Consider the following 288,358-nt stretch of genomic DNA (forward strand, 5'->3'; position numbering starts at 1 on the left):
GCCCAGGCTGGAGTGCAATGGCGCCATCTCAGCTCACTGCAGCCTCCGCCTCCCGGGTTCAAGTGATTCCCCTGCCTCAGCCCCCCCAGTAGCTGGGATTCCAAGCACCTGCCACCAAACCCGGCTAATTTTTGTAGTTTTAGTAGAGATGGGGTTTCGCCATGTTGGCCAGGCTGGTCTCGAACTCCTGACCACAGGTGATCCATCTACCTCGGCCTCCTAAAGTGCTGCGATTATAGCCATGAGCCACTGCGCACAGCCAGAGGTTCAATTTTCTTTCTTTTCAAATGAATAACCAGTTGTCCTATCATTGTTTATTGAAGAGCTTATCCTTTGCCCACTGATATGCAATGCTAACTGCCATAAACCAAGTATCCAGTAAGCATCGGGGTGTTTCTAGTCTCTATTATGCTTATTCCCTGTGCCAACACAACCGTATCCCCAGCAGCACCAGCAACTGCTCAGATGCCTTCTCTGATTTTCATATCTTTCTGTTTTCAGTCCCTGATTTCCCATCCCTTCTTGTGAGTTTACCTATGCACGTATATATGTATGTACGTCTGTATGTATTTACAATTTTTTTGAGACAGGGTCTCACTCTGTTGCCCAGAACTGGAGTACAGTGGCAGGATCATGGCTCACTGCAGCCACTTCCTGGGCTCAAGTGATCCTCCTGTCTCAGCCTCCCAAGTAGCTGGAGCTACAGATGCGCACCACCACACCCAGCTAATTTTCACATTTTTTTTTTGCAGATGAGAGTCTCACCATGTTACCCAGGCTGGTCTCAAACTCCTCGCCTCAAGTGATCCTCTTGTCTTGGCCTCCCAAAGTGCTGGGATTACAGGTGTGATCCATTGCACCTGGCCTTACCTATGCATTTAAAAGCATATTTGTTAGATGTTATCCAGCATTTCCATACCTGTAGTGACAGATTTTTCTGTCTACCTACTTAACCATAATCTAATGCTGGAAAGATAAGTTGTTTAGGTAATTTCTAAAATCAAATGTTTGTGATCATCTCACCGTGGCAACATGAGAGAGAAAAAACATAAAGTACTTGAATATTGGGGGATTTTCTCTTGGTAAAATAAAAGTAACATTTAAATTAGTTAATTAATTTTTGAGACAGAGTCTCACTCTGTAGCCCATGGTAGAGTGCAGTGGTGCGATCTTGGCTCACTGCAACCTCTGCCTCCCGGGTTCAAGCGATTATCCTGCCTCAGCCTCCCAAGTAGCTGGGATTACAGGCATCCGCCACCATGCCCAGCTAATTTTTTGAATTTTTAGTAGAGATGGGGTTTTGCCATGTTGGCCAGGCTGGTGTTGACCTCCTGACCTCAGGTAATCCACCCGTGTCAGCCTCCCAAAGTGCTGGATTACAGGTGTGAGCCACTGCACCCTGTCTTATTTTATTTTTTGAGACAGAGTCTCGCTTATTCACCCAGGCTGTAGTACAGTGGCACAATCTCAGTTCATTGCAACCTCCACCTCCTATGTTCAAGCAATTCTCCTACCTCAGCCTCCTGAGTAGCTGGGACTACAGGCATGCACCACGCCTGCCTGATTTTTTTGTATTTTTAGTAGAGATGAGGTTTCACCACGTTGGTCAGGCTGGTCTTGAACTCCTGACCTCAAGCGATCTGCCCACCTCGGCCTCCCAAAGTGCCGGGACTATAGGCATGAGCCACTTTGCCTGGCCAGTAAAAGTAACATTTTTTTTTTCAGATGGAGTTTCGCTCATTTTGCCCAGACTGGAGTGCAGTGGTGCAATCTCGGCTCACTGCAACCTCTACCTCCTGGGTTCAAGCTATTCTCCTGCCTCAGCCTCCTGAGTAGCTGGGATTACAGGCATGTGCCACCACATCCGGCTTTTTTTTTTTTTTTTCGAGGTGAAGTTTCACTCTTGTTGCCCAGGTTTGGAATGCAATGGCGCAATCTCGGCTCACCACAACTTCCGCCTCCCAGGTTCAAGAGATTCTCTTGCCTCACCCTCCATAGTAGTTGGGATTACAGGCATGTGCCACCACACCTGGCTAATTTTGTATTATTAGTAGAGACAGGGTTTCTCCATGTTGGTCAGGCTGGTCTCGAACTCCTGACTTCAGGTGATCCACCCGCCTCGGCCTCCCAATATGCTGGGATTACAGGTGTGAGCCACTGCACCCGGCCAAGGCTAATTTTTTTTTTTGTATTTTTAGTAGAGACAGGGTTTCACCACGTTTGTCAGGCTAGTTGTGAACTCCTGACCTCAGGTGATCCACCCGCCTTGGCCTCCCAAAGTGCTGGGATTATAGGCATGAGCCATCGTGCCTGGCCAAAGTAACGTTTTAAATAGCAATAACGTTTGAATTTTTTTTTTTTTTTTTGGTTCACACTTCACATTAGGTATGGTCACAGTGGCTCATGCCTGTAATCCCAGCACTTTGGGAGGCCGAGTTAGGTGGATCTCTTGATTTCAGGAGTTCGAGTCCAGCCTGGGCAACATGGTAAAACCCTGTCTCTATTTTAAAAATACAAAAAATTAACAGGGTGTGGTGGCAAGCACCTGTAGTCCCAGCTACTCAGGAGCCTGAGGTGGGAGGATTGCTTGAACCTGAGAGGCAGAAGTTGCAGTGAGCCAAGGTGGCATCACTCTACTGCAGCCTGGGTGACAGAGCCCTCATCTAAAAACAAACAAAACACCAAACAAACAAAAGAACTTCATATTAAACAGAAAATCATTTTGTACGGATCAGTGAAACCTGACCAAAACAATGCTATGATTTCCAAAGTAGAATAAATCAGCTGAGCTAAACCCAATTAGACTCTGATAACTAAGAAGAACTGAGTCACAGGAGTAATAAAGCTAGTGAGATTCAAAAAAACCTCTTCCTTCTCATGATACATCCTTGTGAGGGAGAGATTGGTGAGCAATGAGAAATGTTTCCATTCTGATGGACACTTGTGGTGGCAAAGCACTATAAGCATCAGCACCATGGGCATAATAAATTGTAAAACTTGTCTCAGAGTTGTTAAGATAATTAAATGTTAATATTTGCAAAGAAATCTAAACAGTGTCTGGCATGCAGTGACTGTGGTATTGTATGAGTACTTGTCAAGTAAAAAAATAAGGGATGGAATTGCAACCATATCCCTTAGATTGCGGGTCCCCAACCCCAGGGCCGTGGGTTAGTACCAGTTCGTGGCCTGTTAGGAACCCGGCTGCACAGCAGGAGGTGAGTGGGGTATGCGGGGAGCGAGCATTACCACCTGAGCTCTGTCTCCCGTGAGATCAGCGGCAGCAGTAACAATTCTTATAGGAGGTCAGGCACGGTGACTCACATCTGTAATCCCAGCACTTTGGGAGGCCGAGGTGGGTGGATCACCTGAGGCCAGGAGTTCAAGACCAGCCTGGCCAACATGGCAAAATCCCCGTCTCTACTAAAAATACAAAAATTAGCTGGTCGTGATAGCACATGCCTGTAGTTCCAGCTGCTTAAGAGGCTGAGGCAGGAGAATCACTTGAACCCAAGAGGCGGAGGTTGCAGAGAACCGAGATTGCGCCACTGACTCCAGTCTGGGTGACAGAGCGAGACTTGTCTCAAACAAACAAACAAACAACCAAACAAACAAAATTCTCATCGGAGTGTGAACCCTGTTGTGAACTGCAAGTGCGAGGGATTGCGGGCTCCTTATGAGAACCTGATGATCTAAGGTGGAACAGTTTCATCCCCAAACCAACCCCAACCCACCCGGGGTTTTGCCATGTTGGCCAGGCTGGTTCTGAACTCCTGGCCTCCAGTGATACGCCAGCCTCAGCCTCCCAAAGTGCTGGGATTACAGGTATAAGCCACCACGCCTGGCCTTCCCCTACTGTTTTCATTCCTCTGCAAAATCTCAACCTCTTTCCTTGTTTTCAAAAAAGAACGTTAAGACCGGGTGCAGTGGCTCAGCCTGTAATCCCAGCACTTTGGGTGATGGAGGTAGGAGGATTGCTTGAAGCCAGGAGTTTGAGACCAGCCTGGGCAACATAGTGAGACCTCACCTATGAAATAAATAAACAATTAATTAAAACAATAGAAAGAATATTTACTAGCCTTTATTTTCAAAAATATAAACTCACTATAAGAATTAAGCACATTCCTTTTGTGGACCATTTGGATTAAATCCTCTGTGGGCAGAGATCACTTTTTATATTTTTCTTGTTCCCCCAATAAGCCTACCACAATACCAATACTCAGATATTTCATGGAACATGTAACAAACCAAACACACTGGACATACTTGAGATAAAATAAAAATCTAAACTAAAAGTTACATGTATTAATTTATTTCCTTATTTTCATGTAGCATCCTGTTAAGATGCCCTTAGAAGCTCTTCTCATACTTTAATTGCATGTTTGAATTCGGCCTACATTTGTTCCATGAACAAAACAGTATATTGCAACTTGTAAAATGAAAAAGGTAAAATAAAAATAATGAAATATTGTAAAATGAAGAAGGCTCTGACAAAATTTTAAGAACTCATCAGTTCTTAAATAAGGATGCTTTTGTCATTCTTTGAGAAATGCAACTCCATATTATATTTAGTTTATTTGGAATAGCTATGTCCTTAACTGATAGTCAATACTCAAACATCACCAAATTATTAAATTTTTTAATTAAAAATTTTTAAAAATTATATTTGCATATATGAAGATAAGTAAGACACTGGACAAATTATAGAGTCTCAGGCTTATGTGGAATTATGACTTCTCTCAACAATTACTGAAATTCCCTTTCAAAGCAAATCTTCACATAAACCTATGTTTGACTATGTAGTAGAATGAAGACAGCCACCGATCTGGCATTTTCAAAACATCACACGAGTACTACATGTAATGCTTCAAAGTAACTGTTTTCCTCTAAAATTTCACTAAACAACCTCAGGCAGTAAAATAAAACAAAACATTAAGAGTTCCCAGTGGTCATCCTAAGAATTAGACAGATTTCTTTGATTTTTTCTTCTCTGCTTCTTCCTTTTCCTTTTCTATTTCAGTTACGTATAATTCAACTTCTTTTGCACTAAACATCTGAAAAGAGAAAAAAATTTAAAGATCAAATGTCAATTATACAAATAATATCTAAATATTTACAATATGAAGAATTCCAATATTTAATAAATTTATATTTTCTATGTATAACTTTATATTTTGTAACTTCAAATATACAATGAAGCATTTTAAAAGTCTAAGAGCAATAACAATTATGGGCAAAGCCAGATCTCTGACATTTCTACTATCACTGTGCTAAAAAAGAAAGTGGGGCAAAAAGCGATACTGCATTATATTCCTATATGTGCATGTAGCTCCAAAAACATTTTAATGCGAGGCTTAATTTTATTCATGAACAAAGACTCATTTAACTCTCCAAACCGCACCCTACTGTGTGATTCTCTGATAGGGTTTAATGATTTGATCAGTTTATAGAATAGCCAAATGAGATGGGAAAAGATAATTTACGCTACTTTATGTCCTGTAAGTAGAAAGCAAAAAAGGTTTTATTTTTGTAAGAATTTGCAGTGTAGTTTGATTTTCTGTTGTACTGTTCACAAGTAGATCCAAGGTTACATGCTTGTGGCTATAAGACAGCAATTATTGGCCAGGCCTGGTGGCTTATGCCTGTAATCCCAGCACTTTGGGAGGCCAAGTTGGGTGGATCACTTGAGGTCAGGGGTTCGACACCAGGTTGCCAATATCTTTTTTTTTTTTTTTTTTTTTTTTTGAGACGGAGTCTCGCTGTGTCGCCCAGGCTGGAGTGCAGTGGCCGGATCTCAGCTCACTGCAAGCTCTGCCTCCCGGGTTTTTACGCCATTCTCCTGCCTCAGCCTCCCGAGTAGCAGGGACTACAGGCGCCCGTCACCTCGCCCGGCTAGTTTTTTGTATTTTTTAGTAGAGACGGGATTTCACCGTGTTAGCCAGGATGGTCTCGAACTCCTGACCTCGTGATCCGCCTGTCTCGGCCTCCCAAAGTGCTGGGATTACAGGCTTGAGCCACCGCGCCCGGCCAGGTTGCCAATTTCTTTGTCTTTTTTTTTTTCAGACAGGGTCTCTCCCTGTCGCCCAGGCTGGACTGCAGTGATGTGATTGCAACCTCTGCCTGTCGGGTTCAAGCGATTCTCCCACCTCAGTCTCCTGAGTAGCTGGGACTACAGGTGTGTGTCACCACTCTTGGCTAATTTTTGTATTTTTAGTAGATAGATTTGCATTTTCAGTACAGACGGGGTTTTGCCATGTTGACCAGGCTGGTCTTGAACTCCTGACCTCAAATGATCTGCCCGCCTCAGCCTCCCAAAGTGCTGGGATTATAGGCCTGAGCCACCACGCCTGGCCAAGACAGCAATTATTAACTTCAGTGAATACAAAAATCTAAATGTAATGATCTTAATACCAAAAAGAGGTATCTATTAAATTGATAAATGATCAACTTCATGGAAAGGCAAGTTTTCAAAGATGTTGGAGATGTGAAGGATTTTAGTAATTAGTCCATCACTAGAATTTATATATAAGAAAATGTAGATTCACAAAGCTGAATTATATTTGACCAAAGATTAAAGAAGGATTAAAGATTAGGTCTCTGATTCTTATTTCAACTCCAGAACTCTTTCCATTTCACCTATAAAGATGTGTGTCAGAAAATCTGTATTTGTCAATAATCTACATAAAATATGTTAATTGAACGTTTTATGAAATGAACGTTTATGAAATGAATTTACCCATCAAGCAATTACTGGGAGTTCCATGGGTTCTGAAAGTAAAGTGGAAGAATATAATTCTTACCTGCTATTAAGGAGTTCACAGTTTAGTGGAAAAAAACTGGCATATAAATAGATCATTACAATAAAAACCTGAATAAAGTGGTGTGGCATTACTTGGGGAAGAAATCATTTCCTCCTTTGAAAAAGCATCTTTCATTTTATTTTTCCTTTTTGAGACAGGGTCTTGCTCTGTTGCCTGATGCTGAAGTACAGCGGCATGATCACAGCTCACTGCAACCTCTGCCGCCCGGGCTCAAGCGATCCTACCGCCTCAGCAGCTGGAGTAGCTGGGGCTACAGGTGTGAACCACCACGCCTGGCTAACTTTTGTATTTTTCATAGAGACAGGGTTTCGCCATGTTGCCCAGGCTGGTCTCAAACTCCTGGGCTCAATCAATTTGCCTGTCTCGGCCTCCCAAAGTGCTGGGATTACAGGCACGAGCCACTGCACCTAGCCTGAAAAAGCCTTTTCAAAAAATTATTTTTCATTTTTTGAGTATATAGTAGGTATATATATTATGGGGTACATGAGATATTTTGATACAGGCATGCGATGCATAATAACCACATCATGGAGAATGGGGTATCTATCCCCTCAAGCATTTATCCTTTGTGTTACAAACAATCTGATTATACTCTTTTAGTTATCTTCAAATGTACAATTAAATTGTTATTGACTATAGTTACCCTGTTGTGCTATCAAATACTAGGTCTTATAAATTCTATTTTTTTGTACCTATTAACCATCCCCACCTGCCCCTGCCCCCCACTACCCTTTCCAGCCTCTAGTAACCATCCTTCTACTCTGTATCTCCATGAGTTCAATTGTTTTGATTTTTAGATTCCACAAATGAGTGAAAACATGCAATGTCTTTCTGTGCCTGCCTTATTTAACATAATGATCTCCACTTCCATCCATGTTATTGCAAATGACAGGATCTCATTATTTTTTTGTGGCAGAACAGTACTTCATTGTGTATAAGTACCACATTGTCTTCATACGTTCATCTGTTGATGGACCCTAAGGTTGCTTCCAAATCTTGGCTATTGTGAACAGTTCTGCAATTAGCATGGGAGTGCAGCTATTTCTTCAATATACCGATTTCCTTTCTTTTGGGTATATACCCAGTAGTGGATTGCTGGACCACATGGTACTTTTATTTTATGTTTTTTGAGGAATCTCCAAACTATTATTCTTCATAGTGGTTGTACTAATTTACATTCCCACCAACAGTGTATGAGGGATCCCTTTTCTCCACATCCTTGCCAGCATTTGCTATAGCTTGTCTATTAGATATAAGCCATTTTAACTGGGGTGAGATGATATTTTATTGTAGTTTTGATTTGCATTTCTCTGATGATCAATGATGTTTATCACCTTTTTTTTTTTTGGAGATGGGGTCTTGCTCTGTTGCCCAGGATGGAGTACAGTGACACAACTGTGGCTCACTGCAGCCTCGACCTCCCAGGTTCAAGTGATCCTCCCACCTCAGCGTCCCAAGTAGCTGGGAGCACAGGAGCACGCCACCACACCAGGCTAATTTTTAAATTATTATATTTATAGAGACAAGGTCTCATTGTGTTGTCCAGGCTGGTCTGAAACTCCTAGGCTCAAGGGATCCTCCCGCCTTGGCCTCCCAAAGTGCTGGGATTACAAGCAAGAGCTCAGCCCAAGGACCTTTTTATATGCCTGTTTGCCATTTGCATGTCTTCTTTTGAGAAAAGTCTATTCAAATCCTTTGCCCATTTTTTGATCAGATTATTGTTTTTTCTCTTATAGAGTTGTTTGAGCTCTTTATACATTCTGGTTATTAAAGCCTTGTCAGAGGGTAAATTTGCAAATATTTTCTCCCATTCTGTGGGCTATCACCTCACTTTGTTGATTGTTTGCTTTGCTGTGCAGAAGTTCTTTAACTTGATGTGATCCTATTTGTCCATTTTTGCTTTGGTTGCTTGTGTTTGTAGGGTACTACCCAAGAATTTTTTGCCCAGACCAATGTCCTGGGGATTTTCTCCAATGTTTTCTTGTAGTGGTTTTATAGATTGAGGTCACAGGCTTAAGTCTTTAATCCATTCTTATTTGATTTTTGTATATGGTGAGAGATAGGGGTCTAGTTTCATTCTTCTGCATATAGATATCCAGTTTTCCCAGCACCCTTTATTGAAGAGACTTTTTCCCAGTGTATGTTCTTAGCACCTCTGTCGAAAATGAGTTCACTATAGATACGTAGATTTGTTTCCGGGATCTCTATTTTGTTTAATTAATCTATGTGTCTGTCTTTATGCCAGAACCATGCTGTTCTGGATACCATAGCTCTGTAGCATAATTTGAAGTCAGGCAATATGATTTCTTCAGTTTTGTGCTTTTTGCTTAGGGCAGCTTTGAGCTTTGGCTCTTCTGGGTCTTTTGAGGTTCTATATAGATTTTATTTTATTTTTTATATTTCTGTGAAGAATATCATTGGTATTTTGGTAGGGATTGCATTGAATCTGTAGATTACTTTGGGTAGTATGGACATTTTAAAAACATTGATTCTTTCAATCCATGAACATGGAACACCTATTTTTTTTTTTTTGGTGTCCTTTCTTTTTTGATGTGTGTACTTATAGCTATAAACCTCCTTCTTAGTAATGGTTTCACTGTATTCCATATGTTTTGATACGTTAGGTTTTCATTGTCATTTGTTTCAAGAAAATGTTCAATTTTCTTCTTAATTTCTTCATTGACTCACTGGTCATTCAGGAGCATATTGTTTAATTTCCATGTATTTGTATAGTTTCCAAAATTCCTCTAGTTATTGATTTCTAGTTTTTTTTCCCCACTGTGGTCAGAGAAGATGCTTGATATTATTTCAATTTTTTAAATATTTTAAGGCTTATTTTGTGACCTAAATATGGTCTGTCCTTGAAAATGATCCATGTGCTGAGGAGAAGAATGCATATTCTGCAGCTGTTGGATGAAATGCTCTGTGAGTATCTATTAGATACATTTGGTCTACAGTGCGGTTTAAGGCTGATGTTTCTGTGCTGATTTTCTGTCTGGAAGATCTGTTCAATGCTGAAAATGGGGTGTTGAAGTCTCCAGCTATTATTGTATTGGAATGTATCTGTCTTTTTAGCTCTAATAATGTTTATATATCTAGGTTCTACAGTGTTGGGTGCACATATATTTAAGACTGTTATATCTTCTTGCTGAACTGACCCCTTTATCATTATATAGTGACCTTCTTTGTCTCTTCTTATAGTTTTTGTCTTGAAATCTATTTTTTCTGATATAAGTATAGCGACTCTGACTCTTTTTTGGTTTCCATTGGCATGAAATATCTTTGTCCATCTCTTTATTTTCAGTCTATGGTTATCTTTATAGGTGAAGTATGTTTTTCATAGTCAACAGATCATTGGGTCTTTTTTTTTTTTTTTTAAATCCATTCAGTCGTTCTATATCTTTTGATTGGAGAGTTTAGTTCACTTACATTCAATGTTATTATTGATAAATAAGGACTTATCCTCCTGCCTCAGTCTCCCAAAATGCTGGCATTCCAGTGTGAGCCACTGCTCAGATCTCACTTTTTTTGAAGCAGCATCTTACTCTGTCGCCCAGGCCAGAGTGCAGTGGTGTGATCTCAGCTCACTGTGACCTCTGCCACCCTAGCTCAAGCGATTCTCCTGCCTCAGCTCCCTGAGTAGCTGGGACTACAGGTGCACACCACCACACCCAGCTAATTTTTTGTATTTTTAGTAGAGATGGGTTTTTACCACATTGGCCAGGCTAATCTCAAACTGCTGACCTCAGGTGATCTGCCTGCCTTGGCCTCCCAAAGTGGGATTACAGGCATGAACCACCCTGCCCAGCCTGGTCCATCTTTTCATGGAAGAATCCTGGCATCAAATGAGATAATGTTTAAAGTTCTACCTTTCTACTGATTCCTGGCCCCAAGTAGGTGTTTATATCCAACTTCCTAGGCTAGGGAAGACAAGTATCCTTCTCCAGGGCAGTTTAGTTCAAATGTTTACCTCTGGCTTTCAGTGTACTTTTCATTTTTGGTCCCTGGGGATTTTCTTTTAGTTCTTGCAGAAGCTCAGTTATGTCTTTAAAGAACTAGTTATATTTCATCTAGGATTGTCCTGGTGTTTTACAGCAGAAGAGTTTTTATATTACCTAATCCAGCATAATGCCAGAAACTGAAGTTGTAGAAGTCTACTTATATACCTTAAGTCAAACTATTTCCTGTCAAAGTGTTAAAATTTCAGCTCATAGTCAGTGATTTAAGAAGTACATTTGTAAAATTAAGAGATTTCATGTTTTTCATATTTAGTAAATACTATTTACTTCTTAGTAACTTAGATACAACTGGAATTGCCAAGGACAGGTCAGAGAATAACTAGGAAACCAGTCCACCGCTAAAATCAGCTTAAGAAGAAGGATCAAAAAATAAAGGTTTATACTACTCAGTACATTTCTTATATCTTATGTGTTTTTCTAATGTAATAATACAGTACTCATCATAACCATATGTGGAAAGGCTATTAATCCACAGATAAGAAAACACAAACAGAGAAGTAATTTGTTTATACTGGGAAATGGTAGAGCTAGAATTTGAACTAGGGTAGCTCTAGAGCCTCACTTTTTTTTTTTTTTTTTTGTGACAGAGTCTCACTGTGTTGCCCAGGCTGGAGTGCAGTGGCGTGATCTTGGCTCACTGCAACTTCTGCCTCCCAGGTTCAAGCGATTCTCCTGCCTCAGCCTCCCAAGTAGCTGGGACTACAGGTGCCCGCCAACACACTCAGCTAATTTGTGTGTGTGTGTGTGTATTTTTAGCAGAGATGGGGTTTCACTATGTTGGTCAGGCTGATCTTGAACTCCTGACCTCGAGATCCACCCACATTGGTCTCCCAAAGTGCTGGGCTTATAGGCATGAGCCACCATGCCCAGCCAGAGCTCCACTTTTGATCACTTCACTGAACTGTATCCCACACAAAGATTTATCAAAATTGAGAATGCAATAGGATTTATAATATTTTCATGTGGAGTCTATCAAAGTTATTCAAGATCCACAAATTAAAACTCTGTAAAGAAACATAATTGAGACGATTTCTATGTATGTTGAAATTTGGCAAAATTGGTTTAAAACCAGATGCAAGTCTATTTTAAAATAATTTTCAGTTAAGCAATTTCAGACTCTGAAGACATTGAAAAACTTCCTAGAGAATACATTATGGTTGATTACCCAAACATCCATTCTATACCATTGCTTAGCATTTAGCCAACCAGCAAACAGAATCTTCTGGAGACTGTTCTGAGGATGTCTTCAGTCTTCCAATCAGATTAAAGGCAGGGACTTACATTCCAAAGTTAGGGAAGTTCTCCCTCTCCCATAAGAGATTAACAGGAAAATAAATCATTCTGATTGCCTCTGGTGGTCATGAGAGGAATCAACCTTAGTAGAACAAACTAACTTTAGGATGAAGCCAATATTGAAAATTGCAGAGTGGAGGGACAGGACAAATCTAGATCCAAGAGGACATCATCGTGTTGTTAAACACACTATGTCTGGAGCAGGTGTATACTTTCATCTGTGAAATAAAACGATTTCTTGTTGTTTAAGTCACTATGAGTTGGAGTTTTTTTGTTTTGTTTTAACTTGTAGACAAAAGCGTTTGTTCTAACACATTAACCTCTGCTTACTTTAATTTGTCCTCAGGTCAATGGGAACTAATTTTTTTCCAATGAGAATTTTCAATTTTCAGTAGAAACTATTTTCAAATGTCTGCCTAAAACAACTTTTTTTTTTTTTTTTTTTTTTTTTGAGACAGAGTCTGGCTCTGCCGCCCAGGCTGGAGTGCAGTGGCCGGATCTCAGCTCACTGCAAGCTCCGCCTCCCGGGTTCACGCCATTCTCCTGCCTCAGCCTCCCGAGTAGTTGGGACTACAGGCGCCCGCCACCGCGCCCGGCTAGTTTTTTGTATTTTTTAGCAGAGACGGGGTTTCACCGTGTTAGCCAGGATGGTCTCGATCTCCTGACCTCATGATCCGCCCGTCTCGGCCTCCCAAAGTGCTGGGATTACAGGCTTGAGCCACCGCGCCCGGCCAACTTTTTTTTATTTATTTATTTATTTTTATTTAGATGGAGTTTTGCTCTTGTTGCCCAGGCCGGAGTGCAATGGCACGATCTCGGCTCACTGCAATATCTGTCTCCTGGTTCAAGCAATTCTCTTGCCTCAGCCTCCTGAATAGCTGAAATTACAGGCACCCACGACCACGCCCGGCTAATGTCTAGTATCTTTAGTAGAGATAGGGTTTTACCATGATGGCCAGGCTGGTCTCGAACTCCTGACCTCAGGTGATCCACCCGCCTCGGACCCCCAAAGTACTGGGATTACAGGCATGAGCCACTGTGCCCGGCCGCCAAAAACAACTTCTAACAGATTTTCGAAAACCAGGTGAGAAGGAATAGAGGAAGGAGAAAGTGCTTAATATTACTACTGACAAACTCACTTCTCTTCATATTTTGGTGGCCTAAGATTACAGTGAAAGGTAAATTTTTTGTTTAATAGTTGTAGAAAATGACAAGCTTTACATAACATTCTTTACATTCTTTAAAAATTTTTAATCTAAGGTAAAAAGACACAGTAGCTGCTTTAAGCCAGAATGAATGACTAAAACTGACTACACATTGATATTCTCTGTTTATGAATACACATACAGGCATACCTTGGAAAAATTGTGGGTTTGGTTCGGGACCACAGCAGTAAGGCAAATATTGAGTCACATGAATGTTTTGGTTTCCCAGTGCATATTAAAGTTATGTTTACACTATACCGTAGTCTATTAAGTGTGCAATAGCATTATGTCCAAAAAAATCAACATATCTTAATTTAAAAATACTTTATTGCTAAAAAATGCTAACAATCATGTAAGGCTCCAGCAAGTAGTAATCTTTTCGCTGGTGGGGTCTTGTCTTGATGATGATGGTGCTGACTCATCAAGGTAGTTAGTGGTTGCTGAAGGTTGAAGTGGCTGTGGCAATTTCCTAAAATAAGACAACAATGAAGTTTGCCACATCGATAGACTCTTCCTTTCACAAAAAATTTCTTTGTAGCATGAGATGCTGTTTGACAGCATTTTACTCACAACTGAACTTTTCAAAACTGGAGTCAGTCTTCTCAAACCAAGTCACTGCTTTAGCAACTGAGTTTATATAATACTCTAAATTTTTTGTTGTTATTTCAACAATGTTTATAGCATCATAACCAGGAGTAGATTTCATCCAAGAAACCACATTCTTTTCTCATCTTTAAGAAGCAACTTATCATCTGTTTTATCACGAGATTGCACCAATTCAGTTGCATATTCAGGCTCCACTTCTAATTTTAGTTCTCTAGCTATTTGTACCACATCTGCAGTGACTTCCTCCACTAAAGTCTTGAACTCCTGAAAGTCATCCATAAGGGTTGGAATCAACTTATTCTAAACTCCTGTTAATGTTGATATTTTTGTTTTTTTAATTTTTTTTTTTGGTTTGTTTTAGTTTTTTTTTTTTTTTTTTTTTTTTTTTTTTTTTTTTTTTTTTTTTTTTTTTTTTTTTTTTTGAGACGGAGTCTTGCTCTGTTGCCCAGGCTGGAGTGCAGTGGCCGCATCTCAGCTCACTGCAAGCTCCGCCTCCCGGGTCTACGCCATTCTCCTGCCTCAGCCTCCCGAGTAGCTGGGACTACAGGCGCCCGCCACCTCACCCGGCTAGTTTTTTGTATTTTTTAGTAGAGACGGGGTTTCACCGTATTAGCCAGGCTGGTCTCGATCTCCTGACCTCGTGATCCGCCCGTCTCGGCCTCCCAAAGTGCTGGGATTACAGGCTTGAGCCACCGCGCCCGGCCTGTTTTGGTTTTTTTTTTCTTGCTCTGTCACCCAGGCTGGAGTACAATGGTACAATCTTGGCTCACTGCAAACTCTGCCTCCAGGGTTCAAGCGATTATCCTGCCTTAGCCTCCTGAGTAGCTGAGATTACAGATGCCCACTACCATGACTGGCTAATTTTTGTATTTCTAGTAGAGATAGGGTTTCACCATGTTGGTCAGACTGGTCTTGAACTCCTGACCTCAAGCAATCCACCCACCTCAGTCTCCCAAAGTGCTGGGATTACAGGCATGAGCCACTGTGCCGGGACTTTTTTTGTTGTTGTTGTTTTGAGACAGAGTCTCACTCTGTCAGCCAGGCTGAAGTGCAGTGGCACGATCTTGGCTCACTGCAACCACCACCTCCTGAGTTCAAGCAGTTCTCCTGCCTCAGTCTCCTGTGTAGCTGGGATTACAGATTCCCCCCACGACATAGCTAATTTTTGTATTTGTGGTAGAGACGAGGTTTCATCATGTTGGCCAGGCTGGTCTTGAACTCCTGATCTCAAGTGATCTGCCCGCCTCAGCCTCCCAAAGTGCTGGGATTACAGGCATCAGCTACTGTGCCCAGCCAATGTTGGTAGAGACACAGTCTAACTATGTTGCCTGGGCTGATCTCAAACCTCTAGCCTCTAGCAATCCTTCTGCCTTGGCCTCCCAAAGTGTTGAGATTACACGTGTGAGCCACTATGCCTGGCCATATTCCTTAAATAATAAGACTTGAAAGTCAAAATTATTCCTTGATCCACATGCTGCAGAAAGGATGTGTTTGTAGGCACTAAAACATTAATTTCCTTGTACATGTTCATCAGAGCTACTGGGTGACTAGCTGGACTGTGAATAAGCAGTAACATTTTGAAAGGAATCTTTTTTTTTGAGTGTTAGGTCTCAATAGTGGGCTTAAAATATTCAGTATACTATGCTGTAAATAGATGTGCTGCCGTCCATTGATTGTAAATGAGCACTGGCTTCCACTTAAAGTTACCAGCTGCATTATCCCTTAACAAGACAGTCTGTCCCGTGAAGCCAGGCAGTGAGGTGATTTCTCCTCTCTAGCTATCAAAGATGGTGTCTTCTTCCGGCAGAAAGGTGTTTCATCTACACTGAAAATCTGTTGTTTAGTATAACCACCTTCACTGAAGATAAATGTCTTAGCTAGATCTTCTGGATAACTTGCTGTAGCTTCTCCATCAGTACTTGCTGCTTCACCTTGCACCTTTATGTTATGAAGGTGGCTTCTTTCATTAAACCTCATGAACCAGCCTCTGTTAGCTCCAACCTACCAACCTCTGTTAGCTCCAACCTTTTCTTCTGCAGCTTCCTCACCCCTCTCAGCTTTGAGAGAATTGAAGAAAGTTAGGACTTTGCTCTGGATTAGGCTTTGGCTTAGAGAAATGTTGCGGCTGGTCTGATCTTCAGCCAGGCCACTAAAACCTCCATATCAGTAACAAGGCTGGTTTGTTTTTTTTTTAAGATGGAGTCTCACTCTGTTGCCCAGGCTGGAGTGCAGTGGTGCTATCTCAGCTCACTGCAACCTCTGCCTCCCAGGTTCAAGCGATTCTTCTGCCTCAGCCTGCAGAGTAGCTGGGATTACAGGTGCGTGCCACTACACATGGTTAAATTTTGTATTTTTAGTAGAGACAGGTTTTGCCATGTTGGCGAGGTGCGTGCCACCACGCCTGGCCTGGTTGTTTCAGTTTCTTATCATTCATGTGTTCACTTGCAGTAGCACTTTAAATTTTCTTTAAGTACTTTTAATTTTCTTAAGTACTTTTCATTTGCATTCACAATTTGAATAACTTGCACAAGAGGCCTAGTTTTCTACCTGTCTTGGCTTTCGAAATGCCTTCCTCACTAAGCTTAACAAGTCTAGTTTTTTAATTTAAAACTCATATGACAGACATGAGACTCTTCCTTTCACTTGAACACTTAGAGGCCCTTATAGGGTTATTAACTGGTCTATTTTCAACATTGTTATGCCTCAGTTAATAGGAGGGCTGAGGAGAGGGAGAGACACGGGTAAATGGCTGGTCAGTGGAGCAGTCAGAACACATGCAGCATTTATTCATTAAGCTCACTCACTGTTTTACATGGGTGCAGTTCATGGTACCCCAAAACAATTAGCACAGTAATATCAAAGATCACTGATCATGGATCACCATTATATAAAAATTACATTGTTACTATATTATACATATAATAGTAATAATTAAAAAGTCTGAAATATTCTGAGAATTACCAAAAACATGACAGAGACAAAAAGTAAGCACACGCTGTTAGACAAATGGCATTGATAGACTTGTTCAACACAGGGTTGCCACAAACCTCCAATCTGTAAAACACCATTTAATGAGCACCTACTATAAAGGATACTACTATCTCACACCATTTCATTTACTTATGACAACAGCCCTTTGATGAAGTTATCATTAGACTCATGTTATAGGGAAGAAAACTGAAAGCTGAAGATCAGAGCAACTTGCTCAAGGTCATATTGTTTAACAAATGTATCTGCTGGAACTTAATCCTAGTCTACCAACTCCAAAGCATGTGTTCTGTTCCCTACACAGCCTATCCTAAAGTATCATGTGGAAGACAGTATAACGCTGCTGTCAGTAAGCATACCATTCTACCACTGATAAGCAAAAATACGTGTATAACTCTGTGTGTGTGTGTATGTCTATGTGTACACGCACAGGTATATTATGGAGCGGAACAGGCAAACTCTGGCCTCAGTGGTTTCTGTACCCCTATGGTGTTGCTGCATTGTCCCTGGGCTCTTAGCAGCACAGGTGACAAAAACCTGGATAAAACCCATTTCCACACTCTGTGCTCAGCACCCTGTGATTTATGTGGGGCTCTGCAGGGGCATGCTCCACCATCCTATCCCCATTTCTCTTATTTATTGAAACTTTGTTGCTGTCTTATCCTCATATCCCATCTGTTAGCTGAATAATAAAAGGTAGGAAATTGATGTCAAAGCAACCATGATGACAAAAACAAAAACAGAAACAGACAAAAAACTCACTGCTCCAGATGGTACTAATTTTAATACTACTTGAAATATTTTCCTTAAAACCAAAGCAAAGATACATGTAAAACAAATCTTTAAAAAAAAATTTTTTTTGAGATGGAATCTTGGTCTGTTGCCCAGATCACTGGCATAATCTCGGCTCACTGCAACTTCTGCCTTCTGGGTTCAAGTGATTTTCCTGCCTCAGCCTCCCAAGCAGCTGGGATTACAGGCGTCTGTCACCACACCCAGCTAATTTTTTTGTATTTTTAGTAGAAACGGGGTTTCACCGTGTTTGTCAGGTTAGTTTTGAACTCCTGACCTCACGTGATCCATCCACCTCAGCCTCCCAAAGTACTGGGATTACAGGTGTGAGCCACCGCGTCCGGCAACAATCTTTTTTTTAAATTTAATTATTATTATTATTATTTTTTTCTATAGAGATGGGGGTCTTGTTATGTTGCCAAGGCTGGTCTTGAACTCCTGACTTCACGTGATCCTCCCACCTCAGTCTCCCAAGTAGCTGGGATTACAGGCATACACTGCCATGTTGGAGTATAAAACAATCCTTTAAGTACATTTCTAATATAGTTTCCCAAATTTTGAATGCTTTTGTACAATCTCAGCTAAAGAGAGCTAGTTGGCAAACTATATTGCATGGTTGGTTCTACCTAATGAACAATAGTGAACTACATTTCAAATGCTCTTTAGCCAGTGGGTCCTCTATCACAATATCCTGAATATTTTATTTTGTAGTCCAGCAGTTTTCACCCACAATGGCTGACAGACATTATATATACAATAACATTAGACTTGGCACAAAGAAATATGGAAAGGTTATCATGCTAGGTATTAAACTTTAAGTCTCACAAGACGCTCAAGGCACTTTCAAATGTAAAGTAATGGGAATACATAAAAATCAGTAGACAGGACGAGTGCGGTGGCTCACACTTGTAATCCCAGCACTTTGGGAGGCCAAGGCGTGCTGATCACTTGATTCTAGGAGTTAGAGACCGGCCTGGGCAACATGGTGAAACCCTGTCTCTATTAAAAAAAAAAAACACAGAAAAAACAAACAAACAAAAAACCAGTAGACAGTCAGAAATGAGTGGAGGTTATTTGACATTAATGAAGGACAACATTATATCGGAAGCCTAGAGGCCAACAACCTTTTAACTTTTGTCAAAATACTTTATACTACAGATACTTTTTCCTCTTTGGTTAATGACTTACCTTCAAAGGTTGATTTCTTCTTATTATAGCAAGTTCAATGTTTTTTCCACCAGACTGTACAACCTAATGTAGAACAAGTATGCTATTAGAATTATTTCAGCAAATTTTGTGTTTAATAAACAAAAATGGATGAGAAAAAAAATTCATGATTTCCTGAATATGCTTTATTAGATCACTTACTTCTAGCAAAGCTTTTATTGCTAACTTGATAGCTTCATTGTCACTTGCTATGGCATCTTCTGTGTAATTCTTTTCTAGAAATTCTCGAACAGTTTTAGCACTTCGGCCTATTGCATTTGCCTTGAAAAACAAAAGTTAATTTATAAATATCATTGCAGTATGAATGAAGTTATGGTTACTAAATTTAGAGGTTTAGAGTTTACTCCAGTATACCTTAATAAAATTACCAAATGAAAATTATAGATCTGAAAACGTAGCAAACATTTCAGTAGCTCATTTGGTTGCTATCAGAATAGTCTGTAATGGTGGCATGGTTTTTATTTTCCTTTTTTTTGTTTGTTTTAGAGATGGGATCTCACTCTGTTGCCCAGGCTGGAGTGCAGTAGTGGCATAATTATAGCTCACTGCAGCTTTGATCTTCTGGGCTGAAGTGATTTTCCTACCTGAACCTCCTGAGCAGCTGGGACTACAGGTATGCGTCACCACATTCAGCTGATTATTTTTTTGGTAGTCTTGCTATGTTGCCCAGGCTGTTCTCAAACTCCTGGCCTCAAGTGAGCCTCCTGTCTCAGCCTCCCAAAGTGTTGGGATTACAGGCGTGAGCCACAATATCTGGCCAACCTTTTCTTTTAAATATACTAATGCTTTGTCCTGGCTAATGCTTTCTATCAGTATAATGTCTCCCAAATCCTTGATAACCAGATTATTTTATTTACATATTTTTTGAAACAGGGTCTCACTTTGTGGCCCAGGCTGGAGTACAGTGGTATGATCACTGCTCACTGTAGCCTTGGCCTTCTGGGCTCAAGGTATCTTCCTACCTCAGACTCTCAAGTAGCTGGGACTATTGGTATGTGGCACCACACTTGGCTAATTTAAAAAAGAATTTTTTTTAGAGACAGGGTCTCGCTATGTTGCCCAGGCTGGTCTCAAACTCCTGGACTCATGTGATCTTCCCAGTTTGGCCTCCCAAAGTGCTGGGATTACAGGCATGAGCCACTGTGCCTGGCTCAGAAAGGATTTTAAAAAGTAGAAACTTGAAAAGATGTGGAGAGGCAAGGAGCTATAACTTTACAACATGGTACAAAAAGAAGAAAGCAAAGAGAGGGGAAAAAACGACATCAACACGAAGAAAGCTTTTTCCCTAAGTTGGCTGAGCATCATTTTTGTAGATTTTAGAATAAGTATAGTGGTAACCTAATTGATTCATTATCTTCTTTGACTCTTAAGCAAGAAGGGCGTCTATTCTATTCCTCTTTTCTTTGGTCTTTACACATTTTCATCAGATGAAGGAAAAATGCAAATGGATTTTCCTGGCTGCATGGCCATAGGTAGAAGGCTGCATATTGTTTTAATTCAGCCTAAATATCCAGATTAGTACTCGTGATGATGATAATGATGATAATAAGATTTTAATTTTATATTAACAGAACACTTATGTGTCAGGCACTTTACATGGATTATCTCATTTAACCATCACGAAAATGATTAAATAGGTACTGTTACTAACCCCAATTCTTGGATGTAGAAATGGAGGCTTCGAAAGGTTTAAATATGGTTTCTCAGTATCAGCACTGTTCACATTTTGGGCCAGTTAATTCTGTTGTGAGGGCTGTCCTGTGTACTGTGGGATTTTTAGCTGGCTCCACAAACTAAATGCCAGCAGCAACTCCCACCCCAGTTGTGACAACCAAACATATCTCTTGTCAAAGACATTGTCAAATGTCTCTTAGGTGGGACAAAATCAGCTGTTTGTGAATTACTGACTCAAGTAATCTTGACTAAGATCATACAGAGAGTAAGCAGAAGAGCTAAGCTTTGAAACTGTGGTCTGAATCAACAAGCCAAGCTTTTAACTTGATACATTATGCTGCCACATGCCCCTTTCCTAGGATGATTACAGAGTAAAAGGAATAAACAGAAAGGCCTATCCTTTCACTGGCATTAAATGGGGGAATGTCTCAGTTATAACTGTTTATTATTATTATTATTATTATTTTCTTTTTTTGAGACAGAGTCTTGCTCTGTCACCCAGGCTGGAGTGCAATGGTGTGATCTTGGTTCACTGCAACCTCTGCCTCCTGGGCTCAGGCAATTCTCCTGCCTCAGCCTCCCAAGTAGCTGGGATTATAGATGTCTGCCACCATGCCTGGCTAATTTTTTAATTTTTAGTAGAGATGGGGTTTCACCATGTTGGCCAGGCTGGTCTCGAACTCCCGACTTCAGGTGATCTGCCTGCCTCGGCCTCCCAAAGTGCTGAGATTACAGGTGAGCCACCATGCCTGGCCAACTGTTTAGTATTATGATTATGGGAAAGAGATCTCAAAGGAGATTTTAGGACATAAATATGAAAACACACCATTTATATTACATTATATAACAATATACTATTCTGGTTAGCAAAAGATTCTTTTTACTTCATATAACTTTTTCTATGCCATTATATTTCAGATGATTAATATAAGTAGTTGTTGAAACTTCTAAATTAAATTTTGTGGCCTTGAAATTTCACCAAGATCAAAGGTAAAGCCTTCAGCCTGGCGTGACTTTGAAGTCTATTTGCTGCTAGGTTTTTTTGTTTGTTTGTTTGTTTTTTGATAACTAGTTACTACCCAGAGAGGAAGTACACAGTTAGTGGCTTCAGGTAGCGGTTTATCCAAAACTTCATTGGGCCTTTAAGGTTACCCTGCACATTTCTGGTGACTTTCCTATCCACTTTTTCCAATTCTTAATGTCAAAATTTTAAACTCTTACCCACCCGACTTGTTTTCTAAAATCTAGCCTGTTCTTGCCACACTCAGATCCCCACCCTCCCTTGCCCCATCACCCACCCCAATCCACTTCAATAATGACTCTGGTAGTTTTGCAATGCTTTTCCTACCTGCCTTCTCAGATTAATGATGATTTTCTACAGCAAAGACTATTAGCTGACAACCCTAATATCCATTCTTCCTTTGTGACAGAACTCTAGGCAATGTGACTACTGAAAAATGTCACTTCCTAGCTTCTCTTACAAATAGGTATACACAAGTGGAAGTCACTGGGTGAAGCTCCTAGGAACCTTTGCTTCCTAGAATGCAGACATATTGGCTAGAGCTCTAGCAGCCATCCTGAGAGCATGGAAAAAGACTAAGACTAAAAGAGACAAATACCAGCATCTGCCTACTTTCAGACTTCTCATTATGTGAGAAAAATCAATCCTGTGTGTTAAGAATCATCAGGTCTTTGTTGTTAGGAGACAAAAACAACCTCACTGACAGATCTCGGAAGTGCATCCTGTGACACACTGCCCCATACACCTCCAGAAACAAAAACCTTATTCCTGTGGCTACTGGAAGTGGTAATGGCAGACAGCCCTTAGCTCTTACCTCTCTTGGGAAGGTTCCCTGGTTAACAAGAGCTCCCTCAGGGAAGGTCATGTGCTCTTCCAGGGCCAGCCTACACTGACTGAGTGATGAAGAATATCAATGTGCAGTCCTTTCACCCCAAATTAGAACAGCTCTGATGAGCCACTACAGATCCAGAGCACTCCATGGTGTCAACTGAAGCCTTTACTGCGACTACAATGCAGTCCAATGTCTCCCTCTGCCCAATCCTGATCCCTTCCCTTCAACAAATGCTTATAAAAATGGCACTTCCTAATATATATCCTAAAAGATAATAATCTTCCCATGAGGCTCTGTGACCCTAAGGAAGGACAAGGTCTCTGCTGACAAGTGCAAATCAGCTTTTCTCATCTGAAGGCTTGCTAACTTCCAGAGTAAATCTTCAGTGCGCTCTCCCACACTAAGAAAAAGAGATGGGGAAATGAACAAAAAACTCTACTCACAATAAATAAATCACAATTTCCATTATTTTTGAAATATAAAAAGAAGGCAAAACTGGTCAAGTGTTGTCAGAAACAATAAATTGGAGGAATATATTAAACAGTCTTTAAAGTCTTTTCAACCCTGAGGTTCTAAGTTTTTATGGCAGCATTTTCCAAAGTGAATCCCACAAAACATCAGAGTAGAGAAAGGATCTATGATCACAGGGCTCTACATTCAAGTAATCTTGGGGACTATTTTACCTGCTTCTAGAATATTTAAATGCTTTTTAGCAGATCCAGATGTACTTTGGTAACAAAACTTACTAAATTTCTTTAAATAGCTAAAAAAATTACTTAGCTAGAGAGCTTGTTTACCTAATACCTGTTGACATTAAAACAAATGCACTTTGAGAAACACTGCTTGGAAGTATACAACATAGTTAACGTTCTTACCATTTTGAAACATTATGGCCCATACTGACAAGAGCAAAACATGCCCCTTAATCATTAACATCATTAATCAGGGTGGGGCTTAAGTCTGTGCATGTGGGTCTCCTTAAAATAGTATAGAATAGCTTTTTTTTTTTTTTTTTTTTTTTTTTTTTTTTTGAGACGGAGTCTAGCTCTGTTGCCCAGGCTGGAGTGCAATGGCCAGATCTCAGCTCACTGCAAGCCCCGCCTCCCGGGTTCACGCCATTCTCCTGCCTCAGCCTCCCGAGTAGCTGGGAGTACAGGCGCCCGCCACCTCGCCCGGCTAATTTTTTTTTTTTTTATTTTAGTAGAGACGGGGTTTCACCGTGTTAGCCAGGATGGTCTCGATCTCCTGAGCTCGTGATCCGCCCGTCTCGGCCTCCCAAAGTGCTGGGATTACAGGCTTGAGCCACCGCGCCCGGCCAGAATAGCTTTTAAATTAAGTAACCACTTCAATGCACAGCATATTAGATGCCAGTTTTCATCAATGTTCTTTAAGAGCTAATTTTATTTAAAAACTTAAAAAGTGCAAGCTTTTCAAGAAATACATAGTAAACTGAAACAAAGTTTTAAATCTAAAATTTTAGTGCTAATGGCCAGACTGGCATTCCTACAAATCTACAAGCTATATTGTAAGTGAAAGGAAGAATATTTTTAAAAATGTGTACAACTTCTTAGATACACACTTAAATACCAATATCTTAGAACTAATAAGCAAGAACATATTCAATTCCTGCCACTAAATGTCTATAAAATATTATTTTGAAAAATCAGTAAAATAGGATTATAGTCAAAGTAGGCATTTAGAGGCATCATTTCATGATCTGAATGCTATAAATATTATGTTTTCACTCTAAAATGTAGGATTAGTGTTTGCTGTAAAATGAACCTTGAATGCTTAAAACACAAACTTCCCTTACTAAATTGTTTGTCAAGAGAAGAAATGAAACAATTCTAAAAAGCTGTAAGAATTACTAATGCCTCAAAAGTTCAAAGGGAGAGAACATTTCTAGCTGAGAATCAAGTAGACGGCATTATGTTATTATCTAGTATTCATTTATTTGTTAAATACGTATGGCCACCTTGTATACAAGGCTCAATTCTAAGCACTTGTGTGTCAACAGTATAAAAAGTAGACAAAAGGCCGGGTGCGGTGGCTCACACTTGTAATCCCAGCACTTCGGGAGGCCAAGGGGGGGTGTATCACCTGAGGTCAGGGGTTTGAGACCAGCCTGACCAACATGAAGAAACCCCATCTCTACTAAAAATACCAAATTAGCTGGGCATGGTGGTGCATGCCTGTAATCCCAGCTACTCGGGAGGCTGAGGCAGGAGAATCACTTGAAACTGGGAGGTGGAGGTTGCAGTGAGCCCAGATCATGCCATTGCACTCCAGCCTGGGCAACAAGAGCGAAACTCTGTCTCAAAAAAAAAAAAAAAAGTAGACAAAAATCCCCGCACTCAAAGACCTTAAAGCTTAGAGGGGGAGCAATAGATAATAAACAAGGTAAACAAGGAAATATGTAAAATAAACAGTATGTTAGTTGTTAGGAGAGAAGTAAAGCCAAGATAGGAAGAAAGGCCAGTTAGGAGGGGCTTCACTCAGAGGGTGAGGATGGTAGCCATGCAGATGCCATGCAAGCTCTGGGCAGAGGAAACAATAAGGAAGAACAAAAGATAAAAGCCCTGAGGAAGGTACATGTCTGGCCTTTGAAGAACAGTAAAGAGGCCAGCGTGGCTGAGTAGGAAAGCAATGGAGGAGTTAATAAGCTTTGGGTTGGAGAGTTAAGGTGGGGGCCAGATAAAGTTAGACCACTGTAAGGGCTTTGGTTTTTACTCTGACTTACTTGGGAGGCAAGAGGGGATTTTGAACAGAGGAGTGACCTGATCTGACTTAAATTTTAACAGAATCACACTGTTGACAATTAGAGTGCACATTCTTTCTGGCTGTGCCAAGAACACTTGGCCTTGACCACTCTTGATGGCGCTATTCCTCAGGACTGTATTAGTAGCCAACAACCTTGAGGAATAAGGTCACATCTTTCTGCAGAAAAAGAAGCTTGTTCACTGCCTATTACAAAAGCGGTAGATTCCCCAAGTTCAGGGTTTCTTGGCTATCACTAAGAAGACCCATCGTATCCATCTGCTTCCTCTGTGCCACCAACGGCACTTCACAGGCATGAGAAACTGGCACCATCATGAAATGCATGCTGTTTGCTGCGAAATGGGGTGGTAGTTGGAAGCAAAGTGTGACCAACAGAGGCTTCTCTTTTTTAAGAGAATGTCAGAGTACTTTTTAAATTGATGTATTATTACATAATAATGGATTGGATATCCCAAGTGGCTTATGGCTTCTCAACTGGACCCTAAGACCAATTATTTCCACACGCAGCTTAACCCTGTGCTCAGGAAACCTCCTCTATAAGGTTAGTATCACATTGCTACACACATATAAACCAATGCTATATATAGCCTAGGAGTCAGAAAATTATAGCCTGCAAGTCAGTTCCCTGCTTTTGTAAACGAAGCATTATTTGTACATCACAATGCCCATTTATTTATGTAAATCTATTTCTGGTCTATTTCTAGTTTATGCTACTATGGGAAAGTTTAGTAGTTGCAACAGAGATTGCAATGCCTACATGGCTAAAATATTTACCATCTGGCCGTATAAGAAGTTTTCTGATCCCTGCTACAGATCAGCAATTTATACTCTTAAAAATTATTGAGAACTCCAAAGTGCTTTTGTTTGTGTTATACTTTTTGGTATTTATTGTATTATTCTTGAGAGATATCGCGTGCCTTGGGCTCCCAGACAAGCCTCTGTTTTTCAGGGTTGTCTATGCAGCTGGTAATCCTGAGACAAAGATGTCTTTCCTCAGATAAAGGGCAGGCTAGCTTACTGCTTGCTATAAAACCAGGAGACTCTCCATGCTTGATGTTCCTTAGCTGTGAAGCAAACCAACTTTGTGCACAGCATTCAACCAGGCCATATTACATCAACTCCGTGGGTCTTGGGGATAAAGGGAATCTATGCAAATATGCTGATGCTCATGCTGTTTGATGTGCCATGAGTAATAAGGTCTTTTGTTTCTGACCCAGAGGGTCTTCTGTCTTCTGCCAGTATCCATGAAACAGCAGCAGGCGAATTTTATCAGTGTGTAAGTGGTGTAAAATCAGATCCCAGACGCAGTAATTAGAAACTGAAACTAAGAAAAATTTTAAAAAAATTAATTCATTTAAAAATAAGCCCATTACACGTTATATTAGTCTGCTTGGTATATCACAACAAAATACCACAGACCAGGTGGCTTAAACCACAGAAATTTACTTTCTCAAAGTTCTAGAGGCTAGAAGTCCAAGGTCAAGGTGCTAGCAATTTTGGTTTGTGGTGGGGGCTCTCTTCCTAGCTTGCAGATGGCTGCTTCCTCATTGTGTCCTCACAAGGCCTTTCTTCTTGTGTACACACCCGCATGTTCGTGCAAAAGAGAGAGCTCTCTGTTGTCTCGGTCTCTTCTTATACGGACATCAATTCCATGGGATTAGGGTCCCATCCTTACGACCTCATTTAACTTTAATTATCTCCCTGAAGGCCCAATTTTTTGGGGTTAGGGGTTCAATGTATGCATTTTGGGGGGCCCAATTCCATCTACAACACATGTTAATATAAACATGTTTTTGGAGAAAATCATATTTCCTAAAACAAAACTATTTTTTTGAGAAGAGTGGTACAAATATACTTACCGTCTACAATATATTTGTCTTGTAAATATATTCACTCTCTGGCTTCACGAAAGCTGAATTCTTTTATCTGTTTTGCATTCAACATATTACAATATGTTATTATGGCTGAAGTATAACCTTACACAAATATATAGTTAGAAAAGGGAGGAATATTTTAATGCCCTTCTCAGAAAAGTGTGGATATTCCACTCAACAGGTGGTAGTTAATTGCAAATTAAAATCTGCAACCACATAAATAAACTTTTTTACTGTTATATTAAAGTCTCTTGGTTTTTTATTATTTTACAATAAATTAGTATTTTAAAATTTCTCAGTTTTAATTTCTAATAGTCAATAGGGACTGGTAAAACCTACATAATGTTTGCTTTGATTAGGTATTTTATCTTGCAAGATTTTGTAATATCATGCTTGCTCATTTGGAAAACTAGTTTACTGAATTATGCAGATCTTCTAAATGTTGACCCATGTGATTTCTAAAACATTAAATAATCATGCTTATTAATTTTTCACAAAGAAACTCTCAGACTCATTGTGGCAAATACATGTTTTCCAAAATTATAATTTTTGCTTGAAAACTTGAATTTTATCATTGGCAACAACTGTTAGTTGTTTCCTTAAAGTAACAGGCTCAGTTTGCTCATCCTTGAGAATATGTCCTGCCAAATCTCCAAGTCCTAATAACCATGGTTATTTATTGTTTTGTCAAGTAAAAATAAAGTTCCATAAAAAATGGGCTGTTTTAGCTTGCAAGTCAAACAATCACAAAACTGCTTTTCCTCGAGACATTCACTGTACCTGCAGCAAACATGTTTATGACTACTTCCATTTCATCACACAGAATGTTAAAAGATATATACCTGAGTCAAGATTTGATAAAACTAACAATCCTTACAGTTTCATCAAATAGAATTCATGTGAAAGTCAAATTTATTGAGTTTTTAACTGCAAATGTATGGTGGTAAAGAAAAAAGTGAGAGCTAACACAGCTGGGTACCGAGACACCAGCAATTTTATCCATGATGACTTTTATGTCATCAGTGTATGTGTCCATGCAGTGAACATGGAAAATATTGTCTCAGTATAATTAGGAAAACAGTTTTTACCTAATGGGTCAGGGGTTTGCAGATCACATTTTGAAATCTGCCACTTTTTACTTTATATCATATTTGGCCAAAGACTTTAAGCATATAAAGCCAAGCAACTCATACACAATAAGGATTCCACACAGACCTGTTTGAAAGTTCATAACGTTGCAGTTTTTCTTTTCTTTTCTTCTTTTTTTTTTTTTTGAGACAGAGTCTCACTCTGTTGCCCAGGCTGGAATGCAAAGGCACGAATTTGACTTACTGCAATCTCCACCTCCCAGGTTCAAGCAATTCTCCTGTCTCAGCCTCCCAAGTAGCTGGGATTACATGCATGCACCACCAGGCCCGGCTAATTTTTTGTATTTTTTTTTTTTTTTTAGTAGAGATGGTGTTTCACCATGTTGGCCAGGCTGGTCTCGAACTCCTGACCTCAGGTGATCCACCCGCCTTGGCCTCCCAAAGTGCTGGGATTACAGGTGTGAGCCACCACGCCTGGCCATAGTTCTTCAGATTTAAACAATGGGTACCAAATCAGGCAGGTCAAATGAATCATCTGGGTAGATTCTAATTCCATCTAAAAACCGTATGTTTTGCTTATCTTTCTCTAATCTCTAAAATGTAGAGAATTTTTTTTTTTTTTATCACCGCTATCCCCAGTGTCCAGAAGAGTGCCTAGTACATAGTAAGAGCTTAATACTGTTGTTGAATGAAGGAATCCTATAGCTCTGTCAATCTTGGGGGGAAAAAACTTCCCTTGAACCTATATTCTCCTCTAGCTATTGTTCGTTTGTCTGCTCCCCTTTATAGCCAAACTTCTTAAAAGCACTATTTTTACTTCCTATTTCCTTTTCTTCAATTTTTTATTTTGGAAAAATTTAAATTTACGAAAAGTGTAAAGTACAACAAACAACTAACACCACACTCTTTGCTTGGATTCATGAACTACTAACATTTTGAGGTATTTGCTTTCTCTCAATTCAGATACAGGCATGAGTTCATGTGTGCACACGTGCACATGCACACACACACACTTCAATGCTGAAGTTGCAGATGTCATTATATTTCATCCTTAAATATTTCAGCATCTATCTCATTAAAACAAGGTTGTTCTCGGTCAGGCACGGTGGCTCACCCTTGTAATCCCAGCACTTTGGGAGGCCAAGGTGGGTGGATTGCTTGAGGTCGGGAGTTCCAGACCAGCCTGGCCAACAGCGTGAAACCCCGTCTCTCCTAAAAATTAATTTGGCATGGTGGCAGGCACCTGTAATCCCAGCTACTTGGGAGGCTGAGGCAGGAGAATCGCTTGAACCTGGGAGGTGGAGGCTGCAGTGAGCTGAGATGGTACCACTGCACTCCAGCCTGGGTGACAGAGATTCCATCTCAAAAAAACAAACAAACAAACAAACAAACCAAAAAAACCCCCAACAACTCCCCCCGCCACAAAACCCTACAAAGTTGTTCTCTTATATAATTACATTATAATCATCACATCCCCAAAATTTAAAACAGACACAACATTATCTAATATACAGTCCATATTTAAGTCTCTGGTTGTCCTCAAAATGTCCTTTGCATCTGTTTTTCCCACATCCAGTATACAGTCAAAAATCATGGATTGTATTAATTCTTTAGTGTCCTTTAAACTAGAAAAGTTTCCATGCCTTTATTTTGTTTTTCATTAACATTAACATTTTTGAAATATCTTGTAGAATGCCGTACAACTGAGATTCAGCTGACTGTTCCCTCAATCAGGTTTAGGTTAAATCCAATGGCAATACTACTACTAAGGTCATGTTATTTCTTTTCCATTGCATCAGAGCAGGAGGCATACAATGCCAGTTTATCCTATTATAGGAGATGCTAAGTTTGATGGTGATGGTGGTGTCTGCCACAACTTTGTGATTAACAAGTAATATGTGGCACCACGTGAATATCCTTTTCCCAGCCATCTTTCACTTGATGGTTTTAGAACTCCTTAATGATTCTTGATCTTCCCTCTCCGCTTTTCTTTTATTATTTATTTATTTTTAATTTTGTAGAGACGAGCTCTCACTATATTGCCCAGGCTGGTCTTGAGCTCCTGGCCTCAAGTGATCCTCCCACCTTGGCCTCCCAAAGTGCTGGAATTACAGGTATGAGCCTTTTTCTTCTAAATCCACTCCATCATGCTTTCATCACCATCACTCCATCCAAGCTGTTCTTGTCAAGGTCACCAATGACCTGCACATCGCTAAATTCATTCATTTCACAGTCCTCTTTTTACTTGATGAAATTGAGTAAATTGATAACTCTTTCTTCAAATACTGTTTTTGCTTGGGATCCAGAACACTGGTCTCTGAGTTCTTCTCCCTTTGTAGACGATGCTTGGTCCTTCCCAACCTTTCCCTGGCCCAATGCCTCTAAACTAAATCAGTTCTTGCCTGGATTACTGAACATAGCCTGTAACTTATCTCCCTGCTTCTACCCTAAGTTCCCTACCATCTATTCTCAATATAGCAGCTAGAGAGACACATTAAAAGTATAAATCAGATTGTGTTATTCCAATATGTAAAAACTTCAAATGACTTTCTACATCAGTTTTTTTTTAATATTGTAAGACCTATCCAAGGCTTTCTAGTCCTATAAGATCTAGCCCCCTACCCCTGAATACTTCATTTCTTACCACTGTATTTGTTGTTGACTGGCTGTAGCATAGTCATGTTGGTGCTCAAAAAGTTTGAGATTTTGAAGCATTTCAGATTTCTAATTTTTGGATTATAGATGCTTAGCCTGTATGCTCTAGCATAGAAATCTAGCTATAATAGCCTAGTTGCTATTTTTTATAAATATGGAACATGCTACTGCCTTGGGATTTTGCCCTTTTGTTTCTGTGTTTGGAACACCAAAGCAAATAACTGGCTGGCTTGCTCCTTCACTTTCTTTAGGTCTCCGTTCAAATGTCTCCTTTGCAAAGGGACCTTCCCTGACCACCTTGTATATACCAGTCACTCTCAATCCTCCTAACCTTGTTGTCTTAGTTTACTCACAGCATATATATATACACCACCTTTTATATTGTCAGATTTTTATATTGTCTGTCCTCCTCCCTTTTTCATAGGGGCAGGAATTTTCATCTGTTGAGTTCACCTCTATATTCCCATAACCCAGAACAGTATTTAATATGTAACAAAAATTCAGTGTTTATAGACTGAATACTTGTTAAATGATGGGCTGTTTATATATTTTATACTTTTGATGATGAATAATCTTTGGGAATCCTGCACTATAATATCACCATGTACAGAGTTATCAATTCACATGCTTATTACTCTGGTATTCAGTTCCTTATTTCCGGACCTTTAGGATTTTATTTTTGTCTTTAGCTATGCATTAAAAATGTTAGTAATCATTTAGTATTGCAGATGTTTACAGTAGGAGAGTTTTTTGTTAATTTAATTTAATGTAATTGGTCAAGCACCAGAACCTGTTACTCTATTTTAACAATTTCTTTTAAGCCAAGCACAGAAAGACAAATACTTTATGATCTCACTTATATGTAGAACCTAAAAAAACTGAACTCATAGAAGCAGAGAACAGAATGGTGGTTAACAGGGGAGGGTGGAGGAGGGAAAGGGGATGGGAAGTTGTTAGTTCAAGGGTACAAAGTTTCAGTTAAGAGAAAGAAATTCTGGAGATCTACTGCATAGCAGGGTGATTATGGTTAGTAATAATGTACTGTATATTGAAAATTGCTTAAAGAGACTAGATTTTAAATATTCTCATCACAAAAATAAGTACGTGAGATGATGGGTATACTAATTAGCTTGATTTAAATCATGCCACAATGTATACACATATCGAAGCATCACACTTACAACCATAAATATATACAATTTTTATCTGTCAAAAATTTTAAAATATCTTCTTCAATATAAAAATGTATAAACAAAAAAAATCTAAAAATGAGTGTTTCCTTACTGTACCCCTGTTTTTTTATCTGGATACTGGAGGAGCTTCATGGCAACCTGTCAACAGGGCTGACTGAGTTTGTTGGACTTTTCTGCCATGGAAAGAGCAGCAGCTTGCCCTCAATGAAAGAGAAACTTACTCAGGATATAAGTTTCCCCTACTTGTGCCAAGTGCTTCTGTCAGCTCTCCCACCTGTGGACTTAACTGAATACTTCCTTTCATTTTTTTAGAAACAGTCTATGTTGTCCAGGCTGCAGTGCAGTGGCTATTTGCAGGCATGATCATAGTGCACTACAGCCTTGAACTCCTGGGCTCAAGTCATTCTCCTGCCTCAGCTTCTCAAGTAGCTAGGACTACTGCCATGCACCACTTTAGCTGACCTGAATAGCTTTCTTCACCATCACAGTATCCTAGAAAATATAGCCTCTGAGCAAGGAACTGATTGTGAGGAAGTAGGGGAATTGTCTTATGTTCATGAGATTCATTGGTTTTACTATGTTCTCTCATCACCTTGAATTAGCCAGCCTGACAGAATTCTAGAATAGGCTATGAAGACTCAGTTACAGCAGCAGCTGTGTGACATCTTACAGGGCAAGGGTTCTGTTCTATAAGATCCTGTATGTACCCTGAGCCATAAACTAGTAATTCATTTTTCACATGCCCACAAATCTAGGAACTAAGGAATAGATGTGTCTCATGAATACTCTTTTTTTTTTTTGAGACGGACTCTCGCTCTGTCGCCCAGGCCGGAGTGCAGTGGCGTGATCTCGACTCACTGCAAGCTCTGCCTCCCGGGTTCACGCCACTCTCCTGCCTCAGCCTCCCGAGTAGCTGGGACTACAGGCGCCGGCCACCAGGCCCAGCTAATTTTTTGTATTTTTAGTAGAGATGGGGTTTCACCGTGTTAGCCAGGATGGTCTCCATCTCCTGACCTCGTGATCCGCCCGCCTTGGGATTAGAGGCGTGGGCCACCGCACCCGGCCCTCATGAATACCCTTAATGGCCCACTTGTAAGTCTTTGTCTTTTGTCCCCACTTGGTTCTGCTAGTTTCAAGGTTCTAGTTCCCAAGGAAAAGAAAGGGAGATAAGTGGGGAGGATGTTTCTATCAGGGGACATAATAAGTTCACTGAACTATGAGCTAAGATTGCCACTTAGCCGATTTGGACTCCTCATGTTATTGAACCAACAGGCAAATAAGGGGTTACTGTAACGACAGTATAATTTGTTTTCATTATCAATGGGAATAAAGTTACCATTATACAATAAGACCAGGGAGGAGGTATCTAAAATTCAAAGGATTTTCTGGAGGCTTCTCTTAGCATTCCCCTGTAAAGTGAAAAAAGTTAATGGAAGGCACTATTACCCATTAGGGCAGGATCATTAAAGGCCTAGTCTTCATAAATAAAATTTGTGTTACATGCCAGATAGAGAACCTCAAAAAACCCAAGTGCTGGTATTGGCTATTTCTATTCTTATTTCTGCGACAGGTCATGTGGCCAGTGTTTACATTTATAACTTCCTATTTCTCCTACCCATTCTATCTTTTCCGCTACCTGTACCTCATAAGCCTACAAAATAGCATTGCAAACTATGGTCAGTACCATAGCTGTGTTCTCAACAGTCTATTGCAACATTTTACCAGGTTACTTGGTATAGTATGTCAGAGTAAAAAACAAACAGACATAAAAAATAAAACACAGACACAAACAAAACAAAAAAAGAAAAACTTGATCTCATAGTTAAAATGTTACAGTTCCCAGAAGTGGAATCAAGTCAGAAGATTGTATTCCACCTTCCAAGAATGGATATTAGAATTTATATAACACGCACAGAAAATAATTTGACGTAAAAAATTTGGCCTGAAAATGCTAAGTCAGAAGTAGCATGATGTAATGCAAACAACATAGAATGAAATAAATAGAACACTCTGAGTTCTAATTCAATATTGCTATTAACTAGGAATGTGAACTTTTTTGTTTTGAGACAGGGTCTCGCTCTGTCACTCAGGTTGGAGTGCAGTGATATGATCCTAGCTCACTGGAGCTTCAAACTCCTGGGCTGAAGTGATCCTTCCACGTTAGCCTCCAAAGTAGTTGGGACCACAGGTGTGCACCACCAATGCCTGGCTAATTTTTAAAATTGTTTTCGTAGAAGTGGGGTCTTATTACATTGTCCAGGGTGGTCTCAAACTCCTGCATTCAAGTAATCCTTTTGCCTTGGCTGCCCAAAGTGCTGGGATTACAGAAGTGAGCTACCACACCAGGCTGGGAAGGTAAACTTAACAATAGCAACAAAAATCACTTAACCCCTAAATCTCAGTTGCCAAATACATAAAATAAAAAAGGTTTTCAAATGTTTTTTGTTAAAGATGATTTTTTTAAAAGCTGCATAATATTTCCTTCAACCAAAATCCCATAAGAAAGTGCACTTCATAAAATGTAGACAGTGGGGTATCCACATGTGTGCAAGCGAGGGCACAGTGCTCATATCCTCCTGTCCCACCATGAGAACTGAAGACACCGGAGCAGAGCAGAGTTTCAGACCAAGATGATCAACAAAATTCTCAACAACTAAAAAATTCCATAATTTTCCTAACTGACTGAGATAAAATAAAATTCTTCTATGTACGTCCCCAAGAAGCAATCAAATTAAAACAGAAAAATTATGTAAACCTGGAAAATGTTGTGTTATGTTACAGAAATAAAGGGTAATGATGTAATGATAAATGCAAACAGAAGATGGCAGGCTTCAAAATATTTAAAGATTGAGTGTAGTAACTTGGTTTGTTTAGGGCACAGATTTAGGAGACAAGAAATCTAGTATAGGTAAGAGATCTCTAGTTGACAGGAAAAAAATGTCTGATACTTGCATCATGTAAATCTATACCTTCTGATTACTAATTAGATTACTCACGCAGATTAAAAGGATACGTTCCACTGACATAAGTATTCTGATATTTGTTGTAAGAATAATTCACTGCTTTACTACCTGGTTAACAGTTTATAAAATAGTATCTTATTAATATGGTCAGCACAAATCAAATTCTTTCTTTAACACAAGCATAAAGACCATGGCAATATTTCTCCACTAATTTATTTGGCTCTTAATAAGAGTAAAATCAACTTTGTAGAAAACTATTTAAAATATGGGTATTTAACTTTTAATAAAGTCAAAATCACTTATATTGGATTCTGTAGTATAGTCTTATTCTTATATATAGGAATGTACAAAAATTCGCTCCTGGAAGCTAGGTTTCTCTGGGCTCTAGCAGTGTTTTTTGCCGGGGGCAGGGGGTGGTTTGTTTGGTTGGTGTTTTTCAGACAGGGTCCTGCTCTGCCGCCCGGGCTGGAGTGCAGAGACACAATAATAGCTCACTGTAACCTCAAAATTCTGGACTCCAGCAATCCCCCTGTCTCAGCCTCCTAAGTATCTGGAACCATGGGTGTGTACTACCATGCCTGGCTGAGCCCTATACTTTTGTATTGGATTTGAGTGTACCATTAAACAAAGTCATTACTGTAGTTGGGTGTCAAAACAAGAATAACAACTTATCCAGAAAACAAACTATATGCTAGGAATTATACAGAGATCATTGCTACCTACTAGCACATGAGTATAGATTCATAGTTTAGGGTGCTCTGACTCTCCTAGAATGGAGAAGATGCATTAAATATTTCAGTAGGAATTTAAATGTCCATCTAATTCTTTGTTAAAAGTAGAAAGATTATTTCTGCTTGAAGCAAGCATCTACATGGTACAATATTAATTTGTAATAATAATAAATAGGAACTGGATATTTCTCTTACTTGACCACTTATAAACACTTACTTTGGTCACATCTTTTCAAAAGACCTTGCGCTTACAAAATTAAGGTGTTTCTTTATCCAACCAAAATCATTGTAGTTTCTGATGAGCTGAATAGTTACATTTATAAAGTTTGTACCAACATCAATATTTAATGCAAAATAATTTTGTCATGTCTCTCAAAGCAATAAAGCATTTACATTGAATATTTACTAAACTTCTAAAAAAAGTATTAATAAATTCATGACTCACCTTCCAAGCATGATAAGTACCAGAAGGATCTGTCTGATATAATCTTGGGATACCATCATCATCAAAACCTACAATTAAGGCAGAAATACCAAAAGGTCTTCGTCCATTGCTTTGGGTATATTTCTAGAAAAATAAAATGTATTTTTAGAATAAAATTTAGTAAATTTTATTACTTACAAAATAAAAATTCTAATAATAAAGCATTGCTGCCCAAATGATCCACTTCCCTAATTCTTATTTTACATATACTAATGATCTTTTTCCTGACCCTTTCTGGAGCAATCTCAATTCACGATAAAAATTTAAAAAATTATGCTACACAGTCTATACAATAAAATCATAGGCTTATTTACATACAGTCATTTTTTTTTTTTTTTTGAGATGGAGTCTTGCTCTGTCCCCCAGGCTGGAGTGCAGTGGCGTGATCTCGGCTCACTGCAACCTCCGCTCCCAGGTTCACGCCATTCTCCTGCCTCAGCCTCCTGAGTAGCTGGGACTACAGGCTCCCACCACCACACCAGGCTAATTTTTTTTTTTTTTTTGTATTTTTAGTAGAGATGGGGTTTCACCATGTTAGCCAGGATGGTCTCGATCTCCTGACCTCGTGATCTGCCCACCTTGGCCTCCCAAAGTGCTGGGATTACAGGCATGAGCCACCAGGCCCGGCCTATATATATTCTTAAAATCACTTTCTTGTTGCTTTGTATATATTTGGTAACATCACTAGACTGTAATCTCTAATATAGCAGAGACCTGTGCCATACATTTTGGTTCTTAGTAAAGTTGATTTCAATAAGCTGTGCTTTGGAAACGTCCTCGGCTTACCTTGAGGGACATTATAAATGTTACTATTATAATCAAGTATTCTTACTTGACACTACTTTTATCAAGGACATTCTGTTCACTATATCCTAGGTTATCTCTAATTAAAAACCCAAGTAAAACATTTCTTTCATTCCCAAGACAAGAAAACCTTTGTTTATCCTGAAGAAGAGCATGCTGTTTCCTCACAGACAATGGGTCACTGGAAACCAATTGTATGTCTTTTTACTTTAGTGGCAGGGAACTTCCTGGAATTTGTGCTCTAAGGAGTAGAATTCACACTGAGACTTGTGCGCCAAAAGTCATGCAAAGAAGTATTCCTGACAGAAAGCTAAGGACTAATTTTTTTTTTTTTTTTGAGAGACAGGGTTTCACCATGTTGGCCAGGCTGGTCTCGAACTCCTAACCTCAGGGGATCCGCCTGCCTTGGCCTCCCAAAGTGCTAGGATTACAGGTATGAGCCACCGCGCCCGGTCTAAGGATTAAATTTTTAGGCAACTTTATATAACTATAAATAATTCTGTGGCTGTATATAACTGTATGTAACTGTGGCTTGAAATAGCTTAACATCAGCCTTCTTCATGGTCTTGTCTATATATCATATCCATTTTCTTATTTTCCAATTTTATTATATGTATTTTAAAATATATATATTTATTTTTAGGTTGTATGCAGTGGCTTATGCCTGCAGCACTTTGGGAGGCCAAGGTAGGCAGATCGCTTGAGCCCAACAGTTCGTGACCAGCCTGGGCAACATAGGGAAACCCTGTCGCTACAAAAATAAAAAATTAGCCAGGCATGGTAGTGTGCATCTGTGGTACCAGCTACTCAGGAGGCTGAGGTGGGAGGATCACTTGAGCCTGGGAGGCTGAGGCTTCAGTGAGACGAGATCATGCCACTGCACTCCAGCCTGGGTGACAGAGTGAGATCCTGTCTCAAAAAAACAAAAACAAAATCTACATAGAGTAGCATACTCTGTGTATGTGTATATTTTAAATATATATATAGATACATATATACACTCTATATAACATACTGTGTGTGTATATTTTATTTATATATATTATATATTTATGTTATAGATGTATATATTTTATATACACACACACACACACACACACACACAGTATTCTATTCTCTATTTCTACAAACACAACTTTTTTAGTGTCCACATATGAATAAGGACACGCAGTATTTGTCTCCCTCTGCATGACTTATTTTACATAACACAATGTCCTCTAGGCTCATTCACATTATAATGAATGACAGAATTTCATTCTTTTTTATGGCTAAGTAGTATTCAATTGTGTTTCTATGCCACATTTTCTTTATCCATTTATCTGTTGATGAATGTTTAGGCTGGTTCTATATCTTGCCTGTTGTAAATACTGCTGTGATAAACACAGGGGTGTGTACATCTCTTGGATATACTGATTCCTTTACCTTTGGATGAATACCCAGTAGTGGGATTGTGGGATTATAGGATAGTTCTACTTCTACTAATAGTTTTCTGAGGAGCCTCCATACTATTTTCCATAATGTGTGTATTAATTTACATTTCTACCAACAGTGTACAGGAGTTCCCCTTTCTCTGTATTCTTGCCAGCATTTATTTTTTGTCTTTTTGATAATAGCCATTCTAACTGAGGTGAGATGACATCACTGTGGTTTTGAGTAGCATTTATTTGATGATTAGTGATTTTTTTTCATATACATGTTGGTCATTTGTATTTCTTCTTTTGAGAAACGTCTATTCAGTTCATTTGCCCATTTTTTTCAGGAAGATTATTTGGGTTTGTTTGGTTTTCAGTTGTTTTTAGTTCCTTGTACATTCTAGATACTAATCCCTTGTCAAATGAATATTTTGCAAATAATTTTGTCTTTGGTGCCTGTGCTTTTAAAGTCTTATCCATAAAAATCTTTGCCTAGCCCAAGGTCCTAAAGCATTTCCTCTATATTTTCTTCTAGTAGATTTATAGTTTTGGATCATACATTAAAGTCTTTAGTCCATTTTAAGTAGACTTTTGTATATGGTGAGAGAGAGACAGAGGTTTCATTTCATTTTTTCTGCATATCCAGTTTTCCCAGCTCCGTTTATTGAAGTGGTTGTCCATTCTCCAATGTACGTTTCTGGCATCTCTACTGAAAATCAGTTGAATGTATGTAGATTTATTTCTGAGTTCTCTATTCTGTTCCATTGGCTGATGTGTCTGCTTTTCACAAAAGCACCATGCTATTTTGGTTACTATATCTCTGAATACATTTTGATTTCAGGTAGTGTGATGCCACCAGTTTTATTCTTTTTGCCCAAAATTGCTTTGACTACTTCCTAATGTCCTAGTTCACACCTAGGTATAAAGTAGCTGTTGTAAATATACCTTAGAGGGAAGACTCTTTTATTTCCTTAAGGAACCCTTTTCTTTTCTTTTCTTTTCTTTTGACAGCGCCTCACTCTGTCACCCAGGCTGGAGTACAGTGGTATGATCTTGGCTCACTGCAACCTCTGCCTCCTGGGTTCAAGCGATTCTCCTGTGTCAGCCTCCCAAGTATAGCTGGGGTTACAGGTGTGCACCACCATATCCAGCTATTTTTTATAGAGCTATTTTTTGTAGAGATGAGGTTTCACCATGTTGCCCAGGCCTTGAACTCCTGGGCTCTGGGCTCAAGTGATCTGCCCACCTTGGCCTCCCAAAGTGCTGGGATTACAGGCATAAGCCACTGTGCCTAGCCTAATGAATCATTTTCTTAAGATGAAAAAGTAGGCCACGGGCGGTGGCTCACACCTGTAATCCCAACACTTCAGGAGGCTGAGGCGGGTGGATCACAAGGTCAGGAGAACGAGATCATCCTGGCCAACATGGTGAAACCCCGTGTCTACTAAAAATACAAAAACTAGCTTGGCGTAGTGGCACGTGCCTGTAATCCCAGCTACTCAGGAGGCTGAGGCAGGAGAATCGCTTGAACCAGGGAGTCGGAGGTTGCAGTGAGCTGAGAAGACTGCACCACTTCACTCCAGCCTGGTGACAGAGTGAGACTCCATCTCAAAACAAACAAAAAACAAGTAAAAAAACAAAAAAACCAAAACTACAAAAGGTGCATATGAGATATCGATCTTCTGCCGGACAGCCCCAGGCCTTCTCAGTGGTAATTCCATTCACATGACTATGTTTCCGTAAATACACTCTGCATAGCCTTGATATTTCTGGAAGAAAACCTAAAAACTACAATTGGGAATTTTGTGTATACAATGTTCTGTTCCTTGTATTTGGTGAATGTCTTTTTAATGATTAGGAAAATCAAAGCAAATAAAATAAGTAGAATAACGTAATGTTGGACTTCCTTGCAACCTGCATTAACAAATTTCAAGAAACCAAAATAGGGCAATTTTTTAATAAGCTAATAAGTTAAAACTTACATATAAAGGATACATAATGAGTTTATTAAAAATCTCTATGAAAACAAACGGTAAAATTTGGCCAGGTGCTGTAGCTCACACATATAATCCCAGGACTTTGGGAGGCTGAGGCGGGCAGATCACTTGAGCTCAGGAGTTCGAGACCAGCCTGGCCAACATGTGAAACCCTGTCTCTACAAAAAAAACAAAAGTTAGACAGTTGTGGTAGCATGTGTCAGTAATCCCAGCTACGCAGGAGGCTGAGGTATGAGCATTGCTTGAACCTGGGAGGCAGAGGTTGCAGGGAGCCGAAATCAGGCCACTGCAGTCCAGCCTGGGCGACAGAGCAGGCATTTGTCTCAAAAAATAAAAATAAAATAAAATAAAATAAAAATGGTAAAACTCATGCCAAGAAGTGTTCTAAATACCTAAAATGTCTTAAATCATTTACTCCATAATGCAAGTTAACAAAGTTCATATTATTGTAATGCTCATTTTACCAATAAAAAAAAATTAAAGGTAAAGTAGGAAAATAGTTTGCCCAAGGCATTAACTAAAAAGTAGCAAATCCAGGATGTAAACTCCAAAATTCTGGCTCCTGAAGGCATACTCTTAACCACTTGAGTACATATGAAAAGATAGCTTACAAAAGGAGAAATGAAATCAGCAAACCAACAGGTGGAAAAATAGTTCAACCTCATCACTAATTATAAGACACAAATTAAAACAACTGTTAGAGTACTACGTGATACTTATTTGCAAAATAAAAGAACAATGAAAATCTAATGTTCATGATTCTTCAAGGGTACATTTATGCATTGCTAGCTGCACAATAAAAATAGTCTCAATCTTTATAAGAAGCAATTTAGCCACATAAAAAACGAATCTTAAAACCAATTACAATTTTTAATCTAGTAATCCTATACTAAAAAAATTTAACAACATAATTCCAAAAATAAAAACAAAAGCTGTGGGAAAGAGTATTATCATTACAGTAGCAGAGAGAGAATAAGAGAGAGAAGAAAAATGAAAGAAACCAGAAACAATGTAACTAAATTATGACATAGCAACTAGAAACAGTATTACATAGTTAGAATAATAACTAAAAAGACAATGTTTCATATATAAAATATATTTAAAATTAGTAAAAAAACAGTTTAGACATCATGATTATACTTACTGTTAAGCTATGTATTTATGCATGGATTGAGGAGAAATCATATCTGATCAGTTATGCTTAGGTTTTGCTTTAGTCCATTTTGTGCTGCATTCCAGAACACCTGAGACTAGGTAATTCATAAAGAATAGACATTTGCTTCTTACAGTTCTGGAAGTTGAGTAGTCCAAGACTGACAAGGCTACATCTAGCCAGGGCTTTCATGCCATGCCATGTCATCCCATCACAGAAGGTGAAAGGGCAAGAGAGATGAGAGAGAGAGCGAGAGATTGAACTTGCAGCCTTAAGCTCTTTTATAATTGGTATTAATCCATTTATGATGGTGAAACCCTAAACTCCTCTCATTAGTCCCCACCTCTCAACATTGTAACATCAGGGATTAAGTTTCTAACCCAAACTTTTTTGGGGACACATTCAAACCACAGTAAAGTTGTAGGTGAAGCCAGACACCGTGGCTTGTACTTATAATCCCAGCACTTTGGGAGGTCAAGGCAGGTGGACTGCTTGAGCTCAGGAATTCAAGACCAATCCAGGCAATATAGCAAAACCCCATCTGTACAAAAACTACAAAAAATAGCTGGGCATGGTGTCATATGCCTATGGTCCCAGCTACTCAGGAGGCTTAGGTGGGAGGATTGCTTAAGCCCAGAAGGTCGAGGCTGCAGTGGGCCAAGATCACACCACTGCACTCCAGCCTGGGCAACAAAGTAAGACCCTGTCTCAAAAAAAAAAAAAAAAAAAAAAAAAAAAAAGAAAAGAAAAGAAAAGAAAAGAAAGAAAAAGGGTACTTCTCTGGAAAACTTTAAAGAACACTTTGTATTAATCTCCAGAAGCATAGAAATCTCCTTAAAAGATCAGACTTACTGTTTTTTTTTTAATTTGAATATAATTCCCAGAATTAATACTGATCAAGATTTCTAGTGATTAAATCAATCCATTTTACTGGAATAAAAATATGAATATAAAGTAATTGTGAGGAATAAGAAATTTAATAGATTAATAGACCACGTGGTTGGAATAACTGTAGTACTTCTATGATAGGACTTAAAATGATGAAAAAGGAGAAAGCTTGACAAAGTATGTTAGAATATTAGCTTACCTGCTTTAAAGTTGCTATGAAGCGAGTTATATATTCTACAGTGACTGGGTCCTCAACTGTAAGCTTATGGCTCTGGCACTCCACACGGGCTCTGTTTATTACTACTCTAGCATCAGCAGTAAGTCCTATAAAAATTGTCAAAACTTCACAAAAACTACAAAAACATATTTTTTACAATACATTTTTCCTTGTCAAATGGATTTTAGCCACAATGAAATCTTTCTTATCCTTTTCTCAATACATGCTCATTTAAAAATATTTGTAAGATAAAGTGTCATGTGTACTACATTCTGATTTATTTCAAGATTTAAGTTGATCCATTCTTATTTGTTTTTTATATAAGATGTTTTAAAGAATACTAGTTTACACACTAATGGTAAACTTGATTTCTTTTATGAAAACAAGAATATTACTTAATTATCAAATATATATTCCCTGAATTCAAACTCCATTAACACAACTGTGACATGTCACTTCTCAGTGTTTTGTCTAAAACCAAGAGTTTGAAAATGAAGAATGTTAAAATAGAAAACACTTGACCTTGCTCTTGCAATACCAAACTATCATGTGATTAATTCTCAACACTTCTGTAAGCAGACAAAGAGTTTTTATCAAAAGAGTAACAAACTGACCATGAACTTTAACTGATGCAAGGTTGCAAACATTTGTATTAAACTTCAGCATCTGACTTTTCCACGTCCATTTTGTTTCTTTCCCTACTCTCTTAATACTAACTAAACTGCCGAGAAAGTGCATTCACAAAATCTTGGAAGCGTAGTCATTTCTAACAAAATTACCGGTCTTTTGCTGTCACAAATTCTTGTTTCCCTTCCACACCATTTCTAATCCTGTTTCTACAAACCTGGAAGAATCTTCAGTCCCTGAAGATAGTTAATATGAATATGCTACTCTTAATCATCACTCGTAGGTTGGGTAGAAATTGTAATCAGATACTCAGTTAAATGAAGAGAAACTGATTCTCTTTTTCCCTTTGCAAATGTTATCGATGAGAAAGAAATGGCAAGACACTGATTTAGTCTTTCCTATGGATGAAAACGTCACTCAATTTGAAATACGATCAAACAGAATATGTATTTATAGGTTTTCCTATGGATGAAAACGTCACTCAATTTGAAATATGATCAAACAGAATATGTATTTCCCCTTTACAATGTAAATCATCCAAGCCTGAGGAAACAAAAGTAACATACTTAGGAAAGTAGTAATATAACTGATTCAAGGAAAAAATAGTGATAAATTTGTCAAAGTATATGAGCAACATAGTTATGTGTATATCTGTTTTTAATAAGTAGCAAGATTATTATTAATTGGCTAGCAGAGAACAAATTCTATCTTAACAAATTACAATTAAAATTTACATTTAATGAGTCAGGAGACTTGCTTGAGGCCAGGTGTTTGAGACTAGCCTGGGCAATGCAGAGAGACCCTGTTTCTACAAAAAAAATCAAAAAGCTAGCAGGGCATGCTGGCACATGCCTGTAGTCCTAGCTACTTGGGAGGCTGAGGCAGGGGGATTGCTTGAGCCCAGGAGTTTAAAGCTGCAGTGAGCTACGATCATGCCACTGTACTCCTACTGGGGGTGACAAAGTGAAACCCTGTCTCTGGGGAAAAAAAAAAAAAAGAATCAAATTAAAATTTACATTTAGAATTACAATTTCACTTTGCTTAAAAATGAACAATCTACAGAAAAAAATGAGTATTCACTCTAGTGCTCTTAAATATGTACAGGTTGAATATCCCTCATCCCTCATCTGAAAATGCTTGGGATCAGAAGTGCTTCAGATGTTTTTCCAAGTTTTGGAATATTTCGTTATACTTACTGGTTGGGCATCCCTAATCTGAAAGTCAAAAATCCAAAAGGCTCCAATGAGCATTTCCTTTGAGCATCATGTTGGTGCTCAAAAATTTTCAGATTTTGGAACATTTTGGATTTTCCAATTGGGTATGTTCAACCCGTGCCACAATTTTATATGGAGGATACAATCATAATGTAAAATTTCTGCTACTAAGTGGAGTTCCACATGGTACAGGAAATAATTTTTTTGTAGTCCGACTTGTTTTTTCACCTGTACTTTTAGTGTCATATTCAAGAAATCATTTCCAAATCTAATCTCATGAAGCTTTCCCACTATGCTTTATAGTTTTAGCTCTTATGTTTGGGTCTTCCATTCATTTTGAGTTAATTTTTGTATGTGATGTTAGGCAGGGTCCTACTTCATTCTTTTTATGCGAATACTCAGTTTCCCCTGCACCATTTGTTTGAAAGATTGTCTTTTCCCCCACTGAGCAGTCTTGGCATCCTTGATAAAAGTCATTTGACCGTATCATATATGCAAGGATTTATTACTACGCTCTCTTATTCAATTCCATTAGTTACATGTCTTTCATTAAGCCAGTCATGAAACTGTTTTGCCTACTGTATCTTTGTAGTAGATTTCAAAAACAAGACATGTGAGACCTCCAAGATTGCTCTTCTCTTTCAAAATTGTTTTGTCATTCCATATGAATGTTATAATTCTTTTTTATTTAAAAAATTATTGGAATTTTGTTAGGGATGACACTGAATCTAAACTGCTTTGGATAGTATTGACATGTTAATAATTCTGAGTCTTCCAATCCATTAATGGGGGATATCTTTCCATTTGTGTCTTTTTCAATTTCTTTCAGCAATGTTTTGCATTTTTCAGAGTACAAATCTTTTACCTCCTTAAATTCATTCCCAATAAGTATTTTATTCTTTTTGATACTATTGTAAACAGAATTGTTTTTTTTAATTTCCTTTCCTGACAGTTCATTGTCAGTACATAGAAATGATTTGGGGCTTGGTGTGGTGACTCCCACCTTTATTGTAACACTTTGGGAGGCTGAGCTGGGAGGATCACTTGAAGCCAAGAGTTTGAGACCAGCCTGGGCAACATAGTGAGATCCTGCCTCTACAAAAATAAAAATTAAAAAATTGCCAGGTGCAATGGCACACACCTGCAGTCCCAACTATTCAGGAAGCTGAGGTGGGAGGGTTGCTTGAGTCCAGGTGTTCAAGGCTGCAGTGAGCTATGATGATGCCACTGTGCTTCAGGCTGGGTGACAGAGTGATACCCTATCTCAAATTAAAAAGAAAAAGAAAGAAATTACTCTGGGGTGTTGATTTTGTGTCCTACAAATTTGCTCTATTTCTTTATTATTTGCAACATTTTTGGTGGAATCTTTAGTTTTCTATATAAGATCATGTCTTCTGTGAATAGAGATGATTTTTCTTCCTTCCCAATTTGGATACCTTTATTTATTTTTCTTTCCTAAGTGCTCTGGCTAAGACTTTCATTACTATGTTGAATAGCAGTGGTAAAAGTGGGCATCCTTATCTTCTTTCTGTTTCTAGAAGGAAAGTTTTCAATCTTTCACAACTGAGTATGATGTCAGCTGTGAATTTTTTACATAGATAGCCTGAATTATGTTGTGGTGACTTCCTTTTATTTCTAGTTTGTTGGGCACCATTACCAAGAAAGAATGTTAAATTTTGTCAAATGCATTTTCTATGTTATTGATATAATTATATAGTTTTTTTCTTTCCTTCTGCTAATGTGGTACATTACATTGATTGATCTTCATATGTTGAACCATCCTTACACTCCAGGAATAGATCCAAATTGGTCATGATGTATTATTATTTTATTGTTCTGAATTTGGTTTGCTAGTAGTTCGTTGAGGATTTTTGCTCACTGCTCATAAGGGATATTTGTCTACAGTTTTCTTTTCTTGTAATGTCTTTGGCTTTGGCATCATGTTAATATTGACTTCATAGAATAAACTTGGAAGTGTTTACTTCTTAATTTTTTGGAAGAGTTTGAGAAGGACTGCTATTAATTCTTCATTAAAACGTTTGGTAGAATTCACTGGTGAAGTCGTTAGATCCCAGACTTTTCTTTGTTGGGGGGTTTTTGATAACTGATTCAATGTCTTATTGTGTCTGCTCAGATTCTATTAATATATCTTATTGAGCAAGGTAATTTGTAAGGAATTCTGTCCATGTACAGTTGTTCACAGTACTCTCTTAAAATTGTTTTTAAGAATTAAAACTGTAAAACTGGCACTAATGTCCCCTTCTTCATTTCTCATTTTACTTGTGTCTTCTCTCTTTTTTTCTTAGACAGTCTAGCTAAAGAGTTGTCAGTTTTGTTTATCTTTTCAAAGAACAAACTCTTGGTTTTGTTATTTTTCTCTTTTGTTTTTCTATTCTGTTATTTATCTATGTCCTGGTCTTTATGCTTCTTTTTCTCAAATTTAGTACCACAGTATTTTATAACAGTAGAAAGTAACTGAAAACACTACATGCTAACAGACAATATGATATACAATCTATGGGAAGGAGTCATCAGGGATTTATTACTTCTTTCTACTAGCTTTAAACTTAGTTTATTCTTATTTTCCTAGTTTTAAAGTATAAAGGCAGGTTGTTGAATTGAGATCTTTCTTTTTTAATGTAAGTGTTTATGGTTATAAATTTTTCTGTTAGCACTACATTCAATACGTTCCCCAAGTTTTGATAGGTTGTGCTTTTATTTGCCTTTCTCTCAAGATATCTGTTAATTTCCCTTGTGATTTTTTTTTTCACTGCCCCATGGGTGATTTAGGAATATATTGCTTAACTTCCACTTGTTTGTGGATTTTCAAGTCTTCCTTCTGCTATTAATTTCTAGTTCCATTCCATTTTGATCAGAAAAAATACTCTGTATGGTTTCAATCTTTTTTTTTTTCTTTTTTTTTGAGACAGGGTGATATGGTTTAGATCTCTGTACCCACCCAAATCTCATGTTCAACTGTAATCCCCAATGTTGGAGATGGGGCCTGGTGTAAGGTGATTGGCTCATGGGGGTGGTTTCTCATGACTAGCTTAGCACTATCCCCCAAAGATGTTCTTGTGATAGAGTTCTAACGAGATCTGATCATTTACAAGTATTTGGCACCTCTCCCTTCTCTCTCTCTCCTTCCTGCTCTGGCCATGTGAGATGTCTCACTCCCCCTTTGCCTTCTACCATGATTGAAAGCTTTCTGAGGCCTCCCCAGAAGCAGAAGCTGCTATGCTTCCTGTACAGCCCGTGGAACTGTGAGTCAATTAAATATCTTTTCTTTGTAAGTTACCCAGTCTCAGGTATTTCTTTTTTGTTGTTGTTGTTTTTCAGGTGTTTCTTTATAGCAATGCAAGAAGGGACTAATACACAGGGTCTCACTCTGTTGCCTGGACTGGAATACAGTGGTGTGATCATAGCTCACTGCAGCCTCAATCTGCTGGGTTCAATGGATCTTCCCAGCTCAGTCTCCAAAATAGCTGGGACTACAGGCACACGCCACCATGCCCAGCTAATTTTTGTATTTTTTTAGAGATGAGGTTTCACCACGTTGCTCAGATTGGCTCAAACTTTTGGGCTCAAATGATCTGCCTCCCTCAGCCTTCCAAAATCTTGGGATTATAGGCGTGAGTCACCATGCCTGGATGCTTCAGTGTTGTTATATTTATTAAGACTTGTTTTGTGAAAAGATAACTCCTTTTTAAAGACAGTATAATAAAGCCATTTTTGTTTTTCTGAATGAAGTTTTTATTTTATTTTTTTATTTTTTAAGAGAGATTATCTTGCTCTGTTGCCCAGGCTGAACTCAAATTTCTAAGCTCAAGTAATTCTTCTGCCTTGACCTCCTGAGTAGGTGCAATTACAGATGTGCACCATCATGCATGGCTTGAATGAGGTTGTTAAACTTCAATATAAAATTACAGTTAAAAAAAACCCAATTAGAAAATGAGCAAAAAAGAAAAAAAAAAAAAAAAAAGACAAGAGGCATGTCTTATTTGCTGTATAGAGGCAAATAAGCACATAAAAAATAAGTTCAAAATTATTAGCCATGAGGGAAATAAAAATTAAACTTACAATTAGATATCACTACACATGTATAAGAATATAAAAAAATGAAGAAAAGCAACAATATAAAATGCCAATAACACAGAGCAAATGAATCACTCATATATTGCTAGTTGGAATTTAAAATAGTATAACCACTCTGGACGGACAGTGTTTCATAAAACTAAGCATGGATTATCATATAATCCAGCAACTATACTCTTAGGAATTTGTCCCAGAGAAATGAAATCCTACTCTCACTCAAAAATCTGTACAAAAATATTCATAGAGGCTTTATTTATAACAGTCAAAAATTGGAAGTAACTCAAATTCCCTCAGTAGAAGAGTTAACAAACCCACTGGTGCCTTTATTCCATGGAATACTACTCAGTAATAAAAAGGAATGGATATATGCAACAACTTGCATGAACTGCAAGGGAATTATGCTGAATAAAAAAGATTAATCTGAAAGGGTTATATATTATATGACTTTATCCATATAACATTCTCAAAATGACAAAATTATAGAGATACAGAATAGAGAGTAGTTTCCAGAAAGTAGAGATGGTGAGAAGAAATAGCATGAGGTAGCCTTGTGGTGATGGAAGAGTTATGTATCTTGACTGTAGTGATGACTACATGAATCTACATATGCGGTTACTGTAATAAAACTGCACACACAGGCCAGGTGTGGTGGCTCATGCCTGTAATCTCAGCAATTTGGGAGACTGTGGCAGGTGGATCACCTGAGGTTGGGAGTTCGAGACCTGCCTGACCAATTTGGAGAAATCCCATCTCCACTAAAAATACAAAATTAGCCGGGTGTGGTGATGCATGCCTGTAATCCCAGCTACTCGGGAGGCTGAGGCAGGAGAATCGCTTGAACAAGGGAGGCGGAGGTTGCAGTAAGCCGAGATTGTGCCATTGCACTCCAGCCTGGGCAATTAGAGTGAAACTCTGCCTCAAAAACAAAAACAAATACAAAAAAACTGTACACATGTACATGAACATGGAAGTGAATGCATGTAAAACTGGCAAAATCTGAATACGCTCTCACCAAATTTCAATTTACTGTTTTTAAAGATGTTACCATTTAGGGAAACTGTGTAAAGGTGACTTTCTATGTTTTGGGTAGCTTCTTCTAAATCTGTAATTATTTCAAAATAAAAAGTTTTGAAAAGAAAATAGCTACCTAAATTTTGAAGTAAAGTCATATATATCTTTTAACATTTGTACTTTATCAAAAATCCTGGTTTACAAAGTTAGTATTTGCTTTAAAACATAGGATATATTGTTTGTAGAACAGCTCCACATGTTTTATAAATATAGCACAACTGCAGCACTGAGGTAACTGTATTGCCCTACTACAGTAAGACACTATGCATCATATTGTAGGTCCATAAGTACCTGCAAAAGCCATGCAGACATGGTCATCAAGGGCACAAATTTTCCTCACAGTTCTTTCATCTTGAAGCTTGGCAACAGATTTTTTTTCTACTCCAAGAACAACTATGTTGGTACCTCGAATTCCGACCTGTCAAGTCATGAAAATACATATATATATTCAGATGTCAGTTTTAAATATAAAACCAAGTTATTCTAACATATGACTTAGGGGAAATGACTTCTCCTTAAGTATTCAATAAAAACAAGAAAAGTAACCTTCTAGAAAACAGCTGCATATGTATAGGTTTATTGGAGATACATTCCCCAGACTTAAAGCAAAGAAGACAAATAGGTAGAAATTGCAAAGGAAATACCACCAGTGCTGAAATTATGAGTGTCCTAATCTCATACAATATACCTGAAAAAGCGCTATCTAAATACAGTAAGTCCTCACTTAATGTCATTGACAGGTTCTTGAAAATTGCAACTATAAGGAAATGATGTATAATGAAACCAATTTTATCACTCCTAATTAATATAAACAGGAGTTAGATTCATATGAAATATTTCTGGTCACAAAAACATCACCAAACTTCTAAACAAAGACCTAAAACACCTCTAATATTAAACACTGAAATAACTGTGAGCTGTATATACATTTAAGAAACACTAATAAAAACAAATATGACAAGGCTGGGTGCGGTGGCTCACACCTATAATCCTAGCACTTTGGGAGGCTGAGGCAGAGGGACGACTTGAGGTCTGGAATTTGAGACCAGCCTGGCCAACATGGTGAAGCCCTGTCTCTATTAAAAATACAAAAATTAGCCGGGCATGGCGGCAGGTGCCTGTAGTCCCAGCAACTCGGGAAGCTGAGGCAGAACAATCGCTTGAACCCAGGAAGCGGAGCTTGCAGTGAGCAGAGATTGCACCACTGCACTCCAGCCTGGGCAACAGAGTGAGACTCAAGCTCAAAAAAAAAAAAGTATGATAATAATTTATCCAATTTTTGATGAATCCATGAGTGACAGCAGTCACGGTGGTGGTGGGTTAAATCAAAGAATAAACGTTTGCAAAGCAAAAATTTTAAGGAGCATCTCCTACCACCATTCAGTTTAAAAACAAACAATAAGGTCTATGACAAGCTCACTAAGTGCTTTCATACCTGTTTACTGTTGTGCATCTGTATGATTATTATATACTTTATAAATTTTTATTTTATAATAATTTGTATTCATTCATTCATTTTATGGGAAAAGGGAACACAGAAGACCAAAATGAATAAGACCAATCTGCTTATCCAAGTTCAGGATCACAGGTGGCTGCAGCCTATCGCAGCAGTTCAGGGTACAGGGCAGGAACCAACCACAGACAGGATACCATTCCATCATAGGCTGTGCTCATACACACACTCACTCAGACCGGGACAATTTAGACACATCAGTTAACCTAACACACACATCTTTGGGATGTTGGAGGAAATTGGAGTACTTGGAGAAAACCCATGCAGACATGGGGAAAACTAACAAACTCCATATAGAGTGGCCTTCGGTGGGAATCCATTTTTTTTTTCTCATCAATGTTATAACAAAAGAATGTTGAACAAAACAATGTCATTTGAGAATCCGCTATATAGTGCAAAATTAAGCAAAATGAAAGAAGATGCCAGGAATCCATGTGGATTCTTTATAAAGGCGGCAGTACCAGTGCTGGTAGTATTAATAGTAGTAAAGAAAGTTAAATAGATAAAATTCTGTAAAAGTTTTCACAATTTGGAGGGATAGGGATTGAGTTGCTGTAGTCTGAATGTTTATATCCCCCCCAAATTCATATGTTGAAATCCTAACCCCTAAGGTGATACTATCAGGAGGTAGGGCTTTTGGGAGGTGATTAGATCACGACAGTGGACTGGGATTCGTGCCCTTATTAAAGAGGCCCAAGAGAGCTTGTTTGCCCTTTCCACCATGTGAGGACACAGCAAGAAAGTTCTAACTATGAACTAGGAAATGGGTACTCTCCAGACACTGAATCAGCCTTGATCTTGGATTTCCCAGTCTTTAGAACTGTGAGAAATAAATGTCTGTTGTTTATAAAGTATGCTGCCTATTGTCTTTTGTTTTAGCTGCCCAAATAATCTAAGTTAAGACAGGGGCCACAAGCAGCCAAGAGAAAGACCAAATGTCCTTACCCAACATTACTCATTACTGATAAAGAAAGCCTCTATTCTTTTTTTTTTTTTTTTTTTGAGACGGAGTCTCTCTCTGTCGCCCAGGCTGGAGTGCAGTGGCACGATCTCGGCTCACTGCAAGCTCCGCCTCCTGGGTTCACGCCACTCTCCTGCCCCAGCCTCGCAAGTAGCTGGGACTACAGGCACCCACCACCACATCCGGCTAATTTTTTGTATTTTTAGTAGAGATGGGGTTTCACTGTGTTAGCCAGGATGGTCTCCATCTCCTGACCTCGTGATCCACCCGCCTCGGCCTTCCAAAGTGCTGGGATTACAGGTGTGAGCCACCACGCCCGGCCTAGAAAGCCTCTATTCAAACAAGAAGAAAACAAGTAGGAAGACTATTGCTCCTTTTTCTCTCCTATTTTTTAGAGGAAAGTTTAGAATTTTTGTCCTGTATTATAGGGGTAATCTAAAAATTTTGGCATAGGTATTGGTGTTTATAATTGCTTTGTACAATATCACTATATAAAATGTGTTATAAATTAGCATTATTGAAATGAAAATACAGAATAGATTAAATATAGCACTAGGCCTGGCCGAGTGTGGTGGCTCATGCCTATAATCCCAGCATTTTGGAAGGCTGAGGTGGGAGGATTGCTTGAGCCTAGGAGTTTCAGACCAGTCTGGGCAACATAGTGGGATTCCATCTCTACAAAATATAAAAAAATTAGCTGAGCATGGTGATGCGCACCTGTAGTTCCAGCTACTCAGCAGGCTGAGGTGGGATGGGAGAATCGCTTGAGCCTGGGAGTTCAAGGCAGTGAACCGTGATCACGCCACTGCCTCTTTCTCAAAAAAAAAAAAAAAGAAACAGAAAAAAGAAAAAAAAAAGAACTAGGCTTTTGTTCTTATTGTTCTCTTATTTCTTACCAATTTATCCAAGAATGCTTTCTTAACCATCATATTTCAAATCAGCTATCCTCCCTCCGTATCCTATCCTCATCAAATGAACAAGTGCTAAACTTTATAGGGAATATGCCTTCTTAACAAGTCACGGGATATTGTAACAATTTAATATATATTAGGACTAAAATAAAAATCTCAAAATATTCTTACAATTGAAATAAATAAAATTAAATTTATTGGTCACATGACAACAATTTCTAACTCTCATAAATAATTTTTGACTTAGTAAAGAAATTAAAAGTACCAATACAGACTAGAAAATGTTGATAATGAATATGTTAATATCAAAGTATTGTGAGTGCGGTCAAAATTATGTTCAGGAGAGAATTTATAATTTTACTTTTTTAATCAAGTAAGAAAAAATATTAAAAATGAATTAAATCAATAAGTACAAAAAGGGATAAAAATACTGCAGCTAAGCTTAAGGGGAAAGATAAGAAAAAAGCAAAAATTAATGGTTACGGAGAAAACAATAAAACTGATAAATAATACCAAGAGTTGGTTATTTTAAGCAAATAATTAAAATATATCTCTCAGTTAATCTCATCAGGAAGGGAATAGAGTGAAAGAAACACATACAAGTGTGGAAAAGTAACAATTTAAAAATTATAACCTTAAGTTAATAAATTTGAAAATCTGATTAAAAGAAATTACAGAGTAGAAAAATTTTAAACTGACCATATTGATTCAAGAAAAGACAGAAAACTCTGTTTCACTAACAAACGTGATAATTTCAGAAAAGAACTAATCTTCAAATCAAGTGTCAGACCTAGAGAGTTCATGGATGAATTATTGCTAATTTTGTTACGAGGAATTCCTGTGCTATTTAAATTTTTCTATGATGCAGATGAAAGTGGGGATGTTCCTAACCCTTTAGTAAAACTATTTAACAATGTTAAAATCTGGCAAATACAACATTTTCTAAATAAATAAAAGAACCAATAATTCCTCATTTATGAAGGCTGATGCCAAAGTCTCAAAACAATATATTCATCACAAAAATTAGGGGAGTGACATCAGCAAGATGACAGAATAGGAGTGTCCCATGCCCATCTCCCAGCAGAAATACCAGTTTGTACTACTATGTGTGAAAATACTTCCTAAGAACAAAAGAATCCAGGTGAGTGACCAAAGTACAGAAATATAAAAAGACACTTTGAAGAGAGTGGGAAAGACAATTCACATTATCCACATCACCTGTCCTTCAAGGCCCAGCAACACAGTGCAGAGAGAGACACCATCCATGTGTGGTAAGGAGAGTAACGTGAGTATCTGACTTTACCATGGACCCCATGGATCCAAGCTCTAGGTCTGCTACTGTGGACTCAGGTTCCAGGCCCACCCCAGTGAGCCCTGGTGCAAGGCTCGCACCTCTGGTGCCAAGTCAGCCTGCCTGCTGACCTAGGCATCAGGCCAGCCTGCCAAAGGACTCTAGTGGCAGGCCCACCCCAAATCTCTGGATGGACCAAATGGTGAAGAACTTTTCCTGCTGAAGCTAATCTGAAGAGGAACTTACTTTTTCAAATGTGCAGACATCCATGCCAGGCCACAAGAATCATAAACAATCAGAGAAACATGATACTACCAAAGGAACAAAATAAAGTTTGGAGATCTATGAATTTCTTGACAAAGAATTAAAAAGTAACAATCTTTTAAAAGCTCAGTAAGCTACAACAGTACAGAGATAAACAAGCGAGATCAGGAAAACACCATGCGAACAAAGTGAGAAGTTCAACAAACAGAAACCTATGTTAATCTCTTTTATCTTAAAATTTTAAGACCATTCCTCTTTAATCTCACCTTTTTTCTTTCAAGCCCTTTAAGCCAAATATTGTCATCATCCCTCAGCCCATAACAGCCTGGTTTCTATCCCTCTTCTCTCAGAGTTTAGTCAAGTTAATTACACAGGACATTAAGTTCCCTCAAGGTTCAGTTGCAGACTATCCTCTGCACAGTCTATAGTCTTATTGAACACAGAAGGGTACTCAAGAGTATGCATTTACTTGACCTTCAATATAGGTTTTTAATAGGGGAGAAAAAAAATGAACTTCAAAATTATTATTTCCAGCTAAGATCAACCTCTTAAACGTCAAACATGTATTTTTCAGCTGCCTCACAGTCTCTGTTCAGGAATCAGGACACAGTTTAGCAAAGGCCTCTGGCTCAGGATCTCTCATAAGGCTGCAATCAAGTTGTCTACCAGTGCTGCACACACCTCTGGGCTTGACTGGGGAAGGACCCATTTCCAAGCTCACTCACATGGTTGTTGGCCATGTGATTCAGTTCCCCTGGGCTGTTGGACTAAGGACCTCAGTTCTGTACCAGATTTTGAACAAACGTTTCCTTCAGTTCCTTGCCTCATTGGGCCCTGCAGAGGGCAACTCAACATGGCGCTGGGTTTCACCAGAGTAAGCGAGGAAAACAGCAAGTAAGGGTGAACAAAATGAAGTCGCCGTTTCTTTGCAACCTAATCCCTGATGTGACATTCGTCACTTTCACCTATTCCATTCTTAAAAGCAAGTCACTAAGTTCAGCCCACATCTAAGGGAGGAAGGTTATACAAGGATACACGGGCATGAGCACCAGAAGGTGGGGATCACTGGAGGCCATTTTAAAGTCTGTCTGCTACAGTTTCCATAAGCACCTCAACCTCAGCAAGTCCAAAACAGTTATCTTCCCCCAAAACTTAGTGCTTTACATTCGCTAAGTAAATGGCAGTACCATTTTTACTGTTCTCTAATTTCTTATCAATTTATCCATTATATTTATTATATCATAATAAATATAGTATCAAATAATATAAATTGATAAGAAATTAGATATAATAAATGATATAATAAATAATAAATTGATAAGATATAATAAAATGATATATTTATTATATCATAATAAATACAATGTATAATAAATATAATGTATAATATAATATCATTATATTATCTTAACCATTATATTTCAAATCAGCCATCCTCCTTCCATATCCTATCCTCATCAAATGAACAAATGTTAAACTTTATAGGGAATATGCCTTCTTAACAAGCCATGGGATATTGTAACAATTTAATATATATTAGGACTAAAACAAAAATCTCAAAATATTCTCACAACTGAAATAAATCAAATTAAATTTATTGGTCACAAGACAACAATTTATAACTCCAGAAACAGGGACACCAACTTTTATTCCTCCTTCTCCTATACCTCTGTCAACACCATCCATATAACCATCAAATTGTAATAAGTATACTGCTTAATGTTTTTCTGGAAGCTGCCTTATTTTCACTTTCTCCCCAAGTCTAGTAAAAGCTAGTTATTATCTTTCATCTAGACTATTTCCATAGAATCCTAAGTGGTCTCCCTGTCTCTAGTCTTGATTTCATCCAACTCACTGACCACAGGTAATAGGTAGCCTGAGAAATATTTGGAAAATAAAATGAGGAAGAGGAAGAGGAAGAAGAGGAAGAAGAAGAAGAGGAGGAAGAGAAGAAAAAGTCTGAATGTGGCATTCCTTTACTTAAAGCTTATATAGGGACCATTTGTCACTAAGCAAATCAACATAGCACAGAGCTAGACATGAGACAAAAGGATCTAGGGACTTTAATATGTACTCTTTGCATATTGGCTTTTTGCTTTCCTAATGTGGAAAGCGTTTCTCTGTATAGTAAAAACATGGCCACCAGGAACCTTGGACTCACATCCCATCAATTCTCCCAGAGAATAAAAGCTACCACTGTCTCTAGTCAGAAGAGTTGTTAAGGGTGAACTTATCATTGGCTAGATTTGAGTGACATGCTCATCATTGTGGCCAGGAAGATAGAAATTACGAATGATTCTACCTAGGTCATGTGAGTATCTCTGTTGTTGGACAAATGTAGTCTGTTAATAGAATAACAGAAAAGCAATAATCTGGAGACTGACAATAGCCACATCAAAACATTTCAAGGTCTCTCATTCAGTGTATCCTCACTTACATGGTTTAAAGGCATTCCATGATCTGGCACCAGGTTCTAGCTTCATCTATTTCTATTTTTCCATTGCTTCAACAATTCTGAATGCCTTTCAGTTCATAGTAGCTGTCTTTTTCTACTTGCCTTCCCACAAGCTATTTCCTTTGTCAAAAATACTCTTCACTCTTTCTCCTTCCACTTCTTCACTTGACAACCTCTCATCTTTCAGACGTCCACTTAAGTATTATTTCTTCAGAGGGGCCTCTCCACCACCTGGGGTTCCCATAATGCCTCATACCCTAATACTCATTCAGGTTTTGTTAGGACTATTTATGTAATTATCTAACTTTCCCGATAGATAGTAGGCTCTCTGAGGACAGGGATCAAATCTATCTTGTATGTGATGCTATCTATCTTGTACGTGACCTAGCATCACATTTAGCATATGTAAGTATTCAACACAAAATGTCTTGAAATAATAAATGAATGTGTGAGAAGCACTGCAGACAAAATGGAAAAAAAAGAGAAAACAAATAATAGTAAATAATAATAGCTACAATTTATTAAGTACTTTCTTTGAACCAGATTCTGTTTAAGATGCTTCACATGCATTATTACCTCATTCAACTCTCACATCAACTCTATGAAGCAAGTGCAATTTTTTTTTTTTTTGGTTTGTTTTTGAGACAGATTCTCACTCTGTCACTCAGGCTGGAGTACACTGGCACAATCTCGGCTCATGCAACCTCCGCTTCCTGGGTTCAAGCAATTGTCCCACCTCAGTCTCCTAAGTAGCTGGGAATACAGGCACGTGCCTCCATGCACAGCTAATTTTTTGTATTTTTAGCAGAGATGGGGTTTCACCATGTTGGCCAGGCTGGTCTCGAACTCCTGATCTCCAGTGATTCACTTGCCTCAGCCTCCCAAAGTGCTAGGATTACAGGCATCAGCCACCATGCCCAGCCGCAAGTGCTATTTTGATACCTATTTTACTATTACAGAAACTGAAGCTTCACGAAGTTAATTGCCTTAGATGATACATATCTGATTTCTACATTCATGATAATGGAAGCTAATTAATATATAAACATTTATTGAACAAATTTCATGCTACAATGCAAGGAGCAGGGGCTTTGGAACTAGAACAAAATAATTATAAATATGAGTTCCATCGCTCTCCAGCTGGGTACTTTCAGCAAGCTATATATGCTTCTGAATCATAGTTTCACATATAATAAAAGGGGGTTAAACACTGTACCTAATGTTAGATAATATATACAAAATGCCTGGTGAAAGTATTTCTTAAATGTTAGTTGCTGCCTTCTTAGCCCCTCTACTGTATATTGTGTAGTAGAAATAGAAAAAGGAATTATACTGTCTAGATCTTCAGAGATCTTACTATCCAGTTGGTGTGAGACTATTAAATATACCTGAAATTAAAGAAAATATCAGGTCAAATAGTAAATACTGTACAATATTCTGTGGTACAGATTATAAATTCAGAAAAGACAAAGATCCAAGATGACTGGAGTGGACCAGAGAAGGCTTCATTATAGAGCACAAATGCGCAGAGATTATTAAAGGATAAATAAGATGCAGAGCAGCAGAAAGAAAGGTGTTTCCCCTTTCCTCTCTCCCCTTTCTGTAGGCAGCAACACATATTAGTGAAGCCAAGAAGCTGCCTCCGAAATTAAGAGGGTGGATAGGATTATGGAAGACTTTGATGGCTAGATTGTGGAGCTGAGATTAGATAAAGTAGGAAATACAGAGCTAATAACAGTTTGGGGTCACAGAAAGGACAAAACGAGGAATGATAATAAATCTTACCGTTTTCATGGGAATATTGTGAAGGATTCATTTCTTTTCCCTAAGAAGAAAGGTATTACTTCTCCAAAATGTTATTCAAACAAATTTGCATTTACAGAAAAGGGAACTAAAGCAAAAAGAAAACAAGTCTCTTGTCTCCTTTCTTGCTATCAGATAATCATCAACAAGGAAGTAGAACACAAAGCCTTTATTGTGGCCCATATAACTCTTACATTACTAAATAATATCACATCTACATACTGGTCAAAGCTAGTCAACCTCGGCTTATTTATAACTCATAACATCAATCTGCACTTCTAGATAGAATATTTTGTGACATGTTTTAATAATCAAGTGCCATTAAAAAACTTTACCCTATGTAAAAGGTCATAGCACTCTCAAGGAAACACAATGAATAACTCCATGCAAACATGCAAATTATAATTTCAGAATTCTAAGACAAAAGTGTCTCATTCTTCCAATGTATCTTTAAAAATGCCCACTATAGGTATTTTTATATCCTTACCCTTTTACCGCTCATTACAAAGGAACCATCAATCAGTTCTACAGCACTCTTAAAACATGTTAAATGAGCCAATGTGGTTTCTTATTACACCCCAGTCTTCTCCTATTACTCCCTTTATTTTAGGTTCTAAAACTTGGGCATTATTTTCTAACCATATGCTACATGCTATGCTGGGGATTATATAACTTTTTGTTTTTATCAAAATGGTACCCTTTTGGTTTAAGCTACATCAGGCTTTCCTTAAATTTATAATTCTAAAAAAATTACTTGTAAAACAGAAGCAAAACTGGTGGGCCCAATTAAATAGAAAAATACTTTTAAAACGATTCTTCTTCTAGTGTTGTTTTTTTTTTTTTTTACCACTTACATCTGTTAGATTTATAATGAAAGTGAATTATTTCCTTCTTTAACAAAGAAAGTCAGAAAATACAGACACTGCTAGACTTAGAAACATACTGTGTATTCTCATAGCTACTGGCTCAATTTCCAAAGTACACAACAAACATGCTCATGAAATCGAGAGAATAAAAATATCCGATCCTTTTAATTCATAGGCGAGGACTTAGAAGATTTGGGATAATAGATCTTGTGTCACTAGGGCACTTTTGTCCTCTTTAATTTTTACAAATCACTAAAATTATTGAATGTAGTTAAAACTTGGCAGCAGTATTACTCCTACCCTGAGTATTTGTTAAGTTTTTCAGTAATGTGGATACATAAATCTAAGCCTAAGGTAGGGTATAATCTCTCAAGGAACTTCAACATTTTTTTTAAGTGGACAAAAAAGTGGAAGTTTTTGGGCTTTTGAGCCTCTAAAAGGCTGCGAAATATTAGGACAAGTTTGTGAAGACGGGGTTTCTCCATGTAGGTCAGGCTGGTCTCAAACTCCCGACCTCAGGTCATCCGCCCTCCTCGGCCTCCCAAAGTGCTGGGATTACAGGCGTGAGCCACCGCGCCTGGCAATTTTGGGATATTTTTAACGCGTGTATTTGAACTGTGTTTTTAATCATTTCTTCGTCAACAAGAGTTTTAATTTTATATTGATTTAGTCCATATTTGGGGGCAGGTGTGGCCAATTTTTATTTTTATCTTAATTGTTATTAAAAAATAGTTCCTAACATGAAGCAACTGTTAACTTTTAACAGTTCAGGGGTCTCTGAACTACCGAGGAACTGGACCACGAGCATTCAGATAGCTGTTACACATTAGAAGCTTTTTATTTCCCTATTGTCAGTCACAGCATTAACACATAACATACACACACACACACACCCCCCTAGTTTTGCATCTGTAGCTACCATTAAAGAGGAGGAGTTGAACAGCAGAGATCGGGGAAATCTACCAACTTTTACTCTGCCACTTCTGGCCCAATTCTCAAAAGTCTGTCTCCCTAAATAAAAAGAACAAAGTAATTTTCACAAGTGTGGGAATCTCCTCTCTCGAGCTCCTAGGATGGAGGGGTGGAGTAACCATGGCCTGACTGGTCAGAGGGAGGAATAGTCCGGGAGTCGCTTCCTCACCGCGGTGGATCCTTTCTTCACCGCTTCCTGGGCATATTCAACTTGAAAAAGGTGTCCGTCTGGGGAGAAGACAGTGATCGCCCTGTCGTATCGCGATGCCATCGCACAGGACTACAAGGGCTTGACGCTGAGCTTCCCGCTGCTGCAGCTGAGGCAGGCTGGGAGCCGCCAACGACACAGCGCGCTACCGCCCGGAAGCGCTAGCACATGCGCCACTAGCTGCCTCCCGGAAGTCCCTGCCCCCGCGCTTCGGCTGCTTCCGGGAAGTCCTTGAGCCTTTGGCGGCCTCCGGATGTCCTCGCGCTTGCCAGCCTGTGTTACCCCAGCAGTGCCTATGAGTTGACGGCATTCTTCCCCTGCCTTTCATGTCTGACGCATATCTCCGTTTCCCCACTACCGTGTTGCCTCAGGGATGGTGTCACGGCACTCGAGTTACAAAAATAATATCAAAGATTAGGGCTTATGAGGTCTTCAGAGATCAGCTATTTTTGTTATCGCAAACATGTTGGAGAAACTGTGGTAAGTTAAATATCAGTTCCTTCCCTTTGGTTTCAAATTCCAAATTTCCTATTCTTTCTCTCTCTCAGGTTAACTCTTGTTATTTGAACCCGAGGAAAGAAAGCACACTTTTCAAAATATTGTTGCTTCTTATATTTTCTGCCTCGTGAGCAAAATAGAGCAGATGAGCAAATGGTCCATTAAATAAAGCAAATAGTCCATCAAACTAATGCTAATGACAATAATTAAGATAATATTCTTTTCATTGGAGAAATTTTGTAAAAACCCAAAGTATGAGACTTAAAAGATGTCTAGAAATTTAGCTATAGCAGAAACTCTTTACAACTTGCTACATTCCTAACTGTGAAGCAACTCTGTTGCTTTCTCCTTATCAATAAAATGGGAATATTAAAACATCTGCAGCAGAGTATTCTGAGCTTAATATGTGTTTATGGGCATAATTACATAAAATGGTGCCTGGTGGGTAGTAATAGCCAGGTAAGTTTAGCTATTATTGCTTTCCATGTGTTGTTTAATATATGCAGTTTTCCACTGGGGAGGATCTTAAAGTTGGTGAAATCAACCCTAACCAAAAAAAGAATAATTTTCTCCAAAGAGGAAAATTTGATTACTTGAATTCCAAATACCTAAATCAGAACTTTAATTGACCTAAAATTTTTTTTTTTTTTTTTTTTTTTTTTTTTTTTTTTTTTTTTTTTTTTTTTTTTTTTTTTGAGACGGAGTCTCGCTGTGTCTCCCAGGCTGGAGTGCAGTGGCGTGATCTCGGCTCACTGCACGCTCCGCCTCCCGGGTTCACGCCATTCTCCCGCCTCAGCCTCCCAAGTAGCTGAGACTACAGGCGCCCGCCACCACGCCCGGCTAGTTTTTTGTATTTTTAGTAGAGACGGGGTTTCACCATGTTAGCCAGGATAGTCTCGATCTCCTGACCTCGTGATCCACCCGCCTCGGTCTCCCAAAGTGCTGGGATTACAGGCTTGAGCCACCACGCCTGGCCAATTTTTTTTTTTTTTTCCACATAGAGACGTGGTTTCCCTATGTTGCCCAATCTGGTCTCAAAGTCCTGGTCTCAAGCAATCCTCCTGCCTTGACCTCCCAAAGTACTGGGATTACAGGTGTGAGCCACCACACCTGGCCTTTAGTTGACTCTTGAAGCAATTTGTACTTATTGCCCCTCCATTGCTTTTCTTCAGTATTACAGTCTTGACAAGTTTGGTTTGACTGCAAAAAACCAGTAATTCCTAATGAAAACAATTCACTCTAACTGGTTACTTTACAATATGATAAACCAACATTTGTCCGAAGTGGTTTTTTGAGGAGTGTTTTGGTGTACTTGTTAAATTATGTTTCCTTTTTATTTTGAAATAGTTATAGATTGACAGGAAGTTTCAAATATAGTAAGAAGAGGTCTCCTATACCCTTCACCCCATTTCCTCCAATGGTAATATTTTACATACATATAATATGGTAACAAAACCAGGAAACTGACATTGGTGTAATGCACAGAGTTTTTTCAGATTTTGCCCATTTTATATACACAACTATATGTGTGTGGTGGGGAGGCCTATGCAATTTATCATGTATAGATTGGTATAATGACTATCATAATCAAGATACAGAGCTCTTTCACAACCACAAAGATCTGTGGTGTTGACTTACAAGACATACACATCTCTCTCCCCCTCTACCATCTCTGGCAACCACTAATCTATTGTGCCTCTCTATAATTTTGCCATTTCAAAAATTTTACCTAAATGGAATCATACCCTATGTAAGTTTTTAGTGACTCTTTATTTTCTAAATAATTATAGACACACAGAAATTTGACAGGACAGTACAGAATGGCCCCTTATACCCTACACTTAGTTTCTGCAATTTGTTACATCTGATACGGTAAAATGTCAAAACCAGGAAACTGACCTTGGTATAGAGCATGTTTATACCATTAGAAGATATTTTGTAAATGTTACACTGCATGATAGTATACACTTCAGAAATATGATAGCATTAAAATGTTGACAAAGTTTAATTAACACATTCAGGTTTAACATCCACACTAAAATATATCAGCTGTGTACCTTTGAGTAGGTATATTTCACTTCACTGAAACTCAGTTTTCTGACCTGTAAAATGGTAACGACACTTATCTTCACAAGACTGTAGTGAAGAACAAATGAAATAATCCATTAATGCACCCATGACTGTGCGTGACACAGAGTAACCACTTAAAAAATGTTAATTATTGTTATTTATCATTGAGTTAACTAAAAAGTAAAGATTACTCTGTAAGAGAGAAATTAGGAAAAGTAAAAATGTAGCATGAACTCATTTATACTTTAAAAAATGTGTATTTGTAAAAATATATGTATATAAATGTATAGAGAAAAGAGTGGAAGTACTTACCCCAAATTTGTGAAAGTGCATTTCTTTGCAGGAGGCCAGGAATTAGAAAATGGGACGACATGGTAGGGACAGAGAAGTTACCATTTTAAACTGTATATCTGTATTATTATTATTTTTTTACCACAGGCATTGTTTATTTTTATAGTTAACAAAAACCATAAGAAACAGTTTAATGCCTAGAAGCTGCAAGCAATTGCAGTTTTGATAGTTTGGACCAAATCTCCCATTGAAAACAACTAGAAATACTAGTCTAAAAATTTTTTTTTAAATGTATATGCTGACTCTAAAGAGCTAACAAGGAATGAGAGTTTGTGATACCAAGATAAAGAAAAGTAGGTAAATCCAGAAGGTTAAGTGAGAAGTAAAGCAGACCTTTCACAGGCATTTGGAGTTCAAAGCCTATCAAGGTATGGGGTGATGGTAAATGTCTAAGTTTTTGTTTAGAACCCAAAGAGCCACAGCTCAGAAGCAGGATTGAACCAAAAATAGACCTATTCTACACTTGGCTGTGGTCACTGCACAGACCAGCCTCTACTCACTCATGCAACTTACTCTGCTTCTTCTCTGACCATGTGTGACAAACCCAATATGTCTGAGATTGATAAATCGAAGAGAACAAAAACAAGACTAAAATCCACTGCCTTCAAAAGAAATGATTAAACAGGAGAAACAATTATGTAAATAGTAATGAGGACTGTGCTGCCAATATACACTACATCCCACAAGCATTGCCTTCTTATTTTACTCCTTTTAGCTGTTTTACTTTATAAGATGCAGAGAAGTGGGATTGAGTTTAAATGACTGTGCTACTGCACTTCACATCAAAGAATCAAGAACTATTGAAAACAAAGGCCATACCTGCCTCTCCTATCTGCCTGTGTGACTGGCAGGGAGCAAAATGAACTTCCTTCAGTATTGGTGAAGGAAGAAGCAGGGTGGGATGACATTGAAATCTAGAGTAAAAACTGTCCAGGGTGTCCTGTAAGGCTGAAAAATGCAGTTTCATCAGAGTGCCTTTAAAAATGATTTTAGTTATTGGTATACACAATTTCTTAAATAAAATTTAGCCTCTTCAAAAAAAATAGACCTATTCTCACAGGGACTAATACCCAGTTTTAAATAATCTCAATGCATAATTGGAATAAAGCCATAGTTTGCAAACTGTGGCCCACACATTTTTGGAGGTACTCAAAAACTTTCAAGGGGTTCACAATGACAAAACTATAGTAAAAATATTAAGACAGTACTTGCCCTTTTCACTGTGCAGATATTTGCATTGACAGTGCAAAAGCAATGGTGGGTGAAACTACTGAAACCTTAATATAAATCAAGGCAGTAGCATTAAAATTATTCTATAGGTTGAGTATTCCTTATCCAAAATGCTTGGGACCAGAAATGTTTCAGATTTTGGATTTTTTCCATATTTTATGGAACTGAATATCTTTGTAAATTTTCTGTCTTGCTGATCTGTCTACTATTGTCAGTGAGGTATTAGAGTGTCCCACTATTATTGCATGGGAGATAAAGTCTCTGAAGGTCTCTAATAACTTGCTTTATGAATCTGGGTGTTCTTGTATTAGGTGTATATATATATTTAGGATAGTTAGGTCTTCTTGTTGAATTGAACCATTTATCATTATGTAATACCCTCCTTTATCTTGTTTGATCTTTAAAGTCTGTTTTGTCAGAAACTAGGATTGCAACCCCTGCTTTTTTTTTTTTTTCTTTTTTTCTTTTTTCTTTTTTTCCTTGTCATCATGATGCTAGCTGGTTATTTTGCAGACTTGTTCGTGTGGTTGCCTCATGGTGTCACTGGTCTGTGTACTTCAGTATGTTTTTGTAGTGGCTGGTAACGATTTTTCCCTTCCCTTATTTCTCCTTTGCTTCTAAAGCTTAGTTCGGTCAGATATGAAATTCTGGGCTGGAGTTTTTTTTTTGGAGACAGGGTCTCACTCTGTCACTCAGGCTAGAGTGCAGTGGCGCAATCTCAGCTCACTGCAACCTCCACCTCCCAGATTCAAGCGATTCTCCCACTTCATCCTCCCAAGTAACTGGGGGTACAGGCAGTGTGCCACCATGCCCGCCTAATTTTTGTATTTTTTGGTAGAGATAGGCTTTCACCATGTTGGCCAGACTGGTCTCGAACTCCTGGCCTCAAGTGGTCTGCCCACCTCAGCTTCCCAAAGTGCTGGGATTACAGATGTGAGCACCTCGCCTGGCCTGGAATTTCTTTTCTTTAAGAATGTTGAATATTTGCCCCCAATCCCTTCTGGCTTGTAAGAGTTGTGCTAAGAGAGGTCCACTGTTAGTCTGATGGGCTTCCCTTTGTAGATGACCCATTTTTTCTCTCTGGCTGCCCTTAACATTTTTTCTTTCATTTCGACCTTGGAGAATCTGATGATTGTGTGTCTTGGGGATGATCTTCTCAAGGAATATCTTATTGGAGTTCTCTGGATTTCCTGAATTTGAATTTTGGCCTGTCTAGCTAGGTTGGGGAAGTTCTCCTGGATGATATCATAAAATAGGTTTTCCATGTTGATTCCATTCTTCCCATCTCTTTCAGGTACCCCAGTCAGTTGTAGATTTGGTCTCTTTACAAGCCGATATTTCTTGGAGGTTTTGTTCATTGCTTTTTATTCTTTTTTCTCTATTCTTGTCTACCTGTCTTGTTTCAGAAGGACAGTCTTCAAGCTCTGAGATTCTTTTCCCCACTTGGTCTATTCTGCTGTTAATACTTGTGATTGCATTGTAAAGTTCTTGTAGTGTGTTTTTCAGCTCTATCAGGTCAATTATATTCGTCTCTATTCTGGCTATTTTGGCTGTCGACTCTTGCATTGTTTTATCATGATTCTTGGCTTCCTTGCCTTGGGTTGCAACATGCTCCTTTAGCTCACTGAAGTTCATTTTTATCCACATTCTGAAGCCTGTTTCTGTCATTTCAGCCATCTCAGCCTCAGCCCAGTTCAGAACCCTTGCTGGAGAGGTGTTGTGGTCATTTGGATGAAAGAGGGCACTCTGGCTTTTTGAGTTTTAAGTGTTTTTTGTGCTGATTCTTTCTCATCTTTGTGGGCTTATTGACCTTCGATATTTGAGGTTGTTGACTTTTGGATAGGGTTTTTGTATTGTTGCTGTTTGTTTATTTTTCTTTTAATAGTCTGGCCCCTCTTCTGTAGGGCTGCTGCAATTTACTGGTGGTCTGCTCCAGACTCTAGTCACCTCGGTTTTTCCAGTACCTGGAGGTATCACCAGTGAAAGCTATGAAACCATTGAGGTGGCAGCCTATCCCTTCCCTCTGGAAGCTCCATTGTATAGGGGGGTACTGACCTGTTGCCCACCCAAATGCACCTGTAGGAGGTGACTGGAGACCCCAGTTGGGAGGTCTCACCCAGTCAGGAGGAACAAGATCAAGGATCCATTTAAAGAAGCAGTCTGGCTGCTTTTTGGTAGAATAGTTGTGTTGTGCTGGGTGATCCCTTCAGCCTCTGATCAGTTTGGGCTCTCTAAGGACTGCAGGCTGGATCAGCTGAGGTGCCTAAGCAGCAAAGGTAGTGACCCTCCTTGCCCTCCAGGCTCTCCATCCCCGGGGGACATTAGAACTCTGTTCACTATAGAACACTGGTGGGGGGTAGCTGGAGGCCCCAGCTGGGAGGACCTGCCCAGCGAGGAGGAATGGATCAGGGTTTTACTTAAGAACCAGTCTGGCCACACACTGACAAAACAGCCGTGCTGTGCTAGGGAACCACCTATGCTTCAGTTGGCTTGGACCCTCCAGATCCCACAGGCTGGAGTAGCCGAGTTGCCCAAACAGCAAAGGTGGCAGCCTGCCCCTCCTCCCAGGCACTCTGTCCCAAGGAGAAATCAAAACTTTGTCCATAGAATATGGGCAAGGGAGGCTGGAGGCCCCAGCTGTGAGGTCCTGCCCAGTGAGGAGGAATGAATTGGGGTCCCACTTAAGGAAGCAGCCTGGTTATACTTTGGGAAAACAGTTGTGCTGTGCTGGGGGGTCCCTTCCTGTCTGTACCATTTGGACTCCCCAAAGCTGGCAGGCTGGAGTAGCTGTGTGGTCCAAACAACAAAGGTGGTGGCCCACCCCTTCCCCCAGGCGCTCCATCCTAGGGAGAGAGCAGAGCTGTCTGTAGAATATGGGCAAGGTGGCTGAAGGACCGAGCTAGGAGCTCCTGCCCCTTGAGGAGGAATTGGATGGGGGTCCTGCTTAAATAAGCAGCCAGGCCATGTTTTGGTAAAGCAGCTGTGCTGTGTTGGGGGATCCCTTTCTTGTCTGGACTGTTTGGGCTCTCCAAAGCCCATAGGCATGCTGGAACTGTTGAATCTCCAATAGCAAAGATGGCAGTCCGTCCCCACCCCCCGCCCCTGCCCCCACCCAGCCCTGGCTCTGTTCTGTCCCAGGCAGGGGCTACCCTGTTGCCGGTGGCTAGCTGGAATTCCAAGCCAGTCAGTCTTATGAAGTGTTGTGGAAATGAGGGTCCCTGGATTCAGTCCTCTTCCTAGGGGTATGTACCGACCTCCTACCTTGCCTGAGTTGCAGTCATTTTTGCTGGAGATCCCAGGGCTGGAATATGTAAAGCTCCTGGGTCTTTGTGACTGCCTGAGCAGTTGCTTTGCTGAGGCTCCAGACAACATTGTGTCGGACCCCCAGGCCCTAGTGGAGTGGGTTTACGAGGGGGTCTCCTCATCCAAGGGTTGCAAAGATCCATGGGAGAAGTGTGATTTCCCGGGGTCACACATTCACTCGCCGCTTCCCTTGGCTGGGGCCAGGGGTTCCCTTGGCTGTGTGTAGCTCCTGGGTAGACTGTCACCTTGCCCTGCTTTTCTCTGTTCTCCGTGGGTCGAGTTGTTTCCCTGATCAGTCCCAATGTGAGTACCTGGATGTTTCAGTTGAAGGTGCTGTATTTACTCACCCCTTTCATTCCTCTCTGACAGAGCAGGAGCATTGCCGTCTTGGACAAACAGCACCATTTTAAGTTCCCTTTGATTAAAAAACCGCCTAAATTCAGCCCCAAACACTCAGCCTAATGCCTAATGTTAGCATGACCATAAACCACAAAGACGTCTCTGACCAAAAACATTCCAGTCCTGAGTTAAACTCCCTTCCAGAAACATTCCGAGCCTGCGATAAGCTCTTCCTCCTTAAACCCTTAAATACCCTTAGTCTGTAAGAGAGAATGCTCCTGACCTAAATCAGCCAGAAGCCTGTCTCTGGTTTATTCTCCAAAAGAAACCTGTCTTTGTCTGTTGAGCCATTTTCATGTTTCTTTCTGCTTTCTCTGACCCTTATACTCTCCATGAGTACAAAGCACTGTAGCTGCTTCTAATTGGCCATCTTGACCCCACTGAAACTAGGTTATACATTTTAACTTAAAGAAACTACCACTTTTTGAGTGTTGGTCTAGTATCAAGGAATATCCAGTGATTTGATATCATTGGATGATTGATCTGAAGTTATCTAAAAAGGCTATTTAAATAATACTCCTCTCTTTCCTCATATATATCTTTATGAGGCTAGATTTTTCCCCCATATTTCAACCAAAGTAACATTTTAGCCATTTGAATATAGAGGCAGATAAGAGAATTCATCTGTATTCTATTAAGCTAGACATTGAAGAGATTTGCAATGTTACTCTTTTCACTATTTTTTTTAAATTTTGGAAAATACAGGTTTTTTTAATAGAAATGTGTTAAACATGCCAATATACAATGAGTTTATTTTTTCATTAATTAGTAAGTAATATATCAGATTGGGCGTGGTGGCTCACACCTGTAATCTCAGCACTTTGGGAGGCTGAGGCAGGTAGAACACTTGAGGTCAGGAGTTCAAGAGCACCTGAGCAAGATGGTGAAACCCCATCTCTACTAAAAATACAAAAATTAGCTGGGTGTGGTGACAGGCACCTGTAATCCCAGCTACTCAGGAAGCCGAGGCAGGAGAATCGCTTCAAAGTGGGATGCGAAGGTTGCAGTGAGCGGAGATCATGCCACTGCACCCCAGCTGCGGTGACAGAGCGCGACTCTGTCTCAAAATAAAAAAATAAATAAAGTATCTTTTAATTTCTATTTTGGTAATATTGATGGAACCCATGAAGAAAAAAAAAAAAAAACTACTTGAGGTCTTCAATAACTTTAAAGAGGCAAAGTGTTCTTGAGGCCAAAAGCTTTAAAGCACTAGGATAAAGCATTGTTAGTGTCCCTGGATGACTAGCTGCCTTCCAGAAGCAAAAGTAAATCCTCTGTACAGGAAAATAATATCACGCAGAGTCTCAAATAATTGTTGCGATTTTTCATATGCAATATGTTCTGCTCCATCAAAAATAACCATGCACACAAAAGACATGTTACCAAACAACGAGAGAAACAATAGGCAATAGAAAGAGATGAATATAAAGTTCAGATAATGAATTTATCAGATATATATTTGTAAAACAATTAAGATAATTATTTTCAAGGGATTAAAGACAAGATAGAGATTTTCAGCAGGGACTAAAAGTGTCAATAAACAGTCCATTGGAAATTGTAGAAATGAGAACTACATTAATGGAAATTGAGAGCTCAATGAATGGATTTTAAAATGAGTCAACCTAGTTGAAGAGAAAAGTGAAGAACTAGATGATAGTTCAAAAAAAATCTATATCAAAGCAACCACAGATAAAATGATAAAGAACACTGAAAAAAATAAATGAAACATATTGGATATGTTGAAAAATCTAATGTATGTATAGTTGGGGTACCAGAAGAATAGAGATTTTAAAATAGAGTAGAATCAACATAAAAGGATACTTGGTTTAGAATTTTTTTCAAAACTGACAAAAGAATTAAGCAACAGATTCAGGAAAAACTGTTACCACCAAGCAGAATAAAATTCACACTTAGAAAAGCCACAATAAATCTACTTTAAACCAAAGACAGAAAATCTTAACGCTATCCAAAGGAAAAAAATAGACATATTACCAAAAAAGGAGCCACAATAGGACTGTCAGATGATATCCAGGCGGTTACAATGGGAATCTATCTTCAACTTGCTAAAATGAAATAAATGCAAACATGATATTCTGTATTTAGTGGAAAATGTTCCAAATTACAAGGCAGAATTAAGGTATTTTTCAAAAGCAGAAACCAGTCACTGGCAGACACTCAAGAAAGGAAATACAAAAGAATGTTCTTTAGACAGAAAAAAATGATCAAAAATGGAAGTTTAGAGATGCAAGAAGAAATGAAGAGCATTAAGGATAATGTATATGCACCAATTCAAATAAACACTAAATAAACTCTTATGGGCTTATGAGTATTAACATTTGTGACAAAATAATATGTAACTTTGGTAAGGGGGCAAATGGAGTTAAGTATTCTAACTTCCTTTCATTATCGTAGTAAGTAGTAAAACTTCTAACTTATATTCAACTCAAGTGGTCCAGAAGGCATGTTGTAATCTCTGGGAAAACCACTAAGAGAATCATGTAAGAATGTTGGCTCGGTGTGGTGGCTCACACTTGTAATCCCAGCACTTTGGCAAGCCAAGGTGGGCGGGTCACTGAGGTGAGGAGTTGGAGACCAGCCTGGCCAATATGGTCACACCGCATCTCTACTAAAAATACAAAAATTAGCTGGGCGCGGTGGTGCACGCCTATAGTCCCGACTACTCAGGAGGCTGAGACAGGAGAATCACTTGAACCCAGGAGGCAGAGTTTGAAGTGAGCTGAGATCACGCCATTGCACTCCAGCCTGGGCATGTCAGCAAGACTCTGTCTCAAAAAAAGACATGGTAGCTCACGCCTGTAATCCCAGTACTTAGGGAGGCTGTGGTGGGAGGATCACAAGGTCAAGAGTTCAATACCAGCCTGACCAACATGGTGAAACCCCGTCTCTACTAAACATACAAAAAAGTAGCTGGGCATGGTAGTTCATGATTGTAATCCCAGTTACTTAGACTGAGGCAGGAGAATCGCTTGAACCTGAGAGGCGGAGGTTGCAGTGAGCTGAGATTGTGCCACTGCATTCCAGCCTGGGTGACAGATGGAGATTCCATCTCAAAAGAAAAAAAAAAAAAGAATCATATAAGACTGTATAATCATAAATAATAAAATAATCTAAAGAACACATGAGAAGAAACACAAAGGAACAATAAGAGACTTGGATAATAGCAAACAGTGTTATAGTGGATTTAAAGATTGCTATATTAATATTTATATTCTCTATAATGGAATGAGTTTTTTAAACTTTTATTTTAAGTTCAGGGATACATGTGCAGGTTTGTTAAATAGGTAAACTCAAGTCATGGGGGGTTTGTTGTAAGGTTATTTCATCACCCAGGTATTAAGCTTAGTACTCATTAGTTATTTTTCTGGATCTTCTCCCTCCTCCCACCCTTTACCCTCTGGTAGGCTCCAGTGTCATTCCCCTCTATGTGTGTATGTGTTCTCATCATTTAGTTTCCACTTATAAGTGAGAACATGTGGTATTTGGCTTTGTTGCTGCAAAGGGCATAATCTCATCCTTTTTTATGACTGCATAGTATTTCATGGTGTATATGTTTCACATTATCTTTACCCTATCTGTCATTGATGGGCATTTAGGTTGATTCCCTATCATTTCTATTGTAACTTCTGCTGCTATGAATATATATGTGTACATGTCTTTATATTCCTTTAGGAATGATTTATATTCCTTTAGGTATATACCCATTCATGGGATTGCCGGGTCTAATGGTGGCTCTGTTCTTAGCTCTTTGATGAATTGCCACATTACTTTCCACAGTGGTTGAACTAATTTCTACTCCCACCAACAGCGTATAAGCTCTCCTTTTTCTCCACAGCCTCACCAGCACCTGTTATTTTTGACATTTTCACCATAGTCATTCTCACTGGTGTGAGATGGGATCTCATTGTGGTTTTGGTTTCCATTTCTCTAGTGATCAGTGATGGTGAGCTTTTTTTATATGCTTGTTGGCTGTGTGTATGTTCCCTTTTGAGAAGTGTCTGTTCATGTCCTTTGCCCACTTTTTAATGGGGTTGTTTTTTCCTTGTAAATTTGTCTAAGTTCCTTGTAGATGCTGGATATTTGACTTTTGTCAGATGTGTTTATTGAACAGATATTTCTTTCCCCATTGTTTATTTTTGTCAGCTGTTGAAGACCAGATGGATGTTAGGTATGCAGCTTATTTCTGGGCTCTCGATTCTGTTTTATTGGTCCATGTGTCTGTTTTTGTACCAGCACTATGCTATTTTGGTTACTGTAGCCCTGTGGTATAGGTTGAAGTTGGGTAGCATGATGCCTCCAGCTTTCAACAGTCAAGCTGAGAGCCAAATCAGGAATGCAATCCCATTCACAATTGCTATGAAAAGAATAAAATACCTAGGAATACTGCTAACCAAGTATATTAGTCCATTTTCACATTGCTATAAAGAGCTACCTGGGACTAGGTAGTTTATAATGAAAAGAGGTTTACGGGCGCGGTGGCTCACGCCTGTAATCCCAGCACTTTGGGAGGCCGAGGCGGGCGGATCACAAGGTCAGGAGATCGAGACCACGGTGAAACCCCGTCTCTACTAAAAATACAAAAAATTAGCCGGGCGCGGTTGTGGGCGCCTGTAGTCCCAGCTACTCGGGAGGCTGAGGCAGGAGAATGGCGTGAACCCGGGAGGCGGAGCTTGCAGTGAGCCGAGATCGCGCCACTGCACTCCAGCCTGGGCGACAGAGCGAGACTCCGTCTCAAAAAAAAAAAAAAAAAAAAGAAAACAGGTTTAATTGACTCACAGTTTTTCAGGCTATAGAGGAGTCAAGACTAGGTGAGGCCTTGGGAAACTTACAGTCACAACAGAAGGCAAAGGGGGAAGCATGCACATATTCACTTGATGACAGGAGAGAGAGAGAGAAAGGGGAAGTGCCACATTTTTAAACCATCAGATCTCATGAGAACTCACTGCTTATCACAAGAACAGCAAGGGGGAAATCCGCCCCCATGATCCAGTCACCTCCAACCAGGTCCCTCCTCTGAAAGTGGGAATTACAAATCAATATGAGATTTAGTTGGGGACGCAGAGCCAAACCATATCATTCCACCCCAGCACCCCTTAACCCTCATGTCCTTCTCATGTTTCAGAACACAATCATGCCTTCCCAATGGTTCCTCAAAGTCTTAACTCATTCCAGCATGAACTCAAAAGTCCAAGTCCAAAGTCTCATATGAGACAAGGCAAGTCCCTTCCACTTACAAGCCTGTAAAATAAAAAACAATTTAGTTACTTCCAAGATACAGTGGGTATACAGGCATTGGGTAAATGCTCTCATTCCAAATGGGAGAATTGGCTGATATAAAGGGGCTACAGTCTCCATGGAAGTCTGAAACCCAGCAGGGCAGTCACTGAATCTTAAAGCTCTGAAATAATCTCCTTTGACTCCATGTCTGACATGCAAGGCCTGCTGATACAAGGGGTGGGCTCCCAAGGCCTTGGGCAGCTCCACAAGCCTGGGTGACAGAGCAAGATTCCCTCTCAAACAAACCAAAGCAAACAACATTAAAGAGTAAAGAAAAGTTGAAAGTAAAATGATGAAAAAGATACATCATGCAAACACTAAACAAAGAAAGGTAGTATAACAAAGTAGACGTTGGATCAAGATGCATAGCAAGAGATACTAAAGGACATTTTGTAATGATAAAAGGTTTAGTTTACTGAGATACCTAACAATTCCTAATTTGTACCTAGTACCAATCATTGTTGTAAGATATTTTAATGAAGGTTTTTTTTTTTTTTTGGTAATTGATAAAATAAGCAGACAAAAAATTAAAACCCAATATAGAATATTTAAACAACCCAACTAATAAACTTGGCATCTCTTTCACTTTCTGTCTGTCTCTCTCTCTATCTCACACACATACCCCAAACAACTGTGGACTAAACATACATTTTGAGCAAATGTGGAACATTTACAAAAATTGGATATATGGTAGACCATAAGGCAAGTTTTGCAAATTGTAAAGGATTAAATGCATATAGAATTTTTGCGTCCCTTCCCTAGTGCAGTTAAGCCAGGAATCAGTTACCAGCACCATAACTAGAAATTGTTTCGTAACATTTATTTTTGAGACAGGGTCTTGCTCTGCCACCCAGGCTGGAGTGCAGTGGTACAGTCAGATCTCACCATAGCCTTGAACTCTTGGGCATAAATGATCCTCCCACCTCACCCTCCCAAGTAGCTGGGACCACAGGCGCATGCCACCATGCCCAGTTAGTTGAAAAAAAAAATGCTCATGGGCCCAAGCAATCCTCCTGTCTTGGCCTCCCAAAGTGATTACAGGCATGAGTCACCATGCCCAGCCCACAACATTTTCAAAATGTATTTGAAAAATTTTTAATGTATTTTGAAATAACCAAGGGTCAAAGAAGAATTCACAGTGGAAATTAGGAAATATTTTGAACTGGGTCATAACAAAAATATAATGTATTAAAACTTGTGTGATGCAGCCAAAGCAGTGATCAGGAAGAAAATGATAGCATTAAGTGCACACATTAGAAAAGAAGAAAAACTAAAAATCAATTACCTCAGTATCAATTTGAAGATGTTATATTAAACAATAAGATACTTGAGATTCAGGAAAATGTCAAAACCCATTTCAAGGAAGCTAAGAATCACAATAAAATGATGCAAGTGCTCAGAGATGAAATAGTTATTATGAAAAAGAACCAAACTGATCTGATAGAGCTGAAAAACAGACGATAAGAATTGCATAATGCAATTGGAAGTACTAACAGCAGAATAGACCGAGCTGAAAAAAGAATCTCCGAGCTCAAAGACTGGCTCTCTGAAATAATTCACTCAGATAATAATAAAGGAAAAAAAGTAAAAGAGAATGAACAAAACCTCTAAGAAATCCATGTTTGTGTAGTGAGACCAAATCTATGACCGACTGGCATCCCTGAAAGAGATGAGGAGAAAGCAAACTTGCTTGCAGCTTGGAAAACATATCTTAAGATTTCATTTATGAAAACTCCCCCAGCCTTTCTAGAGAGGCCAGCATTCAAATCCAGGAAATGCAGAGAACCCCCATGAGTTATTACACAAGAAGACCATTCCCAAAACACATGATCATCAGATTCTCCAAGACTGAAATACAAGAAAAAAATGTTAAAGGCAGCTAAGGAGAAGGAGCAAATCACCTACAAAGGGAACCCCATTAGGCTAAGAGTGGACCTTTCACCAGCAACACACTACAAGACAGAAGAGATTAGTGGCCTATATTCAAACTTCTTTAAAAAAAATTAAACCAATAATTTTGTATCCTGCCAAACTATGCTTCATAAGTGAAGGAGAAATAAGATCCTTTTCATTCAAGTAGATGCTGAGGGAACTTGTTACCACCAGACCTGCCTTACAAGAAGCCCTGAAAGGAGCACCAAATATTGAAAGGAATGACCATTACCAGCCTGACTGGTAATGACTATGAAAATGCACTTAAGTACACAGACCAGTGACACTATAAGGCACAAACAAGTCTATATAACAACCAGTTAACAACACAAGTGCCTTTTAATTCAGGCCTTTAGCCCATTTATATTCAAGGTCAGTATTGATATGCGCAGATTGAGTCTGCAGATTTGATCCTGTGGGCAGATTGCTTGAGCTTAGGAGTTCAAGACTAGTCTGGGCAACATGGTGAAACCCTGTCCCTACAAAAAAATAGAAAAATTAAGCTGGGCATTGTGGCATGTGCCTGTGGTCCCAGCTATTTTAGGGACTGAGGTAGGAGCCTAGGAAGTTGAGGCTGCAGTAAGCCGAGATCTTACCACTGCATTCCAGCCTAGGTGACAGAGTAAGACCCTCTCTCAAAAACAAAACAAAACAAAAGGGAGACCCAATGGTATACTCTCTGCAAGAGACCTTCCTCACACACAATGATATCCTATTGGCTCAAAATAAAAGGATGGAGAAACACTACCAAGCAAATGGAAATCATGAAAAAAGCAGGAGTTGCCACCGTAATTTCAGACAAAATAGACTTTAAACCAAACATATCAAAGAAGACAAAGAAAGACATTACATAATGGTAAAGCGTTCAATTCAGCAAGAAGACCCTAACTATCCTAAATATATATGCACCCAACACAGGAGTGACCAGATTCATTAAGGAAGTTCTTGGAGACCTACAAAGAGACTTAGATACCCACACAAAAATGTTGGGAGACATCAACACCCCACTGACAGTATTAGATCATTGAGTCAGAAAATTAAGAAAGATATTGAGGACCTGAAGTGAACACTTGACCAAATGGACCTAATAGACGGCTATAGAACTCTCCACCCCAAAACAAGAGAATATACATTCTTCTCATTGTCACACGGGACATACTCTAAAATTGATCACACAATTTTACGTAAAATAATACTCAGCAAATTCAAAAAAATGAAATCATCCCAATCACACTCTTGGACCACAGCACAATAAAAATAAAAATTAATACTAAGAAAATGACTCAAAACCATACCAGTATATGGAAATTAACCTCCTCCTGAGTGAATTTTGGCTAAACAATTAAGGCAGAAATCAAGACATTCTTTGAAACTTCCGAGAACAAAGATAAAGCATATCAGAACCTCTTGGACACAGCTAAGTCAGTGTTAAGAGAGAAGTTTATAGCACTAAATGCCCACATCAAATGGTTAGAGAGATCTCAAATTAACAACCTAACATCACAACTAGAAGAACTAGAGTAGCAAGAGCAACCAATGCCAAAGCTAGCAGAATGTGAGAAATCACCAAAGTCAGAGCTGAACTGAAGCAAATTGATATATGAAAAACCACAGAAAAGAGCAATGAATCCAGGAATTGGCTGTTTGAAAAAATTAGTAAGATCAATAGACTGCTGGGTAGATTAATAAAGAAAACAAAAGGGAAGATCCAAATCAACACAATTAGAAATGACAAATGGGACATTACCACTCATCCTATAGAAATACAAACAGCATCAGACACTACTGTGAACACCTGTAAACACACAAACTAGAAAACTTAGAAGAAATGGATATATTCCTGGACACATACAACCTTCCAAGAATGGACCGGTAAAAAATTGAATCCCTGAACAGATCAATAATGAGTTCCAAAATTGAATCAGTTATAAAAAGCCTATCAATAATAACAAAAAAGCCCAAGATCAGAAGGATTCACAGCCAGATTCTACCTAATGTATAATGAAGAGCTGGTGCCTTTACTACTGAAACTATTCCAAAAACGTGAGGAGGAAGGACTCCTCCCCAACTCACTGTATGAGGCCAGAATTTTCCTGAGTACTAAAACCTGGCAGAGATAAGACAAAAACAAAAACAAAAACAAACAAATAAAAAAAACAAACTTCAGGCCAATATCCTTGATGAAAATTCATGCAAATATCCTTAACAGATTACTAGCAAGCCAAATCCAACAACACATCAAAAAACTAATCCACCACAATGAATTAGGCTTAATCCCTAGGATGCAAGGTTGGTTCAACATATGCAAATTGATAAATTTGATGAATCACAGAAAAAGAATTAAAAACAGTCCATGGTGGCTTATGCCTGTAACCCCGGCACTTTGGGAGGCTGAGGCAGATGGATTACCTAAGGTCAGGAGTTCAAGACCAGCCTGGCCAACATGGTGAAACCTCGTCTCTTCTAAAAATACAAAAAATTAGCTGGGTATGGTGGCAGACACCTGTAATCCCAGCTCTTGGGAGGCTGAGGTAGGAGAATTGCTTGAACCCGGGAGGTGGAGTTTGCTGTGAGCTGAGATTGTGCCATTGCACTCTAGCCTGGGCAATAAGAGCAACACTATGTCTCAAAAAAATAAAATAAAATAAAAGTAAAAAAGAATTAAAAACAAGTATCACATGATTAATAGATGCAGAAAAGGCTTTCTATAAAATTCATTATTCCTTTATGTCAAAAATCCTCAATAAGGTAGGCAGTAAAGGAACATACTTAAAAACAATAGCCATCTTGAGACACAGTGAACTGAATGGGCAAAAGCTGAAAATATTTCCCCCTGAAAACCAGCAAAAGACAAGGATGCCCTGTTTCACCACTCCTGTTCAACACAATATTGGAAGTCCTGGCCAGTGCAATCAGATAAGAGAAAGAAATAATAGGCATCCAAATAGGAAGAGAGGAAGTCAGACTACTCTTGTTTGTAGATGACATGATTTTTTTTTTCCTTTTTGAGATGGAGTCTCGCTCTGTTGCCCAGGGTGGAGTGCAGGGGCACGATCTCGGCTCGCTGCAGCCTCTGCCTCCTGGTTTCAAGTGATTCTCCTGCCTCAGCTTCCCGAGTAGCTGGGACTGCAGGTGCACACCACCATGCCCAGCTAATTTTTGTGTTTTTAGTAGATTTGGGGTTTCATGATGTTGGCCAGACTGGTCTTGAACTCCTAACCTTGTGATCTGCCTGCCTTGGCCTCTCTAAGTGCTGGGATTACAGGCGTGAGCCACCATGCCTGGCCACATGATTCTATATCTAGAAAACTCAATAGTCTCTGCCCAAAAACTACTTGATCTGATAAACGACTTCAGCAAAGTTTCAGGATACAAAATCAACAGAAAAATCTGTAGCATTCCTCCCACAACATCCCAGCTGACAGCCAGATCAGAAATGCAATCTCAGTTACAATTGCCACAAAAAGAATAAAATACCTAGGAATACAGTTAAGCAGGGAGGTAAGAGATCTCTACAATGAGAATTAAAAAACACTACCCAAATCAGAGATGACACAAACAAATGGAAAAACATTTTGTGCTTATGGATTAGAAGAATCAATACTGTGAAAATGGCCATACTGCCAAAGCAATTTAGAGGATTCATTGCTATTTCTTTCAAACTACCAGTGACATTCTTCATAGAATTAGAAAACAGATGGTGGCTCACACCTGTAATTCCAGCACTTTGGGAGGCCAAGGCCAGTGGGTTGCTTGAGCTCAGGAGTTTGAGAGCCTGCCTAGGCAACACAGTGAAACCCTGTTTCTGGAAAAAAAAAAAAAAAAAAAAGAAAAAAAGAAAAAATCCCACTATTTAAAAACCCAGATGGAACCAAAAAGGAACTCAAATAGCCAAGCCAATTGTAAGCAACAAGAACAAAGCTAGAGTTATCACATTATCCAATTTCAAACTATACTGAAGGGCCACAGTAACCAAAACAGCATGGTACTGGTACAAAAACAGACACATAAACCAGTGGAACAGAATAGAGAGCTCAGAAATAATCCCACACACATACAATCATTTGGTCTTCGACAAAGCTGACAAAAACAAACAATGGGGAAAAAAAAGAGTCCCTAGTCAATAAATGTTGCTGGGATAACTGCCTAGCCATACGGAAAAATTTGAAACTGGCCCTCTATCTTACACCGCTTACAAAAATCAACTCAAAATCAATGAAAGACTTAAATGTAAAACCTAAAACCTTAAAAATTCTGGCAGATCACCTAGGAAATGCCATTCTGGACATAGGAATGGGGCAAAGATTTCATGACGAAGATGCCAAAAGCAATTGTAACAAAAACAAAAATTGACAATTAGGATCTAATTAAACTAAAGAGCTTTTTCACATCAAAAGAAACTATCAATAGTGTAAACAGACAACCTACAGAATGGGAGAAAATGTTTGCCAACTATGCATCCAATGAAGGACTAAGATCCAACATCTGTAAGGAACTTAAACAAATTTACAAGAAAACAACAACCCCATTAACAAGTAGGCAAAGGACATGAACAGACACTTTTCAAAGGAAGAGATACATGTGGCCAACAAGTGTATGAAAAATGCCCAACATCACTAATCATTAGATAAATGCAAATTAAAACCACAATGAGATACCATCTCACAACAATCAGAATGGCTTTTGTGAAAAAGTGAAAAGAGGTACTGGCAAGTTGGTGGAGAAAAGGGAATGCTTATACACTGTTGTGGGAGTGTAAATTGGTCAGCCATTGTGGAAAGCAGTATGGTGATTCCTCAAAGAACTTCAAACAGAACTATCATTCAACCCAGCAATCCCATTATTGATTGTATACCCAATGGAGTCTAAATTATTCTATCAGAAAGACACATGCAGATGTATATTCATTGTAGCACATCTTTTACAATAGCAAAGAGATGGAAATGCTCATTAATGATAAATGCTCATTAGTGATAGACTGGATAAAGAAAATGTGGTACATATAGACCACAGAATACTATGTAGCCATAAAAAAGAATGAGATTATGTCCTTTGCAGCAATGTGGATGGAGCCATGGAGGCTATTATCCTAAGCAATGTAACACAGGAATAGAAAACCAAATACCACATGTTATTAGGGGGAGCTATAAAATGGGAACACAAGGATACTAGGATGGGAACAACAGACACTGGGGCCTACCAGAGTATGAAAGGTGGGAGGAGGGAGACGGAATAGAAAAAAAAATACCTATTGGGTACTATGTTTATTACCCAGGTGATGAAATTATTTGCACACCAAACCCCTGTGATACACAGTTTACCTACATATCAAACCTGCACATGTACCTAAACAAAAGTTAAAAAAAGGAAGATACATTTGAAAGGACAAAAAACAAACTAAAAAACAAAAACCTCCCCAAACCCAGGATGGTAAACGCAAGAAAAGTGGAAGAAATGAAATAATAAAGATAAGGATCAGCTGGGCATGGAGGCTCATGCCTGTAATCCCAGCACTTTGGGAGGCTGAGGCAGGTGGATCACCTGAGGTCAGGAGTTCAAGACCAGCCTGGCCAGCATTGTGAAACTCCATCTCTACTAAAAATACAAAAATTAGCTGAGTGTGGGTGTGGGTGTAGGTGTGGCTGCACCTGTAATCCCAGTTATTTGGGAGGCTGAGGCAGGAGAATTGCTTGAACTTGGGAGGTGGAGGTTGCAATGAGCCAAGATCGCGCCATTGCACTCCAGCCTGGGTTACAATTTTATGGCTGACTACTACTTGATTGTTTATACACACCACACATTTTTTGAGACTGTCTCTCAAAAAAACAAACAAATAAAGATAAGGGTAGATATTAATGAAATAAAAAGTATGCAATAGAGAAGGATAAGAAAACTGAAGTTTGGATTGTTGAAGTCTAGTCTCAAACTCCTGGGCTCAAGCCACCTGCCCGCATCGGCCTCCCAAAATGCTGGAATTACAGGCTTGAGCCACCATACCTGGCCAATTTTAGCTCTTAAATATAGGTCTTTGTTAATGTTTACATATGGTATTAGGTAAAAGTCACCTTCATTCTTGTGTACATGGGTATTCAGTTGCTCAGGACCATTTCTTCACGAGACTGATCTTTCTCAATGGAATTATGTACAAGTGGTAGCTTTTTAAAGGGTGTATTCTGGTATGTAATCTGAAACCTTATCAGTGATTTTTTTTGTGCGTATTCTGTTAAAATTCATTGGTCTGTTTTGTACTTGAAATAGAGTTGTATTTGTTGCAGGACGTTAGGGACCCCAAACGGAGGGACCGGTTGAAGCCGTGGCAGAAGAACATAAATTGTGAAGATTTCATGGACATTTATTAGTTCCCCAAATTAATACTTTTATAATTTCTTACACCTGTCTTTACTGCAGTCTCTGAACATAAATTATGAAGATTTCATGGGAGACATCACTTCCCCAGTCAATACCCCTGTGATTTCCTATGCTTGTCTTTACTCTCTTAATCCTGTCATCTTCGTAAGCTGAGAAGGATGTATGTCGCCTCAGGACCCTGTGATGATTGCGTTAACTGCACAAATTGTTTGTAGAGCATGTGTGCTTAAACAATATGAAATCTGGGCACCTCGAAAAAAGAACAGGATAACAGCAATGTTCAGGGAGCAAGGGAGATAACCTTAAACTCTGACTGCAGGTGAGCCAGGCAGAACAGATCCATATTTCTCTTCTTTCAAAAGCAAATAGGAGAACTATCACTGAATTCTTTTTCTCAGTGAGGAACATCCCTGAGAAAGAGAATGCACCCCAAGGGTAGGCCTCTAAAATGGCCTCTTTGGGGATGGCTGTCTTTTACGGTCATAGACAAAGGGATGAAATAAGCCCCAGTCTCCCATAGTGCTCCCAGGCTTATTAGGATGAGGAAATTCCCGCCTAATAAATTTTGGTAGACTGGTTGTCTGCTCTCAAACCCTGTCTCCTGATAAGATGTTATCAGTGACAATGTGTGCCCGAAACTTCATTAGCAATTTTAATTTCGCCCTGTCCTGTGGTCCTGTGATCTCGCCCTGCCTCCATTTGCTTTGTGATATTTTATTACCTTGTGAAGCATGTGATCTCTGTGACCCACACCCTATTTGTACTCTCCCTCCCCTTTTGAAAATTGCTAATAAAAACTTGCTGGTTTTATGGCTGGGGGGCATCATGGAACCTGCCGACATGTGATGTCTCCCCCGGACACCCAGCTTTAAAATCTCTCTCTTTTGTACTCTTTCTCTTTATGTCTCAGACCAGCCAATGCTTAGGGAAATAGAAAAGAACCCATGTTGAATATCGGGGGTGGGGTTTCTCCGATAGCATTCATCTTTGTTTTTATTTTCTGAAATTGTTCAGGTGATTTTAGGTCCCTTAACAACTGCCAAATAACTCATAATAAGTTTGTTAATTTTTACAAAATAAAGCTTGCACTCTCTCTCTACTATCTGACATGTGAGAACACAGCAAAAAGATGGCCATCTGTGAACCAGGAAGAGGGCTGTCTCCAGAATTCCATCATGCTGGCACCCTGATCTCAAACCTTCCAGACTTCAGATTGTGAGAAATAAATTTCTAGTATTTAAACTATATAGTCTGTGGTATTCTGTTATAGTAACCTGAACTGAGAGAGAAATTTTCTACTGTGCCATTTAACCCTCCATTGTTTCTTTAATATATTTTAAAAAGTCATTTTCTTTATGGTTTCCTTGGGAATAACAAATAACCTCTTAATTTACAAGAATCTAGTTTGGCTTACTACCAACTAAGTTTCAAAACACATCTATGTGTGCTCCAGTGTAGCTTGTCTCCCTCTACTTCTTTGTACTCTTTTTGTCATACACATTACATCATTATATTTTATCAGCCCATCAGCATAGCTTTATAATTATTGCTTCACATAGTTGTCTTTTAATATGAGAAGAGGAGAGAGTTACAAAAATATATTTATATTGCCTCTTATATTTATCTATGTAGTTATCTTTGCCAGTACTCTTTATTTCTTTGTATAGATTCAAGTTACTTTCTAGTATCATTTTAGTTTAGCATGAAGGATTCCCTTTAGTATTTCTTGCACGACAGGTCTGCTAGTGATAAATCCTCACAGTTTTTGTTTATATGGAAGTATCTTAATTTCTCCCTTTTTTTTGAAGGATAGTTTTGCTGGGTATCAAATTCTTTGTTAACATATATTTTTTTTTTTTTTGAGAAATATTGATTTTGATTAAACATAATTTAAACTCTAGGCATCCACCATCTTTCAGCCTAACATTAGCAAAATTGTTGATATAAGGCACAGTTTTTTCCCCATACTTGTTACCTGGCTCTCGCTTTTTTAAAAAAAAGGTTTATGGAAATCTTAAACATAAAAATAGAAGGCCGAGGCTGGGTGCAGTGGCTCATACCTGTAATTCCAGCACTTTGCAAGGCTGAGGTGGTAGAATCACTTGAGGTCAGGAGTTCAAGAGCAGTTTAGACAACATAGCGAGGCCTCATCTCTATCTTATTTAAAAAAAAAAAAAAAAAGAAGTTCAATATTTTAAAATGTGTTTTAAAACTCCTATAAAACTTGTCAGAGTTGTTACTTATTCTACAAAATAGCAACCAGTAAGGACAATAAAGGATATTAAAAACCATTTCAACAGCATTTAAAACATGCAGTTTGTTTGATGTTCTCTTTACCTTAAAAATATAAGTTGTTTTAAATAGAAAAGAAATTTTAAAACTCTGGAAAGAGGCTTCACATTTTATAGCAGTTTTTCTTCTGCCATCTTTTAGTTGATGGTAAAGAATGAAGAATTTGCTTCTGCTCCTACTGTCACTGTTTCTCAGTTTATAAAAGGGATTTTTTTTCTTCTAATCTGTCTGGGGACATCTGGCTGGGTTGGGAGTCATAGGGGGTAGGTTGTATCATTTGGAGGAGGGGCCTTGCTTAAGTTTTCTTTACTCCCCTCACATGAGGAGATGGGGGAAGATATTGAGAACCTGTACTTGTCTATATAATGTATAGCAGTTTATAACATCATTTCCTAATCTCCCCTGAGGATTCTACTGCAATCACTGGGAGGGATTTAGTTAAGTGTGGTCCTGTCCTTAAGTGTTAGTAATATTAGCCCTGACTGTAATGATGACATCATCCCTACTAATATCATCATCATTGTGGAAAATACTCTAAATGGGCCCTGGCAGCAGACTCTAGCCCTTAATTGAGGCAAGAGAAATGTGTTTAGTAAATGTAACTGTTACCAGTGGAAGGTCTTGACTATGAGTTATCCAGGCTCTTGGTTTATTGGACAACGAATTGGACAAAATACCAAACACAGCAATGGGAGACAAAAGCATAGATTTGTTGAAGTGTGAAAGTATACTCCATAGGGTGGGAGCAGGCTTGAACAAGCCAAGAGTCCCAGTTGCACATCTTCTGGGGTTTAAGTACCCTTTAGAGATTTGCTATTTTTTACACCATAGGTAATGAAGACTTGGCATGTGACCAGTCGGACTCTGAAATGAAGTTATACCTTATGCAAATGAAAACTTGGCCCTCAACCAATTGGAGGCTGAAGTGAAGGCTTGGCCCCTGACCAGTCAGAGGCTGAAGTGAAGTTACGCCCTATGGAAATGAAGACTTGGCCTGCGACAAATTGGAGACTAAAGTAAAGGCTTCCTGTCTCTAGACCCTATTGTCCTGCCTCACAAGTACATTTTGTGTGTGTGTGTATACACACACATACATAATGTCAGATATATACATAATATATATACATTATATGTGTATATATATATGATTTCCTCTTATGCTAGTGGTAGAAGCATCCTAGGTCCTTAAAATGTCCCTTAGCTACATGACTGCCTACAACTGCGTGCTCCTATAAACATGGAATAGCAGACATTTTGAAAGCTAAAGTTTTGGAATAACTGTCCTGGGTGATCTTTCAGCATTAACCCAAATATTGGAAAGCTGTTGCCAGTTTTGTTCTGTCCTCTGAGATTTCTGATGAGAAGTCAGGTGTTAATCTTATTATGAATCCTGGTCGGGTGCAGTGGCTCATTCCTGTAATCCCAGCACTTTGGGAGGCCGAGGCAGGTAGATCACGAGGTCAGGAGATCAAGACCATCCTAGCTAACACGGTGAAACCCCGTCTCTACTAAAAATACAAAAAAAAAAAAAAAAAAAAAAATTAGCCGGGCATGGTGGTGGGCGCCTGTAGTCCAAGCTACTCTGGAGGCTGAGGCAGGAGAATGGCGTGAACCTGGGAGGTGGAGCTTGCAGTGAGCCGAGATGTCACCATTGCACTCTAGCCTGGGCGACAGAGCGAAACTCTGTCTGAAAAAAAAAAAAAGGAATCTTTTGTATGTAATGAGCTGTTTTTCTGCTTTGAAGGCTATTTCTTTGTCTTTCAACAGTTTGACCATGATACGGTTAGGCATGGATCTCTTTTGGGTTTTTTTTTACTTGGAATTTGTTGCACTTCTTGAATACACAGTTTAATTTTTAAAAATCAAATTTAGAAATTATGGGAATTATTTCTTCAAATAATCTTTCTTTTTCTCTTCTTTTTTCTTCTGGAACTCCTATAATGTGTATGTTGGTGGGCTTGATGGTGTCCTGCAGGTCTCTAAGGTTCTAAATAAAGTTAATTTTTTAAAATGGATACATAATGATTACCCATATTTCTGGGTTACATATGGTATTTTGACACGTGCATACAATGTATAATGATCACATTTGGGTAAGTGGGATATTTATCACCTCAAGCATTAATCGTTTCTTGTGTTGGGAACATTCCAAATCTCTTCTAGCTACTTTGAAATATATAATAAACTATTGTTAAATGTATTTACACTACTGTGTTATAGAACACTAGAACATATTCCTTCTCTCTGTAATTTTGTACTTGTTAGCCAACTTCTCTTCATTTCCCTCTTTTCTTTTTTTTTTCTTTTTTATTTTTCTTGAGATGGAGTCTTGCTCTGTTGCCCCGGCTGGAGTGCAGTGGCGCGATCTCAGCTCACTGCAAGCACTGCCTCCTGGGTTCACACCATTCTCCTGCCTCAGCCTCCCGAGTAGCTGGGACTACAGGTACCCACCACCATGCCCGGCTAATTTTTTGTATTTTTAGTGGAGACGGGGTTTCACTGTGTTAGCCAGGATGGTCTCGATCTCCTGACCTTGTGATCTGCCCACCTTGGCCTCCCAAAGTGCTGAGATTACAGGCAATTGAGTCACCACGCCCAGCCATTTTCCTCTCTTTTCTATGCTTCTCACACCCTTGTAACTGCCATTCTACTCTCTACCTCTATGAGATTAATTTTTGTTTGTTTGTTTAGCTCTTACATGTGAGTGAGAACAAGTGATACTTGTCTTTCTGTGCCTGGCTTATTTTATTTATTATAATATCCTCCAATTCTATTCATGTTGTATCAAATGATAGGATTTCATTTTTTTATGGCTGACTACTACTTGATTGTTTGTACACACCACCCCTTTTTTATCCATTCATCCATTGATGGACACTTAGGTTGATTTCATATTTCGACTATTGTGAATAGTGCTGCAATAAATGTGGGAGTGCAGATATCTCCTCAACATACTGATTTTCTTTCTTTTGCAAATATACCCAGCAGCAAGATTGGTGGATCAGATGGTAGTACTATTTTTAGTTTTTTTTGAGCAGCCACCATACTTTTTTCATAATGGCTGTACTAATTTACATTTCCCTCAGGAGTGTATAAGTTTTCTTTCTCTGCATCTTTACCAACAGTTATCTTTTGTCATTTTGAAAATAGCCATTCTAACTGGGGTGAGATAATATCTCACTGTGATTCTGATTTACATTTCTTCAGTGATTAGTGGAGTTGATCAGTTGCATGTATTCTTTTGAGAAATGCCTGTCAAATCATTTGTTCATTTTAAAATTGGATTGTATTTGCTTTTTTGCTACTGAGTTCCTTATATATTCTAGTTATTAATCCCTTATCAAATGAATAGTTTGCAAATATTTTTTCCCGTTTCTCAGGTTGACTCTTCACTCTTGATTGTTTCCTTTGCTGTGCAGAAGTTTTTTAGCTTGATATAATCCAATTTGTCTGTTTTTGCTTTTGTTGCCCGTGTTTCAGGGGTCTTATCCAAAAAATCTTGGCCCAGCTGGGCACAGTGGCTCATGCCTGTAATTCCAGCACTTTGGAAGGCTGAGGTGGGTGGATCATGAGGTCAGGAGTTTGAGACCAGCCTGGCCAACATGGTGAAACCCTGTCTCTACCAAAAAATACAAAAATTACCTGGGCGTGGTGGTGCATGCCTGTAATCCCAAGTACTTAGGAGGCTGAGGCAGGAGAATTGCTTGAACCTGGGAGGCAGAGGTTGCAGTGAGCTGAGATCATGCCACTGCACTGCAGCCTGGGCAACAGAGCAAGACTCTGTCTCAAAAAAAAAAAAAAATTAAAAAAAAAATCTTGTGTCCAGATCAGTGTTCTGAAGCGTTCCCCAATGTTTTCTTCTAGTAGTTTCATGTCTTACATTTAATTCTTTAATCTATTTTGATTTGACTTTGTATATGGTGAGAGATTGGAATCTGGTTTCATTTTGCATGTGGTTATCCAGTCTTCCTGGCACCTTTTATTGAAGATAATGTCCTTTTCCCAATGTATGTTTTTGGCACCTTTGTTGAAAATGAGTTCACTATAGATATGTGGATTATTTCTGGCTTCTCTATTCTGTTCCATCAGTCTATTTGTTTTTATGTTAGTACCTGTTTTTATTTTAGTACCATGCTGTTTTTGCTACTATAGCTTTGTGTTAATATTATATTTTGTATTAATAGTATATTTTGAAGTCAGACAGTGGGATGCCTCCAGCTTTGGTTTTCTTTCTTTGGTTTCTTTCTTTGGTTTTCTTTCTTTTCTTTGAAAGTTCAAGATTGCTTTGAGTATTAAGGATCTTTTTGTGGTTTCATACAATTTTTTTCTATTTCTGTAAAAAATGTCACTGGTATTTTAACGGGGATTGCATTGAATCTATAGATCACTTTGGGTAGTATGGACATTTTGACAATATTCTTCTAATTCATTAGCATGGAATATCTTTTCATTTTTTGGTGTGCTCTTGAATTTCTTTCACCAGTGTTTTACAGTTTTCTTTGTAGACTTTTTTACTTTGCTTAAATTTATTCTTTGTTTTTTTGTTTGGTAACTATTGTGAATGCGATTGTTTTCTTGATTTCTTTTTCAGATTGTTCACTGCATATATAAATGCTACTGATTTTTTGTATGTTGATTTTGTATCCTGCAACTTTACTGTATTCGATCTTCTATGTTCCTAAATATAAGATCATGGTTCTGCAAACAAGTATAATTTGACTTTTTGTCTTTCTTTCTCTTGCATAACTGCTCTGGCTAAGGTTTCCAGTACTATGTTGAATAGGAGTAGTGAAAGTGGACATCCTTGTCTTTTTCCAGATTGTAGATGAAAGCTTTCAATTTTTCCCCGTTTAGTATGATATTAGCTGCAGGTTGGTCATATATGGCCTTTATCGTTTTGGGGTATGTTTTTTCTATACCCAGTTTGTTGGGGGTTTTTTTTTCCATGAAGGAAGGGATGTTGAATTTTATCACATGCTTTTTTAGTATCTATTGAAATGTAATATGGTTTTTTTTTCTTTGGTTCTGTTAATGTTATATATCACATTTATTGACTCATGTATGTTGAACCATACTTGTATCCCTGGCTAAATGAAGTTAACGTTTTCCTAATTATTTTTTCTGTTTCTCATACTATACAATCTCATTTGACATATCTGCAATTTACTGATTTTTTTCCTTCTAGTTCTAATCTGTTTTTGAGCCTTTCTCATGAATTTTTTATTTCAGATTTTGTACATTTCAATAATTTTTTTGTTTTTTGTGTTTTTAAATAATATCTTAATATTTTGGGGGGTGAGAAACATTGTTTTCATATTTTTCTTTAATTCTTAATTTTTTTTCAGTTTATTAATCCTTTTGTGAAAACTCTATGCAGTCAGCACAGATAAAGTCATTAGTCATTGCACAATCTATACTCCTGCTCTAGCTCACTGTTTGCTGGCACCAACATTGGCCTTTGCAGTCCCCCTGACTTTCTTCATTCTGTTCTTGCATTTCTTTCGCTGTTTTTCTTAAGGTCTTCTTCTCATACAGGCCATGTCTTGCAAGTCTATGTTTGAGTTCATTTTTCTTTGCATAATCCAAGAAATCATGCCAAAGCCAGTTGTCTTGCCACCACTAAAATAGGTTATGAATCCAAATTCAAAGATGACATCCAGTGTGGTATTGTACATTTTGGCTCGCTTCCCCCAAATTTCTGTCTTAGGTACTGTTGCCTTCCCAGGGTGAAGGACATTGATGCCCATTTGTTTCCTCTGAAGTAGTTGATAGGTCATGAACTTCCTCGTGGAAATAGTTACTGTTTTGTTTGTGATGGCAGTCAATCCTTAGGCAGCCAGGAAGTGGGGGGAAAGTTTCTTTAATTCTTGAAACATCACTTCTTTTAGTTCTTTGAATATATTTATAATGGGTGATTTAAAGCCTTTGTATAGCAAGTCTAATATCTGGGCTTCCTCAGGGGCAGTTTCTATTGATTGCTTTTTCCCCTTGTTTACAATCCACACTTTCCTGATTTCTTCACCTGACAATTTTTTTGTTGACAAGTGTACATTTTCATGGTACCGTTAATATGGTAACTCATATTCTTCCCTCTCCATCATTTACTGTTGCTCTTCGGTTATGACTTTGCTGTGATAATTATCTAAAGTCTATATTTATGAAATTTCTACTTCATTAGCTAGTTATCAGGTGATGTATGGGTCAAGACTTCTTTTTAAATGCCTTGAACCAATATATCTCTCTCCCTTTGCCAGGGCTTTATGTATATGTTGGGGCATAATTTCAATTCTCCATCAGTTAAAAACTCTGCTTTCATTTTAACTTCCTGCTTTCTCAGATCCTCAGGGTCAAACAAAAATGAGAGATTAGGGCCTCTGCAGATTGTACCTGGGCATGTGCACAATTCTGCATATGCATGTGGCCTTTTACAGCTCCAAGAATATGACAGAGCTTTTCAAAGCAAGTCTTCTGTGTATATCTCATTTCCCTAATTTTCCTTTTCAGTTTTTTTTTTTAACTTATTATTTTTTTTTGAGACAGGGTCTTGCTCTGTTGCCCAGGCTGGAGTGCAGTGGTGCAATCCTAGCTCACTGCAGCTTTGATCACTTGGGCTCAAGAAGCCTTAGGCTCCCGAGTAGCTGGGACTACAGGCACATGCCCCCAAGCCCAGCTAATTTTATTTTTATTTTTAATAGAGATAAAGTCTCACTCTGTTGCCCAGGCTGGTCTTGAACTCCTGCGCTCAAGCAATCATCCCACCTTGTCCTTCCAAAGTGCTGGGATTATAGGTTTGAGTCACCGCACCTGGCCTCTTTTTCAGTTTTTGGACCAGTCTCTTGTTTACTCCAAATGGGATCTCTGTCTCAGGCAGCTGCAATGTTAAGCAATTGCCACTGTATATTCTGAGGTCAAGTAAAGACATGTCCTATGAATCTAGTTTTGTCAGAGACCTGCCTGACAGGTCAACTAGTAACAGATCTCTGGGGATGCAGCTTTGTTGTTGTTAATTCCAAAACTGTTCTGTCCCCTCCAGTGACTGGTATACTGCTGATTTTTACAAGTACCATGGTTGTGAGTCTGCTGGTTTTCAAGTATGCCACGGAGCTTGGGAGAGGTGGATGGAGTATAGGGCAAGTTAAAAAGTTACAAAGCTTACTATTCTTACTGAGATTCAGCCATTTTCTTAAATATACAGTAGCCTTTGCAAGACTTTGGTTAATTTAGGATTTCTGCAAAAGTTTACAAAGACCTTTTTTCCCCCGTTTTCCTGTTGTTTTATGGAGGATTGGATTTACGAAGGCAAAGTTCTAACTTCACCATTTAGGAAGTGAGGCAGGAGAATAGGGTTTGGAGACAAGGAGTCTTCAGCTTCTGATTGGTCACAGGCCAAGTCTTCTTTTTTTTTTTTTATTATTTATTTATTTATTTATTTATTTTTGAGACGGAGTCTCGCTCTGTCGCCCAGGCCGGAGTGCAGTGGCCAGATCTCAGCTCACTGCAAGCTCCACCTCCTGGGTTCACGCCATTCTCCTGCCTCAGCCTCCCAAGTAGCTGGGACTACAGGCGCCCGCCACCTCGCCCGGCTAGTTTTTTGTACTTTTCAGTAGAGACGAGGTTTCACCGTATTAACCAGGATGGTCTCGATCTCCTGACCTCGTGATTCGCCCGTCTCGGCCTCCCAAAGTGCTGGGATTACAGGCTTGAGCCACCGCGCCCGGCCGGGCCAAGTCTTCATTTGCAATAGGGTGTAACTTTACTTCAGCCTCTGATTGGTCAGAAGCTGAGCCTTCACTTCAACCTCTGATTGATCATGAGCCAACTCTTCATTTACATAGGGTGTAACCTACAGGAAACCTCTAAAGGGTATTTAAACCCCAGAAGATTTGCAACCAGGGCTCTTAAGCTGCTTGCTCAAGCCTGCCCCCATGCAATAGAGTGTACTTTCACTTCAGTAAATCTGTGCTTCTTTTGTTTCATTCTTTCATTGCTTTGTTTGTGCATTTTCTTCAATTCTTTTTTCAACACGACAAGAACCTGGACAACTCCTAGTCAAGAGCCTCCACCAGTATCAGAAGTGCTTCTCCCAATGTCTGCCTTTTTTTTTTTTTTGAGATGGAGCCTCGCTCTGTCACCCAGACTGGAGTGCAGTGGCGCGATCTCGGCTCACTGCAACCTCCGCCTCCCAGGTTCAAGCGATTCTCCTGCCTCAGCCTCCCCAGTTGCTGGGACTGTAGGCGCATGCCACCATGCCTGGCTAACTTTTTGTATTTTTAGTAGAGATGGGGTTTCACCGTGTTAGCCAGGATGGTCTCATCCCCGGACTTCGTGATCCACCCACCTCAGCCTCCCAAAGTGCTGGGATTACAGGCATGGGCCACCACGCCCAACCATGTCTGCCTTTTAACTGGAGTCTTTTGACTATTTGTTTTTAGTATATCAATATGCTTGGCTTGAAATCTATTATCTTACTTTTTTTGTATTTGTTTCATAAAAGTTTTTTTCTGCCCTTTCTTGAGTTATTTGAATACTTCTTAGTATTCTGTTTTATCCTCCTTATTAATAGTTATACCAGTTTTGTTTGTAAATATGATTATTTTAAAGTTTATTGATGCTAGGAAGTATCATGTTGGGGTCCCTGGAGGTCCTTTGTATCCTTTTATGGGTTCAAGGAGTTAAAAATATTTTTGTAATGACACTAGAGGTATTTTGTCTTTTAAAATTCATTTTCTCTTATGAGTGTACAGTAGTTTTTCCAGGGTCTGCATGATGTGCGACGATCTCATTGCCCTGACAGCTAATGGAGTCTCTGCTTGTGTTTAAAAGTTTCCAAGTTTTAATTTTTAATTAGGTAAATATTAAGAGATATTACCCAGCTAAACAAAAGGGCTTTCAGGCACGTGCTAATTTTTAAAGATGCAAAGTATTTCTGAGACCATTGAGTTTGAGAACCACTGTTCTTGGGTTTGCGATGTGCATATTGAACGTATTATAGTGTACTTATAAATAACATTGTCCCCAACAGTGCAATTTTATTTTCCTCTATGTTTTGTACTGGCTTTAGCATGGGTTTTATCTCTATAGGTTATAATCTCCACAATATTATACTATTTTTCTTTTAAGGAAAACATATAATAAATATAATTGTTAGGTTAGTTTAAGACATCGTATTTTGTAATATATTTAGTAATTTATCTATTCTTACTGCATAATGTCTAATTCAAACATAAATGATATACTGGAGAACAACGTTGTATCGGCTTCCTATTGCTCATCTAACAAATTATGACAAATTCAGTGGTTTAAAACAACACATATTATTAATCTCATAGTTTTGGAAGTCACATGTCTGAAATAGGCCTCACCGGGCTAAAATCACGATGTCAGCAAAGCCAGGAAGGGCCGATCGAATCTCTCTCTCAAGATGCCCTCTCTCTAATTCTGAGTCTTCAGCCTCACAGATTCCCATTTAAGGACACTTATGATTTCATTGGGCTCACCTGGATAATCCACATTAATCACAGTATCTCAAAGTCAGTTGATTAACCACCTTAGTTCTATCTAAAACCTTAATTCCACTTTGCCATGGAACCTAACATAATCACAGGTTCTGGATTTGGAGGTCGTCATTTTTAAGGTGATGAAATTATTCTGCCTACTACACCCATTCATAGCGAAATTAGTTAACAGATAATATATCATAATCCTCTCTATAAATTGTGAAATAGTTCAAGAACAGTTACATTGTTTTATTAAGTGCAGAATAACTGCATATCATGCACAAGGGCACAGAACATGCTAAATGTGAAAAAAGGACATTTGATATTTAAGGTCAGCAAATTTTCCAAGGGTAGACTGCCCTATCAAGCACTTTGGATTATAGTCCTAAAATGTCCATTTTTCCTTATTATATTATTACATTACAAATCTTGTCCTTGTTTAGTAATTTACAATATCCCATTTATTTGTACACATTTTATATGTTAAAATTGAGACTTAATTAAAGGATCTAATGGAAGGTAATCGCTTAATTAAAGGATCTAATGTAAGGCACAGAGGCTAGTGCATAATAAATGCTAAATAAATAAACATTATTTGTAATAGCTTTTTAGATATGGCAGCTACTTTTCAGGAAGTTCAGTGAGATGTAGAAGTGACCTGTCCAGTATTATGCCATGGGTAGAATAATTGGGAACTCCAAACCTATGCATCTTTCACAAAGAGTGAAAGCTTTCCATAGGAATTACTTTTTTTTTTTTTTTTTTTTAAAAAAAAAAGCAATGCTTTTCTATATCACTGAACCAAAAAATATAATTGATTCAGTTCATACTTAATTCATTCTATATTTGATACTATAAGAAGAGATGAAAATGCCTCTGATAGGCTTTGTTATAGTCTACTTTGAATGAAACCTTCCATAGTATCAAAAATAAAAGTCCTTTACAGAGAATTGGGAAGGGTGATTTGTTCTTGCCTGAATAATGATTAAATAAATATATAGATGTATGCTTCTTTCTTTACGGTCTTGAAATCTGTGGGAACCACAACTCAAATTGACTCATCAAATGCCACAGGGACTGTGAACAGAAATATTTTGAAAGATATTACCTGAGGGGTTTTGCTCTGAGCCCAATTATGAGCAGACAGGCTTGGTCTATGCCTTCCCAATGTATTCTAAAAATTTATGACAGCTCAGGGGCTTAAAATACCAGCACATTTGGTAGTACAGATACTCTACTAATTCTAAAACATACATATTAAAGAAATGCTTGTATGAAAGCAAAATTATTTTAGTTATCTATTCATACATATTTTTTGTGGATTAAGATAATTTTTAATGCCATGGTTATATAGTTTCACTAAATATTGAACATATTACAGGAGCACTTTACTTTGTCAGTTCATAAAAATATATTTAAGGAATACACGGTCAGGTGTGGTAGCTCACGTCTGTTCTCCTAGCACTTTGGGAGGCCGAGGAGGGTGGATCGAGACCAGGAGTAAAGGAGTTTGATAACAGCCTGAGAAAAATGGTGAAACCCTGTCTCTATCAAAAAATACAAAAATTACCCAGGCATGGTGGTGCATGCCTGTAGTCCCAGCTACTTGGGAGGCTGAGGTGAGAGGATCGTTTCAGCCTGGGAAGTCGAGGCTGCAATGAACTGAAATTGTGCTACACTGTAGCCTGGGTGACAGAGTGAGACCCTGCTTCAGATGTGTGTGTGTGTGTGTGTGTGTGTGTGTGTGTGTGTGTGTGTGTATTTTAAGGAGTACAGATTTACATAAAACAGTTTAAAAATTGAAACATAAAAATCAAACATGGACAATTTTTTTTAATCTTGTTTTTGGTTAAATCTGCCTACTTCATATTCATTAGTGTGAGTAATCAAGAATTAACTGTTCATGCAGATTATTTTTCTTATTCTGATCCACTGTATATGTTCTTCAATTTAGGATTATTCCAGACTCCTTCTACCTCTTGGTTATGTGACTTGAATTCCTTCTTTGGATGTCTCTCATTCAAGAGCAGTTTAAATAGTGGGACTGATTTTTTTGGTTGGGGAGATGGTTGCCTGAGTAGCTTACCTTTAAGTCCTTAGAGGACTTTCCCAGTTTTAGGCCAACTTCCCTTATTTATTCTCCTTTACTTCCTTAACTAAATGCTAGGGACTGTTTATTCTCCTCCTTCTACCAACTCTGCTGCCACTCAGTCTACCTTGGGATTCCTCTCAAAACTAATGGTCAGGTGAGATGGGACTTATTATGTTCCCCTAAGTATTCCCTAACTCAGGACTCTTAAACAACAAAGGCCCCCAAATTTTAAGAAAGATCTTTCAGGCTTCAGTCTCAATCTTTCCTCTTTCCGAATTTTCTGTTTTTCCAGGTCAGGCTGATTGGACTGATTGGGTTTTAGCAAGGAAGCTTGAGGGTGAAGTAGTTCTCTTTTCTGGCTGGACTTATAGAACAATGCTTTTCAACCGATTTCATGTGATCAGACACAGAAAATAATGGTATTTTTACAGCATACATGGTGTCACAGAAAAGACTGTGGTTATCCATACCTGGAGGCTATGGGTGCTCTAGGCCCTACCCTGCTACTCTGAAGAAATAAACACCTCAGGGCAACCTGTAACCTGTTTTCAGTGGATTTCCCTTTCTCACCTTGGGGAAGCTGTAATTTAAACAAAGAAGGTACCTATCTCCGGGTGCCTCCCTGGAATAGAAGCCCCCTTGGACTATTTATTTTTTGCTGGGATATGGAAATTAGACAAGTGTTCCTATTGGTTCTTGTTGCCCTTTGAAGTTTCAGTGCTATCTGCCAAATGCACAGAACTGGAGCAGTAGGACTATTTACGATTCATGTTTCCTATTGAGATATTGTTCTTAGCTACTAAGTACTAAGGTACTTTTGTGTAAAGCATGAGACATGACTCTGCATGCCAGGTGTTGAGTGCACAGTGATAGTGGTAGACAAGTGTTGGTTTCCAAATTCGACAGAAGTTTTCCAATTTGGTGTGGTTACCTTAAGTCCAGCTATACCAGAGTGTTTTCTTCAAGGCTTAGAATAGTGAAAGACAACAGTTAAAATTTTAAGAATAATTGCTATCAGTAGGAGTATAAACTTTCTTCCCTTTATCCTTAGAACAGCTTGAGTCTTCATCCTTTAGGTCTCAGTTTAAATATAAAGGGGAATACTTTTCACACTAACTCATGTAGGTGTCCCTGTCATTCTGTTAGTCCCCCCCTTTTTTTTGGCTATTTTTTCTTGGGACTTTACATATATACATATTTATTTCTGGTCTGTTAGTCCCATTAGTGTATAAGCTCCTTGAGAAGAGGTTCCATGTCCAGCTTTTTCACAATTGTACCCTAGGTTTCCAGTATAAAGTCTAATAAACAATGCATCCAGATTTAATCAATGAAACTCTTGACATTTTTGTGAAAAGCATTTATTTGATACTTTTTTTTTTTTTTTTTTTTGAGACAGGGTCTTGCTGTGTCATCCAGGGTGGAGTACGGTGGGGCAGTCATGGCTTACTGCAGTCTCCACCCGCTGGGCTCAAGTGATCCTCTCACCTCAGCCTCCCGAGTAGGTGGAACTACAGGTGCACACCACCACACTCAGCCAATTTTTAAAATTTTTGTAGAGCCAGGGGTCTCACTTTGTTGCCCAGGCTGGTCTCAAACTCCTGGCCTCAAGTGATTACATTTTTAAAACAATGTATTTTTTCTTTATTTTTCCAATTTATATGAAAAATGGAAATATTTATTTTTTTATTATTCATTAACGTTGTGTTACACTTTATATAAACTTTCCCTTTGTGTTATATGGAAGTCTAAATTTACAGAATACTTTAAAACCCCACGGCAACACACAACCCACATTTGTCCGTGTTCCTTCCGTAATTTGAAAATTTTGCCTTTTTCCCTTACACTGACTTGAAGCCTGGCAGCTTGGGCCTAATTTACAAGGCACTAAGCACTCTTAAAAAACAGAGAGTGAGGATGCCCTGTTTCACAACTTAATTCCAAAGAGCCAAGTCAGACGAAATCGACCCACTTTCCTGCTAAGGGTTTGTCCCACGAGGCGAGCTCTGCTCTGTCCGCTCCAGCCAAGTTGGCCGATTGCCCCCGAGCACTGGACACAACCTTGGTGTCCCGGTTTCGGGTCAGGGTTACTTTCCAATTGTTATGCACGACTTTGTGCGTGCGTGCGAGACTGTGGACTCGGAGGTGCGCATTTGGGGCGTAGCCGAGCCATTTAAACCAGCGAATCCGCGTTCACCTTACCCTTCCACCTCTGTCCTATCTCGGCAGATGCTCCACGGATTGGCACGAACTCCCGAGTGCTGACCTTCCTCCCCTCTCCGGGCTGCCCGGACATCTCGGGGCAGCGACTTCTTGCCAGGAGGCGTAAGTAAGGATGAAGTTGGAACAACTGAACTAGGTCTAGGGCACGCTCCGCAACGCAGTCGGGGAGACGCTTCAGAGCGCCGCGGGGGAGGCAAGTTGCAACCGCGCGAAGGGGGCGGGCCGGCTCGAGCCGCTCGCATTTCCTGTGACAGGGGCTGCCCCAGCCTCTCCCTCTCCCGCGGCGGCGGGACCATTTCCTGAATCGCTGAAGCGGAGGGAGGACTAGGGCGCGACTCTACCATTAGCGCGAAAGGCCAGGGGGTGCCCACAAGGAGAGGTCGGGGGATGCGAGGACGGTCAAGAAAGTTCGGCCGGGGCTGCGGGTCCCCCAGAGTGCGCAGAAACGAGACGTCCCTGGGCCAGAGTGCCGCCTTCAGGCCTGCCCCGCCGGCCGTCCGCTTGGTCCTGGAGCATCCCCCCTCCCCGCATTCCCGAGGTGGTTCAGCCCGAGAGGCCGGCGTCTCTCCCCCAGTTTGCCGTTCACCCGGAGCGCTCCGGACTTGCCGATAGTGGTGACGGCGGCAACATGTCTGTGGCTTTCGCAGCCCCTAGGCAGTGGAACCGGGGCAGGGGCTGGCTGAGTTGGTGGCGGAAGAGGGTGAACCGGTTTTTCTCGGAGTCTTTCGCGCGTTTACGCGCTTTTCTACAGACACAAAAGCCCAAACAGCCGCCGCCTGATTTCTCTAGGGATGGGGCGGCGTTCGGGCGGCGGGGCGCGTGCGCCCGGCGGCGGCCGCGCTGGGAAGGGCGTGTGTCGGGCCGGGCCCCGCGCGTTGCTCCGGAGTTACTTTGGCGTCGCCCCGCCCCGCGCGCCGCGGCTGCTTCGTGCGGACCCCACCGCGGGCCGCTGCTGGCGGAGGGAAGTCGGAGCGCAGGTCGCTGCCCTGCAAACTCAGCCGAGTTTGGGAGCTCTCAGGAGAACTTGGGGAACGCTGGAGGGAACCTTAGTAGAGTCTGAGGAGCGGGCAAGGAAGGTCCCCATGGACTCTGAGGTTATCCCCAGAGCCTCTTCTTCCCTTCTACATCGCCGCCTATTCATTTACTTCTGCAGCAAATATTTATTGAGCGCCTATTTTAGGCGCTGAGGCGACTGTGGCGAGTCATGGTCCCTGCCTTCCTGGAGCTTACAGTCTAGTGGTGGAGACTTCTGTCGTAACCAGTTAATATAAGTCGTGATAAATACAGAGGGAGCTGCCTCCTTTTTAAAGGATAGTGCTGCTACAGTCGCTGCTGTGTTACTGCCTGTCGGAACACAAAGGTTCTTTATTGTCCTCTACCCCTTGTTGCCTACTAGCAAGGCAGCATTCTAAATTTTACTGACCTAGGCTTTCAAAAGTTGCTGCTATATTTAGCAGTTTACCTTAAATATTTTTGTTCTGTTTTATGCCGTGTAGCAAAGATCAAAATAGAAAAAAAGGTCAAGTTTTAGTACCACTCAGACCACATAGATTATGCTAATCGGTTTCTGTTTACTGTCAGGTTCTTCGTAGTGTGGCTTTTGACATTTGCCCAACTGTTGCATTATTTTATGAACAAACGGGCTTGGCAGTGCCTGGAAATGCAGTGCTTTCATATAGTACTCTGAGTTAAGTCTACAGCCTGGCAAACAGCTCCAAGTACACACGCAAAACTGCGTTTCTGGGGGGTTCACCTTTTTTATTTTTGTACAGGAAAAGTCCAGAGTTTTTCTTTTTTTCTATAGTTTCTCTTACATACGTCTTAAGATATTTATCATGGATAATGATTAATTCCGAGTATGGTGATCAATTTTTTTCCATTCTCAGCTGAACAGAAACATGGGCTCCAAATTAAGTTCCTTATTCTGCAATGGGAGAGATTGATATTAGATGTGAGACACATATTTTAATGGTGACGTTCAGTAGTTTGAGGAATATACTGGAGATAAGTTGTGAAATCATTAGGTTGAGGATTTGATTCGTGCATTTTAAAGACTTTTTTTGGTCATACAATGATTCTATCTAAAAAATAACTGCATTTATTAGCAGATCATGTTAGTGGTTTTTTTCCCCCAGTAAGTGAAGATTGTGATTCACGTGCAGAAAAAAAGTGACAGTTAATGTTAAATGGATGTTCCTTTTATTGAGATAGAGTGATTATGGTATTGTGCTAATACTTTTGAATCCTGGTAGGGTGGGGCAGGTTCTGGAGGAGCATCTCCTGAGTCCCTTGATCTTGGAGCTGAATCAGCCTCTGAAAACTTAAGTGACTTGCTCAAAATGGCAAAACTGGCACTGAAACTAACTGGCCTTTTAATTGCTACAATCAGTACTCTTTCTTCAGCTCCACTTTACTTAGATGAATTATTTAACCCTCAAAGCCAAGATTACTTTGAATTGTTAAAAGATGATGGAATGATAAATCGGTATCTTTTTCCTCTTAAACTTTTGAGACAGCGTAATTATGAAGTAAACTCATAAAGTCTGTAACAAATATTATACATGCATAGAAATTACTATGTTTAATTATTATCTCATAATTGGAGAATCACAAAACCATGCTGTTATAAAACTTGGAAACTAGCCAGCTACTTCATCAAGACTCCTGGGCTGAAGTTTTCATGTATTTATTTCATTCTGGAGAAGTACAGAATTTTTCTTTACTAATCCAAACCATTAGAATGATGAAAAGCCAACTCGGACTCTTAACTTTAGTCTTAATTGGCTAAAGCTTATATTACAGATAGCAGAGGTAATTAAATGTTTGATATAAAAGAATTCAGATTTTCGTTTCTGGGCTTATTTATTCAGAGGGAGAATAATTGGAATATTAAAACGTTATTGATTAAACATGGTATCATTCCAAAGGTGTAAAATTAGGATTTTTTTGTGGTGAGCTGTCGTATATATTAAAAAGACCCAAGAGGATTCGATTTCTGTATAGATGCAATATTTCTAGAAATCTGAAGGGAAAAAAACTCAGTTACTGAAAACATTGTCCATATGAACTGTGCATGGCATAATTTTACAAGAGATTTAAACAGTACGTAATGAAATTTTATGCAAGACAGCTGCTGATTCACTAATCTTGCTTTAAATTATATTTATTATTAAAATGAATTTTAAAATACTTTGTAACAGCGGGTAGCAACATTAACAGAAAGTCATTTTAAGGAAATTTTGTTTTTTTATGTTTCCATGTTTGCTTAATGATTTATGATATGTAATGATTGTTTGGCGGGGGGGACAGTATTTTGTTAAGGGATACACTTTAGAGTTCTTGTACAAGCAGTATTTACTAATGCCCTCCCTCTCTGAATTTTCTAGTTTTTTATTTTACTTGATGCACTAGTTTTATGCTAAACCTTTTCTAATTCTGTTTCAGATGTTGGATGACAATAACCATCTTATTCAGTGTATAATGGACTCTCAGAATAAAGGAAAGACCTCAGAGTGTTCTCAGTAAGATTGATAAAAAACTTTTTTTTTAAATTCATTTTTTGTATTGGTTAATTTTTTACTTTTTACTAACAGCTTTATTGAGAAATAATTCACATACCATACAATTCACCTATTTTAAAGTGTACAATTCAGTGTTTTCTAGTATATTCATAGAGTTGTGCTGGTATTAGGTCAGTCGGTTTTACAACATTTTTAACATCCCCAAAAGAAACTGAGTATCCTTTGGCAGTCACTACCCCCCTGCCCCTCACCCCCTGACAACCACTAATCTACTCTCTGTGTGAATTTGCCTGTTGTGACATTTCATATAAATGGATTGATATACTATGTGGTCAGTTTTGACTGACATTTTTCACTCTGCGTAGTACTTCTGAGGTTCATTCATGTTGAACCATGTTTCAGTACCTCATTCCTTTTTATTGGCAAGTATTTTTTTCCATTATGCAGCTGTACCACATTTTATTTATCCATCGGTGATAGCCTTTTGTGTTGTTTGTACTTTTGACTAATTACGAATAATATTGCTATGAACATTTGTGTACAAGCTTTTGTGTGACTTGTTAATTTATAAAAGAAATCTTTCTTTGGGAGGAGATTGGGTATCACTTCGTTTCTTATACTTCTTACCCTGCGTGATACAATAATGACTTCAAATATATGTGTAGTCTGATCTGTGGAAAAGTTAGATCTTCATTTATGTAGGATATTGAGTTGCATCCATGTATGTGGTGGAGAAAACAAAGCTTATATCTAATAAATAGAGAATTGATTGTCATTCATAAGGACCAAACTTTCTACCTTAAAGCTATGTATCTGAAGTAAATAATATGCCCAAAGCTATGTATCTGAAGTAAATAATATGCCCTAATAGAATCTGATGTGGTAGAATGAGTTGAATATATTATCAAAAGTATTTAGAACAGCACTGTCCATTAGAAATACAAATGCGAGCCACATGTGTGATTTTAAATTTTCTAGTAGACACAGTAAACAAGTAAAAAGCAGGTGAAATTAATATTAGTAATACATTTCATTTAACCCATTAGTTCCAAAATAGTATCATTTCAATATCCAATTAGCATAAAAATATTGAGATATTTTACATTTTTTTTTGTTGTTCTAAGTCTTGGAAACCTATTGTGCATCTTGCTTTAATAACACATCTCATTTTGGATTAGCCATATTTTACTGTGTCTAGTGGGTGCTATATTGGTCAACACAGCTGTAGAATATAGTTGACCCTTGGTATCCATGGTGAATTGATTCCAGGACTCCCCATGGATACCAAAGTCCAAGATGCCCGTGTCCCTGGTATAAAATGGTGTAGGATTTGCATATAACCTACTCACGTCCTCCTGTAAACTTTAAATAATCTCTAGATTGCTCATAATACCTAATACAATGTAAATACTCCGTAACTAGTTGTTATACTGTATCGTTTAGGGAATAATAAGAAAAAAGTCTGCATGTTCAGTACAGACACAACCATCCATTTTTTTTTTTTTCCAGAATATTTTCAATGCATGGTTGGTTAAACTATGGATGTGGAATCTGTGGATACTGAGGGCTGACTATTCTCACCCTGGTTTTGGGATGCATCTGTCTTTCCTAGAGACCTCACTGGTGTATCCTCAGGCAGATAATTCCCACCAACCTTGGCCCTTGCTTTGTTTGGTTTTCACATTGTATTGGTCTCTTGCTGTCATTTGATTTAACCGCTGTTTAATTCCAGGTTGCCATTACTTTTTCCCCTTTGTTTAAAAATATTTTTAAATTTAAAAAGTCATATATGGTCATTGTAAAAAAAAAGTTATAAAGTGTGAGTTTGTGGAGATAAGTCACCTTTTACATGCCACTCACTATCTTATCTCCTTCCCCTCCATAGGGTAACTGCTTCTGTTGCTTTAGTATGTATCCTTCCAAACATTTTTCTGTGCATTTACATATATGCGTTCCTATTTATGCGTACACGTTGATAGATACTGTTTTTAATATTTACGTAGGTTACAGTTTTAGAAATGGAATTACTGGGTTAAAGACCATACTAAGTTGCCAAATTAGCCAGCAAAAAGATTGTATTGGTTTGCTTTCTCCCAGCCAGGTTTTTAGAGTCCTAGCTTTCAGCTATCCCTGTGAGCAGTGAATATTAGACATCTTTAAAATATTTTTGCACATCCAGTTGCTGAAAAGTGGTGTCTTAAAGAACTTTTTGTTTTGGCCAGGCACGATGGTTCTTGCCTGAAATCCCAGCACTTTGGGAGGCTGAGGTGGGAGGATTGCTTTGACGACATGAGTTTGAGAACAGCTTGGGCAACAGTGAGATCTGTTTCTACTTAACACCGACTACAAGAAAAAACAAAAAGCCTTTTTGTTTTGAAATAATTTCAGACTTACAAAAATATTTCAAAGATAGTACAAAGAATTCCTGTATGCGCTGTACTGAAGTTTTTGTACGATAACATAGCCCACTTGCTTTTTTATTCATTTCTCCCCCATAATGTTTTTCAGAAACATTTGAGAGTAATTGCAGATATGAATCCCTCTTACTTTTAATAATCTCAGTGTGTATTTCCTAAAAACAAGCACATATTCTTAAATTACCAGAGTATGATTGTTAAAATCAAGAGTGCAATACTATTATCTAATATTTAGGGTTTTTTTGAATTTTGCCAGTTGTCCCGTTAGTGCATATTTTCTGGTCCAGGGTCCAGTGCAGGATCTGGTGTTGTGTTTAGTTGTCTTGTGTCTTAAGTATACTTTAATCTGGGGGTCTTTTAAAAATATTCCATGATTTTGACATTATTGAATAGTATAGACCAGTAGTTTTGTGGAATGTCCCTCATTTAGGATTTGACTGGTGTTTCCTATGATGAAATTCACGCTATACACTTTTAGCAGGAGTACCACTGACGTGATATTGTGTCCTTCACAGTGCATCCTCAGTAGCCATATGTTAGTAGCTTGTCCCAATATTGGTGATAACTTTGATGACTTAGTTAAGGTGGTATCTTAACTAAGGTGGTATCATAACTTTGTAGTTCGTTCACTATAAAGTTGCTATTTCTTGTAATTCATACATATCTAATACCTTGAGGCATACTTACATTGTTTCTCATCATACTTCAACACACTAGTTTTAGCATCCACTAAAAATTCAATGATTTTTGCCTATAATAGTTATCACTTTAGGTGGTTACCCATGATGACTAAATGTATCATTCCTTCTAGTTTTACTTAAGTCCTACTGTGAGGAAGAAATTTGTCCTTCTCCTATTCCTTTATTCCTTCATTCTTTCATTCACTTATTTATCTCTAAATAGACTTAAACATTATTACTGCATTTTGTAGGTTATAATCTCTTACTTTATTATTTATTTTCTTTAATTCTTCCAGATTTGGCCAATGGGAGCCCCTCAGGCTGGCTTCTTGATATGTCTTCATTATTTTTTGAGCATTTTCTTATTTTCTGATACCACAAAATGTTCTAGGTTCTTCCTGATTTTTTTCCTGTGCAGGTTGGTAGTCACCCGTTTCTCCAAGCCCGATTCTGTTTTTGGAGAATGATGTTTACAAACTAAGATCTGAGTGCTAGGTTATCTTAACTGTTTAATCTCTTGTGTGTTTTGCATTTTATGTGATTGTGTCCGTTACATATATTATTACTTAGATGAATCTTGTCCATATATTTGAAAATGTTCTTTAAAAAATTAACTTAATCTACTTCTTTGGTTTAACTGTGGATAATCATCAGTAATAAGGAGATCACTTCCTCAAGTCAGCCATGGAATGATAAAGCTTAGAGGCATTGATTAGAATACAGTCATTCACGACCTAATGCTATTTTGGTCAACAGCAGACCGAAAGATTAAAATACCATATTTCTACTATAATACCCCTAAGATTATAATACCATATTTCTACTGCACCTTTTCTATTTAGATAATTGTAGATATACAAATACTTACCATTCACTACAGTACAGCCCACAGTATTCAGTACAGTAAAAGGCTTTGCAGGTTTGTAGCCTAGGAGCAGTAAGCTATACTATGTAGCCTCAGTGTGTAGTAAGCTATACCATCTGGGTTTGTGTAAGTACTCTTGATGATGTTTGCACAACAATATGAAATCACCTAACAACACATTTCTCAGAATGTGTCCCCATTGTTAAGTGATGAATAACTGAAATTATTTTTACCTTTGGCTTTTAAGAATTCCACATAGAACCAAGGGTAGTATATGTCATGGATAGTGTATGTTTAGGTCTAGAACCAACTGAGTCAGCAAAAGTTTACACTGTTTTCTTTATATTTTCAACTTTTTCAAGTGTATATATGATCATTTCCCTCATTCTCTACGTATTGGATTAGACCTTTTTCTTACATATACTTGGTGAACAATTTAAGCAAATGGGGCTTAAATTTACTTAGGGAGAATCTTAAATTCTGCCCTTTTTGGTGGATTTAATTTCATTCTTTTGTTCTTCAGATATTCTTTCTTTCTCAAGTTGTCAGTATTGGTTTGTGAGTAACGAGAAAAACAACTCCTCTTGACCTTAACAGGTGTTCTTGTTTCTCATTGTGGGAGAAGCAAAAGGAAAATAAAGAGAAACATTACATGACAGCCATCTGGGAATTGATACTCCAGTTTTAATTTAGCAACTCTTTAAGATGTGATAACTTTGCCTGAAACAGTGTTTTGTGTGTTTTTTTTTTAATTAGAAATAACTATTTTATGAAAGCAGTATGTGCAAATTAGAAAACAAAAATATGTAAAAATAAGAGAATGAATACCATATTCTTACTACCCAAAGACTTTTCACTGGTAGCACCTTTGTGTATGTTGCTTTATCACTGCTATCTGCACACACACACAAATTCAAATATTACCCTCTTGAGTCAGTGGTCTGAATCGCTTGTGGAGCCCATATGCCTGAACCCTCTTCCTTTAAATTCTGGTAATGCATGTGAGAATGTGTTGCTGATTCACTGTGGTATTTGATTTGAGCATTTTGTAAATCAGCCTATGTTTGCTTAAATCAGCTCTTATTTTTTGCATTTTAGGGTGAGTCCAAACTATTCTGGAGTTGCATAAATCTCAAACAACAAAAAAAATTAGTGTTCATCATTCATCGTAATTTAAAATAGTTAAGGTTTAAATCTAGTTTGGAAGATAACTTTTATTCTATACAGTGTATTCCCGTTGTCTAATAAATATTCGTAGCTTCTAGGTAAGGTTTATTTTATAAAATGAAATTACTTTCAGCTTAATTTTGTAATTACGTCAACAAATATAGTGTCCATTTTACTTTATTCAAAGTAATTGATGAGTTACTCTTAGTGGCCTCTTTGGGAGGTGAACTGTCTCTTTTAATAGGTTAATAATCGTGGGTATTTGAGAATATTTGTCATATTTACTAGGACAGTACCGTTATCAAAAATAAAATGCTGAATATGTTTTATAACAGCCCTTAGCTTATATACTCCTTTTTTCCCTCCTATCAACGCACAATATTTTATTTTATTTTTTTTCTGTTTTTCGTGACATGGTCTCACTTTTGCCCAAGCTGGAGTGCAAGTGGTATGATAATGGCTCACTGCAGCCTCAACCTCCTGTTCTCAAGTGACCCTCCCACCTTAGCCTCCTAAGTAGCTGGGACTACAGGTGCATGCCACCATGCCCAGCTAATTTTTCACTTCTTTGTAGAGGTAGGGTCTCACTTTGTTGCCCAAGCTTGTCTTGAATTCCTGGGCTTAAGTGATCCTCCTGCCTCAGCCTCCCAAAGTGCTGAGATTACAGGTATAAGCCACTGTGCCCGGCACAACATATACTGTTTTAGGAATAAAACATTAAGAAAGTAAACTGTTTCAGTGAGAAACGTAACTATATATAGAATAAAAATATCCAAAGTTTCTGAGGAAAATATATTTAATATCATTTTTAGTATTTCACTATTGTTAGCTGAGTCCAGATTCTCCTGGAGTATTTGCTGATTGCTTTTTAGGTGACCTGTATACAAACTTATAAAATAATACGAGTATTTACTACTTTTTTGTTAATGTTTGTCTTTGAAACTTCAATCATCTTAGAATATGCTTAATTGGGCTGAGTGTGGTGACTCAGCCTGTAATCCCAGCACTTTGAGAGGCCGAGGCGGGCAGATCACCTGAGGTCAGGAGTTCAAGACCAGCCTGGCCAATATGGTGAAACCCCGTCTCTACTAAAAGTACAAAAATTGGCTGGGCGTGGTGGTGGATACCTGTAATCCCAACTACTTGGGAAGGCTGAGGCAGGAGAGTCACTTGAACCCGGGAGGCAGAGATTACAGTGAGCCGAGATCGCGCCACTGCACTCCAACCTAGCTGACAGTGAGATTCTGTCTCAAAAGAAGAAAAAAGAATATGCTTATTTGATGAATGCTATAAAATAATGCAATTTTACAGAAAATAAACATATTGAAGTTAGAAAAGGCCAATTACAATTTTTCATTTTTATCTACCTCCATATATGAGGGAAAATGATTTGGAGATATTAGGACAATTGGAGAAATTTGAATGAATTCTGTGGATTAAATAGTGATAATATATCAATGTTAATTTCAGCATGATGGTTGTCCTGTTATATAAGGGAATAGCCTTGTTTTGAGGAAGCCAGTACTGAAGTATTAGGAGTAATGGGGTATCACTGACTCACAAATGGTTTTGGAAAAAAGTGAGTGCATGTGTATGTGTGTGTGTATTGCTGTGTGTATTTAGAGATGATAGGAAAAATGTGGTAAAATGCTAACAATTAGAGAATCTGGAAGAAAAAATATACGAGACTTTTTACTATTGAAACTTTTCTGTAAGTTTAAAATTATTTCACAATTAAAAATTGAAAAGATTTGATGGTTGAGAGAAGGTTGGGCAAATGTCTTAAAATGAAACTACTTCATAAAAGATGCTGGGTTTATAGATTTTAAAACTGCAAGCAACTTCAGAGTCCTGCTTTAACTCCATTATTTTACATATGAGACCTTAAGAGTGTGGCAGATTAGATTTAATAGTAGTTTCACACTGGCTTTGTCAAGTACTAATCAGCATACTACAGTTTTTTCTTAAAGGGTCATGAATAAACCACGTTTGTTAGTATGGTTTGGTTAGTGGTCCTCAGCAAATCTCATGTCATGCAACCATACTAATACTCAAGCAAAGGAAAACTTGAAGGACTAGACTGAAACAGGTTATGTGTTCTAATTAAAAATGGCTGGTTGGTTTTTTAAAAAATGACAAGATATGGAACACTATATTTTAAGTTCCTTTCTAGATCTCTATGGAATAATGAAATAGTTCCAGCTAGTGGTCCCTGTTAGTGCTGTTGAAGAATGTCAACAACACAATTAACCATTATGTATAATTCAGTACAATATAATTATTTCTTTGTCCATTTTATGTAAAGTTAGCTATCAGAGATGTATCATGTCTGATTGGACAACATAGCGTCCATGTGAGGCAAAGCATTAAAAACATGGCCTTGTTTGTGAAAGTGTTATTTTAAGGTCAGCAAGAAACAGTGTTATTTCCTTTCTTAAAAAAAAAAAGAAAAAGCTGTGAAACCTGTTGTTTGTAGCAGGAAAAAAATAAGTAGCAAAGAATATGCTAGGATTTAGCTAGGTACGGTGGCTCACGCCTGTAATCCCAGTAGTTTGAGTGTCTGAGGCTGGCCGATTGCTTGAACTCAGGAGTTTGAGAGCAGCCTGAGCAACATGGTAAAACCCTGTCTATTAAAAATACAAAATTTAGCTGTGTGTGGTGGCATGCGCCTGTGGGCCCAGCTACTTGGGAATCTGAGGTGGGAGGATTGCTTGAGCCCAGGAGGTCAAGGCTGCAGTGAGCCATGATTGCACCACTGCACACTTCAGCCTGGGTGATAGAGTGAGACCTTGTCTCAAAAAAACAAACAAATGAAAAAAACCAAAAACGAACAAAAGAAAAACTAGGATTCCTTTTATGGTGTCTATTTTAGAAAATGAATTAATTTGGAATCTGAATTAGAGCCCTTTAGCTGAATAAACTTATTTTTATTGTTTTAATTTGTATTTAGCATTTTTAGTAAATGAAATTTTAGAAAGCCTAACAATTTGATGTAGGTTTTAAGTTTGTACTCATGGGGCTTGTATGCCTGCACTGAGACAAAACACTAGTGATTGGGTCACTGCTAATTTTAATATGGTTTTGTCAGTTAATTTTTTAAAATTGTGAAGAGAAGCTTAGCTAAACTAATTCGTAGGTAGGATTACAATAAGCATGTTTAACCACATAATGCTGATAATGAGAATTTGTTTTATTTTCTTAAAGTTAATATTGAGTGTTGTTGGTGTTGTAACATTTCCTCTATCCTGTTTTAGCGTATCTCTTTTTTTCTGTAGTTGGAGATTGCCTATTCATTGCCTTCTTTATATGCTGAGTCCTGATAGATGGGTAGTATAAACACAGTGGGCATAAATTGTTGGTCACTGCTACAGTAGTGAAAAGGAAAAAAATGTGTGGTTCCCACCCCCTTTCCTACATTTTGGCAGAACATATTGACCGTACTTGGGTTTGAGGTTTTTAGCAAAATGAAAATGGCCGAAGGAAAGGGATAAGCATATTTCTTTTTTTTTCTTTTTGAGATGGAGTCTCACTCTGTTGCCCAGGCTGGAGCGCAGTGGCACGATCTCGGCTCACTGTAACCTCTGCCTCCTGGGTTCAGGCAATTCTCCTGCTTCAGCTGAGTAGCTGGGATTACAGGCGTGTACCACCATGCCCAGCTAATTTTTGTATTTTTAGTAGAGACGGGGTTTCACCATGTTGGCCAGGCTGGTCTTGAACTCCTGACCTCAGGTGATCTGCCCGCCTCGGCCTCCGAAAGTACTAGGATTACAGGCGTGAGCCAGGAAAACATTTTATGCAGGCATTTACAAAGCTCCCCTGGTCCGTGGTGAGGCTCACTGGTCTTCAGGAAAACAAACCTACAGATGTGCCTTCTTCACAGATCTTTTACTCCGAGCCCCCACAGTGACAGCCAATTAGAAAGACTGAGGGAAAGTGCAGCTGGGTTACTGCAACCTCAAACTCCTGACCTCAAGTGATCTGCCCACCTCAGGCTTCCAAAGGACTGGGATTACAGGTGTGAGCCACCGTGCCCGGCTGGGAAAAGCACATTTCACTAGATTCCTTTATTTTAGTTCTTTTTAAAAAAAAAAACTCAATGTACTAGTATGGACCTATTACATATGTCAGTTATTCCATCTACTAGCTATGCAATCATGTACAAGTTATCAGCCTCTCTGAACATTAGTTTCTCTTCTGTAAAATGGAGAAAAGAGCTCCTACCTCATAGTATTGGTTTGTGAATTGAGATATATATGCATATAAAATAATTATAATACTATTTAACATACATGGTAAGATCTCTGAGCTCATTATATTTAAATATTTATTATTTGGAACTTGTACAGCATAGGAAAAATTGAAGTGCTATTGATGTTCAGGTAACAAATTTTTAATGAAACTTTAGAAATGATTACAATGCTGTTTGTACTTAGGCAGATAGGAAGAAAATTATTTTTTAATATTGATATTTGTTTTGTTTTAATAGGTATCAGCAGATGTTGCACACAAACTTGGTGTACCTTGCTACAATAGCAGATTCTAATCAAAATATGCAGTCTCTTTTACCAGCAGTAAGTACCTTTAAAATCATGTGAAGTAGACAATCTTTATAGTTACTTACGGTATGGCATATTTTTGTTCAATGATTTTTAAGTTTTGTTTAGTAAATCCTGCTTTACTCTGAGAATATGAAAGTATTCTATGTTATCTAAAAGCTTTATTATTTTGCTTTATGGTTTTATATTTAATTTGAATTCACTTAAAATTGATTCTGTCCCTGAGAAAGTTATTCATTTACCTGTCCACCTACCTACCTACCTATTTATTTTAATTTTTAAATGCACAAGTAATTTGTTAGTAAATCTGAAGTATTTCACAGCAAGTCCCAGACATCTTACAGTTTGACCAGTAAATACTGTATTTCCATATGCGTCTCTAGCAGACAGGACTATTCTCTTACCCAACTAAGTTAACCATAATTTCTTTCTGTCTTATAATGTTCAATCTGCTTTCAATTTTTATCTGTTACCTAAAACAAACCTAAATGTTTTACACTTGATCTTAGCCAAAAGGCCGAGAAGTGATTTAAAAAACTCTAAATTTTTAAATAGTTGTTTGCCTCAGAATTCAAACAAGGTACACATAGTACATTGGTTGATATGTGTCTTAGTCTCTTTTAATCTGTATCATTTTATCTTTTTAAATCTTCATTTATTTGTTAAAGGAACTGGGTCATAGGTTGTGTAGAATTTTTAACATTCTGGATTTGGCTAATTGTATTCTCATGGTCTTTTAACGTGTTCCTTTGTTTCTCTTATTTCATGTAAACTAGTAATTAGAGAGACTTATTTAGTGAGGTTTAGATTTTTGGTAAGAGTATTTTGTTGGTGGTGCTTTGTATTTCCCATAATATCAGATCAGGAAGAACATATTGGGTCGTTCCATTTTTAGTAATGTTACGATTGATTAGTGGGTATACTTGATACCAGCCTGATATCCATTATGAAGTTCCCTGTCTACCTATCACTTAATAGTTTTAATAGTCATTGGTGCTCATGGACCAGAACCTGTATTTCACTTTGGGATCACAGAATGGTGAATTTCTAATTTTATAATCCCTCCTGCATTTATTAGCTGTAATTATTTTAAAGAGAGAAACTTCCTTTCATTAAATATTTGGTTATCCTGAAACTAGAGAGTCCCCATGGAAAAGTCACACATGATAAACACTAGATTCTTTCCCTTTATCAATTTCACAATGAGTGAGTCTCTAGCAACCTGTGTAGGTTACCATTTTAATATTTTTGTTTTTATTATCTGAACTTAATACATTTTTGGATTTTTAATGTTTAAATCCCTTGCAGTCATTCTTTGTTATGTTGAAATTTTGTTTCTCTGATCAATGGAAGCCTCTTCATTTGGCTCCTGTGTCCCTCTGACATAACTCAAGTATTTCATAGCTTCTTTGTTTTTGTGATTTGCTTTATACTACTTTGTATAAAACATCGAACAATGTAATGATACCAAAATTACCACTAACAATAAAATGCCTGTCCCTAAGATACATCCCACTGGGGGATATTTTAATCAGTACATTTTGTTTTGAACTTGAAATAGTTCTTCATGTGGCAATTGTCATGAACTTGGTTACCAGCTAGGTAGAATTTATTTTCGTGAATGATGTGAGGAATAGGTTCAGTTTCATTTGTTTCAATGTGGGTAGTTTTTTGTCCCATCATTATTTCTTGGAAAAACGAAACACAGTATATTTTTTTGTCATGCAATATATGTTGTATCAGATGTCCATATATATGTGGGTCTGTGTCTGATCTGTTTATATCGTTTCCTTGGTCTGTTTGTATGAATTCCACTCTCGTCGTACTTAATATATATTCAAGAAGTTCTTACTCCTTTTTTTTTTTTTTCAAGAATATCTTGGCTGTTGGTTCTTTGCATTTCCGTATACACTTAAGCATCAGTATGTCAAATTATATACACATACACGTAATCCTGTAGGGATTTTCATTCAGATTACCTTAACTGTAAATCAGTTTGGGAAGACTTGGTATCTTTACAAAATTGAGTCTTCCAAATCATGAGCACTGCATATATTTTCATTTATTTAGTCCTTTAATGTCTGTCAATGAAGTTTTATGATTTTTCCCTATAGATGATTTGCACCTCTCTCATTGGGCTTACTGCTAGATATTTAATACTTTATATTTTTTGAGGCCACTTTAAATCGAGTGTTTGTTTTTTGAGTTTTATTTTCTAACTGCATTTGCTGTTCACATGGAAATGCAATTGATTTGAATCTCACATTCTTGTTCAGCTCTTCTATGTTTTTCTGTAGATGCTTTCAGTTTTCTGTATTCACGATCATATCATTTGTGAATAATCAGTTTTGTTTCTTTCTTGTCAATCCTTACATCTTTTATTTCTTTTTCTTGCCTTACTTCTCTGGCTAGGACCTCCAGTACATTCCTGAATAGAAGTGGTGATAGAGGACATCCTTGTCTTGTTCCTGATCTCAAAGGGAAAGCTTTCACTGTTTGACCATTAAGTATGATGTTTGCTGTAGTGTTTTGTAGATAACTTTCGTCAGATTAAGGAAGCTCCTTTCTGTTTCTGGTGTGCAAAGTAAAAATTTATATTTTAAATGGACGTTAAATTTTATCAAGTACTTTTATTGCATCAAATGAGATGATCATAAGATTCTTCTTCTTTAATCTGTTAATGTGGTAAAATATACTGATATACTTTTAATGCTCAGTCAATCTTGCATTCTTGTAATTAGCCTACTTGTTGATGACCCACTTGGTCATGGTGTTTTTAAAGAAATTGCTATATTCAGTTTGTTAAAATTTTGGTTAGGATTTTTGCATCTTTGTTCATGGGTGTAATTGACCTGTAATTTTCCTTTCTTATAATGCCTTCATCTGGTTTTTATTTTGAGGCTATGCTAGCTTTATAAAAGGAGCTGGAGAATTTTCTACTTTTTCTTATCCAGAAGAATTTACATAATATTTATTTCTTTGTTAAATGATTGGTATAATTCTTTAGAAAAGCCATCTGAATGTGAAATTTTCTTTGCAAGGAAGTTTTTATTTACTTATTTATTTGTTATATGACAATTTCTATATTTTATAAATTTCCTATTTTGGTAAGTTGTGGTTTTTAGCATTTTAATAAATTTGAACATTAATTAGCATGAAAATAAAGTAAAAGCTCTTGAAACAATCCTATTTTCATAATGTCAGCACTATCTGTAGTGATAATTTTCTTTTTAATGTCATTGTTTGTGACTTCTTTAAAATATTTTTTGATCACTCTTGCCAGGTGTTTATTATGGGTTTTTTAAGTCTTTTCAAAGAATCAACTTTTGGTTTTGATTGTGCTCTGTTGCAGCATTTTTCAAACCTTTTGGTCTCAGAACCCTGTTACATTCTTAAAAATTATTGAGGACTTAAAAGAGCTTGATGTGAGTTATATTGTTAATATAAATTATAAATTTTTCTCAGTTGTGAAATTAAAACAAATTTAAATTAGTTTGTTAAAAATAATAAACTTATTGCATGTCAATATAAATAACATTCTTTAAAGGAAAAATAACTATCTTTGTGAGATGAATGGTATCATGTTACATTTTTACAAGTTTCTGTTAAATGTCTGGCTTAATAGAAGACACTATATTTTCACATCTACCTCTGCATTCAGTCTATTGTAGTATCTTGTTTTGGTTGTAGTAGAAGAAGAAAATGCAGTCTCATACAGACATGTAGTTAGAAAGGGGAAGAATATTTTAATAGCCTTTTCAGATTTTTGTGCATAACCTTGTTTGATATTACAGCAGATCTCAATACTTTTTAAAATTTTTTTTTTAAGGTTAGTTGCGGTATGGAATCTTAAATTGTATCATTATATTTTTCTTATTCTGGTACATTTAAGCCCATTGGTCTTTATTACACTTTGAACAGATTTTTGCTCATGTATAATTTTATAACATCATGCTTTGGTGATTTGGAAAGTATAAGTTTACTGAGTTAAACAGTTCTTCCAAACATTAACATATTTTTTTGTGTGATACCAAAGACTACATTGGTTAAAATCACTTCTAATCTCATCAGAAAAGTGCCTAAGTATGGGGATACTGTCAAGCTCAAGGTGATAGATAAGTTTGCATGTTCCAAATTCTTGCTTGAAAATTCAAATTTGATCTTGGCAACAGATGTTATCAGTTGATTTTCTCGCTCACTGTTTGTTTTTGAGAAGATGTCTGCCAAATACCCACACCTGGATAAATATAGTTAACAATTGTTCTTTCAAGTAAAAATGGTGTTCTGTGAAAACGGTGCCTAGTTCAGCTGGCAACTCAATCACAAACTGCTTTTTCTTGATTATTTTACTTTGTGACAGATAATGTTTATTATTTTCCCATTTTGTCACTGAATATTTATTTACAAGACATGGAGAATTTACTAAATAATTTTTACTGCTTCATCAAGTACATTTTTAATTGAAACTATCTTTTTCTTTCTTCAACTGCAAGTGTGGGGCAGTCAGTAATACACTGACTAATAATAGTTTGATGTCGTTGCCTTGATTTATAATGAGATTCCAGCAATTATATCCACTATTGCTTTTGTACCATCATTATAAATGTGAACTTAGCATAAAAGGCAAACCTCATCTTATTATTATGGAAATAGTTTTGCCTTTGGTCACCTTATGTATGTTTTTGTTTATGATTAATTTCTGGTCTTTTATGATTTTCTTCCTTTTACTTTCTTTTGGTATATTTTGCTGTTTTTCTGAGTTTTAGATGAATGCCTCTTTCATCAATTTTCAGCTTTCTAATGCATTTAAAATGGGCATAAGTTTTCCTCTAATCATAGTTCTGATAGGTAGTATATTTACATTTATTTAATATTTTCTAATTTTCATAATTATTTTTTAATGCATTGGTTGATAAAAATATATTTCTTAATTTCCAAACATGGGTATTTTATTTTCTTCATTTCTGGCTTTATTGCATTGTGGTTAAATAACATTTTACAGTTTGAGTTCTTTGGAATTTGTTGAGCTTTGTTTTAAGGTCCAGCATATGGTCAGTTTTTACAAATGTTTCATGTGTGTTTAAAAAGAATATGTATTGTCTAGCCACCGAGTGCAGAGTTCTATATATGTTTATTAGGTTAGGTCAAGTGTGTTAATCTTGTTTGAATCCTCTAGCCTTAATGAAATTTTTTTTTTTTTTTTTTTTGCCTTTCCAATGTTTTGTTTGTTTGTTCATCAAGTACTGAGAGATGTATGTTTAAAATATACAAGTCAAATTGTGGATTAACTGATTTTCCTTGTAGCTCTTTTTTTTTTTTTTTTTTTGAGACGGAGTCTCGCTCTGTTGCCCAGGCTGGAGTGCAGTGGCATGATCTCTGCTCACTGCAAGCTCCGCCTCTTGGGTTCACGCCATTCTCCTGCCTCAGCCTCTTGAGTAGCTGGGACTACAGTCACCCGCCACCACACCTGGCTAATTTTTTGTATTTTTAGTAGAGAAGGGGTTTCACCATGTTAGCCAGGATGGTCTTAGTCTCCTGACCTCATAATCCGCCTGCCTCGGCCTCCCAAAGTGCTGCGCCCCACCTGTAACATCATTATGAATTATCCCTTGTTATCTCTAGTAATGCTTTTAAAGTCTACTTTGTCTGATACTAGTATAGCTAAATAAGCTTTCTTTGGTGTTTCCATGGTATTCTCCTTTCTGTTTTCTTGTGTTAGAGATACAATATTATGAGTAGGATGTAGATTTTTTTTTTTAAACTCAGTCTAGCTATCAAAGTGCTGGGATTGCAGGTGTGAGACACTGTGCCCGGCCAATAATTAATTTTTTTTTTATTATTCCTTTTTTTTCTTTATAGTTGGGAAATCTTACATATTTGGTATTCTTTTATTGGTTACTGTATAGATTATAACATACATCCCAGTCAAAGGACCATCAGATACTTCATTTCTGTTCCTTCCCTCAATGACCTTTTCATTGTTGTTATGTATTTTAAGTGTCTGTATGTTTACCCACAAGTGGTTGTTATTACTGTTTTTTTTTTGAAATCAGTATTCATTAGATTCATTCACATAGTTATGCTTTCTGTTCCTCTCTTCATTTATGACCTTCTAGCTTAAATCACTTTTTTTTCCACCTCCTAAAGAACATACTTTAGTATTTCCTTTAGCACTGCTTTGCTGGTGAGACATACCTTCAGTATTTTTGTTGTGGTTTGGTTTGGGTCTGAAAATGCCTTTATTTCATCATCAGTCTTTTTTTTTTTTCCTCTGGAGACAGTGTTTCGCTCTGTCACCCAGGCTGGAGTGTAGTGGCATGGTCATAGCTCACTGCAGCTTCGAACTTCTGGGCTCAAGAAGTCTTCCTGCCATAGCCTCCTGAGAAGCTAGGACCACAGACATATACCGTCATGTATGACTAATTTTTGTATTTTTTGGAGAAATGGGATCTTATTATATTGCCCGGGCTAGTCTTAAACTCCTGGCCTCGAGTGATTCTCCTGCCTTGGCCTCCCAAAGTTCTGGGATTATAGGCATGAGCCACCACACCTGGCTCACTATGATTCTTAGAAGATATTTTCCAAGGACAGATACTAGGTTAGTTGTTGTTTACTATTAGCACATTACATTTATCCTTGCACTGTTTTCTGTCTTGTATCTATTGAAAATTCAGCTATCAATGTAATTGTTGATATTTTGAAGGTAATTATTTATTTGACTGCATTTAAGAGTTTTGCTTTGTCTACGATTTTTAGCAGTTTTAGTTATGTTTAGCTGTGGGTTTCTTTTTTTTAATTAAATTTTCTTTTTCTCACACTGTAGTTAGATATTGGAAGATTTCTTTTTAATTATCCTGCTTGGTGTCTGTTGAGATTTCTGAAATCTGTAGGTTCATGTCTTTCATCGGTTTTGGAAGTTTTCAGTCATTATCTCTTCAAGCAAATAATTCTTCCATAAGACTCCAGTTAAACTTAGACTAGACCTTGTAACTGTATCCTTATGTTTCTTAATCCCTCTAGACTTTTCCAACCATTTATCATTCTAGGTATATTTTTTTCTGACCAGTTTTCCAGTTCATTTTTCACTGGGCCTAATCTGTTATACCTATCCCTTGAGTTCCTCATATATATTTTTCTATTTCTAGAATTTCTATAAGTTCTTTTTTAGATCTGCTCTGGCGTTTTAAAAATATTTTTTGCTCTTTGCCGATGGGGTGTTACTAACTATAGTTTGAGATATTTGAGTCTGAAAAAGAACTGTTATGTTTTAGGATGATTTTACTTAAGTTTTCTAGAATGAGGTTTTTCACTTCATTTCAGTTGAATAGGGTGGTAATTAGAAATGTGTTCATAATTATATGTAAGTTTATCTTTCAGTTTTTTCTCATGTCCTCTAAAGAGAAGAATTATTTATTTATAGTTCTATTTCATGTGTCTGGAACTGGCCAAGATCGAGCACTAGCTAGAATCTAAAAGTCAAGAATCTAAACACTGAGAATAAAAGGAGGAAAATAACTTCTAATGCCAGTGCACTAACACTTAGGCATTTCGCTTCTTAGTTTCAGCCTTGTGTCTTTTTTCTTGATGACAAAGCATTATAACTTTATAACAAACTTACTCTTCACCTTACACACATTTTAACCGACTTATTTTCTTAATTTTAAGCCAGGAGGCAGCAAATAGCAAAAATGGGAGAAGTTGTTCTATAAACAGACATATATACATGCAGTGTTACTTAACAGCCAAGATGGCAGAGAAATAGACATAGAATTTATAAAAAGCTGACAATTCAAAATGGGCACTGCTTTGGCTCCATTTAGTGTAGATAGATAGGGCCTCTATTACTCTATTCTTGGCAAACCTTGCAGGCATCATTTAAATGTTGGTTCTCAGAGTTGGTGTTTAATTTCTGAAACAACAAACTATTGACATAATTCTTTTCATAATTAGGAACCATTTTAAATTTACTTTTATAGGTTTGTGGGTACAGGTGCAGTTTTGTTACGTGAATTTCTTGTGTAGTGGTGAAGTCTGAGCTTTTAGTGCACCCATTACCCCCAGCAAGGAACACTGTACTCAATAGGTCATTTTTCAGTCCTCATCCCTGCCCCCACCTAGGAACAGTTTTACCAATAGAAAGTGTGGCTATTTTTTTGTGTATGCAGATTTTTCCTTCTCAAACATACTTTGAAGAGATGGCATTTCTAAGTTTTGATTTCATGTTAGTTATTGTTAATTTATTTTTTATTATCTAATATTAGCATATACAAAGTGGTAGGCACCATTTGTTTAGCAAAGAATTATGAGAGAACAATTTCAATCAAGAAAAGTTTTTATTCATTAGTTTTTCTTTGAGAAAAACTTGGGGAGAAAATAGTTCTTTCTATTGTGGTAGTTCATTTTAAGGCACACAGTCTGAAAGTATTTCTGTATAATCAAACATTTTTAAGCTAGAAAGAACCTAGATAATCATATAGTCTAGTGTTTCTCAGCCTTGGCTACACATTAGAATTATGTGGAAAACTTTTAAAAACTTCCAGTAACTTAATCGATCTGGGCTGAGGGCCCTGTCACAGTATTTCTTTCTTTTTTTTTTTTTTCCTTTGGTAGGTCTTTGTGGCAGACCTGTCACAGTATTTCAAAAGCTTCTTAGGTAATTCTAATGTACAGTTAGGTATAAAGAACCTTAAATTTCTCTGCCTTTCAAAGGGAGTATCCAGTGACATTTTGAGGATTTCAGAAAAATGTAATTCCTGTTTCTGTGGTGTCAGCTTCACTTGATATTGTTTAACATGAATCATTTTTACAATATAAGAAAGATAATACCTATTATATATTTTATTAGAATGCAGTAAAACAGTTCATGGTGTCCAGCATGTAAAGGTACTCAGTGAATATTGGTGATGATGATGATAATAAAGATATAGGTACACATTGGAGGATATCGATGGAAAGGGGCATTAGGTTCTGGAGTATTTAAAGTAGAACTAACAGGATTCAGTTACTGAGTAGATATAAAGAGTAGAAGAGAGTGTTTGGAGACTTGACTGATGGTGATGCCATCCACTAAGTTGAGTACATAAAAGCATGTCTTGATTTTAAAAGAAGGCTGAAAGCTGATTGGAATTCCATATCTTGTTTTTACTTAATTCATTATGAGTACTGAGTTTGAAATATCCCCAGTTTAGCCAAATACACTTCTTGAATTTTAAATTTATTTAAATATATACTTAAAATTTTTGTAAGTATTTTTACAAAGATATCTGTACAAAGAATAAAAGTCTGACCTGTTAATAAAAGTTGGTTGAAGTTATGTAGTCTTATATTTTATATATTGTTTGAAATTAAGTTGCATTTTTTTTGGTAACATCATATTTGACGTTCTGAGCAGAGCCCTTGGGTAGCGTGTGATTAGCTGTTTCTTCCACACGCTTTAGTAAAAGTGATAATATTAGTCTTCAGGTTCAGCAGCTGTCCTGGCAGAGCATCTGTTAAGGTACTTCTCTGACTAAAATTTGGTCTTATAGAGTTTCCTTTTTACAGGTGTGATTCAAGTAAGGTGAAGGAACACATGCTTAGAGCTGTGGAACATTTTGAAGATTAGCAGGTTATATTACATTTGTAACATTTACTAAATTTTTACCATAGGTAACTTTGCTATGGTTAGAACACCAAGGACTACAAAAAGCCATGCAAAAACCTACTGTCAACCTCTGTCTTCCACCTGCTTTTTATGCAGTAAAAGCCAATATAAATACATACCTTGCTCTTTTCTACACAAGTAGAACCTTGCCATGTACACTGTTCTGTACCTTGTTTTTTTAATTACAGTAAAGAAAAAAGCATCTATATTCTCATTTAAAGTTATGGAAATAACTTTTCTTAAATTTTGATATTTTAATAATGTTTTAAGTGTTCGATAAACAGGGTAATGTTGTCTTATTTCAGGGGTCCCCAAACCCTAGGCCATGGCCTCATATGAGTCTGTGGCCTATTAGGAACTGGGCCGCAAAGCAGGAGGTTAGCGGTAGGTGAGAGAGCATTACCGTCTGAGCTCTGCCTCCTGTTAGATCAGTGGCAGCATTAGATTCTCAGGAAGGTGAACCCTGTTGTGAACTGTGCATGCAAGGGATCTAAGTTACGTGCTCCTTATGATAATCTAATGCCTGATGATCTGAGGTGGAGCAGTTTTATCCTGAAATCATCCCTCGCCGCCCCTCCCACCACCCGGCCACCATCAGTGGAAAAATTGCCTTCTACAAAATCAGTCCCTGGTGCCAAAAAGGTTGGGGACCACTGGTCTTTTTGGTAAGCATGATAATACTGACTATTTTCTCCTTTGAAACTTATTCTTTAGTGTCCATGATAGTTATCTTTTTCTCTTTCTGGCTGCTCAGCTCATCATTTTTACCATGTGCATTAAATGTTGCTATTCCATTATTGAACATTTTCTCATTATATGCACTCTTCCTGGGAGATTTTATCCATACTCATGGTTTCCTATATTCTTGACTTCAGGTGTTCCATCTAAACATTGATGGTTACCAAATATAGATCTTTTTTATGAGTATGAGCCATGAATCCAGCTTCCAATATACATATCCATTTGGACATTCCACAGGCCTCTCAAAACAATATTGACAAAACTCATTTCTCCTCAGTTCCCCCTCTGTTTTTCCCTGCTATAAAAAGGGGGAAAAAGTTCACAGCCAGTATTTTAATATTTTCTGTCTCAAGTAGTATTATAAACACATAGTTCTCTTAGTCAGAAGCTTGGTGGTCATCTCAGAGTTCTCCCCTTTCCTCCACCTGCCATAGCTTGGTGTCCAAGTGTTTTTCTTTCAGTGGTACCTAGCATGGTGCTGCACAATTAAAGGTGTCTAGTTAAAACATTTTGATATTAAAAACAGGAAGCAAGACTATGAGTGAAATGTCTCAGAAGTGTTTATTTTTGTGAGTTTTAGTGCAAATTAAGACATCTGTATCTCTCTGATATTGAAGTGAGGAAGGCTGTGTTGAGAATAAAAGCAAAAGAGAAAACTATAGAGAAAGATAATTGATTCCTTTAAGAATGTATAACAAAACTTTTTATATACCAAAAAATTATATAATTGAAAGACAACTCAATAGTTATTCTACAGTATAACGTGCTATTTTAGAAATACTTTGTGTTCAGAGTACATTTGAAACAGCAGAAGATGTGATTACTTCTGCCATTAAGGATTGTGAAAAGTTCCACAAAGGCAGTATTCCTGTATTTCATAGAAAATTTGTCTATGGGGGCACATTTTTCTGAATTGATATTATAGGGAGCGTTTTACCAACATCATTGCCTACCTTCTTTTTCAAGTATCTTAGGGAAAAAAAATGACGTTCACTGTTTGCTGGACAGTATATATAAAATTCAGAAGACTAATTGAGTCCAGATAGGTAAAGAGATTAGATATATCTTACTGTGAAGAACAGAAGTGTGTGTGTGTGTGTGTGTGTGTGTGCGCACGCAGATTTCCAGAACTATATTAAAATCAGCGAAAGTAGCTTGCAAAAATACTAGGGAACCGAAAGAATGTCCCTTATACGTTAGGGATGACTCCATGGTTTTCAGAAGGGCAACTGGAAAGATGGAATTACCATCACTGAGAATATGGATAAGGCGACTTGAGGGTGAGGGGAAGTATCAGAGATTTCGTGTCTGATAGAATTCCAAGTGGAGATGTGAAGGTGGAGTAGGCAATTTTGATAATTAAAACACATGAAAGTTGGCAGAATGATACTGCCTCCTAATTTAAATCTTGAGGTGTTCTTATTGCACAATCTCTTTTCATTCAACAAATACTTACTGAGTTCCTCTATTTGCTACTAGATGATTGGGGGCTCCAGTAATAAGCAAATATAATCATGGGCGCAGTCCTTACAGAACTTAAACCTGTAACGGGGAAGACAGACCTTAAATCATTACACATTTGAAATTATAGCTGTAGTAAGTATTATGAAGGAAGAATATCTGAAAATGTTGGAGCAGACAGTGGGGACTTTATAATTCTGGTGCTCAGGGAAAAAGTGATATGAGGTATAATTCACATACAATAGAATCCATTCATTTTAAGTATATAGTTAGATGAGTTTTTGACAAATCCATGTAATCACCACTATAATCAAGGTAACAGTGTTTATCCCCAAAAGGTTTTCCAAATATCCTTTTTCTGCCCATTTTTAAATTGAGTTCTGTGTATGTAGACTGAACTCAATTTAAAAATGGGCTTAAAATTTTAAAATAGTCACGTATATACACATATATATGGATTTGTAGGCATTCTTTATATATTCTGGAACAAGTCTTTTGTTGGCTATATATATTGCAGGTATCTCCCAGTTTGAAAATTGTGTCTTTTTATTCTCAGTGGTGTCTGATGAATAGTTTCTAATTTAAATGAAGTCCAATTTATCAATATTTTGAAGAGATAATTTTGTATCCTGTTTGAGAAATATTTTCCTATGTCATAGTCATGATGATATGAAGATACATGTATATTTTGTTGTATAAGTTTGTTTATTCATGACCCATTGCAAATTAAATTTGTATATAATCTGAGATAGGACTCAAGGTTCATTTTTGTCCATGTGATAGTTGATCCAGTACCATTTATTGGAAAGATCATTCTTTAACCATTAGATGTAAGTTGTTTTGTTGTGACTATATATGTGGGTTGCTTCTTAATTCTCTGTTCTGTTGGTCTGTTTGTCGTTGTACTAATTATGTCTTATTTATTGTAGCTTACGATAAATGTATGTATATTCTAGTGTTCTTCCTCAAGATTTTCTTGGCCATTCTGGGTCCTTTGCATTTTCATGCAAAATTTAGAATCGGCTTGTGAGTCTGCAAAAAGTTTGTGGAATTTTTATTGGGATTGCATGGAATTTTGAGGTCAGCATCAGGGAAACTGATTATCCTCTACAGTATTATTAATAAATCTTCCAGTCAACAAAGATGGCATATCCTTCCATTTTGTGAACTCTTTCTCTCAACAATATTTCAGTGTAGAGGTATTGCACATCTCTTGTTAGATTTATTCCTAGTGTTTTGGGTTTTCTTGGATGCAGTTATGCTATTGGTTTTTAAATTTCACTTTCTAATTGTTTTTTTGAAATATATAGAAATATAATTTATGTATTGACCTTAATTATTATATTCACTTATTCTAATGGTTTATTATAGGTTCTCTCGGGTTTTCTATGCACTTAATTATGTCATCAGCAAATAATGACAATTGTAAGTCTTCTTTATAAATCATTATTTCTTTTTACTTTGTTTTCTCCTTTCTTTTATTCTTTATACCATGGATTTGTGTTGGTTTATTTATTTTGTTCAATAGAAATGGTGATGTATATTCTTGTCTTATGCCTGAATTCAAGGGGAAAGAATCCAATATTTCATTAGTAAGATGACGTTGGCTGTACAAATTTTTGTAAGTTAGTTTTATTAGATTAAGAATGCTTTTATTCTTAGTTTCTGAAAGATTTTATTGTGAGTAGATACTGAATTTCATTAAATTCTTTATCTGTTGAGATGGTTTTATGGATTTTACTTTGATGATTTGGTGAATTACATTGATTAATTTTCAAAAGTTAAATCAGCTTATGTTCCTGTAATACATTTCATTGGTTATAATGTATTATCTTTTTCATAAGTCTGGATTTGATTTGCTAAAATTTTTGTCTAACATTTTTGTGTCTGTATTCATGAGAGATGTTTTGGCCTGTCATTTTCTTCATGTCCTTGTCAGGTTTTGGCAGCTTCATAAAGAATTGGGAACTGATCCCATTCTTTTTGTTTTCTGGAAGAAAATAGTGTGAGGTATTATTTATTCTTAATGGTTTAGAATAATTTCCTATTGAAGCTGTCTGAGTCAGGAGATTTCTTCAGGGAAGATTTTAAATGATGGATCCAGTTTCTTTAACAGATAGAGGATTGTTCCAGTTTTCTATTTCCTGTGCCAGTTTCTATAAGTTATGTTTTTCAAAGAAGTTGTCCATTTTACCTAAGTTATTAAATACATTGTCATAAAGTTGTTAATATCTCCTTATTTTCCTTTTACTGCCTATATTAATATCCCCTTATTTTCCTTTTACTATCTATAGCATATGTACTAATGCCCCCCCTTTTAATTTTTCTGAAATTGGAATTTCTGTCTGTTTTCTTGATTATTTCTGCCAAGGGTCATTGATTATTAATATTCTCAAACAGCCAACTTTTAGCTTAATTTTCTCCTAATGCTTTTTATTTCATTGAGTTTTGTTCTTGTTTACATTATTTCCTTCTTTTTACTACTTTGGGTTTGATTTGCCATCTTAAACTACTGAAAATAAAGGATGATAGTGTTATTTTTCAACTTTCCTTTTTTAAATAGACATTTTAAAGCTATAAATGGTCCTGTAAACATAGCTTAAACTGCATCTCACAAATTTTGATACTACATTTTCATGACCAATTAAAAATCTCTTAAAATATCCATTGTGATTTCTTATTTTATGATTAATTTTGTTACTGGTGTCTTTTTTTTTTTTCTGGAGACGGAGTCTCGCTCTGTCGCCCAGGCTGGAGTGCAGTGGGGCCATCTCGGCTCACTGCAAGCTCCGCCTCCCCGGGTTCACACCATTCTCCTGCCTCAGCCTCCTGAGTAGCTGGAACTACAGGCGCCCGCCACCACACCTGGCTAATTTTTTGTATTTTTAGTAGAGACAGGGTTTCACCATGTTAACCAGGATAGTCTCAATCTTCTGACCTCGTGATCCGCCCGCCTCGGCCTCCCAAAGTGCTAGGATTACAGGTGTGAGCCACCGCACTGGCCTGTTGATTTCTAATTTAATTCCACTGTGCTCAGAGAATACATTTTATATGATTTCAATCTGTTGATATTTATTGACTTGCTTTATGGCCCAGTATATGATTCAGCTCAGTCAACATTCCTTGAGTACTTAAGAAGAATGTGTATTGAACAGTTACTGGATTCTATACATACAAATTAGATCAAACAAATTTGTTACTAGTAATGTCAATTTTTTTTGTATTCATTGGATTTTTTTTCTTCTATAAATTACTGAGAGAAGTATCTTAAAATCTCCAGTCGTTATTTTGGATTATTCTATTTTTCCTTTTAGTTCTGTCAACTTTTGCTTTATAAATTTTTGAACCTGTGTTGTGAGATGTATACATATTTATGATTGTTAAACATTCCTGTTGAACTTTTATCATAATAAAGCATCTCTCTGTATCACTAATAATTTAAGGCAGCTATTCAATGTTAACATAGCAATATCATCATACTTTTAATTAGTATTTGCATGATATCTTTTTCTATTTTTTTCCTTTAACGTATCTGTTCCCTTGAATTTAAAGTAGTTATGTTGTACCTAGAATATAGTTATGTGTTTTGAAATCCAATATAATGTATTTGATATTTAATTGGAATGATGGGTCCATTTACATTTAATGTGGAACATGATATACGAGGATTTGTGTCTGACAAGGCAGGTATTTGTTTTCTATTTGTTGCTTTCTTGACTTTCTTTAATCAAGCGTTATTTTTTTCTATTTGGTTTTACACATAATTTTACAGTATACATCTTTAACATGTGTGCGTGTATTTTTAAGTAGTTGCCCTAGAGATTAAAATATTCATCATTAAAATATTAAAATATTAGTTTATTAGGTTCTAGTCTAAATTTGTATTTTTAACACTTGTTGAAAAATGCAAGAAGCTTATAGTGGTTTAATTTCATTTACCTCACTTGTCTTTTTCTTTTTTTAGATGGAGGCTTGCTCTGTTGCCCAGGCTGGAGTGCAGTGGTGTGATCTTAGCTCACTGCGACCTCTGTTTCCTGGGCTCAAGCAACTCTCCTGCCTCAGCCTCTTGAGTTAGCTGGGATTACAGGTGCCCGCCACCACGCCTGCTAATTTTTCCAATTTTATTAGAGATTGGGTTTCATCATGTTGGCCAGGTTCGTCTCGATTTCCTGGCCTCAGGGGATTTCCCCGCCTCGCCTTCCAAAGTGCTGGGTTTACAGGCATGACCCACCTCGCCTGGCCTAGCTTAGTCTTTTGTGTGTCTTGTCCTATACTTTATTTTTCTACATTTGTTTAAACCAGTAGAGTCACTGTTATTGTTATTTTAAATGTTAATATTAATATATGTTTATCCATATATACTTACTTTTCCATTCCTCTTAACTCCTCTAGTTCTGTACTTCCATGCGGGGCCATTTTCTTTTAGCTTGATATATTTTGTTCTCTTATAACAAGTGTTTTCTTAACTTTTGTTCATCTAAACTTATTTTTATTTCATCTTGATGTTAGAAGGTATTTTTTTCTTAGTGTGGAATTCCGGGCTGGTTGGTTGGTTTTCTTGTTTTCTTTTTTTGTTTTAGCACTTTACAGATGTCATTTTGTTATCTTCATTTTCTGTAATTTCTGATGAAAAATGAGTTGTTAGTTTTATTGCTCTTCCCTTCCAGGTGATATGTCTTATTTTCACTGACTGCTTTTAAGATTTTTTCTGACTTTAGTTTTTAATACTTTGATGTATCTAGGTTCAATTCATTTCTTCATTAAATCTCTGTTTTGCTGTTTCTAACCTAATGATTTCTTAATTTCAGTAATTATATTTTCCTGTTCTGGAATTGTCATTTGACTTTCTTATAGAATTACAGGACTTTGCTGAAATTCTCCATCTGTCCTGTGTTTGTTTGTTTACTTGTTTATTTATGGAAACATAGTCTCGCTCTGCGGCCCAGGCTGGAGTGCTGTGGTGCAATCTTGGCTCACTGCAACATTCACCTCCCGGGTTCTAGCAGTTTTCCTGCCTCAGCCTCCTGAGTAGCTGGGACTACAGGCGCATGCCACCACGTCTGGCTAATTTCTTGTATTTTTAGTAGAGACAGGATTTCACCATGTTAGCCAGGATGGTCTCGATCTCCTGACCTCGTGATCCGCCCACCTTGCCCTCCTCATGATCCGCCCACCTCACCCTCCCAAAGTGCTGGGATTACGGGCGTGGGCCACCATGCCTGACCTTATTTATTTCTTGAACATACCACTCACAGTTATGTTAAGTCTTTGGTAACTCCATAATTTTTTTTTTTTTTTTTTTTTTGAGACAAAGTTTTGCTCTGTCTCCTAGGCTGGAGTGTGGTGATGTGATCTCAGCTCACAGCAACCTCCACCTCCAGGGTGCAAGTGATTCTCATTTATCAGCCTCCCAAGTCGCAGGGACTACAGGCATGTGCCACTACGCCTGACTGATTTTTTTTTTTTTTTTTTGTATTTTTAGTAGAAACCCAGTTTCACCATGTTGGCCAGGCAGGTCTTGAGCTTCTGGCTTCAAGTGATCTGCCCACCTTGGCCTCCCAGAGTGCTAGGATTACAGGCGTGAGCCACCACATCTGGCCTGGAACTCCAAAATCTGAATGACTTAAGTGTCTTTTTAAATTTTCTGTTATTTCTCTTGGGTGTCCATTCTTTTTTTAAATTGAGATACAGTTTATATAAAATTTACCATTTTAACCATTTTAAAGTACACAATTCAGTGGTTTTTAGTATATTCCCAATTATGTAAACATTATAACTATCTAATTTCAGAATGTTTTCACTACCCTAATAAAGTGAAAACTGTTGGCAGTCAGTCTCAATTCTCCCCCTCTGCCCATCCCCTGGCAACAGCAAATCTACTTTGTCTTTGTGAATTTGCCTAGTCTAGACATTTCTTATAAATAGAATCATAAAATTTGTGTGGCCTTATGTGTCCATCTTCTTTCACTTGGCATAGTGTTTTCAAGGTTCATCCATGTTGTAGCATGTGTAAGTGTTTCTTCTTTGTGGCTGAATAATATTCCATTGTATTCATATGCCACATTTTGTTATCCATTCATCAGTAGGTGAACATTTGAGTTTTTTCCAGTTTTTGACTGTTATGAATAATGCCACTGTGAACATTTGTGTAGAAATTTTGCATGAGTGTGTGTTTTCAATACTTTTTAGTATGTACCAGGAATGGAGTTGCTAGATCATATGGTAACTCTTTAAGTTCTTGAGGAACTGTCAAACTCTTTTCCACAGTGACTGTACGCTTTTACATTTCTACCAGCGTATATGAGAGTTGCAATTTCTATACATGCTTGACAACACTTGTTATTTTTCTGGACTTTTAAATTTTATGTTATTGCAGCTATCATAGTGGGTGTTGGTCATTTATTTTTGTTTTTTAGAAAGCCTTGCAATTTTTAAGAGTGTTAGACATTGTGGTTGAACAATTATGGAAGCTCTAGTTTGTGTTACTTTGCTCCAAAGAGAATTAAGTTTTCCTTTGGTATGTGAAGTATTAAGAGGTCACCTTGAATCTATTAAAGGTTGGTTATAAGACTTTTTAGGGCTGATCTATTTCAATTTTGACCTTAGTCTTAAGGAGTAGCTGGCCCTTTGGTAGTCTCAACAGAGAGCTGGAGTTATTTATGAAGGCTCCTCTAACTTGGTGGGGCCTACACTCCAGTCTTTGTCTCCACAGGAGTGAGCAGCAGCTGGAATCTCTGCTGAGCTCTTTAGCCTCCTACCTGCAATTTCAACTAGTTTTCTTGAATGTTTGCCCTCTTGTGGTCCTTTTTCTCTGGAAATTTATTCTTTAGTTTCCAGCTCTTTGATAGTCAAAATTCTGACTCTTTTTTTCTTTAGTCCGATTGGACTGCACTTTCTACTTGAGCTCCATTTCCCTGTTACTCAGCAAACTCAAGGAAAAAGCCAAGATAATTGTGGAGCTGGTTGTGTATGCTTCCGTTCTTTCAAGAGTTGTAGCCCCTTCTGTTCCTCTTTGTATAAGTCACTCTTTAGTGCCTTCAGTTTTTACTTTTTGTCTAGATTTTATGAGTTTTATTTAGCAGAGGGTTAGTTTGATACAAGTTATTCTAGCACGGTGGCAACAGTAATGATGTTTTATTAGTTGAATTACAAGAAAATGACCTCACTATTAAGAGTAAGAACATGAATTTTTAAAAGAAAAATTGGACAAGAATATGGGAAGAAGGATTTCTGTTTTCAGACAGAAGAGGGTTAAGGTAGCCAGGTTTGAAGGATGATAAATAAGTATGATTAAAAGTAAGATAATGTGTCTGAAATTGGTGTTTGGTATTTTTTTCTTATTTTGGTGAAAACTGAACAAGGTTATCAAGTGTTTAAAGAATACAAGTTGGAGAAATAATATGAGAATTTAAGAGAAAATAATGAGCATTCATCTGGATTTAGTCGTGAAGAAATTAAAATTCTGATTTTAAAATGTGTGCTATTAGAGTAGACTTGTTTATTTCTGTAAATGTTAGTGATTATTAACTGTTTGGAGGTTTGAGTATTTAATGTGCTGGCCAAAGAACAATGTATGTCTATTAAGTGTGCCAAAGAGAATTGTGTTCATAAAATGGAAAGGTGTACAGTAACTGCCCATTTTTAAATGTAGGAGGAAGAGAACAACTGATATTACAGGAATGGACATTACATTTAGAATATCGAAGTACAGAAAGAAGCCAGAAATAGATTCCTAAAGAATAATGCGTCCCTCTCCTCCTACAGTATTAAAAATGGGGGTTTGGAAAGAAACTAACCATTTGCTTTTTCCACCAAAATATCCCTAAGAAGGGACCCAGTTGTGGCAGACCACCTAATATCTATGTTTTTCCTTTTGCCCTTTTGTGAACTCTGAAGGTTAGTTAGTGGTTTTCTTCAAAATTGCATTAGGAAATTTGCCAAGGGCATCCTTTTGAGGCAGCTGTCTCTGTACCCTTGGAGGCCATCAGTAATGTTTCCAATCTATAGCACGAGTCGGCACAAAAATGTTGAACTGTTGTCTTCATGTTTTAAAACATTCCTCTGCTGCCACTATCCTCCACCCCGAAATAGTGTAAAGTATGGCACATTTTGGGACTTAGAGTCCTTTCATCATTTTTTGTTACTGTACATTTTTAGGTAAAATCCATCATTAATAATAAATATGTCCAATGCATCAATAATGAAAGGACACTTAATATTTTTCACGTAATTTAGATAATAACAATAGACACATTAGAAATGCTTAATATGTGAGAATTTTTTGTATAGAATGTTAACATTTTAATCTTCACTATTGAGATTTTTTTAAAGTAAATATGCTTTAAAGTTTTGGGCGTTATTAACTATGTTCATCATGAAAATGCATTAGAAGAATTTGAAATGCATTTGTGTTTTTGTTCTTATGCAATTTAGTAACATAAGCAACTCTTTTATCCTATGCATCTTTAATATATTAGTCTGTTTCTCTTGTTTTACTAAACTGTCTTCTTTCAGCCACCCACACAGAATATGCCTATGGGTCCTGGAGGGATGAATCAGAGCGGCCCTCCCCCCGCTCCACGCTCTCACAACATGCCTTCAGATGGAATGGTAGGTGGGGGTCCTCCTGCACCACACATGCAGAACCAGATGAACGGCCAGATGCCTGGTAAGTTTTTCTCCTCTAAGACATTAACACCAGAGTTGCTTAGCAACTGAAACGACATGGGGGCTCAAGGGATACTAGATTGTTGATGACAAAACTGCTTTGAATACCCCCGAGTACAAGCTCTCTTAGAGTTTGTTAGCTACAGAGCTACGTGACCTGTATTCAGTGTTTATCAGGCTGCCCTTGGGCTTTGATGTAGCTGACACACAGCATTCCTCTGATGAACAGAACTGGCTAAATTTAGTCTGTCTGAAACTGCAATACAGTTGGCTTTAGAAGCTTTTTGGAAAAAAAAGACATTGCACCATAGCTTAAGAATTAAAGTCTGTTAAAAAAAGATAATATAACATTTCCCTGAGTTTTTATTTACTTAAATATTGATTGATCTCAGAAACAGTATCACTGGGAAAAACACATGGAGAAAGAAACAAAACAGTCTCTGAAGTGCTGGTGTATTTATTTCCTCATTGATACTATTGAAGCTGAATCTATATTTTTTAATATATATGTTTATAGCATAACATAAATATGGGAATGGATTTTAAAGCAAAAATTAAAGGCTGAAAAATAATGTAAACTTTCTTACATTATTTATAGACTGAGCCATTCTCTTTTCTATTTGTCAATTTTAAGTTTAGGGTTACTAGGTTGATACGTTTTAAGACATTGGATGCCGATTTAGTTACCTTTTGCTGGTTTGAAATTTTAATCAGAAAAGTATCTTTACACTATTTCGTTTTTGTAACAGTAGCATCAACCCATAGCCATAATTTTTGGTAGAATATTATCTATATTAGGTATCAGAATATTTTTACTTTCTAAGACAAAAGTTATTTTCATTGATAAAAAGAAGGCATTATACAACTAGCAGTAACGGAAATAAAATAACAGACCAATTATTAAAATTAGTAATTAGCATCTTTAGGATACCATTTTCTGTAGCCGATTGTGTTGATTGATAGCATTGGTGGCCAAGGATGATGGGTGCAGTAAAGAAACAGAAGAGAGCACAGAGCAAAAGAGGCAAGGTAGCCTGGCTTATAGAAGATTGAGGTGTGACTGATCATATAGGAGGGCAGTGTTTCAGTGGCGGTCTCCTATTTCCTGCTAAGGCTTGCAACATTGATGGCACATATCCAGTATGGAGGTAGGAATAAAGACATCACTACTTTTCAGTTTGTGGTCATATTGTAGTCAAGAGAAAACTTCTTGCCAAGTCAACATTTAGTTCACCAGCACACACTGTTTTTAGAACTGGGAAGGTAGGGATAGTACAGGTTAGCTAGTTAGGAGTTTTGTGACTTTTTATGATGGTACCTTGAATTAGGATTTTGACTTAAATTCTCTGTAATATTGAAGCCTAAGGCCAAAGAAGTATTTGAGCAGCAGTACAATTATGGTTAACATGACATTTTGGTTTTGTGTAAGGCCTTCTGAAGTAGTTATATTCTTTTATAAGCTAGTTATTATCAACCGCTTATGACCTAGGTTGTTCAGAATACTGTAGAGCTTCCAAAACAATAGTTAAGAATTTCTCCAGGCCAGGTGCTGTGGCTTACGCCTGTAATCCCAGCACTTTGGGAGACTGAGGCAGGCGGATCGCAAGGTCAAGAGATTGAGACCATCCTGGCCAACGTGATGAAACCCCATCTTTACTAAAAATACAAAAAATTAGCTGGGCGTGGTGTTGGGCGTCTGTAATCCCAGCTACTCAGGAGGCTGAGGCAGGAGAATCACTTGAACCCAGGAGGCAGAGGTTGCAGTGAGCCGAAATCATGCCACCGCACCCTAGCCTGGCGACAGAGTGAGACTCCATAAAAAAAAAACAAAACAGAATTTCTGCTAACAATAATTTCCGCTAACGATAGTTATGGAGTTACAGTTAAGCGCAGGAGAAATTGGAAGGCCAGTAACTTACATTTTCTTTATTTGTTCCTTTTAGCGTTTAGCCAACTTTTTATGCACACAAATTTGCATCTTGGCTCGTTTCCTATTTCAGTTTTGTTTTTAATGTATATTTCATTATGTAGACTCCGTTTTAGATCTACTTATGTGCTCATTGATCTTGGTCAGATTGCTACTCGGTCTCAGGTTCCCTTTTTAAAAAAATTAATTTTTTTTTTTTCTTTTTGAGACAGAGTTTTGCTCTTCTCACCTAGGTTGGGGTGCAGTGGTGCAATCTCGGCTCACTGCAACCTCTGCCTCCTGGGTTCAAGCCTCAGCCTCCCTAGTAACTGGGATTACAGGCGCATAACACCACACCTGACTAACTTTTGTATTTTTAACAGAGACAGAGTTTCACCATGTTGGCCAGGCTGGTCTCAAATTCCTGACCTCAGGTAATCCACCCACTTTGGCCTCTCAAAGTGTTGGGATTGCAGTCATGAGCCACTGAGCCCAGCCTAAAAAAATTAATTGATTTTTAAAAAACTGGGTAACACATGCCTATGGGACCAAAATCAAAGGGTACCAAAGGATGCCTAGTTACCACCTCTCCAGATAGTTCTAGAGAGGCATTGGTTTCTAGTTGTCCTTAAGAGATCTTCTCTCGCTGGGCATGGTGGGGTGGCTCACGCCTGTAATCCCAGCGCTTTGGGAGGCTGAGGCGGGTGGATCACTTGAGGTCAGGAGTTCAAGACCAGCCTGACCAATGTGGTTAAACCCCATCTCTACTAAAAATACAAAATTAGCTGGTGTGGTGGCGCACACTTGTAATCCCAGCTACTTGGGAGACTGAGGCAGGAGAATCGCTTGAACCCGGGAGGTGGAGGTTGCAGTAAACCCAGATCACGCCATTGCTATCCAGCCTGGGCAACAAGAGCGAGACTCCGTCTCAAAAAAGAAAAACAAAAAAAAACCAAACAAAAAAAAGAGATATTTTCTCTATATAAAATAATGCATGTATATTTCCTTTTCTTCTTATTCTTTTTTTTAAAAAATACAAATGATAGCACTCATTAAATAGTATTATGTATCTTTTCTTTCTCAAAGATATATCTTGGAGACCATTATTTTATTACATATGTAAATAGATGCCTTATTCTTTTGGTCTCTGTATCATGTTATGTTTTACAAGTTTAATTTATTCAAACATTTGGGATGGAAATATAGGCTTCTAGTCTTTTATTATTATGAATTATACTGCCATGAATTTGCCTGTAAAAATATATATGCACATATATACGTATTTTGTGTGTGTGTCAATACACATGCTCACAAAAATTTGTGTATCTATAGCGTAAATTTCTGGAACTGAAATTGCTGGGTTAAAGGTATATGTATTTTAAAATTTGACAGTTAGTGCCAAATTGCTTTGTGTAAAAATAGTAATATCCATCAGTTCTGCATTTATGAATTTCACATTCATGGATTTAACCAACAGTGGATTGAAAATACTTGGGAAAACAAATTGCGACTGTACTGAACATGTACATACTTTTTTCCTTGTCACTGTTCCTTAAACAATACAGTATAGCAACTATGTACATAGCATTTACATTGTATTATGTAGTACATGTAATGTAGAGATGGTTTAAAGTATATGAGAGGATGTCCATAGCCTATGTGGAAATACTACATCATTTTATGTCAGGGACATGAGCATTTATGGATTTTGAAATCTGTGGGTGGTTCTGGAACCAATCTCCCACAGATATTGAGAGACAACTACTTTATTTGAATTGTTGTTTGTCATCACAAATTTCCTTAAGCTTGATCCCACCATTGATTCCACAAGCTTGATTCCCCATGAAATATAAGTAAGATTTATATTCCTTCAACAATGGATGAAAGTGCTGCTTTATTCATAATATAGTTAGATCAAACTTTTGATTTTTGAGAATCTGAAAGGTGAAAGTTCGATCTCATAGTTTTAATTTGGCTTCTTATTTTAAGTGAGGCAATCAATCCTTTAATGTTGGTGAACCTTTTTATAGTTTTTGTGTGAATGAGTCGTTCCCTCATTATGTCCTTTGCCCATACTTTTATTGGTGGTGATCTTTCACTTACTTCATATATTAAGTAATTAATTTGGTCTGTGATATATCTATAAGTAATATTTTCTTATTTACCTTTTTATTATTTTTGAGTTTTTTGTGTCATGCAAATTTTTAAATTTTATATAGTCTAATTTATCAATGTTTTATGGCTCTGAGTTTTCTGGCATACTTAAGAAGGTCCTTCCATTATTATTTTAAAAATTCTCCTTTTTGAAATTCTTTTATGGTTTCTTCTTTTTAAATGTTTTAAGTTTTCTGTTCATCTAGAATTAGTTAGTGGAAGAAAGGAGATAGTGATCCAACTTGTTTTTTCCAGATGGCTCCCCAGTTGTCACAATACCATTTACTGAATTAGTTTTCTATTGCTCACTAATGCTTAATATTACTGTGATTATTTACTCAGCTATGTATTTGGGTCTATTGTTAGATTCTGTTCTAGTCAATCGATCTGTTAGTCTATTCATTTATGTTCACAGTTAATTACTCCAACCTTATGATATGTTTTGCTCTTTTATAAAGAAGCTAGTCCTCCCTTCTTTTTCAGAGTGCTCCTGACTTTTCAAAAGCATCAATTTCTTGATCTGTAAAATGGAAATAACTACCTCACAGTATTTGCTGTCTTTCCTATAAACCATTTACTTTGCTATCGATTAATTATTGTTTGGTATTACTATAATAATGCAAAAAATATATTCTTTCCAGGTACTTTTGTATGGACCATCCGTTTAACTTTCGTATTTTGCTTCTGATCATTTTTCTTCAAAGGGCCTAACCATATGCCTATGCAGGGACCTGGACCCAATCAACTCAATATGACAAACAGTTCCATGAATATGCCTTCAAGTAGCCATGGATCCATGGGAGGTTACAACCATTCTGTGCCATCATCACAGAGCATGCCAGTACAGAATCAGATGACAATGAGTCAAGGGCAGCCAATGGGAAACTATGGTCCCAGACCAAATATGAATATACAGCCAAACCAAGGTAACTAAGCTTTATGTCCTTCTTGACTAGAGTGCTCTATTAGCCTTTGAAAGTAAAATGATTGTCAGGTTCTTAGCTGGTTCATAAAAATATAAGTTTAAAGTGAGTGACAGTCATGCCTATAAAAAGGAAATGTTGAGTTTGAAGCTAGTTTAAATCTCTTTGCTCAATTTAGCTGTTTAAGCTTATTTATTTTTATGTCTTTTGGACAGTTTGTTTGAGGTTCTTTATTGTTGAGAATTATTGTTTGAAGCCAATCAATGACGAACCAAACATTTGGTTTAGAGCTAGAAAGTTGAGAAAATAAACACCTGCTCTTTAGTTCATTTTACTTATTAAGGATGTATTAATTTATATGAATTTCCCTTGATTTACATGGATATTTTCTGATGGTGTGTTTCAGCATTAAAAGGTAATTCTAAAATAATTTGCCATTAGAATGTTCAATGGAGGTGCTGCTATACTCGTCTTAGAGTGGTGTAAGTCCATTAAATTTATTACCAATCTCAGAATGAAATTGTACCATGTTTCTCTTTTAAGTATTCTGTGAATAATAACTAAAAGCCAGTAAGTGGCGCTCTGCTCTGCTAATTGTTTGTTAAAATATTTGGTATATTTCCAGCTTAACGCGATTTCAGTTACAAAATGTAGTGAAGTTAAGACTGTAAGATAGGATTTAATGTATTTGGAATAAAGTTTTCTAGATTTTGATTATAAAATAAACAGCACTAAAATGTACCCAGATAAAAGAAGTTAATGTTAATCTGTTGATAATTCCTTATGATGAAAAAAATTTTTTTTTTTTTTGAGACGGAGTCTCGCTGTATCACCCAGGCTGGGGTGCAGTGGCCAGATCTCAGCTCACTGCAAGCTCCGCCTCCCGGGTTTACGCCATTCTCCTGCCTCAGCCTCCCGAGTAACTGGGACTGCAGGCGCCCACCACCACACCCAGCTAGTTTTTTTGTATTTTTTAAGTAGAGACAGAGTTTCACCGTGTTAGCCAGGATGGTCTCAATCTCCTGACCTTATGATCTGCCCGCCTCTGCCTCCCAAAGTGCTGGGATTATAGGCATGAACTGCCGCGTCTGGCTGGAATTTAACTTTTTAAAATAGTTTTAGTGATAGGATTCTGAAATGGTAATATTCATGAAAAAACGTAATTCTTTCCCAGTTATATCAGAACTTTGACCCAGCATTTGCTAAGTTATGGTATTAATAGATTTACTAATTACTAGTAAAATACTTTGGAAGGTTCAGCATGGTTATTAGACTATTAAAAGGCCTGAGAAGATTTTTAGTAAAGAAACTGATTTGATTTCAGTTAACATGAGTATATTACTATGGAGCATTTCTTCTTTTCTTTTTTGGCATATTGCTTATCAAAAGTAACAGCTAATATTCAATGAGTGCCTGTTAGTGCCATACACTAACAGAAACGAAACTATCAAAATGCTTTGCATGTCTTGTATAATTCTCACATCCTTGAGGTAGTAGGTAAGGTATTATTACTGTCATTCTGTGGGTGAGGAAGCAGACATCCTATGGAAAAACAGGCAAGCCTTGCTGTATGCGATTCTGATACACATGAATATCAGTTACCACAGTTAAGTTAAATAACACCTTTTCCCCCAACACCACCATTTGAATTTCAGTTACCATGGTACATTAATTAAGAGTAATTGTATAAAGTACGAATTCTTAGCTGCTGTCTCCAGTCTGCAAATCACTACATAAATAACAGATGCCTGTCATGATAAGTGATGGATGTTACTTTTAGATTTTGTCAGTGATTGGTCACTGTGCATCTGTCAGTTAGTTTATGCACATACAGCAAAGCTTGTTGTGTTGCTTCCTTCGCTCCCAGCAGTAAACCTATATGAGATTTTACAAACCTGGATAATTGAAAGAGGGACTTGGCCAACATAGATAAAAGTGCAACAAAGAAATGAAAAATGATAATGCTGGAAATGAAATCCAAATTCAATGTAAATGGAGTTACTGAAGAAATTGCTGACTGTGGGAATGTTGACGTAACTGCCATTTGAAAGAATCTGGGTATGCACTGCAGGTGCTTAATGAAGGAGAACTCATTGATACAAATGAGAGAAGTAGTTGTGATGAAAAGGATGAAGATGTCCCAGAGGAAGCAAGACTGGCAAAATATTTCACATTAAAGAAATTCTTGGAAATATTTCACAACTTAGAAAGTGTAAAGGATAAAATGTTGGATGCCAGTCCAAACTTAGAAAGGAGTATGACAATTTGCTAAGCTGTGGAAGAGAGACTTACTCTAAATTGTCATATATACCATTAGGAGAAGGGAACTACTTTTCAAATTATTCTTGATAGGATTTTTACAAAGAAGTGAAACACTTTAATTCTCAGTGTTTCTTTTTTTTTGAGATGGAGTCTTCCTCTGTCACCCAGGCTGGAGTGCAGTGGTGCAATCTTGGCTCATTGCAGCCTCCACTTCCCAGGTTCAAGTGTTTCAATTCTCCTGCCTCAGCTTCCCGAGTAGCTGAGATTACAGGCACACGCTACCATGTCCAGCACATTTTTGTATTTTTAGTAGAGATGGGGTTTCACTATGTTGGCCAGGCTGGTCTTGAACTCCTGCTCAAGTGATCCACTCACCTTGGCCTCCCAAAGTACAGGATTACAGGCGTGAGCCACTGCACCTGGCCAATTCTCAATGTTTCTAATGTTTAAAATTACAGTGAATTAAATTTTTTCTCATTTTCCTATGTATGAGTTTTCCTGTGTATGAGGAATAGAGTTTTCAATGTTTTGACTAAATTTTTAAAGGCCATGGAATAATTATGATTTTTTTCCTACTGATTATTAAGATCATTTTGCATGATTTCAGCTTGCATGGTCATTGATATGGTCTGATAACTATTCTGCAAAGTGAAGACTATAAAGTTTTATAGACACTTTGGGAAATGCTAGTAAGTTCCTAACAATATAAATGTTATAAGGTTAAAAGCTCTCCGTTTATCTTAAGGATTCAGATACAAATATGTCAGATAATGTTATGTGTTATGAAGAGAAATGTGCAAAGTAAAGGGAAAAAGAAAAATAAGGATGTATGCCATTTTAGGGTGGTGAGCAGATACCTCGAAAGAGTGTGGCACAGGCAGATGGAACAGCAAGTATGCGCTGGAGCATACTTGGTGTGTTTGAGGTATAGCAAGGAGACCTGTCGAACTGGAGCTGAGTGAGTAAAGGTGGGAAGTCGTAAGAAATAAGGTCCAAGAGATAGTTGAAGGCTAGGCCTTGAAAGTCTTTTAGTCTATAAGGATTTTAGAGTTTATTCTGTGGAAGGAGATACACTGCTGGAAAGTTTTGAGCACTGGAATAGCATGATCTGAATATATGGTTTTGAAAAAATGCCTTTGGCAGCTGTATAGAAAATGGGCTGTAATTGGGCAAGGGTGAAATAGGGAGACCTGTTAAAAGGCTCTTGTTGTATTTAAGTAAGAGATGATGGTGGCTTTAAATAGTATGATAGCTATGCAGGTAATCAGAAGTAGTCAGTTTTGGGATATTTACCATGTATTTTGAAGGTAGAGTGGATTTACTGATAGATCAAATGTGGAGAACAAATGCAAAGTTTGTGTTGTCCTCTCCTTGAACAGTCAGTATATGTTGTGCTCCTCTCACAGATGTGTGATAATACACACAGGGTATATTGCTGACCAGGGGAGTTTCCCTTAGCCTCAGTGTTCAGAATTTTTATTGGGGCTGTATTATGTAGATTTGATTAATCGCTTGTCCATGTGGTTGATCTCAGTCTCCAATCTCGATCCTTTACCCCCTGCATGACCTAAAACCCCCATCCAGGATGAAAGGAGCTACAGGAAATCCCAATTAAGTAAATTTACTAAATTTTTCTGATTTTTTTTCTGATTTTAGTAATCAGTAAATTTTTCTGATTATTAAAATAACTAATGTTAAATTTGAAAAATCTTCACCAGGTGTGGTGGCTCATGCTTCTAATCCCAGCATTTTGGGACGCTGAGGTGGGCGGATCACCTGAGGTCGGGAGTTTGAGACCAACCTGGCCAACATAGTGAAACCCCGTCTCTACTAAAAATACAAAAATTAGCTGGACGTGGTAGTGTGTGCCTGTAGTCTCAGCTTCTCGGGAGGCTGAGGCAGGAGAATTGCTTAACCTGGGAGGTGGAGGTTGCAGTGAGCCGAGATTGTACCACTGCACTCCAGACAGAGCGAGACTCCGTCTCAAAACAAAAAAAAATTTAAAAAATATGAAAAGCATACAACATAAAATAAAAAGCACCTCTTCACTATATTTTAAATTATTAGGCAAATTCACTTAAGTATAGTAGTCTATATACTTAAAATCCTTTAAGCAGTACTACTTATAATTACATAATTTTTTAAAAAATGTGTTTAATTATTTTTCTTTGGACTCTGAGTTCTATGAATTGAAGAACTGTATCTTGTTGTCTTCATTGCTTTATCCTGTTTGTTGACTGATTAGCTGGACAGGTATCTTCTTGCTATAACAGTGTCCCCTGAGGGACAAAATTGCCCACAGTTGAGAATAACCAGCTTGAAGAAATGGTTAGCGTGAATAACTGTGTGTAAACATGGTCTGTGTCACTAAAGAAACAAATGGCAATAACAAAATTGTTATTGATACTATTTTTTATACCTTTTAAAACTTTTGTGAGATTTTTTTCTAAAGTTTTAATGATGTTATGAAAGATTTTGTATCTCTTAATGAGCTGTTCTCTCTTTTTTTTTTTTTTTTTTGAGACGCCCAGGCTGGAGTGCAGTGGCGCGATCTCGGCTCACTGCAAGCTCCGCCTCCCGGGTTCACGCCATTCTCCTGCCTCAGCCTCCCGAGTAGCTGGGACTACAGGCGCCCACAACCGCGCCCGGCTAATTTTTTGTATTTTTAGTAGAGACGGGGTTTCACTGTGGTCTCGATCTCCTGACCTTGTGATCCGCCCGTCTCGGCCTCCCAAAGTGCTGGGATTACAGGCGTGAGCCACCGCGCCCGGCCGAGCTGTTCTCTTTACTAGCTAGAATCATGGTTCCATTTTTTCATTGGGTGCTGGGAAACTCAGCTAAATTTGTGCTTGGCTGCAGTGACCTTACTGAGCTGGGAGTCATCCTACATTTTCTTTCTTGCTCTTGTTCTTTTATCCTTGATATTATGTCTAAACATCCTATTAACTACTAAAAATTCTTGATGTGGACAGGTGTATAATTTAGGTAAGTAAAGAATCCTGTTCTTTTTAAGCAGCTATTTAAGCAGATAGTAAGTTAGCTAATTGAGTTTGTTGCAATACAGGGATTCTTGCAAATAAATTATTAGAAATAACTCCAAATAAGAGCTGTAATTGGATTAGTTTGAGATTAAATGGGTAAGGAACAAGTAGTAAAATGTGAGCAGTAAATGATGAAATGTGAATGTGAAAATAGGCCTGAGGAGGGTATTATCTATGGAGTTTCATGGTCTTAAGCTTACAAAAGGTAGGTGGGGTGAAGAAATTTCTTGTATTTTAAGATTTTTATATTACAGTGATAGAGATGTATTCTACAGAACTGTTTTCACAGGAGATAGTGGCATGGGAAAAGTGTGATTTCAATTTAGAGAGGAAGTACACATGGTGATTAAGAGCACATGCTTTGGACCCTTTAGTAGCTATGCAACTAATTTAGAGCCTTTCTTAGCCTTTGGGTAAGATCCTTAATGTTTGTGAGCCTTAAATGTTATTGTCTGTGAAGAAGTTGATAATAATACTCGTTTCCTAGGGCTTTGGGGAAGATAAATAATACAGGTAAAGCTGTTAGCTTAGTGCCTGGCTCGTAATAAGTGTTCATTAAATGTTAGCTGTCATTTTAAACAATATTATTTAAAATAATTCATAGATTAATGATACAGTTTTTCTAAAATTTTAGTGTATTGGTTTGCATCTGAAGATGTGAAATACATGTGTATATGTATCAGCGTTCTATATATGTAGAATATTTGTAAAATTACATCATTCAGAATTCTTGACAGATTAAAACAATGTTTTCTTTGTAGTTAAGTATTTAAGAGTTATTTTTTTCAGTCTAGCTAATTGTGTGTCACTATAGACAGTGACAGTGCTCATCACATCTCTATATCACCATGGCTTCTAGCCTGGGGTGTTGAACCTAATAGGTACTCAATAAATTTGATCCTTGACTTACTCTTCAAAAAAAATTTTTTTTTCTTTTTGACCACTGACTTAAGATAAAATTAAGTATTAACCATCTCATTGGAGCAAAGAATTCCAATAATATAAAATATGGTAATTTGGGAGGATTTTACATGTGTTTAAAATAAAGGGTGTTGTTTTCATAGAATGTCTATTAGAATATAAAACTCAAAATGGGAAGAAATAATGTGGTGATGGTAAGTATTTGTTATATGCCCTTGCAAAACACTTGCAAAAATATATTCTAGGTAATTAAGATATAAGTAGGGTCTTTGCATATGTATTATCATGCTTTGTAGTGTGTCTTAACATCAAAATGGTTTATGTAAAAGATGAAGAATAACCTTTAAGTCTGTAGTAATGTGTGATACCATTTTTTGCAGAAAATAGTTATAAAAGACGCATTTTATAATGCTATTTCACTCTGCAGTACAAATTTTTAGAACACATTTTGGGATAACCTTTTGAGTTTACTTCTCTTAGTTTCATTAGTATCTCAAGAGATAATACACATTGCCAGTGTAGCATAATTTAATTATCCTAAGAAGGAAAATAATATACTTCCTAAACAATCAGAATTGATGTCATAAAGTCATAATTTTTTTTGTTTAATGGATAAATAAGGCTTCAAGGAAAATTATGAAATGTACTGTGGTTTGGTAGTGTTAGCTGACTCCATTCTCTCTGTGGTTTTAGGTTTGATCCTGAAATGTTCAGGATCAGAGGATGTTGGGATCCTCTGAGGGAGAGAAGTGACAGTAAAAGAAGGGTAGTAATTGAGCTCTTTGGGATTGGAATTGCTGCGAGTCCCAAAAGATAAAGCACAAGTGGCATGGTCTTTTCTATCTAGGGCTTAAGCTACAATTACTTTGCTTTCCTTTAGAGCAAGGTTTAGTGTTTTGTTATGTATCTTTTTGGATTTTTTTTTTCTTTTGGCTACTGTGGTTTTGCTTACTTTTTAATTTTGGTTCTAGTATTACAGGTTTTAGTTATATAGTTACCTTCTGTTAAGACAGGAGGTCTTTAGAAAGTGTTGGAGAAGAAATGGCAAAACTTTCATTTACTGAAAATGAATTACATAAATGTCCGATCAGGTTACCTATTAAATTATGAATGTTAGTGTTTAACAGTTTAGTATGTACAACATATATTTGAAAGTTATAACTGCTATTAAACTAGTTAGTGTTTTGGAACTTTTTTGTTGCAGATTATTTGCTTTGGAACTACTGAATTTGTTTTGTGTTGTGTTTTGTTTTGTTTTTGAGGCAGAGTTTCACTCTTGTTGCCCAGGCTGGAGTGCAATGACATGATCTCAGCTCACTGCAACCTCTGCCTCTCGGGTTCAAGCGATTCTCCTGCCTCAACCTCCCGAGTAGCTGGGATTACAGGTGTGCACCACCATGCCCAGCTAATTTTTATACTTTCAGTAGAGTCGGGGTTTCACCATATTGGCCAGGCTGGTCTCGAACTCCTGACCTCAGGTGATCCACCCATCTTAGCCTGCCAAGGTGCTGGGATTACAGATGTGAGACACTGCGCCTGGCTTACAAATTTGTTATAGCTTATTTTTTAACAGAGGCAGTGAAAAATAGAATAAACATGTGCTTTGAAATCAAATTTGAGGTTTGTCTTATTCTCAGTTTATATCTGTTAGCTGTGTAATCTTGATTTTTAGATTCCTTGGCTAAAAAAATTGAGAATTAGGGTCCTTACCTATGGTAGTTGTTAGGAGTTTATAGGAAATGACTGTGAAAGCATGTAACTGGCAGTGTTGTAGGGTACATTCAGTATTAAGTTCTCTTCACCTCTACTCTCACCCAGCCACTTTGTCTCTACTAAGAGTGTATTTGCTTGTTGAAAGAAAGGTCCCAGAGTTTTTGAGAGGCTTATATTCACATTTATGATAATAAAATTGAAAAGAAGGAAAAAAGAAACAGAAGCATGGAAGGCAAATAGGAGAAAAACAGCTCTGAAACGGTTCTTCTGATTGGAAATGTGAAGTCTTTCTGTTTATATCATTGCTGCTGTTGTAAGTCAGTAATGTATTTCAAGAGGTGGGCTTGTTTTGTTTTTAATTGTTTAAGTAATTAAATAGTGAACTTTGGCACATTTGGGCAGTTTCATCTGTGAAACCTTTCCAGGCTCTTTAGTACTTTGCCTTTTGTACTTAAATTTTCTCCAAGTCACTCAAGGGGGAGGAGGAATATGTAGCTATATAAGCAGCAAGTTGGGAAAGGACTCATCCGTACTTCTGAGATAGTAATGGTTATAATGGCAAAATGATGAGTTCACCATACCATAACTTGGCCCAGTAAACCTCTCAGGAGCTGCTTAACATTATTAGATGGCAATGTGGGTCTTTATGGCCATTGTTGATTGTTTCCTGTGATATGTTTTTACTGTTGCCAGTGTGATACTATAGCAGTGGTAGTTTGGCTACCCCAGTATTGCTCACTTTGGAAACTCTGTAGTTCAGATTTCTTAGCCTACAGCTTGTTGCATGTCTCTGCTGTGTGTTTTTAGAGGTGTGAGAGTCTTTATGTAATGTATGTGTGTTTTAACATATTAAGCACTATAGCCTTTTGATTTCAAGGAGGTCTTTTTAGGTTGTAAATCTTGTAGTTGGGAAAGGGAAAGAAGACTTTTTAAGATTTTGTCCTAAATTAAAACTTATGAAATTCTAGGCCGGGCGCGGTGGCTCAAGCCTGTAATCCCAGCACTTTGGGAGGCCAAGACGGGCGGATCACGAGGTCAGGAGATCGAGACCATCCTGGCTAGCACGGTGAAACCCCGTCTCTACTAAAAAATAACAAAAAACTAGCCGGGCGAGGTGGCGGGCGCCTGTAGTCCCAGCTACTCGGGAGGCTGAGGCAGGAGAATGGCGTAAACCCGGGAGGCGGAGCTTGCAGTGAGCTGAGATCCGGCCACTGCACTCCCGCCTGGGCGACAGAGCGAGACTCCGTCTCAAAAAAAAAAAAAAAAGAAAGAAATTCTAGTGTTTGTATAGTTTCCCTGTCTACCATTATATAATGAGTATTGAAAAAGAACAAAGTAAAAATCTAGAGATTTGGTTTCTTTCCCTTTGTTTAACCACTGATTTGCTGTGTGATTTTGTAAAGTTTACTTTTGGTGTATTTCCCAGTGTAGCATGAGGATGATATCTTCTCAAGAAGATGGTATAGATAAGTATTAGATAGTGTGTAATGGAAAATACATTCAAGATGTTCATATATTATATCATTTTGTTTTAAAAAATGACTAAGAATCATCTTCTAGTGGATTTTTGTTTGTTTGTTTGTTTTGAAATAGAGTCTCGCTCTGCTGCCCAGGCTGGAGTGCAGTGGTGCGATCTTGGCTCACTGCAAGCTCTGCCTCCCGGGTTCACGCCATTCTCCTGCTTCAGCCTCCCAAGTAGCTGGGACTACAGGCGCCTGCCACTGCGCCCGGCTAATTTTTTGTATTTTTAGTAGAGACTGGGTTTCACCGTGTTAGCCAGGATGGTCTCGATCTCCTGACCTCGTGATCCGCCCTCCTCGGCCTCCCAAAGTGCTGGGATTACAGGCGTGAACCACCGTGCCCGGCCGGATTTCAAGTTAACCACCATGGACTGGTTATTTTATTTTGTTTGCAGATTATTTTAGACATGTGAGTTTTAATTCAAAGACTTATTTTTATTATTTGAAATCAGTTTTTACTGCATTTCATTATATATTTTGGGGACTATATGATAAAAGGTTATCTTATTTCTCTTGAGATGTTAAAGTTATATACAAAAAATTATGTATATAATGTTGTGTCTTGTTTCAGGTCCAATGATGCATCAGCAGCCTCCTTCTCAGCAATACAATATGCCACAGGGAGGCGGACAGCATTACCAAGGACAGCAGCCACCCATGGGAATGATGGGTCAAGTTAATCAAGGCAATCATATGATGGGTCAGAGACAGATTCCTCCCTATAGACCTCCTCAACAGGGTGAGATTCCATTTGGAAAATTTGCTACCTCATGTAATTGAAAGGCTGTACATTTTAATGACCTTTTAATCTAGACAAAGTCAGGACTTTTTGTTTCGTTTTTCTTCTTTTTTTTGTTTTTTTTAACAAATGATAGGGTTCTACTAGGTACAAAGCTGTCACAAAGTAGATAACTTCTTGATACACAGCTTTCTTTTTATCTATTATTTTCTGGAAAAAGTTATATCATAAAATTATATATCAAAAGCTCACTAATTTACAACAGAAAATACTATTTTGTTTTTGAAAAATTATTAAATAAAGGATCAGGAATAAACCCAATTTTACCTCACAGCAAAGGAAATACATTTGCTACCAGTTTGAACCTATTTTTAAGAAGTTAGCGTGCGTTTTTCTGAGTTGGTGTTTTTTGATATTGCATGTATGGTCTTAACATTGATTTTAGTAAATGTGATATGTGGAGCTGCTCTGTGTGTATCTGTATGCGTATGTATATGAATAGCTAAAGGTATCTGAAATGCAGGTATCAGGAGACAGGAATCTATAGTTGAGAAATAATCTTTCATATCAAATTAGAAAGAAAGCCTTTGATGACATAGAGAATACATTATTTATTTCTTGACTGGTTGTCATTTTTCAGGCCCACCACAGCAGTACTCAGGCCAGGAAGACTATTATGGGGACCAATACAGTCATGGTGGACAAGGTCCTCCAGAAGGCATGAACCAGCAGTATTACCCTGATGGTAATCTCTCCTGATGTTAACTTTCCCACTTTCTATCTCTGCCTAGTATTCATGTAGAGAGTTATATAAAAACATTTTAATGAGGATGAAGAAGCTAACAATTTGTTTCTTCTAAATTTAGAAACACTTCAGTACTCTAAAGTACCAATGATAGCATTAGTTTATAATCTAATTCAAAGTGTATTTTGTGTAGCTGTTCCATTAGTACCATCAGGAATCACAGTCTGTCATTGGAATCCTTATATAAAAGAGGATCCTTTTGTAATATATTTAGGGTTGTTTGATTTCAGCAAAAGCTTGTGTTTATTGATTTACTCTTTTTTTAATAAGAGCTTCATTAAGATATAATTCACATAACATAAAGTTCACCCTTAGTTGACTTGTATTCATTGTACAAATACATAGAGAATATAGTTCTTGAGTTATTTTTCCAAGTCTCATCATTTTAATTAATGTTTCATACTTCTCAACAAACTAAGGTTTACATTAGTGCTTGCCTTTGAGAAAAATTTGGGAGACCAAATTATATCCATAATATAGCCGTGTAGAGATTGAGTAGAATGGGACAGGCATTTGGAAATAAGGTTTTTAGTTAGGGTTTTTTGTTTTTTGTAGAAGGTGGCTTGTGAAAAATTGGTTAGTAAGATGCACAGTACTTTAGGAAAATTTGAATAGCAATAATCCAAGCATACAAGTAGGTTTTCACAGTATAGTTTCATCCATTTTTCTGTATGCTTGGAAATTTTGTAATACAATGTAGAAGAAAAAAGTAATTCAAAAATACATTACAAAATGATATGGGTTGTTAGGATTTGCCAAAAGCCTTGTTCACATATATGATCCTTTGATGTAAATATAAATTACTGAACAGAGAAACTAAGAAACTTAAAGCTAAAGTACTAGCAGACATTGACTAGCAGCCCATGTAAGCTAGCAAGAAGATATAATTTAGGATATTTGAAAAAAATCTCGCCTGTCATTTTTTATTAATACATAAAGCCTAAAGGTACATTTGTACTTAAGGATGTTGGTTTTTGTTTTGTTTTGTTTTTCTTTTCATATGTAAACATGGTATTAAGATTTTTTTTAAATTAAAAACTTTAGTAAGGTTGTAAGCTATACATATTTTAAAGATGTGAAATCTTTGTTAAATTATATGTATTGAGAAGTTGGCTGAAAATAAATGATTGTTTCTATGTTTTTAAATTTTAATTACATTTTAAAGAGTTAAACTTGACATTGTTATTTTGATCCTGGCTGTCTCTTGAAATGTGAAATTTGTTTTGTTATAGTATAACCTTTCTGTTCAAAATATATTGGTTTGTTATTTTGTGAATATCAAAACGTTAAGGTTACTTTCTTTCATTTTATTAGTGGATTTTAATTTGAAGGGTATCATTTTTGCATAGGTGTGTATTACTTTATATCTGACATTTACATAGAGTGTTCTATTTATATCGACAATTAATATTTGTAAACAACATTGGCTCTTTTCTCTCATGTCCGGATATTTATGTTAGTAAATATATAGATTAGGAATTGGCAAACTTTTTCTGTAAAGGGCCAGATAATAAATACTTTAGTCTTTGTGGGCCATATGGTCTTGGTCTCAACTACTGAACTCTTATTGTAGCATGAAAGCAGCTGTGGACAATACTGAAATGAATGGGCATGACTGTATTCCAATAAAATTTTATTTACAAAAACATGCCACTGGCCATATTAAGACTGTAGGCCATAGTTTGCCAACCCTTCATGTAGCTATTTATGAGGTGGCTTGGGAACATTAGAATACTAGAGCACTGAATAATGTTTATTTGTAATTTTTATTCCTGTGTCCTTAATTAGGCATTTTTGTAAAATTGAGTTTAGATTTTAGATAACTAAAAGGTTATTTCCTTAGTGAAACTTAAAAAGAGAGTGAGACTATTATTTTTCACTAGAGTCCAATTATCTCGAAGGTAAAATTTATTGTGCTTTAAAACTGAAGATATACTCTCAACACAATATTAATTTTATGAAGATGTATGTTTATGATACTTGAAATATTTTCTAAAGATTTCCAAAATGGCAGCATTAAGATATATAATTTTGCATCTGAAGATACTTTGAGATACTTAAGTTTATGCAAGTAAATGTTAGAACATGAAAATTTTTCAGTTTCTTTCAGGGGAGAAACTTATGGAGCTCTTTTATATTTTGCATTGTTTTTAGCATATGCTGTGGAATTGGAGACCAGCAGAACAGGTGTTTGACAAAATATGATAATTACTTCCTTTGTTCATTCTAATTTAATTTAGGTTATTTACATGTGAAAGACCTAGATACTTTTATTCTCTTTTTTTAAAATGGGAGATAGTTTTTTTTTTTTCCCTCAATGAGGATTATCAGATTTAAGACAATAAGTGTAATGTTTCTAAAACTACTGCTTTTTGCTTTTAAAAAAATTGCACGTTATCTCAATATGAAAACAATCACATTGGTAAATCTTTGGCTAATGCAATTGAAATTATTTTTTATGTTCCATTTCTTTTCCTTTTTTTTCAATTTTATCTGAAAGTTTAAATATTTTTAGGGTTTTCACTCAGTGGCCATTAACGTTTCTTCCTGTCTCTTGTCGAATTGATGTAGGTCATAATGATTACGGTTATCAGCAACCGTCGTATCCTGAACAAGGCTACGATAGGCCTTATGAGGATTCCTCACAACATTACTACGAAGGAGGTATCTATATACCTTCACACACATACACATATATATCCCCTTCTACAGGAATGAAAATTCTTGCATAAGACAACTTCTACCCATGCAAAGCTCTTGTAGAATACTAGTTGCTGGCTGTCTTGAAAGGTGCAGGGAGCCCAAAACAATCAAAATAATTTCCTTACAAATATTTAAAATGTATAACCATGACTTGCCATTTCTAACATTAATAAAAAGACTAAAACATTAAAGATAATTTTTTCCTCAGTGGAAATTTTCTATTTGAACATAAATCCATCCAACTTTTTTTTCTCGTGTGTGTTTACATATGTATAATTTTACATATAAGTATAGTGCCTTTAGGAAACAGCTTGCTGATCTCGTGTAGCTAGTGTGTGCTCTTGTAGCTGTCTTTAATTTTGTCTTTTTTATTTTATTTAGCATAGTCATGATCTTATGACTGTGATGTTCCAGTAAATGTAATGCTCGTATGGCAGAGACGCTGAAAATGCTGCAGTTCAACCTTGCAAAATTGGCTTTAACTGCAGTTTGTTTGGCCGAAATCCTTCTGTTTGGTTTGAGTTTTTTCTTTGTTTTGTTAACTTCTAAAAATCAATATGGCATTTCATTTTGTTCTTGTGTTGTTGGCTATGCATCTTAGAGGGAAAAAAGTTACTTAAGCAGACTTCTCAGTTTTTTTTCCTCTTCTCCAATTATCCTGTAGGAAATTCACAGTATGGCCAACAGCAAGATGCATACCAGGGACCACCTCCACAACAGGGATATCCACCCCAGCAGCAGCAGTACCCAGGGCAGCAAGGTTACCCAGGACAGCAGCAGGGCTACGGTAAAGCTTTGTACAGTTTATTTTTATCACGAAAACAATGTGGTGCTGATTGTTTTAAAATATGGAAGTGGATGTTTAATACTTATTTTTCCAAGAATTATCACTTGAAAATTTAGTTTTAGCCTAGTCTACTATTAAAATGTTGGTTTAAAATGTTGCTCTTAGATAAGCTATTAATCCATTTAAAAAGAACTACAAATTGGAGATGGTTCATTGACTAAAGGTAAGGTGTGGAGTCATTTAAAAGACATGAAAAATGAATTATCAGACCTATTTGTCATGCCTAGCCTTGTGTGTGCTTGGAAAACTGATGATTGGATAATTATTGACCATATGTATATAATCTGCTTAGCAAATTTATTTTTAAAAACTAATGGCCAATACAGTTTTTTTTAAGATATACTGGTTTTTTTTTTTTTTTTTGAGTAAAAATGAGATCTATTCAGAATGCATAATGAAAATGTTTTGACATTCCCTAGTTAAATAGCAATATACATATCCATCGGGATGAATTATTGCAGCTATGTATCATACAGAATTTGGGGGAAGTGTAGCAATATTTTCCTATTATATACTCACTTACAATACCTACTACCTGGATATCTGACTAACTTAGGGAGTGGGGAATGATGAGGACCTAATATTTCAGTCTTAACTCTCAGGCTACTATAACCATTTTAGATATAACTCTTTTTAAAGGAAAGTAGCTGCTTACGAATACTGAATCCACCTCTTCCTAACCAGGGTCTCTTTTTCACATAGGTAATATCTTATTATTTTTAGTCATTGACTTAAGCTCTGCCATTGCTGTGGACATCTCTGTCTACCTGTGATAGCAAATCTTAGAAATAAGGTCAGACTGAAATTCTCTTGCCCCCTCAGCGTATATGTTGAAACTCAGTCAGATATTGGGAGTCAGGTATTTTTCTAAAAATGTTAAATTCTGATTTCCAAATTCTAGATGTGACTTTAGAAATATTCCATGGGTTTTTTTCTTTCATAAAGGAACTTTCTTGCCCTTCCCAAACGGTCTTTTCATTTTGTGACTACTTAGTATTTATACTTTGAATAAATACAGTATTCTGGTTTGATTGCATTTGCATGAAAACAGATGTAATACAGCTAAATCAGGTCAATTCGTTGACTTAAGAGAAATACCTTCCAAATATCTTCAATGGTAAGAGAGGGTGAAAGAAAGCTTGATTTTTGTTAAAGTATGTTATAGTTAAATGCTATTTTGTTAGACATCAGGAATCCTAAGAGAAATTTCTATTTTGTTTATCTATAGGCTTGTATTGTCAAAAAAAACCTTTATTTCCACTAGAGATAAAGTTTTAATAAGTGAATATATAATAAATAAAAGATTGATATAATTTAAGCTTGAAAACTTGTTCTCTTTTGACACTTTTCTCTGAAATCAGTGTTTTTATGGCAGGTTTTGAATGGCTATGATAGAAAACATTTAAGTGTCAAAGCTTTTCAGCTTATGGTTTGGTTTGTTTTGTTTTGTTTTTTTCCGACGGAATTGCACTCTTGTTGCATAGGCTGGAGTGCAGTGTTGCGATCTTGGCTCACTGCAACCTCTGCTTCCCAGGTTCAAGCGATTCTCCTGTCAGCCTCCTGAGTAGCTGGGATTACAGTCATGTGCCACCACACCCAGCTAATTTTTGTACTTTTAGTAGAGACGGGGTTTATTATATTGGTCAACCTGGTCTCAAACTCCTGACCTCAGGTGATCCGCCCACCTCAGCCTCCCAGAGTGCTGGGATTACAGGCATAAGCCACTATATCCAGCCCAGCTTATGCTTTTTGAAGCATTCCTTACAATGGAAAGTAGTAGAGTTTATAAAACAGACATACTTGTTTAGCAAACCAAATCAGTCCCTTGCCATCTCTGGAATTTGTAATCATTTTTATGGATAAAGTAGTAAAGGTGATTAATTCTCAGTGTAACTTTTGAATCAAGTTTTTTCACATGTAACCTGTGGGTTTTCAAGTTTTTAGTTTCTGTTTTAAAATATTTTGGTAATTTGTCAATGCATAATATAGACATATACTTTTGGTGATTGCAAATATAAATTTAGAGTCATACAGTTGTAAATATCATTTATTCCTCCACTTTATTCAGAAGTTATTTCAGTATTTTTCTTTGAATCTGCCTCTTGCTTTCTCTTTTTCCTCTTGCTCATACTGGTTAATGCTACCAGATATATTGATTAATTTTCTTATCATCATAGAATTAACCTGCTTTATAACTCCCTGAGTCTTTTTTACCCATTTTGAAATATATTTTGTAATGGCTAGGGCATAGTACAATAATTACAGTGAAGTAGCATTACAGTATTTTTACTCTTATTGTTACCATCCAGATTTATTTCAGAAAGCATTTGAGGAAATCAAGGTACCAAACTATCTTTTTTAAGTTTAGATAGAAAAATATTGTAACATCTCTCCAGTTCAAATCCTTCCCTGAGTTCCAGGGACTTAACTTGTTATGTGGGTTTTTGTTGTGTTAATTATTTGCAGGTCCTTCACAGGGTGGTCCAGGTCCTCAGTATCCTAACTACCCACAGGGACAAGGTCAGCAGTATGGAGGATATAGACCAACACAGCCTGGACCACCACAGCCACCCCAGCAGAGGCCTTATGGATACGACCAGGTAAGTAGTTTGAACGGCTACAGAATTGCCACATTGTTTGTTCACTCTTGATTAGGTGAACTTTTTTTTTTTTTTTTTTTTTTGAGACAGAGTCTCGCTCTGTCGCCCAGGCTGGAGTGCAGTGGCACAATCTCGGCTCACTGCAAGCTCCGCCTCCCGGGTTCACGCCATTCTCCTGCCTCAGCCTTCCGAGTAGCTGGGACTACAGGCGCACACCACCAAGCCTGGCTAATTTTTTGTCTTTTCAGTAGAGACGGGGTTTCACCATGTTAGCCAGGATGGTCTCGAGCTCCTGACCTCATGATCCGCCCGCCTCAGCCTCCCAAAGTGCTGGGATTACAGACGTGAGCCACCGTGCCCGGCCAAGTTTTTTTTTTTTAATTTAACTTGAAGCCTCATGTTTCCCTCATGAGGGAATGTTTATGGTACATTTGTTAAAAAGTATGTCACTTTTGAGTCTCATACTATTTAATAACACAGTTGATCATAGTTACTCTATCATATAAAACATGGCCTTAACATAAGACAACTACATATATCTTCTCTCTCTCTCTCTGTCTCTCTGGTCTTTACCCTCAGGCATACTTTGTTTACTGAGGTAAAATATATATACAGAGTTTATCATATTTACCATTTTTGAGTGTACATACAGTTCAGTGTTAATTCATTTATTTCCCACTCCTTGATCCCTTCTCATCCCTTTTCTTCCCAACCTCTGGTAACCTTAGTGATTTCTATGATCCTCCCTGATGTTTATTGCTGAGACTTTGCCTTGAGCTACTGAGATGTGGAGTCCATCTGTGTTGATGCTTTCATTAGCACTCCACTTCACTCCAGCATATCCACTACACTTCCTTCACACCCGTAATATCCCATCTCTTTAAATTCAAACTTTCCGCCCTCTGTTGCCTCCTTCCACACACATAACTATTGTTTCAACTGTTATTTCTCCTCTACTTGTCATTCTACTTTCAGATATTTAGAAGTGTATCTCATCCTATGATGACTGATTCCCTTGAACCCAGTGTTCATTTAAGTTTCTTCTTTTTGTCATTAAACTCCTCAGACTTGTACCACAGTCATTGTTTTATGAATGTACTTATATATTCTCTGAATTATTATGGAAATGATTTATTATGGCAATTCCTTTAGGCTGGTTTCAGGTTTGTGCTTTTCAGTGAAGGTGGTCTGGTTTGTTCACCACTTAAACTATCTAAAATAGGTTATTTTTTAACATGGAACTGTCTTTAATATGCAGTTTAGGCTTTCAGGGCCAACGTGGGTATCTGGTTTGAGGAAAAACTCAGATGCAGTGGTAACTAGAATTTGAGGCGTGAGCAGTTCGTTTATCAACCCTCTCTCACGCCTGCAACCCTCTTGTATTGGCACTTCTTATTTAAGACAAAGGAGATACAAAAAGCAAGAATAGATAAGTAATATTTTTCCAAAATATACCCGAACAAAACATAAGGATCAGTTGGAGGTTTTATTAAGTTTTAGAAGTGAAATAAGTCGTGGCTAGTGAGTATTTAAAGGCAGGATTCCTGAGCAGAACAAATTTAGGCTTATTCTAATCTACAGCTAAACTTTTTAAAAAGTGAGATTCTGATCATGTATTCCGTCATTCAACAAATATTTATTCTCCACGTGTTTGATACTGTAGTAGGTCCTGCAGAGGTAAAATAGTCAGCTATCTTGGTCTTCCTTGACCTCACTTTAGCTATTGGCACATTTTCCTTTTTCATTTTTAAATGGTCTTCTTTAGCTTCTATATTTCTGAACCATTTTGTTCTTCTTGCGTTTACATTGGTTCATTCTTTTTTTTTTTAATTGGTTTTCCTTTTTTTTTTTTTTTTTTTTTTTACCCTAATACCAGTTCTTGACTCTGTTTTTTTTTTCTAGCCTCTGAATCATCCTGCCCTCTATTTTCAGTATTAGCTCTTACCTCTCAACCCAGTTTCAGCTCCTTTTTATCCAAATGTACAGAACATCTCTTGTCTTTGGATTCCCTCAGCTTTAGCATGTTGTAGACTAAACTCACCATTTTCCTTTCTAAGTCAATGTATTTCCAAATCTCCTAAACTTAAAGCCGTTCATTAAGCAAATGTTTATTGAGCAACCATTATATGCCAAGTGCCATGCGAAGATTGGGAACATATTGGGAAATAAGATAGACATGGACTCAGCCTTTATGAACTTAAGTCTAGATGGCTACAGGCAGGTAAACATATGATATGATATAGTGTGATAAATACTTAGATAAGAGAAGCTAAGATTTATGTGGAAGGAGCTTCTAACTCAGATCTTGAGAAATATTCCTTGGGAAATATTATATTTAAGTGTGAAGTACCAAGGAAGAGCTAATGAAGATTCTGAAACCCAATACTAACATAATTATAATTGTAGTTTAGGCAGATTACTCTTATAGCAATATGCAAGATAAAAGGGGAGAAATTAAAAGGGTGGAAATTGCTACGATACTTCCCCATCGGTCCTCCCTATCCCAATAAACAGTGGCTCCATTCTTCCTGTTCCTCAGGTTAAAAACCTACAGTCCTCTTTGATGCCCCTCTTTGCAAAGCAAACATCCAGTCAATTAGCAAATCTCCTCACCTCTTCCTTCAAAATATATCCAATATCTAGCCATTTTTCACAGTCTCCTTTCACCCAACTGAAAGTCACAACTAGCACTCATCTGGACTGTTGCAATATATCCTTCTTTTTGGTTTTCTTGATTTTATCCTGCCTCCTCTACAAGATACTCTGCACATGGAGCCCAGAGTCATTAGTCAACTCTGTGCTTACAACCCTGTGATGTTTTAAGTAAAAGCCATATGATATACTGGCCTAAAAGGCTGTATAGGACTTGTGTTCCTACCTCCTATGCTACCCTCCTCGTGCCTGCGTATTTATGTCCCAACTACTTGCTGCCCTAATTCACTCTGCTTCAGTCACACTGGCCTATTTGCTGTTTCTTATATGCATCAAGTGAGTTTCTACCTGAGAACCTTTGTATTTGCTACCCCCTCTTCTGCCTGAATGCCTGCAGTGCCTCCAACCTCACTTTATTAAAATCTCTGCTTAAATGTCACCATATCATCTCAGAGAGTCCTTCACTGACCACCTAAGACAGTAGCACCCTCCATTGCATCACTCTTTTTCCCCACCCTTTTCATAGTTTTTTGAACAGCTTAATTGAAATATAATTTACATACCATTAAACTACATGTAATAAAAGTATACAGATCTTTTTTGACATGTTTATACACACTTGTGAACCCATCAGCAGAATTGAAATAATGGAGTATCTATCATGCCCAAAAGTTTTCCCTGTGCCCCTTTGAAATCCCTCCACTTGCATCCCCTTTCCAGACCATGTCACTGACCTTTTAATTAAACTGTGGATTAGTTTACATTTTCCAAAATTGTATAGAAATTGAATAATACAGTATGTTCTCTTTTTTATCTGGCTTCTTTTACTCAGCGTAATTGTTTTGATACTTATGTTGTTTGTGCCAATAATTGTTTATTACTAAGCAGTGTTCCATTATATGGCTATTTGTTTGTCCATTGAGTTGGGACATTTGGGTTTACAGACAAAGTACTATGTTTATCCTTTGATCTACAGATGGGACATTTGGCTTTACAGACACAGTACTATGAACGTTCATGGACAAGTCCCTGGGGACATTTTTCTTGGGTAAATACCTAGGAGTGGAATGGTTGGATCATATGATAGGTATATATTTAATTCAGCAAATTACAAGAATGTTTTCCAAAGTAGTGTACCATTGTACATTCCTACCATTTTACATTCCTACCAGCAGTATATGATTTCTCCCATATTCTTCCTAACTCATTACCAATATGTAGTATGAATCAGTCTTTTAAATTTTATTTATTCTAATAAGTGTGTTATAACACCTCATGACTTTGAGTATCCCCAAGGACCAATGATGTTTACCATCTTCTCTCCCTTATTTGCCATCTATATTTCTTCTTTTCAGGAGTGTCTGTTTAAATCTTTTGCTCATTTTTAAATTGGAGATTCTTTTTTGTTTTATTGTTGAGTGTTAAGAGGTCTTTGTATATCCTAGATACAAGTCCTTAATCAGGTATCATTTGCACATATTTTCATCCTGTCTGTTTTTTCATTCTGTAAATAGTGTCTTTCAAAGACGGGAGAATCTAAATTTTGATGAAGTTTAGTTTATCAGTTTTTTTCTCTTATGGATTATGCTTTTGGGATCATATGTGTAAGAAATCTTTACCTAACTGAGGGTCACAAAGATTTTCTCCTGTACTTTCTTCTAGAAGTTATATAATTTTAGAGTTTACATTTAAGTGTATGATTCATTTTGAGTTAATTTTTATGTATGCTGTGAAGTACGAAATAAAGTTTGCATGGCTTTTTTTCTTTCTGATGCATGTCTATTTTTCTCAGCGTCATTTGTTGAAAAGACTATCTTTTCTTTTTTTAGACAGTCTCGCTCTGTCACCACCAAGCTGGTGTGCAGTGACGCGATCTCAGCTCACTGCAGCCACTGCCTGTCAGGTTCAAGTGATTCTCCTGCCTCAGCCTCCCAAGTAGCTAGGACTACAGGTGTGCACCACCACGCCCAGCTACTTTTATTTATTTATTTATTTATTTATTTATTTATTTATTTGTATTTGTATTTGTATTTTTAGTTGAGACGTGGTTTCACCTTGTTGGCCAGGATGGTCTTGATCTGCTGACCTTATGATCCGCCCGCCTTGGCCTCCCAGAGTGCTGAGATTACAGGCGTTAGCCACCATGCCCAGCCAAAAAGACTATCTTTTATCTACTGAATTGTCGTTTTACCTTTGCAGAAAATCATTTGTCCATAAACATGTGTCTGTTTCTGAACTCTATTCTGTTCCATTGATCTGTTTATGTATCTTTGTGCCAGCACCACACCGTCTTCATTTCTATAGTTTTATAAGTTTTATAATAAGTTTTATAATTAGGTGGTATTAGTTTTTGAACTTTTTTTTTTATACAAAGTTATTTGGCACTGTAGGTTCTTTGGATTTCCATGTAAATTTTAGAATCAGCTTGTCAGTTTGTACATAAAAGCTGACTAGGAGTTTGATTGGAATTGCCATGAATTTATAGATTAATTTGGGGAGAATTGACAGTATTATTTAGTCTTCCAACCTATGAACGTGGCCTATGTCCCTTAAAATTTTAACAGCGTCATATAATTTTCAGTATATAGGTCTTAACATTTATTTTCTAAGTATTTTATGTGTTTTGATGCTATTGTAAATTTTTTAAAATTTTAATTTCCAGTTATTAGTTGCTAGTCCATACAAATGCCAGCTTATTTTTGTGTATTGATATTTTATCAAAACTATAACTTTACTAAAATCACACATCTAGTAGTGTTTTTGCAGATTTCATTGAATAGTCAAACATAGAAATCATGTTGTCTGCAAATAAAGAAAGTCTTCTTCCTTTTCAATCTGAATACTCCCCCATGTTCCTTCCCCACCCTCCTGCTTGCCTCAGCCAGAGACTCCAATACCATGTTAAATAAAAATGGTGAAAGTAGACATCTTTTGTCTTGTTCCTGATCTTAGGGGGAAAGTTGTCAGTTTTTCATCCTTATATAAGATATTAATGTAGGGTTTTTTGTAGCTGTCCTTTATTAGGTGTTATATTTCTAGTTTGCTGAGAATTTTTATTGAGAATAAATGTTGAATTTTGTCACATGATTTTTCCTTATCGAGGGAATTATGGTTTTCCTTTTTTAGTTTGCTAATTTTTGAATTATATTGTTTGAGTTTCAAATGTAAACCAACTTTGCATACCATTTGGTCATGATAAAATCCATTTGGTCATGATGTATATTCTTTTTATATGTTGGGTTGATTAGCTAAAATTTTGTTAAGAATTTCTGCATCTGCATCTCTTGAGTCCAGGAGTTCAAGACCAGTCTGGGCAACAAAGTGAGACCTCACCTGTATAAAAATCTAGCCAGTCATGGTGACATGTGCCTGTAGTCCCAGTCAGATGCATCCTGACCTAACAGTGGTTCAACTTACGGGTTTTTTTTGACTTCACAATGCTGTGAAAAGTGATGTACATTTAGTAGAAACTCTACTTCCAGTAACCATACAATCATTCAGTGCAGTGTTTAATAAATTACATGATGTATGCAACTTACAGTGGGTTAATTGGGACATAACCCCATGGTAAGTCAAGGAACATCTGTATTTTCATGACAAATTTTGGAATCTGGTTTTCTTTTCTTGTAACATCTTTGTCTGGTTTTGTTATTGATGTAGCACTGGTTTCATAGAGTGAGTTGGAAAGAATTTCGTCCCCTCAATTTTCTGGAAAGATCTGCAGAAAATTGGTATTATTTTTTCTAAAATGTTTGCTGCAAGTTATCAGTGAAGCCATCTGGGTTTGTAGTTTTTTTTTGTGAGAAATTTTTAAATTATAAATTTAATTCATGAAATATAGGGGGTATTCAGGTTATCTGGTTTTTTCTTAAGTAAATGTTTTGTGTATTTTTCATAGGAGATGTCCATTTTATCTGTGTTGTTGAATAATTTATCATCACTTAATATCTCTATATAGTGATATTACCTTTCTCATTTCTGATATTAATAATGTGTGTTTTCTCTCTTTATCTTCATTTATCTGGCTAGTTTTAATCTACCTATTGATTTTTCTCAAAAAGCAGCTTTTGATTTTATTGATTGCCTTTTGCCCATTTGCTTTTCTGTTTCTTTGATTTCTGCCCAGAATTTTATTATTTGTTTTTTTTTTCTGCTTGCTTGGATTTTATTTGTTCTTCTTTTTCCAGTTTAAGTTTGAAGTTGTAGTCCCGTTGATTTAAGAACTGTCTTTCTTTCTGATATAGATGTTTAGTTCTAAGTACTCTTAAACTGTATCTGATTCTGTTATTTTTAATCAGTTCAAAATACATCCTGGTTTCACTTTTTATTTCTTTTTTGACCCACGACACATCAGAGGTGTGCGATTTTATTTTCAAATATTTGGAGATTTTCAAATCTTTCTGATGAATTTACTCCTTTACCGTTGTCAAATAACTGCCTTTATCCCTGCTAATATTTTTTGCTCTGAAATCTAGTTTGTCCAATATCAATACTGCAATACCACTTTTCTTTTGATTAGTATTAGAATAATATATTTTTCATCCTTTTAACATATTTGTGTTTTTATATTTGAATTATATTTCAAGTAGACAGCATATGTAGTCAGTTGGATCTTGCTTTTTTTAAAATCCAATCTGACGATTGCTGCCTTTAAATTGGGATTTTTGACATGTTTAGTGTGATTATGTATATGGTTAAGTATATCATCTTTATTTTTTCTATTTGTCCCATCTGGTTTTTGTTCTCCCTTTCCTCTTTTTCTGCCTTCCTTTGATTTTTCTCATGTTTTTAACAAAAACAGCTTTATTGATACATAATTCACACGTCATACAAGTCACCATTCTAAAGTATACCATTCAGTGGTTTCTAAGCATATTCAAAAAGGTAGACTGGGGTTGGTGGCTCCTGCCTATAATTATAGCACTATGGGAAGCTGAGGCAGGAAGATTGCTTGAGCCCAGGAGTTCAAGACCAACCTGGGCAACAAAGCGAGACCCCACCTCTACAAAAAACTAGCTAGGCACGATGGCATGTGCCTGTAGTCTCAGCTCTTCAGGAGGCTGAGGCAGGGGGTTGAACCCAGGGGGTTGAGATTGCAGTGAGTTGTGATTGTGTCACTGTACTCCAGCCTGAGTGACAGAGCTAATAATCCTGTCTCAAAAAAAAGTGCAACCATCACCACCCTCTAATTTTAAAACATTTTCACCAACCTGATAAACCTGTTAGCAGTCACTCCTCATTCCCCTTGAACTACTCAGCCTTAAATACTTAAATATTCAGTCTGTAATTTCATTTTCAAATATTTGGAGATTTTCCAGCAACAGTAGTTTACTTTCTGTCTCTATGGATTTGCCTATTCTGTACATTTGAGATAAATGGAATCATACAGTATGGGGAGTTTTGTGACTGGTGGTTTGTTTTTTTTTTTTTACTTAATATTTGCGAGATTCATCTATGTAGCGTGTCTCAGTGTCTTCAAGTGATGGTATGCCTATATATAGTGCAAGAACCATAAGATAGTCTGCTTTTCTTCTTGATCTTTATGTTACTGTTACAAATTTTACTTCTGTATATGCTATAAATACCACAGTATATTGAATTTATTTTTGTCTAAGAAAAATCATTTAGAGATACTTAACTAGTAAGGGAAAAAAATTTAAAATTTACCCATGTAGTTACCATTTTTGGTGCTCTTTATTATTTATGTGTAGATTCATATTTCTTTCTGGTATCATTTTTGTTTGCCTGAAGGACTTTAACATTTCTTAAAATGCAGGTGTACTGGTAATAATCAGCTTTTGTATGTCTGAAAAAAAATGTTTATTTCGCCTTCATTTTTGAAACATTTTCTCTGGGTATAGAATTCTAGGTGGACAGTTTGTTTTGGTTTTCTTTCCATACTTTAAAGATGCTCCACGCTTTTCTTCCTTTCCATACTTTAAAGATGTTCCACTCTTTTCTTCTTTACATTGTTTCCAAGGAGACATTTGCTGTCATTTATCTTTGTTCTTTTGTAGTTAATATGTCTTTTTTCTCTTTTTTTAAGATTTTCCCTTTATCAAATTGTTTGATTGAAGAAATTTCTCTCTTGCACAAATTGTTTTGAGCAATTTGGTGAGAGCATGCCTTGGTGTCGATTTCTTCGTGTTTCTTATGCTTGGAGTTTGTTGAGTGTTAACCTCAGACTTTGTCGTTTTCATCTCTAGAAGTTTGGTTTAGGTCTTTTTAATATCTTCCGTGTCTCTCCTTAATTGTTTTGAACATATGGAATACAAGTATAATTCTTATAATATCCTCTTCTGCCAACTCTAATAATCTGTGTCATTTTAGGGTCAGTTTTAATCAGGTTTTTTTTCTCTCCTCCTTTGTGTGTGTGATAATCTTTGAATACAAGTATAATTCTTATAATATCCTCTTCTGCCAACTCTAATAATCTGTGTCATTTTAGGGTCAGTTTTAATCAGGTTTTTTTTCTCTCCTCCTTTGTGTGTGTGATAATCTTTGATTGGATTCTAGACATTGTGAATTTTATGTTGTTGGGTTATGAAGATATTTGTATGCCTAGAAATATTCTTAAGTTTTGCTTTGGGATTCAGTTTAGTAAATTACAAACAGTTTGAACTTTCTGAAATTGCTTTTAAGATATTTTAGGCAGGACAAAGAGCAGTGTTTAGTCCTGGGCTAAATATTCATCACTGGTAACGTGAGAGCCTTTTGGGTATTTTGCCCAATGCCCTTTCGATTGTAAGGCTTTTTACTCTGGCAGATGGGAATAAGCACTGTTTCTGTTCCTATGTGACAAACAAGTATTGTTTCCCCTAATCCTTTTGGGTGTTTCTTGCCTCAGCCTTGGGTATTTTCCTCACACATTTGCATATCTGTACTATGCTGAATAGGAGGAGGGTTCCTCTGCAGATCTCCAGAGTTGTCTCTTTAGGCAGATCTTTCTTCTAGGGTACTGTGTCCTGTTAACTCTAGCTACCTTTTTCTCTCCAGACTCTAAGCCTTATCGCCTTAAGTCAGAACATCTGGCAGACTTAGCCTCAGTTCCCCTTCATGTACTGCAGACTGGAAACTCTCAAGGCAGTTAGCTGTGGTAATCAGAGGGCTGGCCTCGTTTGTTTACCATGTCTGAGGGATCATTGTCCTTTGTTGGCTCTGTCCTGTGTGTCCTGAATATGATTATCATAGGCTTTGTGTAGTTTTTTTTTTTTTTTAATATTGTTTCAGGCTGCCAAATAAATCCATCTTGAATAGAAATGCGCATTAATTTTTCAACATTTCTCTTCATTTGACAGATTGTTACTGTTTATTGTCATATTCTTTCCCTAGAATGTAACCTCTTTAAAAGCATCGCTTTGTCTGTTTTTATTTCTGTTGAGTCTCTGTCACCTAGTAGAGCACAGCACATAATCAATAAATATTGGTGAATAAAGTATAAACCACTGAGTAAATAAGGCCATTACTTTCTAGATTTGAATGCATGATCACAAGACCAGAGATAAGAGGAAACCCCTAAAATGTATTGTGAAGGAATAATGTTAAGATTTTAAACTGATTAGATAAATAGAATGAAGGAAAGAAATGTAAAGATGTTGGTATTGCTCAGGTTTCTACCTTAGGGACTTTTCTCATTCAATATACTCTGCCTAGGCATTCTCATTTATTCACAAGGTCTCAGTTCACCGTGCTGTTGACTCCCAAATCTCTATTTATAGTCTGGATCTCTCTTCTGGAAATCAGATGCCTACTCGCCAGCTCTGCTTAGATGTAACAGAAACAAAATAAATTTGTATTTTTTTCTGACAAAACTTTTCTGTATTCTATATCAAAGAGAGGAGTATATCACCAAACTAGAATGCCAAGTGCCTATTTGATATTTAAGTGTCCCTTGTTTTCCTCCCTTTTCTGATAAATGACAAATGTTATTGATCTTCTTTTCAAAAAGCTTTTGAATCCAGCCATTTCTCTCTAACCTACTCCCTTATCTTAGTTTAGACCGTGTTCATCTCCCATCTTCATCACAGCAGGATCTTCCATACTGTCTTCTTTCCCATTAAAATTATACTGTAGTCAGAGGAATTTTTTTAAAAATTGAAGAAGTAAAGAGAGAGAAGGTGAGGCTTAGAGTGTTCGAGTGATTTACTCAAGATGACACAAGTGAGGAATGGTGAAGCTGCATGACTACTGCTGAGTGCTGAAAGCCCATGCTCTATTCACTGTGTACCACACTGCCCCCATACTGTTAATGAGTACTAGAGTAGTTCACAGAGCATTTTCATGTTTTTCTTCTTGAGTAACTTTTTAAAATAGAGATTATAATTACCCTTGTGAGATGATAAAATTGAAACTCAAGGGAGGTTAAGCAACTTGCCCAAGGATAAGAAGCTGTTAAGTGGTGACGTTAGCACTAGGAATTGGTTTCTGGCTCCAAAACCCATACTTTTAATCCTTAATGCCACCTTGGAATTTGTTAATGGTTACAGATACACAGCTTATCTTTTTAGGCATGATTGTGATTTTGTTTGGTCCTAGCATTGTGATCAAGTATGGGCCAAATTACATACACTCTCAGTGCCTCCATTTCTTCATCTATAAAATGGAGATAATATTTACTATATAGATTATAGACGGACACAAAGCACTTACTACAATGTGTGACACATACTAAGGTATTATTATCGGGGTATATTATTAGCTTCTACTCCTCATTATTGCATATTCTTTCTTCTCATTTCCCTAAGTATTCTATATTTTATCCTCTGTGCCTTTGTTTCAGCTGTTGCTTCTATTTGAATTGCCCCCTTTTCTTTTCTTTTTTCTGCTATTCAGATCTTAGTATTTTCTCAAGGCTCCCACATTCTTGGGAATATTTTTCTAATTAATTTAGGCTATGTTAGCGTTTTCCTGTCTGAACTCTCCTAAGTTTGCTAAGACTTAGAGAACTTACCTATTTTGTAATTATACTTAATTTCTGAGTCTTGTTTTCCATATTTATGATGATGATGATGAGTATTTTTTCCATAAGTGTTCACAGTTGCTTGGATATAATTTATTTGGTATACATTATTGACCTGATCTCATTCTTCAAGTAGTTCATAATATAGTTGATAAATTATAGCTTATTATGGTACAGTGGTTCTTAACCTCTCTTCTGCTTTCACATCATTTATATTTGCAACTCACTTTCATCATTAGCATCTCATTTTACACATTGACTAGGGGAGTATTTCCCTCCAGCACTGAGAGTCACTGATTTATAATTCTAAAAAGCCCTTTCTCATGTCCTCTCATGTTTGTTATGATTTAAGCATCATAACAAATGAGGTACAGGAATTAATGTAGCCATTAACAGAAGGGAAATTGTGATCCAGAGATGTATGTGTTACTCTCCCACTGCTCCGTGAAGAAACTGAGTCTAACAGAGCTTTTTTTAGACTCAAATCGGAAGTTAGCAATAGAGTTGGGACTTAAACTCAGATTTAATATTTAGACAATCTAACAATGGAATAATAAGCTCCAGTATGCTAAGCAATACGTTTCTTATTTTAAACCTTTTATTATGTTTATTTTACACACATACAATAGAGTAGTATAGTGAACCTCTGTGTACTCATCACCCAACTTCATCAGTTTATCAACATTTTGCCAGTGTTGTTTTATCTGCCCCCTACACTATTTTTTTCAGAGTATTTTAGAGCAAATCTTAGACATGATGTCATTTTATCCATAAATCCTTCAAGATGATCGTTGACTTTAACTGAATATAACTTTGTAAAACACACTAGTGTAAAATCGCTAATCTCTCTTTTTTTTTTTGAGATGGAGTCGCTTTGTTGCTCAAGCTGGAGTGCAGTGGTGCAACCTCCGCCTTCTGGGTTCATGCAGTTCTCTTGCCTCAGCCTCCCAAGTAGCTGGGATTGCAGGTGTGCACCACCACGCCCAGCTAATTTTTGTATTTTTAGTAAAGACGTATTTTTATGTCTTTTTAGTTTGTATTTTTAGTTTCACCATGTTAGTCAGGTTGGTCTTGAACTTGTGACCTCAAGTGATTCACCTGCCTTGGCCTCCCAGTGTGCTGGGATTACAGGTGTGAGCCACCATGCCCAGCCCCAAAAAATCCTTATTTCTGTTTAATTCATTATTCCATCATATCTATGGTGACATTCAACACATTGTCATGTGTATTTACTTCTGTGGAAATGTAGATTTTTAGGGTACCGTTTCTTATGGTAGAGAAGTATTTCAAGTGTAGAATGTTTTCAAGTTATATTATGACTTGGAGAGGGAGTTGTTTAGCCAAAGGAAACAGTTAACTAATTATATGCTTCCAGTGAGTCATGCTTTTTGAAAATTAGTGCTTTTATGAATATTTATTTTGAACACATTTAAGAAATTTTTAATGAAATACATATTTCATAGTATGTCCTTTTTTTCTACCGTTCTTCTGTTTTAAAGGAAAAGATGTTGCTTCTCTTCTCTAAAAGTTAACCTGAACAGATGTATACTGGACATTGTTCACCCCCACTGACAGAATTGTGCTGCTTCATTGTGTCCTTTTTATCTATATTCCCTTTCTGTCTCATCCTGTCATCCTGAGGGTCTTCAAGTCTACCTTATTAAAAAAACAAAACAGGCAACACAAAAAAACCAACTTTCCTTGATTTTATGTCCCTGTGGCCTGTCTAAATACCTCTACTGACACTTTGTTGACCTCAAGGAAAGGCTCAAATATGTTAGTATGGATAGAAGGTTCTTTACCTTTTACCTCCCACATACCTTTCCATTTTCATATATGTATATTACATTCCATATATTTTCATACATATATATTCCATTCCATATATATTACATCAGAGTTTAGAACTAGAACTTCTCACTCAATACCTGCTCAATTCATTCAACAAAATTCACTAAACATTTAAGTTCCCACCCTGACAAGTATTATTCTAGGCTTATTTGCTAATCCCTAGCATATTTTGGACTATGAAATTCATTTGTAGTTGAATATAATATCAGAAGAAATTACAGGGTGATACGGTGTACCTAAAGATATAAAAAAATTTGTTTATTGTAGGTATAGCCGCTTTTTTGTGGTATTACAATGTTAGAAATGATTCGTTTGTAACTATTATCTAATTATATTTTTAAATTTATCTTTTAGGGACAGTATGGAAATTACCAGCAGTGAAAAAGTACTTACATTCCAATAGCCAGTATCTATTAGCAGCCATATTGTCACCTCAGCACTGTGGACACCTCCCTGTGAAGAGATCCTTCCATTCCATCTAGTTTTTGGAAAAACCTTGTGGATAAGTGGCTGTTTCATCAGTAAGCAGCCTTTGTGGTTTAGTTATAAAAAAGGCTTTAGTAGCTCAAAAATACTCTTGATTTCACATTTCTACTCTAGATGGCAACATTGGACAGAAAATGTAATGACATAACCAATTTGTAATGATTTTGGAACTGTGTTTCAAATGGACTGTTACAGACTGAAAGGTGTGAACAGCTTTGTATGTTTATGAAGGGTAAGGGAATTTATTACTTTTCCACAGATTTTTTTGTAAGGGGAAGAGGGAAATGTACACTTTTTACAGCAGCAATATTTTGTATATTATGTTTATTTCATGTGGTGAATATGCAAGGCGGTACACTACGCACTGGACAGAATCAGAAATCCTCTGTTGATGTGGACTGGAGCATGGTAGATGCTTGATTGTTTTGGTCTCAAAATGATGTGCTATATAGATAAAGGTGAGGGGAAGACAAAGCACACCATATGTCCACTGTTCTGTTCTCGTAGAGGAAATTCAAATCCCTTTTATCTATTAGATAATCAAGGGCACTGTGATACAGTTTTGAGTAAAAAGACATTTTTTAAAAGCCTTCCAGTTTTGTGGATTAAACCTTTTTATAAAGATCATTTATAATACTGTTTTAAAATGTGAGGCAATAAGAATTACTTTATGTTGGATCTGAGGAGGCTTTGGTAAAACAGTTTCATGTAAATGAAAGTGGTAATCCTCTTCTAAAATAGCAATAATTGAAAATGAAAGTGTTAATTTTACCTTGTTTGAGTTATCAGGGAACTTAGTAATATCAAAACATTTTATAAATGATATCAAAGAAGAGTCAACATTGATCCAGTAATTTTATTTTGTAACATTGAGGGATAATTGGTTATTGAACAGAATAGTTTAGGAGACTTTACAAACCTTTATTTCAACTTTCTTATTTGGAAATAATATCATTTATAAAGGGACACTTTTATGTTTTTCCCTTTTCTATGTTGGTTAATATAACACAAAGAGATATTTAGGAAAATGCTTATTGATGAGGTTTATTCTGTTTTTAAAGCACAGAGGTTGCATTCTAGATAACCTTTATTATTTTATTAGCATGGCATATTTTTAATCATTATTTGAGACTGTCCTTTGCCTGATTATTTTAGCTGAATTCAGGGAGATTGGTGGGGCAGGAAAGCATGCATTGAAAAATGTCTACCCACGGTTATTTAAGCATAATCTGAAAACATCTAGCCCAAAGGTAAGTTGCTATTTTCATCACAGTTGCCTATGCCCAGGGAATAAGATGTATTCTTTATAATTGAATTGGTTTTTCCCGCTTCTAACTGGAAACAAAACAGAAGGGGTGCCATAAATTTGAATAAACAGAACATACTGTTCTCAACATACTGTAATCAAAAGGAGGAATTTCAGTGGGTCTCTGTGTGTGTATGAGAGAGAGAGAGAGTGTGTGTTTGTGCGTTTCAAGGTCAGAATAGATTTTTTTTTGTGCGTGTGTGTGTTTTTTTTTTTTTTTTTTTTTTTTTTTGAGATGGAGTCTTGCTCTTGTTGCCCAGGCTGGAGTGCAGTGGTGCAATCTCAGCTCACTTCAGCCTCCACCTCCTGGGTTCAAGCAGTACTCCTGCCTCAGCCTCCTGAGTAGGTGGGATTACAGGCACCTGCCACCACACCCGGCAAATTTTTGTACTTTTAGTAGAGACGAGGTTTCGCCATGTCAGCCAGGCTGGTCTTGAACTCCTGACCTCTGGTGATCCGCCCACCTCGGCCTTCTGAAGTGCTGGGGTTACCGGCGTGAGCCACCGTGCCTGGCCAGAATAGGTTTTTTTCTTTCAACTTAGTCAGTAGAAAATGGACATCAAGTTTGAACAGATAAAGCATGGACAGCCTTATTGTGATTGAAATGCTTGTAGGTTCTGTGCCAATTTTCCACCACTGTGTACTTTGTTGCTATTTAAAACTGTATCAACTCTAACGGAAGAATAAATTATTTGTGATTTTAATTTTCTCATTTGTTTCTTTAAATTAGATCTCTTTGACTCTCTTGTTTTGTCTGGAGACTATGCTGTGGGTTTTTGTATAAGTTAGTCCAGTATAAGCAGACTATATTTGTATTCTAGGACTTTATCAAAATTCTCTTGCCATGCCCAAGTTAATTAGAATTAACTGTTCAGTAATCAGCATGTTGTGTAGGCTGTTTGTTACAGAATTCTTTCTCTGAAAATGAAGTCCATGAGGCTATAATCAAGATGACTGAATTAGATAAATGAGTTGAGGAGTCAGAATTGTACTGAACCCAACCTGGTGTAGATACGTTATCTCATTTGAAATAAGCTCAACTGACATTAAGAAATAATTTGTCTTGCCAACCCATCTTCTGTTGTCTTATTCTCCTTTTAATGGAAACTAAAATTGCAATTTTAATAAGCAGAATTTCCTCCAGGACTTTCTTCCTGGAGACTAGTGCATTTGCAAGGTTTAATTGTTTTATAACAGTCCTATTTCGTAAAAGTTTTTAATTGGTGGTGACAAAAATTACCTTACTCCTCTGATACCTAGTAAGAGGAATAACTTTACCAGTAGCTGTCTGCTAGATTTGACGTTTCTGTACAGACTATATATTCTACAACTAAAGTTTGCATTTTATCAAAGTAATATACTATCCCGTAAAATTCCAGAAACAAAGTATTACTAAGAAAAGAGTGGGGTGACTATTAATAAACATTTCAAAATATGCTAAGTGTGCTAGTTCTGTTATTTGGGAGTATGTTATTATTATTATGTAGCATTATTCAGGTGGCACATTGTTTTTGGTTTTGTCTTAAAATTTTGTAATGGAATTTTTAAACATATACCCAAGTGTAGAGCAGAGTATGGTGCTATGGGCCCCCATGTAATGGTAACCCAGTTTATATACTTAGCAACTCATGGCCAAACTTCTGATTGTTCATACACTCATCCCCAAATAGAAGCAAACACTGTTATTTAATCTCTTAGATAATTCCAGTAAAGATATCTAAAAAATAAAGACTTGAAGATTCTTACTCCTAAATTCTGTATTTTCAATGTTAACATTGAATTAGAAACCACCTCAGAATTTGTACGTATAAGTCATTGCCTTTTCTTTCATTTTAAGAAGTCATTCATGTTAAATAAAAGATTAACAGACATACAAAGAGGGAACATTCTTCATAATTTCATCCATTAAAAGTCACAGTTATTAAAAATTTGGTACTTTTCTTCCAATTTAATTTTACGTAATAAGCCAATGTATATGTTGTTTTTTAAAACAAAGATGGAATTATACTACATATTGTTTTGCAACTTTCTTTTCTTTTTAACTTAGAAATATCTTGAATGCTCCCAGTTCCCTTGTTGACTCTTAATTTTTTACTGTTGCAGAAACAAAGCTTTTATAAGCTATATTGCAGAGTTTTTTGGGGGTTTTTTTTGTGTGTGTTGTTGGGGTATTTCTATATAGTAAATTTTTAATATCTTAGGTGTAAGGCTATGGATGTTGCAAAAAGTATCAACATAAAAAGTATACCATTGGCAGCACCAGTTCATTAATGTCTTACTAATTTTTGCAATTCTCATCAATTTTTAAAAATGTTATCTCTGAATTTTATTTGTATTGCATTTATTTGTAAGTTGAACATCATTTTAAATGCCTATTACACTTTTTTTTTTTTTTTTGGCTATAAAATGCCTTTTAATGTTCTTTGTCTATTTTTCTGTTGGGATGTTTGTTGTGTAAGAGAGAGGAAATTATACCCAGACACACACAGGTGTGTGCACACACATGTAAAATTACGTATGTCCCTGCACAGTTAATCCTTTTTCTCTTCTATATGTTGCAGGTCTCTTCTGTCCATTATTTTGTAACTTATGATGTCTTTCACTGTATTAAAGCTTTAAGATTTTATGTAGTCAAAAATTTGGCTTATGACTCCCCCCAGCTGTCAAATTAGTAAAAAATATTCCGCATATTTGCTTCCATTTTTCTGAATCTTATTGTACATGGTATAATTTAGGACATTAATTTTTTTCTTATGGATAACTAGTTGCTTAAGCATCATTTTTCTTCCAGTGATTTTAGAAGCCACTCTATTCCTTTAATTTAAAAAATTATAGTTAAAGCTATTTATTTATGTTTTATGTATTCCATTTCAAGGACTAGTTAATTCCATTTAACTATCTAATGTAATTGGCGTAAACTTGTGAGTTGTTTTTCCGTAACACAGTGTTTTTTTTATTTGATAAAAGTTATCTGCAAAGTTATACATAATCACTAGCTTTTTTGTTGTTTGTTTTTGGTAAAGATAGAGTCTTGCTTTGTTTCCCAGGCTGCAGTGCAGTGGCGCCATCTTGGCTCTCTGCAGCCTCCGCCCCTCAGGTTCAAGGGATTGTGGTGACTCAGCCTCTTAAGTAGCTGGGATTACAGGAGTGTGCCACCATGCCTGGCTAAATTTTTTTGTGTTTTTAGTAGAGACATGGTTTCGCCATATTGGCCAGGCTGGTCACGGACTCTGGCCTCAAGTTATGCACCCACCTCAGCGTTCCAAAGTCCTGGGATTGATTACAGGTATGAGCCACCATGCCCGTCCCCTAGCTTCTTAATAGTAAGAAAATTATTGAAGTGTGTTTTTATAAAGAATGATTACAACCTTTTAGAGATTTTTGCTTGTTGATGTTTAAAAGCTCCTTAATTTTTTTGTGCCTTGCTAATAGACTATCTTTTTAGCTGCCCCAAAGTATCTCTGTTTGATTACTAACAACAAAAAAACTAAGAAATCAGTAGAAAACCTTGTTTTATTGTTTACAAATTGAAGTCTCAGAAATAGACAATGCAATATAATTTTTATTAATAAAGACCTATAATTAGGGTGACAATGTGTAATTTATTGCCCAATTTTATAAACTTGAGAATGGGAGATTGTTTTACATATATATACACACACATATGTACATATATATGTGTATTATATATGCAGATATGTTAGATATATGGGTAAATGTGTATATATTTTTTATTTTGTCTTTTCCTGATAGAAATCCATAGTTTAAGAACTTAGAGCTGGGCGTGGTGGCTCACACCTGTAATTCTAGCACTTTGGGAGACTGGGGCAGGCGGATCACCTGAGGTCGGGAGTTCAAGACCAGCCTGACCAATATGGAGAAACCCCATCTCTACTAAAAATACAAAATTAGCCAGGGTGGTGGCGCATGCCTTTAATCCCAGCCACTCAGGAAGCAGGAGAATCGCTTGAACCCGGGAGGGCGGAGGTTGCGGTGAGCCAAGATCATGCCATTGCCCTCCAGCCTGGGCAACAAGAGTGAAACTCCGTCTCAAAAAACAAAAAAGAAACTTAGATATGTGAGTTGATGCATTTATGTTATAATTTTGAACTGTGATATCCTGAGAGGGTTTCTCATGATATAGTATATTAAAATATTATTTAATATTAAAATAGATGAATAAGAAATCCTGAATATTCTGAAAGGTTGTTATCATTTTTGGTCTCTCCTAGGAATAATGATTTTCCTCCATTATTATTTTTAAAACATACCCCTTGTTTTGGATGGGTGCATGGCTGCCTGCCTAGAGACATTTAACATCCTCCTTTGCAGCTTGGTGTGGTCATATGACTTTAAGTTCAATCCAGGAGGCTATGAGTTGTAATGTGTACAGCTTCTAGACCACATTCTTAAAACGGTGCTTTCATTTTTCTTTTCTTTTTTCCAATGGGCTGGAACATGACCTATTGGTAGGGAGCTTTGGCTTTACAGATAGAAAGATACTCCAGAGAATGACAGTGTAGGTAGATAGAATCAAAAGTCCCCTGAAAATGGTTGTCATGAAGCCTTCTCCTCTCCCACCTATCAACTTGGACTTTGACATGAGAGAAATAACACTTCTATGATATTAAGCCCTTTGTGATAGGAGCAAATCCTGTACTCTGATGTAAGGTGATGCAGTAGTGGCCAGTTCATATTACTCTATGATATGTTCTGAATTGAATTAATTTTTAGGAATGACAAGTGAGTGTATTGTGTGTTTAGCATATGTTATAATCATTCCATTCATGCTCATGACTAGTGAAATAGGCCAAAATTTTGTAGCATTTTCTCTAAGATCACTCTCTGCTTTCCATCAGTTGAATGAATAGGAATGCCACATTTAGTAACAATCAATTTGGTTAATTTGAAAAGTATTGGTAAAAATATACTTAATATTGATCTTTCTTTGGTATCTGTATAATTATATATTTTATAAATATCATGTTTTCTATGTACTTATTTTGAGCATTTTATAAGTAGTACCTCATAAAATCTCTGAAGATTTTTAGCTTTGTTTTGACTTCTGTCACTTTAATTGATTCTTTAAATTTTTTTTCTCTGCTTTCTTGCTGCTTCCTTAGTTTTCTGACTTTCACTCTATAGTATGTGTACTTTGATTCTAGTTTCTCTGCCATCTTTTCTTTGAAGATAAAAACATGCACCAAAAGTGTTTTCATTTTACTCTAATAGTAGATCTTACTCAGCTTAGCTCAAATGTAGAGTTTTATGTCTACAGAAGCTGTAACTATATTAGCTATGGAATGATATTTAGAAATGATACTTATCAGGACTCCTGATATCAGTAGATGAAAATACTGCATATAGCTATCAAGGATTTTACCTTCTTTTCTATCAATATGGCTATACTAGGGAATTTTGCCTGTTAATGCTTAGAAAATTAAGAGCAAGGAAGTGTAGTTTGGCTTTCTTTTTAGCACTAATATTCTATCCAAAGAAATCCTGTTTCCTGTTTATTAATTTCAGTATTCCATTCTTTCCCAAGATCTTGCTTCACAGCAAGCTTTCATACTTCAAGCTCTACATGTTAGTGTTCAGTCCTCATTCCCACATAAACACAACCATTTTGAAAACATGAACTGATATTAATTACCCCCCTGGCACCAAAAAGTCAGGATTTCCTGATGCGACACGCTAATGTAAAATGCATTAGTGCAAACGGTGGCTCCAAAGGGTAATACTCTCTAAATAAACACAGCATTTTTTTTTAATTCACAACTCTCAGGCTAGACTGAAAGTCATTCATCCTCCACACCCCCAAAAAGCATTTTGATTTTTGATAAGTTATAACTGGAATTTTATAAGAAGGAATTGAATTCCAAGCTGCAAATCAGTGGCACTTAACTGTTTTTGGTTCTGTGAAATAAAATTCTACCTGAATGTTTGGTGATTAAGTGGCTTTGAACCATAATTTGCAACAATCTATTGGAAGATAATAACAGTTCATGTTTAGTCATTAGTATCACTAAAAATGTGTATCTTACATTTTTACTTAATAAATTCTTTGTTTCAAATGTCAGTCATTCAAGGTCAGAAAGTGTGTATGTTTTGGTGTATGTGTTTATTTGAATATTCCATATAAAGACTTCTGATCAAGAAGGCATTATATCATACTTTGATGTAACCCTCCATACATATAATACTTCTACTACTAATAGAAAGCAATCAAGGAAGAATTAAACTACAGAGAGTCAGTTTCAAACAAGGTAAGCATCTCTATGGACCAAAAGTGGAATAAAAATGTAACAAAGGAAGGCAGAAACCATGAGCCTCCTAGGTTCTGAGTGTAGAAGTTTATAGTGGTACTTGAGAAATTGGTTCCTGTGGAGTAACTGAGCTGAAAAATACTATACATAATAATACAATAAGATTATATAATAATACAATAAGATAATGGAGCCAGGTTTGCTGCTTTAAGGCAGAGGCTAGAATGTGACTCTCCCACTTTCCCATCTATTTATAAAAGAAAACTAACAAAAGCTCGCTTCTTGCCAGCCACCACCTAGGGCCTTGTTTTGAGGAAGCTGGACATAATGATGCTGGAAGATACATATTTAGCCTCGATCTAGAACTGAACCAAGCTGTTTTGAAGGTTAGTATTGGATTTTAAGTAATTTCTAGAATCATTAGGCGAATAGGAAGAAATTTTCTCAAAGTTTTGGTTCTAGACTTGGTTTGGGATCTGGGAGACAAATGGATGCACAGAAGGAAGCAGGAAGGGTGGGGAAGAGAGAGAAAAATGAACCTCTGGTTTTAAATAAGCCCACGAACCAAACGTTCAAAATATGTTAACGAACTAACTTGGAACCTTGCATTCACACCACGTAACATTCATTTTATTTAAAAGTCTGACAGATTTTAAAATAATGTATTTTGGAATGTTTAAAGAGATAACCCATCCATCCACATAGATTTTCAGATATTATAAAACAAAAACAAGTGAAATAACAGGTACGTGTAAAAACCATTTGGAAATCGTATTACGTGCAACAGTGAGACCTTGTCTCTACTTACACAAAAAAAATTGTTTTTAATTAGCTGGGTGTTGAACCTGGAGTCCCAGCTACTTCAGAGACTGGGGCCGGAGGATCACTTGAACACAGCAGGTTGAAGCTGCAGTGATCTATGATCACACCACTGTAGAACAGCCTGGGTGATAAAGCAAGACCTTGCCTCTTAAAAAAAAAAAAAAAAAAAAAAGCTTTTAAGTGAAAAATGTAGTAATTGGACCAGTTCAATTGGCATAAACTATAGGCTGTACACAGTTAAGAAAATCTGTGAAACGAAGGTGTGAGAAATTGCCCCATACCAGAGCACCAAGAAACAAGATTTTTAAAATAGATGTATATGAAGGAAAAATTAAGACATGTTATGGGAGCTTCAGCAAAAGGAAATGGAAGCATTGGTAAAAATAAAATAATAATAGTAAAATATAAAACAATGAAAGCTCACAGTTTTCCACAACTGTGTGAATATGCAGATTGTAACTTAACCAAGTTACGAGAGTTAGTAAAAATGAATCCCGTCCATATTCAGACACATTACATTGCTGTTAAAATCTCAACACTACCTGAAAGAAAAGGCACACACTAAAAAGAAAATTTAGACAGAATTCTCTGCAGTAATCAAAAGATAGGAGAGTTAAATACTGAGGGAAAATAAATCAGTCTAAATGTTACACCCAGCTAAACTATCAGGTTGGTGCAAAAGTAATTGCAGCTTTTGCCACTGAAAGTAATGGCAAAAAGCACAATAACTTTTGCACCAAGCTATATAATCCTAAAGTGAGGGCAAAATGAACATTTTCAGGCTTGCAAAGACCAAGAGAGTTCATCATCCATAGAAGATGTACTGGAGCAAAAGAAAATAATCCAGTAGAAAGGTGTAGGATGTAAACAAGAATAGAGACTATATAAAATTTGTCAAACTAAAATAATTATGGAGAGGAAACATTACTTTTTTGGGTGTGAGAAAGGGTACAGTTAAGTGTGATACATTGGTTCCATTAATGACCTCATTTTGTAGCCCTTAAGTCCATGTCCCCCTTTTATATAAAAGTAAAGACAGATTTTAAAATATGTTTCTCTCAGGAGCGGGACTTACTTTCTTGCCCCTTGATTCTGTTTGGCCATGTGACTTGCTTTGACCAAGGGGATGTTAGTTGTTGACTCATAGGGAAGTTTGTAAAAGCCCTCGTGGAGTTCTGCTTCCACTCTTGTACCTCTGCCCTTGCCATGGAAATGCCCAGGCTAACCTGCTGGAGGAATGTGAGAGACACATGGGGCAGAGCTGAACTGGCACAATCAACACCAGCTAACCCCTAACCAAAATCAGTAGAGTCACCTAGCCAACCAGTCTGCTGACTGCAGAAGCATAAGCAAGTCTAGCACAGATCAGCTGGGCTGTGCAAACTCTTAAGCTTAAATGTTTATTAAGCTTAAGATAAATGTTTATTGTTACATGAGCTGCTGATTTGTTTTTGTGTGTGTGGTTCTTTGTTATGCAGCATTACTGTGGCAATAAATAGCTGATATAATACTAAGATACAATGACAAGATAGGAAGCATGACCAATGAATAGATTATAGGTCATGATAAAGGGTTGCATGCATGCAACTAAAGGGTTAGCATGCTAAAGGGTTTTCATGGTCAGGAGAATAGGAAAACTGAAAAACTTAGTTGGAAAATGTTCAGGTAAAACAATAAAACATAGGCTGGGCATGGTGGCTCACGCCTGTGATCCCAACATTTTGGGAGGCTGAAGAAGGTGGATCACATGAAGCCAGTAGTTCCAGAGCAGCAAAATCCTGTCTCTAATATCCCGTCTCATAGCAAAATCCCGTCTCTAATAACAATACAAAATATTAGCTGGGCATGGTGGTACACGCCTGTAATCCCAGCTACACAGGAGGCTGAATGAGGCATGAGAATGGCTTGAATCTGGGAGGCAGAGTTTGCAGTGAGCCAAGATCACACCACTACGCTCCAGCCTGAGCAACACAGCCAGACTCTCTTAATAATAAAATGTAAAAGTCATTATTAAGAGAAGACATACAATTCAGAAATTTAGAGCCAGTAAAGGGAAGAAAGGAAAAAAGAAGAAGAATGGAGAAAATGTGCTCATCCAATGGGAGGAATGAATGGAGAAAAAAGTGGGGAGGGTGTTTAGGAAATACAAAAGAAGATAAAATTGTGTAAATACATCAGTGATCACAATAAATGTATATAGATTAAACTCATTTAAGGACATTAGGGTGGGTGGAACCCAACTTCTGCTTATTAAGAGACATTACTAAACAACAAAATTTAGAAATCAGATGCAGGTATATTAATATCAAACTGTAAGGCAAAAAGCATTAATAGGGATAAGAAAGGATCCTAAGTAATCATTTAAGATATAACTTTGGATTATATAAGCAAAAACAGAATTATAAGCAAAAATTTTAAAGTCCAAAATCATAATGAAAAGATTTTAGTCCACTTTTAGCAGAAACTCTGTTTAAAACAGACAAAACATTAAGGATGCAGAACACTTTTTTTTTTCTTTTTTTTGAGACAGTGTCTCTGTTGCCCAGGCGGGAGTACAGTGGTGCGATCTCGGCTCACTGCAACCTCTACCTCCCGGGTTCAAGTGATTCTCCTGAAGCCTCCCAAGTAGCTGGGATGCCATGTTGCTCAAGCTGGTCTTAAACTCCTGGGCTCAGGAAACCCACTGGCCTCGGCCTCCCAAAGTGCTGGGATTACTGGTGTGAGCCACCGTGCCCAGCTAGGGTGGCAGTTTTAATAAGCAGTTTTAGGGAGGGAAATGGGGATATGACTACATATATCCTATATATTCTAAATGTTTACTAAAAGAATAGCACAAAAGCTGTATGGAAAGCCTGATTATGAATTTCCTGTATTTGACATTGATATGATAAAATATAAGTAGCTGTGTTATATGATGTAGTCACTGGTCTTTTTGGCAGCCATGACTAGATTTAGGAATCAAACACTAAACTCTTTAATTTATTTATAGCTCATTTATGAATTTTTCTTATTGCCCAAGGGGAGTCATCGAAAGCTCCCTGAAGGCAGTGGTTTTGTTTTGTCTACTACTGATCACTCCATGTCTAGAATGATGCCTAGAATAATGCCCAGTTATGTAATGGGAGTTCCATAAATTTTGGTTGAATTGAGTATTAGAAATGTTATTAATTAGGATGTATACAGACATTTAGGATTCATACATTGAAAATGAAGTAGTAAAATAGATGGGTTAGAGGTAAAAGGGTTTTAACCTGAGTCCGTGGTACCTTAGCAAAATTCCAAAATCCTGACCAGTCCTGAGGTCATTTGGCTGTAAAACCTGGTCTGACCCATGCTGAGGTTATAGTCTCTTTATCTGACTCAGAGTCCCCTGGAGGTGCCATGTAATATACTGTCCATGCGTACATCTGGCCCCACGAGGCTGGAGAGGAGATTGTGAACCTGTATAAATGTCTGTACTTAAGCTGTATACTAGAAGGGTACATTTCATTTTGAGTAGGCCTGGAGTAGATGCTTGGTCATACCACTGATTTATTAATGAATTGTAGCATTGCAATAATTAGAATGATAAACGTAGCTAACTGTCCCATTGCCCCTCAATTAAAAAATAAGTCTCCTTGGTGGAAGATATTTTGTGGGAATGCAGATGGAATGATGACATTGATGACAACATTTTCTCTCTTTACTCTAGTGTCTGTTATTTGCTAGTCTGTGCCCAGAGCTAAACCGTTAGAATCCGACTCGCTAGGAAAGCATGCACTATTTTGCTCTTTCACCAGTATAGACAACGATACGATACCTGTAACAGTCTCACCGTCATGAGCTTCCTTCCGCCTCTGTGCTTCACAACGCTGTCATAGCCTTGGCTCCATGCCAGTTCCACCTTAACAGTGCTCCTGCTATTTCCCAGTGTTGCTCTGTCCCTCTGCATAATCTTCCCTAAGTAATCTGTGATATTCCAAATGGCTTTCCTTACTTCATAGTATTCACTCAACCATGTTCTTTCAAGCCATCTCTTAAACCTATTGTCTTTTTAATATTTTACGGCTTTGAAGAATTCCCAAGTTCCTCTGCTGTAAAGTTCCCTTACAGTGGGAGTGATGGGCTTCTGGTCTGGCATATGTAATTGTTAGTAATAATTTCTGCTCTTCTATCCAAAATAGATAGCAAGGGCTCCTTGATATGAAGGATCGCTGACTCATATTTGGGCTAATGGATCAATAAGGTTGCCACAATGGAGAAAGGACTTTGTATAAACATTCAGGCCTAAAAGAATAGCCACACTGCATTGAGTTTCATATTTGGAAACTCAGATCAAAAATTATCTTCAGAGAAAGAATACCTCCTAGTTGGAATTAAAATCTGAGATCCATTGAGTTCACATTTTAATATATCTGAAATTGGGATTTGTTCTCTTTCTTTATAACATAAAATAATAATATGTCTTACTCTTACAATTGATAGTGCTTTAGACTAGAGAAAGTACAATATAAATGTTTTTAAAAGCACACCATATTATTTGCATTTTCAGTACACCATGTCATTTTAATTTTCTTAATAAAGTTTCTTAGAGTCTGTAATAACCTAAATAATAACCTATAATTTAAAAACTGTATTTTAAAAAATAAGTATACTATGTTATCTACACTGTCTTTTGCTTAATCATTTCCCCTATTGTAGAATATTTGGCTTTTCTTATGGAAATTCCTGTCATCAGTATTGCTGAGGCAAACATCTTTGTATTTCTGTTTATCCTTAGAGGCAGTGCAGCAGAGTGGTTAAGCACATACGACCTGGAGTCAGACTGCCTGGGTTTGAGTCTTGCTTGTTTAGTTTCATCAGTAACTAGTTTTGAAACCTTGGGCAACAATTGAAACTGCTGCAGTTGCTGTATCTCCAACTAGAGAGAATAGTATACTTACCTACCTCAGGATTGTTGTAAGGATTACATGAGTTAATATACACATATTACTCACATTTCTCAATGTTATTGCATGTTAATACATTAGATATAGTAGTGCCTGGCATGTGGTAAGTGCTAGACAAGTGTACATTGTTATTATTTGAGGTTATTTCTTTAGGATAGGTTCCTAAAATGGGATTATCTTGTCAAAAGATATAAACCTTTTGTAACACTCTGGATAAATACTGCCATATTTCTTTCCAATGAGGTTATACTAATTTATACTCCTAGAATAGGCTGAGTATATATTAATCCTCCTTCGTCAATTTTTAGCATTTTTATTTTTAAATTTTTAACTAATAACTTATTTTTTTAGAGACAGGCCTTGCTCTGTCACTCAGGCTGCAGTGCAATGGCATGATCATAGTTCACTACAGCCTTCAATTCCTAGGGGTGAATGATCCTCCTGCCTCAGCTTCCTGAATAGCTAGGACTACAGGAGTGCACCACCACACCTGGCTAATTTTTAAAAATGTGTGTAGAGTTGGGGTCTCCCTATGTTGCCTAGGCTGATCTTGAACTCCTGGCCGTAAGTGATCCTCTGGACTTTGCTCCCCAAAATATTGAGATTCCAGGTGTGAGCCACTGGGCCTGGCTTAGCATTTTTAAAAAGTAAGTCTCCGTTAATCTCACAGATAAAAGTGGTAGTTTATTCTGATATTTATTTCTTTGGTTATTAGTATGAGTTGAATTAAGTATTTTCTATGTGTTAGCCATTTGTATTTCCTTATTTATTCATGTCTGCCTATTTATCTGTTGCTTACTGGTTTTAAATGGTTCCTTATATATTTGGATAAGCTCAATAGATAATAAGTCATGCTTTTGTAATGTAGTTACTTGGATAAGATAATTAAGCAGTAATTTATACTTAAAATAGTTTTTTCATTTTGGTATTTTATATGTATATAAGATTGATTATTTAATAGAGGTGAATATGTCTATTTTATTGCTTGAAAGCTTGAAAAGTCCTTTAACTTTTACCTATGTTTTCTTTGTTTTATAATGTTTAGATTTTTAAAACATATAACTTTAATCTGTAATTTTTAATAAAATTTTTTCCTTAAATATATTAACCAATACATTTAGACTAATTCATTGCTCTTAAAAACATTTTTAAAGTAATACGTGCTAATTTTAGAAAAATTCAAAAATACAGAAAAACATAAAGAAGAAAACTAAAATTGTCTATAATTCTACTATCTATTGATAAACATCATTAACATTTTGAAGTTATTTTCTCCCTTTTTTTCCCCTTTGCCCCCTTTACGTGATGTCATTCTGGCTTTATTGTTGCTTCTTTTATCATATATTGAAGTCTTTTTCTGGGCTGTTTATCTTGTTTTTTTATTTTATCCTTGCCCTAAAACCCACCCCTTTAACTGTTTTAGGTTTAAAGTATGTTTTAATGTAAGGAGGTCACACATGTCTCCTTGTTGTTCTTGAACTTGCCAATCACACTTCTGTCCCAGGGCCTTTGCTTTTGCTTTTTCCGTAGGTATCCACATGGCTCACTCCACTCTCCTCTCTTCGAGTCTCTGCACAATGTCACCTCAATTGTATGGTTTTCCCCGACCACCCATTTAAAATAGAAACCTCTTCCCCCTGGGTACTCCATATGCCTCTTTAATTTTTTTCCAATTTATTATCATCAACTCACATACCATATTATAAACTTGTAATGCATGCACACACACACACACATATTTTGAGTTTTCATGTGTTGCCTATTCCTCTCCACTAGAGTATATGCTTCACAAGAACTGAGATTGTGTTTTCCTTTGTATTTGGTTACAGTGTCTGTGCCCAGAACAGAGCCTGGTATATATGAGTATTCAATAAATGTTTACTGAAAACATGAATGAATGCATATGTAGCAGGGCAAATCCCCCTTCCTATTATTCTTATTTTGACTGTATCTATTTATTTTTGGTTGGCCATATAATTCTGTCAGCTTTTGGTTTTTCAAGTACTTGAGAAAGCTTTGCTACTTAACACAGAAATATTCCTTTCTTCTGCTTTTCTTGCAGTAGTGGGAATAGCACTTTTCTTCTTTTTTACTTCTACTCATGTTCATTTGGATTTCTCTCTGACTTTCAAGGGAGTGGCCAACTGAGTTATTTTCAGATCAGTCCACCTTTTCAATTGATTCTATTACTCTTTTAAAACGTAGAGATAGGATCTTGCTGTGTTGCCTAGGCTGGTCTTGAACTTCTGGCCTCAAGCAGTCCTCCTGCCTCAGCCTCTCTTAGTGCTGGGATTACAGTTGTGAGCCGCAATGCCTGGCCCATGTTACTCTTTCTACCATATATAAGTGTCTACTGCTGCTTGCTAGACCTGAGTCTCTTGCTGCCCTTCTGTTTTGTTTAAATCTTTAGTTTCCTCTGTTATTTTAAAAAATAAATTTCAAAGCATAGTATATCTGTTATTTATACTGTTAAACATATTTAAATATGTGTAAAGAATATAATTCATATCACCTTTTACCCCTGAGATAATCAGCAGTAATGAAATGGTATGTATCCTTCCAGAGTTGTTTCTGGGCTCACACAGATGTAAATATTACATTGTGTTTATTTTTAAAATGATTTAGTTATGCTATGTGCATTACATATTACTCTGCAACTGCCTTTTAAACAACTTTATTGGTGTATACTTTACATACCATAAAATTCACACATTTTAAGTGTACTGCTCAATGAATTTTACTAAATTCATAGAATTGGGTAGCTGTCATCACCAATCCAATCTTAGAACACTTCCACCAGTCCAAGACATTTCCTCATGCCCATTTGTACGCAAAACCTGTCCCCATCCCTGGCTCCAGCAACCACAGATCTGTTGCTATATAGTTTTTCCTTTTCTAGAAATTTCATTTAACTGAAGTCATACAGTACGTAAACATTTGTTTCTGAATTTTTCACTTGGCATGATTTTGAGACTGATCTATGTCGTGTGTAACAGTTTTCCCCTTTTTAGTGCTGAGTAATATTTCATTGTATGGACATATCACATTTTGCTTCTCCGTTTATCAGCTGATAAACATTTGTATTGTTTCCAGTTTTAGGCTATTATGAATAATGCTGCTATGAACATTTATTTACAAATTCTTTTGTATGGCCATATGTTTTCATTTCTAGGAGTGAATAGGAGTAAAAATCTAGGAGTAGAACTTTGGATTTTTTGGTAAAAGTTTTTAATATACTTCTGGCCGTTTGCAAAGATTTTAGAGGGAAGATGTAGGGTTCATGTTTCATGACCCCATGAGACAGCTAATTTAGAGTTGCTTATAGTCCATTGAGAGTCTAAGTACCGAACCAAAGAGTTAGGATGGGCTGGAGCTATAGGATGTGTCATAAAACACAGGGGTAACATTTGGCGCCATGGGAGAGGATGATACTGCCAGGGGAGTTACTGAAATATAAGGAGAACTGAAACCTTGAAGATGTAAAACTTGGAGGGAGTGGGTGGATAAAGAAGAACTAGTCAGACAATGTGAGAAATCAAGAGATAGAAAACCAGGAGAAATTGTGTCACAGGAACTAAGGAAAGAAAATTCAATACAGTAAATGTGCGGCTGTGTCCAATTCTGGTCCTGAGAATTTTACTGCTGGCTATTTTGTCCCCTTGATCTCCATCCAGACATATGATACCCCCAACATTTATGCAGAGGTCACCTAGCCCTCTGGCAAAACTCTCTTAAGCGTGATACCTTACAAAATTTCCGGCCTGAGGTTCCTATTAGAGGTAGTACAGTAAGTCCTCAAATGTAGCCCTGGACTCTGTGTCTATGGAGTGTATTCTGTGCCACCTCAGGCCGTCTGTCACCTGTACTCTTTTTTTTTTTTTTTTTTTTTCCTGGAATGAGTCAGACATCAGTCTACTGTGTCTCCCAAGCCCCAGAAACTTCAGGTGATTCCAAGGTGGTTCTGAAAGGCATCCTGGGCTTGAAGTAACTGAAATGCCCATGGAGTTATACACAGCCCTGAAAACTCTTCAAAGAAATTCCCATTTTGATATCACTTTAACTTTACTCTCTTTATGGCCTTCAGATGGGGGTTGGGAGGAAAGCCTTGGCAAACCTCGTCTAGGTGGGCTGGGGCCTCATGTGGAGTGTGTTTTGGGTCTCAGTCTACAGTAAGACTGAAAGGTCCTACTTTAGTACATTTGATTTCCAAGCATTCCAGAGCACTCACTAAAAGTGAATTCTCAGAAAACATTGAATGAATAACAAGAGATCCGGTAAATGACTGCATAATTTGCATTCCTGGTCATCATCTCTTGGTTTTCTTTTACCCTCTGACCACTCCCTCTTTCTCAATCTTCTCCACTGGCTTCTTGACCACCTTGTCTCCTGGCTGCATTTCTACCTCTCCATCTGCTATTTCTCATCTCTTACTCGCTTCCTACTGCCTGCCCTTTAAATGTTGGTATCCCTCACGCCTGTAATATCAGCACTTTGGGAGGCTGAGGCGGGTGGATCATGAGGTCAGGAGTTTGAGACCAGCCTGGCCAACATGGTGAAACCCTGTATCTACTAAAAATAAAAACTTAGCCAGGCTTGGTGGCGAGCACCTGTAATCCCAGCTACTCGGGAGGCTGAGGCAGGAGAATCACTTGAAACTGGAAGGTGGAGGTTGCAGTGAGCCGAGATCATACCACTGCACTCCAGCCTGGATGACAGAGCAAAATTGTCTCCAAAAAAAAAAAAAAATTTTTGGTATCCTCCAGGTTTCATCCTTTGCTGCTTTTTCTTACCTTCTTACTAAATATATTCTCCCAGGAGGAATTTCATCCATATCCCTGGTTAGACTGCTACCTGTGTGCTTAATGTCCCAGCCTACACCTCTCCACTTCACCTTATACCAATAGAGTGTGTTGCACCGTCTCATGAGAGCCAATTGTTAAAATTTCAGGAATTTTGTAAGCCAGTTGCTAAGCCCAGACATTATTAAAATTGTGCAAACTTACAATGAAATAAAGTATATTAAAGACAAAAGTAATAAAACTCATTATTTTCTAGTTTGCTACATTTCTGTGTTATCAATGCTCTTGAGATTATGTATGTCTATTGCATCTGTATGGTAGAAAGAATATTTAATGGTATACTACCACACATCACTTCCAACTTTGCGTTTAGTGATGTTACATTGGTCACTTGAAAACTGCCACAGTGGAAATATTTACACCATGGAAATTGGGAAATGCTACAAATTGGTGCTTCATTTATTATTTTTGTTGATTGTCTAGACTTCAGAAAATGATCAAGAAAATGTTAATGTAGATTAAGCTGAATAGTGTGTCATATCTATAGGTGTTACATTATGAATAACACAAACAATTGAAATATTCTTCTAATACTCAAAAACTGATCCAATTCAGCACAAAATCACTCATATTATTGAAGAACAAGAGCAGTTCTGGCCCACAACTTCGTCATTTCACTTGGTCTTACTCCTTAATATAAACATAAATATCAACCAACATTCATGTGGTGACTGCATTCATTCATCAATTGCAAGCATTGATTGTGGATACACGAGTTTGGCAAAAATCAATGAAAACATTTGGTGAGAATTGGTGATATGGAATTTACAATAAAATGTATTGTGTATTTTATTATTTATACACTAGGTACTATGCATCTGTGTATGTCCATTCAGGCTGCTATAATAATATACCTTGGAGTGAATATAAATAGTAGAAATTTATTCCTCACAGTTCTGAAGGCTGGGAAGTCCAAGAGCCAGATGACAGCAGATTTAGTGTCTGGTGAAGGTTGGCTCTCTGCTTCCAAGATGGTGCCTTCTTGCTCACATAGTGGAGGGAAAAAAGGACAGACTTGCTCCCTCCATCCTTTTTATAAGGCACTAATCCTATCCATGGAGGCAGAGCCCTCATGGCCTATCACCTTCTAAAGACCCCTACTTCTTAATACTATAGCATTGGGGATTAAGTTTCAACATGAGTTTTTGAGGGACACAAACATACAAGCCATTGCAACATCCTTCATGTCAGTAAAATATATACAAACTTATGTACATCTGTATGTGTGCATGGCCCCCTCTCTGGAGAGCTAAATATTTACCAGCACATCACTTCTTGAGACCCTTATTATCAATTGCCTATTCAACATTTTAAAAGTAATAGGCATCTCAGACTTATTTAACATGTCAAAACTAAATTTATATTTCTCTTAAAATCTTTTCTCTTTTAGTATACTGTGTCTTGGAGAATTACGCTATCCTAAGGAGGTAAAAAACTGAGAACAATAGCTGTAGATTGCTTTTTCAATATGTCTTTTCTATGAAGGCAAGAAAGAAGGCAAGAGGGAGGTAAAGGGCTGATGGTGTTTTTGTTTAGGTTTAAGAAAGGGTGGTGTTATAGATATGCGCATGGGAAGGAGCCTATGAAAAAAGGCCACATTGGAAGTTCCAGGAGAGAGAGAAGATAGAAGACAGAACCAGAACTCTGATGAGGCTGGAGCAGGTGGGATCCAGAGTAGGCTGGCATTTGACGGGGAAGCGTCATCTCTTCCACACTGACGGGGAAGGAAAATGAGTATTGGTGTGTGTCTTCGCATGGATGCCCTAGGAGCAGAGCCTGGGACAGAGATTCTTCAAATGATTTTGGGAGATGATATGGTTAGGCTTTGTGTTCCCACCCAAATCTCGAATTGTAATCCCCATTGATTTGTTTTATGCGAGCGCCAGAGCAGGCGCCAGAGATGAGGCAAGTAGGCAAAGTAAGAAAACTTTATTAGCTAGCCAATGTGAAGGAGGAAAAGGCGAGGTTCACCGGTTTCCTGCGGTGGAGGCCGAGGAAGTCGCTCTGGTGTTCTTGGGCGAGGTTCCTAGCTCCGCATATGAAGAGGGGCCAAGGAAGTTCGCGCCGATGTCTTCCGGGAGCGGCCTTTTATGGATGGGGCTTGAGGTGGGCAGGACAGGGGCGGGGACAAGGGCGTCTCTATAGGCGTGGCTGGGTAAGTTTGGATTTCTTTGTTTTGACGTCACAATGCGCAGGCGTAGACAGTCGGTGTTTTTCCTGGGGCGGGAAAGTCGCTGATGAAGAACCCGGAACTGCGCCATCTTATCTGCCTTGTTCACCTTCCTCCATCTTGTCCTTTCTCCCTCACCCAAACACCCATAATCCCCACGTGTCAAGAGACAGACCAGGTGGAGGTGATTGGTTCATGGGAAGGTTTCCCCCATGCTGTTCTCATGATAGTGAGTTCTCATGAGATCTGATGGTTTTATAAGGGGCTCTTCCCCCTTCACTCAGCAGTTCTCCTTCTTGCCACCTTGTGAAGAAGGTGCCTTGCTTCCCCTCGGCCTTCCACCATGATTCTAAGTTTCCTGAGGCCTCCCCAGCCGTGCTGAACTGTGAGTCAAACCTCTTTCCTTTATACATTTCCCAGTCTCAGGGAGTCCTTTATAGCAGTAGGAAAACAGACTAACACAGGGGAAATGCTCTCAGGAGAAGGGGAATGAGAGAATTGGGATAGGGCAGGGGAAGGAATCTAAGCCAGAGTGTGACATTCACTGGAAACTAACTTCAGCCTGATTCTGGAGGGAGGTGGTGCATCACAAACTGCACCACTAGGTTATCCCCACCTTGAGGCAGGAGACTGGCCTTTCTCCCTGTGCTGGCCATACACTGGCCGAGGTCTGCCCACCAGGGGAACAGGGCATAGCCTTCCAGGCTAGATGGATTCTGTCTGACGGAGGGCAGTTCTGTAGAGAAGGGGGTAGCTGTGAATTTTAAACAGTCAGCACTCAGAACAACCGAGGGACAACAGCACCTGCCAGTGAAGGGGATTGGAGTGGCACCAACCGCATCCTCTGTAGTGTGGATACATATATTGTTATAAGTTTGGGAGAGTTGGAAATGGGAGAAGGAAATGAGACAGTTTCTGATGAGTGGTTTCTCCTTCTCAAAGAGTAATCCAAATTAACTGCTCAGGGTGGGGAAGGGTCCTGGTGAGGGCAGGGGGCTTGATTAGGATGGGCAAGTTTGGAGTAGATGATGGGAGAGGGGCCACTCTGAACAGTGCTCAGGGTCTAGTTACTGTTGGAGACCCTAGAGTGGGTAAGGACAGCAGTTTGCATTGTTATTCATTCTTCATTAGTCCTAGTGTAAGAGTGCAAAAGACAGGTAGTTTAGATTTTGCTGGGTAAGCATGGTGCAAGCAAAAAGGGTAAGACATCTGAGGGTGATGATGAGAGAGTTATTGAAGTCTCCTATGACCTTTTGAGAAGGCACACATGTACACAACAAACTGCAGAGCAAGACAGTGTGTCTCACTGCAGTGACAGAAGTACAAAGCAGTGGGGAAAATCAGAGGACAGTGAAGCATTTTATCAGAGTAAAGAAGGAGAATTTCTATGGCTTCACATAAAGGAGGCAGCATTTGAATTGGCTCTTGAAGGGACAATGGAAAAAAAATTCTCACTGGGGGAATATGGAAGGGAATGAAAAAAGTGCATGAAAGCATTCTGCTTAGGGACTTGTGGTTTAGAAATATGGTAAATCCTGTAACAAGACACCCACAGTAAGTGAAGTTAGAGGGATTGGTATTGACTGTTGTCCTCATTCAGCCTCCATTCTTAAACAGGGGCAGGCTGAGTTTCTTATACTGGGGGTAGAGGGGTGAGAATGGTTTGGGGTGGAGCCTGATCTGGGAAGGGGCAGGTAACCCCAATCTTTGGAAGTGGGAAGGAAAAGGGTATGTTGCCACATCCCAGTAGTCTTCTAGACTTAGAAGACTTCTAGATACTAAGTTTTCTAGATATTAAGTCTTCCAGACTTAGAAGACTTCTAGATACTAAGTTTTCCAGATATTAAGTCTTCTAGACTTAGAAGACTTCTAGATACTAAGTTTTTTAGATACTAAGTCTTCTAGACTTAGCGTCTGTTTCATGGCTATGAAACGGATACTGATTAACCAGGATATAACTGGAATTTTTCGTTGGTACTCTTTGACATCTCAGCCAGGCACAGAGCCCAGAATTGTGTCTATTGATATTTAAACCAGAATAGACACAACTACTAGCAGACAAACCAAACCACAGCTAAACTACATTTGGATCTGGCACCTGACCCACAACTACCAGTGGATAGCTGTGGAGGCTCCCCAACCTTTTGTTTACTTTACAATGACACATTTTACCCAAATATTTTGGTTTCTGCATATGTGGGATTTTGGCAGGGTTTTATTGTGTTTAGATGGTATGGAGGACAGAGGAAGTGAAAACAGTTGAAATGATTTTTTTAGTTGAAAAAGTATTGTAAAAGTAATACATATGCTTTATAAATAATCCAAATAATACAGAAGTGCATGAAAAAAAAAAACAGAAGTAACTATTACCTCCACACTACTAAAACAAGCCTTTCCCCCAAGAGATTATTATTGTGAATAGGTTGGTATGTAGCTTTTCACACATACATATGCACATATAGAATGTACATATAATATATGAAAATATACACACAAATTATATGTATGTACGGCAGGATGGAGTAGCTCATGCCTGTAATCCCAGCACTTTGGGAGGCTAAAGTAGGTGGATCTCTTGGGCCCAAGAGTTTGAGACCAGCCCAGGCAACATGGCAAAAACCATCTCTACGAAAAATGCACAAATTAGCTGGGTGTGGTGGTGCATGCCTCTAGTCCCAGTTACCCAGGAGGCTGAGGAGGGAGGATCACTTGAACCCTGGAGTTCGAGGCAGTAGTGAGCTGGGGTCATGCCCCTGTATTCCAGCCGGGGTGACAGGATGAGATCTTGTCTCAAAACAAACAAATTATATATACTATTACAGTTTTTAATCTGCTACTCTTCAGTCAATAATACATCTTGGGTTTTTATCATGATTGGATAAATAGTTTTGCCTTTTTTCAGAACTGCCTAATATTCAATGATATGGAAGGAAGTACCATTACTTATTTACCAAATTTCCCATTGATGAAGATTTAGGTAGATTCTGCTTTTTTTTATTATTGTAAATAATGCAACAATGAACATTGTATATATACTTCTTTTTACACTTAGCTAATTATTTCAGATTCTCTCAGAAGTAGAATTACTATATCAAGGGATATGATATTTTCACATATCAGCTAGCTAACTTTTACGTACATCACCAGATTGCTTTCAAAAAACTTGTATAAACTTATTTCTTAGCCAACAGTGTTAAAGTGTTTGTTTCTTTACCAGAATAGAACATTACTGATATTTTTATCTGATTGGCTAAAGTTATATCTTAAGAAGCCATTTTTAATATTTCTGGTGATAAAGAAGGAAGACTTGCATGGGGACAGTTGGTATTGCAAATGGAAAAGATTCTCTGGGTAATTGAGCTTAAAAGTGTGTCTTTAACTCTTTTGAGAGTTAACTCTTCTGAGAGCCTTTAACTTTTCTGAGAGCCTGTTGTGAGTTTCATTGGGTTAATGAAGATGGAATATAAGTCTGGGGGCTGCTGCCTCCACTCCTCATTTAGTTTGAAATGCTCCCAACATTCATGGAGTGGAATTAGCCTCTAAGGATGGAGGCAGTAACATGGTAGAACTCTTCTTAAGAATTTCCTTGTAGTTTGCAGAAATAACACTTTCAAAACCTTTCAGTATTTGGGGAATGCATCTCAGGGGATCTAATCTCTCCGTATTATAGAACCGTTATAAAGTTCTTTAAGTTTAAAAAGAAAAATGCCTTAGTTGTTTTGTTTTGTTTGACGGAACCTCGCTGTGTTACCCGGGCAGAAGTGCAGTGGTGTGATCTTGGCTCACCGCAGACTTCACCTCTTGGGTTCAAACGATTTCCTGCCTCAGCCTCTCTAGTAGCTGGAACTACAGATGCATGCCACCATGCCCGGCTAACTTTTTGTATTTTTAGTAGAGATGAGGTTTCATTGTGTTAACCAGGCTGGTCTCAAACTGCCTACCTCAAGTTGATCTGTCTACCTTGGCCTCCCAAAGTGCTGGAATTACAGGCGTGAGCCACTGTGCCTGGCTGCTGTAGATTTTTTAAGCAGTTACAACAAAATAAGTTAGTGTCAGCCATTACAATTGTTATATGCACAAGGGAAAATATACACTTAGATGAAAAGGAAATTGAAAACATCATCATTACAATGAATAGTTTGTTAAAAGTCTGTGTTTCTGTATTCAGGTCCATTTTGATCTCTGGACCATTTTTTCAGAGCTGTACTGATATGTAACTTTGAAACAAAATGTGGTTGATTGAATTCTCAGTTCTTTACCCTTGCTGGATCCTCATGACATGGATGGAGTATACGTCCATGCTCATGACTTTGGGCTTGTCCATAGTCCTTACTTTGGCTAACAGAATTGGGTGAAAATTATAGTTTTGAGCCTAGACCCATGAGGTAAGCATGCCTGGCTAGCCCACTAGTCCAAGGAGGATGAAAGACACATAGATCAAAATCACCTGTCTGATTCATAGAACCATGAAAACAAGTGCTTCTTGTGTGTTACTGGTTTTGGTGGTTGGTTGTTATGCAGCATTGTTTTTGGCAATAGCTAACTAATACTTTTTTTTTTTTTTGTAGTTTTTAGTGTTCCTACAAATTTTCCACTGATTTTTATTATTTTATTTTATTTTATTTTTTTTGAGACAGAGTCTCACTGTGTCGCCCAGGCTAGAGTGCAGTGGTACAATCTTGGCTCACTGCAACCTCCGCCTCCCAGGTTCAAGCAATTCTCCTGCCTCAGTTCCTTGAGTAGCTGGGATTACAGGCATGTGCGGTGGCCCGGCTAATTTTTGTATTTTAAGTTGAGATGGGGTTCCGCAATGTTGGCCAGGCTGGCCTTGAACTCCTGACCTCAAGTGATCTGCCCTCCTCAGCCTCCCAAAGCATTGGGATTACAGGTGTGAGCGACCGTGCCTGGCCACCACTAAGTTTCAAATTTGACATACCCACTTCTAATATGTTTTGTATTTAATGCTGTGGTTTTTATTTTGTGTAAAGATTTCTTGGTTTCATCAGAGCCCAGAAGAAAATTTACCCAACTTTGTTCTCTCATATACTGGTAAAAACGAGAAAGCAAGTTTGATTTTATTTTCCTCAAATCTCTATTTAAGTGTAAATAAACTTTGCCTGCCTTTTAAAATTCTGTGCCAGGGTGATGACAATGAGAAATGGATACTGAAGTTCATAAAATGTTTCCTCTTTGCATTCCGTTTTCAGAATTCTCCTTATGTCATGTAGGTCTGAAAGGTTAGAAATAACTGCACCTCCAGCGACTTCTTCTTGGGCTCTATTCTTCCTTGAATGGATTCTCTAAGCTTTTCCCACCCAAACTGGGTCATCATCCTTGCCTAATTTTAAAATCTCCCAGATCCAGTGCTCTATAAAAATCAATGAGATCCTTCCCACCAGATAATCCCAGCAGTCACACATTATATTCTCTGGTCTGATTCTGCATGAATTTGATTTTATATGCTCTATTGTAATAATTTATTAACTTGATAAAATCTGCTGACTCCTCATGGAAAATATTCTGTTTATATTTTATATTTCCTGCTGCTTTCTTTCCATAGCCTTTATTGTGGAGTATTTACATGAGAATAGGGCCTTTGTTTTTTAAAAGTTCATTTGTGCCTGCTGTTTCTTGTCTTCCCTGAAGTCACAGCCCTGTTTGTGACATACGTCGTGTTTTTCATATTGAATGCACTCAACGAACCCCAAATAGCTAATTTTCCCATCATGTGCGAGTTATCTAGGTTAGTTGAATTAGTCCTATTTTCCAGGCAGGGCAACCTAAAGAGATAGAGAAGGTGGTCATTTGAGGACATCTGAGTCCAAGTAAAGAGCCCTTGCATCTCTTGTACTAGATGAAGCCGTTCTCCTTGGTTACAGTTCATCTGCTGGGTTATGATCATGTATATTATGTTAAGCTTGCTTTTCCTCTGCAATATTGCTGAAGAAAAGGGAAAGATGCACAATGTATGATGAAACTTCACTAATAAATAGTTAATACTACTGTTTCTCAGGGGAGTGGTTTCTGAAAAACCTGTTGTGAAAGTGGAGACAGTGGCTTTACGTAATACCATGTGTGCGTGAACCAAGGGGTGAGTTCCGACTTTGAGCTCTCTTGTCTACTTGTTGTCTATACCTGGACCAGAACTTTGGGGTCAATTGGCAGATAACAAATTGAATCTTTAATAGAAAATCCAGTGTAGCCACATTAGCCATTAAACTAGCTTGATTTATGTGGATTCTATTGATGGTTATGTTCACAGATTTAAGGATTTGCTTACTGATTTGTGATCAACAGCAGTGATGATTAAAACAAAATGTAAAAAAATCTATGGAGCAGTTTTAACACTCAATTTGTTTTCACAGAGAAAGATAAAGTCATGCAGTTTTTTTTTTTTTTTTTTTTTTTTTTTTGGTGATACAGAGTCTTGCTCTGTTGCCCAGGCTGGAGTGCAGTGGCATAATCTCATGTCGCTGCAACCTCTGCCTCTCAGGTTCAGGCAATTCTCTTGCCTCAGCCTCCTGAGTAGCTGGAATTACAGGCACACACCACCATGCCTGTTTAAGTTTTGTATTTTTAGTAGGGATGGGGTTTCACCATTTTGGCAAGGCTAGTCTCAAACTCCTGGCCTCCCACCTCAGCCTCCCAGAGTGTTGGGATTGCAGGTGTGAGTGAGCTGCTGCATCCGGCGGAGTCATGCAGTTCTTCTAAATCAACAGTAAGAGTGTCCCATGCATTCCTGGCCTCTGGGACATCCTCAACTTTCTATCTTCTCCTCCCCATCCCCATAGATTACTATTAAAATCCTTCAAGGCTCTTCTCAATTGCAACCACCTCTATCTCTCAACCCATCTTTTTCTTTTGAATCCACATTGTATTTTGAATGAAGCTTTCTCATATAAGTGATCACAGCCTACTGTCTTAACCTCCTGCTAGATTATATACTTCTTGGGGGTAAGGAGAATAATTAATTCATCTTGATATTCTCTGAAGGCCTAGGCTTCCAGATGTATTCTTCTATTCTTTCTATTTGAATAATATCCAATTCAATGCTAAAGTAATGAAATGTGAAATTTAAAAATATATATATCTTTCCCCAGTTGGGTTAGACTTGGATAGAGAATCTAGTCTCAGGGTAAATCCATGAGGAAGACCGAATGTTAACAAAATTGGAATTGTTATGTTATTAGGAGCATATCCAAACCAAATCCAGGATGACAGTTTTGGTGAATTTCATAATTTTGTAGCATCCTTGTAATACAGATTCCAAAACCTTGTAGTTCCAAATTTCCAAAGGATCATGTTACCTTGGTAGGAAACCAGGGACTGTAAATGAAAGCTCTGCTCACCGTCATCTACTAAAAACAAACAAACAAAAAAAAGGGGACATAAATAGGGGGAAAGCATGTTTGTTCTCATATGTACTAAGAATTAATTCCACTGTTATTCACTAACCTTTAGGAATCTGGAAATAATATGCCTGTTGGCTATTTATGTTAGAACAGATGTAAAATTAATCGGTCTAGCTAACAGTACTAGGTCTGCCTGATGGGTGAAAGACTTTAAAATAGTTCTCTCAAAACAGGAGTCATAAAAAAGTCCTCCAAATCACATTAGTAGTAGGCCAAAATATTGTCAATGTGTCATGTTTATTCATGTTTCCCCTTCTTGTGAATCTTTTTTACCTTCCTCCAGGAAACAAAGGATTGTTTTCTCTGAATACCTCACCCTTCCTGGAAGGCAGTTTTCTTGCCCACTGTTACCAGCGCCTTTGCTCAGAACAATCGGTCTGATCTGAGCAGCCGGGTGTTAGGCTGCTCTTCCGGTTACTAGGATCCTCTGTACCTGGCAAGACTGGGCAGCAGGGGATAGCCCTGTCGGATTCCAGAGAAGGCAGGGTGCGCCCTGTTTGCCATGTTATCTGAAGCGATGTGCCCCCTAATTCTCTTTCTGGCTCGCCTGCCATTTTGCTGCTAACATAAAGATGGAAATGAATATTTTAGTAAATATTCCATTTCTACATTGATTCTGAATCTTCTTCCAAGATTGAGTCACACAGGAAAGTTATCAATTAAATTTTTAGATGAGAATGACATCTACAACCCTTAAAAGTGGATTAAGGTAAGCCAAGAGCTTTATACCTTAAAAAATGATGTAAACAGCGTTTGGCTTTGAAGGAGAGAACCTCCACTTGAGCCCTGGCTTCAACATTTCCTGACTAATCCCACCCAGTTGCTAGTAAATATAAATCTTGGACGTGTGAACAGTTCTGTTGTTTCGTGGCTATTATCCAGAACCTTCCTTGCTTAGTTAATGCCCACTTGCTCCCAAGCATTCTATTTTTCTGTCTTGTTCCTCTCTTAACTCCCAACATTGTTTAGAATATAGTTTCACACTCACTTCACAGCAATTCAGACTCACTTCCCCCTGAGCCTCTTTTAGCTCAGTTATCCAGCCCAGCACCAACCTCTGGTGACCCAAGAGCCTGTGAGATGAGAGTTACACATAACTTCTCAGAGCCTCAGTTTTCCTCATGTGGATAATGGAGCCAATCAGCTATCTTTTATTTTGTGAAATTAAAGCACCACGTTAGTTCAATTTTATTCATCAAACTTATTAACCACTGTACTGGGCACCGGGGGTCTACAGATTAATAAGTCACAGTTTTCTCTTTCTTTCTCTTTCTCTCTTTTCTTTCTTTTCTTTCTTTTCTTTCTTGTCTTTCTTGTCTTTCTTTTCTTTCTTTTCTTTCCCTTCCTTCCTTCCTTCCTTCCTTCCTTCCTTCCTTCCTTCCTTCCTTCCTTCCTTTCTTTCTTTCTTTCTTTCTTCTTTTCTTTTCTTTTCTTTTCTTTTCTTTTCTTTTCTTTTCTTTTCTTTTCTTTTCTTTTCTTTTCTTTTCTTTTCTTTTCTTTTCTTTTCTTTTCTTTCTTTCTTTCTTTCTTTCTTTCTTTCTTTCTTTCTTTCTTTCTTTCTTTCTTTCTTTCTTGTCTCACTGGGGGTCTACAGATGAATAGTCATAGTTTCCTTCCTCTCTCTTTCTTTCTGTCTTTCCTTCTTCCCTTCCCTCCCTCCCTCCCTCCCTCCTTCCCTCCTTCCCTCCTTCCCTCCTTCCCTCCTTCCCTCCTTCCCTCCTTCCTTCCTTCCTTCCTTCCTTCCTTCCTTCCTTCCTTCCTTCCTTCCTTCCTTCCTTCCTTCCTTCCTTCCTTCCTTCCTTCCTTCCTTCCTTTTCTTCCTTTCTTCCTTTCTTCCTTTCTTTCTTGACAGAGTCACACTCTGTTGCCTGGCCTGGAGTGCACTGGTACCATCTCTGCTCACTGCAACCTCCGCCTCCTGGGTTCAAGCAATTCTCTTGCCTCAGCCCCCTGAGTAGCTGGGATTACAGGCATGTGCCACCACACCCAGCTAATTTATTTGTATGTTAGTAGAGGCAGGGTTTCACCATGTTTGCGAGGCTGGTCTTGAACTCCTGAACTTAAGTGATCTACCCACCTCGGCCTCCCAAAGTGCTAGGATTACAGGAGTGAGCCACCACGCCTAGCCTAAGTCACAGTTTTCTGCAGAGACAAACAAAAGTCAAGGCTTGTGGAAGAATATATGGGAAGTTATGGGAGTAAGGGGGTGCTCAGTGAAGTGTGAGTTTATCAGCTGGGGTAGTAGAGAAGATGTGTATATGAAGTCTTTCAAAAGTCACACTCAAGCTGAGTTTCAAAGCACCTTTAGGAGTTTGACAGGTGAGGAGACAGGGTAAGACCATTCTAAGTAAAAGGAACAGAGAGGCATTAAGAAGCAGTGGCCACACAAAAGAGAACTGACCTTTGTCATTGTAGGCAAATGGCTTAATCTTTATGCACTTCAGTTGCCAAAACTGTAAAAAAAAAAAAAAAAAAAAAGGGAGGACAGTGTTGGGGAAGAGAGGGCATTATTTGTGATCATGGTTTTAGTTAATAGGTGTTCATTATTTTTATTATTGTTTCCACCCTCTTTTTGGTTATACTATATGCTAATTTTGCTTTGGGGAAACCATGTCTCATCTGTGGGTGAACCTCGGAGTTCACTCTCAGCTTCGAGGGGAGGTGTGTGTCTTGGACACTGGGCAATCGGTACCTTGCATCTATTGGTTCAGGAATGGAAACATGAGGAGGGCCAGCCAGACTCAATTGTTAGATTTTTGTTTGAATTCACATTTTTTTGAGTTCTTCTTTTTCTTCTGGATAATCTTGAACCTAAAATTACATAGGGCATAGGAAGTTTGGAACCAATATAAAGAAACCAGAGCTCAGAAGTGGGAAAAGGAGAACCAGACCCCAAGATTCTTGCTCTTTCCACAGTGAAGCCAAGCCTGACACCACTTTTACCCCTGGACTCTTCTGTTGTAGGTCTCCTTTATGCATAAACCGGTTTCTGTCCCTTGACATAAAAACAAAACTGAGATAAGTTGTTTCGAGGACTAAATGAGATAATATGTTAAAAGTTCCTGGTACCACATTTGACCTATAAGAGGTCTCAAGAAATGCCAGCTCCTGCATGAACAAAGGCCTAGAGAGCTGAGAGCATGCCGTGCATTTGGGGAATTGCTGGTAAGTTGCTGTGGTGGGGACAGATTGTGCTCCTGAGGAAGTGGCAGGACATGAGCTGGGCCCATGAGCAGTCACAAAGACTACAGATTATACCTTGGTAAACAGTTTGAACTTTGTCCTTAGAAAGTTTCAAGAGTGGTGAAGACCACAATGAAGAAAGACAGGATACTAGGAGGACAGCTGTCCTGGGCACCCAACCCTGTTCAAGGGGTGAGGAAAAACACATGGCATTTCAGCTGAGGCCTGAAGGTTGAGCATAAAGTTCAGAACATCATTCATTCTGACATCATTGTGGAGAATGAATTAAAGTGAGGTAAGTATGACCCATTTGGATGTCACTTCCATGACAACAAGAAATTTTGGGGTCTGTTTTGTTCATTGTCATGGCCTCAGGTTTTTAAATAGTGCTTAACACAAAGTAGGTGCTTAAATATTTGAATGAACACTATAGTACGAATGGTAGTAGGAAAACCTTTTTTTGAGATGGAGTCTCACTCTGTCGCCCAGATTGGAGTGCAATGGTGCGATCTCGGCTCACCGCAACCTCCCCGTCCCGGGTTCAAGCAATTCTCCGGCCGCAGCCTCCTGAGTAGCTGGGACTACAGGCACACGCCACTACACCTGGCTGATTTTTGTATTTTTAGTAGAGACGGGCTTTCACCATGTTGGCCAGACTGGTCTTGAACTCCTGACCTCAGGTGATCTGCCTGTCTTGGCCTCCCAAAGTGTTGCAATTACAGGGCTGAGCCTCTGTGTCTGGCCTGGAAAACATTTTAGAAGGTTAGAAATTCCAGCAAATAATTCAGGCAAAAAATATTAAGAGCTTCAACTGAGGTGGGGGGTGGGGCAGGAAGAAGGGGGTTGGTATAGATTTAATATGTATTGATAGGGTAGATTTAATATATCATAGTGACTGGGATAATAATAAAAATAGCTTGCATTTGCTGAGAATGGAAACTATTCTCTGTGTTCTGAGCTCTGTTAGATTAAGGATAAAAAGCTGTACCTCATTATCTCACGTGTTCCAGAGAGCAGCAACTTATTTTATTCACTGTTAAATCCTACTGCCTAGCATAGCACTTGATGGGTACCTTTTTGTAAAATGATTAAATGAGGTCTTATGACAAATTTAAAGCCAGATAGTGTTATTAGGTAATAAATATCTCCACTTTACGTGTGAGAAAGTTAAGGCTCAGACAGTGTAAGTGATTTGCCCAAGATCTCACAGAGTTTAGGTTTAAGCCTGGCTTTGCTCTGCCCCCATAAAGCCTATGCTTTTGCCCCTGGTTTGCTGACTACTCTCACATGAAGGTAGTTTGAGGGTGAGAGGAAGATCCAAGGTTTTCAACTGGTCAAGCAGGCAGATGGCGATGCCCTTCCATGAGAGCACATGGAGACGAGCAGGATGGTTCTGGGTAGATGGCCCTGGGGTGGGGGCTGTGGGACAGCAAGGGGAGGTGACACATGAGCAGGTAAAAATACAAGTGTGAAACTGAGAGGCAAGAGCTGATCTGGAGGCAGACATTTGGGAGTCATTGATTATAGGCGATAGGTCGAGCCCTGAATACTCTAGCATTTAATGGATATGCACAGCCGACTGAAGATTAACCAGAAATCAGGGAGACGGCATTTAGAAGCCAGGAGGGCAAGATGTATGCAATGAAGTGAGCTGCCAACCCAGCAAATGTGGTATGTTGGCTACAAAAAAGGAAAAGGAAGGAATGAAGGTAGGAAGGGAGGGAGGAAGGAAAGAAGGAAGGAAAGAAATTAGGAAGAAAAAAGAGAGAAAGAGAATTGTCCATTTGGATTTAGTGATTGAGCAAGAATTGCAGTGGTGGTGTGTGGCCTGGTGGAGAGAGAGTCAGTGCATACTGAAGGACTTGAAGAGGGAGGCTGTTGAGGAAGTAAAGCCATTGAATAGTCATATAAAAGCTTGGCTAATTACTTCCAGTCAAGAGCAGAATTCAGGAAATCCATTTTCTCCCACCTCAAACTTTTCTATAGAGATGAAAGCAGGCTAAAAGAAATACCAAATAGAGGCTGAGTCCTAATGAGACAAGGTCTAGGGGAAAAGCGAATATTGAAGTGTGGGCTCTACACTGAAGGTGTGGTCGTAAGAGTGTGTTTTTGTACATATGTTGTTTACGGGTTTGCATTCATTTGATTATTCAACAAATACTTATTGAGTGTGTCTCCTGTGCTAGGCACTATTCCAGGAACTAGGGAACGTCAGAGTGATCTTTAAAACTGCAGAGTGAACTTTAAAACTTTAGACTCAACTTTATTTTATTTTTGATTTTTGTGGAGTGAACTTTAAAAAAGACAAAAATCTGTTTCCTCAAGGAGATGTCTAGTAAGGCATGCGTGTTTGTGCATGTGTGTGCACATGTGTGTGCGTGTGTGGATGTGTGTGTGCAGTGGCCTGGGGAAGAATAAAGCAGAAAAGGAGGATTGGGATTCAGGCTAGAGGGGTTGCAATTTTAAGCAGGCGGCCAGGAAGGGCTCCCATCATGACATCTGCTTCAAGAGTATTTTAGGCAGAAAGAACATAATCATATGAACAGCTCAGAATTTTTTTTTTTTTTGAGACGGAGTCTCGCTTTGTCACCCAGGCTGGAGTGCAGTGGCATGATCTCAGCTCACTGTGACCTCCGCCTCCTGGGTTCAAGCGATTCTCCTGCCTCAGCCTCCTGAGTAGCTGGGATTACACATGCCTGCCACCACACCCGGCTAATTTTTGTATTTTTAGTAGAGACAGGGTTTCATCATGTCGGCCAGATGGTCTCAATCTCTTGACCTTGTGATCCGCCTGCCTCGGCCTCCCAAAGGATTATAGGCGTGAGCCAATGTGCCCAGCCAGCTCAGAATTTTTTTAAACATTAGGTAGTAGTGGCCAGGCACAGTGGCTCATGGCTATAATCCCAACACTTTGGGATCCTGAGGTGGGAGGATCACTTGAGCCAAAGAGGCCGAGGCTGCAGTGAGCTATGATCCTTCACTGCACTCTAGAGTAAGTCTCCATCTCTTAAAGACAAAAAAAAAAGGCAATAGAGCAATTTTCTTTCCCCTTGGGTCACTCTGCAGAATCAATGCAGGTAGTTAAGTGTGAAGTATTCTGAAAAGAAATAATTCTACTGAAGGGAACTTGGCACTGGGGCCCCTTAGTCATTGCTTCCTCTAGTCAAATGTATCGGCCCTGTGAGGTTCTGGGTCTAAAACTGACCAAAAGAGAGAGTCCTTGTCACCCCAGAGAGATGCTAGAATAGCAACTGTAAAGACTGATGAAATTTAAAATATAAATTTGCCTTTCGATGTTTATGTATAAATTTACAATGATGTTTTACTAAGTATAAATGAGTTCATTTTGCCTTTGCTCAGAACCAGTTTATGAGAGAAATGTTACATATCATCCTTTTGTATTTGCCAAATCTGGACTTAATTCCATTTTTCAAGAAATTGTGTTTGCAGAAATAAGGCCACATGGAAATGAACAAATAATACAAAATTGAATATAACAAATCCCTGAAGTCTTAGAGAATTAAAACCCTGCCAGAATTATTTATAAAATGTGCACCAGTATCCAGAAATATTTACAATTTGCTCCATGGCTTGTAAAATCTGGTGCAATCCAAACAATACTTGGTAGTTCCATGAGACCCAAAACATGTTTCTGAAATCCTGTGCCCAACTCCACTGCAAAGCAAAGAGCCCCATATGGTGGAAGCATAATCCCAACATGCAAAGTTCTTCATAACTAGAGACTTTCAGGGCCATTCAGAAGACAAGTAGATTTCTGCATGTACCTCTGGGCTGCTGTCTAGTTAGTCTAGATGAACATCCAATGTCCTATGACTCAGTGAAGGTGTTATAAGATAGGGAGTCAGGAATTCTCAATTTGGGGTTGGTGGGAGTAAAGGGGATGTGATTGCACAGAAATCAGAATGTGGGAAAAGTGAGAATCGTAAGGCCCTTTGAAATGCAAAGGGGCATTTCAACACTAAACCATCAAGTGGTTGATTCATGTTTGAGTGATGCAGACTCAGATCAAGCTTTAAAAGTTCCCCAGGATATGGCGATGCTGCAGGGAACACTGCACAGGGATTCTGGTGTTCCTCTTCATTTCGTTGAACTATACATCCCTTGTTCTGCTACCCATTCAGATGGTGGCAACACAGTGCCATCCATCTGTACCTCTTTGAAACAAGAATCTCACATTCAAGCGTCCCTTTTAAATGGTGGATACAAGAGCCAACTCTTGCTGCTATCATAAGGTCTCACAAGGCTGTTAATCATCAAGTACTGAAGCTACTGTTCAGTGTTGGATGAATACCAATTAGAGAGATGGGGCGACCTGAGGAATGGAGAGGAGAGAGCGGTGGGGGACTGGCTTTGTTGTTTTGGGGAGGGGTTGCCAAAAAATATTACCTGGGGTGCCAGTGCTCTTCTCGCCAACCCTGAGGGGTGAATAATGAGCACAGCAGCCTAATTTACAAAGTATAAAGTAGGGAATGTCTCAGAGCATCCTATTATTATAAGTGAGGTTTGTTTTTCTAGATCGTAATGGCTGACTTGAACTTGTTTCTAGTTTTAGAATCAGTCAGCGTTTGTCTAAACTTCATAATTCTGTTTGCATATTCTCTCTTGGTGATCCTCCTTTGTAAAAGTGGTTGTATGAAGCTCCAGGCAAGCTTACAAAAAGGCTCAGAAACCGAAAACTTACCATATGGAAAAGAAAAAATTTACCAGGGAGCACTGAGGAGAATAGAACGAAGAGTCCCTCCAAATTAAAGAACGTCTCAGTTGGACAAACAGTCCACATTATATCTGGAGCAGATATAGCTTAACCTGATAGGACTTTCGCCCAAATGAGATTTGACTTGCTCGTGTGCATGTTTCTGCCCAGTCAATGACACACAAATCCAGCATCCAGCGCAGAGACGTGCTCTCTCGAGTGCTCTCTCCTTTGTCTCTCGCAAATCGCTGTCGGATATCAGCCAAGTGTCTCAGCATCTTTGGATGTGTCTTGAGGGCAGTGATTCTCAATATGAGGATAAGGTTTTATGACTGGCTACTATATCAGAAGCGAACTTGTTGAGAGCCAACTACAGACTTGGGAATAGGGAAGGGAAAACATATTTTCCCCCACTTTAGTTTAGCGCTGTCTGCCACTGCCCCCGAGTGCTGAGAACACAGCATGGAGCTGCTCAGAAAACCTGATTAGGTCCCACAGTGCTAAGCACATAGAGTTTCAAGAGGCTGGGAAATTGTTCATACCATTGGAAGTCATATGAAAAATGGCCCATGGAGGGAGGAGGGCAAAAAATTAAACTGAGATGACTAAGAAACATATTAACTAAAATTATGTTTGATTTGCCATCAAGAGCTCTGCTCTTTGAGGTGGTTGGGAGAGTGCTTCCATGGGGAGTTGAAAAGTCGTATTCAAGCCATATTCAAGGCCTCTCCTGAATTGATAGTGTTCCCAGGGCTGACGTGAACACCTCCAGGAGTGGGGACAGCCACAGAGACCTTTCAAATTGGGTGGGAGGCCCTCGTGATGGATTTGAGAAGAAAAGTCTTGAAGAAATAAGACAAAATAACTGTCAGAGTTGTTCCTTTGTTCTTTTGTTCCTTGTGTGTAATAGGTACTCAAGGAATGTTTATTCTAACATATTAAAGTAGTGTGCAGTTTGAAACCAAGGAGTGGATCTGGCCAGATGTTGTTTCTCAGATTATTATCCCATAACAAGAAACACCACACTCCATGTGAATAGAGAGTCAAAGGCAGCTCTGTAGAAATTTCTCCTGGATTCCAGCATTTTGGCTCATTATTTTCTCAGGTGATACATGATCTTAAGACTGTGAATGTCATGACTATACTGAAATGCCAGCTAGAAATAAAAGCAAACCCTATGTAGCAAAATCTTATATTGAATATAATCATGATGGCAACTGAAAAGTAAGCATATTTTGGGAGAGAAGGGGAAGAATCTATAGAGGCTGGCTCAACTACAAAGCTGACTTTGACCTTTTGGTTGATATACTAGTTACTATTAGTGGTTGATTGGACTTTGCCATAACTAAATCTTTTTTTACCTTTAGGAACATAAGGCAGTGAACTTCATGCAGATAGGTTTATATTTGTCTCCCTTTTTCTTTTCCTTTTTTTTTTTTTTTTTTGAGATGCAGTCTCTCTTTGTCATCAGGCTGGAGTACAGTGACACGATCTCGGCTCACTGCAACTTCCGCCTCCCAGGTTCAAGTGATTCTCCTGCCTCAGCCTCACACCATCACGCCCAGCTAAATTTTTTTTTTTTTTTGTATTTTTAGTAGAGATGGGGTTTTACCGTGTTGGCCAGAATGGTCTCGATATCTTGACCTCGTGATCCACTTGCCTTGGCCTCCCAAAGTGATGGGATTACAGGTGTGAACCGCTGTGCACAGCCTTGTCTCCCTTTTTCTTAAAGAAAAACATTAGAGGGTATATGCCATCATATGTTGATACTCTTTGCAACCTTCTAACAAAATCATGGAGAATGGGAAACATTAATTCATCTCTGTTGATAAGGAAGAGTGAAAAAGTGGAAGTTTGAGAAGGGCATGGAAGAAAGCCTTCGGGGTTATTCTGGGGAAGACTCCTGATGGGTCACAAATGTTACTTTAAAAAAAGGCTCCCTCTGCGTAAAGACTGCCAGATGAAAATGGATTAAGCCCAGACTAATGAAGAAGAAAAGCAGAGTAGTATCTGTAGAAGAAAAACTGAAAGAAGAATAGAAAACTTCATAAACTGCCAGGCACGGTGGCTAATGTCTGTAATCTCAGCACTTTGCTCCCAAAGGAGGGTGGATCACTTGAGGTAGGGAGTTCGAGACCAGCCTGGCCAATATGGCAAAACCCTGTCTCTACTAAAAATACAAAAATTAGCTGGGTGTGGTGGCGGGCATCTGTAGTCCCAGCTACTCAGGAGGGTGAGGCAGGAGAATCTCTCGAACCCAGGAAGCAGAGATTGCAGTGAGCCAAGATTATGCCACTGCACTCCAGCCTGGGTGACAGAGCGAGAGTCTGTCTCAAAACAAACAAACAAATTTGCTAAACTTGCATTGCTAATTTGATGCAGATTGTGCGATTGGAGAGACATATGACAACTATGAAGATAAAAGCAATTTGTCCTAACAATTCAAGTGCAGAAAGATCAGTCTAAGGACTAAATTGAAAATGTTTACAGCATCAATATCTTGTCAACATTTCTCTAAGAACCTCAGTGAAAGCTGTTCTGGAAAGACGAGAGAGGATGTTCAATCCTCTGCATAGTGGGTATTTGTAAAGAATTCTGGAAAACTGCCAAAATAAAGTGTGGCTTTTGGAAGATCAGCCATATCATCAAAGTCAAAAGAAGGACTGACAAGTGGAAAAGTGGGGAAAATATGCATTGGAGACACCACAGTTTGGTGACTAAAAGTTTTTGTGAATTTAGGCTAAATGAGGTATCCAAAAGCAGATAGGAAGTAAAGGGTCTATGTACTTTTCGAACGTAAGTATGCACCGAATCACTGAGGGATCTTGTTAAAATGTAGATTCTGATTTGGTAGGCCATGGGTGGGGCCTAAGATTCTGGATTTCCAACCAGTTCTCACACTATGCTCCTGATACTGTTCCAAAGACCACACTGAGTATCAAGGGGCTAGGTAATCATTTTGTCTTAGACTGGTCAACTTAAATTATCTTTGAAGAGAGGAGCTTAGCGTGATGGTGTGTTCAAGATTATATCTTTTAATTATATTAGACAATTCAACATGTTTTTAATTGTTAATATTCTGGGTATATTTGATTATAGGTTGCTTAAACTGCCACTGGTGACAACCATCGTTATCAATATTCTACTGAGATTGCTGACAATTTGTATTTTGGGTTGTTGGGATTTGATGGTCTTGCTTCAGATAGTATTATGTAAGGAAGACTCTGAAAAGTAGCATTAACTATCCAATTCTAATTGCAACAATATATACTGGGGCTATTTTTCCGCTATTTCTTTCTCCTGATTCCTTTTTCTTTTCTTTTCTTTTCTTTTTTTTTTTTCCACTACTTAGTCAGTGGAACCCAGCCAAATCCTTGGAAATAATCCAGACCTACACACTTCTCTTGCCCATTATGGCTGAAACAGTAGTAGCAAAACAGAAATAGCTCTATTTACAAAAACATTTCCCCCTACAATTTAAGATTACAACTGGCATGCCAAATCAATATTAGGGACATGTTTAATACACTTATGTATTTTGGGGGTGGGGAGTAGAAATAACACCTTTTATTTCAGAATCAATTTGAAGGGAGCTGACTTCATACACTGAATAGAGATCTCAGCCCATAATCTTGGGTTCCTGAGCACACAGCACCAGTTTAGCTTCTAATTTACTCTCGGGTGACTTAATGGTATTGCTTAATTATAACAGTTGCAAATTCCACCCCCCAAAATATATCACAGGCAGCCAAACATCTGCAGGGTTTTGTAATAGGGAGAATGCCAAAATGAAATGCTCATTTTTTGCATTATTTTGTTTTTATTAGTTTTTAATACATATATGTAATAAACAAGATGAGCAAGACAACACTTAAATATGCACCAATGATAATCAAATGTAAGATATTAAGTTTGAAAAATGCCCATTCTATGGAAAGGAATATGCTCCTCGGGAGAATCGAGGCTGTGGCAGGGGACATTTTAAAATAACATGAAGTTTTCAGTGATATAATCGAAGCAGGAAGACTTCTCAACGTAGTAGCTGTAGGTCAGAGCCGGAGAAAACCCTCCACAATGTACCAAACACCAGCAAAACATTTGTTTTTTTTCTCTGAAGAGGAAGGCCAACTTGTGACTAATGTAAACCCCTCTTTTACCCAATCCTGGATCTTCAAGAAAGGATTAGAAAGGAAAAGTGCTGTCAACAAACTCAGAAAGTTAAAATGAAATTATCTCTGGTTTGTCTCAAGCTTGTAACTGACAAACAGAAATGAAAATAATATGTGGTTTTTTGTTTTTTTGTTTATTTTTGAGATGGAGTTTTGCTCTTTGTTGCCCAGGCTGGAGTGCAGTGGCAAGATCTCGGCTCACTGCAACCTCTACCTCCCGGGTTCCAGAGATTCTCCTGCCTCAGCCTCCCCAGTAGCTGGGATTACAGGCCTGCACCACTACGCTGGGCTAATTTTTGTATTTTTGGTAGAGACGGGGTTTCACCATGTTGGCCAGACTGGTCTCAAACTCCTGACCTCAGGTGATCTGCCTGCCTCAGCCTCCCAAAGTGCTGGGATTATAGGCATGAGCCACTGTGCCCTGCCTAATGTTTTTCTTTAATAAAAGATATTTGCAAGATGAGCATTAAATATAACTATCTTTTTCAGAAATTAAATTTATACTCTAGCAAAGTAATGAATAATATAATTTTACGTGCAAGACAGTGTTTGAAAACATATTTTGGGGGCTGTTTTTTCTTCATTTTGTTACAGGAAGATATCCCCCATTATTGACAAAAATATGTATATGTTTCTGAATTGTATAGTGTTTTGTTTTGTTTTGAGACAGAGTCTCCCTCTGTTGCCCAGGCTGGAGTACAGTGGTGCAATCTCAGCTCACTGCAACCTCCACCTCCCTGGATCAAGCAGTTCTCCTGCCTCGGCCTCCCGAGTAGCTGGGATTACAGGCACACACCACCATGCCCAGTTAAGTTTTGTATTTTCAGTAGAGAAGATGGGGTTTCACCGTGTTGGCCAGGCTGGTCTCAAACTCCTGACCTCAAGTGATCCACCCGCCTTGGCCTCCCAAAGTGCTGGTTAATTGTACAGTGTTAAAAAGAGAATAATATTCTTTACCCTGATGCCTGAAAAACACCCTACAAACAAAACTTCAAACTTCACCAATGACTTGTCTCCCTTATGCGAAAGTATTTGTATAAATTTTTTTGAATGAAAGAAAAGAAGAAAGAAAGGCACAAAATATATATATATAAAAGGCAATTAAAAAATCGCTTCTGTGTATGCTCAGCAGGGATCTGGTAAAAATTAAACTGAGGCTAATGAAGCTCCAAGCCCCTGCATAACGCCACAGAGGGAGGAAGACTGAATATTGCCTGCTATGAGGCAAACTGCTTAAGGAGCTTTGTGAAAGTCTCACTGAAACCAACTTAGCAAATGCTCCTGTCCCAAAGCCTTTATGACGATCATCTCCAATCAGATAATGTTCCTGCCACCATGGAGCTAGGTGCCACTCCAGTGCATGCAAAGTTATCTCGGTGAGGTGTTAACTTGAAAGTCAAGGGAGACTAGTAAGTGGATCTTATTAAACAATCCAGGACTCTAGGCTCTCGTTGATCCCCGGGTGGGTGCTAGGCATGTAGATGGTTCATTAGAAGACTCACCCATTAGCTTTTCTGAGCCCAGTTGTGTATTTTTTGTAAACCCAGGCAGCTTCCAGCAAAACAGAAATTTTGGTTTCCTGACTTTTCTGTGGCTTGCGACCATATTCAAGCCTTTCCTGGAGGATTTGCAGAGCCTCCCACCATAGAAATCAGTGCTGGCTTTCTTGAGACCAGAGTTCATGCATCATTGTCACCAAATTTATCCCCTGTGTTCTATTCCCTCTAGGTCTTTTCTAGAGACTTGCTTGCTAATTTCACATAGACCACTGGAAGTGTGGTCCTCAGCCCAGCAGCATCACAACACCTGAGAGCTCCTGAGAAATGCACAAACTGGCCAGGTGCGATGGCTCATGCCTATAATCCCAGCACTTTGAGAGCCCAAGGTGGGCTCATCACTTGAGGCCAGAAGTTCGGGACCAGCCTGGCCAACATGGCGAAACCCCATCTCTACTAAAAACACAAAAATTAGCTGTGTGTGGAGGCAAGTGCCTATAATTTCAGCTACTCAGCAGGCTGATGCAGGAGAAGCGCTTGAACCTGGGAGACAGAGGTTGCAGTGTACTGAGGTTGCACCACTGCACTCCAGCCTGGGCGACTCTGTATCAACAACAACAACAATAAAAACAAACACAAACCTCTTAAGTGTTACCATAGCCAGTCCTCTTCAAGTTCAGCCACGAGGGGACCCTCTATCCCATCCCAGTAAGGCCAGTCTTAGAGAAAGCCAGGGCAGCCAGCCATGACCAACCATGAACTGAATATATAAAAGGAAGGAGCTGGCTTCGGTACAACCACAGTAATTCCATCCATTGTGGCAAGACACAGAAACAGCTGGAAAAGGTTAAAGGAGAAAGTTGAAGTGTGCATCTGTTTTTCCATGGAACAGGAGATTAGAGCAATTATCCAGCAGATATTATTAAACTTAGTGCCATAAGAACTGTAGACACTGTGACAATGGCAGTCATAATGTTACAAGAAAGGGGTCCCAGTCCAGACCCCAAGAGAGGGTTCTTGGATCTGGCAAAAGAAATAATTCAGGGTCTGCAGTGCAAAGTGAAAGCAAATTTATTAAGAAAGTAAAGGAATAAAAGAATGGATACGCCACAGACAGAGCAGCCCTGAGGGCTGCTGGTTGCCCATTTGTATGGTTATTTCTTGATGATATGCTAAACAATGGGTGGATTATTCAGGCTTGCCCTTTTTAGACCATATAGGGTAACTTCCTGATGTTGCCATGGCATTTGTAAACTGGGTCATGGCGCTGGTGGGAGTGTAGCAGTGAGGACGACCAGAGGTCACTCTCGTGGCCATTTTGGTTTTGGTGGGATTTAGCCAGCTCCTTTACTGCAACCTGTTTTATCAGCAAGATCTTCATGAACCGTATTTTGTGCTGACCTCCTATCTCGTCCTGTGACTCAGAATGCCTTAACCGTCTGGGAATGCAGCCCAGGAGGTTTCAGCCTCATTTTACCCAGCTCCTGTTTAAGATGGAGTTCTCTGGGCCAGGCCCCATGGCTCACTCCTGTAATCCCAGCACTTTGGGAGGCCAAAGCGGGTGAATCACGAGGTCAGGAAATCAAGACCATCCTGGCTAACATGGTGAAACCCCATCTCTACCAAAAACACAAAAATTAGCTGGGCGCGGTGGAGGGTGGAGGCTGAGGCCAGAGAATCGCTTGAACCCGGGAGGCGGAGGTTTCAGTGAGCTGAGATCACACCACTGCACTCCAGTCTGGGCGACAGAGCTAGACTCTGTCTCAAAAAAAAAAAAAAAAAAATGGAGTTGCTTGGTTCACTCGCCTCTGACAATAAAATTCCTGGAAAGGGGTCCCAATCCAGACCCCAAGAAAGGGTTCTTGGATCTTGCACAAGAAAGAATTCAGGGCGAGTCTGTAAAGTGAAAGCAAATTTATTATGAAAGTAAAGGAACAGGCTGGTCGCGGTGGCTCATGTCTGTAATCCCAGCACTTTGGGAGGCTGAGGTGGGCAGATCACAAGGTCAGGAGTTCGAGACCAGTTTTGCCAACATGGTGATACCCTGTCTCTACTAAAAATACAAAAAAATTAGCCAGGCCTGGTGGCGGGCACCTGTAATCCCAGCTACTTGGGAGGCTGAGGCAGGAGAATCGCTTGAAACCGGAAGGCGGAGGTTGCAGTGAGCGGAGATTGTGCCACTGCACTCCAGTCGGGATGAAAGAGCAAAACTCCATCTCAAAAATAAATAAATAAAAAATTAAAAAAAAAAGTAAAGGAATAAAAGAATGGCTACTCCATAGACAGAGCAGCCCCGAGGGCTGCTGGTTGCCCATTTGTATGGTTATTTCTTGATGGTATGCTAAACAAAAGGTGGATTATTCATGCCTCCCCTTTTTAGACCTTATAGGGTAACTCTTGAGGTTGCGATGGCATCTGTAAACTGTCATGGCGCTGGTGGGAGTGTAGCAGTGAGGATGACCAGAGGTCACTCTTGTGGCCACCTTGGTTTTGGTGGGATTTAGCCAGCTCCTTTACTGCAACCTGTTTTATCAGCAAGATCTTCATGAACCGTATTTTGTGCTGACCTCCTATCTCGTCCTGTGACTCAGAATGCCTTAACCGTCTGGGAATGCAGCCCAGTAAGTCTCAGCCTCATTGTACCCAGCTCCCATTCAAGATAGAGTTGTTCTGGTTCACACACTTCTGACAATAACACTGACTTGAGAATCTGGAGACCTAGGTTCCAGTCCCAGCTTGGCCACTAACTGTGTTGCCTCAGACAAGTGACTTAATTAATTCAGGTCACATTTAGGGAGTTCTTACTGAGTGCAGGCCAAAACAGTGACGGTGATAAGAAAGTGGAGGCCATCTAGTGGCTTTTATAAATAAGTGTATTGCTCTTGATCAGATTAAGGAGCCTGTTAAAAAATATGAAACATTTATACTCATTGAACAGCAACTCCCCATTTCCCCCTCCATTGCTGTTCAATAAGTAGAGAGTTCTTGTGGTGTAAGTTGAAAAAGTTCTAGAGATCTGCTGTACATCGTGTTTAGCACATTGTACTTAATGATCTACTGTGCCATACACTTAAACATTTGTTGGCAAATTTAAGAGTGTTAAGGGCAGTTTAAGAGGGCAAACACATAGGAGTGTAAACATTTTGTAACATTATGTAAACATTTTGTGTTAGTCCAATGCAGAAAAATATAAAATTTGAGCTGTTCTGTTTGAAGCTGAAGTAGAGTCCTGGGCCACCTGCTCAGAAGTCCCATGGTCCTAGCAGGGGCCCTGTGGCATTTCTTTGGAATTTCATGTTTCCAAAGTTTGAAAAGGATTGAACTTGATGATATTTACAGTCATCTTTCACACTGCCGTCTTTAACATTCTCCAGCTGTTTATGTGTCTTGCTGTCAGAGGCATTTGAACCAGAGCAAATCCATCGAATAGGAGCTGGGTAAAATGAGGTTGAGACCCCCTAAGCTGCATTCCCAGACAGTTAAGGCATTCTAAGTCACAGGATGAGATAGGAGGTCGGCATAAGATACAGGTCATAAAGACCTTATTGATAAAACAGGTTGCAGTAAAGAAGCCAGCTAAATCCTACCAAAACCAAGATGGCCACGAGGGTGACCTCTGGTCATCCTTACCGCTACACTCTCACCAGCGCCAGGACAGTTTACGGATGCCATGGCAACATCAGGAAGTTACCCTATATGATCTAAAAAGGGCGGGCCTGAATAATCCACTCGTCATTTAGCATATTGTCAAGAAATAACCATAAAAACGGGCAACCAGCAGTCTTCAGGGCTGCTCTGTCTGTGGTGTAGCCATTCTTTTGTTCCTCTGCTTTCTTCATAAACTTTCACTTTACTCTGTGTACTCACCCTGAATTCTTTCTTGTGCGAGATCCAGGTGCCCCCTCTTGGGGTCCGTACTGGGACCCCTTTCCTGTAACATGGGCACAATGGATGGAATTACTTTGGTTGTGCTTGAGCCAGCTCCTCCCTTTTGTTTCCCAAGACATGTCATGCCACTCTCTTTTAAGAAATATGGGCACCAAGTAGAACCGTGGGCACCTTACGAGGAAAGAATGATACAAGAGGAAAGAATGATACATTTGACCAAGAAACAATGTAAAGCTTTCGATGTCAGGAGAAAATGTAATGCAATAAATATAATTCAAAAACGAATGAATATTATCCAGACAAATTGGCTATATTAAAATAATTAAAAATGAATAAACTGGGAAAAAAACATTTGCAATTTTTATGCTTAGGGGGTTAATATACTTATTTAAGGATCTTCACAAATCAATGTGAAAAATATAGCTCCTAATGGAAATATAGGCAAAAAATAAGTAGTCAGTACATCAGATAATACATCAAATGGCTAAAGATTAGCAAACCTCAAATTAAAACAACAGCAAGACACTTCTTAATTTTTCAGGTAAGTAAAGTTTAAGAAGAATGCCAAATCCTGTTGTAAGGGTGGCAGGCAAAGGACATTCATAAATACTGCTGTTTGTTCTTTCTGGAGGGCAATTTGTTTTACAGCCTCAAAAATAGGCATATCTGTTACTGTGCAATTTTGTTTCCAAGATTTTATTGGCTGGGCACGGTGGCTCACGCCCATAATCCCAGCACTTTGGGAGGCCAAGGCAGGTGGATCACAAGGTCAGGAGTTCGAGACCAGCCTGGCCAACATAGCAAAACCCTGTCTCTACTAAAAATACAAAAATCAGCTGGGTGTGGTGGCTCGCACCTATAATCCCAGCTACTTGGGAAACTGAGGCAGGAGAACTGCTTGAGCCCGGGAGGTGGAGGTTGCAGTGAGCTGAGATCACACCCCTGCACTCCAGCCTGGGTGACAGAGCAAGACTCTGTTTCAGGGTGGGCGGTGGGGGACGGGGGGTGGGGGGGGAGAAAGAAGATTTTGTCATTAGAAATCAATCAAAAATGAATACAAAGGTGCAAAGATGCACAGAGATATTCATTGCAGGACAGGAATATTCACTGGCAAAACAAACAAGCAAACTGGAAACAATCTAAATTTTTAATAATTTAGGTATGATGATACAGATTTTGCTAAGCTGGTGCAACAGAATACTACATAGTGATTAAAAGAGAAGGAATTGACATGGTATGAAGTTTATGCACAACTAGTATATACTAGGATGCCAGCTTTGAAAATAGGTATGTATATTCAGATGTATTTTGAAATTTTACAAAGGTGATATAATATCATAGAGTCATTGCAATGAAGGGGATTATACTCAACTGGAATCAAGACATTTATATTCTTGTGTTGACTTTATTTCTAACTAGTTGCATGACTTTTGGGCAACATTTCTCTCTTGGTCTCAGTTTCTTCATTTCTAACATTGGCAGTGTGTGGGAGGCTGAATAAGGGCCCCAAAGATATCAAGCCCTAATCTGTGGAGCCTATACATGTTACGTTGAATAGAAAAAGGGTCTTTGCAGATGTAATTAAGTTAAGGATTTTGAGATAGGGAGATTATCTTGGATAATCTTAAGTGTAATTGTAAGTATCCTTATCAAAGGAAAACAGAAAGGAATATTACACAGAAGAGGAGAAAACAATATGGTGACCATGGAGGTAGAGGTTAGAGTGATGCAGCCACAAGCCAAGGAATGCCAACAGCCACTGGAAGCAGGAAGAGGTAAGAAATGCATCCTTCCCTAAACCCCCCAGAGGGGATAGAAACTTTGATTTTTGCTGGTGACACTGACTTTAGATTTACAGCCTCCACAACTATGAGAGGATAAATTTCTGTTTTTGTTTTATTTTATTTTGTTTTTTGAGATGGAGTCTCTCTCTGTCACCCAAGCTGGAGTGCAGTGGTGTGATCTTGGCTCACTGCAACCTCTGCCTCCTGGGTTCAAGCAATTCTCCTGTCTCAGCCTTCTGAGTAGCTGGGACTACAGGCACACGCCTCCAAACCCAGCAAATTTTTGTATTTTTAGTAGAGATGGAATTTCACCATATTGGTCAGGTTGGTCTTGAACTCCTGACCTTAGGTGATCCACCCACCTCAGTCTCCCAAAGTGTTTGGATTACAGGCATGAGCCACTGTGCCTGGCCATAAGTTTATGTTTTAAGCCATCAAGTTTGTGGTAATTTATAGCTGCCATAGAAAACGTATATAGGCAGTTTGGAACAAATGATTCCTAACATCTGTTTTGTTCTAAAAGTGTTAGAATCATATAATTTGCTTTGCCAGGTAAAGATAAATTAAGAAATAAATATTTTCATGAAATATTAATAGTTTGGGTAGAATAGATTCTATACCCATCATATGTTTTTTCTTTCTTTTTAAATAGAAGTAAAGGAAATAAAGTATTACACAAAGATGTCTATGGAAGAGAGCAAATGGCTTTATATTAACATATTTTATAGAGAACCAAACTGTGCTGTGTTATTATAATTAATCTTAAGGCCAACTTTATTTGCAATTACTTTTATATCACATTTAACCACTTATAGACAAATTGGAGACAGGTGAGAAAAAACATAGTCGAGTAGTTTCCAGAGGTCTATGCTCATTCCCCGAGTCTCTGGTGGCAAGGAAATTCTCCATGTGAGTACTATTTGGGGGCCTATGAATTCTTCGGAAATGGTCCCATGGAGCTCTGTGGAGGGATGTGAATGCATGTGGTCACTGAGGTAATTGAAGAGGGAAATCATACACCTGGATATGCCACTTTTAATAGTACAACTAAAATTTTGTGTTGTGATGGAAATGCTCAGGTGCATTAATATTGGCATGCAAATGTAATATACATTTTCCCTTTTTAAAGATTTACTTGTACATGTAATATCACGTATAAAAATATTGCATTAAAACCAGTATAAAGAGAGTTTTACCACATTTTCTGACACAGACTTTGTCACATTCCAATGTGCTTTTAATTATCTCAACAGGTATTGCAAGAGTATTAAGAACAGGATGTTAAAAAATGTGATCAGTTCTGGCACTGATTACAAAACAATAGTTGCCACCTACTCCCAAGTTCTGGACCACCAAGGTGGGGATTGTAAAAGGGTTGTCTAAGAACTGGTTTTGTAACCCTTAGCTGCCTATCAGAACTTGGGGGAGACTTAAAAGGTGAGTTAAAAATAAGAAAAAGAATTTTGGAGCAAACTTGGTGTCTTAGTCTGTCTTGCTTCCGGTAACAAACCACTATTATAGAAACAGGGTGGCTTATAAGCAACAGACATTTATTTCTCACAGCTCTGAAGGCTGGGAAGTCCAAGATCAAGGCACCCACAGATTCTGTGTCTGCTCAGGGACTGCTCTCTGGTTCACAGCTGGCATCTTCTTGCATGTCCTCATAGGGCAGAAGAGTGAGGGGTCTCTCTCTGGCCTCTTTTATAACAGCATTAATCCCATTAATGAGGGTTGTGCTCCCATGACCTAATCAGCTCCCCAAAGGCCCCACCTTTAATACTGTCACCAGGCGGGTTAGGATTTCAACATATGAATTTTGGAGGACACAATAATTCAAACCATAGCATTTGGGAAATATTCTACAATTCCAAAGTGGGAGGAAAAAGGAGTATTTACTTACTTTCTTTCTTTCTTTTTTTGTTTTGAGATGGAGTCTTGCTCTGTCGCCCAGGCTGGAGTGCAGTGGCACAATCTCGCCTCACTGCAAGCTCTGCCTCCTGGGTTCACGCCATTCTCCTGCCTCAGCCTCCCGAGTAGCTGGGACTACAGGCGTCCGCCACCACGCCCGGCTAATTTTTTGTATTTTTAGTGGAGACATGGTTTCACCATGTTAGCCAGATGGTCTCGATCTCCTGACCTTGTAATCCACCGCTTCGGCCTCCCAAAGTGTTGGGATAACAGGCATGAGCCACCGCGCCTGGCCAGGAGTATTTATTTTCACTTTACTCACAGGAAAAGATACTTCAGTAGGCCTAGGACTGGTTGCTTGCTTTGACAGAAGGGGAAATATTGATTACTGGGTAGGGGACAGGCTGTATAGTCAGCGTTTGTACTGCAACAAATGCCCGAGAGCTTCTCTATAACCAGTGTGGGCCACAAAAGAGAAAGAGGTGGTGAGAGTTTGTCCAAGACCTTGCCATAAAATTCTACCTGTAGGGGTGAGGAGACCTTGGCAGGAAGATGTTGAAGGAGTACAGTCAGACTGCAGAGACTGAGGGAGATAGTTGTAAGCTCCCAGTCTAAGATGATAACTTTTTCTAGGACAGGTAAATTGTATTAATAGGTAAAAGATCCCCTGTTGCCTAAGAATCCACTGACGAGCCCATGGGAAAATGAATCAGCTATAAACGTCTTTAAGAAGACAGTTTCACAGTGTATCGCTGCTCTTACCCCTTCTCCTTTCCCATTCCTTTTCAACCCTGAGATCTGAAGCCTCAGCTGGAGCTGAGTTGGGGCTGATGAGGAGGGGCAGGATAATGCTGGCAAAATGAGTCAAGAAGCCCGCTGTGTGCATCTTTGCCACTGTAGATATTCAGCCCGAATCAGGCCTAGCTGCAGAATGGAAGAAAACTTAACTTTGAGCATAGTTGGAGAATTTGACAAGTATAAGGGACTGGCCATTTTATTAATGAACTAAGACTGTTTGGGGGACTAGAGTCACCAGAGAAACTTTTGTGGCCTAAGGGTATCCAGAAAAGCTATGGAACCTGCCCAGTTTCATTCAAGGATGTAGGGAAGCTGAGTAGAAGGACAGTGGGAGACTGATATAGTTGCTTTATAACTACCAGATCTGTTTGTTCAAACTAACAGTTTTAATTTAAAAAACTAATTTATTACCCCATTAATAGATTCCGTTTTTAAGTCTAGAAATGATATTGCAAAATCAAACAATTGTGTCATCATGTGGCCGAATGCAGTGGCACACATCTGTAATCCCAGCACTTTGGTAGGCCAAGGTACATGGATCGCTTAAGCCCAGAAGTTCGAGACCAGCCTGGGGAATATTCTGAGATCTACAAAAAAATTTTTAAAAATTAAAAATTAACTGGCTGTGGTGGTGTGCACCTATGGTCCCAGCTACTTAGGAGGCTGAAGTAGTAGAATCTCTTGAGCCCAAGAGGTCAAGGCTACAGTGAGCCATGATCATACTACTGCACTCTAGCCTGGGCAAAAGAGCAAGACCCTGTCTTAGAAAAAAAAAAATTAAAAAGGTCATGTATGTTACTATAGAATATGCAATGGAGGTAATTTGAAAACTTGCTACTGAAAAGTCTCATCTTACTTATTGACTATATTTTCCTAGGTTAAAACTTCCCAAACCAACTAGTAGGTGAGTGTTTTTAAAGCATCAACCGGGCTACACTTTTGATATATTTGAGTCATGTGAGGTGAAAAAACACACTCTCTTCTCTAAAAAATGTTCTGACCTTTTTGGGCTTATATAACTCAAAGAACAGAAGCCATAAACTTCAAACTGAATGGGAGTAGAGTTCTTATTGAGAAAGGACAATGAAGTCAAATTAGGAGAAAAATGATTTCATATTTTTTAAGATAGGCATATTAAAAACTGAAGCCTGTGTCCAGACATTCAGAAGATGCACATGGCTTTTAGAGTTACTCAGGTAAAATTGAAATAAAGCACCATTTGCATTAACTTTGAACTTTGTTTGCTATCAAGGAGTTTTCTAACTCAATAATTAAATGCAAATATATGTTAATAAAATGTTCGGATTGGAAAATAAAGCACTTTGGTTTGAAATTTTATTGAAATTGGAAAAAAACCAACAATTGGTAATGTAGCCATATTACTCACACTTTATTATGAGTTCCTCTTATTTTCCTCTGGGGAACTTTATCTAAAGTGGCAAGGAGACCAGTGCATTCTCCTACACATTAATGTAAAAACTAGGAACATTTAAAAAGTTATGTTATTAAAAGCTTCTGACTAAATTACTGATGTTAAATACAGAGAAACACATAACACAGATGTTGTGCCAGTGGATTTTGCAGACTATCTAGGGCCATTACTTGATGTCTTTCATCCTGGTATGTTCTATTATAGCATAATAGGGAGTGGGGAGAAATCTTGCTCTTTTAAAAGGTACTGATATTTCAGGAGGCAATTCTTCCCTTTGGTAGTAACTCTTTCCTTATCTGAAATAAGCGGCCCTCAGCTTTTAAAATATATTTATTGCTAGCATGTAAGAAATCTATCCACATTCTAAGTCTCTTTCCAAGTATCAGACTATGAATGTAATCATCCATGTTTTTCTTTTTAAAAACTTATTGTAGGCCGGGCGCGGTGGCTCAAGCCTGTAATCCCAGCACTTTGGGAGGCCAAGACGGGCGGATAACGAGGTCAGGAGATCGAGACCATCCTGGCTAACACAGCAAAACCCCGTCTCTACTGAAAAAATACAAAAAACTAGCCGGGCGCGGTGGGGGGCGCCTCTAGTCCCAGTTACTCGGAGGCTGAGGCAGGAGAATGGCGTAAACCCGGAAGGCGGAGCTTGCAGTGAGCTGAGATCCGGCCACTGCACTCCAGCCCGGGCGACAGAGCGAGACTCCGTCTCAGAAAAAAAAAAAAAAAACAACTTATTGTAGATATTTCCTTCTGAAAATGGGGCTCCCTTGCATGTGTTTTTAGGATAAAACAGCCCAGTAGAGTCGTGACCCTTTAATGTGCTCCTTTTAAGTAAATACTGCTAAAGGCCATGTAGGATTGCATGGAATAAAAGTTTAATACTACATATTTTTATTGAAATTTTTTCAGTTGTTTATTTTGACATAATTTCAGAGTTACAGGAACCTTGCAAGCATAGTACAAAGAATTTCCATATATCCTTCACTTTGAGTCTCTAGATTTTTATATTATACCACATTTGCTTTACTGCTCCTCCCAGTCTGTGTGTGTGTGTCCATTTAATCTTTTTTTTAAACTGTTTTCTGAAGAGTAAGTTGCAGACATGATGCTGCTATACCTTTAAATACATCTATACCTTTGCTAATGCAAAGACATTCTATTACATAACCACAGTGCTATAACCAAAATCAGAACATGAGCACAGATATAATACTATTGTCTGATCTACCTTACTCAATTTTGCTAATTTTCTCGATAATGTCCTTTTACATCAAGAGAAAAATCCCAGATGATGCATTGAATTCAACTGTCAAGTCGCTTTAGTCTCCTTCAATCTGGAACAGTCCCCAGTCTGTCTTTGTCATGACCTTGACATTTTTGAAGAGTATGAATCAGTTATTTTGTAGAATGTCTCTCAATTTGGGTTTGCTTATATATTTTTCAAAATATAAAATATTCACTCTGAGAGAGTCAGAAAATTCTTGTTGCCCTAGAAACCTATAACTTCAAAATTTATTAACTTACATGAGCCCAAATACATGAAACACTAAAGGGATTTAATCTCTGAATTTATATATGTGGTTCCTGAGCCATTTGTACACATATGTGCATTCTTCAGACTCTGTGCACTTTGTTCTTAAATAAAAATAATAAATGGCTGAAGTCAGGATCTGAAAAATTTATAGTTCATTTTTAAGAGAAAAGTTCTATGTTCTTGATTTTATTAGTAAGTGTTGCTAATAGATTTTTTTTTCTGTTTAGGCTATTTGTCTCACTTTGTCTTGAGTAATAGGAAGAAGTGAAAAACGACCACTGAAAAGTTCAGGAGAGGTTTAATAGATAATGGAACTAGTTTCTGAAAAAATCCACAAACATGTGCTATTGACTGAAGTCTTTTTTTGAGGAACAGCTGGTCTATTGCTATCAGAGATTCTTTGTCTCTTTATTTCACGACTTCTCTTCTTCACTCTTGCCTTTGTTTTTGTGAGTCTCTAATATTCAGGCCTTTTATGTAAACATGACTTTCCATATACAACATTGTAAGATATATATACACACACACACATATGTATATTTATCATCAGATCAAGTTTGGGAATCTTGAGATCCCTCAGAAGTGCAGTGAGGGCTTGAGAGATCAACGTTCTTTCTCCTCTCCTGCAGTAAATAAACTGAAGGCTGATGATGATCTCAGGAGTCATGGGAAGAGATTTTTATTGTAGAGCTGAGGAGGGGGCTGCTTGGGTAATGCAAATGTTATTATTGTTGGGATAACATTTAAGCATGAAGCTGTTTCCTGCTAAGATAAAAATTTGCCTCCCAGGATACAATCATTTGATTTTCTTTTCCTAAAAAAGAAAGAAAAAGATAATAAATAAATTTAAAAAACATAAATAGCGAGTGACATTCAAGCCCCAGATAGTCATTGACTTTGGTGGAACTGTCAGCTGGACAAAGGAGCATTTTTGTGCTGGAACTTCTGCAGGTCTTTTGTCTCTACAACCATCAATTCCCTGTCTCCAAAGATTTTCTCTATAATGGTAAATAGTGCAAGAATTATCGAATAACTGTCTTGGTAAAACAATTATAGCCTTCTTCGCCATTAAAAAATGTGACTGGTCACTTAAAATACTGTACTTCTGATTAAAAAAACAAAAATAACCTATTGTACACACCTGTCTTTTGGATTTATTCTTCTCTGCAAGTGAAGTGATTAATATTAGAATTCTTTTAATTGAGCTCATCCATTGCAGTGCTTCTCTTTCAGAGAAATCAGTGTAAAAATAAACCCTTTTTTCTCCTGTGAATTACTACCACTTGCCTTCTAGAGGTGCCTGAATTATTTTTGGGGGGTCCTTAGTTTTTACCTGATTTTGAGGAACAGTAGTTTAGTTTGCCACTTATTTATTTCTCGCCACCTAGTGTCATCCAAAATTTTCTTGCTGAATCAACTTTTTGAGCTCTCGACTTTCCTTTCAAGTGTCTTACCTCTGTTGCTGATCTGTTAGGCTTAGGGATTCAGCTTTGTTGCACTAACGCATACTTCAAACGTGTTTCAGAATTCGCACTTCAAAATTAAAATATACATTTTCTTTTCAGTGACTGAGCCATTAAACAGAATCACATGGGATACGGAAGTGGTAAAGTAGAACAGAAAAAACTACGGCATAGAAGCAAGCACTTCCTAGGGAATTAACTTTCTCAAACATGTGCTTCCCAGAGCTCGGGAAACACTAATTTCCGTGTTGTTGGTGTTGTTTCTTTGTTCTACTCTGCCACTTCCTTATCCCACATGATTCCATTTCACGCCTCAGTCACCAAGTAAGAAAATGTGTATTTGAGGTTAGATTTTAACTTTAAGCACTTTTTTTTAAGGGAGCCCCCAGTATTAAAAATGCTAATACTTGTGGGTATCCGCTGGAGCTGGATAATGTGATCTGGAGGACCCCCTCCCAAACAGAAAAACAGGGTAACTGTGTTGTCTAAAGGCAGAGACAACACTCCCTCCTCACCATAGATCACTGCGCCAGAGTCCTGTGGGGACCAGTGGAACGTCAGCACCTGCGTTGCCTGATGTCTAACCTGGAAGCTTCCACATTTCAGAACATTGCCCAATTACAAGGCCGTTGTGATGGGGATGCTATGTTCCACTGCTGTGCTGATGGGTGGCTGATTTCAAAATGATTCCATATGCTTTCTGCTTGTTAGAGAGCTTTCCCTTCCTGCCATGCCCCTGGAGGAGATGTCATTCACTCTACATTCTGAGAGGAGCTTACTAGTGTCCTGGGCCATTGCGGGATGAGGGCTGTGTAGGAGGATGGGTAGGGAAAGTGGGGGTAGGAATAATTCTGATGCCCGTGTGAGAGTCACACCAACCCAGGGAGTGCCTGGATGATGGGTTGGCTGCTGTCAGCTTGAGGTCCTTGCACACAGGAGCCAGAGGGTGGGCTCAGGCTGCTGGCTCTGCTGTTTTCTTCTTAAACACTCCCAGCAGAGTCTCTTCCTCTTTTTTTTTTTTTCCTTCCTTTCCCAGCTGGGAAGGCAACTTTTTTTTAATTTCTAAGAACAGGAAATTTCACCTTGCAAGTATGCATTTCAGTCTTTCTCCTTGGAATTAGGTGAGTAAATTCCCCTTTACTCCAAATAGTCAAGAGCCTCAAGCTTTTCGTTCTGGTTCCTAGTGAGAGACTTCTGATTATTTCCATGAGCCGAGGAGGAAAGAGGCTCTCGGTGTGTATATGGAGGAATTCTGTGGGTTTGGGGTGGGAATGGGGAGAAGCAAGGAACAACAGAAACAAATATTTCAAAATATTTTCCTTCTATGTGTTTCATAACATCACTGAGCACACAGTTCCTCTCTATTTCAACTTATCACCAGTAATAAGTCTTGAACTCTAAAAGATTAACTCTAACAACTCTTAATCTAATTTGAAATATGGCAGACAGCTTTGGAAGTATGTAGACCTTCCAAGGCCATCTGGGGAGCCTGGCAAATCCCGAGTGTAATATTTGGAATTTTTAATCACACTTAAAGCTCTTGTTCAGATAGTTCAACAAACCCTAATTAAGCCATTAGAAAATGGTAAGCCCTCTGCTAGGGTTGAAGATTACAAACAGCAGTAAAAATCTCTGCCTCATGGAGTTTCAAGCCGAGCACAGGAAACAAATACATGAAATGATACCGGCAATAATACAGTCTATGTGAAGTAAAGAAATAGTTCAGAGCTGCAGGTGATTTACTCTCATGGAGAGAGGGTGCTGTCAGGAAAATTTTTCCAGACCTGCCTGACCCGGGTTTTGAAGGATGAATAGAAGTTTGACAGAGGAACAAAAGAGAGGCAGGTCCATGCAAGTAGAAGAGGCATGTGTAAAGGAATAGAGATGTGTGTCCACCTTCCAGCCTGCACTCCTCTGCTGGCTACACTTTGGATTTTTGAGGCTAAGAGTGACTTGGGAAAAAGAAGCTTAAAACCCTCTGGGGCTCTCTGAATCTGCTTTGTGGATCTAGAGAAATCTGGAGATTTTAGAGTAATTTTAGAGTGGGTTGTAGATTCTCCATAAACTTTTGGGAAACCAAGTTTGGAAAGGATTGTAGAGTCCTGTCTTGCCTGGGAAGGTCCACTTTTTGTCTCTGAAATCACTCCTCTTTGAATGGCTTTGGGTGCTGATCACTGCTACTCATTAGGGGTGAGAAGCCAGGTAGCCCCTGGATAGACGTTTGTTGATAAGAGTTGGTTGCACTGAGCCTGAGCTATCCAAGGGACAAACCAGCAGACATGGAGGAGACTAGAGAAATCCACACACTCAAACTTTTAGAGAGAGAACAAAGACACATGAGCAGCCCTGGTCTGCCATCTGGCATTGCAGAACCTGGTCTGTTTGGGAAGGGTATTCAGTGTTGCCGATGGCTTTTAGCGGAGGTTAGACAGGGTGCTCAGAGTTCAGATTGAGGCAGCTGAGAATGCAGATTGTTGTTGGAGAATTCTGTGTGAGACTGAGTTTGTCTTGCTTTGGTCAGGTGGTCAGCAAGTGTTGGCTGGGAATTCCCCAAGAACCCCTCAGTCCTGTTGCAGAGTCCTAGGTGACACAGAAGTGTATCTGTGCAAAGCGACAGCTCGGCTGGGTCGGCAGTTAAGCTTAGGACATTCAATTTTCCAAAACAGTCCCAGGTCAGGACCTACATTCCTTCTAAAAGTAGGTTTCTATAGTTCATAGCAACGTTCTATTAAGTAGTTCTAAATGGAGTATATTTTGATTGTATATGTTGGTGTTTTACTGAGCATTGCTGTAAGGTATGTCATATTTGTAAATCTGCTCTTAAGTAGATTCTGCTAAAATTGTTCATTGCCCCATTTGTAAAGATCTATACAATAAATTCTCCTCAAAATTTAAAAAGAGATCCTGATAAACTGATGTGCTTCTTTTTACCAGGTAATGAGAACTCTGTAACCCAAGATGTTTTGCATTTTGTCTTAGCCACCAGAAAGCTCAGAGGTAAATGTTCTGATCAATTCTGTCACTCTAATTTATTTTTCTGCAAAAGACTCTTGTTCTCTTATCTTTTCCAAAATCCTCCTATTGCATAGAGGTCTCAAATTCATTTTTGGAAACAGGTGGGGGCATAGAAAGTAAATATGCAATGAAATTATAACATTTTATTAAATAGTGCTATCTTATTTTCTAATGAAACATACATGTGGAAATTCTTGTATTAAGCACAAGCTGGGGTTCTGCTTCTGGCTGTTATTCACTTGGAACTCTCATTGACAGGAAGGCACTCTCATTCCTACTGGAATGCCTATGCGGGTAGTTCCTCTCTTAAACCCTCCTAGATTAACTTGCTCATCTCCAGACATTTCTATCACTCTAAGCACCTCTGAGCACTCATGTATATGTGTCTGGGTAACCATAATTGTCATTAGTTATGTATTTCACAGAACAGAAATTTAGAGCTGGAAGGAATGTAATCACCCAAATCCCATTGAGCTAAAATGATAGATGGGCATTTTGAAACCACTAAGAGATTACAACAGAAGTTAGCATGCTGTAGGTTATTGCATGGGCTCTATGGGATGCTCTCCAGAATGTGGAGGCTGGGCCTCAGAGACTCCGGGTGGTGTTTGCGTTATTCTTCCATGAATGGCAAACAGAAACTTGGCTTTAGGACTTTCTCCTTGAAAATAAATTTTCATCTAATTGTTTGTTTCTGGTTTCTATTTATACATGTCTGTCTTCTCCTCTGGAAGAGGTGGTCCTTGAGTGCCGGGGCCATGTCTTTCTATCTCTGGCATCAGCGCAGGTCCTGGCACACAACAAGCACGTAACTTAAGTTTGCTGAGGGAATGAATGAATGAACGGCAGACTGTCTGTTTGGTAGGACTGTGCATTCATTGGTGAAAGGTCCTACCCTTGCCATTTCTTTCTTGCCTTGTAAGATGCATTGCCCCAGAGGACGCCATGAACAAGGACTGACAAAAGCAAAGAATACAGCCAAGGCAGTGAGCAAAGTCACCTTAGGAGGTTGGTAAGTAGCTTTAGTTGCTGCTCTCACTATCAGTACTAATCAGATAGCTGCTCAGGCAAGTCAGTCCTGGAGGAAAGCGCCTAAGGATGCAATGATGAGAGAAGCAGAAAGACATGGTGAAGGATTTGATAACTGAGGACAGAAATAAGGGAACTGAGGATGCAAAAGTTAGGGGTAGTTTTGTGTTGGGCAGGGCAGTAATGCTGTACCTGGGGATTGTGGAAGCTGAGAGGGAGAATCATTTGTGGGCAGTTGTGAGGAGTGTTCAGGCCTTGTTTCTTTCATTGTGTGTGTGATCACAATGGCTTCTCCAGCTCTTTGTCTCACAGTGGAGTCAGGCATTAGGATGGAGGAAAGGCAAGAGGGGGAACAAACAGGACAAGGGTGGACGCTGGCTTGTAAAGAGGTTTCCTGAAAGTCACACACTTGTGCTTAAGTCATATTGGCCAGAACTTTGTTACACGATTGTACCTTGCTGCAAGGAAGTTTGGGAAAGGCAGTATTTAGTCAAGCACATGCTCTCAATAAAATTGGGAGGTCTTTTTACTGTGGGAAAGGGGAGCCCGAATATTGAGGGGCTGCTAACAGTATATATCACATAAAGCTAGACATAGAACATAGTCTCTTACTCCTAATCCAGTGCTCTATTACTTAGCTGTGAATTTGAACTCTACATTGTGGAGGTAGAATGGGAGACTGAGAAATGCTGGAGGCTTAGTGCCGGAGGCTTAGACTGCCCTGTCTCTGCCATTTTTTGTTACCTTGGACAGAGCATACCATTTCCCTGAATCGCTGTCTCTGAATCTGTAAAATGGTTTGTTGCATAAAATGGCCTTTGAATTTCTGCCAGCATATATATATATATATATATTTATTATTAAAAAAAAATTTTTTTTTTGAGATGGGATTTCACTCTTGTTGCCCAGGCTGGAGTGTAATGACGTGATCTTGGCTCACTGCCACCTCTGCCTCCTGGGTTCTAGTGATTCCCCTGCCTCAGCCTCCTGAGTAGCTGGAATTACAGGCACACGCCGCGATGTCTGGCTAATTTTTGTATTTTTAGTAGAGACAGTGCTTCATCACATTGGCCAGGCTGGTTTCAAACTCCTGACCTCATGTGATTTGCCTGTCTCCGCCTTCCAAAGTGCTGGGATTACAGGCGTAAGCCACCTCACCTGGCCCTAAAATACTTTATGATTTAAAAAAATATATGGTAGCTAAAACCAAGTGAGCAATTGAACAAGTCAAAGGAGTCTGCAGGGGTCTCTCAAGGAAGGCTATTCTGGCTGAAATTCACTGGAAGGCCCCATGATTAGGCCGGATTACGAAACTGCGTCATCTCTTCAGACACAATTTGCAAAAACAAAAGCTAAAGTGGTTGCTTGCTCGATAGCTATTTCTCTACTCTTTCCTTGTCCAACAGGATGCTGATTTTATTTGAATGTCGGTCAGCAATCCTACAGTAACCTGACTCCAAAGACGGCTGCCATGAATTCCTTCCCTCTCTGTACTTCCCCGTTGAGAAGCGGAGTCTCTAGAATCTGGGCTGGACTGGGTTTGACCTACAGAATACTGCAGAAGTATATGGCATGAGAGAGTATAGCCAGCTCCAGGCTTGGCATTCAAGAGGAATGGAGTTTCTGCTTCCTGTATTTGGGAGCCGTGAGCTGCCTGGTAAGAAGGTTAGACCACTCCACTCAAGAGAGAGGCTGCATGCACAGGCACTGAAGGACTAGATGTGTGAGCAAGGAGGCCATCTTGGGGAACAGCCAGCCCAGCCGAGCCTACAAAAGACTCCAGCCCCAGTCATCTGATGGCAGCCACAGAAGGGAGCCCAGAAATGCCCAGCTGAGCCCAGGTAACTCACAAAACTATGAGAGATCATAGTAAATTGCTTTAAGGCACAAAATGTTTGGGTGGTTTCGAGGCTGGAGAATAGGATCTGGAGGTAGGGAACTTAAGGCTGTTTCATGCCGACTTCCTGGAGCTAAATTGAAAGGAAAACCCTAACTTTCCACGACTACGTAACAAAAAGACTAGAGGCTACTCCTTTTGCAAACCCCTCACCTTTTCCAGATGGGAAATTGGCTGTCCGCGACCAATCAGATTGATTGCTGGCCGAGTCTTTTTCCGCAACTTGGTAACTTCACCTTAGTCTCTGATTGGTTACTTTTTTGCAACCAATCAGATGTTTGCACGGGAGTGTGACCTTTGTAACTCCACTTCAGCCTTTGATTGGTTGCTTTTGGCAATCCATCAGACCAATTGTAGGCCACCACTTCATTTCCACGAGGTGAGCATGAATGGCTAATGGGAAACCTCTCGGGGATATTTGGACCTGAGAAGATTCTGTTTAGGGGCCCTTGAGCCACTGCTGGGTCAGCTCCCACACTGTGGAGTGTACTTTTGTTTTCAGTAAATCCCTGCTTGTTCTTTTGTTGCTTCATTCTTTCTTTGTTTTCCTGGACGTTTTGTCCAATTCGTTGTTCAAAACACCAAGAACCTGGACAACTTGCAGTTATGACCCTCTACCGGTGACACTTTGTTGTATAATAATAGACAGCCATAACCAATGTGCTCAGGAAAAAACATCTCCTTCTCAGTCCTGGAAGTGAGTCATGATTGGTCTAAACCATTCTTAGTAATTCCATACAAACTATTTTAGGGGGATACACGGGGCCCAGTTACAGTCAATGAGATACTGAATGGCCTTCCCTTACAGATAAAAAGAGACTCAAGGGAGAACATGTCTGTGTTTTTCTGCCTGGCATTGTTGTGTCTACACTGATTTCTGGAACGATGAAAGCTATATTCTGACCATAAAGGGACAGCTCTCAGGACAGCCAGTAAGCTGAGGATGACAGAGTGAAAAAGAGAGACAGCTTGTGTTCTGAAGTCAATTCCAAAACCCCCCAAACTCTATAAACTCCTTCCATAACCTCTTTGTGTTTAAAACAGTTTGATTTTGGTTTCCTATTACTTACAGGCGAAATCATCTGAATTGATACAGTGTGAAAATGAATCTCTATCCTATGCCCTTTCACTGCTGGGAGAAAGAAAAAAATGGAAATTATAAAGTTTTTATCCTTTCTTTCATGCTGTTCAAGTGTGGGCCCCGGAGCAGGCCTTGCAAAGCCTGGGATACTCAAAGGTAGCAGCTGAGTTGTGGGTGGAACCTAAATTGCTTTGCATAATGAAATAAAAGAATTGAGTGTGAGAGGAGGGGGCTAGAGAACAGAAACTCAGGAAGGTAGGAGGAGGGGTGTGTGTGTGTGTGTGTGTGTGTGTGTGTGTGTGAGAGAGAGAGAGAGAGAGAGAGAGAGAGCAGGGCAAAGAGAAATAGGAAGGGGAGCTGATCCCAGGGGAAAAGGCAGCCTCAGTAAAGTCTGCTATGCACAAAGCCTGCTTTGAATGTGAGGATGAGTTTCATGTTTGGCTTGGTGTGGAGCAGAGGAAAACCCAGGAAGTGCAGAGTGAGGGAAGTGGAGAACTAGAGGAAGAGGAAGGCAGAGTTAGAAGCGGCTGGGGGAATGTGAGGTGCTAGGGCTTTATAGGAATCTGGAAGCTGGCATGGGGAGCAGGGAGGGGTCATGGCAGTAAAAAATCTTTAACTCTGGAAGTGCAAAATGACATCTTCTGACATATTGATTGAAGACTAGCTTCTTACACAATTATTATGTACTAAAAAAATGTGTTTTTTCCCCAAGTTTCAAGTATCCAAATTCTACATTCAGTTTTCTTTGAGATCCTTGCTGCTGTTTAACTCCTAGACCACAGCAAGACTTGTTGAGATAAGTCAAGCTTGCCTGAAATTATAGTAAACAACCCGAGTGAATGGGAAGCAGTGTAAATGGAAAGAGAGCCAAGCTTTATCAGGAGGACTAGGTTCTTGCTGCAATTCTCTCGCTAACTTCCTGGGTGACCCTGAGCAAGTTGCTCAGTGATTCCTAGCCTCAGGTTCCTCCCCTATAAAATAAATAGCTAGCTGTCCTCCCTTGCTCCTGCTCTCGCCATTTGATGTGACTGCTCCCGCTTCGCCCTCTACCATGATTGGAAGCTTCCTGAGGCCTCACCAGAAGAGATGCCAGCACCATGCTTCCTGTACACCCTTCAGAACCATACTCCTTAGATAAAAACAGGTTAAGAAAATAATGAAAAAAAAAAAAGAAAGAAACTCAACTCATATTTCAGTGATTAGAGCAAGAATAAGGATATGGAATCACTTGAGGCAATGAATTAAAGAATCATTATGAATGAAGAGCTCATGTGTGAATGACAAGCTGCATATTGAACATATTGTGAATTAAATAGCTAAGTCCTACATCCTTCCATGGATTGTAAGAAAACAAACAAGCAACCAAATTCAGATGGACATAGCAATAAGAGTTATGTGAAAAGAGGTAAAACGCACGTCTGTGAATTAATACATTGTGTTAGCCGATTATAGTGATAGTGGATTTTTTTGTGTTGAAGCCTGAGTCAGCCACTGCCTTGGGAAGAATTGTGGACTATATTTCCATCTGAAAAAAAAAAATTCTAGAAGAGTCATCTAAGGAGGATGCATTGAAAAAGAACAAATCCTGGAGAATATTAACTATGGAAACTGCAAAGGAAGGGAGGGATTTAACTGAAGATGTAGAATTGGAGGTGGAAAATAAGGATGAGGGTTTGCTAAGAAGACCTTGTCAGGACTGATAAAGAAGAAGAAATACAAGGGAGACCTTGACTTACTGCTGGTTTTTTGTTTTTTTTTCTGCACAGAAATAGAATGTCTTGAACTCTTTGGGTGGAGGTTTGAGTTCAATTACCGATTGTTTGGAGCTAAAGGTCTGTTCACTCACCCTATATTCTCGCAGATATAGGCCACATAGAGATGGTGAAAATGAACCAAAAAACAAAAACAAGTGAGACTAGGGAGTGAGAAGGAGAAAAGATATCTGAAAAGATGCCAAGAAAATTTTGTGTCTGAAGGAACCTCTATTCCACTTGTTTGATTTTACAGATGAAGACACTGAGACTCCAGAAGAATCCATAATTGAAGGTCACACACTAATGGTTAGTGGCAAGATTGGTAGTAGAACTTAGATTTCCTGGTTTCCATTTTTGCAGTCTTGTTACTACATGTTCAGTAGTTAGCTTTGGGTTACTGCGTGCTCAAACTAGCTTCTTTACCCGAAGGACACATTTTAAAATAAAATTTTCAGTATCAAAGAGTGACACCTGCAATATCATATTAAGAGGAAAATTAACTAGTATTTGCTTGGGCAGACCCATTAAAGCAGCCTTCCTGAAGAATAATAGAGATTGCCAGCAGTTTCTAACATGATTCATACCTTCTTTGTGCATATGCAAAGCACATTTAAAATATGAACCCATAGGGCAATAGGAGAAAGTCAACTGAATTAACAGTGAAAACAAATGACTGTTCTTAAAAAATAGCTAATGTGTATCTGTTCCTTTAAAACAAAATTTTAAAAATCATTTTGGAATTATCAAATATATCACTGTTTTTAGAAAAGAAAAAGCCAGCTTCTAACATTTGCAGGTCCTGTCAAGGAAGCAAATAGAGATCCACATATAGCATATCTACATATCTACATTTTACAAGATAAGGTAACAAACTATCAGGTAAAATATGTCCTATCTGTAAGGGCAAGTAAATATTAAAAATAAGAGGCCTAATTCTTGTTAAAAATAAGGGAAGAAATTACCTTCCTTCACTTAGAGTATTTACTTTAGAAAATGTGTTCTTGTAAGTTATTTCCCTGTCTCTTTGACATGTATGTAAATGTTTTTAGAGCTAAATAAATCTTCTGCTGTCTTTGTGACCCAGGAATGTCTTTCTCAAGGATCCAGCAGCCATTGCTTTAGAATATAATCATTGAGGGAGATAGCACCCCATCTGTCAGTTTCTGAGGGACGGTAGGAGCCTAACTTTGGTGACTGCCTGCCCCTGACGGCTTGCAAAATTACCTTCTGTCATAAAGATACGAGAAGCTTATTTTTCCTTTGTATAAAATCATTTAACTAATACAGATGGTTACTCCAATTACCAGGTGAATTTAGGATGAACCATGTGTTATAAATGGTGCTATCAAATCCTATTATTTGAGAACTAATTTTTGTTTATCTTGGGAAAAGGTATATAATGGGTCGCATCTTCTCGGCTATATTAAAGGCTGGAATTTCTTTCTGTCTTTGTAATTCCTTAGTGGATTGCCTGTGATGTGCATCACATTTTGGTTTAATAGTTTATTCAGTATAAAACTATTTCCTCTACTACCTTTGTGGAGAGGATTTCTGGGTTGGAAGAAGATTTTGTTTAAAATTATATTTTCTCAACATATCCTTTCACCTTGACAAATATACAGTCCTAGTGAATTGGAAAATGGGATTTAAATGAAGAATTCTTAGACTCTCCAGAGTTCTTCCTCAAAATATGGCATGGTAGGGAGAGCTGGCCCTGGCCTATGACCTCACCTCATCTTCCCTTACCACTGCAATGGCCTTGGGCACACACGTGTGGTAACCCAGTCTGCACATCCAGCTCTATCCTCAACTCCCCCGGACTTCAGCCCCACAAACATCAGCCCCTTGTCACTTCTTAGGGCTGGGGGTGTGCACACGGTTGGGGGTGCAGCTGCCCTTGAGAGGGTTGACTTGAGAAGGCACCATGCACAGGCTCTGGGACCCTGGACAGGGCATTCCGGAGTCCCAGGTGCCTGAACACAGTCTAATATTGTGGCCAAGGACTCAGGGTAAGCATGTACTGTTGACACTGAAAGCTCCTGGCCTTGTGCAGAGAAGCCTGGCTAGAAAAGTGTCAGAGAGAGGCTGGGGAAGGGTCAGGGTGGGGCTGTCTATCATGCAGCAGGAGTAGTACACTTCCCCGCTCCTCAGGTCTCAGGGTGAATAATGTATTCTGAGAGAGACAGCAAGAAGTGAAAAGTACACCTAATTTCCTTTCACTTTTACTTTCATTTTTGTTAATCTATTTATTTTATTTTTTTGAGATGGGGTCTTGCTCTGTCACCTAGGCTGGAGTGCAGTGGTGCGATCCCGGCTCACTGAGACCTCAACCACCTGGGCTCAAGTGATCCTCCCACCTCAGCCTCCCGAGTAGCTGAGACCGCAGGTGCACCACCACACCTAGCTATCCTTTCATTTTCTCTCCCTTCACCAAACATACCCACTTACTGTCCATAGTTTAGTGTGTATCCTTCTAGGATGGTTAATTGTATGTGTCAACTTAACTGGACCCTGGTGCCCTGATACTTGGTTAAACACTATTGTGGATGTTTTCTGTAAAGGTGTTTTTTGGGGATGAGATTAGCATTTAAATTGGTGAACTGCAACTGTGAGTTTTCCTTGGCGGGCCTGCTCTTGTCTCCTCCCTTGGTAGGTAGTGACGGCCCCTCATGAACTGTTGGTGGTGTTTGTTGACAACTACATCAAACTCTTCACAGACCGCAACACAGAAGGCTTCCGGAAGATACTGGACATGAAGGGAATGAAGAGGAGCAAGCAGAGCAGCATGCTGGAATTCCTGCACCTGCCGCTCCCCATGCTGCCCTCGGGGGTGGAAAGCTCCAGCTCACTGTCCCTGATGACGCCAACACCAGAGCAGGAATCGTCTGGCATCTGCAAACTCATTAAAAAGAGACTGTGGGGCCGGGCGCGGTGGCTCACGCCTGTAATCCCAGCACTTTGGGAGGCTGAGGTGGGCAGATCACTTGAGGTCAGGAATTTGAGAACAACCTGGCCAACATGGTGAAACTTCATCGCTACTAAAAATAGAAAAATTAACCGGGCATGGTGGCTCGTGCCTGTAGTCCAGCTACTCGGGAGGCTGAGGTAGGAGAACCCCTCGAACCTGGGAGGCAGAGGTTGCATTGAGCCGAGATCGTGCCTCTGCACTCTAGGGCAAGACTCTGTCTCAAAAAAAAAAAAAAAGTACCACTGTTTTTTGGATGCTTTGGTCTACAATGAAACTTTAATTCTGTCATGAAACATAGGAGAAGCACAATTCATGTGTATTTCTTTACCATGCAGAAACTCTCAAATCATTATAATAAAGCTTGTTTTCTCCAAAAATAAAAATAAATAAATAAAGCCCTTCATAAAGTGAGTGGGCTTCATCCAATCAACTGAAGTCCTCAAGAGAACAAATACTGACCACGCAAGATTCCACCGCCTTCTGGAATTCTGTCTGCAGGTGGCCTTTGGTCTGGAATTGCAGTTCTTGCCTGGCTCTCCAGCCTGCCAGCCTCTCCATCAGATTTTGAACTTTCCAAGCCTCACAATCGTATGAGTCAATCCTTAAAATAAATCTCTCTCTACATATATACACATCCTGTTTCTGTTTCTTTAGAGAAAGAAACTAACACACCTTCCCATCGTTTCTCTGGACATCTTCAAATATACACATTCAAACAGAAACATTCAAATGGGAGTCTTTTGCAATGTGCTTTATTTGGTGCTTTCTGTCTATGGCAGCATCTGTAGTTTAACTGATATAATGCAACAATGTGTTCAGCACTGTGCTTGGCAATGTTAATGGATCATTGGTACGTGGAGCATGTAGGGCTAGCATCATCAGGCAAGTGTTTATTATCTCCTGACCCTTTAAGCTTTATTCAGTGGAGAATTCTTTGCCCCTGCTCCTGGATAGAAGCTCTGGGAGTCCCACAAATCTTCTGAACATCCTTAGATAATGAAAAGTCCCAAAGTCACCTTAAGTGGCAAGCACAGTGTCAATTCAAAAATCAGAATATCCAAGACCAGATGAGAAACAAAACTTTGAACTTGATTTACAATTAAGCCTTTTACCTCTCCCCTATTCAGCTAGAACCTGCGGTTGTTGGGAAACCCACTCTTGGGGAAGGTGGATTGGGTTCAAGTTATTCTTTTTCTGAGTTATTTCTCCATCTTATCCTACTGCCTGTCTTCTGGTATCTTCCATGGTCTCTGACACTTTCAGTGTTCAGACAGAGGGAAGCAGTAGCAGAAGTGGGTAGGAAAGTATTTCATGATTGACCAGTTTTGTGCTTTCTGAATCTGGCAGCTCTAACAAGAGGCTCTTTCTCTTATGGATGTTTGCATGGGTTCTTTGGTATATCCTCCAACCCCTTGGGACTTCCCACCTGTATTTCCCTCGGCAAGAATGATGAGTTTGCTTCCAACTGGCTGCCTTCCTATTCTGCAGTCCCCAGGAATATGTTGCTACCATTGGCTTCTCTCTGCTGAGACCTGTCCACCCTCTCCGTTGGCCCAGTTGGATAGGTCCCAAGAAGACCTCAGGCTGGTTGTCTCTCCCCCATGGTCCACACCTGGCCCATGAAATTACTCAGGCCTTCTCATCTCCATAAACTCTGGGAGTGCAGGCCACCCCCAACACAGACACTTCTTCAACTCATTCATCAGTAGCTACACAGCATACCTCTCCTCATAGATTTCTCAGATGGGATCAGATACAGTGCACTGTATCCTCCTTCTCTTCCAACTTCAGTGGGTGCTTATTTCATTCTCTGAGTAGTCTCACCAGAGTCCCTCTCCCTTAACTTGGATATACAAGGAGCACCCTAAACTCTTCCACCTAGACGGTACTCATAGTATATCAGCAGCTTTTGGCAAAGAAGTATTTCTGGAATCCTTTTAATTTCCCATGAATTGTTGTCTTCAAATGGAACAAGATGCTTAAGAGTTCAATAACTGGTTCCTGGATTATTTTCATTGAAAATTAGATTGATATTTTACTTTGGTATGGTATATTTACTGCATTTTGGTGCCTTGGTTAAAACTTCCACTTTAACATCCTGTTACATCAACTATTACTTTTATCCCTATTATTATTATTATTTATCATCTACAAAAAATTATAGTGTTCATAGTATTAAAGTTATAATTTATTTAAATCTTCTTCCACAGATAGTATTGATGTTGTTTCTAATTTTTTAAAATAAAAATAATGGACAAAGATATTGTTATCATTTGGACGTGCCCTCCAAATCTCATGTTGAGATGTAATCCCCAGTGTTGGAGATGGGGCCTGGCGAGAGGTATTTGTGTCATGAGGGTGAATCCTTCCTGGCTTGGTGCTATTCTTGAGATAATGAGTGAGTTCTTGTGAGATCTGGTTCAGTAAAATTGTGTGGCACTCCCTATCCCCACCCACTCTCTTCTTCTTGTTCCCACTCCTGCCATGTGGGATGCCTGCCTCCCCTTTGCCTTCCATCATAATTGTAAGCTCCCTGAGACCTCCCAGAAGCAGATGCCAGTGCTGTGCTTCCTGTACAGCCAGTAGAACTATGAGCCAATTAAACCTCTTTTCTTACAAATTACCCAATCTCAGGTATTTCTTTAGAGCAATGCAAGAACGGCCTAATGCAGATATGTTCAAGGATGTTTATCTTTGTGCACATGTTTGGAATTTCTGTAGATTAGCTTCTTGGAAGTCATATTTCTGGATCAAAGGTCAATTGCAATTTAAAATTGGAATTGCTTCCCAATTTCCACTTTCATAACAATGATTTCTCACCTTTATAATATCAGTATTTGCATTTTTGCCAGTATTATGGGTAAAGTCTTTTTCCTTCATGTTTTATTCTACACTGCTTGATCAGCAGAGAAGCCCATCATCTTTGTATGTCTTTATTGGCCGTCAATATTTCTTCCTCAGTGAATTTACTTTTCATATTTTTTTTCTGTTGATTAATTTGTCTTTTTTCTTGTTGATTTCTAGGTACTTTTAATATATTGTGAACATGCAAGTCCAATTCTGTGGTTTTCAAATGGTATTCCATGGAGCCCAAGGCTCTGTGGAGCTGTATGAAGTACATGTGGCTGCACTTCCTTAGAAATTCAAGGCAGAACAGACAGGGTTCTGGTTCCCTCAACCCATGCTTCATCCACAATAACTCTCTTTTACCTCACTTAGACATTATAGAGCATTTATAAAATTATGTTTTGGGGAAAAAAGCGCCTATTGCTAAATATAAGTATTTAAATCAGATCATTAAGTATCTTTATGGTCCTGAAGTACTATGATTTTTGGTTCTATGAATTCAAAAAATAACGCTGTAATTGCTCAGGAATAGAAGATAGATCCAGAGTTGACAGATGATGCTGTGGTGTGACGGTTTGTGTGCTCCCATCATTTATAGATTAAAACCTAATCCTCAAGGTAATAGTATTAGGAGGTGGGACTTTTGGAAGGTGATTAGCTCATGATGGCTCTGCCCTAATTAATGGGATTAGTGCCCTTATAAAAGACACCCCAGCGAGCTAGCTAGCCATATGAGGACACAGCAAGAAGTCACCATCTATAAGGAATGGGTCCTTATCAGACACTGAATCTACTAGTGCCTTGAGAAACACTACTACTGTGAGAAATAAATGCTGTTTATAACTCACCAAGTTTATAGTACTTTTGTTATAGTAACCGAAATAGACTAAAACAGATGATCATGTTTTTGAGAGCTTTATTTGCTTACTAAGTATTGTTACTGAGCACTTACCTACTTTGTGCTAGGCACTACACAAAGTGCTGATGCATTTGTACCCAAAACAGACACGGCTCCTAATCTCTCAAACTATTGGTTGGTGAAGAAGACACATAGTAAACAAGTAATTACAATAAAATATGTTGAAGGTTATGAAAGTCGTATATGACATGTCATCCTGACCCAGTTTGAAGGGCAGTGATGAGGAAGTGACGTTCAATTATAATCTGAAAGCGACTATGAGCTAGAGAGGTGAAGGGAGCGGGCTATGGACTGGGAGTGGACGAACAGCACACTGGACGATAAATAATTTAAGTAAATTTCTATTTCCCTGAAGTACAGATGCTTCTCAACTTATGATGGGGTTACATCCCGATAAACCCATTGTAAAGTGAAAATACTGCAAGTTGAAAATGCATCTGCTATACCTAACCTGCCAAACGTCATAGGTTAGCCTAGCATACCTTAAACATGATCAGAAGACACACATTAGCCTACGGCTGGGCAAACTCATCTAACACAAAGACTATTTTATAATAAAATGTGAATACCTCATGTAATTTATTGAATACTGTACTGGAAGTAAAAAAATACTTTAAAGGGTACTTGAATATAGTTTCTAATGGATGTGTGTTGCTTTTGCACTCTCATAAAGTAAAAAAAGTTACAAGTAAAACTATGATGAGTTGTTGACTATTCATATTGTTTTGCTTAACAACCAAGTCTTCAAATGAGCAAATCTAGAAAGATTTGTACTTACTTTCATGTGTGTATATATGGAATTATAGTGAGTTGTCATTCTCTTCTATTTTCCTTCCACTGTCTTTTCACTTTTCCTTTTCTCTTTTTCTTGAGTAACTTACAAATGAAAATTGTATTTCTAAGATGGAATATACCTAAATTAACATGCTCTCTTAAATGACAATTAAATGAGAATTTGAATGAGGAATGAGATTTTTGACAAAATTCCAATAACACAAAGAACCACTTGACTCGAATTCAACCAAAACAATAAATCTAGAATTTACATTCATTGTGAGACTTCAGACAAAAGTTAACATGCTGTAGGTTATTATATGAGCTTTGTTGGGCTTGCTCCAAAATGAATAGACAGAGCCCAAGAGAATCAGGTGGTTTTCACGTACGTCTTACCTGTGTAGGGAACCAGAATTTAGCTTTAGAATTTTGCTGCTGGAAATATGTTTTTTATACAGGGTTAGACTATCCCCAAAGCACCCTTATATCTTTCTTCTTCTTTTCATCATCAAACATTTAAATGTTTGATCTTGGACTTCCAAACATTTAAGTGTTTGATAAGGAAAGGAAGGAGAAAGATGTCTTTATTTTCTCGTCACCACTCACTACTTACCCTCTTGCAACCTAGCTTTAGTTCCCATCCCTTTAAAGAAATTGCTTTCTTGATGTTCCTCGCTTTTTTTGTGATTGCAGTGTTGCAGTCACAGCCCACTGCAGCCTTGACCTCTCAGGCTCAAGTGATTTTCCTACTTCAGCCTCCTGAGTAGCTGGGACCACAGGTGTGTGCCACCATGCCCAGATAATTTATTATTTATTTTTTTTGTAGAGATGGGGTCTCACCATGTTGCCCAGGCTGCACTGGTAACTTCTTAGTTGCTAAACCCCTAGCTTTGGCTCTATTCTTCTCAACTTGGAATTTTCTATAGTATTTGGTACCCTTGGTCTCTTGTTTTCTCCAAACTCACTTGAAGGCCTCTGTTATGGTGATTTTCCTCCTTGTATGTCTCTGGCTTGTTGGTTATCTCCTTTATCAATGATCCTTCCTCTTTCCTCCCTCTACAATAAATGTACTACTGAGACTGTCTTTATCTATCTGCTTTTCCCTCCTCCTTATGGAGATGAGTCCCCTATCTTTAAATCTGCCTGGGCTTTGGTTTAACATTTGCTGTTTGCTTGACATGTCCACCTGGTTACCTCCTCCCCAAACCCAGCACCCAATGTGTGTCCTGTTTCTATTAGTGGCAGAAATGTTCTCCAAACTACCCAGACCTCAAAGTTATATTTGACTCCTCCCTTCTTCTTAATATCTTGAATCAGGCAAATCACTAAGTCTTTTTGCTTTATTTCTTTCCTTCCTTCCTTCCTTCCTTCCTTCCTTCCTTCCTTCCTTCCTTCCTTCCTTCCTTCCTTCCTCATTTCTTTCCTTTCTTCCTTCCTCCTTCCCTCCCTCCCCTTTTCTCTTTCTTCTTTTTCTTTCTTTCTTTCTTTCTTTCTTTCTTTCTTTCTTTCTTTCTTTCTTTCTTTCTTTCTTTCTTTCTTTCTCTTTCTTTCTCTCTCTCTTTCTTTCTTTCTTTCTCTCTCTCTCTTTCTTTCTTTCTTTCTTTCTTTCTCTTTCCTTTCTTCTTTCCCTTCCTCCCTCCATCCCTCCCTCCCTTCCTTCCTTTCTTCCTTCCTTCCTTCTTTTCTTTTCTCCTTCCTTCCTTCCTTCCTTCCTTCCTTCCTTCCTTCCTTTCTTTCTTTCTTTCTTTCTTTCTTTCTTTCTTTCTTTCTTTCTTTCTTCTTTCTTTCTTTCTTTCTTTCTTTCTTTTTCTTCTTTCTTTCTTTCTTTCTTTTTCTTTCTTTCTTTCTTTCTTTCTTTTCTTTCTTCTCTCTCTTCCTTCCTTCCTTCTTTCCCTCCCTCCCTCCCTTCCTTCCTTTCTTCCTTTCCCTCCCTCCCTCCCTTCCTTCCTTTTCTTCCTTCGTTCCTTTTCTTTTCTTCTTTCTTTCTTGCTTGCTTTCTTGCTTTCTTTCTCCTTCCTTCCTTCCTTCCTTCCTTCCTTCCTTCTCTATGCATCCCAGTTTGCTAAGGGCAGCTGGGATTTGCACACAGAATTCCATTCCATTGGTACCCTCTTTCACTCCCAATGTGTCCTCTGAGATGTTGAGTCGCTAGGTTCAATTTTGTGATAACTTCTAACTGGTCTCTCATCTCAAAGTTTTCCCTGAGTGTGTGCTATCGGAAAGGATTAATCTTTTTAAAGTACTTTTTTGGAATAAATTTACCTATGTGTTTAAAATCTTTGCCGGTTCATCACTGCCTTTTAAATAAAGTAAATGCCCTTTGATCTTTGTTTAAGGCCTTCTGCAATTTGGTCCCAAGCTGTGTTTTCAGTTTTATTCCTGGCTTCTCTCTGAAAGCAAAGTATGGGACACTGAAGGACGAGGCAAGCCTGGGTCAGCATTTCACCAGGGTTGAAACAATGTGGGCATATAGATGTTTTAAAGACGGCCAGAGTTAGGAATGAGACCCCTTTCTGGGATAGGCCCAACTTTGGTTCTTTTAATAATGATAAGACAGAAATGTCAGGACTGCTACCCAGTTTTTATTGTCTCTTTATTCTTAGCCCAAAGCGATGTGAAGGTACCATCTGCCAAGGCAGAATCCTTCACTCTCTGAGCAATCCAGCACCCTGAACCAACATGGGCCCTTGGTTGGAGGGATGCCCACAGATAACTTGCTGACAACCCAGTTTCATGGGTATGATCAGGCAAATATTTTCAAGGACAGAGATGTTCTGGCCTCCTGAGGTTGATACAGGGGTTGAGATGACATCTAATCACAATTTTCTTTCCTCAGTTAAGACTGGCTTTTTTTATTCTCTAATGGAAACATTCCTTTAAAAAGCAAGTATAATTTCTACACAAGTCTCGGCTTTCTTCCAAGAATTTTGGGTACTTTCCCTTGCATAATTTTTTCATGTCCTGAATGGAGCTTTTGTGCATAGAAAGAACTACTTACAGTACTTGAGTTTTTAATTAATAGTTTATAACAATTTTTTAAATGTTAAATCTATTTTATTAAGTTTTAAATTTTAACTTACAAATCTTGTTTTCTGTGTTAAACTCTTAAAATAATAATAAATAGCTTCACTTTTTTGGGGTTAGTTACTTAATTAACTCAAGTTAAAAAGACTGAAAGTCCTTAACTAGCTCTATTTACAAATTTAATTCCTCAAACATTTAAAGATGCACCAATAAATTTAACAGATTTTATTTTCTGTTATAGAACTTTGAAATCCTAACAGGGCAAACTGTTGACTCTAACAAGGAGAAACTTTCCAAGAACTTACAAAACTCTTGTAAATCTATATTCATTACATTTGCAAGCATAGTAAAACAAAGGATAAACATAAATAAATGCTTTGAAACCTTCAAACATTATGTACATGTTTTAAAAATTGGCCAGACGTGGTGGCTTATGCTGTAATCCCAGCACTTTGGGAGGCTGAGGCGGGTAGACCACCTGAGGTCAGGAGTTCGAGACCAGCCTGGCCAACATAGGGAAGCCCCATCTGTACTAAAAATACAAAAATTAGCCTGGTGTGGTGGCTCACGCCTGGAGTCCCAGTTACTCAGTTCAGGCTGAAGCATGAGAATCTCTTGAACCTGGGAGGCAGAGGTTGTAGTGAGCTGAGATTATGCCACTGCACTCCAGTCTGGGTAACACAGTGAGACCTGGTCTCAAAAAAAAAAAAAAAAAAGAAAACAGAGAAAAGAAAAAAATCTTGTTCCTTTTAAAATAATTCTAAAATTAATTACACATTTAAATTGGAATCATAAAGCTTATTAATCAGACAAAAATCACAAATATGCCAAATTCTTCTAAAATTACAAATATTTTAATACCAGATACAGGTGGATTGTTCCAATGATATAAAAATGTTTTCCTGAATTCAACACAAAATTGTTAACATGATGGGTTTCAGTTTTATTTCTTTTTTTTTTTTTTTCCTTTGAGACATGGTCTCACTCTGTCACCCAGGCTGCAGTGCAGTGGCATGATCTCAGCTCACTGCAACCTCTGCCTCCTGGGCTCAAGCGATCCTCTTGCCTCAGCCTCCAGAGTAGCTGGGATTACAGGCATGCACTATCATGGCTTTTTTTTTTTTTTTTTTTTTTTTGAGAGATGGGATTTCACCATTTTGCCTAGGCTGGTCTAGAACTCCTGGGCTCAAGTGATCCAACTGCCTCGGCCTCCCAAAGTGCTAGGATTACAGGTGTGAACCACCACACTGTGGCTGAGCCACAGTGCCGGGCCTGATCTCTTTAATTATATTTATGTCTTATTCTAGCTTTTTCTGATTTTGGACATATATTTACCCATTAAAAGATTTATTATAGTGGGTGAACTGAGGTTGGTTATTGGAAATTGACAAATCATGGCTAGGATGTGTTCGGAGATACTAGATTGGATGTGGGGTTTAAGGGCTACATGTTTCTATGATAATTCTGTGTCACCAATTGAAAGCTTAGTGATCTTTGAATTGGAATGACTTCTATATTTGAAATATGTTCCCCTCCATTTAGCAGTCAGCAAATTAAAAATTACTGAGTGGAATATCAGAGTTCTATCCCATGAAGAACCTAAATGAGATTTTTGATGACCCTGGGACACCTTGAAGGACACACAAAAGACACCACTGACCCCCTACTTTTGGGGTCCTCTGTCTTCCTCATGGAGCTCTGAAAGTCATGGATGGTCTTCCTCTCAGATCTGATGCTCTACTCTGTTTTGCATTAAACTCCCTAATCTCTGGCTCTTGGGGATATCAAGGGTTACTTTACAGTAAATATGTCCAGTTCACATTGAAAAATCATTCTGTGAAAAAGCATATATTTCTAAAATTTATAAGATGTTGGCACATCAAAATTGCTTGCTTCGTAGGTTTTCACTGAAAATTAAGGCTACTTAGAGTTAAAAATTCTAATTACTGTATGTAATTAAAATTACTAAAAATAAAGGAAACTATTTTGTATACAAAGTGTACAAGGAAAAAATGTGTTTTGAGTGAGGAAAGTTATTTAAAAAGATATATGGACATGTGTTTTTGTTCAGGAAAAAAGTAATTTTATCTAGTTTAGAGGGTATTAAAAATTATTTCAGAATAAATAAGTGGAAGATAAAACATTATAGACAAAAAGAAGTGAATATAAAAAGATGAAGGAGGAAGAGAGCAAAAAAATAATCTTATGTGGTTAAACTACGATTATATAAATTTATTATAACAGGTTTTAAAATTGAGCCTTAATATCATAAGTACACTGATACAAAACTAAAATTTTGTATTCTCTTTTAAACAAGATTTTCATGTAGTACTGCCAAGAGGTAGTAAAAGATTTTTATTTCCCTTTGAAAGTGAGCTGCAAAAGCAAAGTGGGGTAGAGAGAGAAACGTTATTTGCGCCTCATGCTGTCTTTATGAGGTCTTTTAATTACTTAAGGAAACCAAGTATCCTCTCTCAAAGAGTAAAGTTTTTGTTTTTTACAACTATGTAACTTCCTGTATTTGCTTTTCAAGACTTTTAATTATCATTCTGGCTAAATGAATATTATTTCACAATGATTGGTGATATTATTTTCACCCAGTGTTTTAAATGTTTGATATTTGACAAACCTCTCAAAAATCAACATAAGCCTTTTTGACCACAAACTATCTTTTGGATATTCCATGGGGTTCCTGAAAGTTCAGCAGAGAAATATTAAACTAATTAGGCTTATTGGAAATGTTAAAATTATATTGGATGGACTATCAAGTAAGAAATGATGTTTAATTTTTTTGACTTAAAATTTTATAAGTATGTTGTTGATGAGTGTTCAGAAACTATGATATTCCCCAAAATCTAATATGTCATTGGTCACAATATAGTATGATTATCTTATTAAATTGTTATAGGCCAGAAGATAATTTTCATGTCAATTGCATCATTATTATAATGAACTCCAATCATATCTTTAACCTTGGTTATTCTAAGTCTTATTGCCCACAGTTAGTTGCTTTATTCTGATGCTTTTTCTGAAAGTTCTTTGCAAGCAATTATAATCCTAAAGTGTTGTATCTTCAAGGAGATATATGAAAAGAATGAAAAGAACTCTGATAAGCACAGGTTTCTAATAACTTTGAGTTCATACCACTGGACTGAATTTACAGAACTCTGATAAAAACTGAACTTAGAAAACTGCTCACTCAACATCAAGCAGAATAAAGATTAATCACATGGAATAAAACTGATAAAAGAGTATGGTTTTTATGGCTTTTTCGTCAGAACATTGGTGATTCTTCTCATGTTTTGTTTTCCAGATTTAAGAAAACTTTGTTCCTTTTAAGCTAGCTATAGCTTTCAGCAATTTGGTAAAGTATATCTTTGTGAACAGATATGAAGCATTTACTTTTTTCCTACCTAATATCTCCAGAATTGAGAAACTATTCATGAATAGTCATAATATTATGGTAATATATTTATTTGAATAAGTTTAATAAGAATCTGTTCTTTTTGTCACAGGACACAATTGGAAACACTCGTCATATTACCAAAGCTTTCACTGAAATGTCTTCCCTTCAGACAGTTTTAAGGAACTGGGGTTGCTTTATGAAGCCAATAAAAAGTATCTGGATAAACTAGTCTGGTATCTTGAATAAATGGTTTACATGGCTGCTTTGCAGGTAAGTTAAGACTGTTACTTTTTTTTTGAGACGGAGTCTCGCTTTGTCACCCAGGCTGGAGTGTGGTGGTGTGATCTTGGCTCACGGCAAATTCTGCCTCCCAGGTTCAAGCAATTCTCTTGCCTCAGACTCCTGAGTAGCTGAGATTACAGGCGCAGGCCACTATGTCAGTCTAATTTTTTTTGTATTTTTAGTAGAGATGGGGTTTCACCATGTTGGTCAGGCTGGTCACTAACTCCTGACCTCAAGTGATCCGCCCCCCTTGGCCTCCCAAAGTGCTGGGATTACAGGCGTGAGCCACCACGCCTGGACAAGACTGTTACATTTTGCTATGTCCAGGAACTTCACAATATTTTGGGGGATCTCGAAAAGAGAGGTATTCACCCATGTCTACAGATATTATTGGCAAAATTTCAGGGTGAGTCCTTGGCTTGTCTCCTTAGCCTTGAGAAGTCTTTAAAAGTCTGATTTGGCCGGGCGCAGTGGCTCACACCTGTAATCCCAGCACTTTGGGAGGCCGAGGTGGGCGGATCACCTGAGGTCAGGAGTTCGAGACCAGCCCGACCAACATAGAGAAACCCCATCTCTACTAAAAATACAAAATTAGCCAGGAGTGGTGGTGCACGCCTGTAATCCCAGCTACTCAGGAGGCTGAGGCAGGAGGATCCACCTGGGAGGTGGAGATTGTGGTGAGCCGAGATCATGCCATTGCACTCCAGCCTGGGCAACAAGAGCAAAACTCTGTGTCAGAAAAAAAAAGAAAAAGTCTAATTTGAGATTGAGATTCTGTATTAAAAAATTCCAGCAAGCAGACTTAATCCTATATGATTGCTTTCTAGCTATTCTTACTGAGTATTAAACTTATAAGTTTAATAAAATTAAACTTATTTTACAAATAAATTGGACTTACTACATATACACCGTGGAATGCTATGCAGCCATAAAAAGAATGACATATACACTGTGGAATACTATGCAGCTATAAAAAGAATGAGATTGTGTTCTTCACAGCAACATGGGTAGAGCTGGGGCCATTATCCTAAGCAAAGTAATGCAGGAACAGAAAACCAAATGCCGTGTGTTTTCACTTTTAAGTGGGGGCTAAACAACAAGACTATATGGACACCAAGAGGGGAACAACAGACACTGGGGCCTGAGGGTGGAGGGTGGGAGGAGTGAGAGAATCAGAAAAAATACCTATTGAGTACTATGCTTATTACCTGGGGATAATAATGGGAAATAATCTACACCAAACCCCTGTGACACACAGTTTACCTATTTAACAAACTTGCACATGTACCACTGAACTTAAAATAAAAGTTATAAAACAAAATAACACACCAGTAAATTGGACTTACTATGATTGTCTTTGGCAGCTTCAGGGGTATGAGAGAGAAAAATTACGTTTAAGAAGAAAATCGTAGTGCACCTGTTTTTATATTGTAGTTCATTGTTTTTGAGGTTTTTCTTTACCTGCAATGTAGCCTGAATCCTGAATTCTCTCCTGGCTGCAAGTCTCCAAATAAACATTTCCACTTTACTCCTACTTTTCTGACTTGGAATCACTGAAATTAAAACTACCTTTTTCCTGAAGCCATATTAGCTGAAACTGGTTGACTTAATAGAGTCATCTGAGAAATCACTATGACAACTTATGTATAGATGACCTTTTGCAACACAAAAACAGCAAAATCTGTCAGATTGTCATTGCCAGCTTCCCCTCCTACTGAAGATGCTTGAAACCTAAATGTAAGAATCTTCTCAACTGGCTGCCCTGTGAACTGTAGAAAAACTAGCTTACAAAATGCTCCAGATATTAACTTCTGTTTTCCTTCTGTTTCCTTGGGAAGGCCTCTTATTAAAGCCCTGTTTGCATGCACCATATAGAGGCTTAATTTTGATGGGAGCCCTATAAATATCACCTATTGACATGACAAAGAACTTTTTAATTGGACTGACCTATCTTAAGAATAGGAGATTGGTTTAATGAGATCATTTGCTACTCAACTACAAACTGAATTTTTCTTTCCATAGCCACCAACTCAGCTTTTAATGTGTGAATCTTCTAAGAAAATTTTAGGGCAATGTTGAGGCTCAGAAAACAATACTCCAAAGCATGGCACTTTGACACGTGGAAGAGTTTGAATGAAAAGAAATTAAAAAGCCTTAGAAGCAACCTCAGAACCAAGAACTTTCTAACCTTCTCCCCTTTCTCCTGCAGCACAGAGTGGAACTCTCTGTCTCTCTGAAGTTTCCTTACCTGAAGCTCCTCCAGGAGATACACAATAGTCTTCACTCCCCTTCCTGAAATTCCACTGCCCAGAAAGGATTAAACTCATATCACAGGAAGGAAGAAAGGAATGTCATTCCACCTAGGCAGACTTTGTCACAAGCTATGCCCTGTTCTTCAGTCCCATTCAGTTTCCAAAGAGAATCATTTACGAACTATTGTCTGCTCTTTGGGGCCTACTTAATTTTCCTAAAAACCAGATTCCAAAATTGTCTACATTCTGTCATTTCTCTATCCCCTATGAAGACGGTGCTGTTTACCCTTCAGCCACCTGGCCCTTCTTTGAGTCTCATATTTTGTACAACTTCCATGTACACTTGCACATTAACAAATCTGTGTGCTTTTCCTCCTGTTGACCCCTTGCTTAAACCAAATACAAAAATTAACTCAAGATGGATTAAAGACTTAAATATAAAACCCAAAACTGTCAATGTTCTTGCCCCTGGGTCAAATAAATATATTTGTAAGAAAGTAGCATAAGGAAATATAGACAAAGCATGCATCAGTTGAATTTTGCTATATAAAAAACCACTTCAAAACCAAGTGGTTGAAACAGTAACATTTATTTGGCTTATGATTCTGTGGTCACTGGGTATTTCTCCTTGTCAAGGCTAGCTCTGACAATTTCAGCTAGGTTTGTCCAAATCTCTGTGTTCAGTGGTGTGTTGGCTGGTGACTGAATATGATCTAGGATAGCTTCACTCACAAGTCCGGTAATTGGCAGGTCTGCAGAAGGTTTGGGAGCAACTAAGGATGTGTCTCATGAACCAGCAAGCAAGTCCATACTTGTTCATATGGTGACAGTTCCCAGGAGCAGCGAGAGAGTAAATCCCAACGTAAAAGCACTTGTATGTCTCAAGTTTCGCTAATATCTCATTTGCCAGGCAAGCCACATGGCTGAACTCAGAATCAGAATGGGAGGGCATTGGTAATTACATGGCAAGAGGGCACAGACACAGGAAGGGGAAAAACAGCTAGCCATTTTGGCAATCAATCTAGCACAAAACATATACATTAAGATGTTTCTCACGATGGTTTCTATAGTGTAGCAATGCATAAATGTAATTAAGGTGTCCAACAAAAATACTAAAAATTATAATGCAATGGCAAGACCATTTGGTAGCTCTCACACAGTAACATTTAAAATGCTTCTGATGCCCGGGTGCAGTGGCTCACACCTGTAATCCCAGCATTTTGTGAGGCCAAGCGGGGTGGATCACTTGAGGCCAGGAGTTTGAGACCAGCCTGGTCAACGTAGTGAAACCTGCCTGTACTAAAAATACAAAAATTAGCCGGGTGTGGTGGTGCATGCCTGTAGCCGCAGCTACTCAGGAGGCTGTGGCACAAGAATTGCTTGGACCCAGGAGGTAGAGGTTTCAGTGAGCTGAGATCGCGCCACTGCACTCCAGCCTGGATGACAGAAGGAGACTCTGAAATAAATAAATAAGTGAATACAATAAAAACAAAATGCTATTGATAAAAGTGTCTGCATAGCAAAAGAATCAATCAAGAGACTGTACACATGACTTGTGGAATGGGAGAAAATATTTGCAAATTATTCATCTGACACAGGACTCATAGCCAGAATATACAAGAAAAACAACTCAACAGTATAAAAAACCAAATAATCTCATTAAAAAGTGGGCAAAGGACAGGAATAGACATTTCTGAAAAAAAGACATACAAATGGTCAACAGGTATATATGAAAGAATGCTCAACATCATCAATCATCAGGGAAATGCAAATCAAAACCCCAGTGAGAGATCCTCTTATCCTAATTAGAAAGGCTATTATTAAAAAGACAAAAAATAACAGATGCTGGCAAGGATGTGAAGTAAAGCAAACTCTTATATGCTGTTAGTGGGAATGTAAATTAATACAATCACCGTGGAAAACAGTATGGAGGTTTCTTAAAAATAGGCCGGGCGCAGTGGCTCACACCTGTAATTCCAACACTTTGGGAGGCCAAGTGGGGCTGATCACCTGAGGTCAGGAGTTGAAGACCAGCCTGGTCAACATGGTGAAATCTGTTTCTACTAAAAATACAAAAATTAGCCAGGTGTGGTGGCAGGTGCCTGTAATCCCAGTTACTTGGGAGGCTGAGGCAGGAGAATTGCTTGAACCTGGGAGGCGGAGGTTGCAGTGAGCCTAGATTGCTCCACTGCACTCCAGCCTCAGCGACAAAGTGAGACTCGGTCTCAAAAAACAAAAAACAAAAACAAAAACTAAAAATAGAACTACCATACAATCCAGCAATTCTACTACTGGGCATTTATCCAAAGGAAGAGAAATCAGTTTATCAAAAGGATGTTTGCACTTGCATGTTTATTGCAGCACTGTTCACAATAGCAAAGATGTGGAATTAACCTGAGTGTCCATCAGTGGATTAATGGAAGAAGAAAATGTGGTATACATACACCATGGAATATTATTCAGCCATAAAAAAGAACAAACTTAAGCCATTTGCAGCAACATGGATGGAACTGGAGGTGATTATGTTAAGTGAAATAAACCAGGAACAGACAGAGAAATGTCACGTGTTCTCACTTCCGGGAGCTAAAAATGTTGATTTCATGCAGGTCGACAGCAGAATGATAGACACCATAGGCTAGGAAAACTGTGTAGGTAGGTGGGGGGAAATGAAGAGAGGTTGGTCAATGGGTACAAACACATAGATAGAAGGTATAAGTTCTAATGTTAGATAGCAGAGTAAGGCGACTATAGTTAGCAACAACATGTTGTATATTTCAGAGGAGCTAGGAGAGAGAACTTGAAATGTCCCCAACATGTAGCAATAATAAATACCCAAGATGATGGATGCCCCAAATACCCTGACTTGATCATTGCCCGTTTTATGCATGTAACAAAATATCACTTGTATATGTAAAATATTATGTATCAATAAAAAGGCTTTTAATATGCTATTAAATGAAAAGAAGATACACAATTTTATGTGCCCTATAACAACTGCATGATAAACATTAATTCAAATTAAAAATATTAGAAATACACAAAAATGTTAGTAACTGTATTGAGGAATAACATCATGGGACTGTTCTTTCTCTTCATTACTCAAAACATCCAAAATATTTTACTACGTATACTTATTTAATTTATTTAACATTTTATTCAAAATGAACTTCCCATGTTTATTAAGAAATAATTTTATACAACCCTGAATTAGTAATATGTCATGTTTCAGACACTAAGAAAATGTGCTTCAGCAACATTTTCTCTTAGTGTAAAGGAAAATTCTACGATTTCTTCTTATGAAAGAGTAATATAAGACTGCAAGAGCCAAGAAGTAATTTAAGTATGTTCAGGGACCATTTTCATCTTCAGAATTAAGGATTATTTTAATTTTACATCATTGCCTTTTCTCTTTTACTTTCCTTTTTAGTTTCATCATTTTAGGATTCCCTATTTTTAATTTTCATACAGAGATTTCTTTAATTGATCATTATAATTAAGCATAAAGTCATAAGTTAGGAAGTCATATTTTGCTGGATCCTAGCGTTCTAAATTATTCATTCCACTTACTGTTCTTAATTTGGTTTATCTGAAAATTCCCAGTTTATTGGTTTTGTTTTTTATTTCGTACAAATAAGAAGGCAGAAAAAAGGAAGGACATTATAAAGTAGATCTTAAAGTTTGTTGATCTTAAAGTTTATGTTGTTTGATGCTCTTGTGTCCTTACCAGACATCAGTTTTCTCCCAGAAGCCTTTGATTTCATTTTCTATAAGCTCTGTTGTACTCAATATATTCCAGCAAACCTTCATTGTTTCTTCTTGGACCTTAACTTCTGAAGTAAAGCCATGTATTGATATACTACCTTTTTTCAGTGGGCTAGCAAATCAATCAATGAAAGATTAGTTCAGCGTGTCAGCTTTCCCTAAGCATTCGGGGACTCATTTACTCCTTTGGCTGACGAGGAGAAGGCCAGGTGGCAGCCTTACACAGCAATAATGGGTTTCCCTGTCAAACATTTCTAGGTGTTACCTCTCATAGTAATTATTGAGTTTCACGCTGTTTTAGATGAGAAAATTGGGTGTGGGTTTTAACTTTATGTGTACCAGCAGTGCTAGTTAAACAATTATTTTCAGTACATCCCATTTTATATTATTCTACCAGGCTTAGATCCAGTTTTAGGAAGATGCTTTAGAGAGATATTTTGTTCATTACATTAAAAAAGCCCGCTGCCGTGTCCTGACATAGCATATATATATATTATTTATATATATAATTTTTTTTTAGGTTGCACATTTCTATAAGCTAATCCTATTCATGTGACTATGTGGGTGGGGTATATTAGCACTATGCTGGATTTGATCAATCTTATCTCCTGGAATCGGTACAGTCTATTTACTCTGATATTGTTCTGTTCACTCCTGCTAGCTCTTTCACAGTTTTCATTCCGCAGAGGTCTTTTCAGGGATCTGGGCTGTTTACTCTTTAGATCTTCCTGCGAGCATCACAGTCATCACAGAGCACTCTCCCCTCAATTGAGAGTTTACAATTCAAAACCTCATTACATTTTATAGAACCATATTTGGAATCTTTATCCCCAACTGTTTGAAATTATCTTTATTTTTACTTAAGAGCATTTAGATATCCAATCAGAAACATTTCATGTGGATGAAAAAGACAGACTAGCCACAGAAACGGAGGGTCTGGGAGCCACATTAGAACAGTGGTTCCATGATCAAATTTAATATGTTAATGGCTAGTTTGGCCTGACAGGTTTACGAAAGACATCACGGGAATATGTTTAACTCTAATAATGCTGTTAATTTACTAGTTTAGAGAACATGGTCAGAACAAGTCCTATTCCCAAAAGACAGAAAGTCAAAATAATAGGAAACCTACTGTTGGTAAGTGGGAAAATATGCACTTTGATACATTGCTGGTGGGAATTTAAATTGGTATAATCTTTCTGAAAGGCAATTTTACAAAATATAGAAAGTTTTAATAATTGCCTAATCCCAATGACTCAGCAATTTGACTTACAAGATTTTACCCTAAGGAAATAATTCTGGATTTAAGATAAAAGGATGTTCAATATAATTTGACTAATTATAAGGAATATTGGAAACAACTTAAATATCCAAAAATAGGGGATGATTGAATAACAAGGTACATCAATCCTATGGCATATTATGCATTTTTTTGAAAATCATGCTTGGAATAATCTTTATTGATATGGAAAAATATGTCTGACATATGAAAAAATCTTTTTATAAAATGAAGTATACACAGTATACTATTTTGGAGGAAAAAAACAAGATATATTTATGCATAGAAAACCAGATAAGAAATACAAATATCAAAATGATAACAGCATTTATCTCTGGGTAGGGGCTTATGGATGATTTTGATTTTCTTTTTTTTGACCGGGAGTGGTGGCTCGTGACTATCATCCCAGCACTTTGGGAGGCTGAGGCAGGCGGATCGCTTGAGCTCAGGAGTTTGAGACCAGCCTGGGCAACATGGTGAATCCCCATCTCTACTAAAAATACAAAAATTTAGCTGGGGCATGGTGGCATACATCTGTGGTCCCAGGTAGTTGGGAGGCTGAGGTGGGAGGATTGTTTGAGCCCAGGAGGCAGAGGTTGTAGTGAGCGGAGATGGTGCCACTGCACTCCAGCCTGGATGACAGAACGAGACTCTGTCTCAAAGATATATATATTTTTTCTTTTTTGTGCTTTCCTTTCCTTTTAAAATTTTGTACATGTATTTAAAATAATGTACATGTATTCTATTTTTGATTAGGTAAAATATTATTTTAGAAAATTATGGGAATCAGAAGAGTAAACATTGCTCATCCACTGTATATAGTGTGCATATATATACACATACACACATTCATTACAAGAATTCCCATTAAGAAGGAGACATTAACATTTGCAAAGGAGCTCATGCAGGCTGCTAAAATGTGATGTGTATATGTGTGTGCAGAACCAGTGGTCTGAAAACCCAATGATCTTTATGTAAAAAGGCATACACAGAATTAATAACCCGTATAATTTTTCTCTTTGCACAGATAGATTGACTTAAATATTTCTTAAAAGCAGAATTGTGGAGTTGGTAAAATAAACAATGTAATGCAATGTTGTACTTTAGATCTCCCCAACTGAGTCTACCTAAGTCTGTTCCGCCCAGCCTCTCACGGAGAAGGGCTGTCAGGAATTCTGGGCATGCCTGTGTGTGTATGTGGTCTGTGGGGACGGAGGGTGCCCTCAGGAATATGAGCTGGAAGAAATTTGGAAGAATCGATGCTGCTCCTTTAAGTGTTTGTGGGTTCAACTGCATAGCGCTGTGTTCCAGTGCTGGAGAGTGAGCAGGAGAACTAGGCTAACACTGCCCCACTGCAGTACATAAAATAAAAGCAAATAAGACAATCACAAAAGTCATCAGCATCTATTTTTTCTGTTTTGGTTCTGTAACAAGGGATTATTAACCCAGATAAGAGAGCATGTCTGTATTTCTCTCCTATCAGCTCTTTCCCCCCAGGACACACTGGGTGACTTTCCTAAGAGGTCAAACAGGGTAAAATACTCTCCCCTGTCCCCAGCCTGGCCTTTATTTCACTTGGTAAACCTATTATCATTGAACGGTGAGCTGAACAGGCTACTCGCCTGACTGCTTCGTGAGCTGTGGCACTGGGGCCGATTCTGTTCATAAGCACCTATTTCCAAATCTGGTTCATTTACAGGAATTAGGATTAACCTTCTAATGGGCAGAGCCGAGAGGTCTTGTGATAATTTGAAGAGCTTGTAGCCCTCTTTGTAGCCCTCTCCTCAGTCTGAGTCTTTCACAATATAACCTTGCTCAGTGGTCTATGGGGAGGTGTCCTTTGGGAAGTGGTAGCAACTGGAGATTTTCTAGGGACAAGCCCTCTCCTCAAAGCGTTCACCCCAGAAATTCAACAGCAAATTTACTTCATTTCAGAGATTTGTGACTCTTTCAGTGAAATATTTGGGGTCGCTTTTTTAGGAATTTATTTGAAATCATTTGCATAATGTGCTAAATTTTGCTTACTCATTCTATTTCTCCTCTACTTAACTAATTAAAATTCCATTAAAAACTCTACTTAGGAAGTAGTAGTTACTACTAATAATACTATATTTAATGAAATTTTTAAAAATGGAGCTATTTCTGTTTCCTTTATATACCATAGAAATGTTCCGAGAACCTGCATAGATCAATATAGATCTTACAAAGGAACAATGAGGTATCAAAGTAAAATCAAACAAGGTTGCTTTTCAATACAGTAGTCCCCTCTTAACCGAAGAGGGTATGTTCCAAGATCCCCGGTGGATGCCCAAACCCTATACACACAGGTTGAGTATTCCTTACCCAAAATTCTCAGGACCAGAAGTGTTTTGAATTTGGATTTTTTTTTTAAATTTTGGAATATTTGTATTGTATTTACAAGTTTGGGATTCCCAGCCCAAAAATCTGAAGTCCAAATTGTTCCAGTGAGCATTTCCTTTGAGCATCATATTAGTGCTCACGGTTTCAGATTTGAGAGCATTTCGGATTTCAGATTGGGGTACTCAACCTGTGCTATGTTTTATCCTACACATACACACTAAGCACAGTAAGATATTAACTGCAATAACTAATAATAAAATAGAACAATTATAATAATATAGTGTAATAAATGTTATGTGAATGTAGTGTCTCTCTCTCAAAATACCTTATTGTACTGTTCAAGTAACCCTCATGTTACTTAACAGAGGCCCTAACGTGCAAGAGTAGTGATGTAATATTTTTGGACCACATTTGACCATGGGTCACGGAACCCTTGAAAACCGAAACTGTGGATAAGGCCGAGAGCAGTGGCTCACCCCAGTAGTTTGGGAGCCCAAGGTGGGAGGATTGCTTGAGCCCAGGAGTTTGAGACCAGCCTGGGTAATATAGAGATACTGTCTCTACAAAAAAATTAAAAAGTTAGCTGAGCATGGTTGCATGTGCATGTAGTCCCATCTACTAAGGGAGGCTAAGGTGGGAGGATTGCTTGAGCCCAAGAGGCTGAGGCTGCAGTGAACCATGATAGTGCCACTGCATCCAGCCTGGGAGACAGAGCAAGACCCTGTCTCAAAAAACAAAACAAAAAACTGCAGTGAGAAGGGGACTAGTGTATAATCTGTCATTTCAACAATGTTCATAATAATTTATCATTTCTAACTCGTCAATGGGCTACTCTAATGTATTTGGCTATTGAAGCCCTAATATAGGTAAAGATATTATAGCAAGAATAAGTATTAAAAGTCATATTTAACTCCTGTGTAATAAGCATGGTTATTAAAAGATGTTACCATGGTTATTAAAAGATTTCAGGATCATTTGATTCTGTCTCATAATGCATGTAATTGTGGCTTATGGTGACCTAATTGACCTCGACCAAATGAACATGACAGCTATTGAACAGTTATTTTTGCCTCTCAGCAGCGAGTTACACTCCTGAAAGTTGGAGTTAACTGGATTTTCAATATACAGCTGATTGGTCTGTGACTTGGCTGAAGCCGTGGGCGTGCTCTTATGTACGTAAGAAAGGTGGGGTCTTCTGTCTGCAGTAGTAGACCTGGAGAGAATAAAAGACAATTTTGAAAGTACGCTGTTAGGAAGACACTGAGAAGATGGTTTTAAATCTTGGATTTTAGCTACATTTATGATGGCCACTAATGCAGAAAAACCTGCTAATGAGTAGGCCACTTGTGTAATTTTTTCTTTGTACTTAAAGTAAAATGTAAAATGTCAGGCAACTCTCCATGACTTACTCTAGGGAAAGGGAAGAGCTAATGATTAGTCTTCTGTTTACAATTAAAATCTGATTTCTTTTCCTAATTTTGGTTGACTTGCTATTGGTCCTCTGGACTCCTAATAGGCCTTGTGGATTCTAAATAGATTCTGCTTTGACTCCCAATTACCATGCAATTAACAGACCTCCAAATGCTGACCTTTCATTTTGTTTATGTTCCTTTTCTTTAGCCTTTTATTCTGTAATCCACTTTTAGTTACCATATCAGTTCTTTATAATTTCGTATCTGTTTTTTAACGATGTACCACCCCAATTCTCCAATATGGCTCTTCTTTATGTAAGAAAAGGCTTAAGAAAATCACCAAACTGCTTGCATAAACTTTGTTGGAAATGAGTTGTATGACAATGAATTAAATAAAATAAGAACTTTTTTTTAGGTTTAAGAATATGTGTTTAGCTGCAGACCTGGAATGAAGGGATGCCTAATTTGATTATTTTGTGCTTAGCTTCCTAGGTTGAACTGAAGACTTAGACTTTTCTTTGTGTTCTAAGCTGAGGTCCCATTGTACACATTCTCCAGAGTCTGGGCATGAACTTAACAGGCTGTTTAATAATGGAGTGTCAAGCTCTATCCTTTCACCATTAAGGGCATAGTCCTGAGGTTATTTACAGAAACTCTCCCTTGAAGAGCCAGATTCTTTGAGCCTTCCTGGGTGATGGTTAACTAAGCTGGTAATGGCAGAAAATTAGGGAAGACTCCTGATGGCAAGCAGGCCACAAAAATACATTTTAATGGTGACCTTTAAAGGGCCATGTCCTAAACCCTAAAAGAATTACTCAAAGAGTGTCTAATTAAGACTTTTTTTCTGAAAGCAACCTTAAAAGCAGCTTCAATATTGGGGATTTCAGGAGGGTAGAACAGTTGGGACCTAGCAGGGCCTCTCCAATCACATTTGGTCTCTTCTAGCCCCATGGAGTGGTGGCCCTAGACCCAAAGATCTTCAAAGGTCTGAAAGGCTATAGGAAGAAGCCTGGATATGAAGCTCTTAATGAAGATCAGTTCAGCATAGTAAGCAGTAATCACCATCAGACCTCGCAAAAAGTGCTGAGTTACTTTTCCTTCTGCTTTCTCTTGATGATTCAGGAGAGTAGAGGGGAAAAGTCACTGATATGGGTTACCCCAAACCATAAATAGTTGAAAGTATATGTAATGCAAATTCAAATTCATTTCATTTGATAACACCCCCACTTAAACAGCCCATTCAACTATGTGTGCCAGTAAATGGAGTGGAATTGGGATTGACAAGAGGCGTTTCTCTTGACTGTGCTTGAATATGCCAGCTGAGTTGCAGAAATGCTTTCTAGTGCAAAACAAATAAATTGGCAAATGAAGCCAGTCATTTTGAGATACCCCACTTCTTCCTTGTCTTCCTGATGAGGCACCTAATGAAATGTTAAGTGCTCTGAATAGCTGTAGGCAGAAGAATGGCTAAGTGGAATAATGGACAGAGAGGTGGTTGCCGTAAAAATGGGTCCAGGCCTATGGGTGATGGTGTAAAGCAAACTTCCAGGCTGGGGTGAAACGAACAGTACTCAGGATGGGAGAATAAAGGACAATATCCTGCAGGGAAGGCATCTTTCTTTCAATCACCGGTGTCATCTGAGACTTAAGAACAATGCAATTTTAAATCAGGTAAAAGCAGATGCAAGGTGGTGGTGTTTAAAAATATTAACCGATGTTTTTTTTCTCTCTTACTATTAGTATCTTCTTTCCCTCTTCTGCCCCACTCCATTAAGTAATTCCTCTAGGTCATTGCCTCAAGGAAGTGATGTGAAAAGGTGTCCAAGAGAAACAGGAAGTGCCTTTGGTTTCCAAAACCTAAGCCTCAGGCAGAACTGAGATTTGGGATAGAGGTTAAGAATTTGGTAGAATAGGGTTTGAGGAGAGGGAGATTCTCTTGGAGTAAGAGACAACTCCCTTGGGCCAGGGAGTGGAGGGGATGGCTAGGGGAAGGGAGGAGAGCAAAGCTGTTGGTGGGTGCTGGAGGGGGGCTCTGTGCCCCCACTTCCAGGGCAGTACCGGGAGAAGTGGCGAGAGTGCTACCCTGAACAGACCACGAACAAGGTGGCATCCAAACAGCAAGGGGATCCTGCGCCCCTGCAAGTGCTGTGGCATCTGTGGAGACACAAGCGGGCCCAGGGTGGGGGGATGGGGGATAGGAAGGAATGAAGAATGAACACTTCATGGCCTCCTATTGTGACCAAACATTTCAGCACTTTGTGAGGCCCCGCTCAGATCTTACACTTAATCCTGGGGAAAGAGGGTGATTCCAAATTTACGAGGACTGTGCTCCTACCACTCTACCATAATGTGGTTTTAATATAGACATTAAGTGAATTAATGTAAAAATAGTTAATGAATGAAAATAAAGAGGTATAAACCATGATTTGTACCTGTCCAGGGTGGGGCTGGATCCAGGATTTCTTTTTCTTTCTTTGTTTTTTTTTTTTTTTTTGAGACTGAGTCTTGTTCTGTCATTCATGTTGGAGTGCAGTGGCACGATCTTGGCTCACTGCAACCTCTGCCTCCTGGGTTCAAGCAGTTCTCCTGCTGAGACTATAGGCACGTGCCACCATGCCCAGTAATTTTTTTTGTATTTTTAGGAGAGATGGAGTTTTGCCATGTTGGCCAGGCTGGTCTCAAACTCCTGGCCTCAAGTGATCTGCCTGCCTTGGCCTCTCAAAGTTCTGGGATTACAGATGTGAGCCACCGTGTCGGCCTCCCAGAGGAATTCTTATGGGGCCTGTAGGAAGGGACAGGTCAGCTAGCGCTTTTGGAAACGACAGTTTCTCCAATGTTTGCAACTTGAAATAATCAGTATACCAATTTAGCACATTTTGGGATGGGACGTCCTTCACTCTCCTCAGACATTTCGGATGGGCAGGTGGAATCTCGCCTGCCCCAGCTGGCCTGACACTGAAACAGGCATACACCTTGCTGCAGTGGCCTAGGGCACTTGCTGAGGGCGGGGGACTGTGCCTTGGAGCCGGAGAAACAGACGCTGAAGCAGGAGTCCGCGGAACACTGCCCAGGCTCAGAAGGACAATGTTTTGAAGAGAGTTGCAAGAATTAGGGGAGACACAAATTTCCTTCCTTTTGCTTTTCTTTTAGGAAAAAAAAAAAAGTGAACTTTTCATGGCAAATTCTAGAGCACCGCCGCCGGCAATGACCAAACTAAGGTAGAATCGAGGTGGTCTTGGGAAAGGAGAGAGAGATCATAGCATGTGGTCTCTTGATTCCTGAGAACGGAAGATCAGGTGAGAATCCTCCACCTGCTGCATAAGGCGCCCACCTGGCCTCAATTGAGGAGGAAGAGAGCAGATTGGAGATCTGAACAAGGGAACTCGCTACCCACGTGGCTACTATCTTGAAGCCAGACGCTGACGGGGTGTCCATTTTACCTTCGCACAAAATTCATTTTATTCTGTTGCAGACTGCCTCTGATGGATGGGGCAGTAAATGCAGAAAGGAGAAGCTGGTGGGCTCCTAGATAAGCCATCCCCAGATAACTGAGGTAAGAAATTCCCTCTGCAAAAGGGTTTCCCTACTTGAGCTTGGGGAAGCTAGCACCCCCAGTACCACGGAATATTTTGCTAGAGTGTTACGTTCCAAAAAAACTGAATTTGGGGCAAGACCCAGTTTTCTGGGGACATGTAGAGGAAGAGTAAGTTTATTTTGCAGGAATGCTCAGACCGACAGAATAACAAATATGGTAGAAGATAATTTTGCATTGATGTTTGTTTCTCTCTCCATAATTCTCACTCTGGCAGCCCTCGCCATCTGCCGTGGACTCTGGTCTTTGGTTTTTGTGTTTCCAAGGCAGAAATCTGGGCTACAGCTATCACGAGCAAAGTCTTTATGATAGAAGCAAACCTCTGAGGGACAAAGATGAAGAGGCAGATAATTTTCTTCAGAGGTCAGTAAAGGATCCTCATGCACTGGTTTTGAAGAAGGAGAGTTAAAAAATAAAAAGAAAGTCCAATTTATTTGGGGAGGGGCTGTCCTGAGAGACTTGAAAGAGAAGATGAAGGATGCCCTTATTGTTAACATGTGCCCTGGGATATGTCAAAGGGAAGCCAGATGCTGATGTGAAGTCCACTGAGGCTTACCTTGGCAAAACATTCAGTTTTGTCTGTGGTCAGACCTCCGCTGGCAGCCTGAGCATCTTTGGGTTCAAGTTTTCAGGATTTGAACTGGGCCCAGCCTGGCAATGACCGTGTCTCTGTGCACTTTTCCTGGTCTTGTGGTGTTTCAGAATTTCCTTACCGTTTTGTTTCCCTTTGTTTTCTACCACTTAGTTGCAAGGTTCTGAGCAGGACCAAAAGGATGCTGCAAAGTGCCTAGGCTCCCCTAGCTCTTTCCACTTGCTTACCATTATTCAACATCCAAAGAGCAATTATTAAGGGCTTCCTCATACACCAGGCACGTGTTTGGTGCTAGAAATCAGATGGGAGTGCTCTCACTGTTGCTGATGGAGAAGACAGTCAGGAAAACTGAAAAATCACAGTATAGTCTGACAGGTGCTGCCAGTGATGTGTACACTGGGGGCAAAAGGGGCATAGGAGTCAGCTTTTGGGAATCTGCAGGACTTCCCACCTGGAGAAGCTTCCCTACTGCTTTGGTTTTTTTTTTTTAAGAGGTGAATTTTGCAAGAGAATCACACAGATATTGACTTAGCAAGTTGACATCTGTGAGAGACTGAATCAATTGCTAGAACTTCTTATCAGACTTCTTGTCATTTGAAGTAATTAAATGTATTTATTGCTTAGACAATGTTATGATTTCTATAGCTTTTCGCCAAAAGCAATCCTGACTGATACAATGTTCTTTGTCATTTTCTGTATTAAAACATGTTGAGGAAAGTTGAAATTCTGGGTTGTTTTGGCTATATTTACTGTTTCTTTTTTTACTTACATTGTAATTTATGCAAGGAGAAAACGTGGTGGTTTTCCAACTCCAAGAAAACTGGAACACACTTTGTCTGTCTCTCCCCTCTCTTCCTACCTTCCTTATTCCTTTCTTCCTAGTTGAATTATTTAAAATAATGTCGGTAATGTAAAAATCAGTGGGTTAAATATTACCTTGTTGAATTAATTAAAATTCATTTTTATATGCTAAATAAACAATGAGTAACACTTTCCATACCAAACAAATAAGCATATTTATTAATCTCAAGGTTAAAGATTATGTGCCTATAAAATATTATTTATAAAGTAGAACCTCACCAGAGAGCTTCTGGTAAATGGTCTACCCGGGCTCAGTGTCATCGTGATAAAATACTGATTAAGTGTAAAGATTATAAGAAAAAACCTTCACTCCAACCTGGGTAGTATTTATATTCTTGGTTTCTTTGAGGTATCTGAGTTTTCAATATCTTGAGGTTTCTTCCTTATCTCTCCCACTAAAATGTGAAAGACTTGTTCAGTGGTTTTTCTCAATATTTTCTTTATAGTCCTGCTGTTAAAAATTTGTAGCTAGGCCCAGTAGTGTGCACTCTCAGCTACTTGGGAAGTTGAGGCCAGAGGATTGCTTGAGCCCAGGATTGAAGACCAGCCTGGGCAACATAGCAAGACCCCAGCTCTTAAAAAAATAAAACAAACAAACAAAAACTTATGATCTCGATTTTAACTTTAATTTTAATTGAGGCAGATTCAGCAGCACATCAAAAAGCTTATCCACCATGATCAAGTGGGCTTCATCCCTGGGATGCAAGGCTGGTTCAACATTCGCAAATCAATAAACATAATCCAGCATATAAACAGAACCAAAGATAAGAACCACAGGATTATCTCAATATATGCAGAAAAGGCTTTTGACAAAATTCAACAGCCCTTCATGCTAAAAACACTCAATAAATTCGGTATTGATGGAATGTATCTCAAAATCATAAGAGCTATTTATGACAAACCCACAGCCAATATCATACTGAATGGGCAAAAACTGGAAAAATTCCCTTTGAAAACTGGCACAAGACAGGGATGCCCTCTCTCACCGCTCCTATTCAACATAGTGTTGGAAGTTCTGGCTAGGACAATCAGGCAAGAGAAAGAAATCAAGGGTATTCAGTTACGAAAAGAAGAAGTCAAATTGTCCCTGTTTGCAGATTACATGATTGTATATTTAGAAAACCCCATTGTCTCAGCCCAAAATCTCCTTAAGCTGATAAGCAACTTCAGCAAAGTCTCAGGATACAAAATTAATGTGCAAAAATCACAGGCATTCTTATACACCAGTAACAGACAAACAGAGAGCCAAATCAGGAAAGAAATTCCATTCACAATTGCTTCAAAGAGAATAAAATACCTAGGAATCCAACTTACAAGGGATGTAAAGGACCTCTTCAAGGAGAACTACAAACCACTGCTCAGTGAAATAAAAGAGGACACAAACAAATGGAAGAACATACCATGCTCATGGATAGGAAGAATCAATATCGTGAAAATGGCCATACTGCCCAAGGTTATTTATAGATTCAATGCCATCCCCATCAAGCTACCAATGAGTTTCTTCACAGAATTGGAAAAAACTGCTTTAAAGTTCATATGGAACCAAAAAGAGCCCACATCTCCAAGACAATCCTAAGTCAAAAGAACAAAGCTGGAGGCATCACGCTACCTGACTTCAAACTATACTACAAGGCTACAGTAACCAAAACAGCATGGTACTGGTACCAAAACAGAGATATAGACCAATGGAACAGAACAGAGTCCTCAGAAATAATACCACACATCTACAGCCATCTGATCTTTGACAAACCTGAGAGAAACAAGAAATGGGGAAAGGATTCCCTATTTAATAAATGGTGCTGGGAAAATTGGCTAGCCATAAGTAGAAAGCTGAAACTGGATCCTTTCCTTACTCCTTATATGAAAATTAATTCAAGATGGATTAGAGACTTAAATGTTAGACCTAATACCATAAAAACCCTAGAGGAAAACCTAGGTAGTACCATTCAGGACATAGGCATGGGCAAAGACTTCATGTCTAAAACACCAAAAGCAACGGCAGCAAAAGCCAAAATTGACAAATGGGATCTAATTAAACTAAAAAGTTTCTGCACAGCAAAAGAAACTACCATCAGAGTGAACAGGCAACCTACAGAATGGGAGAAAAGTTTTGCAATCTACTCATCTGACAAAGGGCTAATATCCAGAACCTGCAAAGAACTCAAACAAATTTACAAGAAAAAAATAAACAACCCCATCAAAAAGTGGGCAAAGGATATGAACAGACACTTCTCAAAAGAAGACATTCATACAGCCAACAGACACATGAAAAAATGCTCATCATCACTGGCCATCAGAGAAATGCAAATCAAAACCACAATGAGATACCATCTCACACCAGTTAGAATGGTGATCATTAAAAAGTCAGGAAACAACAGGTGCTGGAGAGGATGTGGAGAAATAGGAACACTTTTACACTGTTGGTGGGATTGTAAACTAGTTCAACCATTATGGAAAACAATATGGCGATTCCTCAAGGATCTAGAACTAGAAGTACCATATGACCCAGCCATCCCATTACTGGGTATATACCCAAAGGATTATAAATCATGCTGCTATAAAGACACATGCACACGTATGTTTATTGCGGCACTATTCACAATAGCAAAGACTTGGAATCAACCCAAATGTCCATCAGTGACAGACTGGATTAAGAAAATGTGGCACATATACACCATGGAATACTATGCAGCCATAAAAAAGGATGAGTTTGTGTCCTTTGTAGGGACATGGATGCAGCTGGAAACCATCATTCTGAGCAAACTATCACAAGAACAGAAAACCAAACACCGCATGTTCTCACTCATAGGTGGGAACTGAACAATGAGATCACTTGGACTCGGGAAGGGGGACATCACACACAGGGGCCTATCATGGGGAGGGGGGAGGGGGGAGGGATTGCATTGGGAGTTATACCTGATGTAAATGACGAGTTGATGGGTGCTGACGAGTTGATGGGTGCAGCACACCAACATGGCACAAGTATACATATGTAACAAACCTGCACGTTATGCACATGTACCCTAGAACTTAAAGTATAATAATAATAATAATAAATTAAAAAATTAAACAAAAACAAAAACAAAAACAAAAAAAATTTTAATTGAGGCTAAATTATGGAAATTTGGGCTTATTCTTTTTTGTGGCTTACAAATAATATGTATAATATATAAACCCCAGGGGGCTTTATATTAATATAGTAATATACTAACTTTTTGTCATTTACATAGCAAACATTTTCATCTATATGTTGTTTGTAAATCACCTTGTAGTGATCTTTTTTGTTTTAGATAATTTTTGTGTTGTACAATGTACAGTCTTTGATTTGATCATTTCTGACTTTTGTATACGTTTAAAGAGGCTTCCTTCAAAATGGGAATTATAAAAATAGTTACCTATGTTTTCTTTTATTATTTTCAAGGCTTCATAATAGTTTTTAAGGCTTTGATTTATGTGGAATTTATTTTAGTATAATAAATAAGTTAGGAATTCAAGCTTATTTATTTGCGACATAGCTACCCTATTGTTTTAGTAAAATTTACTGAGTTTACCTTTCACCACTGCTTTAAAATGCCACCTTAATCGTCTACTAAATTTTTATGTCTGCTTGCCTCACACGATGGCCTGTTAGCTCAGTTGGTTAGAGTGCGGTGCCAATATTGCCTTGCGTCTATTTGTGGAGTTGCTATTGGATTAACTCATCTGTTGGTCTATATACCTGTGCCACTATCTCACTTTAAGAATCACTACAGCTTGGCCAGGCACGGTGGTTCCCACCTGTAATCCTAGCACTTCGGGTGTCTGAGGCAGGCGGATCACCTAAGGTCAGGAGTTTGAGACCAGCCTGGCCAACAGAGCGAAATCCTGTCTCTACGAAAAATACAAAAATTAACTGGGTGTGGTGGCAGGTGCCTGTAATCCCAGCTACTCCGGAGGCTGAGGTAGGAGAATCACTTGAACCTGGGAGGCGGAGGATGCAGTGAGCTGAGACTGCGCCATTGCACTCCAGCCTGGGTGACAGAATGAGAATTCATCTCGGGAAAAAAAAAAAAAAAATAATGACTACAGCTTTAAGTACATTGTAATAATTGGTAGCACAAGTTCTTACAGTTTCCAAGAACGTCTGGCTCTTCTTTCATTTTTGTTCTTTCAGATGGATTTTTATAACAGTACTAGAGTCCACCAGGCATTTGATTTGTTTGTTGTTTTTTTTCTGTATTGATGTTTTAAGAAAATAAATTATAAACATAACATAAGCTTGCTGTAATGAATTCAACCAATACCAGCCAGTGGAGAATAAGCCTAGAACCACCCCCTCAAACCCCACCCTTAACAGCACATTCCAGCCGTCGCTCCCGCCAGCTGTTTGTTCAGGATTCTTCTGGACTTTCTGCGGCGCTTCAGCATAAGCACACTTCATGAAATGCCCCCAAATACCAGTGATATTTTGACTGGGATTTCTCAATAAATATTTGTAAGGAAATATTTTCGCTCACATTTCTAGCTTTCAAGTCATGTAATGCCTGAGACTTTCAGTGTCTTATATGTACACTGTTATAACACTGCTTATCGACAACACAGACATTGCATGAGACAATGCGTGATAATAAAACACAGCTCAAAAACATCTGATCACGGCATTTCTCGAAGTATGTTCTGTAATGCATAGATCCTACCAGAAAATCTGCAAAGAAAGTAAGAGTTCCTGGGCAAATGAGTTTGGAACATTACATGGTATATTTTCTTTTTTGGACATTTGTAATTCAGGGCAACATAGTAGAAACTCTTGGTTCTATAAAAAAAGGTTTAACTTTGTCTAACCAATGTTTTCCAAACTTGTTTGGTCAGGGAAAGTATTTTGCCTATTGACGTGATGCTCATGAAACACCATTTGGGAGATGCTGAGTTAGGTTTATGTGGAATTTATTTTCGTATAATAAAGAAGTTATACTAACCAGTGGAGAACAAGCCTAGAACCATCCAGCTCTTGGCTGGGGTGGGGTCGTGAAGAACCTAGAATAACTCCCAGGTCTCTAGCTTTAAGTGAATGATTGCTGGTGTCACTGACTGAGGTGAAGGATAGAAGTGGAGGATCAATTTTGGAAATACTGAGTTTCAATTCCTCTGGGAGGTTCGAATGGAGATGTTTAGTAAGCTGAGAATACATAGGTCTGGGATTCAGGTGAGAGGTCATCACTAGAGAAACGTGGGTTAGGAAGTTTGCTTTGGATTAAAGTGTGTTGTCTAAAACAGCTCCTTTAAAAATGCACATAAATTACCTAGGAAGGGTAAGCATTAAATTATTAATACATATTATATTATCATATTCGCTTACTATCATTTTAAAGCAGAGATCAGGCCCCTGAAGGAATGGAAATCAGGAATGGTGAGTATTGAGTGGAGGTCAGCCAAGAAAGAGTCTGCAGTGGTGATTTTTACCTTCTTGGGGCCCTTTTTCAATGCTAAAAAAATTTGCCAATCTACCCACTGCCCCCACATACTAAACTTTTAATATCTTTTGATTGGGAAAATATGTCCTGACTATAACTACTATGACTTAACGTAGTTATGGTCCGGATATATTGTTCTGTACATAGAGGACATGTATATGTATGGAATAGGTTCAAATTTAGCAAGGTGTTTATACTGCTTCCGGACAGTCAGTGTTGCTATCCATATGGACTTCTGAGCCTCCTGTCACTCCTGTGGTTCTGTTACTGAAACACCAGAGGTTCAGTCTAGGTCCTGCTGCTCACCGCCCAGAAAGCCAGTGACTGAGATGAAGAGTATTGCCAAGGATGAAGGCTTTAGTTTGGTGCTGCAGCCAAGGAGATGGGATATCAGTTTCAAATCCTCTGCTTGACCGACTAAAGGTAGGGTTCCAGACAGGAGGGAAGAAGTGAAACAATGTGTAAGAAAACAAGAGCTATGGAGGGGCACGGAAGCAATCATGATGAAGGAGGGGTCCAGCATCTCACTGTCTGGATGCTGTCATCTGGTGAGTTTCATGTCTTTGATACTTTTTTTTGAGAGGCTTGAAGGTCCTTTCCTGAGGAAGAAACTCAGATAAAACAAATGTAAGGTTCAAGCTTTAAGACCAGCAGGGTCAATTTATATGTTTATCGAAAAAACTATCTGTGGGATTATTGGGTCCTTTTCAGTTCCAGGCTAAGGCAGATTTATACGACGTCACTTTTAGTTCTGAGCAAACATTGCGTTCTCCTGCTTACTCAGGCTGGTGTCAAATTCAAACTAGAAGCCAAGGGAGAGAAAGATGATCGTACAATTGTTAAGTCAGTCATCTGACTATGTTTCAGCCTGGGTTCATTTTAAGTAAGAGAAGATGTGGGAAGAAGCAAGACTGGACTCTTGGCTTGGATTGATCCGACCACTAACAAGGTGACCTCAGAGAAACCTCATTGCCTCTTTTGCCTTAACTCTCAAAATGGGATAATAGCAATAACGTTTCCTCCTTCCCGGGCCTTTGTACCAAAGTCGGTAAAATAGTTGTGCAAGTGAGTAGGAAAGTTACAAGTGCTCTAAAGTGTGAGGTATTTTTCATGCCTGCATTCTAATATGGCTACCACGAGGTGCCCTGAAGGTAGCAGTTCCCCGGGACGGAGTTCAATCTTCTAGGTTCACCATAGGGTGGGCTCCATTTAATCTGTGTGTTCTAGTTGATTAGGTTATTGTGTGTAGATTGCAGGAATTTCAAGCTCTACTCCATCTTTTTCCTTCTGATATAATTTTAATGAGATTCTCTCATTCTTTTATTGTGTGGCAGGCAACTGCTAGAATAAATATAAATAAATTTTAGAAGTGCAGAAAACAAGAGAGCTTGGGAGATGGAAAAATGCACAGGGTGAGGCAGGGGATGAGGTGGGAAGGCTGTTCTCAGATCTGCACAGGCTCCCAATGACTGTAGAATTCCTGGGGCCCTTCTTTATGAGCCAGACATTCTGAGAGCTAAGAGAGAAGCCCTGACCAAAGTCACTGAAATAAATGTCTTTAAACCGCTTAAAGGAGCACCGCCTTCCTCCCAAGAAGCTTCATCACCAGGCCCAGGAATCCAGTGCTTTTTTTTTGTATTGCACAAGTGAAGTCTGCATGTTCAGACTCTTCCTGTGCAATGGCTGCTAGCATTTCTCTGAATAGGAAGTTGTGTGGGGTACACCAAGACGTTTAAAATGATATGGAAATTTTGGCAGAGTATATATTTAGTTAGATCAATCTAGGTGATATGGTTTGGCTGTGTCCCCACCCAAATCTCATCGGGCATTGTAGTTCCCATAATCCCCACATGTCGTGGGAGGGACCCAGTGGGAGGTAATTGAATCATGGGGGTGGTTACCTCCATGCTGTTTTTGTGATAGTGAGTGGATTATCTGGAGATCTGATTTATAAGGGGGTTTTCTCCCACTTCACTCTACACTTCTCCTTGCCGCCGCTATGTCAAGAAGGATATATTTGCTTCCCCTTCTGCCATGATTGTAAGTTTCCTGAGTCCTCCCCAGCTCTGTGAAACTGTGAATCATTAAAACCTCTTTCCTTTATAAATGACCCAGTCTCAGGTCTGTCCTTATAGCAGTGTGAGAACGGACTAATACACTAGGTAACACGTAAAAGCCATTTGTCCTGAGTTGAAGTTGTTATTATTCATTAATCAGGTCTGTTGAGTACTAGTAATTCTGCCACTGACTAAGGTGTCACTAACTAGCAAGTCATTTTATCACTGAAGGCTTATTTGTTTTCCTCTCTTGTGAAGGACTGTGTGTGTGTGTGTGTGTGTGTGTGTGTGCACGCGTGCGCTTTGGGATGGTGAGTGTAGGGGATCAGAATATGTTACCCTAAAGGAAGTTTGCTTTGGATTAAAGTGTGGCATGAAGAATATTTTGAGCTGAAGAAAATTGAGAAACAGCAGATGCCAAAAATATAGTGAATGAATGACTGAATGAATAAAGCTCTCTGCCTTCCTCCCATTTGCCTATCAGCAGGCGTAGATTCTTCCTTGGCACTGGAGATAACTCTAAACTTATCAGCCCTGGGACAGCACTTAGAATAATTTACATAACAAAACGTACTGAAGTAACCCTTATTTTCCCCATATATTTACCTTAGCACAGCTTGCTGACCCTAAAAGCCTAAACCCTTTATCCTTCATCTGGTCACTTCTCTACAAATTTATTGTTCTTTGTGAAGATGCTATATAAGCCCCTAAGTTCTATCCATCCCTTTGAATTACTCATCTCTGAGTTTCTCCTGCATGTATATGCATTGCACATATTAATACTCTCTATTTGTTTTCCTCTTGTTTATCTCTCTTTTGTCCATTTAATTTTCAGGTACCCAATCAGAGAACCTAGGACTGTAGAGGAAGAGTTTTGTTTTCCTCCCGTATAAGAGCAAGAGAAGTATGAGTACCTGATAGATACAGTGTGAGGTGGACCATTGAGATTATTTAATCCAATAACCCAGGTAGGCATTAGTTCTCCTGTTTAGCTGATATGACTCAGAGAGATGGAGTAACTTATTAAAGTCAACAGCTTAAAGTAGCTAGGCTAAATTTTCAATCTAAGTCTGATTCTTGATCAAACTCATCTTACTGTACCCAGTTATTTTAGTTTGATTCAGAGGTGGCAAAGACGTTTCTACTCATGTTTCAATTTTAGAGAGGCTGCCTAGGTTCCCAGGAAAGGGTACCGTGAATCAATCATAGATATTTGTAGGCAGCAAAGGATAAGGAAGTGGGTCACATAAGCCATGTGTATGCCTTCCCTTGTTTAGAAGATCTCTACCAACCTTTCAAATTTTACTGTGCTATGGTGCTTTTGAGTGAGTAAGGGGGTCTCTGGAAGAAGGAAGGAAGGGGACAAAACAGCATTTATGGGGCACACAGAGGACTTCCTACAAGCCTGAGCATCCAAGACAGGAAAGGGGTCGGCAAACGACCCAGAGAATTTCCATAACATTTTATAAATTCTCTCATTACCAATTTTTTGGACTAATGATTCCTTTCTATGCAATAGAAATATTGTTTCTAATTCTATGTTTTGGGCAGAACATTCTAGGAACTAAGTAGAGTCCCTTTGTTAAAGGACAATAGCCTGTCCCTGGGATTGAAGGCATTATATTCACTGGCTTTTGGGAATTAATGTCTCTGTAAAGACAGCCTCTAGTCCTATCTATGCCAAGAATAGCATGGAGTAGAGTAGAGCGTGGCCAAATGAGTGGGGAGGGCCTGCCAGCATAGCATCATCATGACACAAGGAGACATAATTGACCAGGCTTGGGTGAGCCATATCAGTGAGGACTGGCAGTGCGGGTGTTTGGAAACTACGTTTACAGTATCATTGTCTGTTTTTCTTATTACTTGGGGACAACTTCAGCAATTTCTTTCAGGAAAGAAACTACTTACTGTAAATTTGACTTACTTTGCTCTGCCAATTTTAGTCACTATTTACTTTTACAGCATTTTACAGCTGCCAGCATGGGAACTCCATTGTCAGCTTATATCCTCTTGAGGTATTTAGGTTCAAAGAATCCCATTCCCCTGGCTCCCAGCTCTAGATCAGTGGTTCTCAATCCTGACTGTACATTAGCATCCTCTGAGGGGCCATTAAAAATACTGATGGCTGGGTCCCATCCCAAGAGAGTGTGATTTAATTGGTCTAGGAGGGACCCTCACATTGGTATTTTTCAACAGCTCCCCAAGTGATCCTAATGAGCAGCCAAAATTGGGAATCACCGCTCTGGATGGTTGACTCATCCTACATAACCCATCAACTGGAGTCTCTATGGCTTCTGGGGCTGTGCAAGTACATTGGTGCCTTTGTGTGAATTAGGAAGTGGTGCCCCTCTTCCTGCACACATTAGAAAAATGTGCCATTTCTTCTAGATTAACACAGCTACATGGGCACATGGCTTGGCAAGCAGAGTGCACCGTCTTCACTGCCCTGCAGGCCCAGTCTTGGTGGATTCCAACCTTAGGTTCCTCTTTGAGTCTTCTGGTTTCCTGGCTCCTAGCCTTAGGCAAATTTTATCTTTTAAAGAAATATAGAAGGGAAACTTCTAGAATGGTGGTAGGAGGAGCTCCACTGATCCTCTCCTCAGCTAACCAATTTTTGTTTTTTTGTTTTTTGCTTTTTTTTTGAGATGGAGTTTTGCCCTTGTTGCCCAGGCTGGAGTGCGATGGCATGATCTTGGCTCACCACAGCCTCTGCCTTCAGGGTTCAAGTGATTCTCCTGCCTCAGCCTCCCAAGTAGCTGGGATTACAGGCATGCACCACCATGCCCAGCTAATTTTGTATTTTTAGTAGAGATGGGATTTCTCCATGTTGGTCAGGCTGGTCTCAATCTCCTGACCTCAGGTGATCCGCCTGCCTCAGCCTCCCAAAGTGCTGGGATTATAGGTGTGAACTGCAGTGCCTAGCCTCAGGTAACCAATTCTAACTGGTAAACATTTTGAAAACACCATTTAAGCCTTCTGGAATTTGTCCTAAGGGCATGCAGCAAATGAAGAAACATATATTTAAGAAAATTTACGAAGTTGCTTTGGGAGGCTGAGGCGGGCAGATCACCTGAGGCCAGGAGTTCAAGACCAACACGGCAAAACCCCCGTCTCTACTGAAAATACAAAAATCAGCTGGGCTTGGTGGTGGGTGCCTGTAGTCCCACCTACTCGGGAGCCTGAGGCAGGAGAATTTCTTGAACCCAGGAGGCGGAGGTTGCAGTGAGACAAGATTGTGCCATTGCACTCCAGTGTGGAGGACAGAGCGAGACTCCATCTCAAAATAATAATAATAGTAAAGAAAGAAAATTTACTCTCTATAAGAGTAGTAAGAGTCTATGACATTTAAGCAGAATTCCACCCACTTCTTACAACAAACCCCATGATGGAAGCTCTGCTCTAGGTGGGAGTGGGTGAGAACAAAGAGCTTCTTCTTCCCCAAGCTCCAGTCTAGGGCTACGGTTTCTTCCTGGAGAAGCAAGCTGCTAGAATTTCTTATTCCCCACTTGCCAGCTCCATGTTGCAGCAGCTCTATTATGGGCAGACCAAGAATATTGGGCCCACTGGCTTTCACTTCAACTCATTTTTATAGTCCTGTTTCCATGCCAGGAGAGAAGATAAAAAAAGATCAGGGCTACCACCTCCTCCCAATGCCCCAAACATAAAGCAGGGATTTCACTCCAACAGAAGCAGGCCCTTCTTCCTTCCCTCAGATCTAGAGCAGTGGAACAGAGGTTTTTCCCAGGGGGAGAGGCAGGTTGTGAGAATAGAGAACTCCATAGTTCTCCCTAAGGGCCCTGATTTTATTTGGAACCAAGTGTGGTAAAGTTGAAGTCTAAGGATGCTATCAAAAGCAATGGAGATTTTGGTAGTAAGTAATTATGAGGAGGCTGGCAGCTTCATGAAAGCAATAAGCTAAAACACAGAACACAAAGAATTAGGGAAAGAGCTAACAAAAGCTTTTCCTGGGATTGAAACAAGCCTGGAAGACTGTCTTTGCAAAGGGGTTCAAATGTAATTGGATTAGGCTGTGGAGCAATTTATGGCCCAGAGCATTGCTGAGAACAATAAGGCAATCAGCTGGCAATTTGTGTAGCCAAACAGCTGAGTGAGACACCAATAGAGGCAGACTGTTAGGAAACTAAAAGAGAGATGAAGGAGTGAGACAAAGAAAATCCTGCTAAAATCCCTCCCATCTTTGGATTACTGTGAGTATACTCAACTTCACCTTTCTTCACTTAATAATTTAAAAGCACTTGTATCTTCTCTCTTTCTCTCTCTCCCACTTTGATCTGTGTTTATGGACCTATGGCATAGAAAGATGTAATTTATTTTACAATGATAGCACAAAGCAGACAGGTACACAAAAGAGCAAAATGGTTAAATTATTTATTTGTCTATTCTTAATTTTATTTTTTTAAGAGACAGAGTCTTGCTCTGTCACCCAGCCTGGAGTGTAATGGCACAATCATAGATCACTGCAATCTTGAATTCCTGGGCTCAAGTGATCCTCCTTCCTCAGCCCCCTGAGTAGCTAGGACTACAGATGGGCACCACCATACCCAGCTAAGCAAAGTTGTATTGGTGTAAAATGACACCAGATGTTAACTGAAATCATGGGAACAAATGAAAAGAAATGGTAAATAAGAAGGTTAATATAATAAACTTTATAAATAAATAGTCTCATTTATTTGCTCACTTTCTTTAAAAGACATAAGATTACATAATGTTATAATGTAACAATATATTCTTGCGTTTATAACATATATAAATATATATAACAATAGTTGTACAAAAAAGGGGAAGAGGAAATAGCGCTATATAGAAATAACATTTCTATATCTCACTGAAATTAAGTTAGTATAAATCTGAAGTAGATTCTGAAAACTTAAGATGTATGTGATAAGTCCTAGAGGAAGAACAAAAAATAAAAATAAAAAAGCATTTAAAAAGTCACTAAAAATTTAAAGTGTTACACAAGACAGTATTTGTTTAACGTAAAGGAAAGGAGTAAAGGAGGAATAAGAGAATACAAAGACTTGCGAGAAACCTATAGAAAACAAAGAGTCAAATAGCAGTGTAAATTCAACCATATCAGTAATAACATTAAATCTGAATAAATTAAACAATAGAAACAAGTAGAGATTGGCAAACTGGATATAAAACTATATGCTGTGTGCTGAAATCACACTTTAGGCACAAAATACAGGTATGTTGAAAGTTAAAAAAAAGAGAAATATATCTACCATGCAAATAGTAACCATAAGAAAGCTGGAGTAGTGATACTAACATCAGATAAAACATATTTTAAAACAAAAAATGTTACTAGAGATATACATGGGCATTTTATAATGATAAAAGAGTCAGATCATCAGGAAGATACATGTATATATATGTGTGTGTGTGTGTCTGTGTGTCCCTAAGTACAGAGTTTAAAACTATGTCAAGCTAAAATGGACATAATTGAAGGAAGAAATGGATAATGCACCACTATGAAGAAGACCATTAATGAAATAAAATAGTTGAACATTGGAAACCAGCTATATTTAATAGGCATCTATAGAGCACTTTACCCAACAACAGCAGAATATACATTTTTCTCAATTGTGCATAGAACATTTTTCAATATATATACCACATGCTAGGCCATAAAAAACTAAAAACAATAAAAAGAAATGAAATCATACAGATTGTTTTCTGAGCACAGTGGAATGAAATTAGAAACTAGTAACAGAGAGAAATTTGGGAAATTCACAAATATGTGGAAATTAAACAACACACTCGTAAATAACCAATGAAAATTAGGAACTATTTTGAGATAAATAGATATACAATATACCAAAAGTTATGGGATGAAGCTGAAGCAGTGCTTAGAGGAAAATTTATAACTTTAAATACCCATATTACAAAAAAAGAAAGATCTCAAATCAGTAGTGTAACTTTTTATCTTAAGGAAGTAGAAAAAGAAGAACAAACTAAATCCAAAGCTAGCAGAAGGATGGAAAATAAAGAAGTATGGCAGAGATAAATAAATAATTGAAAAATCAATGAGAGACGCAATTAAACAAAAAATTGGGTTCTTTGAAATTGTCAACAAAATTGACAAAGCTCTATCTAGACTGAGCAAGAAAAAAAGAGGAAAGACTCAAAATACTAGATCAGAAATGAAATAGGAAATATCACTACCAACCTTAAAGTAATAAAATGGATTATAAGGGAATACTATAACCAATTGTATGTTAACAAATTAGATAACTTAAATGAAATGTACTTATTCTTAGAACGATACAAACTACCAAAAATGATTTAAGAAAACATAGACAATCTGATAATATCAAATTATAACAGGTAATGAGGTTAAATAAGTAATTGAAAATATTCCCACAAAGAAAAGCCCAGCACCAGATGGCTTTACTAGTGAATTCTGTCAAACATTTAGAGAACAATTAATACCAATTCTTTACAAACTTTTTCAAAAAATAGAATAGGAGGGAAATCTTCCCAACTCATTCTATGAGGCCAATATTACCCTGATACCAAAAACCAGACAAAGGCATCACACGGAAAAAAACCTCAAACTGATATTTTTACTAAATATAGGACACACACACACACACACAAACCTCAGCAAGGCCGGGCACGGTAGCTCACGCCTGTAATCCCAGCACTTTGGGAAGCCGAGGCGGGTGGATCAGGAGGTCAGGAAATTGAGACCATCCTGGCTAACATGGTGAAACCCCATCTCTACTAAAAATACAAAAAATTAGTGGGCGTGGTGGCGGGTGCCTGTAGTCCCAGCTACTTGGGAGGCTGAGGCGGGAGAATGGCGTGAATCTGGGAGGCGGAGCTTGCAGTGAGCCAAGACCGCGCCACTACACTCCAGCCTGGGCGACAGAGCAAGACTCCGTCTCAAACAAACAAACAAACAAACAAACAAAAAAACCCTTAGCAAAAGATTAGGAAACCAAATATGACCATGTGGAATTTATCCTATGAAAGGAAGCTCTGTTTAATGACTGAAAATCAATTAATGTATTATACCCTATCAGATAAAGGACAAAAACTACATGATCACTTTGTTTGATGCAGAAGGTTATTGAACAAAATCCAAAACCCTTTCATGATAAAAATACTAAACAAACTAGGAATGGTAGGGAACATCCTCAATCTCATAAAGAGTATTCATGAAAAGCTTAGAAGTAACATTATATTTAATGATGAAAGACTGAATGCTTTCCCATTAAGATCTGGAAAAAGACAAGGACGTCCACTCTTGCCATTCTATTAAAGGTTGTACAGGAGAGATTCCAGCCTGGGCAACTAGACGGTAAAAAGAAACAAAAGATTACCCAGATTGGAAAGGAAGAAGTAAAACCATCTCCACTTGCAAATGACATAATCTCATATATAGAAAATCCTAAGGAATCCACTAGAAAAATTAGAACTAACAAATGAGTTCAGCAAACTTTTAGTATATATTTGGTTGGTGCAAACATAATTGCAGTTTTTGATGATAAAAGTTTTTGCAATTACGTTTGCACCAAACTGCAATTGCAACCAACTGAATAATATCAATATAAAAAATTGTATTTCTGTATACTAGTACTAAACAATCCAAAAATGAAATTAAGAGAACAATTTTATTTACAGTACCACAAAAGAATAAAATATGCAGATGTAAAAGTAAAAAACATGTACTTTAAACCTACAAAACATTGTTGAAAGAAATTAAAGAAGATCTAAGTAGAAGGACATCTTACGTTCGTGTACTGGAAGACAGTATTGTTTAAATGGCAATGCTTGCTAAACTGATCTAGAGATTCAACACAATCCTTGTCAAAATCTCAGCTGCCTTTTTTTTGTGTGTGCAGAAATTGACAAACTATTCCTAAAATGTATATGGAAATTCAAGGGATCTGAAATTGCCAAAACAATGTTGTAAAAGAAGACCAAAGTTGGAGGACTCACACTTCCTGTTTTCCAAACTAACTACAATGTTACAGTAATCAAGACAGTGTGATAAGGAAAAACATATAGATGAATAGAACAAAATAGAATAAAATCCAAAAATAAATGACCACATTTAATGTTGATTTTTGAAAAAGTTTCCAAGGATGATCTTTTCCACAAATGATGCTAAGATAACTTAATGCAAAATAATGAATTTAGATAGTTTCCTTGCACCATATACAAAAACTAACTCTAAATGGAGCAAAAATCTAAATATAAAAGCTAAACTATAAAATTATTGGAAGAAAACATAGGAGTAAATCATCGTGACTTCATATTAAGTGAAGCCATCTTAGACACGACACCCAAAACACAAGTGACCAAAAAAATTAGATAAATTGAATTTCATCATAATAAAAGATCTTTTGCATTTCTAAAGACATCATCAATAGAGTGAAAAGAAAACTACAGAATGAGAGAATATATTAAAAAAGTCATATATCTTATAAGAGCCATGTATCTGGGATGTATAAAATACTCTTACAGTTTAAGAATAACAGATTAATAGCCCACTATAAAAATGGGTAAAAAGGACAGATGTGGAGGCTCATGCCTGTAATCCCAGGACTTTGGGAGGCCAAGGTGGGAGGATTTCTTGAAGCCAGGAGTGTGATTCCAGCCCGGGCTACAAAGTGAGACTCCACCTCTACAAAAACGAATTAAAAAAAAAATTACCTGTAGTCCCAGCTACTCGGGAGGCTGAGGTGGGAGGATAGCTCAAGCCCAGGAGTTTGAGGCTACAGTGAGCTATGATTGCGTCACTACACTCCAGCCTGGGAGACAGAGAAAGACCCTATCTGTCAAGAAAAACAAAAAAGAAGCAAAGGGTCTGAGTAAATATTTCTCCAAAGAAGATATACAGGTGAGCAATTTTCATATGAAAAAATGTCCATCATCATTAACCATTAGGGAAATGCAAATCAAAACTGCAATGTGCTATTCCTTCACAGCCACTAGTATAATTATAATAAAAATACAGATAATAACAAACATTGGTGGCAATGTGGAGACATTGGAACCCATATACACTTCTGGTTGTAATGTAAAATGGTGCAGTTTGAAAATATTTTGGCAGTTCCTGAAAAATCTTAAACATGGAGTTATCATAACCCAGCAATTCCACTCCTGGGTGTATTCCCATGAAAAACAAAACACACATTCACATAATATCTTGTACTTAAATAGTCATAGCAGCATTATTCACAATAGCCAAAAAGAGAAGACAACTCAAATGTCTGTAAGTGATGAATGGATAAGCAAAATGTAGTATTTCAATACAATAGAATATTATTCAGCTATACAAATAAATTGTGGCATAATACCATAGAATATTATTCAGCAATATAGAGGAATGAAGTACTGACACCTGCTACAATATGGATGAACCTTGAAAACATTTTGCTAAGTGAAGGAAGCCATTCCCAAAACACCACGTATTGTGGGATTCCATTTATTTTAAATGTCCAGAAAAGACAAATCTATAGAGAAAAAGTGGATTGGTTGTTGCCTAGGCCTGGGTTTTTGGAGAGAAATGAAGAGTGACTACTAAGAGATACATAGTTTCTTTTTGGGTAATAAAAATCTTCTATATTGAGATTGTGGTGATGGTTACACAACACTGTGAAAATATAACCATTGAATTTTATATTTCAAATGTTTGAGCTTAATGGCATGTATATTATACCTCAGAGCTGTTAAAAATAATTATAGTTATCTGTGATTGGTTTACAGTATTGTCATTCAATCTACTATGGTTTGCATGTGTCCCCCAAGAGTTCATGTGCTGGAAACTGGGTTGTCATTGTGGTGGTGCTGAGAACTGAGGTCCTTGGGAGGCAATTGAGTCGTGAGGGCAGGCATCACTTGTCCTGCTTTTCTGCCATGAGATAGTGCAGCAGTAAGGCCCTCACAGGCGCTGGCCCATTGACCTCAGACTTCTTGGCCTCTAGAACCATGAGCTGAATAAACCTGTATTTTTTTACAGTTTACCCAGTCTGTAGTATTCAGTTATAGCAACAGAACTAAGACATATACATATACAAACATGTGCCACAAAATCTTCTGGTCAATGACAGACTGTATATATGATGGTGGTCCCATAAGACTATAATATCATATTTTTCCTATACCTTTTCCATGCTTAGATACATAAATACTTACTATTTTGTTACAATTGCCTGCAGTATTCAGTACAGTAATGCTGTACAGGTTTGTAGCCTCGGAGCAAGAGGCCATCCCCTATAGCCTAGCTGTGTAGTAGGGTATACCATCTAGGTCTGTATAAGTACACTCTATGATGTTTACACAGTCATGAAATTGGCTTATAAAACATTTCCCAGAATGTATTCCCCTCATGATGAATGACTGTATGTGTAATATACATATAACATTAATATTATATATAATAGACATATATATATTATACATGAACATACCTATAATATATTTATATGTATTGGATGTTAAAGATTATTTTTAACAATACACCTTTACTACAGTTAAATTAAGAAATATACACAAGAATCATCCATACTTCCAAGCATTAGGGAAACCCACAGTTAATATTCTGATATTTATGCTTCCAGATATTCTTCTTTGCGAGTATACACAACATATTGAGAAGAAGTAGGATCATGCTACCCGGGCTGTTTTGTTTTCTTTGTACTTTAGGCACAGAAAATGGTGATCGTTCTCTTCTGTATATGTAAGGCCTTTCTTTTGCTCCATCTATGTCTCTTCTCCACCCCCCACCACCTATCTCCTTATCTTCAACCTGCCTCATATCCTTTCCTTTCACTCACCTGGACACTCGTTTTATATCTTTGATTCACTTGCTAATATGCATGTATTCCTGTAAAATATTATAAAATGTTTTATAAGCCAATACTTTTTGTGTAGAAATGGTCCTTAAAATTACATAAGTGATATTGCAATGTAATTTTTTACAGGGATTATATAAGCAACATATATACATGTTTAGTTATAAGATATTAACTAAATTTCTGTGGCAAATATGCTTTATTGTGGTTAAAAAGCACATAACACATACCACTTTCATCATTTTAAGTGTACAATTCAATAGTATTAAGTATAATTCACATCATTGTGAAACAGATCTGCAGAATTCTTTGGCTTGCAACTCTGCAACTCTACACCCATTAAAGAACAGCTACCCTTTCTTCTCTCTCCCTAGCTCCTGGTAACCAAGATCCCACTTTTTGTTTCTTTGAATGGAACTACTTTAGATACCTCATATGACAGGTGGGATCATACGGTATTTATCCTTTTTGTGACTGACTTATTTCACTTAGCATAATGTCCTCAAGGTTCATTCATGTTGTGTCGTGTGATAGGCTTTTCTTCCTTTTTAAGACTGAATAGTATTCTGTGGTGTGTATATCCCACATTTTATTTACCCAGTCATTCATCAATAGCCATTTGGGTTACTTCCACCTCTTGCCTATTATAAATAGTGCTGCTATGAACACAGGCATACAAATATCTTTTTGAGACTGGCTTTCAATTCTTTTGCATATATTCCCTGACATGAAATTACTGGATCACATGGTGGTTCTATGTTTAATTTTTTGAGGAACTTCCGTATTGTTTTCTGTAGCAGCAGCTGTGTCATTTTACAATCTCACCGATAGCACAAAAGGGTTCCAGTTTCTCCATATTCTTGCAAACCGTTGTTCTTTTCTTTTTTTTTTTAAATAGCAGCCATCCTATTGGGTGTTAGGTAATAACTTATTCTGGTTTTGATTTGCATTTCTCTGATGATTAGTGCTGTTGAGGATTTTTAAAAATATATTTTTGGCCATTTGAGTATCATTTTAAGAAAAATATGCATTTAAACGTTTTGTCTATTTTTTTCTTTTTTGAGACAGAGTCTTACTCTTGTTGCCCAGGCTGGAGTGCAGTGGCGCGATGTTGGCTCACTGCAACCTTTGTCTCCTGGGTTCAAGCGATTCTCCTGCCTCAGCCTCCTGAGTAGCTGGGATGACAGATGCCTGGCACCACACCCAGCTAATATTTGTACTTTTAGCAGAGATGAGGTTTTGCCATGTTGACCGGGCTGATCTCAAAGTCCTAACCTCAGGAGATCCGCTTGCCTTGGCCTCCCAAAGTGCTAGGATTACAGGCGTGAGCCATCGCACCCAGCCTTGTCTATTTTTTAATTAAATTTTTTTTTTTTTTTTTTGCCATTGTTGAGTTGTAGGATTTCTTTATATATATCCTGGATATTAACCCCTTATCAGATATATGATTTGCAAATATTTTCTCCCATTCTATAGGTTACCTTTTCACTCTGTTGATTGTGTCCTTTATTTCTTCATGCACAGAAGTTTTTAAGTTGGATGCGGTCCTATTTGTCTAGTTTTGCTTGTGTTGCCTGTACTTTTGGTGTCATATCCAAGAAATCATTGCCAAACCCAATGTCAGGAAACTTTTCTCCTGTGTTTTCTTATAGGAGTTTTACAGTTTTAGGTATTACATTTAAGTATTTATTTATTTTGAGTGAATTTTTTTACAAGATGCAAGATAAAGGTTTAACTTTACTCTTTTGCACTTGGATATCCAGTGTAAAAGAACACCACTTGTTGAAGCAACTGTCCTTTCTCCATTGAGTGGTTATGGCACTCTTGTTGAAGTGTGATAGAATCTTACTCAGTTTCCTCACTGTAGCATGGATAATGATAATACAGTGGCTTCCTATATTAGTTTCCCATTGCTGCCTATCTTAGTCCTGCTATAGCAAAATATAGACTGCATGGCTTAAACATAGAAATTTCTTTTCTTAAAGTTCTGCAGGCTAGAAAGTCCAAGTGCAAGATCTGGCTCAGTTGATTTCTGGTGAAGGCCTACTCCTGGTCTTGCAGATGGCCACCTTCTTGCTGTGTTCTCATATGGCACAGAGAGAGAGAGAGAGAGAGAGAGAGAGAGAGAGAGAGAAAGAGAGAGCATGTAAGACAGAGGGCACTTGTGAACGAGTGCTAGTCATCTGGTGTTTCTTCTTATAAAGACACTAATTCTTGGCCAGGTGAGGTGACTCACACTGGCAATCCCAGCACTTTGGGAGGCTGAGGTGGGTGGATCACGAGGTCAGGAGTTCGAGACCATCCTGACCCACATGGTGAAACCCCTTATCTACTAAAAGTACAAAAATAAGCCAGGCGTGGTGGGGTGGTGTGTGCTTGTAATCCCAGCTACTCAGGAGGCTGAGGCAGCAGAATCCCTTGAACCTGGAAGGCAGAGGTTGCAGTGAGCTGAGATCATGCCACTGCACTCCACCCGGGTGACAGAGTGAGACTCTGTCTCAAAAAAAACAAAAAAAAAAAAAAAAACAAAAAAAAAAAAAAGAAAAAAGACACTAATTCTTTTATATTAGAGGTCCACCCTTTTGATCTCATTTGACCTTAAATAATTAATTAACCTTAATTACTTGTTTCCTCCAAATACAGCTACACCTTAACATATGAATTTTTGAGGGGGACACATACATTCCATATATAACACCCCCTAACAAATTATTAAAACTTTGCAGCTTACAATAGAGTCATTTATTATCTCATAGTTTTTTTTTCTTTTTATTGAGATGGGGTCTCATTCTGTCACCCAGGCTGGAGTGCAGGGGCATGATCTTGGCTCACTGTAGCTTCTGCTTCCCAGGCTCAAAGGATTCTCCCAGGCTCAAACGAAAGTCCCACAAGTAGCTGGGACTACAGGTGCATGCCACCACACCTGGCTAATATCTCAGTTTTTGAAGTAAGAAGTACAGGTAGGCTTGGCTGGATTCTCTGCTCATGGCCTGACAAGGCTGAAGTCACAGTGTTGTCCAGGTTCTCATCTAGAGGTTCTGGGGAAGAATCTGCTTCCAAGTGCATTCAGGTTGTTGGGTGAATTCAGATCCTTGTGGTTGTAGGACTGTAGGACCAAAGGCCTCACTTTCTTTCTGATGGTTGCTTGAGAGCTTTCCTCAGCTCCTAAAGAGCCTTGGCATGTGATCCTCTCTGTATTCAAACCTAGCTCTCTTGTACTTCAGGTCTCTTACTTCCTCTTCTGCTACCAGGCAGAGAAAACCCTTTGCTTTTAGAAGTCTCGTGTGATTAGATAAGACCCACCCCGATGATCTCCCTTTTGCCACCTAAGGTAACATAATCAAGGGAACAATGGCTTCTCATATTCACAGATTTCCACTACCCCTCAAAAGGCTGTCAAGGCTGAAGGTCAGTTGAGTTCATTCTTAGAATTCTGCCTACCACACTCGCATAGAAGAAATTCCACTTGTGATGACAGCTTCAGCCCATGCCCGTGGAGTTCCATCTTGCCTGTCATCTTCCTGTCCTGCCTCCTAGTTGGTGACAACTTTGTCTTGTGCCCACGATCTTCACTTCCTCACTGTTTTTGGACTTGCACATCAGCTCCTAAATGTGCGTAAGTCAATTTCTTGTAAAAAATCTCTTAATATAGAGGTATATATCAAGATATATATAATCTATAGGTATATATTAAGATATATATAATATATAAACTTCTGCATGCTTGGAGGACAAGAAGAATGGCATAAAAAGGTGGGATATAAAGGGGTGTTCACAGTTTAGACATTTCTGTATTAATGTTTTTATGGGAGTGTATTCATGTAGTTGTGTAATTAACTACATACGTAAATATTTATATATACATTAATAGTAATGGCAAAAACTGCAATTACTTTTTCACCAACCTAATAAAACCATGATGACTACATGAGTTAATATATGGACATATTTTAGAAAAGTCCTGGACTCATGGGGGTTTCTGATTAGTTCTATGTAAATATTGGTTGACATTATCATAATCATTATCCCTCAGATATGTTTTTAAGATGTATCCATTTTGTATCATGTACATCCAGATGGTAGCTTCCACCTGCTGCATAGTATTCCGGAACGTATATTCTCCACAATGTGTTTACTCATTCCTTTAGTGAAGGATGCTCCCGTTGCCTCTAAGGCCCCATTGCTACTCACCTCCATGTATGTGTTTCCTGAGCTTGCAATGTTTGCTGGGCATTTTGGGGTTTCCCTCAAGCATGTGTCCATTAGCAGTCAGCCAGAGATGTGTGGAGCTTTCATTACTCCCGCCCTTCTAAGTTCCTCTCACTTCCAGTATTGCCTTGTTTTAGCTGCTCTGTCCCCCATCCTGAGCCCAGATCCCTCTGGGAGGTGGAGTTGAGGGTTTTGTCACCTGAGCTTAGAATGCTCTCAGGCAAGAAAGCCACAGAGTCACTTAATTTACCCAAGTGGTAGTTTTCTTTCTTGTCTTCTTTTCCTTTTTCTTTTTTCATGTTTTGAAATGGGGTTTTTCACTCAGTTGCTCAGGCTGGAGTGCAGTGGCGCCATCTGGGCTCACTGCAACCTCCACCTCCCGGGTTCAAGCAATTCTCTTGCTTCAGCCTCCCTAGTAGCTGGGATTACAGATGTGTGCCACTACATCTGGATACTTTTTGTATTTTTAGTAGAGATGGGGTTTCATCATGTTGGCCTGGCTGGTTTTGAACTCCCAACCTCAGGTGATCTGCCCTCCTTGACCTCCCACAGTGCTGAGATTACAGATGTAATCCATTGTGCCTGGCCTAAGTGGTAGTTTTCATGAGTAAATACTTCTCCAGTTGTTATCTACTTTAAGTCATTTTCCAGTGACCTGAAATTGATTATGTTTTAAAAAACATGGTTGTCCAGTCTTATATTTATTTCTGTGGAGGGCACTCTCCTAATCTCCTCACATCACTGTTACTGGAAGATGAGTTTTGGAACGTTTGTCCCTGGAACCCCATCACTGTGCCATAAAATAGCATAGGGACCATATGGAGAGGCCATGTGCAGGTTCTCTGGCCAACAGCCCAGCTGAGATCCCAGATGACAGCCAGCGTCCACCTGCCTTTAGACGATCCCAGCCCCAGCTGTTGAGTCACCCCCACGTGTGAGCTTTCCCAGCTGAGGCTCCAGGCATTGTGGAGCAGAGAGAAGCCACCACTGCTGTACCCTTCTCAAACCCCTGACCCACAGAACCAGGAATGTGATAAAATGTTTTTTTTAATGGCACTAAGTTTGAGGTAATTTATTATGCACTAACAAATAATTCGAGGAGCTTTGGAGTGTGACGATTGGAATAATTTCCCTAAAGTGATGAGTGCCTGAGTATAGAACTGCAGACTCCATTTCTAACATCATTTAGTAAGGAAATCAGATTCCATTTACAGGTTTCAACTTTTAGCATTGTGTTCTGATACAGAACTTACCTGTTTGCTTGCTTTGTAGAGCTATTACCACTCTGAATATTTGATTCATAACATAAATCCTAGTCGTTCTCTATACTGCTGAAAACTCCAAGGGAAGAAAAGATCTTTTTAATTGTTTATAAAAAGCATTCTAAATCTCTGGAAACGATTACTCCAAAATTCAAGTCTAATTTTACCCCCATAAAATATGTTGTAGTGGGAGAAGTACCGGACAGGGCCATCAGAAAACCTGGATTGGAGTCTGGCTTCATGAGACAGGACCAGTCATATAAATTCTACAAACCTCAGTTTTGTTTTAAAAAAAAAAAGGGTTTTATAAGTGGGAGTTGAAAAATGAGAACACATGGACACAGGGAGGGGAACAACACACACCGGGGCCTATCGGCCTGTGGAGGGCTAGGGAACGGATAGCATTAGGAAAAATACCTGATGTAGGTGACGGGTTGATGGGTACAGCAAACCACATGGCACGTGTATACCTGTGTAGCAGACCTGCACCTTCTGCACATGTACCCCAGAACTGAAAGTATATATAAAAAAGCAATCTTTATATGAAAAACTAAACAAGAGGATATGGAATACACTTTTCTAAAATAGCTATTTTTTCTTTCACTGCATCTTTTTATCATTATTAAAAATTATGTTTGCATTAATAAATATTACCAATCTGATCATAAAAAAACCAAGGTTTTTTTTGGCGAGGCAGTTTTAAGGACACTTTCAGTGCTAACATTTATGATTAGTTCCAAAGGCCTGGCAACTCCTCAAACATTCCTGCCTTTGTGAACAGAATTTGGCACTATCTTTTAAAATTTAGTATTTTCACATTCTTCATCTCAGCAGTTTCCTTTTTAGATACCTAGCCGACAGATGTACTTGCATAAGTATATCGAGATAGTTCAAGGTGTTCATTACTGTATTGTGTATAATAGGAAAATATTAGAAACAACCTTAACAGGGAAATGACCAAAGAAACCATGACACATCTTATTGTTCAATGCTGTGCAACAGATAAAAAAGAATGAAAGAGGCCTATAGGCAGCGATATAGAAATATGATCAATACACAATGTTAAGCAAAAAAGCAAGTCATAGAACAAGCATATGGGGCGATCATGGTTTTGCAAAGTGAAACAAACCCAAACTATTTATTTACGTATATACACAGGACTGCAAGGAAAGACAACAAATACCTCGAGTTGTTTTCTGCCTGTGGTCATTTTGAGTGATATGAAATGGCTCTCGTTAGTAAGGATGTCCAGTTTTATATTCGTTTCTGTGGAGAGAATTCTCTGGACCTCCTCAGGCTTGGTGGGGGGAGAAAGATGGAGGTGGGGTGTAAAAGGGTGTTCGTGGATTAGACATTTCTGTGTGGCTTAAATGTTTTATGGAAATGTATTCCTGTCCTTATGGAATTAAATACATATAGAAAAATTTATCCTCTGTTGTGAATTTCGTTGCTACTTTCTGAAGCCAAAGTTTTGGTTCAGAGAAAAGAATTTCTAAATGTCCATGAAGTTCCTATTTGCCTGGGAGAAAACAAAACAAAACAAAACAGGAGCAGCTGCCAGGGTTGAGAGCATGTTGCCAGTTGAGCAAAACAGCAGGGGGACCTGCTGGCCACCAGATTTGTCCACCCCCGTGCAGGTGCCACTGCTGTTAATAAGAATTACTACTTACTTAAAAAAAAGTTGGGAGACGGGGACTAATACAGACTATCTGTTGGTAATAAAATGGGAATATATATGACCCAGTTATTCAGATAAAACATAGTTCTGTATTCCTTTGACTACCACTTTTGTTGTTAGCTTTAAACGTAAAGAACTTAAACATTGCTGTGTAGAAAGAGTGATCCCAGAGAACCTCCTGTCTGGTGTTTAATTAAACTGTAATATGTGGTGAAATAAATTAAGCATCAGTGAAATTACGAGTAACACTGAGTGTGGACTGGGATGTTTTAAGATGATGCATTCATAAGAGTATTTCATCTAGACAAACTGAAAATGTCCCAACCTCACCATTTTTAATCCTTTCTTGAAGGCACTCTTGTGCAAGTTATCTTTGTTGAAGAAATGTGGTTGAAGACGGAGAGCATTTAATTAAGAGTTATAGAAGTTAAAGGTGGTAACAAAAGAAAATATAAAAACTCACTTTACAATTGGTTTCTGAATATTATATTTTAAAAAGTATATTTTGATACCTTTCCTTTGTGTTTCATAGTCAACAAAAATGTGTGGTCACATTAATATAGTTTTGATGACAACATCTTGACCTATTTTTCTATCTACCTATTAAAATAAACCGTTGTACAGTATTTCTATCAATGCTAAAATCTAGATATTTACCACTGGTGCCCACTAGGGGTCATGCTACTTACACGGGGAAGTACCGATTGTAGTACGGGCGTTGCTGTGTTAGCTGGATGCAGAAAGGATTCCTTTGAATGATTTTTGTTCACGTACTGTATAGAGGAAGACGGTAGTATTGCTTTTCCTCAATCAGTGCTCAGGGTTTCTCTCCTCTAAATATGGGTAATTATTTGAGGATTCATGAAAATAGATTTGAGAAAAGCCTCAAAGAAAGAGGCTTTTGTTTTGTTTTGCTAAGTGGCAGAAAGAAAACAGTCCTGCCTGATAGTGAATATTCAATAGGCCAGGAGACATAAAGGTGAGAAGACTCAGTGGTTAAGATCGCTTAACAGAGGTGGGAGGATTGCTTGAGCCTGGAATTTACATCAGTCTTGGCAACAAAGTGATGCTCTGTTTCTACAAAACAATAAAATAAAATGAGCTGGGCCTGGTGGCACATGCCTGTGGTCCCGGCTACTTGGGAAGCTGAGGTGGGTGAGGTGGGAGGATCACTTGAGCCCAGCAGGTCAAGGATGGAGTGAGTCGAGATTGTGCCACTGCACTCCAGCCTGGTCAAGGGAGTGTGACTGTCTCAAATAACTAAAAAAAAAAAAAAAAAAAAAAAAAAAAAGTCTGTCCAGGGTCTGACACTGAATC

At 38.3% G+C, this 288,358-nt stretch overlaps 2 protein-coding genes and 1 long non-coding RNA gene across 10 annotated transcripts; 2 read left to right on the forward strand and 1 right to left on the reverse strand.

The window, feature by feature from the left end:
• Positions 1-4,547: 4,547 nt before the first annotated feature.
• PSMA8 (proteasome 20S subunit alpha 8) lies at positions 4,548-61,158 on the reverse strand. Of its 2 annotated transcripts, none has more exons than XM_050767152.1 (7): positions 60,925-61,158; positions 50,011-50,137; positions 42,695-42,819; positions 36,203-36,325; positions 19,090-19,209; positions 18,910-18,972; positions 4,548-5,051 (listed from the first exon to the last, which is right to left on the reverse strand). In XM_050767152.1, the coding sequence occupies exons 1-7, from the start codon at positions 61,024-61,026 to the stop codon at positions 4,959-4,961; spliced, it is 753 nt and encodes a 250-aa protein (XP_050623109.1). In that variant the 5' UTR covers positions 61,027-61,158; the 3' UTR covers positions 4,548-4,958. The 2 variants fall into 2 exon arrangements, with proteins under 2 accessions (XP_050623109.1, XP_050623108.1); XM_050767151.1 differs by having other exon boundaries at positions 42,695-42,837.
• A 265-nt stretch (positions 61,159-61,423) lies between these two features.
• Positions 61,424-170,321, forward strand: SS18 (SS18 subunit of BAF chromatin remodeling complex). Of its 5 annotated transcripts, none has more exons than XM_050767142.1 (11): positions 61,424-61,443; positions 101,956-102,032; positions 111,648-111,732; positions 132,077-132,230; positions 136,994-137,215; positions 147,241-147,408; positions 148,049-148,153; positions 150,785-150,877; positions 151,581-151,703; positions 154,230-154,363; positions 168,180-170,321. In XM_050767142.1, exons 2-11 carry the CDS (start codon positions 101,956-101,958, stop codon positions 168,204-168,206), a joined length of 1,188 nt encoding a protein of 395 aa, XP_050623099.1. In that variant the 5' UTR covers positions 61,424-61,443; the 3' UTR covers positions 168,207-170,321. The 5 variants fall into 5 exon arrangements, with proteins under 5 accessions (XP_050623099.1, XP_050623103.1, XP_050623100.1 ...); XM_050767143.1 differs by lacking the exon at positions 61,424-61,443 and adding an exon at positions 98,490-98,613; XM_050767144.1 differs by lacking the exon at positions 61,424-61,443 and adding an exon at positions 98,502-98,617.
• A 38,371-nt stretch (positions 170,322-208,692) lies between these two features.
• Positions 208,693-233,424, forward strand: LOC126940980 (uncharacterized). Of its 3 annotated transcripts, none has more exons than XR_007721020.1 (7): positions 208,693-209,980; positions 214,684-214,811; positions 215,180-215,299; positions 225,384-225,446; positions 226,199-226,476; positions 227,900-229,627; positions 230,184-233,424. It is a non-coding gene; the product is annotated as an uncharacterized LOC126940980 (long non-coding RNA). The 3 variants fall into 3 exon arrangements; XR_007721021.1 differs by having other exon boundaries at positions 208,699-209,980; positions 227,900-228,334; positions 229,199-233,424; XR_007721019.1 differs by having other exon boundaries at positions 208,698-209,980; positions 227,900-233,424.
• Positions 233,425-288,358: the final 54,934 nt, after the last annotated feature.

The sequence above is a fragment of the Macaca thibetana genome, chromosome 18, assembly GCF_024542745.1.
Source record: "Macaca thibetana thibetana isolate TM-01 chromosome 18, ASM2454274v1, whole genome shotgun sequence".
NCBI lineage: Eukaryota > Metazoa > Chordata > Mammalia > Primates > Cercopithecidae > Macaca > Macaca thibetana.

Excerpts from the sequence above, each read along its gene's own strand:
- PSMA8 (XM_050767151.1), bottom strand. The coding sequence starts at position 61,026 with ATGGCATCGCGATACGACAGGGCGATCACTGTCTTCTCCCCAGACGGA. Across the intron at positions 36,326-42,694 it reads TCATAGCAACTTTAAAGCAG|AAATATACCCAAAGCAATGG; the intron begins GTAAGCTAATAT and ends TTATTTTTCTAG. Across the intron at positions 5,052-18,909 it reads GAAGAAATCAACCTTTGAAG|ATGTTTAGTGCAAAAGAAGT; the intron begins GTAAGTCATTAA and ends TTCTCTTTTCAG.
- SS18 (XM_050767142.1), top strand. The coding sequence starts at position 101,956 with ATGTTGGATGACAATAACCATCTTATTCAGTGTATAATGGACTCTCAG. Across the intron at positions 147,409-148,048 it reads CTATAGACCTCCTCAACAGG|GCCCACCACAGCAGTACTCA; the intron begins GTGAGATTCCAT and ends GTCATTTTTCAG. Across the intron at positions 150,878-151,580 it reads ACAACATTACTACGAAGGAG|GAAATTCACAGTATGGCCAA; the intron begins GTATCTATATAC and ends ATTATCCTGTAG.